We start from the raw sequence: 288,358 nt of genomic DNA, 5'->3' as shown, positions 1-288,358 counted from the left end.
AGCCGGAGGACAGGGAAATGTGCCGGCATGCTTCTCCGCCGACACGGACTTCACACACCATTACCAGGAATATTTCTCTCTGTGTGTTCACTGTGCAAAAAACTGGATGAACATATACAGGTACTCCTTACTTAACGACATAACTGTTTAACGACCGTTTGGACTTACAACCAGATCTCCAACCAGGCGGTATTGTGCGCGGTGTCTCAATGTCAAGCATCTCATTGCGCAGCACCATTCCCAGTCAGTCTCGTTCCTGCAGTGTGTCAATATTCACTACACTCGCGTTCGAACTCGGTCGTTGAGTGAGGAGTACCTGTATTGAACTTTATTGCTCATCTCATATGAATTGATTCGCTAAGTTTAGACAAGACATTTATAATCAATTACTTATTTATACAAAAAAAACCCACAAAAGAATGGCAATTTCGAATGGCATTTCGAATAGTGTTTTACTTTTTAAATATTCAAATTCTATTCGAATTTAGAATTTCGTTCCTGCAGCCCTATTGGGCACATGATGGTGTGATTTTATTTTATTTTTATTTTTTTCTTTAAATTCATTTATCCTTATTTTGTCCTTCCTAGGGTGGAATATCCTACTAAGTCAAAGAATGCCTTCATGGCGGACAGCCATCAGAACTTTGCCATGTCTTTCCAGCTGGTGGACGTCAACACAGGGGTGGAACTCACTCCTCACCAGGTTGGTCATCTGTATGGGACAAAAAAGAAAATCCCCAGACTGGTGCTCTTTGATCAGCAGTGGATAACCTGATTTTATCTATAAAATTGCACATTAGACTCAGTCACAACTAAGTAACATATCTAACAACTGGTGCAATGGTACAAGCTTTATATTCAATTAACCTATTTGAAGAAGAATCAGAATTTGAAGAATCTTTTACTGATCACACGCTACACTACAAACACATGCATACACACACGCACATGCTTTCGATGTGGCCAGTGAAATTTGGCCCCTGCATTTGACCCATCCTGTCTTGTCCTTCCTCTGGTGGGTCAGCCAGGAGCAGTGGGCAGCATTCAACGACGCGCCCGGGAACCTGGTTCCAAATGTCCATCGCTGTTCAGACAATGATGTGTACATGTTTTTGGTGGGGGTCCTTACTGATGTTAGATGGAGTAAACCCGATGTGAGCACAGGGAGAACATGCAAACTCCACACAGAAAGGCCCCTAATTGGGAAATAATCCGCCGGAGCACGGTGCCAACAGCGTTGCAGGCGGGAATCGAACCTAGGACCTTCCTGCTGTGAGGCAGCAGTGCACTGTGCCACGGTGCCACACATTGACCATATGATATGATAAAAAAAATAAAGCCTTTATCCTGTCCATCTTTTTTTTTTTTTTGTTTTTTTTTTATAGACATTTGTCAGCCTACAGAATCAGAAAACCGGCCAAGAGGTTGTGTTTGTCGCCGAACCCGACAGCAAGAACATTTACAAGTTTGAGCTGGATACAGCTGAGCGGAAGTCGGAATTTGACTCCATGTCTGGCACCTATTCCCTCCATCTCTTTGTCGGTGACGCCACCTTGGAGAATCCCATCCTGTGGAACGTGGTGAGTGTCTACAAGTGCTGTCTGGCTAGGTATTAAAAAAAAAAAAAAAAATGATAAAAAAAAAAAAAAAAAAAAAAAAACTTTACCTTGAAAGCACTGTCTGCTCCATATGTTAAGCAGATGTTATACATTGAATTAAAGCGACTTTTCTTGACGGTTCAGATTAGCCCACAGAGCTCCTAAAAATACGACCTGCTTGGGGGTTGATCTTTAACTCTGTTATTTTACCGAAAGGCGGAAGTCGTTCTGAAGTTCCAGGAGGAGGAAGCCCCACCTACCATTCAGGCAAAGACCCTCTACATCCCCAAACCAGAAATTCAGGTAAAGGCAAATCCACTCCTCAGCTCGTTGACTGCACGCACATTTTTTGTGATTTGATATTTACATTATCTATATCTATATCTTATATATCTATATATTATTATATATCATGAGTAATCACCAAGCTGGTGGAGGCGTTGATTAGAACAGTACATTAAGTTTAGATAAGTGAATAAATAATAAAAAATGTGACTTTCACCTCTTTAACAACTTTCTAATTATATTCTAAGAAATAGTTCAATCTGCTACAGTGTTAAAGGATAGGTTAAAATTAAATGTCTTTTAATGTTGATTCCCATAAATAATTCAGACCAACATTTTAAAAAGGCCTGTTTTATATTTTATAATACAATCACCAAAATCCAAGGCGATATCTAGTCTGATATTGTCATTATAGCAACGTATGATCCAGCCCTCCACAGCATACAGTGGCAGGTGCTCAACACGCTTCCTTCTATCTCTGCAGCACTTGTTCAGGGAGCCAGAGAAGAAGCCTCCCACAGTGGTTTCTAACACCTTTACCGCGCTCATCCTCTCTCCCATCCTGCTGCTGCTCATTCTGGTAAGAAGCCTTGTTTTATTATTTTTTTGTTAAAAAATGAATAAATAAATATAATCTTTGCCTTTTTCAATGCAAACCATTTAAAATGTTTTTTTTATATTGTTTTTGTCCACGTATTTTTCTCAGAAGTGCTCTTCTGTAAAAACCTTGCTACACTCATGAGCCCCCCCCCCACCACCACCACCATTAATAATTAGTGCTACTCTTGATGTGATTTGACAAAAGAAAATGTTTTATTTAATTATTTTCCCCAGCATTTGAAATGGTTATGTTTATAATAGACTTTGAACAACGCATTGTCTGTTAAAGTGGCAAACCATTTTTTTCCCCCCAGCGCTTTTGTTTGATACGCCATCATCTGAATAACAACGTTCTTTCTCTGTCCTCTGCAGTGGTTGAAGCTCGGGGCCAACATCTCCAATTTCAGCTTCTCCCCCAGCTCCGTGCTCTTCCACATAGGACATGCAGGTTAGAAGGGGCATTTGTTGCTTCGTGGTTAAATAAACTGTTGTTGTGGGTGAGTTGCAACGGGGATGTTTACTGAACAACAGCCCCTTAAACCACTCTCCCTCCCCCTCCTGTTCTGTGAGCATTTTCCATATTGCTATTACAATTAATTTCACTGATATTTATGAAGTCCGACATTGACTGTATTCAAATGAAATCTTGATGGTAATACTTATTTAAGAGAGAACAGAATTGGGTAGGATTATGGGAAGAGTCAAAAATTCTGGAAATTTCTCTATTTTCAGTGAGCCGTATCCTTTGGCTCAGCTCCCTTTATAAGAGCTTACAGTTGATTTGTTAAAATAAATTTGACAAGGATATAGTAATCTCTTGGATCTCTTTAAGCCGACTCGTTTGCAAACCTCTCATCACTACCAGCCTGTAATGTATAACGAATAGCAAACTTTTCAACTTTTCTCCCTCTACGAACGTGAATAATGTCTTATATTTTTCTTCTGTTCTTCTTTCAGCCATGCTGGGCCTGATGTATGTGTATTGGACCCACCTCAACATGTTCCAGACCTTAAAGTACCTAGCCATCATTGGCAGCCTCACTTTCCTTGCCGGGAACCGCATGCTGGCTCAGAAAGCAGTTAAGAGGTACGCTAGAGCCAGGCGGCCGACGCTTAACGGATTGTTTCCAAAGAGCCCTTGATCGAAGAAATAAAGCCTCTCACCATTCAGTGGAGCTCAACCTTTCATGCCTCTTGGCACTTCTTAGCCTGAGTTTTAGAGCTCATTCCTCTGTGGGCGCTCCTCAGTAGGTCTCCAGAGGTCATGGAGCCACTCTCTGCTCCTTGTCCTGAGAAGTGGAGGCCTCAGATGCCGAACCGGTGCCCAGGGGGACCAGGCGTAAAGTGTGCCGGCTTGTTCCATGCTGGATGACCGTACAAGTGGGCCATTTTTTCTAAAGCTGTCAATATGTAGAGCCCTCAAACCTGAAGAATCTGTTCGCCAATGTCACTAGCTGAAGATGCCTGAAAGCTCATGTTTTCTACAGAATTAATGGCTCAACCCTTCTGTTCTTGGTTTTCCTTCTTTCTGCTCCTTCTTTGTAGTTCATTTGACCAATACAAGATTGCAATTACTGTTTATCTGAAATGTAATCTCTCTAGAGAGATCCTATCCCCCTCCGTGGCGTTCGGTCTGGCAAGCCCCTTTCTCCTTGCACATATGTAGTTGCTGCCCTACTAGGGCTGCTCCATGATGGCAAAAATGATAATCACGATAAACCATCACGATTATTTAGCGCTATTACTCATTTACTTTGGAAATTTCATGCATTTATTGAACTTAAAAAAGGTTTCTTACCGTGGATTTTCTGAACTTTAAATATAATTCAAAAATAAACAAATAAAAAATCTAAAAAGATTAGATAAATAAATAATGTATAATACTTTATATATACATGTACTCCTCACTTTCGGACCTACCTGTTTAACGGCCGTTCAGACTTATGACCAGCTCTCTGACCAGTGTGTATTATACGCTGCGCACAATACCACGGCGTCTCAGCGTCAAGCATCTCATCTCATCACCGTTCTCAGTGTTGTTCCTGCAGTCTGTCAGTAGTCACTACACTAGCATTCCCAATCGCCACGGCCCCTTACTGTGAAATAACACAGGTCCTCTGTGTGTGTGTGTGTGTGTGTGTGTGTGTGTGTGTGTGTGTGTGTGTGTGTGTGTGTGTGTGTGTGTGTGTGTGTGTGTGTGTGTGTGTGTGTGTGTGTGTGTGTGTGTGTGTGTGTGTGTGGGGAAAAAAAAAAAGATTAATTGCTCTCCGACCATATCAGACCAGACATCACTGAAAATTGCGGATTCTTTACCTGCTCTCCTTTTGTGGGGATGGGGGCCGCGCCGGTCTCGTGTTGGGAGGAGGGCCAGTTCAAGTCGGTGTTTGAGGAAGCTCCGGGGGTACCTCCTCCCTGCTGCGCGCTGCCCGGCCCGGGAGCACCGCAGCCAGGGAGAGAGCAGAGGGAGCCCCGGTGCACCTGGACCCAAACACTGGTCAGAGGTGTTTGGTAATAACATGTCATATAATATGTGCATTACGGATCGGCGTGACGAGTCTTTATGGAATTCAGAGACGGGAACCCCTGGTGAAGTGTGCTTTAGTTCAACTGAACATGCCACATGGTACGGTCAGTCACACCGACGGCGCACATGCGTACAACAGCCTGGCTGAGTGAGTTTGGGGAGGGGGGGGAAAGCGCATCGATGTAAGGGATGTGCTGGCTTTTGTAACAAGACAAAATGAGAGCATTATTGCGGAAACGTAATGCGGAACGATAATCGTTTTAACTCGATTATGTCATTTTCATAATCGTCGGAAGTCAAAATCGTAATGGAAATAAAATTCGATTTCATCGCCCAACTCTATGTACTACTGTCTACCCTTTCTTTTAACCACTCTTCGAAAGCCTTTTTTTTGTTTGTTTTTTGCTTTAAATCTCTGTCTTTACTCCTCTTTCAGGATTGCTGCAGAGCAAAGTAGTAGGTTGGCAAAATATAGAAGCCTCCGTTAACGGCCTCCTTTTTGTAACAAATTGACGTTCCTCGAAGCTGAAGTAAGGGCACTATCGTGGTCTGCATCCCAGTACATCTCCATTTTGGCCAGTTAGATTGCATGGCTGCCTGATGCTCACTGACTGTCATTCATACCTGTTCGTCCCGTTGCCTTGTCGTCATCCCTCCTGTGAGCATACAACCAGCGTGATTTCATCACTCCACCGCAGTGTAAACACTAGAGATGGCACCGATCCGTTGAGTCACCATCGGGACTCAAACCAATCTAGGCAGAAATATCACGGAAACACTGTTGCGACATAACAAAGAGAAGTTCAGTAGGCAACGTGATAAAAGTATTTTCGGTTTTAAATGCTTAAATGTTGCCCAAATTTGCCTTTTAAAGTGATATTTCTATTTTTTGTGAGTCTTTTAACTGATTAAAACAAGCAGCGATTGTGTGTTTCTTCCTGTGAGGTAGTGCAGTGTTTTTGTTTTTTGAGCTTGGTACTTTTAGACAGCCATCTTAAGAAAAGTGCATGAATGAAAATGCCTGATTTAAAGCTCACTAGTTATTAAAGAGACAAAACATCACATTTGAAGGGGTATCAGTAGATACTCAAGATTTCAGTAGCAGAAAAGACAAAGTGGTGTCATGCCATCTCTAGTAAGCACTCGCGGAAGTGCCCGATGATGGCAGTTGTGTCGTTTCTGGTGCGGTATGTTCATGGGAAGAGCTCCAGATACACACAACCTAATAAGGCATTCTTCATCCAAACAGTAATTCGTGGCCTTATTCTGTTTGCTGTGGAAGGGTATAAATGGTATGCTGTGCACAGAAATGCATGAGCGTTTCATCACTAAATTTCATTGTTTTGGGGTTTAATGTTGTCATAAAATATTCATTATTTTATATTTAAAAAAAAAATGTATATACTAATCTTGTTTTTTTTTTTTTTTAATATATTTTTTTATTTATTTCTTCCCCAGAATGGCGACCAAATGAGGACAAGAAAATTGAAGGAGTACGGAGGGATTTTGTCTTTTTATTTTTATTTTTTCCCCTCATTCAAGGATACATTGAATTGGACTGAAATATGGCATGGTATTTCTTGAATCAAAGTGAAAAGTTACAAGTACCGTGTGATGATTTATTATTCTTTTTTTATTTTCTTTTTTACTTGCCCCTACAATAATGAAAAAGAGATTTTAATGGCGTCTGTCGCAGATACTGCTACTGAGGGCCACAACGCCAGCCATCCTTGCACATTTTACCGGTGGTGTTTCCACGTGCTGAAGCTTCCTAGATACCCTGGGATTATCACTTGTGTCTGTTCAGAGTTTGGGTTTCATCGACTTTTGTTTTTTGTACATTCCTGTTTGACGCCCATTTCGCCTTGTGAAAGATCTATCAGCGCGTCTTAAGAGATGGCAACCCATCGGTCAACGGTAGCACTGAAATTCAAATTGTTCATCTCTCCACACCAAGGCAGTTAGATTGTCCCATGGAGAGCGAGAAATTCTCCAAATAGTTGGTGAATAATTAAGTTATGGGCGATTTCTGAGAAACAAGGTGTTTTTTGTAATCAAAAGGGTGAAATAAAAAGGTTGAAGAGTGACTATTTGTTTTTGCGCATGCGGTTACAAAATTAGGATTACATAATTTTAACCAATATAGACAATATATAATGATTGTATATATTCCATTCTTCTTAATATTTTTGCAAAATATCATGATTCTGAAGCACTAGAAAATCCCAGGGAGTGTTTGATGTTATAACTGTGCGTCTCCCTTTCAAATATTCTAAACCATGTTCTGTGGGCTTGAGGTCTTGTTCAAGTATAAGCCCTCATGCTCTTCTTGGGCTCAAAATATTTAAATATGACCTATGGGATCACCCTGGTCATAGTGTAGTTGATCCTGTGCAGCTCGAGAACCTCTCTAAATCTGAAAATGTCCACCCCACTGAAGACTGTTTGATTTATGTTGAATAAACATTCTTGCAATCTTCAAAATTGCAACCGCACAGTTAAAATGTTGGGGCATCTTTAAACAGGGCTGTTATGCCATGTGTTTTAGTAACTGCTACTTTACATTTACATTTAGTCATTTAGCAGACGCTTTTATCCAAAGCGACTTACAAGGGAGAATAACATTCAAGCTACATTGCGACAGAGATTAGTGTAACAACAACATTAGTGTAACAATAAATACTGCAAGGTAGTGCAAAGTAATTGTAGGTTAGGACAGGAGGTACTCTCTGAAGAGCTGGGTCTTCAAGTGCTTCTTAAAGACAGAGAGGGAGGTCCCTGCTCTGGTCATTTTTGGCAGCTCGTTCCACCAACGTGGAACTACAAATGAGAATAGCCTGGATTGCCGTGGCTGTATGGCCGGCAGAGCCAGGCGACGCTCATTTGACGAGCGCAGCATCCGGGGGGCAACATGTGCTTTTACAAGAGCATTTAAGTAGGCGGGAGCATTCCCAACAATCACTCTGTAGGCCAGCATAAGAGACTTCAACTTGATGCGGGCGGCTACAGGTAACCAGTGGAGCTCGATGAGCAGCGGAGTGACATGTGCCCTCTTTGGCTGGTTGGCACCAGTCGTGCCGCCGCATAAGATGAACTAGTCACTAAACGTTTCTAGTACTTCTAATTTAGTTACTCGTTGCTTTTCCAACTGTTACTAGTAACTGTTTTAGTTATACTCTTTAAAATGTATTAACTACTAATTAGATATAAGTAGCTTTCAATTGTTACTAGTACCTATTGTAACAATACTAATTTCTAAAACTAATACTAGTACTTATTTGTGACTGGTGACTTCACACTGACTAGGAAAATGTTTGTTTTACTCATTAAAAATGTGACGCTGTTACTTAATTTAGTAACTACAGTCAGATCAGAACTAGTAACAGACAACGAGATATATTCAGGTGTTCAGTATTATATATATATACATACACACACACACACACACACATACTGATTGCGACCACAGAGCATTCGTTCCTGGCAGGTTGCAAAACCTACAGTAAAATAACTCAGATGTTCTGTCACCCACCAAGAAATACAGGCTTTTACAGACCAGTCATTTCTGAATGCTTCCTATATGGACAGAGTGAGACATTGATGGAGAGATAAATGATTGATTGATTCATAGATAATATTTAAACTAGTAGTTTTAGCCAAATTTGGCTCAACAATGACAAACGTGGCAACACAAGTTCTGAGTCTGACTCAACGTTTATTCCCTTAGATGTTATATTCATTATTTTAAAATATCATTGTACTCATTACTGGTAACTATTCTACTTTTACAAGTCAAAATGTATTAAGTTCTAGAACTTATTCATTAGCTATTACATTTTTTTGGTATTGTTACTAGTATCTTTCTGTGTTACGAGGAACTAAAAATGTAATACTAGTACTTATTCATTAGGGACTAGTGCCTTTCCCAGTTGTTACTAGTAAGACTTTAAATTAAACTATCAAAAAGCTGTTAATATAAAATAGAACATACATTATTACTAGTAAGACAAATGTTACTTTGAACAGAAAAAAAGTACTAGCACTCAATTAATAGTGACTAGTAAAATTTCAATAGATACTTGTAACAATGGTAATAGATACTAGTAGGACAAATACCCCAACACGGAGCCCCACAGGATTCAATGACAAAATTCTTACTCAAAATTACTTCTCACAAAATTCTTACTAGAAATATTGCGATAGTTACTAGTAACAGTTACTTGTCTAAAAAATGAGTACTAGTATCTAATACATTTTGACAAGTTCAATTTTAAAAGTTACTTGTAACAATCGGAATAGTTACTAGTAACTAATATGTAAGTACTAGTAACTTTTAAAAAGTGATTTCTTATCTCTTAAATGTTAAAATATCTTGTACATTTACTAATTGCGATAGTACTTTCTCCAATGATCTCCTGGCTTGGAACATGGGATGCAGGGGTTCTGTCCGGGTGATGGCTCCAGCTCGGCCTATTTTTAATTGCTTGATGAAAATTATAAAAAGGTTGGAAAGGGTTTGTGCAAATCTCTTTCAAAAAAACAATTCCGATGAATGAGAAATTGTGACTTTCAGTAAAACTCTTAAAGATTTTCTATTTATATTTGAAGAAATAGTGTCATCCACTACAGTGTTCAAGGATAGGTTTGACATTTTTCATTGGATGCTTTACTATTGAAAAACTTACCACTCTGCTGCAGCCTCTCGCCGTGCTTACAGTACATGCAGTCCAATGGGGCATACTATTCGGGCCTAAAAAAAATAACCGTATTCAATCTCCTTGAAAAAAAAATAAAATAAATGCATTTTATTCTTTAACGTTGATTGCTGTTCCTGTAAATGATTGAAACCAACATTTGAAAAAAGGTCTGAGTTGGAAAAATAGCCAACCTATCCTTCCATGGCAAACTTTTTACAATAAATGGCACGTTATTATCCTGTTAACCACTAGAAACATCACAAACATGTCTACCTGTGCTTGTTGTTATTCTGGCCTACAAGTAGGCCAGAATTACTCAATCTCGCATATCTAAATTTTCAGATCTCCATCTTGCAACACAAGAGCCAATTTCAAAGTGGAATTTGAAAAAGATTCATGGCGCAGTGGTTGAACAATACCGCTTGAAGTTATTCATCTCCTTAATTGACACCACAGGCAAAAATTTAACTGTACACATCTCGACGGCTTTAATGGCAAAACAGTTTAGTTCCAAAGAAGAATTTCCCTAAAAAAAAAAAATGCAGTGGTAGAGAATGACTGCTACCTTCAGTTTTGTCCACAATTTGGATTCATATTTAATATTTGAATTTGTGAAATTGAACACGCCTTTCGATATTGGCCCAAAATGTTTTTTTTTTGCTTTGTTTTTTCCTTCTAAAATAAGACAATGGTGATATTTGGCTACAGCAGGTCAGCTATAGCCTCTCAGCGTCTTGGTGAGCGGCCCTGTATCTCTGCTGCCTCTGGACGGGCGTGAGGTCTTCTCTGTAGCTGCTCTCGTAGGCGCCCGACTGCTGCCGCGTCACGAAGCTCTCGCCATCATCTCTGGTGGAAAAAGTCGCTTTATAAGATTTGGTCCTGTTGTTATGAATCAATTGTTTGGAGATGAATTGTACCTCTGCTGACCTTAACCGTTTCCCCATGATCATCTGGAGGAACTTCCTGGCCGACATTTGCCCCAGGACCTTCCTGTAGCTGTTTGTAAAGATGGCATCCGCATGTCGTCCAGAGCTGGAAGGGTGAATTGGACAATGAAGGCTGACATTGTGTATGGAGATGTATATATAATAGTGATGCATGTATTAAACCGACTGAGTCAAATGAAGGAAGAGTCTGAAAATCGAATGACTCCTTTCACTGAGACTCGTCAACAACCAAAAGTCAAGAATGGGTCACACCTTTCATCACTGCTAATAGTTTTCACTTTCAGATTTTTTTTTTTCTGGCTGGAACTGGTGAATTAGTACAGCCTTGCAGTTTTGATCTTGCAACACAAGGGCTTCCATTATTAAAGTAATTTGAAAAATGTGTCTAGGTCATCAATTATAATGACCGCACAAAATATGTTTCATTAATAGGCTGTGTATCAAGCATCATCATTAAAAATAAATGTTTTTCAACATCCTTATTAGGCTCCAGAACATAGTGTCTCTAGATGGTATCATACATGCAGATGTCTAATTTCCATCATATTTTTTGGGCTGTGTTATTACTGTGTTATAATTGCGTTATACTGTAGTATCACTGGGTTATTACTACATTATCTCTGACCGTAGCTCTATCTGGTCCCCGGGTGGAAGCCTGCGGTCCTCCAGCAGCCGCAGCGGATCCTCTATCATCAGGATGGACGTGTCTCTCTGACCAAACCTGAGACGTGTCACATCCAGTCGGTTCACCGTTGTTTTTTGTCACATTCAACCTTGTTTCTAATCAATTAGGTGAATATCATGCCCACAATTGTGGTGGGGACGCAATGGGTCTCAGTGATTACTAAGTCCTGAAAGCATATCTCATACCATTAACATTTTCTGCACCAACTAAATGATCGTATTCTTTTCTTTTCCTGTGTGAATAACAACGTTTTTGTAAATGCAAAATGCCCACTTGTCCCTTCCTCCCGTTGTCCTTAAAATGTTTGGCTGCTTGGCACACTTGAAATTGATTGGTTAATGCACTCCAACAATGGACCGCGGTGACTAATCTGGACGTTTGCTCTGTTTCTAGCGTATCAGGAGTAGAGGGCAATGGATGACAAGTGCAGGGTAGCTATATGGTCTAAAATATCTTTCTCTCTGTGGCCGTGGATGTGCCTGTCAACTCTGGCATGGCAACCATTCATTTTCTAATCAGAAACACCCCCCTTTCACCTTTTTGTCATCACAGATGTTCAACGTCGTTTTAAAGCGTTTCAAATCTGGCTGTTGAAAACGTAAATGAAAATCTGACATAGTATGTTGACATCTGCTGTTGTATCTAAGATACGACAAAGCGAGTTATTTGTTCACTAATTAATAATCACAATTTTACAGATAATGTCTCGAATGCCATGTGAAAAGTAATTCTGCATCTCATCGAGCAGCCATGCCATTTTTTAAAATAATTTTCTGCATTTTTTTTTACATGACAACAGCTATATTGTACAAAAATGAACAAATAATAGTAAAAATTACAATTTAAATAATTTATTAAAATAATCATGAAAATAATACGTGATTATCAAAGTAAAAATTCTAAATAAATATAAATATTAAAAAAATAAATACATAAATAAATGGGCATTCAATAAATAAATAAAAAAGCATTAAAAACATTCGCCAAAGTGTTTAATTTTAAGTTTATTACAATACTGCACTTTTCCCACAGGCTTATGACACAATTATTCATCTTAATTCAACCATTCAGTCCATGCAAAATAGGATGTGGTTACTCACCTGAAGGAAGGGTAAAGTGGGGAGCCTGATAAAGACAAAACAAAGCAACAAAACACCAGCAAGGCAGTGCTCTTCATCATCCGTGCTGGTGCTGGGGAGGAATGTACAGCTGGGAAGCAACGACAGAGGAGAGATTACATTAGAAAAAACGCTGAAACCACAGTTTCCCCCCTCCCTTTCCCCTCTCACTTGGCTCCAAATGAAATCTCTGTACTGGGCACAAATTCCAATAACAATGTTGAAAAAAAAGAAAAAAAAAATATATATATATATTTCCACAGCAGTGAACATGTTCTAGCGTCAGATGTAAATTTAAAAAAAAAAAATCGAAAACAGAATGAAATTGTGTTTTATGATAGTGTGTGTGGTAAAATTGTACAGAAGGTACCGTGGTTTGGTGGTGGATCCTGAGGTGTGCTGCGGTCCTTTCAGTGTCTGACAGTGGTGCTCTCCGCTGTCATCATCTCCAACTCGAGGTGGAGTAATAACAGCTATCAGACACTAGTAGCTGCGTTAGTGTGTGTGTGTGTGTGTGTGTGTGTGTGTGTGTGTGTGTGTGTTTGTGTGTCCCTGGCGTTTCTGTCATTATCACACAGAGCTTATACTAAGTTTATACTGGACCTGCAATTCCCAATGACACCGTACAGAGTCTTAAATGACACAGAGTTTCAAAGCTCCCTTTCCTCATGTTGAGGTGTGTCAGCATGATCTCTCTCTCCTCCTTTCCCGTCTCTCTCTCTTCTTTGACGTGTGTCCTTCTTTCTTTCCTTCCTAATTTTTTATTTCATTCTTTCTTTCCTTCTTTCGTTTTCCGTGTATAAATACTTGGAAATGGTTATTCTAAAATGATGAAGTAGTTAACCACACAAAGTTTTCGCTCTTTTTTTCTGCTGTTGAAGTGTGTTAGCACTTCCTCTACCCCTTCCTTTCCACATCTCTATTTTCTTCTTGTGTCTTTGTTTGTTTGTTTGTTTGCTTGTTTGTTTCTTTATTTATTTTCTTTGCCAGCTCCCTTGTTCATTGATGCGTGCAATTCCTCATCACACACATTTTTGGCTTTTTCCTGATGTTGGGGCGTCAGCGTGATCTCTACCCCCTCTTTCACTTCTTTCTTTCTTTCTTTCTTTCTTTCTTTCTTTCTTTCTTTCTTTCTTTCCTCTCTGCCCTCTCCTTTCTCGATTCTCTTGAATTTTACAAATCCATACCTTCATGTACAAAACATTTGCAATGACAAAAAAAAAAAAAATGTAATTGCAGAGAGTGTAGCTACACTTGTAAAACAGAGAAAAATAAAATACAAAACGACCTTCGTATTCTTCAAATTATCATTATGAATGTACCAAAAAAAGCCTCAAATGATCCAATACATTTCTGGATAATATTCTCTCAGGTATTTACATTCTTAAATGCACATTTGTCACTTTAAGCACAACCGGTAGAATCGATGTAAATGCAGTTCATCGCTGACCTTGAAATGCATTCAAAGTTCCAGTCTGCACTCACACTCGGGCCACATTTGGCCGCCAGTTGAATGGGGTCATTGGGGTCCGATTGAATTATACGATTTACTCCCGAAAGTTCGGAACCTTTTTTTTTTGTCGCTGAAGTCACGTTTCCAGACGGACCGTAAATATGTGCGTACCAGGGGAAAAGTTAGGCGAACGGACTCACTGATATTTTCTTTTAAACAAGTTCAAGTTCAAGGCTGTTGCACTTCGACCTGCTAGTGGCGAGAAGTGAGTTTATCAGTGATTGTTGGTGAATGTGGAAGGTTTATAATAATAATAATAATGGCGTGTATAATAGGGTTAAGACAGCAGTTCTTGTTCCCCCGACGTGTGCGGCGTGTACAACACTGTCTGTGCTCCCAGTCGGCTTCCAGTGTCGCTCCACAGAATAAGAGGTTGGATCAGTTCAAGAGCCAAGTGTCCTCTGGCCCCAGTTTCCAGGATTTTGTCAAAGGAAACTTGGCCAACAAGCTGTACCCCTCCGTTGCCAGCGAGGGACACGGTGAAAGACACGCATATCTCTCTGAGGAATCCGACGTGGGGAATTCAAGGAAAGGTTTGTTTGCATGTTGGGTACAATCATCCAGTATTTCTTTTTTAGGTGCGCGAGTGACTGACGAAGTGTCCCGAAGTAAAATACATTCCATCTAAATTCTAAATTCTCATCTTATTCGGAGGAAAGGGGACACAGTGAAATATTCCACCCCATCACTCCCATCTTATGAAATTACCCCCTTAACTATGTGTCGTTACAGTGTGCTTTGAAACGTACGGCTGTCAGATGAACGTCAACGACACCGAGATAGCCTGGTCCATATTACAGAAGAAGGGATTCCAACGTACGACTGATCTTCATCAGGTACACAAGGATGTTATTAGGGGTCCAGCCCGCAGGCCTGTGAAGGGCTCCGCCTTTAGGTCCAGCCCGAAGGGCAGGAACCATATTTTTGTTCAAATTGTTCATTCTTGTCAGCTCCAATTGGCCTGCTCGCGAACTCTGACAGACTATACAAAAGCAGAAACGCAGATGTGCAGATCCGGGACTGACAGCTGCCATACACGTCACACCGACTACCCTTGACCCTGTGCATTGCTGCCTGCAGCTATATTTAGGCGTCCAGCCCCAAGGGGGCTATTGTTTTTGGTTGTAAAAAAATGACGTTTAGTAGTCTATGGATGTCTATGGATGTCAAAAACCCCGCTACATTTCTCATCTCCACAACGCTCACGTGATAGCACTGCAGACCTCTGATTGGTCGCAGACAAGTGAGGCATTGTTTAAGATGGCGGGCGCACAGCTCTAGTTATCATTCTTGGGGTTTAAAAAAAATCTGGATCACTCCTACATCACCGTCCATCAGGTGTATCACACCGTTCCTCATACTGCACTGGGAAATTCTGACCACCTCTTTCCCCACCTGATCTACGCATGCAGGCAGAAAGTCAAACTGCCTAAACCTTTTGCGGGGTGAGCCAAGAAATGGAGCAGCGAAGCAGTGGAGGATCTGTGTGAATGCCTGGACTAGTTACGTCTTTCTTTAATTTACTCGGTGCAAGTCAATGTGATTTTTATAAGTATATTTTTATATATACTAAAAACAGTTCTCAGTTTAAATAGAGATAAGAGTGAGAACTGCACCTCTGTATCTATGTTTACCTTCATATCCCAACAAACATTTGTACAAGTACTTAGATATTAAGCCAAATTCCACATGGATGGTACTCTAATATAAATGTTATACTTCATAGAAAAAGCCAAGATGTGTTTCCATTCTATAACATAAAGGTGTATTCCATTACTGACAATTAAAAAGACTAAAATACTCTCTGAAACTTTGACAAAAGGAACTATCCTTTATCAGGACATGAAAACGTCTGTTGGAATAAAAGATAATGTTCTAGGAAGATATTATATAACAATAACAGAATCGCCAAGAAAACCTACCTTCTGTAGTACAACATTTGAATTAACGTATGCTGAGGCGTTTACTGGCCGTATTGGTGTTGAAAACTATGACTTTAAATCGCAAGGGCTGGCTCACCAATTACACTTTAATGAGGGCTGACTACCCTGGACCCTGTATTTCTGCCTACAGCTTTAATAATAATATATTATTATTATTATTATTATTATTATTACTATTATTATTATTATATCTCAGAATTGGTTTAGCATTGCACGTTCAACTCAGCCTGTTGTTTTCATATCTTTTACACTTACAGGCAGATGTGGTCCTTCTCGTTACGTGCTCGATAAGGTAAGCTTTAATGTCAGGTTGAATTCTTGTTTATATCTTCACGTTGGATATAGAGTAAGTAGTGTTGGGTACCAAATCCTGGTGCCAATATGGCACCGGTTCCTGTACTATCGGTATCTACTGGACCCAATCGCAATGCAGATTTGCTGTCTCATTTCGGTTCCTCCTACATGCCTGATCTGTGGTTTAAAATATCTGCCCTCTGGAGCCCCAAAAATCGTATTTTCATCGTCATCGCGATATGAACATGCATGATAAAAACACATTGCAAAAGACTGAAACACGATGATTAAGAAAAATCATTTTATTTACAGGCGGCATGCATAGTTATGTGGCGGAATTTAAATGTTACTTACTCACCCCAACTCAGTCAAAAACATATTCTTGCTCCAGAGCAACGTGTCTGAATCGTGCCCGTCTTATTTTACTCCCAAAAGTTTATAAAGTTGATTAAATTCCTCTGAGGGACAACCGTTTGAATGGAACCGTGTTGTTGGGAACTTCCACACATAGTTATTCTTAGAGCCCGACCGATGCCAGATTTTTCGGTCCGATGACAATCGATTACGGATGCTTTGGCCGGGTTCCGTAAGCCAATTGGGTTTGAGCTTTACTTCCGGGTTTCATTGTATTAAGTCTGTAAACCCTCGCTAATTTCACCTTATCAGTACATCGAAATCTGTTTCTGAAAAACGTTTGTGACAAGAAATAAGCTATCCAGTTGCTGAATCTTCACTCATATTAGATCTACAAGGCCTCATTTAAAGGATTGTTCCGTCTTTCGTTTCATGGGGACACCGCACGCGTGGATTTTTAGTTTCATGTAAACGTCGGTAAATAAAATAAAATGAATGCAACTACAATTAAAACACACTGTTTTAATAGGTTTTGTTTAAAGAAACGCACAGTTCTTTATCGCATAATTTTTTTTTTTTTTTATAAAGAAAGAAACAAACAACAAAATTATTTTTTAAATACCTACATTTCCATCGTCGGCAGTTTCTTCACGCATAGTTGGTATTAATTCCCCTTTCTTTTAAAGTATTTGTGCTGTTTGTAAGCCAACAGAGCAGTTCCCAGATTGTTATTCTGCAGCCGTGGGTGGAGTTACTCAGAGGAGCGGGGGCGGTTATAATTCTACTGAGGTACCATGTGACGTAGGAAGAAATCGAAAATCCGAATGGCTTTTTCACCACATGTTTTCTAAAACAGAGAGCTCACAAAAAACTCACGGGGTTGTCTTATTTCACAGTTTGTGTGTTAGTAGGCCCATCAGAGACCCAAATGTATGTACACAAGCACTGAAAAAGTGAGTCCCCTTTAATGCATGTATGATTCTTGTCACACTTAACAGAGAAAAGGCCGAACAAACCATTTGGAACCGACTTCAGCAACTCACAGCCATGAAGAAAAAACGCTTTAAATCTCACACGCCGATGAAAATCGGAATTTTAGGTCAGTCATTTTTACTAACTTTTCTACTGCTTAAATTAAAGTCAAATTGGTCAGGTTTATTTTCCATTATCTTGCGATATTTCATCGTGTACAGTTAACTGAGTTTTATTGTTTATTTCACTTTTTCCCCTTAGATTGACACTTTTTATTTTTGTAAATTTTATTCTCTATTTTATTTTTTTATGTGCTAAGCGTCTGTCTATCAATAAATCTATCAGTCTGTCTATCTATTTAGCTTGCATGTAATAGAACATTAGGACTGCTGTTATTATTGTAATGTCACAATTGTTCACTACTATGCTTATATCTCACCAAATTGTAGATAGATATGTATACTTATAAAATATGGCTATACAGATATATACTATACCAGTTTATTAGCATTACTATCATTGCATATTATTGATATATATTTTTGTACTTATTTAAGCATAATTGCCACCTGCCCATAAAAGGGATTAATAAAGTGGAATCTCATCTTAATAGTAAGTAGCCGTCGTAGTTGGCCACATCACTACCGTTTGCATGCGTGTGCCCAGGCTGCATGGCAGAGAGGCTAAAAACTGAGCTTTTGGAGCGGGAGAAGCTGGTGGACATCCTGGCTGGCCCGGATGCTTACCGGGATCTCCCCCGGCTCCTGGCGGTAGCTGAGGGTGGCCACCGGGCGAGCAACGTGCTGCTTTCCTTAGAGGAGACCTACGCCGACGTCATGCCAGTTCACCATGCGCCGCACGGACACAGTGCTTTTGTGTGAGTACGACGGGTCTGCCACGATCACGTAGAAATTCCTGCTTATCCCCGGAGCCCGTATCGTGTCCTCTCTCCTCTCTGATGCCTGTGTTTTGTACTGGCAGGTCTATCATGCGCGGCTGTGACAACATGTGCAGTTACTGCATCGTCCCATTCACCCGAGGGAGAGAGAGGAGTCGGCCGGTGAGCTCCATCCTGGAGGAGGTCCGCTTGCTGTCCGACCAGGCAAGTCACCCAGATTCCATAACCTTATTTAGTTGGTTAACCTATTATTGAACGTGTTTTGAAGAAGATCTTTACAAATTAAAAAATGCTTGATTGGTTTTGTGCTTTATTGGGACTGGTTTTCAGAAAACAAGAATGCTAGAAGTTTATAGAAGTGTATTTCCACTGTGACAGGGTTCTTAAAAATTGCCCCTTCTGCCCAGAAGGGGCAATTTTCCAGTGCTTGAAGTGCTTGGAAATTGCTTAAAAAAATCCCACAAACCATCATTGAAAACCTGTGTGTTCCCTCTGGTTTTTGTTATTCAAATCGTGACATAATAAAAATGTTCTCTAATCACACAGGCGATGCCAGGGAAATGTACGCTTAATCCAGCATGGTTGGAAATAGACACGTGTGTGTGTGTGTGTGTGTGTGTGTGTGTGTGTGTGTGTGTGTGTGTGTGTGTGTGTGTGTGTGTGTGTGTGTGTGTGTGTGTGTGTGTGTGTGTAAAGATAACACTGAAAATGTATTATATTTGTTTTGTCCTTGAAAAAGGAAAAAGATTGTGCTTAAAAGAAGTACTTGAAAGGCTTGAATTAAATGTTGTAATGCCAGAATGAACTCTGCTGTGAGAAAGCTTTAAGTCCAGCCTGTATTGTGCTGTATGATCTGTTTTATCTCAGAAGCAGTTGATAATCGCTTTGGGTCAATAATAAAAGCACTGGCAATTCAAATGAGCGCTACAAAAATAGTAAGTAATGTTGACTACCAGTCTGGCCCGGGCCTTGCCATTTAATGAATGTGTGTGTGTGTGTGTGTGTGTGTGTGTGTGTGTGTGTGTGTGTGTGTGTGTGTGTGTGTGTGTGTGTGTGTGTGTGTGTGTGTGTGTGTGTGTGTGTGTGTGTGTGTGTGTGTGAGTTCAGGGCGTGAAGGAGGTGACGCTGCTGGGCCAGAACGTAAACAGCTACAGAGACACGTCGGAGAAGCAGTTCTGCGGCCAGAGTCCGACGCAGCTGAGCAAAGGCTTTGGGACCGTCTACCGGACCAAACAGGGGGGGCTGCGCTTCGCCGACCTGCTTGACCGGGTGTCTCTTGTGGACCCCAACATGAGGGTCAGATTCACCTCCCCTCATCCCAAGGATTTTCCAGACGAGGTGCGTGTCACAACGATACCTGGGTTTTATTTTATATCTGATGAATACATCTATGGTTGGGTTCATAAAATTTCATAAAAACACTATGGCAACAACGTAGCTCAACACCGCTCCCAGCCGGTCTTGTTACCAGCTGGTGATTGTCGGTAGGGGGACTAAAACTGTGTTAAGCAACTAGCAAGGAAAATGTAACATTCCATAACATTCAGAGGGAAAAAATGCTTTGATTTGGTTCGCAAATCTTAAAACATGAAAATGACTGGAATCTAGACAAATCTTTTCAATCTATGTCTAGTTGAGTTTCCTACACTGGCGTGTATTATCTTGCTGGACTAAAGGCTTCTCAAAATGACTCCCACAGTGCATGTATTGAGTCTTGAAGGTCTTACAACAGGTTTACATTGTAATGTTGCTTGAAAAGTCCTTGAAAAAAACACCATAAACCTGCGATATTCCCCCTAGATTAATAATGCAAATAGTAACTTAATAAAAAAAAAATTCCAGTCGCTTTTATAGCAGGGAAACGTAAATTTAATCCAGCATGGTTGGAATTAGACTCTTATAATAGCAGATGACAATGAGAATAATTGTATAGAAATACATATACTAATCGACAATGAGACTCTGATTATAATATATTTTTAATGAATAAAGATCACAATGAAAATGTATTATATTTGTGTTGTGTAAAGTCCTTGAAAATGGAAAAAATTGTGCTTTAAAAAGTACTCGAAAGACCTTCAATTAAAATTTTGTAATATCGGCATGAATTCTGTAAAAATATTCTCAAATTTTCATCCAAAAAATTGTGAGAGAACGACAAATGAATCTATATATTTTTTAAATCAAATAAACATCCTCTTGTGAGAAAATCACTTTCTTGAAAAAGTTAACTTGGAAAAAGTCGCACTAGAATGTCAAGGTGCTGGAAAAAACTTGAGGTGTGGTGAAAAAGTGCTTTTGTGTCACTTCATTTCACCTGCCTGGACCCCGCCCTTGTGTCTCTGTACAGGTGTTGCATCTCATTGAGGAGCGGAGCAATGTTTGCAAGCAGATCCACCTCCCTGCCCAGAGCGGCAGCAACCAGGTTCTCCAAGCCATGCGGCGCGGGTAAAGCGACCACCGTGCAGCGAACCTCTCCTTGAAACGGACCTACTACCTGGAAAAAGGTTATTAATGTAGATGCCTTGTGGTTTCTTCCCACCCTGCAAAGCTACACGAGAGAGGCCTACCTAGACCTTGTGGAGAACATCAAGAGGATCATCCCAGGTAGATGCTTGGCAAAAGGATCCCATATCGAGTAGAGGACCACGGCACTCTGTATCGGTTTATAAAAAGTGAATCTTGGCTGTATTTTATGTACATGTATGTTTACCTTGAACATTTTGATGTTTGGTGAAAATTAATTGTAGAAAACCACCCGACCAGAAGATTTAGCGCTTGACATTGTTCGACCTCCGTACACTTTTTAACGAAAAACCAAAACTGCGATACTTCTGCTCCACAGACGTGAGCCTGAGCAGCGACTTCATCTCGGGTTTCTGCGGAGAGACGGAGGAAGACCACAGTCAGACCCTGTCTCTCATCAGGGGGGTGGGCTACAACCTGGGCTTCCTCTTCGCCTACAGCATGAGACAAGTGAGCACAATGTCACAGTGTGTGGATAAATAAACTCAACCCTGCATATCAGTTTTTATTTTTAAACGTCCTTTGTGATCTTTTTTTTTTTTCCCCGACTGTCTTCCGCCTCCAGAAAACGCACGCCTTCCACCGTCTCCAGGACGACGTGCCGACGGAGGTGAAGCAGCGTCGGCTGCAGGAGGTCATCAGCGTTTTCAGAGAGGAGGCGGCTGCGGTCAACGGCCGCCTCGTCGGCGGCACGCAGCTTGTCCTAGTGGAGGGAGTGAGTACGGCGACCGCCGCCGCCCAACGCTAAGTTCCTCCTGGAAACGCCGGAGTTATTCGACTATCGGCAAGCGCACATTTCTCAACGCTGCCATGTGTTTCCTTTTTGTGACCTTTTGTGCAGGAAAGTAAGAGATCTTCCCAGGACATGTGCGGCAGGAACGATGGTAACGTGAAGGTCATCTTCCCCAAAGAGGAAGTGGTCGCAGAGCCCGCAGACTCTAGCACCGCCCCCGTCAAGCCTGGAGACTACGTACTAGTGGAGGTATGAAACACGTTACTCGAGGATAAAAAATATTGCTTCCATTCAGGAAAACAAGGACACCCGCAACAAATGTGTTTGGCGGGCTTGTTAAATCTACGAGGGGCAAACATGTACGTAAGTATAATACAAAAATAAAAATAAAAACCCTCCAGAGTAGTTTTGATTGAAATTAGAAGAGTTTGCAAATAAAGATCTACACAATGGGAACTTTGCTGTCCCGGCGAATTCTGACTTAATTGGCTGTTCTTTCGCACTTTGCAAACAAGAGATGTGATTGACGTCAAATTGAATCCACAATTTTCCTTGTGATGTTGCTACGCTTGGTTCCAGTGGTACCAGTGGAAACTCAAAATAATTTGACAAAACCAAAAGAACCATTAAAAAATAAAATAAAAAAATGCAAAGTGCCACTGAAGAGAATCAAAAACAAAAGTAAATATTTAAAAGTTAGTTTGAAAACCATGGCATTATATGATTATAGTTCAATACACCTTAGAATTTATACTTGTTTTACTTCTCCAATTCGGAGCTTACGGTCGCTGATCCCAGGCCTTGTTACGTGCCATTGAATATCCTGCAAAGCACACCAAAGATGTTCTGAAAATTGGGCCCAAGTCGATATATATCGAAACATGTTTATTCTGGTTTTACTCTTGTTTATTCACGTGCCTTTATTTCAACCTGAGGTGGTGACAGGGAGGTAACGCAGAGTTGATCAAAGGCTGGAAAGTGGTGTAGAGAACGAACACAATCTATATTTGTTACAGGAGGAAGGAAAAATGACTGCAGGGGGGGCCCAGGCCAAAGCAACAAACAAAGTGGCTTCAAAATACTTCAACACTACCTCGAAGCCCTACTTGAAACAAAAAGACTGACTCCTGAATCCATAGATAATCAAAAGGTCCTACTGAGTCCTACATGTTTCCCAGTGACACTCTAAGAATATCACCAATCAAAGTATAAGGGGAATGCAATTCTGGTTCCATGTATCACATTTGTTTGAAATGCTTTCCTGTTGAGGAATGGAGACTGGGGCTGTGGGTAGCGTTGGACAATGCCATGGAAATCCCTTTTTATCTCCACCACTGATCAGCTGTTATCAAGAACCTCAATATACCGTGCTATTACTTTCAAAAGGCCAATGGTTTTACTGAGATGGGATTTTATATAGTATGATAAAATAATATTAATGTCCATTTGGGCTAATGTTTGTGTGCAGCTGTTGGTGTCTGCATGGCCTATAATGTCTGAATTCAACAAAGTAATTTTGTATCTAAGACATACATACACATACATTGTATTTTCGACACCAATTTCACAGCCTAGAAACTCACCAAATTTCTCTTATGATGCGATAATATTTCCTTTTCTGGTTGCTGGTCAAATCTGTACATACAAACATTTTTATAAAGCAGGCCCATTCGTTTTGTGGGCGTGTGTAATTACACACAGACAGAACGCTGACGTTAAAGAGCATTTGCTGAGCTTTCTTTATATTAATTCAATTCTTCGTCTCGTTTTTTTTTTCCTGCTGCAGATACTGTCGTCCAGCTCCCAGAGCCTGCAAGGCCGCGCCCTGCGTCACAGCACCCCGAGAGACGCTGCCACACACACCCAGAGCTTGATGCAAGATAGACTGGCTTCCTCCTCACTCAACACTTTTATCTAGATCTACAGTATCTATGAGAAGATAACCATTTCCTTGTATTACCTCATAAGTCCATCATTAGTCCAAGCAGTCCAAATAAGCAGATATTTGTACTTCAAAAATTGGATATTTAACATATTTATTGTCATGTACATACTTCTGAAATAATAAAATACATGAATGGAATGTTGTTTATTTGGTTGGAAATTGTACAATATTGTGAATAATCATTATTCATATGATCTGTGCTAAAATATGATTTATAATAAGGGCTAAGATTAAAACTTAGGATCTGGCAGGTTTTTGCAGCAAGTTCCAGAAATGGTTCTCTGTGAGCTCAATGGTTAGAATTATCAATGCAAATAGCAAACGCGCACATTTTTAAAAAGCGGAAGATGTCGTGTTTTTGAAAAAAGATCTATGAAAAAAAAATGTCCCCCCTTGAAACAATATGGGCTAACCAACTCAAGGCAGACATTTTCAAAGCAATGAAATCATGTCGGTATTTACAGAAGGAATCTCATTAAAATTGAATAAACAAGTTCAAAACTGTCCCACAGAGATACCCCCATTAACCTGAAGCACTGCCTTCACCAAGCCGCCAACCCCCCATGCCTTGCTGTAGGGCTTGTGCAGCTGGATGTTTGTGCACAGGCTGTGAAGGTTAAAATCCCTCCAGTACGGACACGAAGGATTTGATCCACGCCTTTCATCGCGCAAATTGAACGTCTGTCCCGATCAGCAGGTAGCCCTAGAGAGAGGAAGAAGGGAGCAACGCAGCAGCGGAGGACAAAATAAATTAAAGTCGTTTTCCAAGCGCCTTACATCGTATAAGCCTCGGTGAGACGTACAAAGGCAGAGGTCACCAAGTAGAGAACGAGGGGAATGTCTGACCTTCTGGACCTGGAGCTGTGTGTTTCTGAGGCTCATCTTTCCGATGGTGGGGAGGGGAAAGCCCTTCCCGAGCTGAGCTGTGAAAGAGATAAAAACCATCCAGCGATTTTGATTATATATATGTTTTGTTTGCATACAATGGAAGGATGTACCAAGGTGAGAGATAGAGGTCATTAAAGATGTCATAGTCTCAACGGTCAGCACGCAAACAAGTGAAGTTCTCACCGTTGATATACGGTAACATGGCCACTTTCAGAACCGTTTGGAAGATGGTGTTGAGGAGTCTGACCTGTTGGGGTGACAAGCAGTTTTGTTCGGGTGGTGAGAGTTCAAAATGTCTGTGATTGATCAGATGCCAAAAGCGCGTCATTACGGAGAGCTTACCTGAAAGTCCCCCACGTAGCTTCTTCCCAGCGTCATGTCCATCCTATGGAGAAACAAAACAAACAAAACAACCTGCATAATCAGGATATAGTGAATTGCTCCGTTGAGGAACTTTGTTTGCCTTTCAAGCAGGATTTAACAGGATTTTCTGATAATTACTTGTTTAAAGCGAGGGCTCCAGCCAGTTTAGTCCCAGTCATATAGACTTTGGTGCTGACACTCGCCCCCTGGAAGAGCAAAGGACTGAGCTCAAAGAGAGTTTCAACATCTTCTCCGTCTCTGCGTGCTCAGAAGTTGAAAAATCCCCAATCATTTCGGTTAGAGCTGCCACTTTAACCTACCGTATTTAGCACAAAGAGAGGGGAAAGGGTAGAGTTGGCCTGGATGGCGTAGGCCGTCACTGTGGCATTGACCTGAAGGTTCAAGTGGTCGGGTTCAAAGGCGGTGAAGGGATCTTTGACAGCCTTAACGAGGAGCTTCATCTTCAGACCCGGAAAGCGTCGGGCAATCTGAAAAAATACAATCCAGAGCAGCGTTGCCTAACCTACTGTATATGCTACCACGTCACACTTTTTACAATGAATTAATCCCGCGGCACACCACTATCCTGTTAAGCACTAAAAACGTCAGGAACATGTAGAGCTGCGCTTATTACTCGTCAGTGATGAACACTGAGCTGCAATTCTGGCTGCAGCTGACAAATGAGATGAATTAGAGCCTTGCAATTTTGATCTTGCAACACAAATAGTGGAATTTGAAACAAAAAAAAAACCACCCGGCAAGCTGTCACAGCACCGGTCCAGAGCTAAAGCGGAAGAACTTGTTCGAGGCTCACGATAGATGTCGGATTTGTGCCACCATCACCTCTGGAATGAAGACTCCAAACGTGCGGGTGTTCAGTCGGATGGGAGAGCTCCGCGGAATCTGTGAGGACAAAGGAAAGCGGAAGTCGGAAGAAGTTAAAGCCGCCTGCGTTCCCTTCCCGGCGGGAAAGACAGACAGAAAGCCAGCGCACCATGTCGTCGCTGATGTTCAGACTCAGAACTCCGGCCTTGTTGTAGACGAAGCCCGCTGAGTTGGCTGTGAAGGCAGACACGCCGATGTACAGCATGCTGTCCACCTTGGTCGGCAGGAAGAAAGGGGCGGGGATGAAGGGAGGCTCAACATGTTTCCCGATGTTGTAGAACTCGCCCTGAAATTGAGAGAGAGGTCGAGAAAAACACATTTATTATGAATGTTCATCCATACATACAGTATGCGGCTGCCTCTGGCAATCTGATTATTTGTGATTGAATTACCATTTCTGTCGGCATCAGCCCTCAGCTATCTAGAGACTTGTGCAGACATGAAATAAAAATACTTCTACCAACCCTGCCCCGTGCCCCTCACCTTCAGGCTAAGATCTATGGCGTTGGAAATCTGAGGCGATGACACCATGGAATATTCAATCTCTGCGTACTTATCCACCGGGGCTAGAACTGCAGTGTGTGAGAAAGAGATTCAGTACCCCAAACTTGTTATTGAAGACATGAACCCCCCGAAAAGTATTATTTTACCATTGAGAGTTTTCAGGTACGGGTTCATAGCAGATACAGCATCAGCCACCAGAGGGCAGATCTGCAAAGCAAAAGCATGCATTGTTAGTGTTATTTATTTTTTATTTTTTTGGTGTTCTTGGATGACAGACATGCATTGAGGCGATGTAAGAATACCAAACATCTGTAGCTCTCAGTACAGAGATGAAGGGTTTTTTTGGTTGTGGGAGAAATAAAGCACCGTGGTTCTTATCTAGGAACACGACTCATCCGCTCTCATCTTTTGAGTCTCCGGTGTCTTTCAGTGTGAGGATTTCAGCTTGTGTTCCTCCGTTAGACTAAGCATGGGTAGCTGCTGTCTTTTGGATCACAGAGAATGCTGTTGACTTCGTGTTGTTGACACACTACATCTTAGCTCCGGTGCTTTTCAGCTGTCGTTGCCCCTGGTGCTCAGGAAGAAACACGGTGCCAGAAGAATGGCAGTTCACCTTGTCCGCCCTTACCTGGTTCTGCAGTGAACTGCGCAAGGCCTTCTCAATAAATTTGCTGAAAAGGTTGTACAGCCAGCTGAAAACGAAAACAGGGGACACAAATTTAGGACAAAGTTTCTTGGTGGCGGAGGATTCTACAGCAGATATTTCCTCATCGGGTGTTTTGGGGTTTTTTTCACCCTGAACCATTGGTGTTTGCGTCGGGGTTACCTGGCTCCGCCGTGGAATTTGATCTGCATTCTGCCCAAAGTGGCCAAGCAGCCGGCACTGCCGACCGTCGGCCGGCCCGTCTCGTCGCTCCGGACGGAGATGCTGGTAGCGATGGTGAGATCGTTTATGCCCAGGTCGAAGGAGCCGCTGTCCTTTCTGAAATGACTTGTAATTTAGGAAATTTTGGACGCATAAGGACGAGAGAAGCCAACCCGGCTTTACCTCACCAGGACTCACTCACATGAAACGGAGGTATTTGATCCTCCAATTTCCGCGCAGACTTAAGAAGGCGTTACCGATGGACAGTTTCACTCCGGTCCCTGGCACGAAGACCACCATCGACTTGGGCAGCTCTATATTCACCATTTGCATACTGTAACATAATATATTAAAAAAGGGATGGGGGGGGACACTTACTCAAACTGACCTAGCGCTCAAACCTCGATGGATCAGCGGTAACGGCTTTTGTTGCGGGCGGTGGTCTTACTTGGACAAAGTGTACTTGACCTTGCCGATGGGAGACACTTTCTGCGTGCCCGAAATATCAGGGACCTTGATGGTTTTGAGTTTCTGCTGGAGAGACGCCACCCCCATCTGTTTGCCTTGCGAGGGGGAAAGCATCGAGAGTCCAAGATGAGAGAATACATCCCGCATGTGAATAATTTACGGTTCAGTCGCGGGGCGGGGGAGAGGGAGGAGCTTTCGAAAACAAACGGGGACAAGCGCAACGGCGAGCAGACCTACCGTACTCGAGGCCTTTCTCCGTTAGTTTGACTTTCACCCCGGCGTTGGCACTCAGGGTCATGGGGATTAACGCCACCAGAGCCAGCCACCGCCACGGAAACATCTTGACGGCTGACGTGCAAGGGAGACAGTGATCCCAGAATGTATCAGACTGTCTCTGGAAACGACTAATCGTTTGGTACAATGTTGAAATTGCCAAATTGTGTTGTTTTTTTTTTTCTCTTCCAGGGCTGTGTTGCTACAGACACATGGATGAAATAAAAAGGATGTTTGACAAACTTTTCTTCCTCATCTGTTCCATGGCAGTTCTTCATTGAGACCAAAGAAAGAGGAAAAGTAAACTAATCAGCTCATCATGCTTATTTATGTCACCTCCATTGGTTGACTGGCAACAAGGATTAGGCTGCTTGTGCAGATGTAATTATTTTCTAGACTTGGAGATAATATTATTGGCCTTAAGGTTGTAGGAGGGTGATTACAGTAAAGTCCTGTGGGTGTGATGGGGGAGGGAGGGACAATCCATCCCTGATTCCCCCTTTGGAGGGCGATGAAAGAGCCAACTGTCAGCGAAACCACATGACCCGTGACAAGTCAGCAGGCAAACTGGAGTTCTATTAAATTAGGCTGAGATTAAAGCATCCGTCCACAATTTATTTAGTCGCTTACAATTCAAGCCTCCTCTCACTGCATATTAGAAATATATATAAATAAATTATTATTTTTTTTTTTTTATTATTTTTTTTTTTTACTGAAAACAGGTCAGCTTCATGGAAGAGTTTGCCACATAAAAATATAATTGATACTGGTATTTATTGGGCACATTTCTTTGGCAAAAATAAATCCTTCCAGGTGTGTGTGTGTATGTGTGTGTGTGTGTGTGTGTGTGTGTGTGTGTGTGTGTGTGTGTGTGTGTGTGTGTGTGTGCGTGTGCGTGTGCGTGTGCTAGTGTGTGCACTCTGCAAACATTTTAGCCACGCATTTGTATTAGACGGTTATATTATTTCCTCTGCATGTGTCAATATAATATCCTCTGCATGTGTCCATAATATGGACACATGCAGAGGATATAATATAACTGTGGCTAACTCTGGCTGTATGTTTGGGGTTTTTGTCATGCGGCATGACAACGACCCCAAACATACAGCCAGAGTCATGAAGAACTATCTTGAGAGAAAAGAAGAACAAGGAGTCCTGCAACACATGGTGTGGCCCCCACAGAGCCCCGATCTCAACATCATCCATTGAGTCTGGGATCACGTGAAGAGACACAAGCAACTGAGACCTGAGCCTCAATCCACAGAACAACTGAGGCAAGTTCTCCCAGATGCTGAGAGCTGCCGGGTACCTTCAAACTGCACCAGTATAACAAGGAGAATTGGTGTTTTAAAGACAAAGGGTGGTCCCACCAAATAATGATTTTATTACGATTTTTGCTGTTTATTCCGTTTACCGCACTTTGTCTGTTGTTAATTGATAAATAAAAACTATTCATGGCATTAGTTTTGAAAGCATCCTCACTTTGCAGCACTTTCTCACAAGTGCCCACAACATTTGCACAGTACATTGTTTAATTTTTCTGCGGAAACTATCTGCATTTCTACGTTTGGTTCAGTGACCGGATGGTTAAATCACAGACATGTGACTGCATGTGAAAACTATGGATAAATTCTCCGGCAGGATCTTTTACTTGCATATTAAATATGCAAGTAAAATCTCATTCCACCTGCTTGGCAACATATTCATACTGTAAGGCAGAGACAGCCTTCAAACAAAAACTCCTTATCAAAAAAATAAAATATATAAAATATATAAAATGGAAAATGTATCACCATCGAAATATATACAAACTTTATAATATGAAGCAGCAGTTTGCGTAAATGGAGATCCATAACACTAGCACCAAATTAAAGATCCTGCGTGAAATACCACAAATAGTGGTATTTCACCATATGTTTGTTATTGACCGTAGCTAGTGCATGCCCTTTCAAAATGTAAGACTTTCTCAGTCATTTTAATGTCACAGTTTAACAAAATGTCAATGATTCAGTCAAGTGTTGTGCAATGGAAGATAAAACTACCAGTTAAAGTCATACACCGGGGAAAGACACCCTTTGTGACTCAGTCGCAGAGCCCTGAAGCCCTGCCTGTGCCCCTCGCCTTCAGGCTAAGATCTATGGCTGGCTCGCCGCTCGCTCTTTATTGAAAGTTTATCAATATAATACACGTGTCGCTTGTCCAAATTGCACCAAATTTGACGCTGCAATGCACCCTTCAAGTGTGAAGGAGATCGGCTGAACAGAGATTCCTTCCTTTATAGTTAGATTACTTAAGGTATGCGTAAATACCATTCCCTCACTGGCATGCATTTCCGTATTTTCTTCATTATGCATTTATACGATAAAAAAAAAAACATTTTGATGGATACATGTAGTAGTAGAACTTTTTTTTGTCCCCAGAGGGGCAATGGGTTGTGATGTCCCGATTGGAATTTGTACATCATTATAGTCATACCATTAAAGAAGAGACATATTTGTGATAAGCCAAAACCAAACGAGGCCCAATTATCAAACATGGAACCGATAATTACCTGAAGAGGTCGTGCGGCGGGATCAGTAGCCTTGTCCTCAGCCGATGTGTTTACGACTGGCATCGAGACAGAGTGAGAAGGAAAAAGGAAGACACATGGCCTCTAATTATACTTTGCTCAATGAGGAAGTGAGCTCAGCACTGTACAAACTCTGGGCTGTTGGGCACTGCCCATTGTTCTGACGGCCCATTTTCCGAAACCCAAATAGTCCGAAACATGTCGGGTTAGAGATGGTTAAGTTTAGGCATAAGGTTATTGACGGTAAAGTTAAGGTTTAAGGTTAGAGATGTCTCTAGGGTCATCGTCAGGGTGTCGTACATGTCCAATGGCAAATTTTTCTACAATTTTTTTCGGAACAATGGCACGGCACCAGACTATGCCACGCCCGCAATGTGGAAGCAAGACAATTCCCAGTATCTGTTCTGCTTCCTCGAGGCCAGTGCTAACTTAATTGTTCCACCCCAAATGAGAAAGGGAATTAGATACAAGAGAGGTGGACTATTCCTCCTCTGGCTTTTCAATTCTCATTTTCAGCCACACCGTGGACAAATCAGTCTACGATGTTTAATTATCTTTGACGAGATGTGCTGGACTCTTGTCTTCTTGGCGACGAGGAAACCAAATTTACAAGAAAAAAAGCCTTTAAGAGGGGAGCACGTCATTATGAAAAAAACAAAAACGAACAATTTTTGTTTCTTGTGAAAGCAACATCTGGGTTTTGTTTGTTGTTTTTTTCCTTGGCCGTGAGAGTCCTCCGCAGGCTGTTATCCCGTGCCGTGAACCGGAACGCATTAGTGCAATCTGATTATGGCCCGAATTCGGCGCTCCAGCCAAGAAATGATCCACTCGAAACATATTTTGATCGTCTGGCGTTTACACCGTGCTCAGAATCTGATGAAACGAACTCCCCCTTGTACTAATTAACCTGGCTCGGAGCCGGTGAAGGACAGCTACCTTTTGATTTGAGAGCAATAAAAGCGAAATGTGAGCGAATATATTATTAGAGTAATGAAGCGGCCATGTCCTGTTGAATCAAACACAACACAACAGCTTCACCCCCAAATATATATTCTGGCTTCCCAGCATGGCCCGCTCTCGCCCTATCAGACACAAAGTACGCCAGCCGCGAAACCTCACTTTCAATGGCCTCTAGGCTAATGGAATGGCCGACCCCAAGGACTGAGCAACATGAAAGCACTAATTACCCCTGTCATGACTTTGCTTTCTTCAATTACCACAAGTGATATTCTCTTTTCGAGCAAGTCATGTATTTGGGAATATGTGCTGCTACTTTTCTGTTATCAATACTTGGGCTTCAGCCGCTGCCTCAACACTTGAATCACCAGCAACGTGACATTTTTTGAAAAATAGATCATTTGTTATGTTGGCTCTCATGTAATAGGACAACACAGATGGCTTCAACGGCCAGAGGTCGCGGTGCGGGCGGGATTCATTACTCCTTCGTTCGAGGAGGAATAACCTCAAAACAGAAGAACAACAAATTATTTTTGAAAGCTGATTACAATTGTTATGCGTACCCAACTACAACCCAACCTGATGAAGTTATCTCATCTTGTTTTATCTCTGCTCGATCTTTCTGTATTCGCTTTATATTGGTTTGGATTGATTTCTGGTGTGCATAAAGTTGTGTTTGACTTAATGCACTTCCATTTCCAACAATCGTTTTTTGTTGTTTTCCCAAGTGACCATAAAAAAAAAAAGTTTGCTTCCATCATTGGACCATGAAATGGCCGCATGTCTCAACATGCAGTCAGTAGCCCGAGCTGTTGTGATACACTCCCGGATGTCTGGATTGACTGTCTTTTATTTTTTTGTATTCTTAATTTCAATTTTTTTATTTATTCATTTCGAACCTGTGCTGTCAGCATGCTGGGCATACAACACACAGTATTTGTGCCACTGCATCTAGGACAGAGTTAGTCTGGAAGTGGAGTTGAAGTTCTCAACCTGCAATGCAACTCTTCACTAATTCTTAAATCCTCAAGAACTGCTGCAATAACTCTGTCCTGTGGACAACCTGGGAGATGACAAGAGAAAAGCTTTTCGTTGTTTTTGTCTATAAACAACTTATCGTCGTTACTACTCCAAGAGGGGAGAATCACCACAGGTGGAGGAAATAAATATAGAACCAAACAACATGTACATGGAAAAACATAAGCATAGAAATGTCAGATGACAACATGTATCAACAAAACAGAGTCAATTAAGTCCAGGAAAACTGAAAGAGCAACATGGTCCGTGGTCTCTTCCTGTCATAGTTATGGCAGTAAATGAGGGAGGAAAGGAGAGGAATGTAGCCAGGAGGGAGTTGGGGGTGTGTTCAAAGCAGGCGCTGGCGGTGTGTGTGTGTGCCTGTGAGGACTCTCCTAGATTTCAGGAGCTGAGGAAGCATATTTAAACTGGCTGCTCTGTGAAATGAACAAGATCAAACTATATCTGTATTGAAACCAAACTACATCAATATACTTTATACTGTGTAAATCACCTGTTGAAAATCCTGTACTTCTATACCTTTGTGTTATGTAGGTCTGTTGTGTGAAATGTGTCTTGTTGCTAATTCTCACGACGGCAAATTGACGATCCCATTCCGAACGGCCTAATTACGAAGTGTAAAATGATATATATTTCCGCATTCACCGTGGGCTGTTGTTCCTTCCTTCAGTTTTTCCTCCAAATAAGCGAACATCATTCGGCCATGAAGTGTTCCAATCAAAAGAGAGGATGCGTGCATGTTTGATGAGGTTGCTGGAGGATCTGAACCCCCAAACGGCTCGTTTCATTTGCCCGAGCCGGATGATTAATGAGGGGAATTAACAAAGTTGCCGTTGTCGAGGATGATAAGAGGGCAAGGCTGGTATCGACACCCCCACTTCCACCCCAACCCACTCTACCCCTCTCTGAGGTTGTAAACCGGGGCAGTGCATTAGCCACTGGAGTATCACCCTGAATATCAATCAGGCAACTTTGGACGAGAGAGAGGGAGAGAGAAAGATGAAGGAATAAAAATAAAGAGGAAAAGTGCTCAGACTCACGTCCAAACTCAGCGAGTCGCCGCGCAGTGACCAAGCAGGCAAATTCCTTTTTCTTGGCAGACAGAGACTCGCCCTTCAATAAATAATGACTCATTGGGCACGCACAACAATACCACAACTTTACACAACTAGCTTCATATGGCAACAGTTTGCAATAAGGGATTTACTCCCAACAAATTTGTTTTTAAGCAATGCAAACAGGATTATCCGAATGACTCCCATCTGAAACAATCTGTGAAAACGACTCTCATTATGGCGGACGCTGTAACCACCATTTCATCTCCACTCATGAATTGTTTGAAAAACAATCTGCAGGCACTGTCAAAGCCAACAATTTGTGTTGTGAACCGCTTCTCTGAGGCATGACAATCGGAGCCGACAGAGATCTATCTTTTCTTCAAACGAAGCAAATAAAAAGAGCTGTTAAAGCAAATAAGAAGTGGGTTCTAATTGTAGATGTCAATTCAATTTACTCTGTTTCCTGTTGCTGCTCCGTGGCGGAGCTGCTCAGCAGATCGTATGGAGATAGATTTGTTTCACTATTATTTGTGTGAACAGATCAGCAATCCGTGTGTAAATGTATAATCTTTAAAATATAAAACATATAAAATATTTTTGACCCTAGACTGAGACCCGGGTTTCATGTTTAGGGCTGGGAAAACAAAAGCAGGGTGCAGGATTTTATACATTGTAAATATGGAGATAGATTGTAAATAGACCATAATTCGTATCCATCCAACCTCGTCATTTGTTTTACTTACCATTGCATTAATTGTAATCATTCAGTCCATTTGTTGTTTTCAGCATAATTGGTATTTTCTATATGTATAATCAGTTATCTTCATTATACATTGTAAATATGATGAAGTTGCTGGCATTAGGCCCGCGGTTAGCATAATAGAACTCTTAAATCACACCGTGAGGAGGCCTGAGACAGGTGAACACTAGGAAAGCAGCCGGTCCGGGCGGCATCCCCGCTTGTGTCCTCAAGTCCTGTGCCGATTACCATCATATTCGACCTCTCCCTGGCCCAGGCCATGGTGCCCACCTGCTTCAAGAGGTGCACTATTGTCCTTGTGCCGAAGACAGCCGTGCTCAATGACTACAGTCCTGTCGCTCTCACCTCAGGGGTCATGAAGTGCTTTGTGAGACTAATTAAGGATTACATCTGCTGCTTTCTCCCATGCACCTTGCACGCCTTACAATTTTCCTACCACCCAAACTGGGATGTTAGGGATGAGGTCAAGAGGAACCCAAACACCGGACACACGATTTTTAGAAGTTGGAACAGGGGTTTAATGGGTAGACAGGCAGGGAATCAGGAGCAGGCAACAGAAGGGGGACTAGGACAGGCAGGGACTCACAACCAGGCAGGGAATCAGGAATCAGGCGCAGAGGAGCCGGTGGAGAATCAGGAATCTTGAGTTCAGGGCAAGCACACGCACAGGTAGGGAAACAGGCAGGGAAACAGGCAGGGAAACACACACGACAATCCAACACCAACAGAATGAAGGGGACCCGGTTAAATACAGAAGGAGTGAGGAGTAAGGTGGAGACAGGTGGTGGAATTACTAACTGGGGACAGGTGTGGAGTGATAGGGATGTGACGTGACACCAGACACAGACAGAGGAAGCCAGAGAGGGACAGAGGGACCCAGAGGCAGACAGAGGGACAGGGAATCAAGGCAGGGAATCAAGGGCTATAATTCAGCTTTCAATACGATAGTGGCCCTGAGACTGGTCACCAAGCTCAGGGAACTTGGACTGTCCACCTCCCTGTGCTGCTGGGTCCTTGACTTCCTGACCGGCAGACCTCAGGTGGTGAGGGTGGGCTGCCACACCTCAACCTCCTGCACCCTCAACACAGGAGCCCCCCAGGGCCACGTCATAAGTCCTCTGCTATACTCTCTGTGCACTAATGAGTGTGGCCAAGACTATGTCCAACACCATCGTAAAGTTTGCTGATAACACTCCCATTTTCATTTTTATTTTTGTTTTATTTTACTCCTATTTTCATTTTTATTTTTATTCTCATGTTAGTAAAAGAAAATTACAAATTTTTAGTATAGGACAAATTCAGTTTGTACTATGCCCAGCACAGTCTCTGGAGTTTGCCAAAAAACCCTACATGTTATGTCATGTATGTTCAGTGCAATATGCATGTGACTAATACATTTATAAATTAAATAAATTAAACCTTTTGAATATTTGAATCTTGAATATTTACAGATTTCACATGTACACACAGATTGTCGATGTGTTATATACAATAATATTGACTAATCTATCTCCATACAGATCACTTCTGAAAAAATTCCTGCCCTCCTTCTCACAAACCGGTGGCAAATGCCAATCTGTGGCACAGATCCGCGGTCTGGTGGTTGGGAACCTCTGGAAAGAAATAGATGAAATATACAACATGTACAAAAATGGAGAGGAAGGGAGAAAAATAATAAGAAGGGTCGAGGTGGATGGGAAAGGCACAGTGAGTAATCGAGTCCACGACTCAGGGAAGTGGCAAGGTCGTGGCAGAAGGGGTTGGTGAAGCCGGCGGCCACCCCAAAAGTTAAAAAAATCCAACCCTACCTGACAGTGGGGTGCCAGGTGGGGCTTCAAAGACCATTCACATTCTTAAATGGAATAAAATCAGATTTTTTGTTTTACTTGGTCGTAGTACATAACCAAACACATTTTTGGAAAGGTCCCATCTTGTTGGTTAGCATACATACATTTGAGAGAATTTAGTGCACCCTACATTGAGATATTGACCTTTGAGCCCCGACCAGAAGTCACCTTTAAACCCTATATCTCAGTAATTAAAAGAGCTACTAAAATGAGGTCAACTGTTTTGGACAGCTCTGGACATGTACTTTTATAGGGATGGTAGTGGTAGTTTTAAGTGGACGCCACTTAAAATGGCCTATTATATAATTCAGGACTTTGCAAATACATATGTAAATTCTGACAACGTAGGTATGCTTCCCGACCAAATTAACATCCAGTAACACATGCTTGTTGTTTTTCACCAATAAATTTGTTTCATTTTTAGGTTTATAATATAGAACAACTACTTAACCCATGAGGCTAAACCAGTATCCCGCTTTTATTTTGTGCTAGTCAGAGCGAAATTCAAACTCATGCATTCAAATATTTTGAATTATATTATTTACAAGTTTGTATCCTTCTAAGAAGTTTTCAGGTCTTTCTTGGTAACTATTTGACTAAATAAGGCCGAGTTTGTTTAAGTCGCATTTGAGAGATGTTTTGAGGCGTTGCGTCTCCATGGAAGACATTGGAAGTTGGCATGGACCTGAGCTGTGTTGGTGCACTGGAGGCCGTGGAAGCCGGGATCAATGGCTCAGTGTGCGAAGCATGAAAAGCGGCAATGTGCCCCAGAGAGAAGGGCTGCCTGTGCCCCCCGCACCGTGCAGCTGTGGGACCTGGGCATGCGGCCACGCTCCACGCTCCGCCCATCCACTCTTCCAGCCTTCTGGCTGTCCATCCAACAGTTCCAATGTTCAACCATCCATCCATCCATCCAACCATCCATCCGTCCATCGAGGTTAAAATTTAAGACCATTCAGTAGTAAACCCCCTACTCTGCTGGTCGTCCATGGTGTTATTTGCATAATTTTTGCTCTTATCTCTATTTCTCACACTAAAGTTTTAGATCGACAGGCGCTTTGGTTTCTCTAGGTCCTTTGTTATTTAATATTCATATAATTATACATAATTTGTGGGAATGAAAGAGATCAATAGTTGAAACTTATAGTGACCAATTGTACATGGTTGGGTAGAGTGATGAAACATGATCAGATTTGAATTAATTTACTTCAATTTACTGTAATTGACTGTGAATCTGTGGCATGGCATGTGGCTGCCATTCAGTCGATCTATCTATCTATCTATCTATCTATCTATCTATCTATCTATCTATCTATCTATCTATCTATCTATCTATCTATCTATCTATCTATCTATCTATCTATCTATCTATCTATCTATCTATCTATCTATCTATCTATCTATCTCTCTCTCTCTATGGATCTATCTATCGATATATCTATCTATCTATCTATCTATCTATCTATCTATCTATCTATCTATCTATCTATCTATCTATCTATCTCTCTCTCTCTCTCTATGGATCTATCTATCGATATATCTATCTATCTATCTATCTATCTATCTATCTATCTATCTATCTATCTATCTATCTATCTATCTATCTATCTATCTATCTATCTCTCTCTATGGATCTATCTATTGATATATCTATCTATCTATCTATCTATCTATCTATCTATCTATCTATCTCTCTCTCTCTCTCTGGATCTATCTATCGATCTATCTAATCTATCCATCCATCCACCCATCCATCTATCCATCCATCTGCCCATTCGTCTGTCCTGCTGTCCTTGTATCTCCGCATCCATCAGTCCTTCCATCTGTAATCCATTCCTCCATCACACATCTGTCCTCATCCTTCCTTGACTTTATGGACCTGCTCTAAAGCGCCTCCACTAGGCCAACAAGTGGATTGGAACAACATGCACACAATGAATGTTATATCTCATGCATACCATAATTTGGTATACATATTATGTTTGGGAAGGGTCCTAGATATATGTTAGACCATGCATTTGGCTTTGTTCCATAGTGCCACTATCAGGACAAATTATACTACAAATTCTGTGTCTGTGGAATATTTTCAACAAATAAAATTTCAAAAATGTATCCAAGAATATAAATAATTATGCATCTAGTTATTGAAGCACTTGATTTGCCGAAAGGTATACAGCCTGCATCTACTGTATAAGTGTTTTGAAGGACTTGATGGAATGATGAAAGGAAAAATACATGAACAAAATGGTTTCAAATATGATATTAGGATATCTTTTCCCATCATTGTAGTTTATTGAATCACAAGTGTGTCTATTGCAGGGCCTCACCTCTACAGAGGTTTTATCACAATGAGTGCTTTAGACTATGACCCCACCGGGAAAGCAATCCTCAAAAGCTTAATCGCCAAGCAGTTATTGTAACTGCATCACAGTGCAAATTAATCATTTATGTCTTCATTCTATCAATCAATGAACACAAATTAGTACGAGGAACCATTAAGGGATGAGCATGCAGTCGGTTTCAATCCTTCTATTGTCTTGTCCGCATTCTTTGCAAGCATGACCTCAGATCTAGAGCTTGTTCGTTATTGTTGTTAAGTGTGTGTTCAGGTCGGACCAGCCCCTCGTCACATCTTCTCTTGTCACTCGTTGGAGCGGCCCTACCCATTCCTGTCCGTCGTCATCTGTGACGTACCTGCAAAAACAACTTCCAGCTGTCAACGGCGGTATTAGACCTCTCTAAGACTCCCAAAGAGGATTGGATTTTCCACTTTTCCACTGTAGTGCGTACCGCCACTTCCTCAGTACTTCCAGTTGAGTTGTGGGTTAAAGTGGATTAGTACCTGCTGTTCCTTGAGCCTCATTCCACTTTGTTTTGGTTTTGCTTTAAAAAAAAAAAAAAAAATTATATATTATGGCTGAAATGTTATACTGTACATTTGGGAAAGGTAGAGAATGTTTTTCTTTTTTGTTGTGATGTCACAATAACCAAAATTAAAAATTGTTTAAACCTAAGATAAAAAAAAAGTGTTTACATAAATAAATAATTATTATTATCATTATGAATATAATAACAACAATAATCATCATCATCATCATCATCATCATCATAAAAAGATTAATTAAAAATAAAAATCATAGAGGAACCATCAATGGTGTTAGACTTGTTGTTTCTTTAAATTAAGCTTTTCCAACACCAAAATTCAAATATCTCAAATGTAGTGTTTGGGAACCATTAGTTGTGTTTCAGTCAAAAACAGTGCTGCAATTGCTTTTAATTGTGTAATTGTGTGTCCCCCCTAAAATCATGTAGTTCTGTGCACTTCTATCTGCAATTAAACATTTTTTTATGTACGTTTCAATAAACATGTGTCACAGGTGGTGGGCGGTCCTGTCGGTGGGGGGGTCGGGGGGTACTATATTATTGCAGATGTGATCCTGCTGTTCAGGGCAGTTCAGGATACCACGGCTGGTTTCCTGTGCAGCTGCGAGGGAGCTGATACGCTATGCACGATCAGAGGCCCGTCCGGACGCACATGCCTGTCCCAATATTTTTCGACCCTTTCTTTCTGCATTCATACAGCATAGGTCATGTGCTCCACACAATACAAGTTATTTACAATACCAGTGAAAAGATGCACACTAGGAGGTTCTTTGTGCAGCGAACATTTAGTAATGGCTTTTTAACTCACTGCCATTAAAACTTTCAGCAAGTAGTAATCGCTATTGTTCATATCATTGGGAGCATTCCCCAGATACAGAAAAAGGAATGTAGATAAATATAAATACCCAGTGTTTTAGTAATCATGGATCCCACATCAGTCCGGAATTTATGTATATGGGGGCAGGACCAAAATAACAACCCGGTCACATGCTTTGTTGTGCTCATAGTCATGAAAATGAATCTTTTGAATCGTGTCTCGGAACACGATTGTCCAACTTTATTTTTGTGCTACACATAACAAAATTTAAACCAATGCGTTTCAATTTGGAGAGTTTCTTTGACTTTAGAAGGGGAGGGGGGGTGGTTAAAAAGGGGGGTGCAGATACGTTCAGTGCACCCTCTAATTATTTATATGTCAAAACAACAAATGCAACAAAGGGTAAATGCAGTGTTTTATGGAAACTCGTATTTTTCAGATTTTTGCCCCAGACCTCAAAAACTAAAGCTAACCACGTCCCTCATGACAAGAGTGCGCCACCGCAGGGAGGTGAGTAGGGGGACCATGGATGTGTTAAAATTTTAAATACATGGGTTTAAATTTTGTTCTGTCTAACACGAAAAAAAGCGAGCTACTGGTTTCGCTTTGTCGTGCTCATAGTCACGAAAATTTGTCTATTGAATGGTCTATTAAATTAAAGGCTGGGTGAAAATAGGCATATAGGGTCATACTTTCAGTTTGATTTTCATTTATAGATACAATTTAACTGGATATACATGTCAGCGTTTATTTATGATATACTGTATGTGTAACTCACATGCTAAAAATTTGAATGTACCCATCAGCCAGTGCGGTAAACATTTCCATGATAACAATGAGCTCCACCAATCAGAGACGTGGGTAGTGTAGTCTCCATGACATTGCGAATACATGTTTTTCTTAAAACAAGGTTGATATCATATGGAGTTGTGGCTTCTACAGGAGCAAAAACAAATTATTATTAGCGTAGAGTTCAAGTTCAAGTTCAAGAGATTATTCGTCACGTACATATACATACGGTCAAACATATATGCAGTGAAATGTTATGACACCCGGTGATTACACACAATAAGCTCTATAAGCTCTAAAAATAATAAATATACTAAAATGTGCATAATCAACATAAGGTGCTCGCACAGGTGGCCGCAAGGGGCGGCGCCAGATAAATTATTACCATTTCTATTATTATTAATACAAATTATACATTGTGTACTATTTACACGATTATTTATATATCTTTCAAGCCCTAACTCCAATCCTAGCCAACTACAAAAACTACAATTCTGCGCCATTTTGTTGTGCATCTCGACGCAATTGCCTCATGGGTTAAGTAGTTATATTATTATAAACCCGAAAAGGAAAACAAGGTATGGTTGAAAAATGCACGTGTTACTAGGGGTTCATTTGGTCGGGAAATATACCTGCGTTGTCAGAATTTACATATGTAATTTGCAGGGCCCTGAATTATATAATAGGCCATTTTAAGTGGTGCCCCCTATAGACACTACCACCCTTCTAAAAATACATTTCGAGGGCTGTCCAAAACAGATGACCTTATTTTGGTAGCACTTTTAATTACTGAGATATAGGTCTTCAAAAGGTGAGCTCTGGTCGGGGTTCATGGGTCAATATCTTAGTTTAGGGCCCACTGAAATCTCCCAAACTTACATATCTTAACCTACAAGATGAGACCATTCCAAAAAGGTGTTGGGTTTTGTTCTACAACAAAGTGAAAAATAAAATAAAAAATCCAATCCTGCCATTACAGTGGGGTCATCAGGTGTGGATTCCAAGACCATTCACGTTCAAAATTGAATAAAATCACTTTATTTATTTTTTTACTTTGTCGTGGAACAAAACCAAACACATTTTTGGAAAAATCACAGCTAGTACTCTAGGTATGCCATTTCATGAATTGTATGCATTGATAGATACTTTTGTGATTATTATTTTTTTTGATCTCTTTCTAAAAACAGCAGCAAATATTGTAAGTACCTAAAAAAAAAAAATTCCTATCCAGCTGGTACCAACACAAGGTCAGAAAGCTGCAGAAATCGCCCCCCAGTTACAATTTAACACCCATTCTCTGCCAAAGTCAAGAGGGAGCACACTGCCTCTATCAAGGTCATCATGAATAGTTTTGTTGATGTGGCTGTAGTTAACATTACATACAGTGTGAGTGATGATGGGTCTTGTGGCGGGAATACTTCCAGGTATTTGATGTGAGTGGAATGCCAATTTAAGTTCTATTCATCCTTAAGTTCTTGTGTCCCCTACACAAGAACATAATTGAATAGTAAGACCCGCATCTTGTGAATATTAAGTACATATCCAAAATATTTTCCATACATTTTTAAAAGATCCATCAGTTGGGGCACTGGGCACTTGAGCCTGGGTCTTTGAGTGTTACTACACCTCTTATTAATATATCCCCTAGAGCTGTCTCCTGCCTAATTGCTTGAACAAACGGTTCAATAAATACATTGAAAATGCTTGGGCTGGCCGGACAACACTCCCTACGCCAAGTCGTACATTTATTGTATTAGATAATCTACCATTTACCTTTTTTCTTGTAGGTGGAGAGGAGTAAAGTGTTTGTATACATTGTCTGACATCATTGATGAAGCCGAATCTTTTCATAAGCTTTCTCAGCCTCCAAACTGACCAAAACAGAGCTGATCTTCTCCCCTTGAATATGTCAGACCGACGCATGTAACCATGTTCAAAACCCTGATAGATGAAAAACTCCTACATTCTGTTTTATCCTTACCCTCCTTTGGTGTCACTGAAAGGAAAGCCTCTCTCCAAGATGGGGGAGGGGGGTGGGGGGGACCCCTCTCTCAACATATAGTTGAACTGGTTTGAAGCAGAGGGGTCAGTGATTCTCATGGACATGTGCCATTCTGAGGGGAAACCATCTGTATCTGGCGATTTATTAGCTTTAAGATTAGAAAATGCATTAATAATTCTGTCACTGGTGTGTTATTGTGCTCTTTATCAAGAGAGGGTGGATCTAGGGAGGTTAAAAATAAACGGTTCTATCAGTTATGCCCATTTTAACGCTAAAAATGGCTGGTGTCCAGTGGCTAAATTGTGAAGGAGGATATTGTAGATGGTCGGTTGACGTAAACAGGTCTGAACAACTCTCCAGATGGTTCAGTTGGAGACTCCTGCAGCTCAGGGAAATGAGGATAAGAGATTCTCTTCATCTGGAGACCTCAGTGGAGATTTCAATCGAAACTGCTGTCTATTTTAACAGGTGATTTCGTTTTTACTATCGGTATGGGACCCTGGACAACTTTTACTGTCTGTGTCTTTTCATTTGTAGGGTGCCTGGTCAAATGGTCAAATACATATGTACTTTTTTTCCCAATAAATTGCAGTTGAAGTTTTCTGAGTCTTTTTGGCTGATCATTACCACCTGATTGGGTCATGTGTTGGTGGAATGAACGGGGGGTTGGGGGGGGGGGGGGTCCTGCCCCAAAGCGGCAGCAAAAGGCGGAAGCGATCCAATGGGGAACAGAGTCAAAAACCAGGCTTCTCAAATCAATCACTTCGCAGGGGGGCAGCTTTTAATCATTTCCCACCAGACTCTGACCCACAGAGAGGCAGACGCTTTGGGGTGTAACTGTTTTACATAAACAGATGTGCAACCGGTTGAACGGCAGCCGCTCAGATAACGGAAGGACGGCTAATCTGCCTCGCCGCGACGAGGAAGGCGACTCGGTGGCAGGTATCCCGGTATGATGGAGCAGAATTGAAATGAATGAACTCAGCGTGCCGTGCAAACCTGATAAAACCACACAGGCGACGACAACAACGGGTTCTTATCAGGAGTTATTGAGAATTGCCAAAAGGAGGCTATATGTTTATTAGCCATAGCATTAGCTCTGCTGCTTTGGTGAAAGATGTTTAATAAATGCGTTGCATTGCAAAAAGGGACAGACAAGAGATGTATGGTCCGCCCGTGAAGGCCCGTCTGGCCTGGCGGATGTCTGGCTGGGACAACCAGGACTAATGGACATCTCTGAGACGCACGATGCTTATTGGCCGACTAAACCCCTCTAGTTGATTGAAATGCCACTACTGTTGAATGAAAATCACTTTTTTTGGCACATTGACCTGTAAATATTGATTATTTGTGCATGTTGTGGCTTATTATTTATTAGTTTTATTTATTTATTTATTTATTAATAGTTGTTAATATTATTTGACTGCCTTCTATTAATGTAAAGCACTTTGCATGTTGTGGATAAAAGGTGCCTTACAAATTAAAGTTATTATTATTATTTATTTATTTCATGTGTAAGATAAAAAAAAATAATAATTAATAAATAAATAAATGAATGTATGAATAAATAAATAAATAAATAAATAAATAAATAAATAAATAAATAAATAAATAAATATTATAATCATAATAATCATTATAAATATAATTATAGCTGCAGGCAGCAATACACAGGGTCCAGTTTAGTCGTGTTAGATACATATTCCAGTTCAGATTTTGTGCAATGTAGCACGAGTTGCGATTTTTACGACCACTCAGAGGAGAACTGTGAATTTATAAAGCGTTAGTTCATGATGTCACAAAGTCACTGTGTTTTCAATGTAACGCCAATGTTCTTTCATTTTCTGTGAGTTTGTGAAGTTGCAACAATATTTCCTGATTCAAATGTAGATCGGCGTGAATCTAGTATGGACGTATGATGAAACATTCCCATTGTTGTTTGGGAAAAGAACTGGAAAATATTTTGCTTCAATGGTTTAATCTCCCAATAACCGTACAGGGTTGTTCCCTTCTGCTGGTTCTACAGACAAAATCAAAGTTCAGCTCTAATACTTCCTGTACGGTTTCAACTGGTTGGAAACATGTGTCCATAAACATACCATGTTGTTGTTTATCAGTTCATGTTTCATCAATATTTTCATCTTCTGAACTTAAATCTGCATTTTCAATATTATCAATGCTCATAGATTCTTTATTGTTGTTTGTGGTTTTTGGATCTTATTCCATTTTGGAAAGAGGATTATTCCACTCATTGTTAAATTCTACATCCTTTGTTATGGATTCCCAAATACACAGACACACACAGACACACACACACACACACACACACACACACACACACATATACGTTTATAAGCCCACGAAGCGCCAGATCACTGCACTTCTTCTTCTTCTTCTTCTTCTTCTTCTTCTTCTTCTTCTTCTTCTTCTTCTTCTTTCCAGCCGCGCCGCTGTTGTATTTAGGATTGATTCGCCTGTCTGACGATGACACACTCTCGCCGTACGGATTACACGGCACTTGAAAAGCCGAGATCAAACAATCAAAAAAAATACTGAAAGTAGTTTAAAGGGGAAATAGACACATTTTTGCTTTTACTTATCATTATGAAGTTAATGTTGATTGCACAATGTAACGGCTATAGAGTAATGACCCCATCTGCGTTTAGAGTGGTTCCCTATCAGCCTCGATACCACTATGCAATACAGACTGCCACCGGGTATGAACTCACGCGTCAACCAATGTGCAACTATAAGTGGAAATGCAGATGGTGGAGCAATCTACTCCAAGTAGATCATAAACCCTTGAATATAAAAATTACTCTCAAACAAAATAACATTGATTATTTATTCTTTACATGTCTGTTTTACACTTCCTTTAAGTTACTCACCAAAATATGGGCAGAAGTCTGACTAGGCATTATAAATGCATCCATGTTCATTTACACTCGTGTTTAGACACGGACACCGTTCTCCAGGAAGCGATGCTCCGTTCATGGGAAACTCGGAAAATGATGCATTCACCGGAACTTGGAAAGCAAATAAAAAATAGAAATTTAATTAAATATCATCTTTTTAATTTTTTATCCATCAAAATGTTATTTGTGTTATTTTTATTTATTTGTTTGCTTAAAAGTTAAATGTTCTCAAATATAGAAACTTTAATAAAATATACGTTTTTCAAATTGATTTCAAAATGTTGCACTTTTGGACAAAATATCAGGATATCAGTAATCCGTCGGCTAGGACTCAACAAAATCGGGATCGGCATCGGACCAAAAAATCTGGCATAGATCGGGCTCTAATAAAAATAACTAACTGAAATCGGTTGAAAAATTTTAACTTTATAGTGCTTTCATCCTGAAAAAATCAGGTCCCCCTTTTATTTGTTAACAAACCAGCCTTGCCCACGTTGTTATGGTATCGCAGCAATGAGCCGCAGCGGTTAATGCAGCATCTATGTATGTCTATAATTGGGCAATCAAAATAAATAAAATGTAACTAAAATTGTGACAATTTCAATTTACATCTTCAGTGAACATACTTCTTTCTTGTCTGTTATTTCCAAAATGGTGCTGATCATTGCCACAGAGCTCTCTGAAGAAAACCGACCGTCCACACAAGTACCAATTGGGATAAGTCATGTACACTCACCGGAGGACATCTTACACACACACACACACACACATACAGGCGGTCCCATCGCACACACACAAGCACACACCACCACACCTCCTTCGAGTGCACCCCAGCACTAAGCTGGTTGCATCCCTCTTGTTTCCTCCCTCATTTACTGCCATTAACTATGACAGGAAGAGGCCACGTGACCAGTTGTTGTTCCAGTTTTCCTGGACCTAATCAACAGTTTGTCAAGTCATGTTGTCGTCCAATGTTTATGTTTTCGTGTAAATGTTGTTTGTTTCTGTGTTTATTTGTCTCACCCGTGGTGAATCTCCCCCTCTTGGAGTAGTGATTAGTTGTTTATAGACCCAAACATGGTAAAATAGTTCTCCAAAGAGGGGGGTTGGTGGTGGTTCTCTACAACCAAAAACTGTGCTCTTGTCATCCTACAGGTCATCCACAAGACAGAGTTATTGCAGCAGTTCTTGATGATTAAAGAATGAATAAAGAGTTGCATTGCAGGTTGAGAACTTGAACTCCACTTGCAGACTAACTCTGTCCTGGATGCAATGGCAAAAACACTCTGGGTTGTATGCCCAGCATGCTGACAGCACAGGTAAATAAAAAATATAAAAATAGATAAAAATAGTGAGTAGTTTTCTCAGCTAGACATTTACCATTTTCCAAAAATTATATAGTGTCTGCAAAATGCGAAAAAATAGATTCATGGATAGTGATTATGTTGCCAATGTTTATGTCATTTTATGTTATTTTATATGCATGACTTAATACTTAACTCCAATAAAAAACGTGACTGACGTCACTTTGTCGGATTTGGTGTAAAGCAAGCTTGACACTTCGAGGCAAACTAAGCTGCTGGGTTTGAATATCGTTTCATGTCGGAACCCCTTATCGGATATTCCTCCGCAAAGGATGACAGCCTTTCTGGGCTGTGAGCTATACATTAAATCAGCGACGTGAAACATGTAGATCTCACACTTAGTGAGCTTTTGAGTGAGGCGGCAAGTCTGACGGTGGCGCTTCTGCTCAAGTGCGCTTCGGTGGCCTCAGTTCAAAGGGGAGAAATGGGGAGACATCATGAGAGGACATACTGTAAGTTGTTTCGGAAAGTTTCTTTCGGAATAAAAAAAAGAAAGAAAGGGAGGGAGGGGGGAGTTTTAAAAGAGTGCGAATCAATCATGTTAATCACTCCTCATAGACAGACAGACAGACAGACAGACAGACAGACAGACAGACAGACAGACAGATAGATAGATAGATAGATAGATAGATAGATAGATAGATAGATAGATAGATAGATAGATAGATAGATAGATAGATAGATAGATAGATAGATAGATAGATGGATGGATGGATGGATAGATGGATAGATGGATGGATGGATAGATGGATAGATGGATAGATGGATAGATAGATAGATAGATAGACAGATAGATAGATGGGTACTTTCAGTGTCAACTCCCATCAAAATAGGCAATAACAATAAGGCAATAGAATAAAAGTAGACAAAAGAAATGCCAATATATAATAAACCTCAGTAACGATTTGGTAATGGACAATAACCATAACGATAAACATTATAACCTTATGAGCCTATAAATGGGCAAAAAACAACAACCTTCAATCAAATAAACAGTTGACAACACCAATATTTATAACGTACACTAGCTTAAAGATTATAAAAGGTCAAAAATGTGTGGAGTCTAGACTAGAATGATAGAGTGATAGCGACCCTAGGCAATTTTCCCTTATAAAAATAGTAATCATAGCCAGTCTGGAAGACCCGGGAAGAAGAAAATGCTAAGACTTTTTGTGAGTAGTACCAAGTGCCAGTAACTTCGCTCATTTCATGGATGGATAAATGGATGGATGATAGATGGATGGATAGATGGATGGATGGATGAATGGATGGATGGACGGATAGATGGATGGATGGATGGATGGATGGATGGATGGATGGATGGATGGATGGATGGATGGATGGATGGATGGATGGATGGATGGATGGATGGATGGATGGATGGATGGATGGATGGATGGATAGATAGATAGATAGATAGATAGATAGATAGATAGATAGATAGATAGATAGATAGATAGATAGATAGATAGATGGATGGATGGATGGATGGATGGATGGATGGATGGATGGATGATAGATGGATGGATGGATGGATGGATGGGTGGATGGATGGATGGATGGATGGATGGATAAATGGATGGATGGATGGATGGATAGATAGATAGATAGATAGATAGATAGATGGATGGATAAATGGATGGATGGGTAGATGGATGGATGGATGGATGGATGGATAGATGGATTGATGGATGGATGGATGGATTGATGGATGGATAGATGGATGGATAGATAGATGGATAGATGGATTGATGAATGGATAGATGGATGGATGGATAAATGGATGGATGGTAGATAGATGGATGGATGGATAAATGGATGGATGGATAGATGGATGGATGAAATGATGGATGGATAAATGATAGATGGATGGATAGATAGATGGACAGACAGTGTGAGCAACAGCTTACATGAAAAACTAGGCAATAATAATGGAATAAATAAATAGAAATACAGTATTTATATATATACTGTATATGGAAAAACGGTTACCTTAGCCTTACTTAGACTTAGTTCCTCCCGTTCCTTCTGGAACATTGGGCGACGAGTCCCCTCCATTTGCTCCGGTCTCTGGCGACCCTTCTTGCTCCATGCCAGCTGACCCATTTCATTTAGGTCTTCCTTGGCTGTCTGTCTCCATGCCTTCTTTGGCCTCCCTCTCTTCCTCTTTCCACCCTCTGGCATCCAATCCATTGCCACACTTGCCGGTCTCTCTCTTGGCAGTCGGAGTACGTGCCCAGCCATTCTCTTTCTCCTGGCAGAGTGTCACGACCAGAGCTAGGAGAGACCCAAACGCACGACACAGGGAGACGGAAGGCAGGCAAAGGATGTTTATTAGCCTGGACGGTGGAGCCGGCCAGGGGGACCCGGTCAGGTAGGGCTGGGCAGGGACAATGATGACCAGGAGAAGGGGTCCAGGATCCGGGTGGAGAGACGGGGAACCAGGCTGGATGGAGAAGGACGGGCAGTCTTGGTCGACGAGCGGAGACAGGCAGGTAAACCGGGCCGGCTGGATTTAGAGAGACAGACTGGGTCGACGAGAGGAGACAAGCAGGTAAGGGGAAGACGAGACAACGAGACATAAACTAGGAACTAGAAACAAGCACTAGGAGCTAGGAACTTGGAACTTGGAACTTGGAACTTGGAAGGGAGCCAGTAGCTGTACAACTCGGGTAAGCTAGTTGACGGTCTGGCAAGGACTGACTGGGAAGCTGAGACTAAATACTGTGCAGGTAATTGATCACAGGTGTGTGCAATTGGGCTCGAGTAGGGAGCTGCAGATGGGTCAAGGGCGGCCTCTAGTGGCGCTGGGAGGCCGTGGGCCTAACACAGAGACAAAATCGGACAGGGCTGCCACCCCTGCCCTTTTCATCACCTCCTCGTTGGTGGGGTGATCTCTCCATGAGATCCTCAAGATGGATCTGAGGCATCGTCGATGGAAGACATCCAACTTGTTGGTGATGCTGTCTGTCTTCATCCACGTCTCACAGGCGTAGGTCGCTGTTGGGATGACCACTGACATGTAGAGGCGTAGCTTGGTGTCCATATTGATGGCTTTGGACGACCAGATGTTGCGGAGCCGTTGGAATACTCCTACAGCTTTGCCGATTCTAGTTCGTACATCGTTCTCCACGTCTCCTGTATTTGAGATGTTACTTCCAAGGTATGTGAAGTTCTCAACGTACCCTACGTCATGTTCGCCTACAGTGAGAGGTGGAGGGTGTTGGTCCTGTCCGAAGGTCATGGCCTTGGTCTTTTCTTGGCTTATCCGTAGGCCGACCTTTTCCCCGTGCTTATGGAGGTTGTTGGTCATCTCTTGGAGTGCAAGGTGGGTATGACTGAACAGAGCCAAATCGTCCGCAAAGTCCAGGTCGGCCAGTCTGTCCCCTCCCCACTTGATGCCGAAGATTTCACCAGTGACGGTCTTCCTCATCACAAAGTCGATGACAATAATGAAAAGCAAGGGTGACAGGATTCAGCCCTGTCTTACTCCGGTGACGATGTCAAAGTCTTGGGTTGAGCCGTTGTTAGTTTTGACTCTGCAAGTGGAGTTGTGGTACAGGGCCCTGAAGATGTTGACGTGTTTTGGTGGTACACCATACAGCTGGACAATCTACCACAGTGATTCCCGGTGGATGCTGTCGAAAGCTTTCTTAAAATCGATGTAGTTGATCATGAGGGGTGTCTGGAATTCTTGGCACTGTTCAATGATGTTGCGAAGAGAGAAGATCTGTTCGGAGCAGGACCTTCCCTTCCGGAAGCCAGCTTGTTCTTCCCTCAAGAAATTATCCACCTCTTCTTTTAGGCGTTGGAGCAGTACACTGCAGAATACCTTGCCAGGGATAGACAGCAGTGTGATGCCCCGCCAGTTGTTGCAGTCTGCGAGGTTTCCTTTCTTAGGCAGCTTCGCAATGACCCCACGTCTCCAATCGGCAGGAACTTTTTCTGCATGCCAAATCATGTTGAACAAGCGGGTAGACTGGGACATGTGTCAAACAAGTTCAAGTGACGTCAGCGAGTTTACGGAGGTTGTAGTAAGTTTTGTAACTACGCTAGCGGATAATATCGTTCCCACGGTGAAAGTTCGGATATTTCCAAACCAGAAACCATGGGTTGATAAATCCATCCGCTGCGCTCTGAATGCTCGCACGGCCGCTTATAACGACGGTCTTGTATCTGGTAATATGGACAATTACAAAGCGGCGTCGTACAATCTGCGGAGGGCGGTGAGGGACGCCAAACGGACGTACAGAGAGACTGTGGAGCTACAGATGGAGCGGGGGGACACAAGACGCTTGTGGGAGGGGCTGCGAACAATAACAAAATACAAGAGCAGCTCCTCCCCAGCCACGAGTGTGGACGCCTCCCTAGCCAACGAACTGAACTCCTTTTATGCGCGGTTTGAGTCTGGCAGCAACACCGCTAGCTCGCCGGCTAATTGGAGTTACACAGCTGGGGATGAGCGCGCACTCTCAGTGTCCGTGCACGAGGTCAGGAGGGCTTTGATGCGGGTGAACACCAAGAAAGCTGAGGGCCCAGACGGCATATCTGGGCGAGTACTGAAAACCTGTGCTAACCAGCTAGCTCCGGTGTTCACCACAATATTCAACATCTCCCTGGCTGAATCAGTGGTCCCGTCCTGCTTCAAGAGGTCCACCGTCGTTCCTGTCCCGAAGATCGCCTCTCCAACCTGCCTGAATGACTACCGTCCAGTGGCCCTCACCTCGGTGGTCATGAAGTGTTTCGAGAGGCTGATTAAGGATTACATCTGCGCCTCCCTTCCCCGCACCTTGGACCCGTTGCAGTTCGCGTACCGGCAAAACAGATCCACGGATGACGCGGTCTCCCAGGTACTGCACACCACGCTCACGCATCTGGATGGCCAGAAGGGGGCCTATGTGAGAATGCTGTTCATTGATTATAGTTCAGCTTTCAACACCATAGTTCCCACCAGACTGGCTGTCAAGCTGATGGAGCTCGGATTGAATGGTCCGCTGTGCACCTGGATCCTGGACTTCCTCACAGGCCGCCCCCAGGTGGTCAAGGTGGGGAAGTACATGTCAAGCTCCCTCACCCTGAATACAGGATCCCCCCAGAGCTGCGTCCTCAGCCCCCTACTGTACTCCCTGTACACACATGACTGTGTGGCCAGGTCCAGCTCCAACACCATCATCAAGTTTGCTGATGACACGGAGGTCGTGGGCCTGATCACCGACTGCAATGAGAAGGCCTACTGTGAGGAGGTGGCTGACCTGTCACTCTGGTGCCAGGACAACAGCCTACACCTGAACGTCAGCAAAACCAAGGAGCTGATTGTGGACTTTAGGCGTGGATCACAATCGAGGACGCACGTACCCTTGTGGATTAATGGGACTTCTGTCGACAGGGTGAGCAGCTTCAGATATCTGGGAGTCCACATCACAGAGGACTTAACATGGACTGTTCACACAGACACTCTGGTGAGAAAGGCGAGGCAGCGTCTCTACCACCTCAGGCAGCTGAGGAAATTCCGGGTCTCGTGAGGATCCTCAAGTCCTTCTACTCTGGAGCAGTGGAGAGCATCCTGACAGGCAACATCACTGCCTGGTTTGGGAACTGTACTGCCCAGGACAGACGGGCCCTGCAGAGGGTGGTGCGTTCAGCTGAACGTACCACTGGAACTACCCTCCCCCCCTTGCAGGAGCTATACACCAGGAGGTGTAGTAGCAGAGCCCGCAGGATCATGAAGGATCCTCATCACCCCAACAACGAACTGTTTCAGCTGCTGCGGTCAGGCAAGCGCCTCCGCAGTCACACAGCGAGAACAGAGAGACTGAGACGGAGTTTTTTCCCGCAAGCCATAAGAACTGTCAATGCTGACCTCACCAGGGGTCCTAACTGAGCCATGCACTAGGCTCCACTACCTACTGTACTATATGTAGCATACTGTAACGCATACTGTGTCACTGTTCAGGGTTGTTCGTGATGCCGTATTGCTGCGCCGTACTGTTGTATATTGTGCTGTATTATCCCAAACACTACCTCACTCTATTCACATTCACATGACACTTTAATTCACATGCCACTTTAATGCACATATCTGTATATACATAGGCATATTCCCTCTATCTATTTCATTTTATTTTTATTGTATTTTATTCTATATATTTTTATCTTATTCTATAAGTATTCAACTTACTGTATTATGTTTTAGGAGTCAGTTAGTCGGTCTATTAGAAGGGAATTTTTTACTTTTATTTTTTTCCTAGGACATATTGTGTGCTATCACCGGGTGCGTTGCATTACATTTCACTGCATATATGTATGAAAGTATGTATATGTATGTGACAAATAAAAATCTTGAAATAAAAATCTTGAATCTTGAATCTTGAATCTTGGGTGAGGCTCTCCACAACGACCTCCTGGCCGTGCTTCAACAACTCGGCAGCTACCTCATCGAGTCCCGGTGCCTTGTTGTTCTTGAGGCTCTCGATTGCTCTGGCTCCCTCTGTCCCGGTTATCTCCTCTGAAGTAACATTCAGGGTTGCAGCTGATGGTTCCCAGTCAAAACTGAAGAGTGTAGAAGGCGTTGGCTGGTTAAGAACCTCGCTGAAGTGTTCCACCCACCTAGCCTCCTGTTGTTCGTCGCTCAGAAGTGCCGTGCCATTCTTGCTCCTGTTTGGCACACTGGAGCTGCTCCTGGAGCTGGATAGCTCCAGCATGATCCTGTACAGTGTTTTTGTGTTTTTCTTCTCCACTGCCTCTTGTGCCTCTCTTGCTTTCTCGTCTAGCCACCTTCTTTTGTCACTTCTGCAGTTCTTCTTCACTTCCCTGTCCAGGCGCCTGTACACCTCATCTTCTATCCTCCAACTCTGGAGCCTCCTCTTCTGTTCCCTTTTTATCTTGGCCATCTTCCTTTCATCAATCAATTTCCATGTCTTGTCTGTTATCCATCTCTCTTTGTTGGTACCTTCTGCCTAAAACTGCCTCTGCAGTCTCAGAGATGGCACGGGAGAACAGGCTCCACTGCTCCTCAATGGTTGTTGGATGTTGTGGTACCTCAAGCTTCTTTCTCAACCCCTCATGGTAGCTTTGTGATATGTTGGTGTTCTTCAGCTTGTCCACCGCGTAAGGTCTCTTGGGCTGCACCTTTTGCACCTTCTTCAGCTTCAGCCTGATTTTACCCACCGCAAGGAAGTGATCTGATCCTACATCTGCACCTCTGTGGGAGCGAACGTCTACCAATGACGAGTGCCACCTTGTGTTGATGCAGATATAATCCAGCTCATTCCGGGTTTCGCCGCCAGGCGACACCCAAGTCATCTTGTGGATCTAATTGTGTTTGAAAAAGGTGTTGCCGATGCTGAGACCATTGGTGCTAGTAAACATCAACAGTCTCTCCCCGCTGTCATTTGTGGAGCTTGCAGACCCATGTGGTCCCACTGTGGTGTTAAGGCCCCTTCTGTCGCTATCCAGTTTTGCATTGAAGTCTCCAATCAGCATCATGATGTCATAGCTGGGGATCTCTTTAAGCACGGTTTGGAGCTGGCTATAAAAGGCGTCCTTGTCTTCCTCTGAGGCAACTTCGGTTGGGGCATAGACTTGCACGATGGTTACTTTGGCATGTCTGGTGTAAAGCCTCGCTGTGATGATGCGGTCGTTCACCGGATTCCATCCAACTAATGCTTTTGCTGCGCAGCTGGAGAGAGATTGATGCCGACTCCATGGGTATGGTGATCTTGTTTCCCAGAGTAAAGAATGGTTGCTCCATCAATCATGAGGCGCCCCTGCCCAGTCCACCTCATTTCACTAACGCCTAAGATGTCCAGGCGATAGTCTTTCATAGTCTTCAGCACCTGGTCCGTGCGGCCACACTGGAACAGCATGCGTACGTTTCAGGCGCCTATTTGGTGTTGGCCTTGGTGTTGAAGATCGGGGTTATCAGGGGTCGGGCTTCCTGTTGGATTTCACCTGGCCCTGTCATTGATAAATCCAAGGATGTGCCGTCTCTTCTTCACCGTGATTTACAGCATGGCTTCTTCTCGTCATTGTTTCTGTAACATGCTTTTTTTTTCCGGGGTGAGGTTGTTAACGCCACGCACAACCCCCAACCTGGAGGACCGGGTGCTGACTTTCGTCTGGCCTCTACTCTGAAACCTGTCCGGCTTGGTAAAACCTGCCATGGGGTGTGCCCCCTCGCCGGTGTAGCTTTCAAGAGTCATGGAGACACACAAGCCTCTCCACCAACGACAAGGTACCAGCACAAGGAGAAGTACCAGCACAAGGAGAAGGGAAGGATGGATGGATAAATGATAGATGGATGGATAGATAGATGGACAGATAGTGTGAGCAACAGCTTACATGAAAAACTAGGCAATAATAATGGAATAAATAAATAAAATACAGTATATATATATATATATATATATATATATATATATATATATATGGAAAAACGGTTACCTAGACACAATAAAATATGACAATATACACTAGACCGAAAGGTAAACCACCGAAATACAACCTAAAAAGCTACATAAATTAATAAAATGAAATAAAAAATGAATTACAATGAGAACAATATGTAGAATAAATAAAATATTGATTTTATTTTTACTGAATATGCTATGATTTAGTTAATCAGAATTTCCTTACTTCAAAACAGCACTCCAGCCAATCTTTAATTTCTTCCAGATATTTTGTGTGGAAGGAGAATGAGTCATTGAGTCGCAACAGCCTTTCGGTTATGGAAACTATCGCCACCGTATGCAAACGAGGCACTTAATTAGAAACCTCGACTTGGTGATGAAATGAAAATAAAATATATTTTCCATGCATGGAGATCAAATATATGGGCGTTCAAGGTTTTTCCTGGCAAATAAAAATTCTTGATGCAATTTCTTCCAGACACAAATCACATAAAAAGTAAGATCAAGGGATTTTATATAACTGTATGTTTGAAATTCCATCACATAGAAATATATTTCATAATATATTTGCAATATATTGCAGAATATAACAATTATTACCACGTTTTATATATCATAAAGAGTATAATCAAATCACTAATTAATATATTTATAGTGAAAATCCATAAAATCTTCTGTGTTGGGTATATTACACTCCTAAATCCCATTCAAAGGTGTTTTTTTTCTTCTGATCGATGGTGGTGTGGACATCTATTTTTTTTCAATAAAGCACCACCTAAATAAAGAGGGGACAAACATCGAAATAATCCACTATTAATTACCACTTCAAAAATAGAATATAATAGACAAGAAGTCAACCATGAAAAATGACAGCACATATATTGACATATATTCAATTGATTATTTTTGAATATATGACATTATATATTATAATATATGTAAAAATATAAGTGTTGTGCCACAGAACACAGACTGCGCCATTATATAATAATTAGAATAATAATAATAATAATACTAATAATAATAATAATAATAATAATAAATGTAATGTATAAGCAACCTTTTTTCCTCTTTTAAGCAACCCAAGGACACTTTACAAAGGAAAAGAAAAATAAAGTTGGTGGAAAAGAGGCATGAGGGTGGGGGTCTGTCGCTCACCTCCATGCATCTGACACACCGTCCCTCCCCTTCCCATCCTCCTTCTCCTCCTCCTCCTCCACCCCCTCCTCCTCCCCACATCCAGCCCCGGTGTTCAGTCACACGGACACACTCCAAACCCGGGAATACCGTCTGCACGGCAGCCGGAGCGGATTTAACACCAATGCCTTTCACCTGGAGGACGGTCTGACGCAAGGGTACGTGGCTAATGTGATTCCTTTATTCTTACTATTATTCTTATGATAAGACAGTGCGCATCATGTGTCGTCAGTGTGACGAGTCCCGATTAGAAGGAAGAAATTCGATTAATCGCGTTCGTCCGTCTGAATCGTCAGGAAATACAAAAGGTCATTGTTGGTGCTGCTGCTGTGGAAGGAAAAAAAAAAAAAAAAGCCGCTTTCGATAAAAAAAAAAAAAAAAAAAAATCTGTTGATTCCTGAATACGTCGCTTTCTGCGACGTGCGTGCGTTTTCTACGTCCCAGTGACGGGGAAATCAATTCACGGATCGAGACGAGAAGCAGCAAGTCGTGTCGTTGTGTGGATCGTGTGGCCGACTCACCTTTCTCCTCCGTGCGTGATTCCGCTCACCACTCAACCGCTGACTGGCGGACGGACACCCCACGGGGGGCGACGCGCGGAGGGCGGGGGGTTACAAGTTGCGCGTGTAGGTATCGACGCTCTCAAGGATCCGAGCGCCTCGTATCGGTTTGTTCGGGAGTGAAAGTTGTAATCCGGAAGATCATTTTGGGAGGAAAATCCAGTGTTTCAACTTTATCGTAATGGGACCTGCTGAGAGACAGCCATTCTATGCATTTGTTGTTATGCGTGTGCCGCTCGCTGTTGCTGCTTCCGTCGCTGGCGGCGGGGTCCGCCTTCAACCGGCGAGAAAGCGATCGGGCACAAGAAGGATCGGGCACAAGAAGGATCGGGCACAAGAAGCGAAAGGCAGCGGCGGTGAATGTGACGAAGCAGCGTAGCCAGTGGTGATCAGCGAACTGTCAATATCACTGTCGAGTCAAGTACCTGGAAAGCAAAAATCAACGTTTGTCACACCACAAACATATGAGTATGTCACACCGCAGTAAATTGGGTTAATAACCATTCAGTCAAATATGAATGATTTAAAAAAAAAAAAATCTTCAAAAATCACCCCCCAAAAAAGAAGCAGTTTTCTCTGCTCGAATGTACAGGGAGCATGTCCGCCGAAGGTGCTGAAACCACGCCCACACACGGAAGAGGCTCAGCCTCCCTCAAGTGTAGGCCCGGTGCCAGGATGAAGTGACTGAGGGGACAGTTACAAACATTTGGGTGGTGTTAAGTTGCCATGCGTGTCGCTGTCGCTTTTTTTTGTTTCGTTTAATTAGGAAACTGAGTAAATAAACACATCTAAGGGCCCTACACAACTCAGAATTTTCTCAGTCGAATCGCATTCGCCTGTTCAATGCGAACATTCAACTTTTCGGCGAGGGGGCAAGGAGGAACGGGCACGAGCAATTGCTCGTGTCTAGGGTTGGGTGTTAGTGACCCGGTATTAAACCCGGGGCCTCGGGGGTAAATTATTAAAGACCGTATTATCGATAAGCCCCAACGTTACCGGTACTGTTAACGATATTGAAGAAATGAAGAAAATAGATTTTCTATTTATTTAGGCTATATAACCAGTTTCTAACTTGCAATAAGATTAAGATATTCATCTAAGAGGAATGTTTTGCTGTTATCCGAAGGGACAGCTCTCCTCTCTCTCTCTCTCCCGCTCCATTGCTGGAGATATGGAGATATGTTATCCCTCTGCCTGGCTCTCACAGGCACTAGGAGACGGGGGCGCAGATTGCGCCCTGATCCCCCCCCCCTCCATGCGTATATGCGCAGAAAATAAAGCAGTGTTATTTCTGCTCTTCTGCTCTGACTGCGGCCATCGAGAACCGTGTCCAGGTCCTTGTCCGGACGCGGACGCTTGACAAACATAAAAATATATTTATGATTCCCCTTATTTATAATTCCTCATTGAAATGTTATCCATGTGCATTTTTGTAAACTTCTATCGGTTGATTCTGTTTTTGTAATGCACTCTGACTGAAACCCCCCCGCCCCTTGCCAAAGCCGAAGGACTTCTCCACTTGAAGAATCTCCCCTGACTGATAATTTGACTCGTCGACTTTCAGTGGGCAGCCTTTCACATCTCCAACAAAAATACACTGTTTTTATTTGCTTTGTTTGGAGACAAGATCGCTCTGATCTCCGTGGCCGTGGTGGTTGGGGAAACTCTGCTCGAGCCTAATGATGCTCTGGTCTTTTCACAGGTTTTCAGCAATGAGTTTCGAAGGTGAAAAATAAATCACTGAATTGACTTTACAGGGACTTTAACCAAAAATGAACAGCGTCCTCGGACAATTATAATATCCTGGCCACCTCAAGTGACCCGCCCAAATCAATCGATCAAAAGAAGGCGTACTTTCGAGAAGACGAGGAAACGTTACATTTTCTAGGGGAATCCCGGGACTCGTCGTATAAACATGGAACGATCTCACGGATCGCCGCTTTAACACCGCTGAACAGTCGAGGCTATCTTGGACCATTCGTTCTGTTCCACTCTGCCGCCGGTGAGGTGGCCGTGTCACACCCTGTCCTTTGCATAGGCCTCCTCCCCCAAATGTTCAGGTATGCTTGTGCAAACCTTGTACTTTGCAGAGCACAGGCACGCGATCCCATCCAAAACAAACACAGAAAAGAAGACATGAAATTCCGAGCCGGGCGGTCTGGAAAGCGGGGAGAGGTGCATGAGCCGCATGACGCAAGTGCTTTTCCACATGCTCAGACAGGTCCATGTAGGGAAGTGGCTTCACCTTTGGCCCCCGGGGTTGTGGGGTGGTGGACCTCAGTGTTTTTGCCGGTTCATATCCAGGCGGAGCCCATTACCACCTGATGAGTTTGTTTGGAATGACATGAATTATGTCTTTTTCGCCTGAGGGTCTGTCTCTACATGTCTCTTCTTAATAGTAGGCTCTAATAAAGGAGACGGTTTGTGGGAGACGGTCCATCCGATGGCCTTCGCTGCTACGGACCAATCAAACACTTTGCCACGTTGGTATTAAGTCGTTGTTGTTTGCTAAATGCTAAAATAGCTCGAGTCACAAGATGTCTTTCTTCTGCCAGAAAAACAAATCACGTTGCTCCAGGCTGCAAGGCAGTCCTGCCCGGGTCAACCAGCTGTAGAGGAACCCTGCTGCTGCTGCTGCTGCTGCTTCATATACAAAATAGCCTGTGTCGGAAGGGTTGGGGGTGGGGGGGGTGGGGGGCGCTGCGGGGGATCTCGCGGGCCAGCGTGCTGCCTTCCAACCATTTTGCAATTCAAATATGTGGGCGTGAGGCAATGCAACTCAACGCAGCGAAGGAAGCCTGACACATTTTAATTAGCGAGAGTCGGAAATCAGTTTATCGTCACCATAGCTTATGCAGAAGATGGTGTGTGTGTGTGTGTGTGTGTGTGTGTGTGTGTGTGTGTGTGTGTGTGTGTGTGTGTGTGTGTGTCTGCCCATGTGTCATTGTCTCCTCTGCTTGGCTGTCATTGCTGTTGGCCCCTGTGGAATGTTCTTTCGGGCGGCCATTTTTTTTTTTATTTGGAGCTGGGGGGAATCTGGTCACGTACCTTCCTGACTGCTGTGCTACAATGACCAGGCACAGGCAGACACATAAACACACACACACCCGCTCCAGGCAGACACACACACACACACACGCGCGCACACACACACACACACACACACACACACACAATAAAGACACACATCATCGGCATACAGGTATAATAGTGTAAATATTATTTGCACTAGCAGGGAGACTTAAAGACTTTGCAGATTCTGGTTTAAAGGTTGTGACGCAAGTGGCAGTTGATGTCCATGTTTACAGTTCTCCTTATGTAAATGAAGCTTTGTTTACCTGCTAACTGGAGCGTGACAGTGGTATACTATGTCCTATCCACATACCCAGCGACGATAGAACCAGGGTCACGGCCGCAATAGTTCGAGTCTGCTTACCTTTTACCTTCACATGTATTTTTTTTTTTTTTTTTTTAATTCGATTACTCCTTTGCTGGGTTGGGGATTGATGCTGGGGCGGAGGGGTTGGTGGTGCTTAAGCCTGCATGCTGCCCCCCCCAACCCTACTGCTGTCAAATCAAAGCTTTATTTTAGAGCTTTAAAGTGACAACTTTAAGCTATTTGCACACACACGCACACACTGTATCATTCTCTCCCGTTAGAGAGAGAGAGAGAGAGAGAGAGAGAGAGAGAGAGAGAGAGAGAGAGAGAGAGAGAGAGAGAGAGAGAGAGAGAGAGAGAGAGAGAGAGAGAGAGAGAGAGAGAGAGAGAGAGAGAGAGAGAGAGAGAGAGAGAGAGAATCTGCTTCATCCCTTAAGACAGTTTCCTATCGCCCACCTTCACTCCCACGGCTCCTCCACAGCCGAGCACTTAGCTCTGCAGCTCAGCCCGCCTCATGATTTGCAATGAGTCAGCAGGTTCTCTCTTGCGCTCTCTCTCTCTTTTTTTTTTTTTTCTTTCCTTCCCTATTTCCCCTTTTTTTCCTCCCTTCCTCGTCTTCCTTCACTTCCTCTGCAAATGCGCCCCCCCCCCCCGCCCCCCTTTCCCAGCGCACCAGCCCCCAACCATCCACTGCCCTGTCCTCCTATGTCTCTGTTCCCTTCATTGTGCTGCCTCTCTCTCTCTCTCTCCCTCTCTCTCTCTTAATGAAAAACAGTCTTCCCAGGCAGTTCATGTATATTACGGGATGCACTGATACCATTTTTGTTCGGATCTCTTGGGGCTCTTCTCCACTATCGCGCATCGCGACGTCCACCAGTCGCTGATTTTTGGAGGACAACATGCGTACATGGCGTGCGTTTGTTCAGGAACTGATTCTGAAACCCAGCGGAAAAAAAACCCTTGAGAAAATGGCAACATGATTTTTCTTTCTAGCGAGTACCAAGTCTGCTTGTTCGGGTGTGTGGTCAGCGCTGTTCGGCAGTTCCTGCCTTTGAGCTGGATGCTACGTAGATTTTATGAGGCAGTCAATACGAAAGAAAAACAAAGCAGCCCGCAAAATGACCCGGCCGTGGCCTTGACCTTTACACCAGAGTCCAACTCCAACTCTCTGAGTACTTAATGTCTTTATACGCCGATTGTCGGACGTGTTTCAATAGTGTGTTCTGTGACCTTGCGGTGAAAGGAGATGGATTCTGAGTATTCCTGTTTAAATACTGTATCTGTTTATGCAGTGAAGTGTTTTTATGTGTGCGTGATTTTCCTTTGCACCCCAAATATGGGTATAATACTATCTTTATTTGAAGCAATGCAATCTAGTATAAATGTTGTTTCATATTCAAATATTGTTGCCCTTGCAGATTGATGTGCAATGGACGTAGAAGACATGACAACATACATATAGTATAGCGCTCAGAGGAAGGTTGATTTAAAGGTGCACTGTGTAGAATTTACAGAACCGACTTGGCAGAAATGGAATATAATACCCATAAATGTGTTTTACTTAGTGTATAATCCCATGAAAATAAGAATCGTGTTTTTATCACCTTAGAATGACCTTCCCTGTTTTTATCTGCATAGGGAGCGGGTACGCTTCGCGGAGGCTGCAATGGTGCACCGCCAGGTTTTTTCTACAGTAGCCCAGAACGGACAAACACTGGCTCCAGAGAGGGCCTTTTGCATTTCTCTCGAGTTTTGTGGCCACCGTCTCTTCCACGGAGGCCGCTATGTTGCACCGCCATGGGGTGCAATTAATCTCCATCCACATACCTTCTGTGATTTCATCCTTCTTGTGTGGTTACCCCTTTCCCATTGCCATTGCTTCCTCTAGCAATGGATAATGCTCCCGGTGCCGCTCTAATATGTCACCGTATTTGCTTTGCGACGACCCTCAATCGATGTTTTCTGCTGGTTGCCTTGACCTCCTTATACTTGTTACTTTCAGTAACAGTTCCACCGCGTCATTAGTCCAAGCAAAGAAATCTGTGGTCTTACTTTTTGCCACTGCTGTTCTTCCTTCTTAGTATTATCTGCAAACGAGCAACAAACCGCTGAGTATGCAATCTGCTTCCTGTTTACACCAGCATGTGCATGCCCAGTGTACGTGAATGGTCCACACTACGCATTACCTGGAAGTTAAGAGACGGACTCTTGTGCACTGGGTGAACTGATGCAGTGCAGTGGTCATAGGATTAAAACATTGAATTAAATTATAAATGGTTTTATCTTACTTTAATATATTTATTATTCAACACCTGTGATCTGATCGGCATGCTTTTTATTTTCCCCATACCGTACCCTGAAATAAAATTAAGATCCGATGCAGGACTCTGACTCAATCTCTCCGCACGTGCCAAAGGCACACGAGAGGTGAAAATGGAAAGCCAATCAATTTGGACAATCAAAAGCTGACCTTTGACCTCTATCCAATGACGTTTGTTGATATATAAAGAAGTCCCGCCACCCCCCCCTGGGTAGGTTGCAGATGTACTTGTAAACACACCGCACCCAGTGTCCAGAATGAGCAGCTGGTCGGATGCGGATATAGAACTTAAGGCAAGTAACGATTAACGACAAAAATGTTTGAATAAGAATAGACAAGTGTTAACAGAGGAAGTGTACGATGTCTGAAATCATCTCAACCCACACATTCAGCATTTAGGTGCATTGGAAAGAATGACAATATTATTAGCTGTCAAAATCAGGCGGTGACAGTTCAATAAGTAAGGATGCGCTGCAATACTACTATTAGAGTCATACAGGGTTATTTTACAAGTTGCTATGTCTTCAAAACAAACTGTGAATATATACTGTTACAGATGCAATTCAACAACACTGCACGATAATAATACTGGAACATAATACCCTAATACACCCTAGATCAGTGTTTTTCAGTCACTGTGCTGGGAAATATTGTCAAATTCCACTTAAAAACCATAATGGAAGCTTGTGTCTTGCAATATCAGAATAGCAAGGCTCTACTAATTCATCTAATTCATCAGTTGCAGCCAGAATAGCAGCTCTGTGTTCACCAGGACAGCTCAAGTTTAAGAGAGATGAAATGTTCGACTCGTTTTGTGAGAATAATTGTCGGGTCACTCGTTAAAGAGTAAAGAGTCGTTCTATTTTCCGACTCTTGGTTTTTTGGGGTAACGCATGGTGAGCGAGAGAGGACCTCCTGTGAAGGATGAGTTGTGAATGGAATTCTCACAAGACTCATTCCATTTATTTTGCTGGAATGCAAAGTGTGAATCAGTCACATTTAATATGAATTATGTCAAATGCCTTGACAGTTTCCTTGTCTTGACTTTAATTTAGACCTCTAATCACTTTCAGTTTCTATATCGAAGATTCACTCTTTTGCCTCAGTGACATCCGACTCCCGAGTCATTTAAAAGAGTTCATCACTATGAATGAACCATTTGAGACTCTTGCATCACTACTATTAGAAGGCCATAATGATAAGCGCAGTTCTTTGGGACATTTTTTGGTGGTTAACAAAACAGTTGTGTGCCGTGGGATTATTTCATTGTAGACATTGTGTAGTGACAGAAAAAAGGTCAGCAAACCCTGACTCAGAGGACAGGGTGGGATGAACACAATGCAGCAAACTACAACTTTCTCAGCTAGGTTTAACATCCAGAATTTATTTCAACCTGGCACATATTTATTCCAGATGGTAGTTATTTCTGTCCTTTCCCAGACCTGTCCCTGTGTTGTTGGTGTCGACCCATGTGTGCAATGCCCGTGCTGTAAAGGAGGAGTGGAGCAGACTACTCCCAGTCCCTTTGGGCCTATCCTGTGGGTTCCAAACTGGTTGGACAGGCTGGATCCTCAGAGTTGCATTGCTCAGCACTGCACATTCTTATTTGGCTGCGCACCCACTGCTTTGTACACTCGTGATGTTTACAATCTACACCCGTAGATATGTGTTGACTCATTGCCCGAGCCTTTTCGAATGTGTGCAAAATGTGAGCGGCTGGCTGTGGTTTGTCGAGGCAACAGGCTATATTTCATGCTGCCACACTGCATCCATCATCCATCATCCATCACATACGCCCAATCTCCGGGTGGAGGCGTGGTCGAAAGGAAAATAATGAAACGCGGGAGGCGTGCACGCCCTGTCGAAAACACCAAGAGGTCCGCCCACTGAGAGACACCCTTGAACTTGAATTTATTACTCTCAAAATACATGAGCGAGGTAGGCACGCTGCCCCCTGATAAATTCCCACCCTCAACACATCATCTGGTAAACAGAAATGTCCTACGTATTTTTTTGTTGTTCTTATTAGGGATGCAACGATAAACAACAAAAAAATATTATAAATCGACATGCCTTCATGACTTCATTCTCTATATAGCCTGCCTATCAATTGTTTTAAAGCCCAATAAACAGATAATATTTGACGGAATCTCCACCATTTCTCTGGTACCAGCACCGTTTTCTAACAGAAACTCTGTCATAAGTATATTTTTATGTGTGTGAATCGAACACGGCCCTCCATGCGCTCCAATCGCTGTGCCCAGTTCCTCCAAATAAAACAACTAAAAACAGAGTGTGGACGGACCACAGAGGAACGGGGCACGACTGGTAGTCTCGTTAGGTATATTTTCTGCGCGTAACGCATAGAGATGGGGTGATCGGGAGAGAGTAACGGAGAAAGTGTCCCCATTACGCACGGTTTCGTTCCACACCGTTCCATATGCACTTGTTTCGTTCCATAAGCAGACGTAATATGAGGAAAGACATAATATAACCTACATTGTAAGTAAAAGCACACTGTTGTGGTGCCCCAATCGTGGGCAACTCATCGCTGGCGCTCGCGTCGTCAGTACCATCAGAGAGGGAGACGCCCCTCTCTGCGCCCCCCTGCCCCATTGGAAAGGTGTCCTAGGCGGTCGCCTAGCTGGCCCATTGGAATAGCCGAGCTGCACCCCCCCCACCGAATAATTGAATATTTGCATTGATTTGGTTTCGCACTGTGTGCCCCATCCCACCTAACCCCGTGTGCCACCACGCAGGATTCAAAGACACTCAATGAAACAAAGCAGCCCACACACACACACACACACACACACACACAATGGACTGTAATTGTAATTTTGGCGCTTGAGCTGTGAACATCTGGTGTTGTGGGAGGTTGGAAAACGCCGTTAGAATCCTCGCTCCGCCATGCCCACTCACACGTTTGTGTTGTCTGTTTTCGCTTCGACGTTCTCACTTCGCCGCGGTGCCGGCGCTGACGAGTCGTAATGCGCCGTTGCTCCGTAATGAAAGGCCATTTACTGTTTTAGCATCGCCAGCCCAGATGGAAAAAGCACCATTTATTCAGTTATTTGCTCCCACCAACAGCAACGTTTTTCCTAATGGTTCTCTGATTAGCTCTGCAGGCTTGGTAAGATGAAATAAGTCACTGTTGTTTATTTGAGTAAGTTTAACTTCTGGTCCACGGGTACGCTTTTCTGCTGTCAGCTCCTCTGGTTAGTATTCCTACACTACGGGTCGATAAACTAGATCCACCATATTCCAGTGTTGACCGTTGTCTCAGCGTGCATTGATCTGTTTTACAAGCCTCCTCATCACTCGCGTCGCGCTCCGTGTCCCTCTGAACAGAAATGCCGACATCATGTGATATTTGCCCCCAAAAACACTTTTATTTGGTGTTTTGAGGCCGGCGTCTGTCTCTACTTACGGTAAGCGGTATTGAGATATTGAGATGCTGAGCCACTAACACCAACATAATAAACGCAGAGAGCTGCTGGAGTAGGCTGGGGCGATCACTGTGGGGTAGCGATCGCAGATTGATGATTTTATCAGAAAGGGGGGCATACAAGGTTATGTAATGTGGCAAATGCATTTTCCCCGTTACAGAAGTGCAGGATTTATTATTTACAAGTAAAGTATTTACACAAAAAGCATCCAGTTTTTACTAAATGAAGTCCCACAGCAACGGAAAGCAATGGTGAGACGGGTTTGTTTTTTCTCTGAAACAGGACGGAACGGGGCAGTCCCTGAACTCAGTTGTGTTTAAAAATTCTGTTATATACATGTAGGAAACAAACAAAAATAAAAAGATCTAAAATAAAAACACAGGCACAGGAGTCGTCAACGAATGCATACGATGCACCACTGTCTGGAGGAGAAATAAACAAAAATCCAATCGTCTGAATTAGGTTTACGTTTTTCATTTTCCATTAAAAGTAAGAAACTAAGCAAACAAAATAAATCTAAATCTTTCTCTATGAGATTATATTAGATATTGCTATATTATGATCGCAAGTTTTGCATATAGAGCGGGGAAGTGAGATCCGATCACAAGCAGTTACTCAACAGCTCTGTGCGGAGAGGGCACGTACACAGTTCCATTGCTTTGAGTTTTCCAAGTGGATAAAAAATAAAAAATAAATAAAATCATCCGTCATTTATGTCCATTGACGATCGATTGACAATTTAATCGTAAATCTGCCCATGCCTACCCTGTGGGATCCTTTCGGAGCCGGCGCTGATCCTACTAAGGAGATGAATGGCTCTACACAAACAGTAGAGTGGCGCTGGACACGCGCCTCTCTCCGCCTGTTGCTTCTCGTGTCCTTCTCCTTCTCTTTTCTTTTCTTCTGTTTTGGCCCAGTCCGCTGCTGAACCGTGCTCACACACGCACGCACGCACGCACGCGCGCACACACACACACACACACACACACACACACACACACACACACACACACACACACACACACACACACACACAAAGAGGACTTGACCTGTACAGTTGAACGGAGGTAGTTATTCAGCGTGGCCGCCAGGCTCCACAGCCTTGGAAAAAATTGAGAAGTTAACAAATAATAAAGAGAATGGAGAGAAAATAAAGTTCTTGGACCAGTGTGACACTGGCCAAAAGAAAAGACCTTCATAGAGCGGTACGCTAACATATGTTATTGGCTAGAGAGATACAGGTGTCGGAGAGGAATGCACCGTATATCTATGTACTGTATATACTGTGTGTGTGTGTGTGTGTATATATATATATATATATATATATATATATATATACTGTTTATTGGATTTGAAAAGATGACAGGCTGGTCTTTTTTTATAACAAATTATTAAAATTTCACAACTAATTTTGAGAATACTTATTGCGGAACACAATATACAGTTTATTCCGTGAGGGGGAAAACTATTAATAGAGTGTAATTCACATACAGCTGTCCTGCTATAGTGAATGACCTTGGAGTATAATAGTTGCACATTAATTAAATGAGTCATCCTTTGCAGAAAGATGACTCATTAGTCCCCGTTAATTGCAAAGTAATCGTTAAAGTGCTTGTTTGATGGCGCTATGGCATAGTGATTCTTGTGCTTATCTTACTGACAATATGACAGAGAAGTGAAAGTTCATGTTCCATGGCAGGTAGCTGGAACCACAGTTGCGTACCGACAACGACGAACAACTTAGAAATGCGGTATGCAGAAAAAATGGCTTTCGTCGTCGGTTTTAGTCCTTGAAGAGAACCCCAAAACCCTTAAGAGAGAATACCAAGTACTCAAGAACAGGCTTGATAAGGAGCTCCTTTGAATTTGTTCCTCAAGAAGAACAGACTCGCTCTGGTTTTCCGTCTTGTGGCGCCGTCATTGACATGAATGCCGCGATGTCCAATGCCCAAACCCATCCTGGCATTTCAGGCATTAAGAACAGAACTTAAAAAGTGAAAGACGACATGAAGTGTTATCTTGATATTGGCCGATGCCTTTGTTTTCATCTGTCTATTCGTTTTCAGGAGATGATGCTATAGTTTGCAATCACTGAAAACAACACAGTGCCAAGGAATGTAGAACAATCATAATGGAATAAAAGGTTTTTAGTTGAGGAGAATGCACTGGACGCTTTCCTTTGTCAGTAAGTTGTTAAGTGTACCACCAGCACGACCACACAACGCTGATGGATCTGATGCATCGCTGTTGCACATCTATATTCAAACGGCCGCAAAGATTTCCACTTTCTGTGTCATACACAAAGGAGTGGATTATTTTTAAGAAACCCCACCCCCCCCACAAAACAGGACATCTCCATTATTCCACGAAGCGGGTAATGAATGATTCTCCACAGGGCCTAGATAACATTGACAAGGGTAAATCAGCGCTTTAATTTAATTTGACAGCCTCATATTCAGCCCTGTTTGTCTCCCTCACATTATGCTCCCGGCTGGCAAACCGGTGTATTGTTTGTTTTTAGAGAGAGCCGGACTTGAGCTTCCAGGCAGAAATAGCTCTTGGCCGTGAAGTTTGCTCCGAGCTTGCCTGATTATATGTTTTTACTATTCCCTCTATACCTAAGTCATAATAACTATTACACAACCACTCCAATTTTAAAAGAAAAACTCCATATATATATATATATATATATATATATATATATATATATATATATATATATATATATATATATATGGAGTGGGATTTATTAGGCAGCAAGTGAACAATTAATTCTTGAGGTTGATGTGTTGGAAGCAGTAAAAATGGTGAAGCGTAAGGATCTGAGCGACTTTGACAAGGACCAAATTGTGATGGTTAGACGACTGGGTGAGAGCATCTCCAAAACGGCAGGTCTTGTGGGGTGTTCTCAGTATGCAGTGGTTCATACCTACCAAATGTGGTCCAAGGAAGGACAACCTGTCAACCGGTGACAGTCATGGCGTCCATGGGCTCATTGATGCATGTGGGAAGTGAAGTCTAACCAGTCTGATCCAATCCCGCAGAAGAAGTTCTGTAGCACAAATTGCTAAAAAGGTTCATGCTGGATATGATAGAAAGGTGTCAGAACATACAGTGCATCACAGCTTGCTGCGTATGGGGCTGCGTAGCCACAGACCGGTCAACGTGCCCATGCTGACCCCTGCTGAAAGCTACACCTACAATTGGCACGTGAGCGTCAGAAAGGGACCATGTGGATGACTGGGGTTAGGTTCCGATCCTATCGAGCATCTGTGGGATGTGCTGGAACAACAAGCTCGATCCATGGGGGCCCCACCTCACAACTTACAAGACTTAAAGGATCTGCTGCTAACGTCTTGGTGCCAGATACCACAGGACACCTTCAGAGGTCTTGAGGAGTCCAAGCCTCGACCTCAGACCAAGACAATATTAGTTGTATTGGTCAGGCTGAACGATTAATCAAATTAAAACCGACATCACAATGTAATTCCACGTAATTCTTCAATGACAAAGGCTGCGATTAAAAAATTAAAAATTAAAACAACAAAATGTATTATTATTATTTTTTTTTATGTTACACAATCTGACCAATACAGCTGTCCAGGGCCGGCTCTTCTAAAAGGCCAGATAGGCAACCGCCTAGCACCCAACCCAACATTTTTTATAAAAAATAATACATTTCTGCTGAAACACTGCATATTTTTTTTTGAATGTTAATTTTCAGATTCAAACATTGCAAGGCTTGATATTCTACTGTGATTGAAGGTTTTTCTTTTAATAATGCAATAGTTTAATAAAGATAGTTTATTCATATCAATTCATGCATCAATATTCATTTCATCATTACATGTAGGCCTGTCCTACAGGAAAGAGCAGTTTATATGTTGACTGTATCCAATGTTGTGTTGGTCATATTATAGAATGACTTATTGCTTTTGTTTAGTGAATAATACAGAAGATAAGGAACTTTTAATAAGAAATCACATACAAAATCGCAATCGCAATAAGAATCGTTTAAGAAATTGTGTGTGTGTGTGTGTGTGTGTGTGTGTGTGTGTGTGTGTGTGTGTGTGTGTGTGTGTGTGTGTGTGTGTGTGTGTGTGTGTGTGTGTGTGTGTGTGTGTGTGTATATTTATATATTTATATATATATATATATATAAATAGATTGGTGATAATATATAGATTATTAATTATTGTTTCTTGTAATATTTCATGTGTGTAAATATTTTATCAACTCACCAATAACAATCCCCAAAATGTCGTCAAATTATCAATACCATGATCGCTAGCCTGCTAAACATTTTGTTTAGCTTTTTTATTTTGACCTTTTTTTGTGTCATAGCAAGCTATGCATAGATGGAGTCAATCAATAAGGCCTATTTCTCCCAAAAAATCTTTAATTCTAAACAGTAATTTACTGTCATTCAGTTTACAAATCACTCATAACCTCCATATTTCGCCATCTCAAGTCCAAAAATCCTTGTCTAAAAAGTCCTGGTTCTGGTGTGTAAGCTTTCCCTCAGGATAATGGTGCGGCACACTACCGGGCCCTGGTCCAGCCCTTTACCCGCCGCCCCCCCTGTCTCGATTCAAAAACGACCTTCCTGTGTCCGTCAGGATGGAGGAATCATTCTCTCTTCTCTGTTGGGTGGGGGGGTTGATATAAAGAATCGACTCCAAAAATTAGGTCCCACTTCCTCCATCAATCATGTCCGCTTCCCCCGTGCATTTCTCCTGGACTTCTGGAAATCTACTCCTCTATCTATTACGCTGTATGTGTTGTATCCCGCCCCGCCCATTGCATAATTGCAGCAATGCCAGAGGAATATTTGGTCGCGGCACCAGTACCCATCGCGCCTTCCATTAGATAATACTAGAGGATGGAAGTGTCTATGACCTACACGTTGGAACACTGGAATTCCACGGCAAATCGGTGTTAAACTCCATTAACTGAATAAAAATTCTAACCTTATAAGGACAAAGTGATTTTGGCCATTTCCAGTGATTTTTGGTGAACGCCAAACGTCCACCTCTGTTGGTTCCAGGAAGCTGGATCATGGCAGTAGTTCAGGGCCTCACATAGAGAGCCTGTGAGTGATCACATTTTAATCCTAAGTGAGAATCCTCAAACTACTAGAGAGGAGATAGGGGGTGGTATTAACTTTTCTAAGGTTTCACAGTAAGCGCAATAGATTTTCAATGAATGATTGGAGTACCAACAACATGTCACTAATTAACATGAAATAAAACAATTCCTTTAGTCCTGTTCTGCCTTATGACTTTTTGACAAAACGGTCTATTGAGTGAGTCAGATGTCTAGTATATTCAAAATTCCTCCACCTCAAAACTTATTTGACTGGTCACTACGATGACTTTGTACGTCTCTCCATTGTTGATGTTAGCTTGTTGCCTAGTGTTGGTGAGAATCTGCTTTGGTCAGCTGCAAAGACCAGCACAAATCTTTTACAAGAAAGAGGAATTTATACCAACTGTCAAATCAACTGTCAATACCAATGTGACAAAACTGCAGATGAGGGAAATGTAAGTATTTCGATAATAATTCTGATGTGTGTTTTTCTTTCTAAAAAAAAAAAAAGTATGTGGTACATAGACTGTATTCTGCACTGCACGATCTGCTGCACGTTTCTACAAATAAAAACAATGTATTTATTTTATTTTCCAGCGTTTACTAATTGAATGATAGAAAAGAAAAAGCCCCGCGCGGTGCAACCACTAGTGCAGCAGTGCCCTTGCCTTACGAAAGTTGGAACCAACTTTTAAATTAGGCCTTGTAGGTCTAATATACAGTGGGGCAAAAAAGTATTTAGTCAGCCACCAATTGTGCAAGTTCTCCCACTTAAAAAGATGAGAGAGGCCTGTAATTTTCATCAAAGGTACAATTCAACTATGAGAGACAGAATGGGGGGAAAGAATCCAGGAAATCACATTGTAGGATTTTTAATGAATTCATTGGTGAATTCCTCGGTAAAATAAGTATTTGGTCACCTACAAACAAGCAAGATTTCTGGCTTTCACAGACGTGTAACTTTTTCTTTAAGAGGCTCCTCTGTCCTCCACTCGTTACCTGTATTAATGGCACCTGTTTGAACTCGTTATCAGTATAAAAGACACCTGTCCACAACCTCAAACAGTCACACTCCAAACTCCACTATGGCCAAGACCAAAGAGCTATTTAAGGACATCAGAAACAAAATTGTAGACCTGCACCAGGCTGGGAAGACTGAATCTGCAATAGGTAAGCAGCTTGTTGTGAAGAAATCAACTGTGGGAGCAATGATTAGAAAATGGAAGACATACAAGACCACTGATAATCTCCCTTGATCTGGGGCTCCACGCAAGATCTCACCCCGTGGGGTCAAAATGATCACAAGAACGGTGAGCAAACATCCCAGAACCACACGGGGGGACCTAGTGAATGACCTGCAGAGAGCTGGGACCAAAGTAACAAAGGCTACCATCAGTAATACACTACGCCGCCAGGGACTCAAATCCTGCAGTGCCAGACTTGTCCCCCTGCTTAAGCCAGTACATGTCCAGGCCCGTCTGAAGTTTGCTAGAGAGCATTTGGATGATCCAGAAGAGGATTGGGAGAATGTCAGATGAAACCAAAATAGAACTTTTTGGTAAAAACTCAACTTGTCGTGTTTGGAGGAGAAAGAAAGCTGAGTTGCATCCAAAGAACACCATAACTACTGTGAAGCATGGGGGTGGAAACATCATGCTTTGGGGCTGTTTTTCTGCAAAGGGACCAGGACGACTGATCCGTGTAAAGGAAAGAATGAATGGGGCCATGTATCGTGAGATTTTGAGTGAAAACCTCCGTCCATCAGCAAGGGCATTGAAGATGAAACGTGGCTGGGTCTTTCAGCATGACAATGATCCCAAACACACCGCCCGGGCAACCAAGGAGTGGCTTCGTAAGAAGCATTTCAAGGTCCTGGAGTGGCCTAGCCAGTCTTCAGATCTCAACCCCATAGAAAATCTTTGGAGGGAGTTGAAAGTCCGTGTTGCCCAGCGACAGCCCCAAAACATCACTGCTCTAGAGGAGATCTGCATGGAGGAATGGGTCAAAATACCAGTAACAGTGTGTGAAAACCTTGTGAAGACTTACAGAAAACGTTTGACCTCTGTCATTACAAACAAAGGGTATATAACAAAGTATTGAGATGAACTTTTGTTATTGACCAAATACTTATTTTCCACCATAATTTGCAAATAAATTCTTTAAAAATCAGACAATGTGATTTTCTGGATTTTTTTTCTCATTTTGTCTCTCATAGTTGACGTATACCTATGATGAAAATAACAGGCCTCTCTCATCTTTTTAAGTGGGAGAACTTGCACAATTGGAGGCTGACTAAATAATTATTTGCCCCACTGTAAGTGAAGATTCAGGAACTGGATCTTTTATTTCTCGCCTCAGTTTGTTCAGAAACTGATTTTGGTGGAATTCTAAGATTAAATAACTGAAAGTTTACATACTTCATACAACAGAACCCAGCGTCTTCTGCCCAAACCCCTTTGGCCACGGAACTAGGGCCCAGCGGCTCATTTACATTTAAAGCGACACACTGAAACAGCCTGTTTTTGAACAGGATGTTTTTGAGGCATGTTAGATGTCTAAAATGCATTATCCGAGTGGTATTTTCAACAAAAAACTTCAAAGACATGTTTTGCGGACCTCAGAGACCTATATTTACCTGTTGAAAATAAGTATAACAGGCCCCCTTTAAACTTTGTGCACTTGTTGATGACCAGTGTCAAATATGCCCAGGTTACGACCCTAAATGTATTGGTCTGCTCTTAATTTGTTGGCTTCTTGCTAAACAATAACTTTCCCATCATTTGAATTCATGTATCGTGCTTATTCTCTACATGGATATTTAATCGAATTGACTTTTGAAGTCCTTTTTAACGACTTGTTCCTTCGCTGAATGCCAAAGGATGTCTGTTGCCACGGCAACCGGGAAGTTTGATGCCCATGGTCAGCGGAAAACACTTTGCAGCCAACTCTCTGCGTGTGCACTTTCATAGCCTTTAGCTGGATTCAATTATAACTGCCTCCTCCTCATATGTACCCCCCTCCTGAGATACACATTCACATTTCATTTTTGGTATACAATACCATTTTGTAACGAATGGCCGCTCACTCTCCAGCCTCCTCTCCAAATCCTGTTGAAATAAGCTAAAATATACTGTTAAATGGAAAGGACATAGCCACATTGTCAAGTGAAGTGTATTTCTATCGTCCTTTTGTATATGTGTGGTACTATCCATTCATCTAATCCATGTTCAGTTATATTCTCATTTATTTCTTAAATTCTCTGGACAAACCTCCCCATTCCACGTTAATTAGCAAACGTCTTTGCACCGAAAGTTGTATCATTCCTTTATGTTCTTTCAGGAGCTACCACTCTCAGAGGAAGGCTTGTGAAAACCTTTTTCAATTAAGATAAAAATTGAAGTGGGTATATCAGTTTAAGTGTGAAGGTTTTGCTATAAAGCTCTGATGGTCATTTGTTGCTCAAAAGCAGATGCTTGGGACTTTTAACTGTGTTTCTGCTGAGAAGAAAGAATCCCTTTATTGCTGTGCCTGTTATTATTGCATTTTTTTTTTCACATACATGTACAAATGAGCCAAATCAGGATTCTGGTATATTACTTCTCTCTAACCCAGTGAAAAGTGCAATCCTAGAGTATGAATATTATTCCCAAACTACAAGGCCCAGTAGTTTGGGAATAATATTTGAAGACTTTGCCTGATGTTAAGCTCGTGAAGTTCATCATGGTGCTTATACAGGACCGTACCTTTGTACTGGAGACCTCAAACGGCCAACGCAGCAAGAGAAGAAGACTGAGGAACAGGCTCCCCCAAGGCTCTGTTCTTGCCCCTACACTTTTTAACATCTACACGAGTGCTCGCTATACACCTACGCTGACGACTCAGCCATTGGATTTGGTGACAAAGCCTTTAGTGTGGTTGAGAATGCCCCTGAGAAAGATCTCTTGCTACTGAGCAGGTACTTCCACAAATGGCATCTCAAGCTTAGGCTGCCCAAGACAGTTTGCTCAGTGTTCCATCTTGCCAATCGATGTGCGAATACCATGCTGAACATCACACTCGACGGCACCATCGTCAGGCATGACCCCAACCCTAAATATCTCGGTGTCACACTTGACCGTAGCCTCACCTTCAAGCCACACATCCAACAAGTTGCTGCCAAGACCGCTGCCGGTGTAAACCTCCTGAAGAGACTCGGTGGCACTGGATGGGGTGCAAACTTCACCACCCTGCGCACCTCTACCCTTGCCCTCGCATACTCCACGGATGAGTATGCCGCCCCTGCATGGAGTCACAGCAGCCATACAGCCTGTGTTGATGTTGTGCTTAATACCGCCATGAGGCTAATTAGTGGTGCCCTGCCATCAACCCCTGTCGAGTTTCATACTGTCTGGCATTCCACCTCCAGAGCTCCGTCGTAACTTCCTGACCTTGAAGCTGGCCTGCAAGAGTGCAGATGAGCCAACAAGCCTGATCCCCCCCGCCTGCTGAATATGGCCACCAGAGACTCAAACGCAGACACTTCTCCACCGAAGCTAGGGGACTCCTTACCACGAGCCCTCCACACCCTGGATGGATCCTTGACTGCTGGAACAAGCAATGGTCTGAGTCAACCTCCACATTGAGGAAGTTCATCAACTCCCCTTCAACCAATCCACCTGGGTGTGACCTACCACGAAATGCCTGGGTCAACCTCAACAGACTTACCTCTGGAGTAGCAAAGACCCAAACCTATCTGCATATGATTGGAGTGTCTGCCACAAATCTCTGTGAATGCAGAAAACCACAGACTGTTGAACACATCATTGATGAATGCCCAATCTTCAAATCACCACATGGAGTCAGCGGCCTCATTGAACTGGATGGCGATACCACTTCTTGGCTAATGTCCCAATTGCCTGTGTAGCCCTACACGAACTAACGAACGAAGGCCCAAAGTGACTTTTAAATAATACACACAGTACATTCATATTAAATGGCTCTTGTTGCAATTGCATTTGAGACATTGTGATTCCAGAAATAGCTACCTAGATTCTGTACTCCAAACGGAAACACAAAGTCCTCCAAAATGTGACTGGTAGACACCAGTGACTCAAATGAATGAATCTTCCCAAATCAGTGCAAGAATAACAGCTCGCCGAGTTTGCAAAATCAACATCAAAAGTGGTTGAGTTGGTGACACTCAATGATTACCGTTCTATGTCAAAGATTCTCCTGCGTGTCCAAAATTGTACTGTGACTGGTTTTCGGAGGTTATTTAGGGCGTTGTTTTGGATGGCATTGCCAACTCTATTGTCCTGCAATCTTTGTTATCATGTCTAAAGCTTTTGCTTCTATGGATCATTTCATTTGATTTAATAAGTTGTCTTTCCATGGATTTTGTTGTTTCTGCTATAACCATTTTGACTTGTATCTCTCTTGAGAAATATACCGAATACTGGAGACTGTATTACAGTAAATAAAGCCCTTGAAAGATCGGTAAAGGTGTCCCACTGGGTCTATTGCAATTTATTTACCATATAAATAACATTTATTTCCCAATTCAGCATGGTAATAACCATTTCTAAACTGATGACTCCATCTCGTATGCCATTGACTCCCGCCCCAAACAGTCTGTGGTGTGGGGATGGTGTAGTTTGAGCAGCCACACCTGACCTGGGTCTAGGTAATTGAGGGCCCAGGAACAGAGTGGCTGCATACCTGTTGTTCGTTGGTTGATCTAACGAACAGCTTCGTCTCTGTGCCAGAGGTCCTTGAATATGCCACTTTGGTGGCGTGTGGTAGGTGAAACTGCCATGCGGGTCAACCGGCCGCCCTAGCACCAACCCTCTCCCGACTGTCAGCAGCAGCCACCCAGGGGGTCCGGTGGAGGACCGGGGGAGAAACAGCTGCAGCAACCACCAAAGGTAACCGCTGGCGGCTAGCTTCTCCACCCAGCAGCCACTGCCGGGACCATCCAGCAGCCCAGCAGCCAGACCACCCCTCCAAGGAGCCCCCGCAACAGCCGGGTCGTCCTCCACTTCACCAGCCAGCACAGCAGCCCGAAGCCCCACGCTCCGGAAGGGAAGAGGGGGTAGACTGTTGTCGCCCTGGGGGCAGGAAGCCGGTGGGCCATGCTGTTCCAGGGAACCAGGTCCTCTGGAAGGGGACCAGTTAATTTATTTTTGGACATTTATTGGTTTGAGGTATGAGGAACCCCGCGGCATTTTTTTTTCTTTATTGTTCTCTGCTTGTTGGTGGTGGTTGGGGGGGAGGCTTCGGCCAGGTATTCTTTCTGGCCTCAGTTTAGTGTTCGGGGTATGTGGTTCTGGGGATGGTGTGGTTTGACCTTCCACACCTGACCTGGGTCTAGGTAATTAGGGCCCCAGGATCAGAGTGGCTGCATACCTGTTGCTCGTTGGTTGTATTTGCATTTGTGTCTCTGTGCCGGAGGTCACTGAATACGCCACTTGGGTGGCGTGTGGTAGGCGAAACTGCCACACAGTCATTTTCCATGTTAATGTCAGCCTTTGATGACCTCCAGATATCTTTTATCAATCACAAATTGTTTTAAAGTTATGCCATGAGAGGCAGTTTACTAGAGTGTTAATTGATTCAGCACAGTTATTGCATTCACCATAGCGACAGTATATGGAATAGTTTGATGGCCACCATTCGCATCTGGAAGGAATATGCATAATGTTTTTGTTTGTATTCACTTTTAGTTTTGGATTGAAATGGATTAGGATACCAAGTGACAACATAATAAAACAATCAGGGAGCTACATATCAGTTAACAAATCCTGTAATTTGTAGCTGCGGTAAAGGGAACTTCCTTTGCACACGTTTGCACCTTTTTTTAACATTTGCTTTCATATTTCACTGTTGACAGGGGGATTAGGGCAACGGGTACACGATTAGTCGGTGCCCAGATGGCTAATGGCTGTGGAAGAGTAAACACCCCTACATGTTTCCGAGCTTAACTAAATAAAAAATCCAGAGCGTTTAGCAACAGAACAGGCTTTGGTCTTACCTGAAGATGTTCCCTCAAGTTGGACATAGTAAACCTTTTTGATGCTGGCTGCCAGATTCTCTGCTATCAGTTTAGAGGTTCAGGTCACAAAAACCTAGGGTGAAAGTGATAATCAGATAATCATATGAATCAATATGGAAATGCACTTTTAATGTCATCTCTGGAGTGTTGTGTGTAACAGATTACGGTTACTATTTTTGGTTATTTTACATGTATTTGGTTAATCATCAACCCTGTTAATACTTATTCAAGCTCTGCGCCCATGGCTCATCATGTTGGATCTTCCTGTCTTCTGGCCACTACACATAACATATCCATCACTTTACCTTCCTTCCTTTGTTTTTGAGTTTTAGTTTCGTGTGAGTAGCTCCATTTCACATTTCTTTGAGTAATAATTCCGACTCTGCCGCCGTTTTTACGGTTGGTCAGGTGTGCTCATGCTGCTTCATGTAGGATCAATTTGTCGAATGAACACCTGGGTTAGAGTTCTACTGATAATACATCTATATGTATATATACTTTTAACCCCTCTTAATTTACCCATCCACCACCTGCCCCTCCACCAGTTAAACCACCAGCCCTGCACACTTTGAGACAACTCATGCATCATTTATGCCTCCTAACAGAAGCATGGAGGCCGGTCGATAAGTAGAGCGCTGGATTATTCATGAGGGTGTAAGAAGGGCATAGGGAAAATCCCGGCAATCTACAAGGCGGCGGCAGCTTATCTGAATATCTTGTGACAGCTCTTAATTAATGGAAGCAAACATTGTCAGAATGTAGAACACCAACGCACACGTAAGAGGGGGTTTGAGCGAAGGGGCCTCGTTGCATGCTAAGTGGCCATCCGGGGGCCTTCCAGTTAAGAGCGCTCTCTTGGATAATTTAGAGGGGTTTGGCAAATGAGAGGAATTATGGGCTGCCTGAGTGTTGTTGGTGCCCACAGCTCTCCCCTTCAGGTCTCCCCTTCACCCCCCCATTCCTTCACCCTCATTTTGTTATTCAATCAGGTCCCGGGTCACCCCTCATTGAGCGCAGCTTGATCGATTGATTTGATGACGTACGTATGTTGCTCTATCTTCTTCTACTCGTTCTTTTTCTTCAGTAAAAGCTTCCAGTCGGAGGTACGAATCCTGTCCAGCATTTAAAGCAGGAGGTCGTAGCCAGAGTGCTGGTGCCATCGATCCACTGGGCCTCTGAAGTGATGAGCTAAGCAGGTTGAGACTGGGGCTGGACACACACACACGCACGCACGCACGCACGGACACACACACACACACACACACACACACACACACACACACACACACGCGCACACACACACACACAGATGAGAGGATGTTGTTTGAGATCAAGCTGAGTTCTAAGCCGCAGGCACAGTGTTTGCTAAAATAGAGATTGGATATCCCATGCCTTCTCCAATCTCCCACCACCACCAACATTCAAACCATTGCCCTGGACCAGAGTCATCAATATCGGCTCTTGTTTTTTTGGCTCCAAGGAGCAGATTGTGGCAGCACTGCACACATACTATACTGTGCCTCAACTCTACCACCCGGGTGGTGTGTTTCCACTGTATAGTGAGCTAGTGGTAATCACTCAAATGTTGAGATGGAGGACTTGGACATGGTCACTTCTGTGTTTTGTTCTCTACGTTATCCAACAACTGCTTAATTAATAACGGAAACCCAAAACAAACGTAAAGCAAAGCAAAATATTTCTCACTGTGTTCGCATCAGCCTTGAGTGACAGTTAAGGGACTAATCAAAAATAAGATCATACATAGCCCCACTACATGAATAGTTTATTCTCAATAGCGAAAGCAAGCCAAAAACAAAACTAAAGGTTTGTATAATAAGTAAAAGTTTTGTTTCTTTGAGAGAGGTATTTCTTTAAAGCTAAGCAAGTAACATATGGCCTTAAGCTTATTAATGCCACTCCAACTAGGAAATTGTGCATGGGCGTTTACGCAAGGTGCGTGCGGAAAGGATCTCCCGTTCACCACGTGAACAGTGACGGGCACCGAGCAAGCGAAAATATATACGTGGAATAAAAAAAAAATTTTTTTTTAAAGAAATTTACTTATTTTGGGATTCTCAGCATGAGAAATACGAGGTGTGGCGTGTGAGCGTGTGAACTGGTTGATGTATGTGAGTCTCACAGTCAAAGCGTGAGACTTGGCAGCTCTGTATAACAATTGTTTAAAACGTTTTTTTTTAATAATATAATCTTGGTAATGCAAGTGGTAACCTGGAGCTGCAACTGAATAACTGGAACCCTCCACGCTACCACGTCCAAGCCCTCCATCTCCTTCCTCGCTCTTGGGCACATACTGTACGTCCAAATACATCCTCTTTGTGCGCGCGAGTGAATGAGCTTTGTCCGTGCGCTCTGCTGCTCCATCTGGCGCTCAATACTGTGAAAATACCGAACATGGTGGCAAATATTGTGATGTTCCATATCATCGAATACTGCCCAAGCCTAATATATCGCCAGCTCTGGCAGTACCGCGTGTGTAGATGTGTGTAAATAAACAAAAGCATAATTTCCATATCATTGCACAGTCATTGTGTATGAAGGTGGTGTGCACAAGTTGTGTAACTGTGTGTGCGTATGTGTGTACGTGTGTGTATGGGAGGCGGTGAGGAATTCGCTGGGCTTCTCGAGGTGACCTGCAAGTCAGTCGCCGCAGAATGACTCCACGTTATGTAACTGTGTCCACCAGCGCTCTGGCCCACACACTATTTTGTATGTTTGTATGTTGTTTGTATGCTAATGGTGGGACGGCGGAAAAAATATTGTTTGGCCTCCGAGCTGCGAGGTTTGGCTAGAAAATCGGATGTGGAAAAATGTGAGGTCGGCCTCTTGTTGAATAAAGAGTATGGATGTCTGGGGGTAACTGCGCCATGAAGCTAATAGGATTTATTATACCTGCGGACACAGAGGCACCTCAGGCTTCGAGCCATGCTGAAGAAGATTCTTTGTCAATAAAGGTTTCAAGTTTTCCTTGACACTGAAGAAAATCCTTTTTACACATAGTCCGGTTAATTCATGGATTATTTGTTTATTTTTAATGGACGGATGCAGAGATTCTACAAAGCTTCGGTGAAGGGGTTGGGGTAGAAGGCCTCTCCACCTGGTTACCTGCGGTAAAAAAAAGGTTACTCTAATCAGAGGCTGTTTGATTGTAATAGTTTTAAGCCGTAGAGCAGATTGGATTCCATTGATTAGATCAGATTGCACTTCATCAATACCATGGGTTAGTGTTGTCCGGGGCTGATCTTAAAACTGTTAAAATGCTTACACACACATAGATGCTCACACATAGACTGTAGAAAGAAACGGACGTTGTTTTCCGAAGAGACAATTTTAAGGGTCAAGTTTGTGTTTACGCTCGCCGCCATCTTGGCCAGCGGAGATGGAGCCAGAGCGTGAGAGTCTTTGTGAGCTGCAATGGGGCGTGAAACCCTGACACAGTTGGTCGAATGCAAATGAAAGAACGATAAATCAAGGCAACATCGCCCCCAAATATACCTCTCTTTAAGACATTAAATCATCTTTGTGGACAAATAATTTTCAATACCCATTAGAAGAAGTAAACTTCAATATTGACTAAAGTGTATATTGTATTTGTTTTTCTAGCGAGAAGTTTCTTTTGTCTGTTGACTTCCATTCAGTGAGAGGTTTAGCGGCCTTTGGCTGAACTGCAGCTTAAAGAGCTTCTGCAGTGGCTTCAACACCCAACACATGCACATACACACAGGAGTCTCACAAAAAGGGGTAAAGGAAACTTTTTCTGTGATGTCATCATAATAAACAACATAATCACAGCACCATAATTACTCCCCGTTTAGCCGTTATGACTCTTCTCTGAGGCAAACCTTTCACACTGCCTTAGTGAATACCATGGAAATGTACAAGCTAGTTTTTTATAAACCTGTGTGCGCACAGATGGTACAAAAACCACAACTGGTAAGCGAGCAATCGCATAGCTGAGCCGCGTTCTTGTCGATCCCTCCCAACACTCATAGTCCCCTCACGGTCTTAGAGACTCTGGTTCCATAATTGAATGTAATTTGCATGGGACATGCACACCCCTTAAACCAATACATATTCAATTTTTCTTCCCCTCAACAAAGTGCAGCCCTTCAAGGGCAGTGTGTGTGGCTCCTCCCTGTGACCTTATGCCATACAGGCCCTCTGGCAGATTGGGCCACAGATGCTGTGCAGTGCTGCAGGCTGCACAGACAAGGCCGCCGTGTTGATTTTCTTTTTTTTTTTTTAAAGGACACGCAGTAGAGGACAGTGTTAGGGGAAGAGATGGGTGGCATCAAACCGGTGTTGTGGTTAATCTTTCACAGCCTCGCCTTACCACTACTTTGCAAAGTGCTTTCTCCTTTTCTCTCTTCAGCTTTGGACACACCACCCAACTTAAAAGACCTATATACCAACAATTGAAGTCGGGAAGTCCTGGTAGTTTGGGCGGTCGCTGTGTTGAGTTGCAGCTGTTATTGTCACGTAGCGTCTCGTACATCCCAATCAACAGCGATAAGTTTGGTGTTGGATCTAGTCTTCCTTAATCCTGTGGTGTGCGCTCTTCAAAGACTATTTCACAGAGGAATTTTCAATGGCCAATGAAAATTGAGTTGCAATGGACCATGTTCATCTTCATCTTATGTAATAAGGCTTTTTCAGAGGTTGTTATGTTGAGGTAAAGATGTGGTTAACTTACAGTATAAGGTTAGAAATCACTACCACTACAGGGCTCACTACCAAAGAGCTCAAGCATATACACCGATCGGCCACAACATTAAAACCACCTGCCCAATATTGTGTAGATCCAATCATTCCTCCAAAAGAGCTCTGACCCGTTGAGCCATGGACTCTACAAGACCTCTGAACACAAAGACGTTAGCAGTAGATCCTTTAAGTCCTGTAAGTTGCAAGGTGGGACCCCCATGGATCAGGCTTGTTGTTCTAGCACATCCCACAGATGCTCGACCGGATTCAGATCTTGGGAATTTGCAGACCAAGTCAACACCTTGAACTTTTTGACATGTTCCTCAAACTATTCTTGAACTTTTTATGCATTGTGGCACGGCACATTATCCTGCTGAAAGAGGCCACTGCCGTCAGGGAATACCCTTGAAATGAAGGCTGATACTTGGTCTGCAACAACATTTAGGTAGGTGGTACGTGTCTGTGGTGTGTGGGTGGTGTGATTTAATCAGCCACACCTGTCTTGGGTCTAGTTAATTTGTGAACCTGTTGCTCACCAGAGCAATCGATTCGGACTCTGAAACAGGGTTACATACCTTAAACAACCACAAGTAACAAACAGAAGTGTTCAAAAAAAGAACCCAGTCCCCTTTTCATGAGACCTAGAACCACAGAACAGCACAGTCCGTGGTGACCCTCCCCCAGGATGACAAGACAGACTCCCCTCCTCACTTCCGGAGCGTGGGGCCTTTGGCTGCTGTGCTGACTGGTGGAGCTGTAGCCGGGCTTGGCTTTTGCAGGGCCTGCTTGGAAGAGTTGGTAACTGCCTGCAGGTACCCATGGTGGTTGCGGCTGCTTCTCCCCCTCTCCTTCACTGGACATCTCCCCCTGTCTTCTGCTGGCCATGCAGTTGGGAGAGGACTGTCGCTGTTGCCGTCTGCTGACCTGCTAGTGGCTCCAGTGTGTCTTTGGCCGGAAATTTTGTGTCCCTTCACTGTGCTGGGAGCCCCACATTAGTCGCCAGTGTTGCAGTTCCGCCTGCATCAAACCACCTGAGTTGCTTTTTCTTTGCCTCCCATTTATTCTGTAAAACACTTAAAGCAAGGAACTTTTTCCCACAGTCTTAAATGAAAACAACATTCAAGATGTCCAATGTTTAGGGCTGCCCCCCACCAAAGAATTTCCTAATTGACTTTTTGCTGTCAGTTCAAGCCATCAGTTGACTAATCATTGCACGTTTATGATATAAATTAAATTATTTACACATTTAAATTACATATTGACATAATTTCTACTGAAATGTGGCGAACAGAAGATTGTTTTCCCAGTGTCCGAGTCCCCTCGTTAGGGACCCCTCATCAGGCGCATTTCCCGGGACTGCGGACTCGGTTACGTGATGCGCCTTTAGGGCCTATTCTTTAGATTTGTGCTATCCGTTGTTGTTGACAATAAATCAATCAACAAACTTAATTTGTATAGCACCTTTCAACAAATCAAATGCAATTCAAAGTGCTTTACAAGTGATTGACAAAACATAGGATGCTTAACATCGATTTAGAGACTAATGTGCACCAAAACAACCAAAAAACCCCCAAAAAGGTTAATTGAATAGGACAACAATTAAAGATGGGTAGTTAAGATTAAACTACTATACTGAAACCCATAAAATTATAAAATACTACATAAAAGCGAGACTGAAAAGATGGGTTTTTAGTTTAACTTCTAAATATCAATATTTTCAGCTCCTCTCAAATCCTCTGGAAGGCTGTTCCGGCGGCTCGGAGCGTAATAGCCGCAGGCAACATCACCAAATGTTTTTCTCCTGCTTTGTGGAACAGCTAAAAGAGAAGTGGAAAATCTGAGGGGTAACAGTATTACACTTTTGGGGCCCTGAATGGCAAAGAACTTCAGCATCTCCTTGTGATGAGCTGGCTGGTTCCATGAACAACCCACAAGTGTTTGTGAGAGATAGGGAAAGACGTAGCACCAGCAGAGCGTCACCGTCTCCCACTGATGAACTTTGCAACACAATGGCTATATACTTTATAGGCTACGCGCGAGGAGGCTGATTCTAGCACGCGACGATCCGGTGATTCTTCCTTGACTCTTTATCCTGACTTCAGCGCGTGATAATTGCAATGTCATCTGGATACTGTGTCATTACGGCTGCTGCAGGCCACACCTGCAGGCCGCACCTGCACAGATCTGTGTACCGTTATCTGCAATGGTAACTGCAATAGATCTGAAAGCAGATAACATGATAAGTGATTATTATTCTATTATTGTGGCACAAAGGGCAATTGGGGTTGGGGGAGGTGGGTGTAGATAGTTAGATAGAGAGACAGAGACAGAGAGAGAGAGAGCGAGAGAGAATCTGCCATTGCAGGCTGGTGCATCTCCTTTTAAACACTGCGTCTTTATCTCCACTCAGGATCACAGCCACCATTAAGAAGTGCCATCTGCACTGTACCACGCAGGAAGGTGGCGTGTTCGTTTGAGTGTCCAGTTATGGCAACAGCCTCCAGGATCAGAGGGACATTAATTAGTCCAGTAGGCAGTTTCCTTCCCTTCCTGCAGCTCAGATCAGCTTGTCTCTCCTCTCTCCAAAGCAAAATCCCACCCCACTCCACCCCCCCAGACACACACTGAGATGCCCATATGGCGTTGGCATGGGCCACACCCACGGGCGTCACAGGACCCATTTCAAATTGGGCCATGTAAGCGGCACTCGGCGAGGGCCCCGGGGCGCATTTCTGCCATACGGTTAATGGAACCATGCAGTGATTTCAATAGGTGGAAGGGGGCCCCCACCCATTGTGTTTTCCACTATCGTCTGTTTTCCTCTCTTATTGACGTGTCCTCTTTTCAACTTGTCAGAGCACCTTGAACCAGCTCGCTGCCGCCCCACTGCTGTATTTTGCACTCTGGTGGAAGGAACCGAAGATAGTTCTGTAGGTGTGGACGTGTGAATTAGAACTGAGGACATATTTTAGAGAGTGTGTGTGCGTGTGTGTGTGTGTGTGTGTGGTGCTTACCTTGGATGATGGAGATGGATGTAAACTTGGAGTAAAAGTATGTAGAGGTGAGGTGAGGGATACACACACACATGTACTAAAACACCTACATGCACAATTCCAAGGGGGGTGGAGAGCCTTCTCTCTGCCGGTAGCAACTCTGTTAGCTGTCCACAGCCACCCACATCCAGGGAAGCTGCTCACATTCAGCAGCTTTTGCACGGCTGGTGGCGAGCCCTGCTGTTGGAGATGATCAGGAGGCTTTTTTTTGTGCCTTTCCGCATCATCCGCACACAACGCCTTCCCTGCTGATCCCATGTGCCTGTTCGCAGAATCCGCTCTCCATCTGAGAGAGCTGCGCTGTCAACCGGCCGAGTCCCTTAATGCAAATCTAAGGCCATTAACATTTACAGTCCGACTGGAAATGCTGCCCTGTTTACGCTGCCAAACGGGGAAGGCGGCACTTCAGTATTTATGGAGACAACAGTAGAATGAGACGATGAATCCGCTCTACTGTAGAGCACTGGTGGACTGTCGCAGTAAACGTATTGCAGTTATTGAAATCAATGAGGCGCCTTTTCCCCTCAGAGAGGTCATCCTGAAGGGAGTTTTCTGCTGCTGGCTGAAAAGCCCTCCCACAATGATTCTCCCTGCATACTGTGGCTGGTAGGAATTCCAGAAATGTCCTCTGACCATCACAAATCCTCATATATTCTTTCTCTCTATATATATGTTCTTTAAATACTTTACTGTATGTGATCTGCTGCTTCAGGTGGGCTCCCTCCAAAGCCAACAATACCACTCATGTTTTGCCCCTTGCTGCATCTTGCTCCCCCTTGAGATGAATACAGTTAAAACCCTGGGCTATAACTCATGGGAGGGCCGGAAGAGATGAGACCTACTGTGAGGGCACCTGGCACCCACCATTTCTCCCCCGTTGATTTATTACAATCTGGTTGACTTCTAAGGGCGAAAGGAAATTGGAAAAGCCACCTTGGAGGTCGGCCGCTTTGTGTGAAGGTGTTGGCGGCTAGGACCCGGCACTGGAAAGGCCTAGTCCGACCTGTGTCCTTCCTAAATCAGGTTCATTGCTATTTCATTATTTCTAGATTTTGGCCGCGATGGACCCCCCGATCAATTGTTATAGATGGGGCAGATGCGAGCACAAAATAGAGTTTTGCATCACCATAATAGCATGCATATGAATTTATAGTTCTCACTCCCCTTCTGTTCTGTAGTTAAGTAGGCAGTATAAGAACAGAAATTGGAGATGATTGCATGACCCAATCCAGTAATTGTTACAATCCCACACCGGTCGTTTTGGTCCGACACCCCCCCCCCCCCCATCATGCCCATGCAATTCGGCCACGGAAATTAATCGATTGAATCGTGTGCTAGAGTACAATTGTCCGACTTTTTTCATGCTACACATAACGAAAATGAAACCAATTAATTTGAATAGGAAGATTTTATTTGACTTTAGAAGCGGGGTACAGATACATACACTAAAACTAACCTGATGAATTACGCAAGCCTGGGGAGGTGGGGGCGGACCATGGGTTTAAATTTTGCTGTGACTATCACAAAATAAATGTTGGATACTGGTTTCGCTTTTTCTCTGAATGGTCTATTAAATTCAAGGTTGGGCGAGAACAGGGATATAGGGTCATACCCTCAGTATGAATTTAATTCATAGATACTATTTAACTGGATATAAATATTGGGATTTGTGTGCCTGTGTTCCCACCAGCCAGTGCGGTAAACATTTTCAACATTTGTGTAACAGCGAGCTCCACTAATCAGAGACATCGCTGTTACACTTTGGATTATGGGGAGTGTAGTACTTCTTTATGACACTTATTATACTTATTACACATTATATACACACATTATTGTATAAATGATTATATACATTTCGTAATATTTATGCAATTATTTGTAAACGTGTCAAACCCTAACGGTTACCCTAATCCTAGAAACTAAAAAAAACTACAATTCTGCTCTATTTGGTTATACATCTTGATGCAATGGGCTCACGGGTAAATTAGGTATATTATTTTAAACCTGAATATTCAAATTCAACCATTGAAATTAATTTATTAAAATATTGTTATATATGTAGCACGAAAATAGTCAGGGACTCTGGGACAGTCCAGGACATGATTCAATTGATTAATTTTCGTGACTATTCACAGTGGAAATGGGACGAAATGAGAAATTACGTTTGAAAGACGTTTTTTCTTTTTTTCTTTCAGGTTTAAGGAGTCCAGTGTCCTCTGATCAGTTTCCATAAGAAAAAAGGAAAAGGAAAATTGCGAGTACTGCGTCATTTGGTCTATTACTGAAGGGGAAACAAAGGTGCCATTGTAGCCACACTTACAAACCGGGTCATGAGGCAAGACTTGCGAGTTCCCTTGGTAGGAGGATTGGATTTCACAACAGGCACAGGCGTTGTGCCTCACCTTCACTCACCGGGATTCTGAGCAGTGCCAGAGTTGTAGACTCTTTGTGGACACCTGTAACGTGAAAACTGCCATGCTGATGGGGAAAAATGTGTTAGGTGTCAGTCATTTAGGTTGTTTAGGGTAATTTCTCTGTCTAAGAAATGGCAATTCTGAATTTGCCTACTTGAATTTGCCGTCCTTTGCTGAGTTGCTGTTTTGACTTCCGTTTGATAAAAGAAGAAATTTAACAACTCATTCTAATCAGGAAGAATGTGATGAAATGGAAAGCAACTATTTTTTGGAGTTGTGAGGGAGAGTACTCATCCCTGATCAAGAAAATAAAACCCAGCAACAACAGAAGAGTGAGGAGTGCTATTTGAGCTTTTGGGGGAAAAAGGTCTGATCTCATAACTCATCAAACCGAGGAGAGGTTTATTTGTTCAAGGAGGGAATAATGCGGAGAGCTACTGGGAAAGCTTCGAGGGATTTGTTTTAATCAGAGGGATCGGTTCCTGGGTCTATATCTGAAACTGTTGAAATGTGAGAGATTTATTGATGCCGTAAATTACAACTTATCCACTGCTGGAATCTTCTGCAGTTCCCCTGATGAAAAAACAAATATGTTGTTTTTTTTTTCCACTTGGGGAAGGTTATTAGAGTGAACGGATGCAAAATGAATCAAGATTGTGTGTTTAAGGTCAAAACAAGAGGTTCTTTGTAGAAATATCCAGTATTAAGTATGGATACCAGTGACCCGTGCACTTACTTGAACTTATACTTATATATTTTTAGAAATAGGTTTTCTCTATATCTCCAGGAAACACAATAGGTCAGTGTTTCCCAACCTTTTATGACAGCACACTTTTTACAATGAAATAATCCCACGGCACTATATCACTATCCTGTAAACCACTAAAAACATCAAACATGTAGAACTGTGCTTATTATTATGGCCCGCTCCCGTTCGGAGCGAACAACTCTTTTATATGATTCGCTAGTCGGGAGTCATGACTGCAAAAGAGTGGGCGAGTGAGTCAAACTTTTACTAACAATAATTACTAACGACTTATTTAAAGTCCAAGGCAAAAAATATGCAGAGGAATTTTGTACAATTAATATTGAAAGTGACATGCATGCAATATGCAATATGCATTCCACCAAAATGTATTATTTTGACAGAATTTAATTCCTGTGACAATTCCATTCACAACTCAGATGTGAACTGACACTTCTGACTCTCAGGAAGCCCTCCTTGCACCAACCGTCAAATGAACAGAGAGTCGGAAAATCAAATGACTTGTTTTCCACTGAATGACTCGTCAAAAACGACCCGTCAAAAAATCTCAAAAAAGGGTCGGACCTTTCATCATTGCGAATAGTTCACACTTTCAGCGTGAATCTGGTTCTGATCAACAGAACAATAGAGTTACTGTTCTGGCTGGAACTGTTGAATTAGCTGAATTAGTACAGCCATTTTTATCTTGCAACACAAGATCTAGTTGCCATTGCCCTATGTACTTGAATTGGAATTTGAAACATTTTCATGGCACACCTGGATAACCTTGCACAGCGGTTGAAAACCCTGCAATAGGTGATAATTTCTTAATCAGGTCCTTCTTGAATACATAATAACGATGAGGATACGATTTTAAGTCAAATTTAATCAAATGTTAACCTTTACGTCCAATTTGTAGTGGTGTTTTTTTCCCCCTATGCCTTTTCCGACCTGTATTGTCTCTAGCTCGTCCATCATTCTCTGACACATTTTAAATTTGATCCGAATACTTGATAACAGAGGGGAAGGTGTTGTCACCAGTTTTAAAAAAAAAAAAAAAGGAAGAAAGAAAAACAACAACAAATTGTAATGTTTACTGCCAAGCTGCAGGAAGCATTTTAACCGCCTTGAGATTATAGTGGTGGAGAATCTGGTTGGGGGAGTGCTACCACTGTGGCAGTCTCTCACTAGATGGAACATTGTGGAGGCTTCACGGGGAGACAATTACACCCTACCCCCCCCCCCCCACAGAGGAGGATGTGACAAAAAAAGACTAAAAGCAAAGTCGAGCTCAAACTAGTCTGTTTGTGTCAAAGCGTATGCAATTAAGAGAAATTATGTGTAATGCATTAGGTTGCAGGGGAATTGAAGCAGGTGGGGGGCAAATAGAATCATTTCTATTTGTTGGTGTTGGTGTGGAAAATGCGATGGCGTGTCAAGAAGCAGTTCGAGAGGCTGTTGGACTTCGAGTATGACCCTACTTGCCACTGTACCTTTCCTTTCTGCACCCCGTACCTCGAAGCTGATTGGTCCATGCTGACTGCCCAGCCGCCCGCATATGGTCCCTTAACACCCTATCGAACCTTTCTTCGATCTAACAACTCATATTCCGGTGGAGTCTGTCGCCAACCAACCCTCTGCTGTGCTGGTCTTTCGACACAGTATCTGAAAATACGGAGCCCATACTCATTTGCGGACCCCCTACGGTGTGTGAGTTGAGTTCGCTGTTGTCCAGGTCGGGGATGGGAAGGATTTCAGCGACGGGAAGCCATCCCTTGTGTCCCCCCGCTCTCCATGCTGGGCCTCTTCACGCAGTGTGAGAAAGGTCAGGTGGCAATAGATACTAGCTCTGAGAGAATGACGCCCCCCACAGGGAGTCTACAGCTCTGTCGCTACAGTAGCTCCACCAACTCCTGTTCCGTCTTTATTACTGTGAGATATTCTAGGTATTCAGAGACTTTGGCGTCCTTTTCAAGCAGGCAGGGAGCCTAGCTGCATTGTTGCTCCTTTCTCCACGAAGCCAGGCGGTCGATATACTTCGGATGCTTCACTGAGTTCTTGTGATGGCTGAAACCGTGGTAAATCGAGGTGTAGGGAAATGTGACATTCAACATGTCATGCTTCCGTCTCCGTGTGTCAAACTGTCAAGCCATCCTTTAATGGCACGGGGGCCGGGGGCCCATTTTGCACGCGATCACAGCGTCCTTTTCACGTCTTTTAGTCAGCACCTCACAAAAAAGGTGTGAAGGAAGAGTGGTGGAAATGTGCATCTTGTAAAAAAGAGCTGCGAGACACCCAAACAAAGCAAATGCATGGAAATACTATTCGCAGGGATTCGAGGAATGCGCTCCGGGCACCGCTCGAGTGGCTTCCATCAGCTTTACAACTTGGCTGTCAGTTTGTATGACAGGCTATCTGCGTGTTGTTGTTTTTTTTTTATGTGCTGGGTTTTTGTGAATGACTCCCCTTCCCCGTCTCTCTCGCTCTCTGAGTTACTGACTCCACCTGAACTCTGGCTGACACGTAACAGCAGGCTACGGGTCGCTGGCGCTCAGACGGACCAGAAACAAGTACAGCCCAAGAGACGGGTGCACTTTATTAGGAGTAGCGGTAGCAGGGGAAGGAAGGGCGCTTTCCCACCTCCTCTCCCATGGACCCAGGGGTTTTCCGCTGATTCTGTCAGGAGAATAAATGTAAAGTTTTGACAGATGGATTAAAGTCCCCGGTCGACTTGGTAGAGTTTGAGGATTGCTCTTCTCACTGTCTTGTACGTTATCCCGTTATCCCTCCATCCCTCCCACTAACGCCGTGTACTGGGGCTCTAGTGATAAATAAACTTGGAATGACGCACTGATTCCAAATACAATGATTGTCAATCGATACATCATTGAAATCTAAAATAATCTAATCTAAAAACAATTGAATTCATAGCAACTATAATCCCCAAACGTTTTGGTTTCATTACTAAGCAATTTATAACTGAACTACTCTCAAGGCGATGGCAGTATCTTGCTTTTTCTGCATTACGCAGTCTTTGATTTCATTTAGTTAGCAGAAATATCACTGAAAACAGCTTTAGCTTTCTTTACAGTATGTTTTTCCTCCTGCCTTAAATACAACTCAACAAATACCATTGAATTTTTAGCCTTTTATGCATCTGACACATGATGCAAATGTTGTAACCATATCCTTCTCAAGTCAGATCACACTGCATTTGCAGGCCACTGTATTGAACAGTAACCATGGTATTGGTGTAGATTTTGTGAATTATTGTTGTATTGGTGTAGATTTGGTGAATTATTATTGTCGGCAGGCATGTGCGGGGGGGCGGGTGGCACCTGCCCCTTTGCCCCCTGGTGCCATTTTTATCGGGCGTGAATTTTAAGCGTGAATTGGCGTCGAGGTAGCGGATTGTCTGGGCAAGATATGCATATTCATGCACATCAGCACTCCTGCGATGTGCACACAGCAAAGCGCAGATTACGGGCGAACAGATGTGCACCATTGCGGGCACCCGTGCTCTGCGCTCTAGTAGGCCGCTCAGTTTCCTTATGGAATGAAACAAAATTTTGTGCATAATGGGAACACTTCCCAACCACCCCCCCCCGTCAACAGATTGTGTCCAGAGCGGCAAAATGCCTCAGACTGGAGCTGAGGGTCCATGTGCCTCTTCTTTTTCTCCCCCTTTTTCTCTTTCTCCTCTTAACGTCTGTGCATGGGGCTGGTGGTCGGAAACTAAATCCTTACCGAATCACTGATCGCGTTTGTGAAACTCAAGGTTTACGCCCCAAAGTCATACCGTACTGTGCCTAATGGATCTGTGAGCACCTGCTGGCTAGACAGCTTAGTGAGCAGCAGCGTGGTCGGTCAGTCAGTGTTGGACGTTAGGTTGAGGATGGGGAACGTTACTGGCTGGGTTAGGGTTATGGTGGGGTTCGGGTTAAGGTTAGGGTTGCACGCAAAGCGACTTGTTCAAAGTGGTGACTGTGAGGATATTGTACTATAGCCAATGCAGATTCCAGATCACTCTATTGTTCCTCCACAAGTATCACATCCGTCGATCCCTTGGTCTGGCTTGGAGAGAGAGAGAGAGAGAGAGAGAGAGAGAGAGAGAGAGAGAGAGAGAGAGAGAGAGAGAGAGAGAGAGAGAGAGAGAGAGAGAGAGAGAGAGAGAGAGAGAGAGAGAGAGAGAGAGAGAGAGAGAGAGAGAGAGAGAGAGAGAGAGAGAGAGAGAGAGAGAGAGAGAGCCCTCTATTGTTACCATGGCAACTGCTCCTGAGCCAGTGGTCCTCCATGTACGCATAAGCATGTTCACTCTCTTCCTCTTTCTCCCATCCTCCCTCCCTCTCAGTCTTTTTCTTTTCCCCTCTCTTCTCGCCCTGCCTCTCCCTCGCTCTCTTCTCTCATCTCTCTCCTTCTCTCTACCCTTTCCCTGTCTCTAGCTCTCTCTATCCTCCCTCTCTGCCTATCCCTGTCTCTATCTTCCAAAATGATCTCCCACTCCTCCTCCCTCTGCCTGTCTCCTCCTCTCTCCCTCCGGCCACCTCGCTCAGATTAAAGCTTGGCTTCTCTGGTGAGAATGAACAGAGGGTATAAAGGAGTGAAGGAAAAAGGCGAGTGAGGAGGAGGGGGGAGATCACTTGTTGGGGGAAGAGCGCTGTTTCATAACCCTCGAAGGATACAACGTGCCTCCATTATGATTACCGCATCGCAGGTATCAAAGCCAGATATTGTGTTGTTGGGACTGTGCACGGAGCCTTTATCCAGGCTCCAGCCTCCGGGCTCTGGGCCCCGGGTTCCTTCATAAGGGGCCTCGTCCTGCCTCCTGACTTACGCACAAATCCTACCGCCGCCGCGGCCGTGGGCTGCCAGGAAACGTTAGGGGTAATGGCGTGGAAAGGGAAATGAATATGCCGCGCTGACCCACTCCGCGACATCAATCCATGTTAATTTGGCAGTTACTCCGAATCCACAGGATGGTACAGTATATCTCCTGGAAAAAGGCGGGCTATAATATGTATTATTGTTAAAATCGTCTCTTTTACCATGAGGTTGTACACGTTGAAGTGTGTCGACGGGAGCGACCTGGGGGTGGTGAGCTTTTTCATTACCGGCCAATGTACTTTATGCAAATCCTGGTTGGCCACTCCATGGATAGTGTGGCTATTGATTTGGATACAGTACTGAGTGCACTCGTTGATACTTTGGTGCGTGTTTGATATTCCCAGAGGTTTGGCATGAGGTGTCGGCCACAATGGCCAGGAATATTTAGGGCATTTAGGTGTATATATTATGATTACAGCACACACTTTTACAATGTGTAACAAACACTATTTTGGTGTCGCTCTATTGGAATTACAGGTCCTATATAGTGACTGAATTAATCTAAAATGGTTACACGGTACAGTATATTCAGGTTAAATCGTCTCAAATTTCAATGTTGGATCAATGAAAGGTTTGCAGATCCTGCCGCCTTCTATAAACAGATTTGAGGCTGCCACACTGTGAACTATGAAACAGTTCTTCAAAAATCGCCCCTTTTTGTCAGTCCATTAGCAGCAACCAACAACTCTCAAGCTCAGTCATGAGTCATGTCCGCACAGGCAGCTGTGGCTAGAAACCCTGTCATTAATACTCAGATGGCTCTTTGGCTTTGCAACTGTATGACGTGGACAGATTTTTCGAGGAGCCGTGCATCATTCGTTTCCATCAGTCGGGCATTCAGAGACAACAGCAGCAGGAATGTGGTGGTGGGAGAATGTTTTTATGTTCGACACCTGAATGCTCCTTCGGTCCTTATCCGCCGAACTCTGGGGTTCCCATCTTAGAGGTGGTGGTGGGTGGGGGGAAAATGTTGATAACTTATCAGGATATTGCTCACAGCCGAGCTGGAAGCAGGAAAATAATCAAATAGCAGCAGACACACCACTCGGAAAGCACCCCTCAGCGGTTTGCGCACTCTATGACTCGGGTACTTCATTCTACTTTAACCGCAAGTAATATGTCAAGACCCCTCTGTTTGGAGGGGGGGCTCATCTCTGCGCTGATCTAGTCACGTTACCTCCATGATGCATTAAACTTATGTGATTTGCCGTGATGACCATGGGACTTGCAACCTTATTGATATCAGATTATAAGCACACGCATCGTATAGACGCCGGGGTTGTCGGCTTCATTGCGCGGCGCTCTGAATGCAAATGGCCTCCATCTTCCTCGCTGTGTGCTCGGCGCGGGTCCCCCTCGGCCGGGGGAGGATCCACCCTGTCTCCTATCATTGAGGGGTCAAAGGAGAGCTACGCTCCAGTGTCATGGATTCCTTTTTAAAGACTTTGCCGTGAATAATTTGTTAAACCGGCGAATGGGAATAAGTATGGAAAAAGTCTCCCTTTTCTGCTCGAGGACTGGAAAGTGTCCACTTCTAGGACATGATGGGCCACTTTTGTGGCAATGGCCTCATCTTAGCAGAAATTGCACATGAGGAAAGCATTGCAACTGCTGAGTTGAAAAGTCAATAACTCTTAAACACAACATCACTGTCGTCACCGCCGCTATGACCTTTATGTCCGGTTTGTTTTTGTAGGAATATTCATCAATCAAAGTTATATGGAGCATTTTTCTTAAAAGAGGGTAATTGTCATCTTAGTGCTGTGGCGTATCTTGCTTAAGAAGAGGATGCTTATCTGATGCTCGGGGGGGGATTACATAATTAAACAAATGCCCTCCCATTGACAAGGTGAATTGCTGCAGCAGAAACCGGGCGGTAATGAAAAAGGCACACAATGTCATGATCTTATTCTCCAGTGAAGTTGGAGTGTTTGCAGTACACCAGGTCCTATGTTGTTTTTACCTCCTATAATTTCTTGCCCTGCTGCTGTTAGCCTTTTCATAAAGCATTTCCCTTTTCGGAGATAGCAACTTTGATAGCTTTAATAGCTTACTTTAATGCAGCTGGCAGGACATGAGTGGCAGGGTTTCAGAAACATTTCATTATCTGCATTTCTTTCAGGTTGGTGTCACTTTGCTGCGGCAACTGCACTCGGCCCTGAGTCGGAGGTGAAGACTGTGGCGTAAGAGTGTCCTCCCTGAGGAACGGGGCCGGCAGAGGGCATGCAGGACTCTGAAAGCAAGATGGCCAACCAGGTAACTCGACTGTTTCCTGGGATTTCTGTCAACCTCCAAACCAACTAAGACTGGGCTTAACCACAATGCAAAACCTATGTACATCAAATAGTATCTATCTATCATCTGTGAAGTAGCATATCACAGTGTCATACATGACATGCATTACATAGTGACACGCCCCCTTGATTTGTTATCCATTGGGGCTAAATTTATTCTGCCCATTGGCCAAGTGACCACTGAAAGAGGACTGTACAACAAGGTTTACTCACGACAATTAGAGAAGAAATTGTGAAGGCGGCCAAAAGATTATTATTTTTTGTAGTTATTGATGTAATGGCTGCCATTAATATGAACGAAGTGGACTATTTTAATCCGTTTTCTAAGATGTTTTGGGACGAAAATAATGGAACTTAAGACAAAACGTTCAAATGATTACTCAGAAGGACAAATGGCAAATCTGTATGTTTTATTGTTTTGGACTCCAGATGATTGGTATGGTATGGATGCACCTGATGTAGTGCAAACTGTAGCACTGTGACACTATTCATCACAAACATGTCTTTCTCTGTTAGTGTGATTGCAACAGGCCATTCTTGTGGGTACTTATGACATGGAACTCTGGGATAGCAGTTTTTTTTTAGAAAACCCGGTCTATCGTTGCCGTAACTGCACCTAACTGGGCCTCTCTTGATTCTGGAGTGCGATTTATTCATAGCTGTTAGCCTTTAATTCCGCCTTCCGTCCAATATTACTACCAGCCGGGAGTTGACTGGGGTGAAGAATTATTTGATCTGTTAGAGGTCAGCCTTGCCTCTCTCCATTTAGTAGGGAAAAAGGTTAATTTGATGCTGAGATTTGACAACCAGCCACTTTGCAACAGAGTGGCTGGTTATCAAAGGTATTTCCTTATTTAAGTTTTTTTAATCAGCTTTTTTTTTTAATCTCTGTATACTTTTGTTATTCCAAAGGACCATAACTCCAAGCATCTAGACAACCACCGGGAAACTGACGACATGTCGGAGAAGACCTCCCCGAGCAAGAACCTCAAGTCTCCCCAGAAGGGCTCCAAGCGACTCAAGACGGCTCCCTTCAAAGTGACCCTGCTGGATGCCTCCGAGTACGAGGGGGAGATTGAGGTAAAGTGCAACGGGAAACAATAAGCAGTTGGAGCGTGCCAAGGGAATTAAGTCATTTTGTGGGTTTGTGTGTGTGTGTGCATGTGGATTTTAGACAAAGGCCAGTGTCATAACATTTAATGTATTTTCTGTATACGTTGTGGCTCTCCTTTTGTGTGCGGCTTGTGAGTTCAGCGCTGCTTAGAGCCGATAAACCAGGCAAAGAAAATTGACAATGACTTTGTGGTGGTCTCCTTGGGGATGTGTGTGTGTGTGTGTGTGTGTGTGTGTGTGTGTGTGTGTGTGTGTGTGTGTGTGTGTGTGTGTGTGTGTGTGTGTGTGTGTGTGTGTGTGTGTGTGTGTGTGTGTGTGTGTGTGTGTGTGTGTGTGACAAAAGAGCCTCCTTATTGTACTCGTCCTTTTTTACTTGCAGAAAATAGTTGCAGTCTCTGATCTACAGTATATAACAGCTCGTGGAGAATTATTGAGAATATTGAACTTTTGGGAGTAGGGGTGGCAGATTCCCAACTCACAAAATAGGATATGGATTTTTTTTTGTTCACCTATTCTTTTTGTCTAATTTGTTCTTCAGATTTGAACGCGTCTATTCGAGAGGGCTCACCGTGCCTATTTTTTGATACAGGTGAAGGGAGATAGATACTGTAGATGGATAGATACTATTCATTCCCAGAGGGAAATTTTAGTGTCATAGCAGCAAAAAATAAGAATATATACAATAAACCGTCAACAATCAATCAACAGTAAAGTAAAATAAAATAAAGAAGGTTTTTAAAGAGAAGTAAAACAAATATTGAAATTCATTCATTTATAGTTTTTTAATTTGTAAAAAAATATGTATTTCGTTTGTTCACGTATATCTATTAAGTTGATAGTCTTATTTCGTGAGATTCTTGACATAGAATACATTGTTAATAAAGCCGTAGATGATGAATATTGATAAATGACCTGACCTGATAAATATTAAATATAAACCTATGAATTAAATTGGCGACAAACAATAAAATGAACCCAAAATTGTAAGCAAAATTAAACAAAAAAACAATAAAAGAAACCAAAAATCTGAAATTTAAAAAATGTGAAACAAAATGTTAAACAGTAAATAGGAAAAAGATATATACACTGTCTTCCTGTTCCTCCTCTCTCCTCTCCTGTCTAGACGTTCTGATCTGGGCATGATGTTCACGTCTGGCACCGCTGCCTCACCAACTGAGACGGCTGAGCTAATCAGGCGTTTTTCTTTTTTTTTTTGCTCTCTATCTTCTTTTTTCCCTGCCGACTAATCTCTGACAGCCAGCCTGTTGCCACGGCCCGGTGGCTCCCCTCCAGCCATCCAGACAATTCTGTGGCGTTTTTAAAATGGGGAACGACGCGCAACACAGGGCTGATGATGTCACCCTTTTTGTCCATGAGCCCCTCCCCCCTCAAGCTACCGACACCGCAATCAGAAAGATCTATCTTAGAGATAATGGAATGGCGGTTCTGCCGCGTGCTGCCTTTAGGATACCCTCACACAGCAAGTAGCCCAGGAAGTCTAGTTTCTGTATGTGAGCGTGTGTGATTGAATGTGTGGAAAGAATATCAGGCATCTTCTCAGCACCTCAGCACAGACATTCTGGAAATACCTTTGGGTTTCTTCCTTTCTTTCTTTCTTTCTTTCTTTCTTTCTTTCTTTCTTTCTTTCTCTTTCAACAATAGTTTTAGGCAGTATGGCTCACGAAAGACCTCATGTCTTGCATTTCTCTTGATTCTTTTTTCTTCTTCGGAGGCTCTTGCGGCCGTGCCCTGGTTGTGGCCGACAATTTGCACCCGCCTCTGCCTCCCCCTCCCAATTTTTGGACAGAAATGTACTCACCCTACATTTTATTCTTGCGCCTTCCAGGTGCCAGGGCTGGCCTGTGTTTTTAATTGCAGGGGTGGGATGTTGAGCAGCGTTGTCCGCTCCGCACACACACACACACACACACACACACACACACACACACACACACACACACACACACACACACACACGCGCATGCGCGCGCGCACACACACACACACACGTGCTTCAGGATTGTGTAATAACAGTGTGCAGAGCTTCATTACCTCCCTCCCCCTTGTCATGGACGCTTGGCTGAGGCCCCGGTGCCCTCCCTCCCTCCCTCCCTCATCTCTGCTCTGAATTAATTTTTTCTTTTTTTTGTTGAACCTCATTAGTTGTTCTTTATCCATTGCTGAATTTCCCTCTTAAGACCAGATTGCACCAAATTGTTCCCCTACAGTATACCTAAAAAGGTCTTCTTTTGGGGGGCTCTTGGCTAGTTAGATACAGGAATATGTGGATACATCAATACAGGGAAATATGTTGAAAACAAGACGTGCAACAAAGGCCAATTAATAATTTGATTAATAGCAATGAATTTGGCATTCCAAACCTTGAATTCCCTGAATACAAGACTTCTTTGAAAACATATTTTAATTAGTTATAATAGATTCCCAATCCCTTTGGACAAAATATCTATCCATCCATCTATCCATCTTGTGCAAGATATACAGTATATTGCACTTTATACTATAATATATACCAACATGCTGCTAATTGCCACAAGACTGGTATTATATATTATTTCTGATCTATTATATTCGATTATTTATCATTTATTATTTAATATCTTATTACATATGACTATATCTTTATCATCATCATTAATAATATCATCATAATATCAAACAATAAACAATATTATTTTCATATACAAATACAATTATCATTTCTCAATTATCATTGACTTGCATTGATTTTTCAGTTTTTTCTCCTTCTGTAACAATGGACCCCCCCACCCCCCACCCGATAAATGATGCGCTGTCTCTTCTCATCTCATCTTAGATTCTCTCATATATTGAACAAACAACAGCTTCTATTAAGTTTTATATACAACGGCTTCTATAAAGTTATTTCATTCAGGGGAAGCAGCACTGGACGGGATGTTTTAGGCAGGTCGATGCCCAGCATTACGCACTCAGAGCGATCGCGGCGTCTCGTACTGCGCCGGGTGTGCGTTGGCCTTTACATCCACCCCCGTCCATCCTCAGCGAGGCTCTCCGGGTTTAAATCAGTGCTGTATCCCAAACTACCTCTTTAATCTGTCTAACTCTGAAACTCTGGAAGCCGTCACCACTGAGCAAAACCGGCTGAATTCAGGAAATGTTGTTGCCGCAGTAAAGTTTCCAGAGTCACCGGAGTCGCTGTCTCACACACACACACCAACATTTGCAGAAACCAGATTTTTACGAAACCAGGGTAAACGCGGTCGACTCTGCTGGGATCGCTACTAAATCCACCCTATCTATGAAGCACACAGCAACAATCAGCGCTTGCTATGGGAAACAATCGCCGCATGTTGATTATCCCCCAGCGTTGTTCATCACGCTCACCTCTACGGGAGAGAGTAGCGCCTGTGGAAAATTTCCACATTTCCACACTTTAAGAACACCATTTGAAAACATTTTAACATTTTTTTCATTTAAAAACTACACCAACTGTGAAACTGCTACCGCCGCACTACAAACCCCAGGATAGGGAGGCTTTTTTGCGTACTCTTCTCTGGACTACCTGAAAGTTAAATCCCTGAACAAAATAGTGCCGGGCGCATACCCTTCCATATCCCGTCGCTCCTGTGTTCTCAACTTTCCGCCGGCTTCCTGTTTTGCTCCCCCTATTGATTTTAAAATTCTGACCCTCACTTCTCAAGCGGTCGGCTGTGCAGCTCCCGTCTTATCGCTGTGATCTCGTAACACCTCACACTCCATTGACCCGCTCTCGCTTTCCTGCTCAGCACCACATCTACAACCAGTGGTATCCTGACTAAACCTGAATAGTTCAGGTTTTTTTTAAGTCTATCCCTGTTTTATACTCACCACTCATGTAGTTTGTATGTGGGTAGGTTTCACTCCCGCAGCAGTGCAGCCTTTTGTCCAGTTCAATGCAAGTGATGGGGACAAATCTACAATGGGGGGATGGGGGACTGTATGTACAGTACAATGTGCTGTATTTTGAAACATCTCAATAGATCGAAATAGATTGAGAAATATCTTGACCATGCGTGTCGAATATCTGCTTTCTGTTACTAAATATGCGCACTCGTATCTCAACACAAGGCTTTTATACAAGTATGATGTTCTCGAAACTGCAAAAGCAGTCATCTTCAATCTTCAAATTTTTTGGTAGGTCACCCATTTGGGTGTCACACTGCATACTGCTGTAGTGTCATGTTCATTTAAAAGTGCATTGTGTAGCAGTAAAGTGCCATAAAGTGTGTTAATCGCGTATACAATTTTTTGTGGCGACCTACCGTCCTCTCATCTTTGTGTATACTAATCTATTTTAATCATCATCTTAGCTTTGCCTGAAACATGGAGTGAGGTTTTGCACTGAACCCCGATTGTAGATTTGTCCCCCATTACTTGCATTGAATTTGTGATGGGACTATGGCGCCAGGAATGAAACCAAACTCAGTACTAAATGAGGGCAAGAGGATAAACTTAAAAAATGTCTTACTATTCCGTCAACCCCCTGACTTCTCCCCACAAGCATGGTTTCCACCTTGGCCGCATCGCCGCCTTCGCCATCGGTGTGTGAAGGTGTGTGTGGACGGGTGAATGAAGCATAATCGTAAAGCGTCTCGTGTCCCCTGCACTAGAAAGGACGCTGCATCAAATGGAGTCGATTTACCCTTTACCACAGCTTCAGCACTGTGGGGAAATGAGTCTTCTGGTTGGCTGGCTGTGGAATGTCCATCCTAAAGAGATTAGGAATGCACCCAGCCCTGAAGTATTTAACATCATGAGGCACGTGGTCTTAAATACTATGTCAATAGTATAATTATGTCAATATTAGCCTAGTCATACCAACCATTCTGCCATAGCCAATTTATTCATCTCACATTTTGTATATTTTGTGTTCTGCATATTTTGTTTTTGAGACTGTTAAGCCTTTTTGATGCTATTCATCATCCTGCACATACCAAGACACATTCCCTTTATGTGAAATGTATTTGGCCAAATAAACAGATTCTGACTCTTGATTCTGACATTTTGTTTGTTTGAAAGGCTGTTAAAATGTAACGCACCTCCTGATCTTTTCTGACTGACTGTTAGACGACTCATCTACGGTTAAGGCTCTCTTCTGTCAGCTTATTTTTCTCCTTTTATTTTATGTAATCATATTGTTTATTTGTTCATCCCTTGTTATTTTTTTCTGACTGTACTCCCTCTTCTACCACTCGCTGCTGCATCCCCCATATGCATACTGTACTAACACTTTTTCGGCTGTCTCTATAGTGGTGTTTAATTTTGATTATTATTTTTTGATTTTATAATTATTATTATTGTTATTATTATTATCTTTATTATCTTTTTTTTTTTTATAATGCTCTTACAGTAGACACCATTCATCGAAACTTCACTTATCTGATCTGAGAATGTCAAATATTGTATATGTGTATTTAAAAACTTTATCGCTCCCCATTAATACGACTGTCATCGGCGGGATCCTCACACATGCTGGCCTACAGATGTTTTAAATTTTTTGCGCTTTATATACGCTCACTTTATTAGGAAAACCTGATCACTACTTCTTCGTGCATTTATCTAATCAGCCAATCATGTGGCAGCAGTGCAATGCATAAAATCATGCAGATACCAGTCAGCAGTTTACTCAGAATGGTGTAAAAAACAAAAAATTGATGATGACGCCTTGATGATGACAGAGGTCAACGGAGAATGGCCAGTCTCGTTCGAGCTGAGAGAAAGGCTTCGGTAACTCAGATAACCACTCTGTACACTAGTGGCGAGCAGAAAAACATCTCAGAATGCAGAACACGTCGAACCTTGAGGCGGATGGACTACAGCAGCACAAGACCACATTGGGTTCCACTTCTGTCAGCCAAGAACAGAAAGCTGAGGCTGCAGTGGGCACAGGCTCACTAAAACTGGACAGTTGACTGGAAAAACGTAGCCTGGTCTGATGAATCTCGATTTCTGCTGAGGCACACAGATGGTTGGGTCAGAATTAGGCAGCAACAGCATGAATCCATGGACCCAACCTGCCTTTTTTCAACTGTCCCAGTATTGATTTAATGCTGAGGGATCATGCTGTGAGTAAATAATATAGGATAGATATTAATGGATTTGTTTCTGGCAGAGGTTAAATAATCCAACTCAGATCGGACTAAAAACATTATTATATATGAATAATCATAATAATAAATATAATTGCAGGCAGCAATACATGGGTTCCAGTATCTACACCAATTACAATTTTTTGAGTTCTCATGGAATGTAGCATCAGTTTGTCGCTGTCGCTCCTATACAACAGCATTACTACTAAAACAAGTTACAATTTTCTGAGTTTCCATTGAATGTAGCCTTGGCTTACGTAATGACCCGGTGATGCAAGTTTTCCGAGTCCTGGTGATATGCAGACAAACTACTCCCAGCAGATACACTATTTAAACTTCATTCAAAATGAGAAGGTGGCCGTCTACTACCCATAGTCCACAGAGTCCTGCCTCAGGGTGTCTCTGTGGAAGGAACTCACTCTGTGTGGACGTTCCCTTCAAACCAATTAAACACTGCATGTCCCTCAGAGACATTTCACAAACATTTTACACTTTTGGGACTAAAATAAAACTGACAAGATTCGGACCCGTTGCTGTGGAGCTGCAAGCGAACTCCATGTGGGAGGAGACAAACAAGGAATGTCTTTGACTGTTTTCGACTCCTTCAGTTTGTGTGTTACGACTGGCTCAAATGCTGCAGGAGGTCCACGGCACGCATTCTGTTCGCTTTTATTTACAAAGAGCGGAAAAAGAGATAAAATATCAAATGAAAAGCCCCGCCGACGTCAAGCAGGTGAGGCGATACACACACACACACACACACACACACACACACACACACACACACACACACACACACACACACACACACGCAGTTTGTAACCACTACAGAGCGATGGAGTGTCACGAAGCGTCTTACTCCACAAACACATCTTGCTCCACCAACTGACTGGAAGTTTCAGAACCTTGATGTGTGGGCGATGCACGACCGTTTGGCAATTTCTGGTCAAATTTCATCGGTTTTTCACTAATTCCTGCTCCTAATGTGGATCAATATGAATTCAACTTTAACGAGAACTTTATGATGTCCTGGATGTCCTGACCTCAGCCATGTCCATAGCTCCAGCGGTTGTCGTGTTCCAGACACGTTTAGCCTGGATAAGGCCAGGGAGAAAAATAAGAATAAACATCCAAACAATAACAACGGCGCATCGGCTACATCTGTCGTTTCCCGGTTGCTCATCTTGCATATAACGAATTGTATGGTGATGTCACAAAGCATCCTGCTCCACATACCCATCTCGTTCCACCACCCGGCCGGAAGTTGTAGAACCTTGGTGTAGAGGCAATGTCAGGAAAATCAGGCCCGGATTTGCCCTTTCACATATTTAGGACACAATTGGAAATTGTCTGTGTCATATGCTCTTTTATACCGGGAAGTACTCACTCACTCACACACACACACACACAACACACACAAACACACACACAGCAGTGGGGGTGTCAACTCGCTGTCAGAGAGAGCGAGTCAAGTGCAGCTGATACCGGATAATAAATGGATATTTGGCGTCATTTTTGGCATTAAATATATATTTTTTGCCTGATACATACATTCCAAATCCCTTTGGTCCCGGAGACATCCCGGGGGAATATCTCTGTTCGTTCCAAACACATTCTCTATCTTCCCTGGGACGATGGTAGTGTCGAGCCGGTGGCTGGATGGGATTGAATTCCGAGAGACAAAGCTTGGATTTATATAACTTCAGATGATGATGTCACAAAGCGGCCTGCTCTTGAAACTAATGAAATGATGACACTAATTTCACTAATTTCACTATTTCACTCATTTCTGTTCCAAATGTAGATCGATATTGATCAAACTCGAACGAGACCTCAACCATGTCTGTGAGTTCTGCCGTTGTCGTGTTTCAGGTACAACCGAAAAAAAACAAAACAGCGGGCTGGATCCCTAATAATAGTAACAACCTTAATAACAATAACATAATCTTCATAATTATAACTTAACTTTTAGCTGTCAATAAAATACAAGCAAGCTGCTGCTTGAATGCACCCACCCACACACGTACATACATATTCACTCTGAGAAGCCCCCCCCTCACATATAAATATTGAGAGAGATTTACACACACACACACACACACACACAAACACACACACTCCCCCAAGGTTTGTAGGCAGCAATCTGTATGCCCCCCCCAGAGCCTTGTTTCCGCGGTGACAAGAAGATGAAGCGCGCGGTTGCCAGGGAAACATCGCTGCTGCTCTCGCCTCCTCGCAGGGTTCAGTGAAGGCAACGCCAAGCACTTTAATGCCACAATCGTAAGCAATTTCCGAGCTCTCGTCGTGTCGCAGCGGAGCCGTTTATCTGGAGGTCTGGGGGCATTTGAGTCGGGGAGAGTTCACCACCATCACCTCGCTGATGAATATGCAGCATCTCTTTGCTGTGGTTGAAATAGATCTTTTTTTATCATAGTCATGCACACAGGAAAGGGAATTAAATTATTATAATTCATATTATTATTATTATTATTATTATTAAGCATTCAATGGAAACTCTGAACATTTTAACTTGTTTCAGTAGTAACGCTGATGTAAAGGGGAGCGACAGCACAAACTGATGCTACGTTCCATGGGAACTCGAAAAATTGGAATTGGTGTAAATACTGGACCCTGTGTATTGCTGCTTGCAGCTATATTTATTATTATTATTATTATTATTATTATTTATTTCACTGCCTTCTATTAATGTAAAGCACTTTGGGTTGCACATTGTGTATTAAAGGTACTATGAAAATTCAGTAGGTTGTTGTTGTTGTTGTTGTTGTTGTTGTTGTTGTTGTTGTTGTTGTTGTTGGTAGTAGTAGTAGTATTGTTATGATTATTAATAATATTGTTTGGCCAATAGGTAGTTAATTCAATTTCATAAATAAGTCCAGCATCGGGAAAAATACCATTAATTAACAAGGCTTGAGAGACTTTATTTTTTCCTTGAAAGTTAAAACATAATTAGAAAAAACAAATATTTACAAATCCAATGTCAAGAAGGGCTTTGAATCGCTGTGTGGGAACAGGGCGATTACACTTTCACAATCAATGCTGCTTTTTGGATGCTGCTTTAGGATTTGATCCAAAAAAAACCCCTTTATGCTAGTTAATAGTTTTTATTGTGAGTACTCGAGTTGGAAAGCATAGAATTCTGGAATTCAAAAAGACGACCCTGACTGTGAAGCCAAAGAGCTTTTTCCACGTTCCACATTTTTTCCATAAATATGAATTTGAATTAATGGTGATGTGATTCATATATACAGTATGCAGAAGAATGTACAGAGTGAAAGGGGGGAAAAAGGGGGGGACATGAGCCTAGAAAGTTCTATTGAACTCCCACAGTTCCCCTGCTGCTTATATTATATCCTTTTCGCTTTTCCCTATTCTGGGCTTTTTTTTTGTGTGGTTATTTTTGCTTCGTCTTTTGTTTTCGGCAGAAGCACTCCAGAGGACAGACGCTGATGGACATGGTATGTGAACACCTCAACCTGCTGGAGAAGGACTACTTCGGCCTGACCTATTCAGATGCAGACACCCAGAAGGTAGGTGGGATATTATTATTCTTCGACGGTTTCCACAAAACTCCCAATAAGAAAATTCTAATAATAGTATCTTTATTTTTCTTATAGGTGTTTTAGGGCAGTTGTTTCCCAGCCATGGCACACCTTTTACATTGAAATAATCCCACTAAAAACATCACAAACTTGTCAAACTGTGCTTATCAGTTTGGCCGACTAATAGTGATGCAAGACGCGTAAACGATTAGTTCAGAGCGAACAAGTCGTTTAAATGTCTTGGGAGTCACTCTGTCAAAAGAGTGAGCGAGCGAGTGTTTGACTCAAAAACCTAAAATAATTTCTGAGGATAATTATAATAATTATATCTATATTTATATAGCACCTTTTAAAAACACAGTTTACAAAGTGCTTTGACAAATGAAAAAAATCTGCGGAGGGTGGTGAAGGACGCTAAAGGGATGTATAGGGACAGAGTGGAGCGACAGATGATGCAACAGGACACCAGACGCTTGTGGCAGGAGCTGCGGACTATTACGAAGTCCCCAGCCAGGAGTGTGGATGCCTCCTTAGCCAACGAACTGAACTCCTTTTTCTGCGCGGTTTGAGTCTGGCAACAACACTGCTAGCTCGCCAGCTAATTGCAGTTACACCACTGGGGATGAGCGCACACTTTCAGTGTCTGAGCATGACGTCAGGTGGGCTCTGATGGGGGTGAACACCAGGAAAGCTGCGGGCCCAGATGGCATATCTGGGCGAGTACTGAAGACCTGTGCTTACCAACTAGCCCTGGTGTTCACTAGGATATTCAATGCCTCCCTGGCTGAGTCGATGGTCCTGTCCTGCTTCAAGAGGTCCACCATCATTCCTGTCCCAAAGCTCGCCTCTCCACCCTGCTTGAATGACTACGGTGGCCCTCACCTCGGTGGTCATGAAGTGCTTCAAGAGGCTTATTAAGGATTACATCTGGCCACACATGACTGTGTGGCCAGGTCCAGCTCCAGCACCATCATCAAGTTTGCTGACGACACAGTCTGATAACCAACAACGATAAGAAGGCCTACCACGAGGAGGTGGCTGATCTGTCACTGATGCTAGGACAACAATCTCCTCCTGAACATCAACAAAACTAAGGAGCTGATTGTGGACTTCAGGAGGGCAATACAACCAAGGACGCATGCGCTGTTGGTGATAAATGGGACTTCTGTCGATAGGGTGAGCATCTTCAAGTACCTGGGAGTCCACATCACGAACGATTTAACATGGACTTAACAAGCAGACACTCTGGTGAGAAAGGTGAGGCAGCGTGTTTACCACCTCAGGCAGCTAAAGAAATTCAGGGTCTTGATGAGGATCCTCAAGTTCTTCTACTCTGGAGCTCCAGTGCTCCTGAGTATGCATTACAATAGCATCCTGAAGGGCAACGTCACTGCGGTCGAGCAAGCGCCTCCACATTTCACGCCTCCTGCGATTACATTTCACTGCATATATGTATGGAAGTATGTATATGTATGTGACAAATAAAAATCTTGAATCTTGAACAGTCACACAGCTAGGACAGGGAGACTGAGACAGCGTTTCTTCCTGCAAGCCATAAGGACTGTCAATGCTGAACTCACCAGGGGTCCTAACAAAAAGCACTGAGTCACTCACACAGGCCCCACTGCCTTACTGTACTGTATGTAGCATACCGTACTGCAAGTTACTGTATCACTGTTCTGGGTTACTGCATCCTGCGCTGTATTGCTGTTCTGTTCGATGTTACTGTATTGCTGTGTCATACTGTTGTATACTGTACTGTATACATCCATACTCACTTTATTATAAGATTGAACAGGACAAGCTTAGCTCGTCTTTATAGTCTTTATAGCACGGTGGCGCAGTGCATTGCACTGCTGCCTCACAGCAAGAAGGTGGGTGGGTTCGATTCCCGCCTGGGGCGCTGTTGGCACCGTGCTCCGGCGGGTTATCTCCCAAATAGGAGCCTTTCTGTGTGGAGGTTGCATGTTGTCCCCGTGCTCACATGGGGTTTCCTCCACCCCACCAAAAACATGCACCCATCATCGTCTGACCAGCGATGGACACTTGTCCCCGGGCGCGTCCACGTATGCTGCCCACTGCTCCTGGCTGTGCCCCCAGAGGAAGGACAAGCCAGGATGGCTTGTGTGGACAAACTCCACACAGAAAGGCCCCTAATCAGACGCAGTGCCAACAGCGCCCGAGGCGGGAACCGAACCCAGGACCTTCTTGCTGTTAGGCGGCAGTGCAATGCACTGAGCACCGTGACACTGTTCACATGCACTTTACTGGACATATCTGTAAAATAGGGGGTGGATTACTGTTTCCAGGTCGCTGTGTGATAGTATTGTTTTGATTCTTTAAATGGTTCTCAGTTGAAGGAAGCAGGACTGGACATTTTTTTTATTTGTTGTTCAAAGTTTAGGTCAGAGTCAAATAGGTCACCCAAGTTTCTGGCAACAGACTTCACACTAACACTTTTGTGGACAAGTGCCAGGGCCACTCTCAATTTGACAAGTAGAATTTGGGGGTGTGAACAATATAATTTGTGATTTTGAATTATTGAGCTGAAGAAAAATCTGTGCCTCCCAACAGTTCACATCACTGAGACAATCTACAACAGCAGCTAGGCTGTTTTGGTCACCAGGTCTCAGAGGAAGGTATATCTGTGTCGTCTGCGTAGTAATGAAATGAGCCATTGTGTCTGTGGCCAAGAGGCAGCACCTAGATTGAAAATAAAATTGGAGCTAAAATAGAACCTTGCGGTACACCAAAGGTAATGTGAGCTGTAGAGGATGAGTCATTACCTATGGAGACCGTGAAGTTTCTTTAGGTAGGAATAACACCAGCCAAGTGGCGTGATCTACAATGTCAAAGGCTGCCTAAAAGAATTAAGATTACACTTTCCCCCCCTGTAAGCTGCTAAAAGGATATCGTTGGTTACTTTGAGGAGGGCAGTTTCTGTACTATGTAAAGCTCTAAAATCAGACTGGAATTTCTCAAAGATGTTATTATGACATATAAACGCCAAAAGCTGGGTTGATACCACCTTCTCTATAACCTTTGATAGAAATGGAAGTTCGGAAATGGGCCTAAAATTGTTAAGAACAGAGGGATCAAGGTCTGGTTTCTTTAAAAGCAGATGGACCACAGCATGTTTAAAAGCAGAAGGAAAAATGCCTTTCTCCCGTGAGCTATTTATAATTGATAATATACTGGGTTCAATTGTGTCAATCACTTCTTTAAGAAATGTGGTGGGGATAATATCAAGGCGGCACCTGGTTGATTTCATGTAGGATAGAGGTTCAAGTAAAATGATGGTGACCATTTCAAAATTGCTAAAATAACTGTCAATGTCCCGACTGTCTTATATTCTCAGCTTTTTTTCGCAAAAAAGTTTAAAAACTCCTCACACATCTCTGGTGAGGCCTCACTCAGATAGCAGGGGGAGGGCGAGAATATGGAGTACCTTGAACCTTAAATAAAATTCTGGTGTTGGAATGGTTTGCAACAATCAGGTAAAAGAAGAAAGCTGCTCTTGCTTCTTTAACTGCCCTTTGATAAGTGCGCATAGCATCTCTCCAGATCTCATGAAATACGTGGATCCACTTTTTTTCCATTTCTGTTCCTTTCTCCTAGAGTCACTCTTTAGGTCCTGGGTGGATTCATTTAGCCAGGGCTCAATGTTTTCATTTGACCTTTTGTCTTTGTATGGGCCGACAGAGGCGATTGTTCTTAAAAAGGTCCAGTCTATTGTAGAAGGTGGGGAAGTTGTCCATGTAGGAGATGCCTCTGTTGCAGCAGTAGCCGTATAAACAGATGTGCAGCTGCCGCAAACGGCTAAACTTTACTTCGCCAAAACGGTGGCAGGGCAGTAAGCCTGACACAATGTACTGTTTTGTTTGTATTTAAAAAACTGTTTATGAGATCGACAAATCTTTTTGTTTAATTTTCCGATTGCTGCATTTTAAGATCGCTGGTGCCCACAGGCACCACAACAGACAGACCGGTGATGGTTAAGCAGCTGTGGGATGGTGATGTTAATGTCCTTGACGCGTGCACCTGGGTGGCATGAAGTGCGGCACCTTTTTATCTGGACATGACGGACAATGGATGACCCAACGAACAGAACGGTGGAACAGCCAGCACGACTGTCTTCTGCGGCTGCCTCGGAGGATGACCCAGGGTGCGCACCAACAGATGAGCAAGGCAGAGGTCCTGCGTGGTGAAGAGAAGGCTGGCGGCAGTGGAGGGGAGCGTGCCTTCCTTGGCGATGGAAGCAACGCTGGATAGATCGCCCAGACATGGAACCAGAAGAGGAGGAGGAGGAGGAGGAGGAGACTGGCGGCAGTGGAGATGATGCTGGCAGTGGTAGAGAGCGTCTCGGTGCTCTTGATGCCACGGTGGACTGTGATTCCCTGTGGGAACTCCCAGGGCTCGGGGTGGAGCAGGTTGGGGTCTTGGGCCATGGCTCCTCTATCACAGGCGGCAGGGCATCAGATGGACCCAACACACCCACAGTGAGAATGGATCCGGGCCAAGGGAGAATGATGTCAAAGTCTGGTCCGATCACAGCCGAGGACATGGAGCAGGAGATGTGCTTACCCTAAGAGCTGGCGATGGAGGTCAGACACACAAACAGTTCATCCTTTTTTCTTCACATCCTCACGCAGGCTGTGGATGTCTTTAAAGACCGACTTTTAAATGATTCCATTAAATGCCAAGGAAAAACAGGCCAATGTATTTGGCATAATTCATATTGAATATGACTATACTCTTTGCATTCCACTTAAATAAATAATTACGGCAAAATTCAGTGATTCTTGGGAGAATTCCATTCACAATTCAGAATCGAACAGACTCTTCTGACTCGTTCATTGGAAGTTATATTACCTGAATCAAAGAAACAGAGTCGTAAAATCAAACAACTCTTTTTACCGAGTGACCCGTCAAGAACCAAGAAGAGTAGACTCCAAAAGAGTCAAACCTTTCATCACTACGAGTAAATCCTCACTGAAACTGCTGAAGTCTGTCTAGAGCCGATGAATTAGATGAAATAGTGCAGCCTTGCGATTTTGATCTTGCACATAAACAATTTACATCCTTATTTTTGCAATTGTGCAATTGGAAAAAAAATTCATGGCATACCTGGTGTGCTCTCTGGCTTGAAATTCATTTAAAAAAAATCAATTTTTTTTGCAGGTTGACATTTCTGTCATTTCCCACCAACCTTGTCACGGGAAAAAGTGCATTTATTTTTGAAAGATTTCAAACAATGAATTGAGATGGATTAGGATTATACCCTTCTGCTCTTTCTGTGACTTTTGTTGTTTTTAAGCATCATTATCTCAGAGCTGGGTAATAACGGCTATTTTCGAGACTCCAGCCTAATAGACTTACGGCTCGCCCCATGCCCCGGCTCCCATCAGAGATCATACTCCATCTCTTGGCTTTGACTGGGTTTGACTGCTGGGAGCTCCCTCGAGGCCAGGTATGCAGTTATGGGGGCTACTCCCCTGCACTTTTCTTTGAAGATGAAGTGAAACGACGGGAAAATAAGTCCCTTTTTATTTTTGACATCTGGCCTGACATGCTGTGACTTGATGCCAATGTGTCTGATCCACCAACCAAACACCGAGAACTGAAACTGAGACTTAAAACTCACTGTTATATACTCTGTATATATATATATATATATATATATATATATATATATATATATATATATATGCGTGTGTGTGTGTGTGTGTGTGTATATATGTATATAAGTGTATATGTGTGTATATATATACAGGCTGATGCAAGATTCAGGGTGACAATAAATCCGAGCAGCTCATTACTGTGTTTAGCAGCATGAGCAAGCAAGCCTGCGTGCCCCAGATTATTTTGCGTGCGTGTTTTACGAGGAGGTGCGTGTGAAATTAACCACGGCCTTATGCTTTGCCCAAGATGGCTAGGGAGTTGCAGACCAGCGCACCGCTTCCACACTTTGGGACGGCGGATTCCACACTTTGGGACGGCGGATTCCACACTGGAACGTTCTAAGGCAGCTGCCAAAAATACTTTTAGTGGGCGAGGATCAGATTGGCCAGGATACCGCTGCATCATTTGCAACCATTGTGTGTGTGTTTGTGTGTGTGGGTGGCTGTGAATGTGCTGAATGTCATGGTGTCACGGATCCTTTGCAGAGCAGAGCCGATGCCCCCGGCGGCCAATGCACGCCACTGCGGCGTCCGGGCCGTGATGAAAGTGGGATCGCTAAATTAGCTGCCGGTAATTTCCTCGAAAGACAACAGAGAGACAGATGCAAGAATTAAGAGCGTGCCTTTTCCCTCTGAAAGGCCCAGCGGAGGGGGGCACACTTTCCTTTTAGTTAACCATATGGAGAACCTTTCATTAGCAACACAGTCTGCAATTAGAACATGTTTCTAACTGTGATATCCGCCCTCTGTCATCTGTCTCTCTAGAACTGGTTGGACCCCTCCAAGGAGATCAAGAAACAGATGCGCAGTGAGTTTCATGCAAAGTGATAATACAACTGATATTGTTAATTATAATAAGCCTGTTTAATGTAGCTCTGCACATTTTAGTATCAATCAGGGCATCTGCAGGTCCTTGAAATGTCTCAAAATGTCTTCAGTTCAGTTATTAGGCCTTAAAAGTCATTAAATAGTCCATTAGTATAGTCCATTAGAACAGTAAATTTCTGTTTTGTTGAAATGAGTCAAGTTCTTCTGCATCAGAGTCAACATGACTGGTGTTATAAAACCCTAAGCCTTAGTGCCAGACCTGATACTTTTGGACGATTTGTCCAAATCTGTGTCTTAAGTGTTGTTAAAATTTGACTTGAAAGGTCTTTATTTATTTTTTATTTCACACTCAAACTAACCTGATTATGATGATTAATAATAATAATAATAATAATAATAATAATTATTATTATTATTATTATTATTATTATTATTATTATTATTATTGTGTGGTCACCAGCCTGTTTGCAAGATGAACAGATTTGAAAGTGTCTTCGTACCTTCATCCGTCTCTACTTCAGACTCGCTGTGGCATTTTTCCTTTGCCGTCAAGTTCTACCCCCCTGACCCTTCCCAGCTCACCGAGGACATAACCAGGTAGAGGCACAGGCATCACATACACCCCAACCTGTCAAAAGGGTTCGGACACATCAGTCCCGAACTTTATTAACCCTTTAGATTCGGCTAAAAAACACCACAGCGATTTACACGTCAGGTATGCCAAAGAAAGTCCAAATCCGTCTCCTTTTCTCTCAGAGGATTAGAATTGGAATCGGTGGATAAGCTCCAATTAATTCTTGTCGAAGCTCGCCTTTAATGGGGCCTGTTTGTTTCTTTTCGGAGGGGTTGGTTATTGTTTTTGTTAATAAAACCCTCCTCTCCGTCACCCAGGTACTACCTGTGCTTGCAGCTGAGGGACGACATGCTGTCGGGCCGCCTGCCCTGCTCCTTCGTCACCCACACCGTGCTGGGCTCTTACGCCGTGCAGGCGGAGCTGGGCGACTACGACCACGATGACCACGGCTCCGACTATGTCAGCGACTTCCGCTTCGCCCCCAATCAGACGCGTGAGCTGGAGGAGCGGGTGATGGAGCTCCATCGCAACTACAAGTGCGGCTCCCAAAATGTCAACTGTAGAGCTGCGTTAAGCGAAGTTCAAAGAAATTGTTAGACTTTAGTCTTCCTCACATTGGCCCTTTCTCGATCTGCGTTCTTGTCTGTACTTGTGTTCTTGTGGACTTGTCAAACGTCATCAGTCGCAGCCCAAGTATTGTTCCATTTCAAAGTACGCATCAAGCCAAGTCCAGTCCAAATGCCCGGATGTGGACTTGCTCTGCCCATTTTATGGAGGGTGCATCTGTGGTGACTTGTGTGGACTTGGGACAGCCAAATATCCCAGAATGCATTTTGCACCAAGCGGTAGTAATGGTATTGGTCCCCGGGAGTCTGTACTCCCGAGTCGAACTTGCCAAGTCTGAACTTCAAGTCCAAGTCTGGACTTCGCGTACTTGGTATTGAGAAATGGCCATTGTCTTCCAGGTAACAAGTTTACATGCGCCTATGGTGGCCCAGAGGTAAAAAATCGAACAGAATCCCTGAGAATGAATCAATTGAGTAATAATTCTAGCCTGACTCGCCGCAATTTTCAGCTAAACAGGAAGCTGTACCATGAAGTTCTAAGCTGCTTGCCACGGTTTTAGAGCATCGGGAGAATAGGCAGTTAGCTCTCTTAGGCCCTTTCTCAATCTTGTCTGTACTTGTGTTCTTGTGGACTTATGAAACGTCATCAGTCGCAGCCCAAGTACTGTTCCAATTCAAAGTACGCATCAAGCCAACTCCAGTCCATATGCCCGGATGTGGACTTGCTCCGCCCATTTTATCGAGGATGCATCGAGGATGCATCCTCCCATGACTCACAAGTCCATGGGGACTTGTGTGGACTTGGGACAGCCAAGTATCCCAAAATGCATTTCGCAGAATGACCGTCCTGCTTCCGCCCGTCCCCGGGAGTCTGTACTCCCAAGTCAAACTTGCCAAGTCTGAACTACCAAGTCCGCAAGTCTGGACTTTGCGTACTTGGTATTGAGAAACGGCTTTAGTTTGCTCTTAACTAGCCACTTAGCGCTCAGGGACCGTGAAAAAGTAAGCAGTTAGCCCAAAAGCACATTGTGGGAGTCTCTACCCAGAGGTACAGGTTAAGTCTTTCTGGCGCCGACATGGCATACGTTTTTATTAGTGTTTCAAACAAAAATGCTCGCTGGCCAAAATGGGAACATAAAATGGCAGCACTGACCCTGCGGACACGGACCCTGACGCAGATTGTTTGCGGTTTAGCCAGGAAAATGGCTGGCTCATTTGTGAAATGTTCAATCCTATGACTAATACAGCAGTGGAACAAACGGTGACCTTATCTTAGTAGGAATGCGAGCCGCGTCCTCGATTTACAATTATTCGTTATCATACACGCTTAAGTATAATTGTTTTGACCCCTTTGGCTCGCTGTAGCCGCGGGGGTGGATTGTTCTGGATTGTTGAGTCGGTAGTTGTTTGAAGTCACCATAGTAATGGTGTGATGGATACTCTTACGCACGTGAGATATGTAAATGATGCATCTGTCATTTACCTGAACACAGCTGGAGCACTGCCAATGCCTCAACACTTGTTCGGTAAAAGCGGGGAGGGTCCAGGCCTCAAGTTGGCAGTTTTTTTTGGCACCCGTCCAATTGTCGGCAGTACGAGAGGGATCTTCAGAATGGAATAAATGAGGCATATTACGAGGCATCAGCGTAATTATTTTTTCATTTAAGGACGACTGCATCTCTCGGTTACAGAGATTGTTTTTTGCAGGGGTATGACTCCGGCAGAGGCTGAAATCAACTTCCTGGAGAACGCCAAGAAGCTCTCCATGTATGGGGTGGACCTCCATCATGCTAAGGTGCACATTCTGGGCTCCTCTGAGGTTTTACAAATATTTTTATTGAGGTTTTTCAATATTAAATCATAATAATAATAATAATTATTATAATTATGAATGTTATAATAATGATAATTGAATAATAAAAAGCCATTTATAATTATAATAAATAAAATATATGAACACCAATGAAAGAAAAAAAAGGTATTCACAGGAGCAGGGATAGTATAATGTCATTATAGCATTCAAGGCTAAATAGTAAAGGTTCAGGATAGAATTTTTTCATTAGAACTTCCACTAGTTAATCTAAACTCATTATAAAAAAACAAATAAATAAATTAATAAAACTCAAAATGGTGCCCTCCACCTCCGACTCAGTTTTTAACTTTTTTTAATCATGACGCGGCAGGATTCGGAAGGGATCGACATAATGCTGGGCGTCTGCGCCAACGGGCTGCTGATCTACCGCGACAGACTGCGGATCAACCGCTTCGCCTGGCCCAAGATCCTCAAGATCTCCTACAAGAGGAGCAACTTCTACATCAAGATCCGACCCGGAGAGGTAAACGCGCGAGAGAAAGAAGGACTGCTCGAAATAAACAACTGCCACCAGCCAATTATGTCAGGGACTGTTGACAAAAGTTTCCCGTGTGAGAATTAGAGCATCAGCCTTAGAGTCTGAATCATCCGGGAGCATATTTGAAAAGGCAATCCAAGTTGTAATACAAAGGAGTTTACCCATGCACAGAAAATCACAGTTTATTGTGTTATTATGCTGTGGCGTCATTTTTAGATGGAGTTTTATGGGATTTATGTGTTATTATTATTATTACTACAGGTGGTCCTGTTTTATTCGCATCTACCTGACTGCACAGTGGATTTCCTAACAAGGAAAAGAAAGTTTGATTGATTGATTGATTGATTGACTAGCGCTAATACCTACTCCGGCAAATTGCACTGGAGAAAATAGCGGCCATGTTGTTGGAAGTGGTGTGAGGTCTTTTTCTGACCTATCTGTCAAGCTGTTGAAAACTGCGTGCTGCTGCCCACTGGATGGAGAGTCGAACCTGAGATGGCTGTTCGCTAAATAACAAGATAATAAAACACACACGCTGCTGTGGGCCTCTCCTCCCTTCACTCACACGTGTGCTGTCTTCATCGCTTTTTCTGTCTTTCTCATCCCTCTCTCGCTCTTCCAGTACGAACAGTTTGAGAGCACCATCGGTTTCAAGCTCCCCAACCACAGGGCTGCTAAGAGACTATGGAAGGTCTGCATCGAGCACCACACCTTCTTCAGGTAAATGGAAAGCTGCAATTTGAGTGGGAGGGCGGACTGTTGAAATTTAGTTAGTATTAGTATTTGTAAATTCCTCTCTATACATCTGCCCTGGCAATGTATAATTAGAAAAAAAGTGAAAGTACTTAAAAGGGAACACCAACATACAATTACCTTTTCTTATGAAGTAATGGTGAGAAAAGGCACTCCAAAACAGATCCTACAATGATTACTCCCACTCCCGTAATCACTACTATACACAATATCTGTACAGAACAAAAATACTTGTGCTAATAAGGAAAAGGTCGCTAATTGGCTTTTTGGAAAGGAAGTCTGGACTCCGTGACAAGCTCCCTGTGCCAAGCGCCATCGCTGCACCAATTGCGGACAGAGCCCTAGTGAGACACTAATGGGAATTTAACATCAGGGACCTTATTTCCATTTTTTTTTTTCCAGGCTGGTGTCTCCGGAACCTCCTCCCAAGGGCTTCCTGGTGATGGGATCCAAGTTCCGCTACAGCGGCAGGACGCAGGCCCAGACCAGGCAGGCCAGCGCCCTCATCGACCGGCCGGCCCCGCACTTCGAACGCTCCACTAGCAAGAGGTACCTGCTGTCCCGGAGCCTCGATGGAGGTAGGCAACATGACTGTTTCTTTTTTAATTGTTTTTAATTCGCAGCTGATTTGGATTCATAATTCCAATTTTAATGTGAAGATTCTAGTTGTATCACCTTCTGGAATTTTCATCTGGAATTCTGCAACATGGATACAGTCAGCAAGGACTTAAACCAGTGAAAACGTTGTATTTCACATCAAATTGAACGGTATGTGGTGATTATTTCTGATGTATGACCGCTGTCGACCGTGTGATTACCTCTGTCACGGGCAACTGCTTCTCCCCACCTGGATTCACGTCCTTCGTTCCGTGTCGCCTGTGTGTGAATGCTAACACTATCTAACTAACTTGAAGACTTGAAGAATGCGCATTTTTCCATTTCACATTAATACAGTTAAAGTCCCTGTAAACTGAATTCAGTGATTTGTTTCACATTATACATGTTAGAAAATCATTGCTGAAAACATGTGAAAAGACTGTGAACTATGTAGTACTGAATTGTGGCGTTAGACTGTTAAACTGTTTCTCACCATTTTTGTAGTCTGGATTTTTTGGGCGGGGCTCCATCATGGCTTGATGACGCATGGTGGCCCTACTTTTCATGGCCCCTCCCCCTAACACTATATAAAGCCGCTGTGGAGCAGGGTGCCCCGCACTCGGAACAGCTCCGCAGCTCCAGTTCAGAGCGATCTTTTGGGAACATCTGTTTTAAGTTATCCGGTTTGTTTCGTTCACCCGCCACTAGCGAACCGACTCATGACCCACCCCCCCCAAAGTGGTTGTGTGTTTTGCGCTCAAGAGTCTGTCACTTCAGTGGCTCTCGGGGTGTCAAGGGGGATGGAGGGGCCCGGACGCCCCTGTCTCCCCTGTAATAAAACCCCTATCCTGAGAAAAACAGAAAGTTGTCCCCTTCAATATATCATTATTAACATAACTATATTGTGGCAGTTCTGCCTACCACACGCCATCCAAGTGGCATTTTCAGGGCCCTCCAACACAAAGACACAGAAGACGATCCTTTAGACACACCAGTTTATTGTAGAGAGTGGGCCAGTTGGAATTAGCCAGGAGCAGATAGAACATGTCATGACACAGGCTCCAATCCTGAGTGTGTGTGTGGGGATGGCGATTTTGCCTGTTGCTCGTTAGACCACCCAACGAGGAACAGGTATGCAGCAAATAATCAGATCCAGGTCAGGTGTGGCTGCTACACACCTGAACCAAATGCATCATACTATCAGTGCAGTATCGTGCATGGCGGCTTAAACCGCTTATCTTGAACAGCTTATCCTGCGAGGCTAATATCAAACATGTCCAATCAAACATGTGACCAGGCCGTTGGGATCATATTGAGAGAGATTTGAGATTTGAGATTTGTCTTTCCTTCACCGACACATATCGATAACAGCTACAACTCTCTGGTGCGACTACCCCGGACCCAGACCACCACGACTCCGCCCAATCTCAACCTGTTGCCAAATCTGCCTTGAAAATCACTTAATGTGGCCCTAGCTTTACTCAATTTTACATGTGGTCAAAAGATATTGGAATTGCTAAGCTGTTGTCAGATGCTGAACTGAACACCTACTGTATGTCTATTAAGATGGAATCAGTCCCCCTGTCCAACTTGGTGTTAATATTTTGTAGTGAAAAATCAAGACGACATTTCTCATTTTTTATAGTGCACAGCAGCTTTTTCAGCTCAGCCTTGCTAAATAGTACATTTGATGATTGTCAAATGTGATGAAAAGCGCGACTATAACTTGTGAGGATGGATCAGTTACTATGGTAACGGGGTATTGTTTAGCCCCTACAGGCATTCCTGTCCTTGATGACTGTATTGACTAGAGTGCACAAAACTAATTAAAAAAAAAGATGGGGGCAAAAAAGCCTGTGTGTGAAAGCCTTGGTTAGAGGATAAAATGCCAAGTCCAGGCACTCCATGCACATTTTTCTGTTTAAAAGGCCTTTTATAGTGAACAATACAGGAATAGAAAAGGAATGGAAGTGTCCTCTTAAAATACATTTGTAAATATATGTAATAGTACTTGGCTCTCTAAACTATATTTTTAATTGGATGCAACCGCATTTTTTTCACAGAATTTTAAGCTCCAACTACAACATTTTGGCATGTTTGTTTTCTCCATTTTTCTGGTAAATTATTGTTATAATAGTTCAGAGGAACTCTAAACGCTTTGCAGATCTCATGGGATTTTTTTTATTATGTTATCTATGCAACAGGCCGATGGTTCAAACTAGACACACACAGGTTTTATTTTTAATTTTATGAATAGCTTTTATTATTTTTTTCAACCTGCAGAGTTCTCCCGGCCGGTGTCGGCCATGTGTGACAACCATGACGGGCTGTCCCGCCGCAGCATCGGCGATCACCCCCGCCTCCGCAGCCCCTCGCTGGACGAGCAGGAGACAGAGCTGGAGCCCAGCCTGGACCAGGACCAGGAACTAGACCAGGACCTAGACCAGGACCATGACCTGGATGAGGACCAGGATGACCAAGATCAGGATCCGGACAGGGAAACCACCCCCAACAAAAAGAAAGAGATCAAGGTACGCCGCGCCTTCCTTCTACCTCACAGGGGGTCCTTTTAAAGCAGATACGCAGATAAGTCTGAGACGAGTCGTCTTTCTCATCGCCCGAGCCCACGAGAGACGGCAGAGACCGTGCTGTGAACCCCCCCCCCCCCCAGATGACCCCCTGACTCCCCCACTCCTGTTTTGGGGTGTCAAAAGGTCGTCACCCTTATTTAGCATTTCTGACTCGTCACTTTTTTCCTTCACTTCTGCTCTCTTTGGCTTATACTAGTCTGCTCCCGCTAACAGCGGGAGCAGACTAGTATAACCCCCTTTTCTTGTCCCCTTTTCTTTAACCCCCTTTTCTTGTCTTTTCTGTTTCTTTACTCTGCACTTTAGTTTGCTAGCGGTCTGCTAATATGCTAACACGCTGTGATCTCTTCCTTTTGAATTGTGCTGGCCTAAAAAGGAGGAGGCTGGCTTGCCGGTTGACAGTAAACAGGAGGTATTTTGGTGTCTGGTGACCTGTCTGTCATTCATTTCGTCTATATCCATCCTCTCATCTCTCCGACTGCCTTGTTCTGTCCGTCTCTCTGTCCATCCTTCCCTGTTGTTTGAGTTTGTCCGTCGAAACATGGTGGTTTGAAAAATCCTTTGTGTTATTGTCATCGTGGCATAGCGCTCTCTGCACTGGGCACGAGAACGAAGCTCTGGGAACGTTTTCAATCCCGACTTTTCAAATACAACCTTTCAGAATCGGTACGTTCAGTGGCCTTTCATTGATGTCCGATGGCAATTGTGAGCCATTCTGTCTCGTCCGTCTTGTCTGTTTTGCCCTGGCTGTCGTTCTCCCCTCCTTAACTTACCCACCTTTCTGTCTCTGCATCTGTCTGCCCCCGTTCCTGTCCCCGTCCCTGAACCCTGTTTACCCTCCTTGTGTCTGTCCACGTCCCGGCCCTCTCTCCCTCTCTCCTGCCCCAACTCGGCGGTCTCAGTTGGACCAGGAGACCACCCCTCGGCACAAACAGGAGGTACTGCTCGTACATGTCTCTCTGGTCCTTGTGCTTGTGCTGTGGTTTGCACGCCACCTCCAATGTTCTGCCTCACCTGTCCTCGGCCTTACCTCTTTCCTCTCTCTGCCGGTATAGAACTTGTCCATCTAGGGAGGGGATTTGGCATTTAGTGAAAAAAACATGAAGATTGATGGCTGCAGCTGGCTTCCGCGAGCGCAGCAATGCTTGATAGTGATTCACAGGCGCTAGAATATATTGTCGCCTGACAAGCACTGAGGGTAATACTTCTTCTCTTGAATTTTGGAACACTGCCTTAACAAAAGGCTTCAGAACAGAAACTTAATTTAAATTACGTAATTTCTCACAAAGTTCCTACAAAGCATTCTTCTCTTGTGTGGACTACAAAGAAATATATATTTTGCTGCCATCGCTTATATGTTTTACGAGGTCCTGAATCTCGATTTTAATGGTGCATTGTGGGGGTGGTGTCGTTTAAGAAGCCACACCTCTCTTGGGTCTAGGTAATTGGGCCCAGGATCAGGGTGGCTGTTCGCCGATTGCTTGTTAGAGTAAACAACGGGCAACAGGTAAAACCCCAATCCCCACACACACCCAAGACAGGTGTGGTTGCTTAAACCACACCACCCCCACCAACCAACTTATCAATATGGTGAAAGTAAATGGCTTACATTTTCGGTGGGTTTTCCCTGGAATCCCTTACTCTTCAATTTCACTTCAAATTGTTATTAGTGTTAGTGTTATTTCAGACAGTGTACAGTGTAATATTTTAGCCAATCTAATCTGCGTGATGAATCACCAGTAAACATGAGTGTAAACCTTTCATCGTGTGCAACCTCCATCATATCATCCGACACACTCCATCCATACGGTCAGTCAGTGAGTCGTGCACATATCAGGCCGAGTTGTGATTAGTTTGAGATGTAACGAAACATGATTTTCTTTCTCTCTCTGTGTATCTTTTTATCCGTGTGGTATCTGTCTGTGTCTTTCCGTCTGTCTTTCTTTGTCTTTTTCCTCCCCAGTTCTTGGACAAGTCTGAGGATGTCTTGCTGAAGCACCAGGCCAGCATCAACGAGCTGAAACGAGCCCTGAGAGAGCCCAACAGCAAGCTGATGACCCGTGAGAAGCGCCTGTCCGGATCCTCCCCGGGCGGCACGCCCGAGAAGAAGGCAGTGAGTGAGGGGTGGGGGTTCGGGGGCTAGTGTCTAAAAATGAAAATGGCCACCCATGTATGACTTTCCATAAGGGTCCAACCTCAGGTCTTGCGTTAAATTCCTCTCGTTGGTGGTTCTTCAAAGGCACGGTACCTTGGATTGAATAATCAGAGATGATTCAATAATATACAAAAGAGGGAGTAAATATGATTTTTGGGATGTCAGCTAGAGATGGGAGATGATTTTTTTTCTTCTTGGCAGTCTAAACATGTTTATCTCTTCAATGAAACGGTTTTGTTTTAAGATTTGTGCTTTCGGTACGGAATTATATTCATCCCTGGTCTACAATCACAATAGGGAGATGATGTGCTTGTAACTACACTAGCAATTTGGCTAAAGAAGGACACAATGTCTGTTTGAGACATACTTCATGTGAGACACACAATCAGCCATTCAGTTTATTCGTGCGGAAGATCACACAAAGCTTTGTTGGTTTTATCTCTGTGCTTATGGTATTAAAAATAGAACGCCTCTAAAGCAGACTCAAGTCTCAGGTGGTGTTTCTGTCACCGTTGTTGTGCTGAGGGGTTTTGATAAGAGACAGTGCGAGACAGTCTCTCATCTGCCATCTGGTCCAATCAGGTCAGTGCCAATGACATGTCAACGCGTTCCGGCATCACAGCAATGTAACCTGCCATGTTGGTTTTTTTTCTTGGTGTTATTGCGTTTGACTTATGACGGCTCTGGAGTTTGAGAACCTCTGTACACTGGAGGGCCTATGCGGCACATCTCCCAGGCATCCACCCCCCTTTGATGTCGTATTTTGAGAATGAATTGTGTCATAAATATGCTGTTGCTATTAATTATGCAGGCTTTCTTCACTGTTCACTTTCTTCACTGGCTTTTCTTCACTCAAGTTCATCTGTTGAAAGGGTTCTTTTGTGAATGACTCACTCTTCCTCGGTTGCGATTGTACTGTATCTGTCTTCACTCTGTCTTGTTTCTCTTTTTCTCCATCTATCCCTGTTGCAATGAAATGGGACTTTTTTTTTTTTTCCTTTAAAGTCTTTCCTTCAAACTTTTCTCCTCTGCCTGTCCTCGCTAGCTGGTGGGTCAAGCTGGAGGGAAGGAATCCGTAAACAGTCTGTCTGTTGAGAGTTTCGTCCAGAAGACTTTGGTGACTTCCCCCGAGGTTGCACATTTTCTTCTTCCACTTCCTTTCTCACAGTACAGTATATGCTCCGCATTTGTGAGTTGTTCACGTGCCAACATGTCGAGTACAGCAGTAACCCCTGAGCATGCCCATACCGTGTTCTGTAACTTTTTCCTATGGCTGAGATTATTGTGGGCATGTCTTTGATTATCGCAGCTCTGCTCGGCATGTCTAACTATGTCTAATCTATACCAACATGTAGGGTTCTGAGGAGTGGGTTTTGATTGAAAAACAAGCCACTTGTCAGCGAGTCCATGACTGCAAGGCAGAGGGAAAGAGCAAAGACGCCACCTCCCCTTCATTAACAGCCAAATTCTCTCGCGACGAGAGGAGAGACGCAGAGACGGAGAGAGATTTTAGTGAGCTGATGCATCATGAGCAAATGAGCGATGGCAGAGAAGAAGTAAACTGTCGTGCTGATGAATTCTCATCTCCAAAATCAACTGGAGATCAGCGCTTGCAGACTAACAGCAGTCGCTTTGTTGTTCAATTGACTGAGGATGCAGACTTGTTTGGAGACAAATCTCCAGCGAAACCGTCTCAGGGCGAAGACCCTGACAACAACAACAGTATGGCCCGAAGCACCGGCAAAATGAAGGAAGAGGTGCCGCCTTATCAGAGAACAAAAAGGAGACCCCAGAGTTTAAACCTTGGGATGCCTGAAGAGCTCATCTATGAGAAGGAAGGTGATGGTTCCAATCAGGAGGATGAGCAGGAGAAGGTGTTGGTAACAGGGAATATTGCTGAGCTATCTCCAAGTGTGACAACAAAGGAGGACCAGGGGTCGAGAAAGAATCCGACAATGAGAATGTATGAAGATAATAAGCAAGAAAGCAGTGATGTCTGTCCTCAGGGAATACACAAGGTCAAGGATAAAGTCAAACAGACTGGACTAGCAGATATAGACCCGGGCCCGGTTAATGGACCTGTGAAGGAAGAGTGTGATAGTTCAGTGGTTAGTTCAGAGGTTAGGGATGAGGGCATCAGGGTTCCGCCAGGGAGAGGGAAGAGCCTTATTGACAACAAAGAGCTGGCAGAGGTAAAACTGAGACAGGTCAGGACACATGAGCGGAAAATCAGCAACTCCAAGGAAGAAGATATCGAGGTGGTCCTGGGGGACAAGCTGCAGAGGATGTCCTTCCACCGACTGTCAGGCAGCCATCAGTCAGAAATAACCAGAATTGTTCCCCTTAAGCCCGAGAGGTCAAAGAGTGTGGCAGGCAAAGATGAGAGAGACCGAGCGGGGCAGGAGGAGTTGTTTCGAGGTGCTAGGACAGAATACCGCTGGTCAGTGGGATCTCCAGAAGGGTCCTCTGACCTCAGCTGGACCGACGTTCCCACTTTCCACCCAGCATTGTCTGCCGACACAGACAGCAAAGACCAAGACAGAGCAGAGCAGCATGACGACGGCTTCCAGTCTGTGCGAGAACCCACGGAGAGTCTGCCTTTCGGCTCCAAGGGTTTTGCGCTGTCCAAAATGCCGCCCCCAGCACCGCCAGTGAAAACACAGAAGGCCAGGGAGTCCGGGCTGATACTGCGCAACAGCCGAACCGCCAGCAGGGAGCCCTGCCTGGATGCCGCAAAGAAAAGACACTCGGTAACTCTGCTTGGCATCAACTATTCAGTCATTGGAAATAGAGCATCGCATGAGCTTCAGACAGACTCGCACATCATCTTATCTTCCTTAGTTTGTCTTATTTATTTTTTTCCTCTTTCTCCTTTTTGAGTGACTCAAGAATGCTCATACAGCACTTTACCTGTGCGTTTCTGTATGAAGATGGGGGGCAGGGGGTGGGGGACGGGTGTCTTCTGGCTCTGACTCTTTGGGAAAGTGAGTAGAGTGGCTGTCTTGTTCGTCGTCTTCTGTTGCAGCCAAATGGCAACTTATTTTATTCCCTCCCTTTTACTATTGACCCTCCCCCCACGAGCCGTGCATCTTACTTCGGCTTGAAACTAACTTGTGAAAACCACAATGAGATCGTTGGGGGTGGCTCTTCGGCTCACTTTCCTAGCCTCCAAGAGATTTTCATTCCAACTCAGGTTTTATTTGGTTTCGAGGGAAAAAAAAGTCTCTCTCTCTCTCTCTCTCTCTCTCTCTCTCTCTCTCTCTCTCTCTCTCTTCTCTCTATATATATATATATATATATATATACCACCGATCAGCAACAACATTAAAACCACTGACGGGTGAAGTAAATTACTCATCTTGCTCATCTTGTTCCACAACTGCACCTGTCAAGGGGTGGGATATTTTAGGCAGCAAGTGAACAGTCAGTTATGGAAGTTGTTGTGTTGGAAGCAGGAAAAATTTGCAAGCGTGAGGATCTGAGCGACTTTGACAAGGGCCAAATTATGATGGCTAAAGCAAAACAGCAGGTCTTGTGGGGTGTTCCCCATATGCAGTGGTTCGTACAGTGGTCCAAGGAACTGGTGAACTGGCAACAGGGTCATGTGCTCATTGATGTGCGTGGGGAGCAAAGTCCAGAACGTCTGGTCTGATCCCACAGAAGAGCTACTCTAGCACAAATTGCTGAAAAAGTGAATACTGGCTATGATAAAAAGGTGTCAGAAAAAACAGTGCATCACAGCTTCCTGCATATGGGGCTGCGTAGCTGCAGATCTGTCAGAGTGCCCATGCTGACCCCTGTCCACCATGAAAGCACCTACAATGGGCACATGAGCGTCAGAACTGGACCAGGAAGCAATGGAAGAAGGTGGCCTGGTCTGAAGAGTAACATTTTCTTCTACATCATGTGGATGACCGGGTGATGTTTACTTGGGCAAGAGATGGCACTAGGATGCACTATGGGAAGAAGGCAATGTGGTGCTCTGGGCAATGTTCTGCTTGGGAACCTTGGGTCCTGGCATTACTGTGGATGTTACTTTGACACGTACCACCTACCTAAACAATGTTGCAAACCAAGTACACCCCTTCATTGCAACGGTATTCCCTGATGGCAGTGACCTTTTTCAACAGGATAATGCGCCCTGCCACACTGAAAAAATTGTTCAGTGATGGTTTGAGGAACATGACAAAGAGATTAAGGTGTTGACTTGGCCTCCAAATTCCCCAGATCTCAATCAGATCAAGCATCTGTGGGATGGGCTGGAACAACAAGCCTGATCCATAGAGGCCCACCTCACAACTTACAAAACTAAAAGGATCTTCTGCTAACATATTGGTGCCAGATCACAGGACACCAGGAGGTCTTGTGGAGTCCATGCCTTGATGGGTCAGAGCTGTTTTGGTGGCCCGAGGGGGAGCTACACAATATTAGGCAGGTGGTTTTAATGTTGTGGCTGATCGGTGTGTGTGTATATATATATATTTATATATTTATATATATGTGTATGTGTGTGTGTGTATATATATATATATATATATATATAATTCTTTTATTTTTGTATATCTCCATGTTGTTATCAAATTGGAAAAATCTGAACAACAAAAATGAAAAAGGAATCATTCCTGCGTCACAAATGAAATCGCTCGTTGGAGGAAAAAGGGAGAAAAATATCATTGTCATTCATCGCTTTGTGGTACAGATATCTATTATCTTCAGAGTAGCTTTTCATGCACGACAATGGAAAAAAAAAAAAAAATGAAATTAAGAAAATGTTGTGTAATTCTCTCCAGAGGGGTTTAAAAGTTTGCCGCAAACCAAAAAGAAAATCGCTCCACCATCCTCCAAAGGACGGAATGCTGTCAAATCTCACAAGCCACCCTTGGCTGATACGACTGTGAAAGGCAAGCTGGCAGAGAGCGGCCACGACAAACGCAGCTCGGTGCGTTGCCTGGGCATAATGTTGGACTCGCAGCTTTCATTTCACAGTCGGCATCATTAGGTGCTTGCGAGCATTTGGCAGCGGAATGAAACGGAATCCGGAATGGCCGGATTTGACAGCTTTCATCATCTCCCCACCCTACCTATCTGAGTCAGGTGGGTATGGTGGGTCATGGCGGGGGGGGGGGGGGGGGGGGGACGCTCTCAATCTCAAACCACCTTTCACAGTCGTTTTGATGGGCACCTTGATAGCCCGGGTTTGTAAAAAATAAATTTCAAAGCCCGCCCAAAACTCAAATTCGAGTTTTAACCCTTTCTTCCGACAGGGTTTCGGTCAGCGGGCGACTGTCGCCCCACTGACAGCCTGTTTTGGAACATGGCAGAACGCTCAACCCACTGCCAATTTGAAATCCAATTTTTTGGGGGGGAAATTGGTTTTGTGTCTATCTAGCCAATTTGATGCCTCAAAAATAGTTCCCAATATAGCAGCATTTGACACGATTAAGATCTCATTGTTTAAATGCTTTTATTTTAACTCGTCATACAAATCCCAAGCTGTGTCGCTTAAGCTTAATCTTATCGCTTCAGCTTTTGAGATTCTGGGAAGTTTATTTCCCAAATATAACAGGAGCTGGGCTTTACATCATCATTTAGCAGACACTTTTGTCCAAAGCAACTTTTCATTAATTATTCAAAACCCAATAGACACAGCCATCAGGAGGAATTTGCGATTAAGTATTTTGCTCAAGGACATCAGCTCAACCCCCCCCCCCCCCCTCAAAACGGAAGTGTCCCTTCTAATTTTGACTGGGCTCAGTTTGGCCAGGGTTACCAACAGTCGGGCTCTACTTGTGGGACTTTTGTTTCTTTTTATCTGGTGCTCTGTTGGGCAGAGAGTCGGGCTTGCGCTAATGCGGTGATTCCCCACCTTCTCCTCTGCTTCTCTCTGCAGGAGCCTCTCTCTACTCCTGCTATATACGAAGAGCCGCTTGCCGACATCAAGGTTGTCCATTTAATTCAAACACATCTTCACATGTTTTCACCCTCATTAGTCACCCCACGCATCACCCGCAGTTTAAGCCTAAAATGGCTTTGGCCTTCCACTTGGCATTCTTCACTGTTGACTTGCATGCCGACGAAGTGACCCTGATGGGTTTCTCTTGTAACAGCGCATCAATGGCACCTTTGCCTTGTCCAATTAAACTACTCAAAACTGAAAATTTCTTGTTTGTTTGTTTGTTTGGAAACCAATCAAAAAAACTTCACAAACCACTCTACGATTTAATCAGCAGCCCCGCCGCCTGCATCCATTCTCAATAGCCACCATTCCATCATCCATCTCGCCTATTCGTGGTGACATAATCGCATGACAGAATGAGTTAATATCTCTTACAGCCTTGTTAGACGCATTGTCAATGTGTACTGCATGTGTTGTAGTGTACTCGCACCAGCCCAGCCGTTATCTGGGTGACACCTCTCCATTCCCATCCTTGTGAAAGTCATTCCCGTTCGCCGTCGCTGAGGCAGCTGTGTGACGACGCTCACTGTATGTCTGCCCGCCCCAGAGGGAGCTGGGAGACAGGAGGCCCCAGCCACGGGCCTTGTCTCCTGACGAGGAGGGACGCGACCCCGCGGCCAGCACCAGGGAGACCCAGCTGGGCATCGAGCGCAAATGCTCCAGCATGACTGTGAGCTCCACGTCCAGCCTGGAGGCCGAGGTGGACTTCACCGTCATCACTGACCTCCACTCGGGCGTGGAGGAGTTTGCCCGGGGCATGTCCCAGCTGGGGGAGAGGCAGCAGCAGCAGCAACATCTGTCCGAGGTGGGCCGGGAGGACTTCGAGGAGACCTCCAGGTTTTACTCTGCCCGGCTCATGGGCTCCCACGACAAGTTCCCCGTTGACGATAGGCCCCCGGAGGTTCGGCAGCACCACGAGGTAGAGCCATGAACCATGATGGGCCCTCCACTGCTTCATTGCCACCAACCTGCTGGATTAGCAGGGGGCACCAACCACGTTTAACCACCTCTTCAGTTGGAACATTTGTTTCCCCTCATCCATCTCTTCAGTTGGGATTTATGTCTCTTCTCTTTCTGTTGTTTGTGATTGTATTTTTTATTACAGATTTTGTGTTATTCATTCTTCAATGTTTGACCCAGTTTTTTTCCAGTTTTATTTCAGTTACCATTGCCCCATCTGTGTGCAAAGATCCAGAAATGTTGACCTTACAATGATTTTAATCGCTGTTTTTATTGAAGGCATACAGAGATGTCAAGGTGTATGGCCGTTCCATTTTGAAACATTTGCCTGACCGAGAGCAGCGTGTCGGTGACAGCGCTCTGGTGAGAAAAATTGGCTTCTTCCTGTTGACCGACTCTCGTTGTGTCTCTTTGCAGCCACCTGTGGCAAAGAAAGACCCCAGCGCTGTGAACATGGCCCACATGCTGAGGCAGGCCGACCTGAAGGCTGAGACGCACACCAATGGGTCTGAGGTCCACGCCAACATTGCGAGCATCTCGCCACAGGTAAGGACGAGGCCGTAGCAAAATGACACGGCTGAGTACTCGCTCAATCTTTTTGACTGTGAATCCAGACAGGGGATGATTCAAAAATGAATGCATGGAAAGGTAGATAGAGGGATAGATGGAGAGGTTGCTAGGTAGGTAGGTAGATTAGTAGGTAGGTAGGTAGGTCGATTGGAAGATAGCTTAGTCGGTAGGTAATTAGATTGATGACGCCAGAATGAGAAGGTCCTACTGAATGGCTCCTGGTGGGAGACATTGTCCGCTCGGGACATTGATGTGTTCCAACACAATAGTGCACTTTGACGGAGATTGATGTATTCTTCATGAGACAAGAGGATACAAACTTAATACTTTAGAAATTGAAGCTTTCCGGCTTTTTCCAGAACCTAAGATTGGCATTCAATTAGATGAAGCACCACCTCCCTTTGACTGCAATGACATAACGGCAGTATTGACTGGACATGAATGACATAATGGAATCGTTATGGAGTGATTAAGGTCCTGGCAGGAAATTAACGAGGATGATGACAGCTGGTGGGATTTTCATTCATCTCCAGAGGCGCAGGGCTTTAGCTCGGGCTGTCCCCACAGGTGCCTTATTAAAAGGTAATTATTACTGGGCCCTGTTGCCGTTCAGCTAACGGCATGGATGAACTGCGCCAATAATCTCTGGCGCGAGCCTCTAGGATGTGCGAGCTCAAAGTTAACTCAGAGTTTAATAAATACATTTGACACAGAGGGGAAAAAAATAAACCCTGTTTGGAGTGTTGGAGAAAGCCACAGTAGCATCTGTGTGTGTATCTCTGATGTATCTGCAGCAAACAGAGGATGACGTCAACTGCATGGAGACAAAAGTCTCCCGCACTGACGTCCCTACGCCAGCAGAGGGGGACTCGGTACGTTTCCCTCCGCTGTCCTGTCAGGATGACACAAAGGCTTGTCTCAACTTTTATTTAAAAAAATATTACAAATGTAATTTGAATCAGCAGTCAGCATGTCAGCTGCCTTTCTCTTTCGCTGTTTTTGCATTTGAGTTGTACTATCTATTTCGCCTCATAAGATTGTCTTGACGTGCAAACTGCTGTGGCTCAGTGTCTGCAGAAATAAGCCTATGTTTGTGTCAATGCCTTTTTACGGATCCAGTATTTTCTTATGATTGATTAAAAAAAAAAAGAAAATCAAGATCTATCTAATATACGCTGCAGTTCTTAACATTGGATAAAGTATATTCTAAACAAATATTGTAGTGTGCACCCATCCTTATGTAGTGCCTTGCTGTGGCTGTGATATTTGGCAGAGCTGTATGTCTTTTGCCTAACAAGTGATGTATTTGTCCTGCTTATACCTTTATGCAATGCGCAATATGATTTTTCATTTCATTTTTTGCCTTAAGTGCTACAATACTTAGTGAAATACTTTATATTGTATACATATTATTAAAATGTTGTATGGGTTGTTCTCCTTCAGAACTATGGAGTCGCCAGCCACAAAGAGGTGCCCGGAAGCTTAAAAGAGAACGGCTCCCCTGTAAGTGTATTCCCTATTTGCAGTGGTCTTCAACCAGGGGTCTGGAAATTTCCTTTTAATATCCAAATTATTTTTGTGAAAAATAAAAAAATCTATTTTAGACAAAACAATATGTGACCCACCACAGCAAAACCCGCTATCTTGCCCATTTATAAAATCTTCAGCTTTCAAATAAGTTGAAAAAACCTTTCTAGAAGGAAAATTACATTTTTCCAGATGTGTTCCTTTGTGGTTTTTTTTTATCTCTCAAAGTATTTTCAAAACCAAGTTTGATTTATAAATAGTAGAAAAATGTTAAACCGTGGAGTTAAATTTTCCCATAAGATTTCATAGGGAAACACAGATCACTTACCGAGATGCTGAATAGCGCGAACAACGCTGATCGATCATTTCCTTTAAAGCGGCAATCCAGGTGAAGATCATTCCTCCATATTCCATGTGATGTGAAGTCACAATGGGAAACTGTTTTGATAGAGTTCAACCATTGAATCATTCTACTTTTACACACACACTGAGACATTATTGTGTAGGGGGCGTATACCAACAAACAAGATGAGGATCCTTCGGTTTCACTTGTTCGTGAAAACTTTAATCTCCGTGTTGTTATGGATTACGAGAAGCGGGTGGCGGAAGACCTGAATCATATCGTGGACCTTAATCTGACCAGTGCGATATATCCAAGTCAGTGTAAGCAGCGCATACTGGACTTCATTTTCCGTGATGACAGTCAGTTCTCCGACAGCGATGCTGAATCTGATATCGGCATTATACTGGACTTGGAGAACATTTCAAACAGCGGATTTCAACGTGAATGTGACGATGAAACAGAATATTTTCGAAAACGACCGCAGGGGACCAACGATACGCCCGTTGTGGTTACAGTGGAAGAAGTTGATGATGTGAGTCCATTAAGGTTGGTGATGCAGATTATGAGCAAGTAGCAATGGACAAGATTCTCAATTTTACCTGCAAATGCAGCCAGGGGCGAAAAGAAAATTAAAAGAGGCCCAAAACAAGCTCTCAGAGTGTAGCTGGGGTAGGTTTGGGGTTAGCCCACGGAATAACTCCAAGAACTTTGAAGATATTTGGCATACGCACATTTATATATTAAATGACACACTGAGGCTGATATACAGAGACTCGTGCTATTGATAAACTCTACATTTTGTTGTGTTGTCAGCACTTTTAAACTCCTAAATAATTCCACTTTTATAAATCATGTAGATTCTTACTGTTAAACAAAAGCCTTTTTTATTAAATAAAAGATGTTTATCGATGACGCTGTTCAACATTCCTTCAAAACACAAGAACAATGCAAAGATTGCCCCATTCGGCAGGGTGACAAGAAGCCAAGCGGCTTTGTTGGTCCTCCATACCATTTGCATTCTGGAAGCTGGCTGAATGATGCCAAGTGTGGGGGAATACTTTAGAGGTAATTATCTCAGAAACACAGTTTGCCACACCCTTGTCATTAACAAGTCATAGCTATAAAAATATTTGCTTGATTTGTGTAAGTGACACCTTGTTTTGAAGCTCTGATTCTTCTCTTTCCAATGATGTGAAAACAAAGTCAAAAGCCACCAAATATACCTAAAGTCTGCGGTGGGTCACATATTTAGTAAACTCCAACCATTAACACTAGACTAACAACAACAGCAAAAAAATGTATTTCAGTAATCGCAGCTTCTGAAGTTATGTTGCGTTCAAAAACCCACGGTTTTGAATAGCATTCAAAAACTTTGACATTTTTGTGTAACATAATGTACTGTATCTCTGACAGACATAACTGGTGTGTGGCTGAACTACAAAAAAAACACATGGCAAATGGTCTGTTATTGTAATGATATTAAACAAGATTTGACTGTATTTTTCTACACACAGGCCATTCTGGTAAAGGTCTAGATTAAAAACAAAATTACTGTGCCTGGACTAGATTATAATAAAAAGCCTTAAAAACATTTTAAGCCCTAGTCCACATTTGTGAAACCTTTATTCTGATCTAAGCTAAATCTAAATCTAAAATAAAAACACACCGGAACTTTAAGCAACATAACTGTCTATATAAATAGGTTAATAAGGCATTATAAATATGTTATTATTATTATTGTTATTATTATTATTATTATTTTATTTATTTTTTTGACCTGTGCTGTCAGCATGGTGGACATACAACACTACAACACACATACAACACAGTATTTGTATGCTATTGCATCTAGGACAGAGTTAGTCTGTAAGTGGAGTTCAAGTACTCAACCTGCAATGCAACTCTTTATTCATTCTTTAATCATCAAGAACTGCTGCAATAAGTCTTGTCCTGTAAACTGCCTGAGGGATGACAAGAGCACAGTTTTTTTGTTACACAAAACCACCAGCAATCCCCCTCTTTGGTGAACTATCTTACTATGGTTTGGTTCGAGTGAAACAAATAAACAAAGAACCAAACAACATGTGCAATATGTACATGGAAAAACATAAACATAGAAACATTAGAGGACAACATGTATCAAAAAAACTGAGTTAATTAAGTTCAGGAAAACTGAAACAGCAACGTGCCCCGTGGCCACTCTTGTCATAGTTATGGCATTAAATGAGGGAGGAAAGGAGAGGGAAGTAACAAGGAGGGTGTTGGGGGTGTCTTCAAACCAGGTGCTAGTGGTGTGTGTGTGTGTGTGTGTGTGTGTGTGTGTGTGTGTGTGTGTGTGTGTGTGTGTGTGTGTGTGTGTGTGTGTGTGTGTGTGTGTGTGTGTGTGTGTGTGTGTGTGTGTGTGTGTGTCAACTGGTGAGTGTACGGGACTTGTCCCAATTCGTGCTGGTGTATAAGGTCGGTATTATGTCGTGGCGCCTCCAAACAGCGGAAAAGGCCCCGAAGCCACCCCTGATGCATGCGGCAGTACAGACACACCACGGCTTCAGGAAAACCCCAAGCACCCTGCCCTGCAGCCACAGAAGACCCCCCCAGACCCCAGAGAACCTGGAAGCCCGCGGAGCAACAGCCACGCTTGGCCCCCGAGGAACATAACCCAGCCCGGAGCGTGCGAAGAGACCCTGCACCCATGAGGCACATACATACAACCCACCCCCATGTGCAGGCACAAGACAGAACCTGGGCTGAGGACGCCGCCGGGCCGCGGACACCTAAAATTATCGGACGCCATAAATGCGTTATTATAAGCCAGGCTTAAAATGCATCACAACATTTTATAAAAATGAAATCTAGGGGGTCTCTGTCCTATTTCTCTATCCAACAAGGGATCGTTGGGCGGACCCCCGACCTATTAAGCAGCCATGGACCACCAGATTTCTTTGACATTGTGTTGGATGGGTCATTGTGTTTTTGAGTGTGTATACGTGCTTTCTACGCATCCCCTCGAGTAATTCTTAACTGTTCCCCAGGTGAGAGAGGACGCCCTGGGGAGAGAGGCAGTCACGTCCCCGCTGACCGTAACCCCTGAGAGTGTCACCTCAGCCACCACCACGCAAGTTACCAAGGTACAATAGACGTTTGTCCGTGTCACGTTTCCACCACAAAACACATATAACATTTGTTCTTCAAGGCACAAAGGTATCTCATTGCCATGGAGACCATAATTGTTCTTGTCGGACTGAAAAGCTTTGACATTTCTGCTTAAGAATAACAAAACGGGATGGAATTGGACATGGAAGCAGGCGTGGTCTCACTGCACTCAAACTAATTTTCAACCTTCTACCAATGTTCCAAGCATCCGTTTCACACTTTATGGAAGTGCCAATGTTATGCTGTTGTTATACAGTATATCTAGTAATTATATTTGTCTTTTTTATTTAGATGAATTGACTGGCCTTGAATACATAGGAGTATTTAGAAATTTAAGAAAATCGAATTTTAACACCTAAGAGCGAATTGTAGGCATCAATTTATACAGAAACACGTCCATTTCCATCTTGCTTCGCGTTAATAATTAAATACATCACAGTTTGGTGGTCATTTTTTCCATAGTTGCTCATTGGATGTGAGTGCTAGTGTAATGTGGAGCTACTTTTCACTACCACTTCCTCTCAGTACTATTGGGACATGTTTTCCACAATAATCAAATATCTACATGTCCTTGACATTCTAATGATGAATGAATAAAAAAAAGTTTTAGTCATAGCTCAGAGGAAAGTTGGCGCACTGTGTGAGTTCACAACCAAATTCTCCAATCTCATAACACATTCCCCATTCAATAGCATTTCTAGGATAAACAATAGGACCCATTGAGAATGTAAATGTTGTCTTTAAAGGTGCAGTGTTTAGAATTTAGTGGCCTCTAGGGGTGAGGTTGCAGATGGCAACCCTCCCCATGGCGGTGCAACATGGCGGCCTCCATGGAGGAGAGGGTGGCCGCAAGACTCGCGAAAAATGTGAAAGGCCCTCTCTGGAGACAGTGTTTCATTTGTCCAGTCTGGGCTACTGTAGAAACGTGGCAGTGCAACATGGCAGCCTTCATGAAGCGTACCTGCTCTCTATGTATATAAAAACGTCTCATTCTCAGGCAATGCCAACACAAGGATTTTTATTTTCATGGGATTACTCACTAATTAAAGTAGGAGCCACTTATAGAGGGCTGTGCCAACTGCTGGTCTTTCGGCTTAGAGCCGAATGGCAACCAGCTTCCAGTCAGTTTCTAGCCAGTTCCCAGTCAATTTCTAGCCGGCTCCCAACTGGCTGAGATTTCCCCTCCCTCGCATGTGTCCTGACAGGGCGTGTTTAATATCAACTGTAAACACACCCATTAATTTAATTGCAGTGTGTCACCATGAGATGGTGCTAACTTCACAAAAACAATCACATTTTAGAGAGATTTCAGTGGACCTGAGATATTATCCTTTGAACCCTGACCAGAGGTCATCTTTCAAAACTTTTTTGTCATGTGAATGAGAACAGGTCTTTATGTATTATTCTAATCTACATGTTGCACTGCTTTTTAATTTCAAAATACACGCTGTTTTTTTATTTACATTTTTTAAATTTCAAAGTTCAATGGTTTTGTCAAGAGAGCACTCAAACTAGGTCTATATAATTTTAGTTTCAAGTTTATTGTAAAATACTTAATAACAATGCAAGCATCGCTGCTGATAATGAGATTCTTATTCCCAACTCAACTTTACATAATAAGTGAAATAAGGGCATAGTAGTGATTAAAAAAAAACAATATTTAAAAACATTGTGTAAAAAGATCTAAAATGCAAAGGAATAGTGTTGTGTAAATAGTATAAAAATATTTACCTAAAAGACAAAACAAAGACAAGACAAAATTCAGAGAATAATGAGAGTGAGTAGAATTGATAGTGGACATCTCAAATAGTCTTGGGCCACTGAAAGGCAAGATAGACAGAGATTGATAGATTGATTTTCCAAATTCCAAAGAACGACACTGGCACAATAAAATTTAAAAAATAAATAATTAAATGTCAGTATACTAAAATCAACCCCAGGGTTATAATAATAATTTGTACAAAAGTTAAAGACACTAAACAGTGTATGGATCCTTCTGAACACTCAAGTATGTTTTACTGTTGACACAGTTTAAACTCCATGGTTTACTTCACGGATTACTTTCCAACTATTAAATAAATCGTCATCTATTAATTAAGAATTATTAACAAATATGAAGATAGTAAACAGAATATTTGTGACCCACCGCGTCATTTTTTGCATCATTTTTTGCATCATTTCAAAGTGAAGAATCAGAGCTTCCAAACAAGGTATCATTTGTGCAAATCAAACAAATATTTTTAAAGCTATGACTTGTTAATGACAAGGGTGTGGCAAACTGATTCTGAGATAATCACTTTTACCCACACCAGGTTCACATGTTTTATAAAAGTGGAATTATTTTGGAGTTTAAAAGTATGGACAACACAACAAAATGTAGAGTCTATCAATGTTATGAGTCTCAGAAAATCTTGAAATCTCAAAATCTGTCACCAACCTCAGTGGACTTCAGCAGGTCATCGACTTCTTCAGAATTGTTGGTCTCCTTCAGTGTTTCTTTAAAATATTCCGTTTTATCATCACATTAAGTTTGAAATCCGCTGTTTAAAATGTTCTCCAAGTCTGGAGTAATATCAGATTCAGCATCGCTGTCGGAGAACTGACTATCATCGTGGAAGATGAAGTCCCGTACGCGCTGCTAACACTGACTTGGATCTATCCCACTGGTCAGATTAAGGTCCAGATATGATTCAGAGCTTCAGCCACCCGCTTCGCGTAATCCATAACGATACGGAGAAGAACGTTTTTACAGACAAGTGAGACTGAAACACACCCGTGATGCGCTTTAACCGTCTGTTTACGGTAGTGACATAGGTGGCGTGACGCGTGTCTTCGTCTTCGTCTTCTTCTACACCCTTTTTACAACTGTAGCTCCCTGTGTCTAAAAGTAGTACGATTTAAAGGTTTGAATCCATCAAAACGGTTTTACATTGTGACTTCATATCATATGGAATATGGATGAATGATCTTCACCTGGACGCTCGCATTAAAGGAAATGATCGATCGGCGTTATTCAGCGCTGTTCCCTGTCCCGGTAAGTGAACTGCGTTTCCCCGTGTAATCTAATGGGAATATTAACCTCCACGGTTTAACATTTTTCTACTATTTATAAATCAAACTCGTTTTTGAAAATACGTTGAGAGATAAAAAAAAACCCCACAAAGAAACACGAATCTGGAAAAATCTCATTTTCCTTCAAGAAAGTTTTTTTCAACTTATTTGGCTGCTCCTGGACACATTTGATTCCCCCTCTACAGAGAGGGGGACCACAGAGAGGGTCGGGTGGGAATTTTTACCTCACCTGTGGAGATTTCCGTCAATGGGTCTGCGTTTGCATATTTATGGATTAGGTATGGGGGCTTCCAGACCTGTTGGGTGACACAATGATCGGCCATTAAGTGCAAACAAAGAGATAGCCCAAGGCTTTATCTGTAGCCTGCTTTGGTAGTCACTCAAAAAAGGTGTACTGCGGCCATTAGAAACATATATATATATATATATATATATAAAACATAATTATATAATGCATATATTATATCGTATAACAGTAAGGACCCCTACTAAAAACATGTAGAACAACTCTGGCAGTGGCTAGTTTGGCAGGAGCTGTAAGACGACTCCTTCCCTCCACTAATCTGAGGGTCCACCTTGGGCAAGTGATAGTTCCCCTTTAGCACCCCTGCCTTGGGTCACAGGCTGGGCGAGAGGACTGGCGACCCTGTACCTAGTACCTAGCCTCGAATGGACACTATGGATTGCTACACCCGAAACACAACATCCTATACTTCCACAGGATGGACTGGACGGCGGCAATTCAGGAGTCCCCAGTTGGTGTCGGCAAATCCCGCACCCTCGCATCGCATATACAGTATATACGTATATCCCCACTCCTATTTGTCTCAAATAGGGGTTGGAAACACCCCTCGATCTCACTAAGCGACGTAGTGTTTAGTGCAACAATTGTGGTTGTGTGTTCCTGAGGGTAACTATGAACTGGGGATGTCCCTAAGAACTAGAAACCTTCAAGGGCTTTTTGTTATGGTTGGATTCGCACTGAAACACTGAAGTGATGCCAGTGTGACATCATCCAACAGGGTTTCAGCACGAGTTCTGTGTTGTATTTACTCCTTAACTTTCACTGATTTCACCTTATCAGTCCACTAAAATTAGTTTCTGAACAAATTTGAGGTGAGAAATAATCAATCCAGTTGCTGAATCTTCAATCATATTAGATTTACAAGATCTAATTTAAAAGTTTGTTTCCGACTTTCGTAAGGCACGGGCTCGCATCGGGACACAGCACAGGGATTTTTGTTTTATTCAGTTAACATTGTAAAATAAATACATCTACAATCAAAGTAAAAAAAATATATAGTTTTTTTTATTTTTGCCGTTTTGTTATTACAAAGCGGCAAGCGATTAGACTCGACCGGGCGCACTCAGTCCGGGGGACCGTGGTCTTAGGTCTGTCCAATCACTTGCACTTACATCCCTGAAGGTTCCTCTTGTGCCGGTTAGTCCCTGCCCTGAAGCAGAAGCAAAATAAGTTGCTCAAAACAAAGTTCTGAGGACAACGATCGTTCCTACAGTAGTTCCTGCAGACACAATAAAATGGAGGGTTCCTCCAAAAAAGTCCTTTGAAATATGAAATAGGTTCCTGCAGTGGAAAAACACACGATATGGCTAGTTTCGCGATGCATTAAGTATTGCTATTATCTTTGTTGCGATATTTCACAATGATTTTTAGTAAAATAAAATTGCATAGAAAATATCTCAATTAAGGTGTAAGATGCGGTTCCCCGGTCCTTCTCAATGGCTTTAAAAAAAACAACCTTAATTGTCTGAGCTGCGCAGTACTCCGGGTTTTGGATCAAATAGGATGGGACCGATGGTTTCATAGTTTCAAATAAATCTGCAAGAAAAAAAATCACTAATTCAGTCATTCTTTTAAATCAGAGATGTACATGTTCACTTAATTAGATGTACAGAAGATTTGTTCCATTCCAAGACATCTATGTCTTTCAGCAAACAAATGGAAGATTATCCCGTATACCTGAGTTGCTTTACGTTTTGAAACACTGCTCCCCCCCGGTGGACAGATAAAATATTGCAACTGCTCTTCCACAAATGCAGCCTGGGGGCGTCCTCAGGCGCCGGAGCGTGGATTACATCATCGAGGGGGATATCATAACAGGCAAGATCCGAGCAGCGACCCGACAGGGACCTGGAAGTGACCCTGCATGGGCCAGCCACGCCCCAGCCACAGATCTGCCTGGGCTCTGTCCTGTTCCAGCTGTCCTCTCGAAGTGGCTCCTACTGTAAAACATATTTGTGATTACTGTGAATACATTCTAGACACTGCACATTAAAAAACATTTTTATAAAGAAAATTCTGTCGGAGAGCTAAAAGTGAATAATGTAATATTACAACTGTGGGCTGTACAGGGCAAATAGAGCAACTATCATGGTTTTTCATTTTATGAATTTACAATCTGGGCCTTATGGAGGATGTGCTTTGAAAAACTAAAACCTTTCAAACCTTTTTACAGGCAAAACGGGCAAAAATAGAAATTGTTGTTTTTTATTTTGCAGATAAATGACTTTTTTTTGCCTCTGGGCTACTGAGTTGTCCTCCCACTGCTAAAGTGCTTTAACAAAGTGGTAATCTGTCGGCAGGTCAGTTTAGTTTCACAGCTATTTGCGGATTGGACAGGCTTTGTTGCAGAGCAGAGATGCTCCGCTGCTACTGGAGGTCCAGTAGTTATGTTGACGTTTTTCATTTCATACAAGTAGGAAACTGTGAAAGAAATCTAAATCTGAAAGAGGAAAAACAAAAAATGGGTGGGCGTGGCTAATTGCATTAGAAAAACTTGTCCAGCTGTAATTCTAAGTAAAAAAAAAAAAAAAAAAAAAAAAAAGTAAGAAAATAATTGTTAAATGGAATTGCTACACAATTTCCCCAAACATGAATTCATTGGCTTTGCCAACCTGCAAGTTGCCCTTTAAGTAAGTGCCCTTTAGGTAGAATTTTCTCATCCCATTGGCAGATCATTTTGCTTGATTTGAGTATTTTATTCAATTTACTTTCTATCTTCTCTTTTGACATAATATTCTTTTTTCCGCAGTGTTAGTGATGTATTGGAAGGGACCAGAGGTCTGTTCCCTGCAGATGCTAATGTCTAATGTTTAATGGAGATGTTTTTCTTACCGGGCACTTTCCAGACTGTGAAAGGAGGCTACTCCGAGACCAGAATCGAAAAGAGAATCATCATCACGGGAGACGACGACGTGGACCAACATCAGGTGAGAAATAATCACTCAAACCTTAAAAACTGTGGAAAGAAACACGTTCCGTCCTTTGATGGTATATTTGGAGCCAAGTTATTCTGCTGCTATTGAATTCTGGCGGCTTTAAGCTAACTTCAACTGAGGTGGAAAATTCCTGGTTCAGAAAGTTTAAAGTCTGTGGTTGACTCAAAATCCCGGAGTGGATTATTTTACTTTCTGGGCCCGGATTTACCCAGATTCCGTATTAAGACGTGTGACGTGGCTGGTTCCCCCTCCTCAGGCCCTGGCGATGGCAATCCAGGAGGCCAAGCAGCAGCATCCCGACATGCTGGTGACAAAAGCGGTGGTGATCAGGGAAACGGAGTCGCCCACCGAGGAGAGGCAGAGGAAGTCTGAGGTACGTTAAAGTTCAGAAGGTACTTGATCCGTGGCAGTTCTTTGCACGAACACAGGCCTCCGAGGGGAGTGTTGGGAGTTTGGGCCATTTGTGTCAAGAATGACCGTCTTGCCCTTTTTGGCGACCACAATCCTAACCCTTTGTCACGTGTGTTCGGGTCTCATTACAGTCCTGATTGGGCCGGGGGGGAGGGCGAGGTCTTGGGAACCGCCCGCACCGCAGGACCCTCGACACCCCCCCACCATGTACAGACGGACAGACCAACGCCATCACCAGAACAGCACCGCGCCGCTCCGGATCTTCCAGGACCAGCAGTCGGCCCCTGCTCAGCCCTAACCGTCCTTGCAGCCAAATCTACTGTGACTATGGCCTACGTGGCCTCACCTACACACCTAAAACCTAACCCCACCCAAACCCACCAACCCAACTCCCGTCGTAGGGCACTTCCCGCCGACAGAGAGCCCCTGGCCACTTTCCCAAAGCGCTCGCCTACGTTCGAGTTTGCGTTTTTTTCAGTTGGGACGCAGCTCAGCTCCCTTTGACTCCCTCCCCTGTGTCGATCCCTCAACCACACCCCACGCAAAACACATACACGCAACAAAGCAATCACCAAACACACACGACACTTGTGTACCAGTTATTCCACCGTACGCCAATGATATGCACCTTTAAATGGATTATTTTGGGCTCGGTGGCGACGGCTTCCCTGTGCTGATGCGTGGACGTGGGTGGGAGTTGATGTTAACAGCGCGGAGCAGATTGCCGGGAAATAGACGCCGCAGGAAGCGCGGCCGAGTGGCAAGGGACGGCCTTTAATGCTCGACGCCTCCGGTAATACTATCGACCACTGTCCTATTAGCTTTTTACATTTCTAACAATAATTAGAGGATCTAATTTATGTCCGGTGTTTGCTTGTTTATGAAATATGTATCATATTAGATGAATTATAACCTGCATGTCTCGACGATATCTGGGGGAATCGAATGAGGGGTGGGGAAATGTCGGGATGTCCGGATAGGCCTTTGCAATTGACGCAATTTGGGCCGAACCTCTTTGGAGAACGACCGCGTTGGATCACAGGTTGCGACGGCCGACGTCTTCTGAAGAATGCTGTTCTACACGACGCGCTCCATCTGCTTGGACTCTCGCTACGCTCAATGGTCTCTGCTCTTCGGAGAAACCAGACTTTCCTGCACCCCCGTCGTGGCAGCCCACAGCTACTGTTTCATTTTGGTGTCAAACTGCCATCATCCGCAAAAAACAATACGCCGGTCACCCGCTCTGAGTAGCGCTTCTCTTTTTTTGGAGGGGGTTTGTTTTTTACAATTTAAATTTAATATAATATAACAAATTTATATAATATAATGTTTTCTCTGATAAGTTGAAGAACTGTGGTGATATGTCGTTGATGCTTTTGTTGACCTTTTGTTTTTTAACCATCATAACAGAAAGTGTATTTGTTATTCCTGTGTGTCTTGGGAAGTTGGGTCTCAGGCTCGCATCGGGTTTTCCTCCCCACTTGGAGGACTGAATATCCTCATCCTGTGGAGAGGAAATGCCTGTTGAGTTGTTTTGTTGAGTTGATTTGGGACCAGTCACCCGCCCCCTCGCCCCACCACCAAGTTGCAGAAGCCAAGTTGCCAAAATGTGATATAAGTAATTGAGGAGAGAGAGAGCGGAAATATCTGAAGCCACGTCAACGGCAGTAAAATGGAAACTTTTCGTACACCGGCGATATTGTGGCCCGGAGGCATGAGGTTGAAAGGACTGGGGAAAATTTTTTTAAAATATATAAATCTAAATCTAAATCTAAATCCAACTTTTCACAAAGGGCTATCCTAACAATATCACGGGTCCAACTCGTCAACGATCCGAACTTTGACTTATAATTGCGACTTCATCTTGAGATCATGAGACTTAAGCCCCAGACAACAGGAATTTCCCAGGCAAATGTTTATTTTCGTTGAATAGCTTCTTTTTGCGTCACACTGTATGAGTTGATATTTGTATTTATAATTATAGGAGTGGTGAACTTGAGCCCCACCCCCTCCCTCTGTTTTCTCCCCCCTAAGTTTCTTTGGGTTGATTTTCTAATCCCCCTCGCAGGCAAAGCCGGGATCCATGCCCCCCCCCCCCCCCCCCCCAGCAGCCGTTGTTGAAATATATTCCCGGCTAACCTTTAATACTATACTATGCATCGCTCATCTTAGGCGTTAAAAGAAAACACTAAAAGGAACCCTCAGGCAGGGGGGTGTGGGGGAGTATGTCTGCAGTGTTGCTGTCATTGTGCTACTGTTAATCCGAGCAGTGAGGCACACTACTTGCCCAAATTTGCAATAAACAGTCATTATATCATTATCTGTCCTTCTCAAGGGAGAACACTGTGAACTCTCATGTGCATAAAACCAGAACCTAATCAGACGACACACAGGAATATATATGACATATATACTGTATATATGTATGTGTCTGTGTATATACATACAGTATATATACATATATATATATATATATATATTGTATATATATATATATATATGTGTGTATGTATATATATGTATATATGTATATATGTATGTATATATGTATATATGTATGTGTATATATATATATGTATATATATATATATATATATATATATATGTGTATATATGTATGTGTATATATATATATATATATATATATATATATATATATATATATATGTGTATGTATATGTATATGTATGTATATGTATATATGTACACACACACACATATAAATGTGTATATGCTATATATGTATGTATGTGAGAGTATGTATATATATATATATATATATATATATATATATATATATATATATATATATATATATATATATATATATGTGTGTACTATATATTTAAAAAAAACACGAGCTGGGACCATGGCTTTGCCTCACTCTTTGACTAAACTACCCCCACCCCCCTCGCTGCTCATTGGGAATACTTTCAGCGAAATGTCTTATCTGCTGTCCATGTGTGTGAATGTGTGGAGACAATGCAAAACAAAAAAGTAATCGTACACCCCCCCCCCCCCCCCCCGGTTTCTGTTCCATCCGGTCGAATGAGAAGCACTTTGCTTGCAACAGTAGCAGCACATAAACATAACGTACTGTTGGGAGGAACTCCAATGGCCCGTGTATGTTTGATTTTTAGTAGTAGACACAGTGAATTATCTGCTGTAGGCCTTTTTCCGGGTGTGGGAGAAAACAAGTTGTTTCAGGTAATGTGGGCAATTTGAACCGCGGAAGGCCTTTTACTGTATATAAATACCCACAATTCAATGTATTTTTATTTTGATAACTATGAAGAACTGGAAAGTCAGACTATGGCAGATAGGAGGTAGGTGAGGTAGGCTGGGGTGATCGTAGGGTGTAAATCCCTCAAGGGGAGCCGGTACAATCTATACCTTACGGATGGGTGGCCTACGACGGAAGCAAATGTCATTGGACGTGTCATTAATATTAATTTAAACAGGGAAGTGTTAAATGATCTGGGTCCCGAGCGTTTATTGTGAAGCGCGTTGATCGCCGAGCGCCTTTATTGCGAAGGGGCCTCCGCCTTCAATTCTCCAGCCATTCCCTCTATATCCCCCACGTGCTTGGTGAAGTGTATCTGCTGTATTTTGCATTCCGTCTCAATGGAAAAAACAACAACCTACATGCATAAATAAATGTCTCCGTATATGATCGAAAGAAACGCCGTCTCTGGTTTTGATCGTCGTTGAATGAGAAGTCAATGGGAAGAAGAGGAGTAGAAAGAAAAAAGTGTCTCTTGAAAATTGCTGTAAGGTTTCATGGCTGCTTCCCATGGAGTTTTGGTCTCTCTCTTTCATTATTGGATGAATGCTGCCATCTTGTGGCTATACATGTCAGACAACAGGCCCACAGTGGACCCACGGTTAAACCATGTGTTCTTCGACCCCCACCTCAAGGTTTGGTGACAGCAAAAAAGCGATTTTGTTCTCAGGACAAATCATGTGTATGCGTACAGGTATAATTATTTCAATATATCCTGATAAGTTTGGTATGGAAGGATTAAATGTGAAAGAACCCTTAAAATCCTAAAACATTTTTTTTTTTAAATATACAGTTTGGCATCTGTACCAGCCAATTTTCTAAAGAGCATAAGAAACAAATCCAAATACTACAAATCTCTTCTCCTGTCAATAAATAATTGCTTAACAAACTCAAAGGATAGGTGAGCCACACACAATATCACAAGACAGTTTTTATGTCTTATACCGAAAACAAAGTGTGTAACTGTGCATTTTATCCGTTTTCTCCAGGCTTTTATCCATTCTTGCACAGACGTGAGAACAAACCAGAAATGGGAAGTTGTACTGCTTCCTACTGGCTACCTACTGTGGCCAAAGCTATACTCTGGGTGTACTGCGGCAAGAGTAGTTTTAAGTGAAATGTGATTTATAATGATATTCAGAAGACAAGTGGAACTATATTAGGATATAGCCCCTACATACTATACTATACTATACTATACCATTTAGGCTTTAACGTTTGCCCCATAGGTTTGCATTTGAGTACAGTGAGAAGCTGCAGCAGAGCGGTAGGTTTCTCAGTCATAAAGTGTAAGTTATAAATGATTGGATCCAACATTTTAATAAGGCCTGGGTCGAAAATCGTGTATCTTTTCCAATGGAAGGCGGGGGCGGGGGAGGGGGGTGTCAATGAATTATCGACATTGTTCTAGAAATCAATAACTTTTATTCACACGGTATAAACAACAAACAGCGACAGAGGAAATCTTCATGTGGAGTGTACACGACTGGTAGACATCTCAGCTGAGGCAGAAGCTTGGACACGGGGCCACTCACCAGTCCACGCCCGGCGGCGCACACGTACACACGTACCTAAGTACACAAACCTAATTCAATGCTGCGCGTTTCGCCTGAGCCACCCAGTCGGGTGTTTCAGATGAAGAGAGAAGACGGGAGAGAAATTGCAGTCATGCGGAGCAACCATCGGCTACAGTATGAAACAGTGTTTAGATCTTTTTATTTTTATTTTACATAAAAACCAAGTCAACCAGCTCTTAAGAAAGTTTTTTCCCATATATATATATATATATATATATATATATATATATATATATACACATATATATTTCCACACACACACACATATATATATACAAATATATATATATATATACTTTATATATATATACACATATATGTGTATATATGTATATATGTATATGTATATATATATGTATATAAATGTGTATATATATATGTATATAAATGTGTATATATATATATATATATATATGTATATGTATATATATGTGTGTATATTTGTATATATGTATATATATACATATACGTGTATATATATATATATATATATATATATATATATATATATGTTTACATATATGTATGTATATATATAAATGATTTGAGGTTTACAAAACGGCATATTACACATTTCTCAATGCGTGATTTGATGCGTTGTGTTTTCCCGCCAAATTACTGGACACTACCTGCACTGACCGATCTGTGTTACCAACTATGTACGTACAGACCACAGCTCCCCACCGCTTCATACGACGATGGGAACAGGAAAAGAAAAAAAAGAAGCATCGTCTTTAATTGTTCAGAACGCACACCCATACAAATGGTACCAGGCTTTTGATATATATTGCCAATAGAAATATCCCATGCCGAATGGCAAAACGCTGCTAACCCCCTAGCGGATGCTAATCACTCATGTCTCAACAATGTACACTATTTAGCATTAGTGTTAGCTGTTGCTACTTCCAAGTTCTGTATGTTTCTAATGTTTTTTCTTCATCTTTATATATATATATATATATATATATATATATATATATATATATACACATGATAAGTTAAGGCTCTTTAAGGACCTGAGGAGTTTTGAACGTATGATGAGGCACACACAAGGCAAAGAATAGCTCTAGATGCAGGGTTAACCTAAAATGTATATATATATATATATATACACACACACACACACACACACATACAGTACTGTTATATACACCGATCAGCCATAACATTAAACCACTGAGAGGTGAAGTTAATAACTTTGCTCATCTCATTCCAATGGCTCCCGTCAAGGCGTGGGATATATGAGGCAGCAAGTGAACAGTCAGTTCTTGAAGTTAATGTGTTGGAAGCAGGAAAAATGGGCAAGCGTAAGGATCTGAGAGACTTTGACAAGGACCAAATTGTGACGGCTGGACGACTGGGTCAGAGCATCTCCAAAACAGCAGGTCTTGTGGGGTGTTCCTGGTATGCAGTGGTTAGTACCTACCAAAAGTGGTCCAAGGAAGGACAACCGGTGAACCAGCGACAGGGTCATGGACGCAAAGGCTCATTGATGCACGTGGGGAACAAAGTCTAGCCTGTCAGGTCCGATCCCACAGAAGAGCTACTGTAGCACAAATTGCTGAAAGAGTTAATGATATGATTATGATAGGAAGGTGTCAGAACACACAGTGCATCACAGCTTGCTGCGGATGGGGCTGCGTGGCTGCAGTCTGGTCAGAGTGCCCATGCTGACCCCTGTCCACCACCAAAAGCACCTGCAATGGGGACGTGAGCATCAGAACTGGACCACGGAGCAATGGAAGAAGGTGGCCCGGTCTGATGAATCAAGTTTTCTTCTACATCATGTGGATGACTGGGGTTAGGTTCCGATCAGATCGCGCATCTGTGGGATGTGCTGGAACAACAAGCTCGATCCATGGGGGCCCCACCTTACAACTTACAGGACTTAAAGGATCTGCTGCTAAAGTCTTGGTGCCAGATACCACAGGACACCTTCAGAGGTCTTGTAGAGTCCATGGCTCGACCGGTCAGAGCTGTTTTGGTGGCACGAGGGGGAGCTACACCATATTAGCGGTGATTTTAATGTTTGGGCTGATCAGTGTATCTGCATCTGCGTCTGCGTGTGCGTGTGTGTGTATATATATATATATATATATATATATATATATATATATATATAATGTGAGGAGGATGAGACAACCACGAGGGTCCGCTAGCCGGTGAGTTTAATATTCAACCCGGGAAACAAACTCGTTGAAAGTGGTGCGGTCCAATTTCTGATCAAAAATGAGTTAAATAATAATCAAATTAGTTTTCGTATGGATGGCTAAAATGTTTTTTTTATTATTTTCAAAAACGCAAATTAGGAAATTAAGATATGAACAGCTCATTCACTTGAAGGAAAACTTGCAACCACAAGTTACAAGTCTGGACTTAATTCAGAGAAAGTGCGGCTTTCAAATAACATTCTTTTTTTATTTAGATCTCGCTGCGCACGCCGTGCACTGCACTTCCTTCAACCCGTCGCCTTTTTATGCAAAAAAAAAAAGGCCAATTATCCAATTGATTCAGCAGATTCATCATCCATTAAAAAATGTACCCATACATCATCATACAAAACAATGCATATAAGAATTTTTTCCTTTTTTTTTTTAATTTTAGTTTTGTTATGAAAGCTACCTTTGGTAACAACGTAGTCAAGACATCTGCCGATCTCCGTTAGCCTTGCTGCTGCAGTGGGCTTTCTCAAGATGTCTTGTATTTGTATGTCTATTTTATTTTTCGAAAATTTGCCCCCTCATCCTTTAACATTTAACATCGTACTTTCCGCTGTAGAATCTCTAAACCCACGGTTCTAATGCCGGCGTTGAGCCGTCTCCGCTTCAGAGACAACATCTGCGACCTGCCGTTCGTCATAAAGATGTCCGCGCTGTGAAAGACAACGCTATTGTGCTGAGGGCAGACAGAGTGGAGACCTTGGATGCTGAGCCGATAGCATTGGGACCTGGAGGAGGAAAATTGTGAAACAGATATCAGACATTCGCATTCTATATGAACTGCTGTGTTGTTCATGCAAGGCCAGCATTGAGATACGTAGAGGCTAGGATAGGAAAGTGCTTTAAATAATGGAGATCCACCTGGTATTCTTGGGATGGTGATCTGCCGGCTGCTGCTGCCCTCCCCGCCCTCCCCGAAGGGCTTGATCTGGATGATGTACTCCTCATCGGTGGGCAGGGACAGCTCCACTGATGTGGTGTTGGTTTCCATCACATCCGGGCGGCTGTGCCGGTTCCTCTTGTACAGCACCTGAGGATGGGACATGGGCAGGTCAAGGGGTTAGGCTGGAGGGAATCCATGGCCTTTACAGTGAATCAGAGAAACGACAACACTTCACCGGAAGTCTCATTAATTTCTATGGAGAGTAGGAAACCAAATGCCTTATTCTGTTGCATGTATTCAATTTATTTGGAACACGTTGGAAGATTAGTCTATACACTATCACTAAATCTCTGTTTATATTATTGAGTTGTGTGTATTTTTGAGGAATGTTTGAGATGTTTCAATGAAGCAAACTACTTCATATTTTGAGCAAACTACTTCATATTTCGCTGTTGTACTGGAGAAGAACCAGGGGAGACTAATTGTCTCCATTGTTCTCCGGCATTTTTTTAAAGTGATGCGAAATCTGGACACGTACACTACAATGGTCACCATGGGGCAGGTTCCATTCAGATTCAGTGTAAATACGTCTTCAAGCCTTCACACTTCAATATTGTGTGGTTTCGAAAGAGTGGGGGGGGTGAACTTTTCGTTAAGCCTGTTTGTGGCAGTTTCGCCTGCCACATGCCATCCAAGTGGCGTATTCAGGGCCCTCTGGCACAGAGACTCAGACGATGGGGTTGAGAAAATACAAATTCATTGTGGAGAGGGGGCTTGATAGAACAAGCCCCAGAGCAGATCGACACATGTCATGACAAGGGCTCTTCTCCTGAGTGTGTGTGGGGATGGGGGTTTACCTGTTGCTCATTAGACCAACCAATGAGCAGCAGGTATACAGCCACACAGCCCCCCCCCCCCCCCCACTAAGCAGAGAAAATAAAATAATGCCTGGACTCTGACACCATTTACCATAGGTTACCATACCTTAAAAAATAAAACACTGGACTCTGAAAGGGGTTCCCATACCTCAGACCAACAAAATGTCTAACAAAATTTAACTGGCTCCCCGGAATAGCACGGCCCACCACCGACCCCCCCCCCAGGGCGACAATGCAGACTCCCCTCCTCGTTTCCGGGGTGTGGGGCCTTGAGCCACTGTGCAGGCTGGTGGAGGCGTAGCCAGGCTTGGCTGTTGCCGGGGCTGCTTGGAGGGATAACCTGTTGGCTGGGCTGCTGGATGGTCCCAGTTGTGGCTGCTGGGAGGAGGAGCTAGCTGCAGGAAGTTACCCGTGGTGGTTGCTGCAGCTACTTCTCCCCCGGTCCTCTGCTGGACCCCCTGTGTACTGCTGCTGCCAGTCGAGAGACTGTTCTACCAGTGACAGCCAACGAGCAACAGGTATACAGCCACACTGATCCTGCGCCCCAATTACCTAGACTCAGGATCAGTGTGGCTGCTCAAACCACACCATCGCCACACCACACCGTTACTATCTGTAAATAGAATAACCCAGCTTACTTTGTAGCCGGTGACCTCGGACTCGTTCTCCAGGGCTTTGACCTGCTCCCAGTTCACTATGATCTTGGAGTTTGATGTGTTCCAGATGACTTTAGCCGGCGGCTGGCTGGGTGCTGGGGAAAAGGGAGATGGGGAAACAGGTTCACATCTCAAAAAAAGCTAAAAAAAACAGTCCAAACTGCTTGTTGCAGTGATATCTCCAGAACTTACGTGGTTTCTTGGTGGTGACGTTGGCGGCGTTGCTGGGCGGGCCCGCCCCAGCTGTGTTGTACGCCCTGACTGTGACATAGTAGGTGGTGCTGCCCTTAAGCCCGCGGATCACGGCGGATGTCTGGTTCCCCGAGGTCCTCTGCACGCTGGTCGAGTCCTCCTTCTCGCTTCTACCCCAGTACTTCAGCTGGAAAAACAACAGGAAAAGGGCAACGTGAAAGCCTGAAAGCAGGCACTGTAAAAGCCTTCTGTTCTACCCCGTCTGTGAAAAAAAAACCCCACTGGGAATAGAGTGTGCAGTTGTTGGGTTGAGTCGCTGTAATAGCCACCCCCTCGGCAGTGTGTCACCTTGTGGACGGGCCACTCCACTCCACTCCGCTCCGCTCCACTCAGGCTCCAGTTCCACAGCTGAATGACCAAAGCTGCAGCCACGGCGCGAGAAAAGTCTTAAAAATAGATAAATACATCCCCGGCCATCAACTCGACAACAGATTTTCCCTGTCACCCGAGTGTCTGAGGCCTGAGATAGCCGCCATGCTCGACAGCACAAATATAATTTGTCTTTCCTCACTGGGACTGACCGTGGGCACTGCTGTTGACTTTGAGTGGTCAACAATTTAGACTTTGCTCGCACTTCATGCGATCCGCGGGCAGAGAAGAAAAAAACAAGACAAACAGAAAACGTGCCCCTTTTCCTCGTGTATTGAATTTCAATAATAATCGGTCAGAGAGAGAGCGTTTTTGAAAAAACCTCTTTGTCGCGTGTGTGGATTAGAGGCTAAACGCCAAGACCCCGGGTGTATTGCATCAGTCGGCTAATCAGCGCTTCACTAGTGTAACAGGATAGACGCCGCCGGAGCCCCCAGGCAAGGGGGACTGTGCTGGACGCATCACGCATGCAGCGGGCTATTATCTGCCGCGCCCAAGGTGCACGAGCTGCGAAGCACTCATCAATAATACAACACAACAAGATGCTGCATCTTGTGGCCCCTGCGCATGTATGCTCTCGGAGCACAAAAAAACAAACAAAAAAAGAAACCAAAACAAGGCTTTTTTTTCCCTTTGTTGCTCACCTCGTAGCCCAGAACCCTCCTCTTGCTGGCGTTCCAGGGCAGGGCCTTCCACAAGACTTCCACCTCTGAGGCAGTCAGGCTCTTGGCACGGACCCTGGTGGGCGCCCTGCCTGGCTCTGTTCAAAAGAAATCCGGATCAAGCGGGGAAGAAGAAAACAAAACAAAACAAAAAAAAACACACAACAAAAGAAAACAAAAAGCTACACTGAGCTTCGGTGATCAATGGAACTCTTTCAAAGTCTGCCGTGATGTATTAGAACCAGACAGGCAGCGCGGAGAATTGGGGACGTTCTGGGAGAGAAGCGAAATGAGGAGACGGATCTTGGTTGTTAGAGTAGATTAGTCGCTGTCTCTCGGGGGGAAAGTGGAATTACGCAATATCTCTAGTTACACTCAAGTCAATCTTGTTAGAAATAAACTATGGCCGCTGCATTTTGCCTTCGACAGAAGAAGTGCAGATCAGAGGGATTTTGTCAGTTTCGGCCAAGTACCTTTTGGTGTACAAGGTATATGTTGTGGTTAGCATTTGAAAAAAATATAAATGATCAAAAAAATTGCCCAATAAAAAAAAAGCCTAACTTACAAAAATAGCCACATATATATATTTTTTTTCAAATATACAAAAATACATAGAACATACAATGCGATTATATTCACAGGGGCATATCCGGCAAACATACGCATACTTAGTGAGACAAAAATAGACGTGACGAGCTTGAATCCCCCCATTGAATAGAAGAGTAGAGCCCAACAGGTGGATGCACGGGAGGTGGAGGGAGCACAGGAAGCAAAGCAAGCACTAAGTGATGATATGGTTGCGACAGTTACAGGTCGTGACAGCTGCATGACAGTTGCAATATTGGAAATACTGCTTTGTTCTGAGTAAAATCTGGGCTTTAGTGTGGTGCAAACGCACAGACTGATATCAGTGACGCATATTTACAAATATTGTTATTTACGAGAAAAAAAACACCTAGTTTGGTTTGCGGCAGCATACTTAAAAAAACAAAATACAGCAAGTGAAGCCTGCATGATAGTGTGTATGTTATCGATTGAAAATGATGAAAGCTTCTCGGGACATTTACACAGGAAAGAAAATGGGGGAAAAAACATGTGATTAATGCCTTCCATATACATACATGCATGACGATAGTTTTACATCCATTGATTGTTTTAATTTTAGAAAATTGCGAGCCGGGTGTTACCCACCGTCCTCGGCCGAGTAGATGGTGGCGACGGCTCCAAAGGGGCCCTCCCCCACGTTGTTGTACACGCCCACCTTGACATGGAATGGCGAGAAGGGCTGGATGGTCTCGTTCTTGAAGACGTAGCGGGACGCCTCGGCCGAGGGCACGGCCGCCTGCATCCAACCCGTGGCGCCGTGCGGCCGGAAGGCCACCACGTAGCCGAACCCCGGCCCGTTCTGCAGCTCCTCCGGAACGGGCTGCGTACGTAGCGCACACACACACACAAACACACAGGGACCAAAATGCAATCATCCACACCGGCTCTGGTAATGGCTACCTCCATTACGAGCGTGATGCCTTTACTCAGCTATTGTTAAGAACAGCGGCAAACCCACTCCCCATCACATATTTATAGCCGCTGACTGCTCTATAAATGAACCCCTGGAACTACCACTCCCAACCCTTTCGGATACATGCTTATATGGAGTAAAAAACAAAGCAAAACATTTGATTTGATTTTCTTTTTCACCTTGGGCTTTGCTCTGGGTTACAGCGACAGAGACTTACAGCGCAGAAATGTTTGGATAAAGATTTCTCCGAGTGCCAATTAAAACCATCAAAACACATCTGGCCTGCTGCCGCCTCAAACAGGAAAGTGCCCGAGGTGTCCTCCGAGTCGAGGCCAAATGAGCACTTTGTTAAGCAAGAAGTTAGACTTTAATTGAACCCTCGCGCACTCAAAACAGAGACACGCAATGCGCGCCGTGAAATTGTTCACAGCAGGCCGCCCGATGATTTCTGGCAGCCGGAATAAATATGAGCTTTTTGGGAGCGGGCTTGATTAGCGACGTTTTCCTTTGTCGAAAAGAAAAAGCAAATAGAGGAATGGCAAGGAGATAAATATAATCTCTCAGAAAGCAGTCGCTTCTTTCTTTTGGGGGGGGGGGCAGTTCCCGTTTTTTAATTATCGTTCTGAAGCCTCAAAAGGCGCTTTCCCCTCTGTCTTACCACCCGCCGGCGAACCCCCCACCGGGGTGACGACGGCAGTTAGTACCTCTCTGTTCTCAGAATATGAAATGCCGTACATTAAGCAGCGGGGCTTTTCATTAATGAAAGATGGCTCCTCAGAGAGTTTAGAGAACGTCTGGCTGGCTGGCCTCTTCCAAGATGGTCGACGCAGGCCCGGGCCCTTTCACTTACCTCCCATGTGATGACTAATTCCGAACGACTGCCGCCACCTCCGCTCACATTAGCCGGAGTGACCTTTGGAGCTGGAAAAGAGAGGTTGTTAAAAACACGTTAAATACGTTTACTGGACACAGGCCTTGTGGAAATGTTGCTGTGACAAATTTTACAAGCCACAAAAATATATATTTGGTCATCTAATGGAGCAGTATGGATTTTGGACAATTTAACTGGGCAATTTAAGTGTGAGGAAAATTCACTGGCATTGTCAAACTGGTGTTGAGGCAGTCTCTTACTCTACTTTATTTTCCTTTCTTTCCAGGTTCACTGTAAAATCTAAAACCAAAGAAGATTATTATGGTGGTTTAAATGTAATCCTAAGAGTTCCAACTACCAAAGTTTGTGTCGGGTCTCCTAACTAAAGTGTCTTAGAGTCCCAATGTCCAACGTTGGTGAAGGTTTGCGTCCTCCCATGTGAAAGAGAGTTGGCCCGGTTAGAGTCCCCACTATCAAAGTCGGTCCCAATGACAAAAATGGGAGTCTGGGAGTACCAACGACCAAAGCAGGTTTTGGGTTAGGGTTAGTCCTGTCCTGTCTAAGTGTGTAGGCCTATTGTCAGCTGCATTTTAACCTGTAATTATGTTTTTTCATCTGTTCATTTCTATGCTTTGAATGTCTTTGAATGTCTTTCATGCCTTATGTGAAGCACTTTGACTTGCCCTTGTGTACCAAATGTGCTGTACAAATAAATCTTCCCTGCTTTAATAAATAAAATGCACAAAACACTACAACATAAGGCATGAATTGTGTGTAGGATTACTGGATATTACTATTAATATCTCTGACTAGAGATATTTGTCCGTCCATGGTGGCGGTACGTACAGGTCTCCTTGGTCCTCGCCTGCTTGGACGGCTTGCTGGGCTCCCCAGTCCCGATGACGTTGCCCGCCAGGACTCGGAATTCGTACTCCACCCAGGGGCTGAGGTCTATCACTGTAGCTGTCAGCTGCCGGCCCCCCACCTCCTCGGGAACTGGGCAGAGGGGAGAAGGAACAAAAAAAACAGTAAAAAACGTTCCCTGTCAGCATCCGCCTACTCGCCGTCCACGCGGGCTGTTTTTTTTTTGCGGGCTGTGTCAACTTGGCTTCAACAGTATATTGCTGTCCTCAAGGCTGACAGGCCTGCTGAGCCATCCAAGTCCACAGGTGCACAGGGACAGGAGGAACCATGCACAAGGACACACACACACACACACACACACACACACACACACACACACACACACACACACACACACACAGACACACACACACACACACACACACACACACACACACACACACACACACAACAAACCAAAGGCACATTAAAGGGCAAAGTTAGCCTAAAAAAAAGCTTCAATTTCAAAATCTCCAAAGGCAGTTGTTATTTAGTTCTTTCCATGAGTTTACTGATGTCATGACTATAGATAGAGATAGATAGATCGATAGATAGATAGATAGATAGATCGATAGATAGATAGATAGATAGATAGATAGATAGATAGATAGAAAAAATGGCAGTATGTAACAAACCTAAAAATGAACGAGAAGATAGCAATATTTAAAAAAATAAAATATAGGTTTATGGAATTACAAACCTAATAACTAACAATAAACCCAAAAAATAAACCTACAAATAAACAAGGGAGCATACGAATTTGGCAATCTACAAGAAACCTAATCATAATCAATGATAAATCTAAACCTTGAAGTTAAATTAAGTTAGAAAAAGTTGTATCGAACTGGGTGATACAAGCAGGTGAATCCTACACACAACTCCTTTAAACTTTAATAAGCCAAATCTGCATTTTTTTAAATTGGTTACCGTCAGACTCGGGGGGGTGGGGGGGTTAGGAAGGAGTATCATAACGGAGAAGTAAATCAATTCCGAGGACGATGATTATGGTGGTCAATAGTCAGAAGAAAAAACAACTGTATTTCCGATCGTTTTCATATTCCCCCCGGGGGAGTGGGGGGCTGGATGTACCTGTGGTGACGGCCTGCCACCCCAGGGAGAAGGGCGTCCGGGCCTGGATGGTGTACACTGTGATGGGGCTGTGGTTATCGGGCCCGGGCCTCCAGGACAGCAAGGCGGTGGTGTCAGTGATTTCATCCACATGAATGCCGGTGGGCGGTCCCGGGGGTCCTGGCAGGTGGGTGGGTGAGGGGGGTGGGGGTGGGGGTGAGAGAGAGAAGGGGAGATGTAGTAGGGGGGGGGGGACAGTCAGTCAAAGCGATGGAAACATAGAATGTAAATTCAATAACACACACCCACACCCTCACAGGAAGCACATCGCGCTAGTCATATTGACGCGAAATCCTCGGCTAGCGGCTCAGAATTACGTCGACGGTGGATGTGGGTGTGGGTGTGTGTGCGCGCTTCTTAATTATTTATCCCCCCCCCCAACTCCATCCCTCCATCCCTGAACCCAAAAACGCAGACCTTTCACTTCAGTAAAAGTACAAATATACCGACACCAAATGAGTCTCATAAAAATGAAAGTGCCACACCGATCTTTCTACTGGAGTAGAAAACATATATAAGAAGTTGGTCTTAAATTTACTTAAAGTATTAAAAGTAGGAGTACTGGTCATATGTGATGCCTTGATATAACAAGTCTATAACCTATAATACAGTATTAGTGCAGTGATACATAGTGATTCTTGGCATAAATGCAAGCCAGTTTGGTTAGGAAATAACTAATTGTATTTTTATAGAATCTGGATTCGTTCTGACACTGCATTCCACCAAAATATTGTTTTTTGACAGAAATAAATAATAATCCTGTGAGAATGCCGTACATAACTCAGACTGACCGACCCTTCTCATCCTGGCTTACTGTTCACCGGAAGTCCTCCCTTGCCCACCGTGCATTAAACCAACAGAGTCAAATCAAGCGACTCTTTTTACTGAGTGACTCGTCAAGAGTCTCAAAAAGAGTCGTACCTTTCATCACGAGTGGAACTCGCGCACTACAAACAACAACCAGAGCGGACGCTCCGCTGCAGTGACAGCTGCGCAGTCAGCACAATTTGTCATTTGTCAGGTGATAGGCAAATTGTTTTATTTTTAGGTTATTTATTCACATTTTTTCTTAGAAAAATTCACTGCCTTGGTAGTTAGTGTGCAAGTGTGCATTCTGAAACGATTTCGACCGTGCATTTCTGATTATGGATGCACCTGGTCGCAGCAGTTCTGCTTATATACTTAACAAAAAAGAAAAAAAGAAAAAAATGTAATTATATATAAAAAAATGAAATACAATTCAATATATATATTCTACTATATATATATTTATGGCAGAACATACAGGACAGATACTTGAAAAATGTGCTTCAGTCAGGTAAGAAAGTACTGGTGGGCACGGGTGTTGTGTTGTGTTGAATTCCGCTCACAGCTAAACACAGGTTCCATCCAGTCGCTCTTCAGTGTTGGTCCGGGGTATAGGCTGTAAACTAGACTGTATAGATCGTATGACGTGGTACTTGCTTTACCTCGGACCACCAGGTCAGCCGCTATGGAGATGCTGTCCACCTTGGTCTGCACGGCGCACGTGTACTTGCCGGCGTGTCCCAGCTGGATGTTGCGGATCATGATGTCTCCGGCGGAATGCTGCTGGAGTAAAAAAAAAAAAGAGAAAGGACAAAGATATTGTAATTCAGCAGCGATACGAAAGAAAAGAATCGTTTTCACGATATGGATTTTCAACTCTTCAGTCCGTCGTTCATCACGTAGCCGCCGTCTCTGTATTCCGAGGGGGAAGGCCACACGTGTCCCCTGGTGTGGGTGTGCATGTCACTTAATCATCATGATCCTGAAGCGAATATATTCATGGCAAAGAAGAAATGAAAAAAAAAAGGCTGCAAAGTTTTAATGTGTGTGTGTGTGCTTTCATTATTTCAGCGATTTAAAAAAAAAAGCAGGAAAGATAGATGGTCTAACAGCTCCTTCGATTGCAACAATAGTCTTTTTTTTTTTTTTTCTAAAGCTCCTTTTTATTCCTATTTCTAATTGCGCTCCCCCTTTGCCCACATTATGATTTAATCAGCGTCGAGTAGCAGCGGGGTCTGCTACTCTGCTCAAAAAAAGGGGGAAATTAAGACGTGGCAATCTCGCGCTGCACAATGGAAGGAGGGAGATTTTATCTTACAGTATTTGACGTGTGAGCGGTTCGCAGCTGAAAAGATACTTCATTTACGTCTGCCATTTTTAGCATTTTAATCAACAGTAGTAAGTAACAAAAGAAAGTATGGTGGTAGCGTTCCTTTGCTTTCCTTTCCTCTCCTTTGCTTTCCCTTGCTGATTGTATATGTAGATTTATTTCTTTAAAAAAATAAAATTAATCAAAAATAAATCCCACAGCCACTGCGACTGAATCTATTAGATGCAATATATTCAATGCAACAGATTTCTCCGAAGGGTACTTTTGGGAAGAAAAAAAATCAATGGCCGTCTGATAGCGTGGTTTTCAGCGAGAGTGCATAATGAAATATTAGCGCTCCCTGGCACACCGCTGTGAAACATCGCTCTCCAATCGCTCACCGCGGATCCGCAGCGGCCCTGACAAGGTGTGTGTGTGTGTGTGTGTGTGTGTGTGTGTGTGACAAATAAACCTCTTGAATCTTGAATCTTTTGTGTGTGGGGGGTCACAATGTCACAATTTGTAACACTATGTCATCATTTGTCAAGACGGCGAAACAAAGACGACGACTTGAGAATGATTTTCACTCACTCCGCCCACTTTCTCGAAGTAGCCGCCGGGGCTGTCGAAAGGGATGAGCTGCTCGTTGAAAAACCAGGTGAACTTGAGCTCCAGCGAGGGGTCGTGGGTCACCTGGCACGGCAGGATCACGCTCTCGCCCACCGTCACGTCCAGCACCGACGGCGGCGTGACAATGGCGGTGGGCTCTGGGAGGAGAAAGAAAGAAAAAAAATGACAACAACAATGAACAAAAAAACAACAACAACAAAATAAACCAAAGTAAAAAAAGACACAGCTCTAACTTTACTTCTACCCAAGCCCTACCCCAGGCCACCCAGGTATGTTCCATCCACTCCATTTTCCATCTCCATTTTACTTTGTTTTCTCAAGATTTGAAGTTGTTTTTGTTATTTTTATTTGTTATTAACATGCTATAACAGATGTTGTTTGGCACCTATTTGTCATTATCGCACTAAAACAGATGTTGTTCTGTCATTGTCATGCTGTAGCAGGTTTATCGCACTGTAACAGATGTTGTTTTGGTCATTATCATGCTGTAACAGATGTTTTTGTTATTATACCAATATAACATATGTTGTTTTTGTCATTATTGCACTACAACAGATGTTATGGTCATTATCATGCTGTAACAAATGTTTTTGTTATTATACCAATAATATATGTTGTTTTTGTCATTACTGCACTATAACAGATGTTGTTTTTGTTATTATCATTCTGTAACCATGTTGTTTTTGTCATTATCATGCTATAACAAATTGTTATATCACGCTATACATATGTAGTTGTTTTGTCATTATCGCACTATAACAGATTATGTTTTTCTCATTATCATTATAAAACAGCTGCTGTTTTTGTCATTATCATTCTGAAACAGATGTTTTTTATCATCGAACAACGTCTGTTATAGCGTGACGACAGAAACAATATCCGCTACAGCGCGAAAATGACGACAAGAACATCTATAATAGCATGACAATGACAAAAATAACTTGAGATCTGGAGTAAACAAAAGAAAATTCCTAAATTATCAGGGGAAAACAGAAACAAAAAAAATGCGTGAATACATGGCCTTTGAGGGTTTCCATAAACACTCGCTTCCCTTCCCCAACATTAACATTCCACACGCCAAATGGCTCCAGCGCAGCCGAGCCCTTCCATCATCCTTATAGATATGTCAGCCCGACTTAATAGAAGGATAGAACGGGACAAAGCACGCATGGAACTGAGGATGGGGAGGGGGAGAGCAAAAAAAAAATAAATCTACAGTAACACTCCGACAATGGCTCGTCGGATGGGCGGTGGTGGGGGTGTCACCCCCCCAACCCCCCGCCCAATCCCCCTCCTCCAAACCCAAAAAGGAGCTCCCCGCATGCCACTGTCAGCTCATCCTTCTGCCTTGGAACTCCCCAAATCCCACCCACCGCACCTCGCAAATCCCCCAAAATCACACACCACTGCAAGGGGGGAGGGTGAAGCCCTCCCTGTGCCCGTGCTGTAACATGAGAAATAAGTTGGGGGGGAGGAGTGTTAGTAGATGTACGGATGTGAGACCGAAAGGGTATGAGAGAGAGGACGTGCGGGTGTTGGCTCGCCCTCCGGGGGGCGCCGTGATTACTCGGTTTGGAGGAAAAAAAATGGCCGCTGCGGAGGAAAGCGGACTAATTCAACGATGGAAAATGACTGAGTCCAGTGCAGCCTTTAACGGGAGGGAATCCAACAGCTTCCTTGTATCAGGGTGATTTGTGTCATTTATCTGCTGGGTTTTCTGAAAACAGGGCAGGAGCACTGGTCCTCTCATAAGGATTTGAGAATGTTTTTGTTTTTTTTTGTTCCACAAACTTGGAAAGAGTGGGTGAAATAAACCCCCCCAAAAAACATGCTCTGCTGTGCCGACAAAATAATGAGAGGGTGTAGAAAAAAAAAATGAAATAGCAACGCGTATAAAAGCACAAAATGGGGGGTCTCTTTTTGCCCTGGTGCTGGACCTTTTGAAGGCGTATTTTTTGCAACACAAAGGATACCAGAGAGCAGCATAGCTCCAAGACAGTAAAAAACTAACAACAACAAAAAAACCTCATACCTTTCAGATACATTAGCCTCCAGCTTCTCAAAGTAGAATGAAAAGTTGTATTTTTAAAATCTTATCTTTCCAGGTTAAGAAAAAAACAGGGTTCATTCTGGAATTACAAAAAATGAAATTCAAGTATAAGCAAATATAAGCGATTTTCAATGTGATCTTTATTAATTAAAAAAATATATAATCTTATTCTCGTATATATATATTTTTAATGTCACTGTCATCTACTATTACAGTATACAGTAACTGTCTATTTCCAAGAATGCTGGATTAAATTGACATCATCTATGTCATAAAAGTGATGGAAAATGTTTATGACGGTAAGATTTGAATATCACAACCATTAGGAATATCACAAGTTATCAATGATCTCTGTGTTTTTCAAGGACTTTTTAAGCACTTCAGCACAAAAGGGGGCTATTGTTAAGGTATTCCACTATGTCAACTTCTGAGGAAGAAATTCAAGCAATTCAAGCACCTGAAGGACCTAAAAAAGATACTAATATACTACTACTACTATTACTAATACTAATACTAATACTAATACTAACAAAGTATGGAACAGTCAACGCCCCCGAAAACAGACAGACCTCCATATTGTTTAACATTTGTTGCCTGCGTTGTGGCTCTCCGCCGCCTCGGGGGGGATTTGTTGTGACGATGGCGTTGGGAATATGTCTCCTTATTACCCTCCTCTGTCATCGCTTGTGCTTGTCTATGGATGATAGAGGTTTGGTCCAACACACACCCACACACCCACACACACACACACACACACACACACACACACACACACACACACACACTAGCCTGATGTGATTGATACCCGTCCCTGTATAATGCCTTGTTACCTTACCGGGCGTTATATAATTGAGCAGGGGATGGGGGATTATGTCGGCTGTCTCAGGGAGAGGTACGTGTGTGTGTGTGTGTGTGTTTGTGTGTATGTGTGTGTGTGTGTGTGTGTGTGTGTGCGTGTGTGTGTGTGTGTGTGTGTGTGTGTGTGTGTGTGTGTGTGAAACACAGTAACAGTTGAATGAATGACCTCCCTCCTCCCTCGGCTGGGTCCCACCACCACGCCTTCACTCTGGGTTTCCCTACTGTTTGCGAAAAGCAGCGGCGGCATCATCTGTGGTGAGGTTAGTAATGCGCAACCCCGACTAACCCCCCTCTACTACGGAGCACAAAGGGGAGAAAGACCCCCCACCCCTGTGGAGAAGCCTTCACAGCCGTAATGGGCTGAGGTGGGATGTGTAAACATATAGGTTGGCAATTCTCCCCATCGTGCAGTATGTGCAGCGTAAGCTTGAATAATGTATGTGCAGTCGTGTGTTGACACCATGTGGTCCGAGATGTATTTATTATATTTACTTTATATATATATATATATATATATATATATATATGTGTGTGTGTGTGTGTGTGTGTGTTCGTGTGTGTTTGTGTGTGTGTGTGTGTGTGTGTGTGCAGAGCCGCCACCACCTCCAGCAACCCTTCAAGCTCAGATCCACATGGCCGCTTCATCGCTAATGCAGGCTTCAGGGAAAGGGGAACCAAAAAGCACCTTTCTCTGGCTGGTGAATGGTTTTCACCGGCGGGTCAATGCTTTCATCGTCGAAGAAGTGGAACAATCGCTTCCTATCTCGGCCAGGTGCAGGTTCAAGGCGCCTATTTGCCGCTCTTTTTTATCTTATGCGCCATAATCCGCCATCGTAATCCAGAAGAACACATTGTACTTCACACGTCGTAGTCAAACAAAGTCACAACTCAAAGTGATTTTTTTGTGATTTATTGTCATAAACCGCAATAAATAATCATGTGATTAATCGCAATAAATTGCAATTTTTTTAGTTTTACTCCAGAAAACAAATATTTTTCTTAAGAGGTAAAACTGTCAAACTGAAAATGTGTTTATGGCGTAAAAAAAATAACGGCGTGAAGAATGTATTGCCTTAATGCATTATGAACCTGTTAACTTTGACAGCCCTAACGTACAGTAAATATAAAGTAAAAATGAACTCCATTTATGTAAATAGCTCAATTAGATCAAGAGTATATCAAATAGGTATAGGAGAAAATACAGTACGTGTTTACTTCTTCCTGCTCCTTTTTCTACATGTATACATGTTCTTTTTTTAATGTTTCTTTCTTGTGTTTCCTATCTATAGTTTCTTAAGTGTCTGAAGTAAAATAAAAAATATATATATCAATCAAAATCTAAATTTCAGACAGCAATAACTTCAGTGCCCTTTGCATTTCTCGGTTTATTCGGCTTGTTTTTTGTGGGGCACATTTTTATCTTTATCTTAAATCTAAATGTAAAAACCTCCTATTGTCAGGGACCCTTGTGGGGCAATTGTAGCAACAAATGACAGTTATTTTCATGGCTACAAAAGAAAAAACACAGGATCTCAAGGACAAACCTCAGCAGTGGATGAAACCTTGGGCTGCGCAGACACTCGCAGGCCACTCTCCACGCTGTATTCATATTACCGCCAGTGACACATCTGCAGCAACCTGCTGTTATTGACAGATGGCTGCTCATTAGTCCCTTCATACAACTTCTGGTTCCAAAAGGAAGGTTTTGGAATGATATGGTGCAAAATTTTCTTGCACCAAGTTTGCACCTTTTTGCATCCGTTTTTTGGAGAGAAAAAAAATCATTTGAAAGTACAAAAACATTTAAAAAGGTCCAAAAGCCTATGGTTTCCTCAGTAGATAAATTAGTTAGATAAAAAATAACCTTTTTTCACCTGAAATCATGACATTTTCCATTGTCGGTGATCAGGTCTATAACTGCTACTCAAAGCCTTTTTTATCACTATTATGAGCTTGAATTGACAGATATCGGTTGCCTGCTTCAAAGATTGAAGTCTAAGACTAGCGTACAGTATAGGAAATTCTTCCTTGTATTTGTATTTGCAACTATTTGGAAGAAACTCCACTAAGAAGTCCAACATCTGGTTTAAACATGCCAATCTTTGGAAACATGGCCACCACCTCAAAAGGTCTCCATATCCGCGCAAATGACCACACTGACCCTATTGCAAATCGCATTCACATTTTAGGGGCTTAAGAGTATTTCTTCGAGGCTCTTTCTTCGAGCCCAAAATCATATCGAAATTGCCAAAATGGGAAAGATCTGCCATACCAAGTGTAGCTATTCTACCCATTGCTGGGGCTATTCTGCCCAATTCTGCCCATTTGACTAAATGGCTAAAATCATACTGTGATGTTTGGTGTTAAGTTGGTAAAGTGCTTTGAACTATTCATGGCAGATAGAAGCCAACAACGGTACCTCTAATATGCATGTGAAATAATTACACAGTGTTCACATCACAAAAAGATTCTGCATGGATACCAAGACTGGAACCAAAGCTAAGCAAAGCAAAATGAGTCCTCCATCCAGTCCCAGTGAGAGTAGAGGAAACCCTCATGGACACTCAATTAATTGCTACGGACTGACCACTTGATGCTACTCCTCCATGCACACTTTGTGACATGTAATACAGGAGATTATCTACAGCGTCTTGACGTAATAATCAGCTTACGTTTTACTTTTGGTGCTCTAAGCCGCCGAGATGATGTCGGGCTGAGTTTCCTGAATGCAGCGTTATTGGTATTTTCCTAATTAAATTGAACGCAAACCCTTAGGCTACTTAAATTCTCCCTCTGGGCTCATGTTTGGGTACCGGCTATACATAGTCATGCAGAAATATATCCTAACCCTTCAGGAACTCTGTCACATATAAAACAGAAAAATGAAAAAAACAAAAAAAGACTTGCTTGATAATGGAGAGCAATAGGAAATTGCAATAACCTTAATCATTTAGTTCTTCAATACAACCTTTATTTTGGGTGGTTCTGTATCCACACCATAAGAAATTCATTGACATCACCAATTTTCAACTGGGAAATACTGCTTACGCTAACATCTAGGCACTAAATTCAATTAGGAATAATAGTTCTGCATTCAGGTCTCTCCTAATTAACGATGATTTCAGCACCAGGCACTGTCCACCCCTGCTCCAGTCCAGCATGACTGCCATCACGAATGAAAGGAATTTATTCTGATGGGGGTCACTCACTTTGCTGGCTAATGCAATACATTCATAGAGGCTTCATTCATTTAATATTTTTTGGGGATTTTGCATAATCAGATTTTATGTTGCATAATTGAGCTCACTCTACAGTAATACAACTGGGTTTAGGAAATTTAAAAAAATGCAGAAGAGACAAATTTCCGCATAAAATCAAGGCAAAGTCAAAAGGGCACGTCCAATGCACACTTATGTTTTGTCATTTGACATTTTTTTATAGGATTGTGGACCATTTCTATTTTTCTCAGTTAATTTCTGACAAACAGCTCTTAGATTTACTGAAGACTTACTAATTTATATCATCTTTATTTATTTTGCCTTATTTGAGTTTGAAGCATCTGTGCTCTACTGCTCATCACTCCCGGCGAGGTGTACAGCAAACATACTGTAGACATACTGAATGCTCCAGAAATATTGGAGTGATGAGCTTGAATGAATGAATAGAACAATAGAGCCCAGCAGGTGGATGCAGGGGAGGTTGAGGGAGTACAGCAAAGCAGGAAGTCAAGCAAGCAGCAAAGCAGGTAGGGCAGAAAGGATTGGCTGCTTAAGCCGTGAAAGCATGTGGCGCTGTCAAGTTGTCTGAAAGAACTGGCTCCACAAGCTACACAATATTTTGGTAGTATTCTGTGTAAACTCTTTGGAAAAGATGAAATTCTCCTCCCGTGTGTTTTTACAGGCAGCTTAGTGGAAGATGCTGTGTTTTTTCGGTTGGCCAGGTAATCTCTGGCCCAAACATTTATTCCAAAACACCATCCAGAAGGTTTTAAATGGTTCCTTTTAGACTGCAACACCCTTTCCAACAGATTTCTAGCAGAATGACAGTTTTATTTTCCTGTAGTTAGTAGCACAGACTTTAATCCAGCCTTCAAAGTAGCTTTGATGTCGCCATTGTACCAAACAACTAAACATTTGGTGTAGTGCCCAAATAATGTGTTTAAATGCATGCGGATTCCAATAAACAGTACTATAATTGTTCAAGCCTGACAAGGAATGTCACAAGAAACAATATTTTGGTGCCAAATGAATGCCAATTGTCAGAAAAAACTCAACCCACTAGTTTTCTACTGCATCAGTTGAAATCAGTGACATCTAGGAGCACTGCAAAAAACACAGTTACACTAAAATCTACCCACCTCATGCTCCCAACCCCAACAACCACAAGAATCGCCTGTGAAAGCACTTTGACTTTAAGGCAGATGGTCAAGGGACGATCATAAAGGTTGAAAAATTCAGTCTGCACATGGTGCCGTTGACCATTTCACAATAAAAAGAGAAACACATCAAACCCACATCAAACCATATCCAAATTTATTGTCAGATTCAGGTACCATTTAATTTCATGTTCACCTGACATTAATGACAAGAGCAGTGTTTCCCAATCTTTTTTTTCGCCACCGTCTGGGCACTATTAACAATCACTGTGAGTGAAATACACATTTTAATCCAGCAAAATGAATCATTTTGACAGAACTAAAAGATTTTTGTGCAAATTCCATTCAGAACTAAGAGCCGAACTGACTGTTCTGACTCTCACTCATCATTCAGGAAGTCCTCCCTCGCTCATCACATATCATATATCTAACGATCAGCAACAACATTTAAACAACCACGAATAACCAGTAATATTGTGTAGCTTCCCCTCGTGCCACCAAAACAGCTCTGACCCGTTGAGGCTTGGACTCCTCAAGACCTCTGAAGGTGTCCTGTGGTATCTGGCACCAAGCCGTTAGCAGCAGATCCTTTAAGTCCTGTAAGTTGCGAGGTGGGGCCCCCATGGATCGAGCTTGTTGTTCCAGCACATCCCACAGATGCTCCATCGGATCGGAACCTAACCCCAGCCATAAAGCCAGAAAATTTGATTCATCCGACCAGGCCACCTTCTTCCATTGTACCATGGTCCAGTTCGGATGCTCACGTGCCCAATGTAGGCGCTTTTGGTGGTGGACAGGGGTCAGCATGGACACCCTGATCCGTCTGTGGCTATGCCGATCCATACGCAGCAAGCTGTGATGCACTGTGTTCTGACACCTTTCTATCATATCCAGCATCAACTTTTTCAGCAATTTGTGCTACAGTACCACTTCTGTAGGACCAGACAGGTTGGACTTCGCTCCCCATGAGCCTTGGGCGCCGATGACCCTGGCGCTGGTTCACCGGTTGTCCTTCCTTGGACCACTTTGGGTAGGTACTAACCACTGCATACCGTGAACACCCCACAAGACCTGCCGTTTTGGAGATGCTCTGACCCAGTTGTCCAGCCATCACAATTTGGTCCTTGTCAAAGTCTCTCAGATCCTTACGCTTGCCCATTTTTCCTGCTTCCAACAGACCAACTTCAAGAACTGACTGTTCACTGGCTGCCTAATATATCCCACCCCTTGACGGGAGCCATTGGAATGAGATGAGCAAAGTTATTCATTTCACCTGTCAGTGGTTTAATGTTGTGGCTGATTGGTATATATATATATATATATATATATATATATATATATATATATATATATATATATATACACTGTATATATATACACACACAGTATATGCCAATAGGATTTTATAAAGGCATTCCTAATATTCCAGCCAAGAGGTTACCAATTTAGCAAATGTCCGCATCAGTCCTGATTTCATTTTTTTTCTTCACATTAAGAGTACAGATACTGTGGCATTGAATTTAGATGAAGATTCAGGATGATACGATTTCATTATCCCCAAAGTCCCGTTAGACGAGTCAATCAGTGTTATAGGCCTATAACGACCTGGATGATTCACAGACTCTACGTGACCCCGGACAGAACGTGGCCGTAAAGTTCCAGCTAGTTCATGAGAGTTTTTGTGTGGAGCCTGAACGATTCATGTCCTTGGACGATTATCACTGGTCAAGGACTTTCAAGGATCTATGCCACGATGTACAGATGCAGCCACTTAGAAAGGCCGGCTGGGCCATGTTAGGGCCCAGGATTTTGCCTGTAATAAAATCCCCCCTCGATGACGTAGTGAATGCGCAGGCGCCTGGGAACGCCCCCAAGTACGAATTATCACCGGGAGGAGCAGCGGTTATCAAAGCTGAAAAGCAACTTCAGTATACAGTATACTATATATATCTTGCTTTTGTTTAATGAAAAATATACATGTTTTGGAACCGAACGCAGTGTTTCCTCTATTATTGTACAGGCCTGGAGGGCCACCAAGCAAACGAGAACTTTTAATGGAAATCTTTTTTATTCGAATTTAAAGTCCATTTATGCTATTTAAACACATGTAGAAACTAGGGATGTTAAAATGTGCTGACTAAATAACCGACTGTCTAGATGTCAAAAATCTAAATCGAAAATCTTTTTTTTTTTTAATGGCCTATTCAAAACATTCTAAAAACGTCACTGTTTTCCAAAACACCCTATTCAAAACGTTGAAAATAAAATGAAAAAACGAACAGTACTGTTCTCCAAATGGGCGAGGGAGGGACTATGCAAGTGTATACGTACAGTATATGTCAATCAGCCTCAGTACTTAGGTTTTCTGATTCTCAGAAACAAGTTGCCAGTGGGCAGGTGTTGCAGGTTACTCTACATACAGAGTTCAAAACGCCTTTTCACCCTTTAAATGAGTTCACTTGGACAGAGCTCCGGCTACGTCCACTGCGATTTAAAACAAAAATGCTTTTTTTTCCCAATGCATTTCTTTTGTCAAGGTCAATTTTATCCAAATGGTGAAAGTGGTGAAAGAGCAGCAGCAGAACAGTCCAGACCATATGTCTTATAAAGAAAACAAGACAGACCCCCCCCCCCCCCCCCCCCCCCAGCTGGATTGAGTTATAGAGCTGTGCGATAACTCTGCTGAGCTCAGCAAGCCTTTTTATTTAGCAGTATCTTCAATACAACCATCCTTAAGTGCAGAAAAGAATGTGGTTGTGGCCGATCAGACCACAGGCTTCTTTTTGGGGTGAAGTGGCTTCGTAAATTCCCCTCCTGCTTCTTGAATGGGGGTGGGGTTGCCAAAAAGTTTGGAGCTCCGCCGTCCCTAATTATAGAACAGCGAATTCAATCGCTGCAGCTCATCTCCGGTGTAATTGAAATGCAGAGAGCATGTCTATAATCACGTCCAATTAATCTGCTAAATATCCCCCCCAGTGTTGGAATAATGGGAGACGTTAAGGTGGGTTTATTTGTTGTGACTGTTCTGTCCCCGGCTTTCCCGGGTGGCTCTTTATGCAGGGGGCGGGGAGGCGATGAATGTTTCTCGAGGTATTTTTCAGTATTCATATCACCACCAAGTCATTTGGAATAAACCACTGTCATCGCCCATGAGAGGCTGCTCCCACAACAGAAACAACCCCCAGCCCTCCATCCCCTAAACAGGTTTCCAATCCCCAATGAAAGAGTGCAAATTACCCTATCCCATTTTCTAAACAATATCAATTGTGACAGAGCGGTGCGGAAACGTTTATACATCAGGCCAGAAGGAAGGTAAAAAAAAAGAAGAAGAATCTAAACGCTTTCAGATATGGTGGGAGCCCAGGAAGCGCGTCAACAGAAAATGTAAAATAGAAGCCGCTATTCCCTTTCCACAGCAATAATCAAGTGGATGCGCATGGCTTTCTGGTACGGGTGGGAGACAGATGGGAATGTTGTTTCCTCTGGGCTTGATTAGAAAATCACGTATAGGCCATTGAACAGAACCAGCTGTGCCAAGAGTCAGGCTTTACCAAGCGGCAACCATTACGGCTGAGTGTCAAACTGCCGCTCCGCTGTTGGCCACAAGGTGTTGGCTCCAGAAAACCTCAGACTCAATGGAAAATTGAACATCAAAAATTATTTATCCAGACTTGAGGGTCTAAATAGCCAACTTTCCATCTTCTAAAGGACATCTTGGTTGTGATTTCATAAAATATCCCTCATAAAAAAAGATATTTAAGCGTGAAGAGGGGTGTAGCAGAGTTCCCTTGATTGACAGGTCTCTCTTTGTATCGTGGTTTCACTCGACCCGCCCCTCACCACACCAAGACCCGCCGCCTGAATTTGGAGCATCCTGGCTCTGTTTCCTGCCAAGAATGCGACGAGTGTAAACCGAAACTCGAGCCTTCAAATCGTCTCACGCCCTATGCTACATAAACTTTTTTCTGCAGTCTCTTGGTGGGGAAGGTCTATTTTACCTTCCCCACACATCCCGCGACGCACACGAACACACATTTGTGCACGGCCGATACTTCCAAGCTGTTTTCATTTCTCCTTGTGTGACAAACGGGCGAAAGGAGGTTTGCCTGGGGGCGCCAATTCTCCTTGCTCACAGACCTCGCAGCAGTTAGCGGCAACATAATGCGCCGGTTCTATGCCTTCATATTTCTTGGGTTCAATTAGGCCCCGGGTCTATAGCCATCGCGATCGTCGGGGAATGACGGTGCCACAAATTGGAGTAAGCAGTGAGGCACCAGCATGAATCTCCTGGTCACGCTGTGACATCCGTCTTTTATAATGTAACAATAAAAGGATGGTGAAAGTATCGATGGTGATTTTCAGAACATTAGAGCTTCTAGGTGGCTCCAAAATAGAGTCTTGTTACACGACGCCGCGGTGTCCTTCCTGTGAAAACGAGATCAGAAGGTTTATTTTCCTCCCCCCTTCCATTTCCTTGTGTTTTTGATCACGGCAAATCAAGAGTGACGTCAATCAACGCTTTGCCCCGCGCTCCTTCAGATGTCTATATACACGGCATCTCAATATGAGAAGCCGCCGATCCGGGGTTGCTACAGAAACCTCTTGACTTTGGAGCACGAGGAAATTCTATTTGAGCTGTTGACGGCGCATCGGGGAAGTCTCTCACGGGTGACTGCCGCAGACCAGAGGGAGGTGTCTTCTTCACGAGCTACAAGGCTGCCCAGCCTCCATCCCAACTTCGAGGGAGCCGAGGCAGGAAAACAAATAAGCAGAAACGGTTCTCTTCGGGGAGCTGGAAAGGCCTCGAGAATGTTCTGTAAACAGCAATAGTTGATTTAATATTCTTCGGGCGGCGCCAATCGATTATTCACCAGATCGATTACTCGGTCGAATGTTTGATGAATTAGATTCGATTGTTTGGTTGATTAGACCTTCAGCCGACTGAGGAAAGAACACAAATGCGCAGGAGCCATATTTTATCGGCGAGCTGGAAAGGCCTCGGGAATGTTACATAAACAACGATATTCCATTCAATAGTCTTCCGGCGCCGACGATTATTCTTCAGATCAATTAATCGGTCGTTTGTTTGATGAATAGAGTCGCGCTGTGCCAATGTAGAGGCCGACTTTGAGAAAGTAGAGGAGAACATATACGCAGAGGCGAAATTTTATCGGGGAGCTCGGCCTTGGGAATTTTTTACTGTATAAAAGGCGATATTCCATTCAATATTCTTCGGGCGCCGACGAACGATTATTTTCAAGATCAATTAATCAGTTGATTGTTTTATTAATAGGGTCACTTCCTATATATAGATGTACCATTAACATAATAAGATATCGATGGATCTGGAGGGAATTGGTCTTGGGTGAAACGTCCGAGATATTGCTTTTAAAGAATACAAATACATAGCCGTGGCTGCCGGTGCAAGTACTGGAATACACCGAGAGATACATGTAAATCAATAGCAAACTTTGAAATATGAGGTGCACCCCCCTCCTCGCCCCACCACCCACCCACCACCCACCGCCACCCCAGAATCCCCCTTGGACCAATACGGCGGAGATCAATACGTCTATAAATGAAACGAAAAGCCAGCCAACAAGGAAGGTCACGGTAGATCAAACAGAAAAAAAAACAAAAAAAAAACGATATTACAAATGAACCGTGGAACCTCGGTGAAAATGGGGTCACGGGAAGGGTGTACAGTTCACTGAATATGTCATCACACCCTCCCAACCCTCCCCCACCACACAGAGGGAGGGATGAGGGAAGGTGAGAGAAGTAACTAACCACCCCCACCCCCATCCCTACCACCCAATTACACACACACGCGCACACACGCACACGCACACACACGAACACACAAACACACTTTGGTGGAAATAGGACAGGAGGGCACAGCAGTGCGCATGGAAGAAAGCCAACCCAAACACACACCGCGGCATTCATTTTTAATGAAGTATAATAAGTCGCAGTAACAAAGCGAGAAATGTAATCCGCGTTCCTTTCCAGGCGCTTCCAGGATGATCTAATGGCGTTGGGGCCCGTTTTTTCGACCGATGTACTTTTGGGAAAAAAAACCCCGAAAAAAAACCAAAACGGATGAAAAGAAAAAACAACCAGCAGGTCGTTTTGAACCGACGACCTTCTCTCTCCTTCTCTGTCTGTCTGTCTGTCTGTCTCTACCTGCGATGATGCTACGGAGAGAAAAATGACCAGAATCTGCGCTATTCCTGGTTTATCCAGCCGCAGAGTGACAGGGAGAGAGAGAGAGAGAGAGAGAGAGAGAGAGATGAGCGCTTTTTCTTCTACGTTTATCCATTTTTTATTCATTACGTTGAGTACCTCCGGTTGGTTCTTTCAAGGACCGGATTGAAGTGACAGACAATTCCAGCGTGCTGTCAGGACGAATTGCCCACGCCAGACTCAGATTGTCCCGATAGCAGTCAAGGCCCCCTCCCTCCTCCTCCTCCTCCTCCTCCTCCTCCTCCTCCTTCTTTCTTTCCTTTCTTTCTTTGAACCGGCAGGACACAAAAAAAGTAAAAATACCTTTTACTGTGACGCCCCCGGAGCTGCTCGCCACGCCAAACTGGTTCCTCGCCATGCAGGTGTAAAGGCCGGTGTCTGATTTGGTGGCGTTCCATAATCGCAGGTTGCCATTCTCCAGGATGGAAACCCTGCGGTTAAAAAAAAAAAAAAAGGACAAAAAAATATTTGAATACAAATGGAGGAAATACTCAAGGTAACGGTAACGCTCTATCGGTCCAGTGCCACGAGGCTGCAGCGGGCAATAAAGAGACGTTTCTCGAAGGATCGTTTCCCGATGACAACAACCTTTTTTTTTTTCTTTCCCAAAGTGTTGATTAATTCTTAACATGACTTCCAGATATCTTGGACAGCCGTGGCTTTATGCCCTTTACACAACAGCCAAGAGTGCTTAAAAAAAGGTCATAGTGGCCTTTAAAAAAAAAGAGAAAAAAGAATGACATTTTCCAAATAATAAGCAAAAATGGAAATTGCGCCCTTGAAAGTGAGGTACTGCGGGAAATCAAGGATGGACCCGACTCATCAAAGCATCGCGGAATTTTAATTATCCCAATGCACTGCTGAATCCGCAAACTGTAAATATGAAAGGGGGGGGCCGCCCGATTGTGAGGTGGAAAACGATGTGTGCGCTCTTTCACCTCTGAGCGCTCTTTTCTATCAAAGTCTACACAAAGCACACACATCATACACAGGCCGTTTAGGTATTATGTACCCTATCACAGAGGTTTCCAACCTCCGGCCCGCGGACCGGTGACGGGCCTGGCATATCAGGGCCAAAATCCGCGAGTGCAAATAAGATCCACACGTGAGGGTGCAGTAGAGCCGTGCAACTGAAAGAGCTACGCACCCACGTTCTTTTTGCAGGCGCTTTCACAGCCCTCGCGCGCAGAATATGCCCGGTGTGAGCGGCGGTATGAACGATGGACAGATGAAGAAAGATACATTTGCCTCAGAGTCGATTAATTTCATTTTTAATTGTTATTTGGAACGTTTGTTTGAATTGTAGCTAACCTCATTTGTTAACGTGTACACATGATGCAGAAGCACATGGCCAATTTTTATGCGGAATGATGTCATCGGACCTTGCGCAACAGGACATTTTTCGGACAACATTTTTATGTATTGCGGTTTCAGAATAACGGGCAGTGGAAACAATGACGTGGCGTCAACCAGTTCACACGCTCACACGGCACACTTTGTATTTCACATGATGAGAATCCCGAAACAAGTTTTTTATTCTGCGTATATATTTCCTCACTTGCGCTTGCTTGGTGCACGTCACTGTTCGCGTGGTGAACGTGAGAATCTTGATCGCCCGCACGCAACCGTGCTTCCCGCACCGGAATGGTTTGACGTGGAAGAAAAGGGGTATGAAAAGGGGCAACCGTGGCTTTATTGCGTGGACGTGACTTTGTCTGTATTTCGACACTTACATGACATTCATATCGCTCCCATATTCGCACATATTCACCCATATGAGAGCACATATTCCGCCTCTGACACAAAACGTGTAAATCCCCATAATTCCATTGTCGAAAAAAGGTCGTTAAAAAACGGTTTCACGCCCAGCGCTATTCTTAGACTTAGTACTTGAAGGGGCAATCACCTGGTTCAATAGAGCCATTTAACAGGAGTATTCGGCTCGGAACGCCGATCACACACGGTGCCGAAAGTAGAGACAAAGTTAGCCTAGAGACTGAAGCTATTATGGTCTGCACTCAGAACGACTCGGCCACTCCAGACAATGCATAATGCAACAATTTGGATAAAGTTATTTACAAAGCAGATTCCAGTCCACACAAAATGAAGAAAATTAGGCTTTAATCCACATTTCAAAACTTATGCATGTAGTTTTGCACATGGGTTAAACTTAAAAAGTATCTGTTTAAGTAATGCAATAATTTCATAGATAGAGATCTTGTTAACCTCACGTCAATCTGAACATTGTCTTTTTTTCATAGGATTGAGTTGTTCCAATTTAAAATCTGTTGAAAAAATATGTAATAATCATAATGTAAAAGTATATTATTATTATTTTTGTAATAATAATAATAATAATTATAATAATAATACCGTACTTTTAAAATGTATTAATAATTAAAATATAATAATGACAATAATATTATATTAATTTAATAGAATAATTTATTATTATGATTAACGCTACTACGACACCACTGCTACGACCAATAAAAATACACTGTAAAACTGGTTGTGGACAGTGCCATTTGGTCACACCTCGGCCCTACACCCTACAGGTGTAAAGTGACTCCCACTCGGTTACATGAGATACAAGTTTCATCAAGGGATCGGATCACATGCTTCACACGATTCAAACCTAACAACCAATACGATGTCGGCATAGTCACACTAGTTACAAGGAAACCATGAAAGGCAGTGTTTTTCAACCACTGTGCCATGAAAATCGCTCAAAAACACATAAATCATGGATATTAGCTCTGGTGTTACAAGATCAAGTTTGCTCGTCCAACACATCAGTTCCAGTCAGAACAGCAGCTCTGTGCTCACCTGGACAAGCTCAACTTTAACACTGGAACTATGAGTAGCGGTGAAAGGTTTGGCTCCGTTTTCAGATTTGGACATATTGAGAAAAATGAGTGGATTTCTCAAAGTCAACTTTCCATTTGATTGAGTGAGCGAGGGAGGGACTTCCAGTCAGCGATGAACGAGACGCGGAAACGAAGGTCGGCTTCGGCTGCCAGTTGTGAATGGAATCCTATACAGTAAATTATTTTTTTTGGTGGAATACAAAGTATAAAATCGATCACATTCAATATGAAGTACACGAAATACCTAGAGCCCTTTGACTTTAATTTACTCCTCAGAAATGATTTTCAGTTTGTCAGCGGAAGATTCACTCTTTCGCCGGAGTGACTCCCGAATCCCGAGTCAGTTAAAACATTTGTTCGCTACGGGCGAATCGTCTGCGAGTCTTGCATCACTAAGTATTAGTAGTAGGCCCCGATTATAAGCACAGTTCTGCGTTATTATGTCATTGTGAAAAGGGCGCCGTGGCAGAAGGAGAAAAGGTTGGGAGACGCCGCCGCCCTTCCGCCACTAGTGTCACCGCAGACGCATCCATTATCCACGAGGCAGCGGCGTGGTTGCGGGGGAACAAATCGGCCGACATATTGTTTTAACTAGAACGCGCTCTGACCCGATTTGGCCAGAGCGATACTTCAACGTAACTACACACCTGCACGCGCACACGCATCCCCCTCTACCATCCTGTTCCGTCCTGTGGGACCCCACGGCCCCGCGGTGCATCTCATACGCAACACCCTAGACCTTCGCACAACCGTAAAAGGCCATTTGGGGGGAAAATATCTGGAGCTTTGTGTACATTAACCCCTCCCTGACTTCTTAGCAGGAGAGAGGGGTAAACAAAAAGAAACGGGTACAGTTCCTCGGCGGAATAGTCAAATCGTAAAGGAGCGAGTGGGTGGAAAAAGAAAGTAAAGAAAGAATCGCAACCGCTCAGCTACCGTCCCCTCAGCCTCCCCTCTCCGTGGTCCAGACAAAATGTCTGTGCGACCACCCCCCCACCACCACCACCCCCACCCCCCGGCCCCCGGCCGCCGGCCCCCGGCCCCCTCCCCCACGTTATCTTGGGAGACACCCGTCACTCCTGTCCCGAGAGAGAGGTAGAGCGCGAGAGAGATGCAGAGAGACAGGGAGAGAGAGATGCAGTGCAAGAGAGAGATGCAGAGGGGGAGAGAGAGAGAGAGAGGGAGAGAGAGAGAGAGAGAGAGAGAGAGATGCAATGAGTGATAGATGCAGAGATGCAGAGAGAGAGAGAGAGAGAGAGAGAGAGAGAGAGATGCAGAGAGAGAGAGAGAGATGCAGAGAGAGATGCAATGAGAGAGAGAGAGAGAGACAGATGCAGAGATATGCAATGAGAGAGAGAGAGAGAGAGAGAGAGAGAGAGAGAGAGAGATGCAGAGAGAGAGAGAGAGATGCAGAGAGAGATGCAATGAGAGAGAGAGAGAGAGAGAGATGCAGAGAGAGAGAGAGAGATGCAGAGAGAGATGCAATGAGAGAGAGAGAGAGAGAGAGATGCAGAGAGAGAGAGAGACAGATGCAGAGATATGCAATGAGAGAGAGAGAGAGAGAGAGAGAGAGAGAGAGAGACAGCGAGAGAGAGAGTTGCAGAGAGAGAGAGAGAGAGAGAGACAGCTAGAGAGAGAGAGAGTTGCAGAGAGAGAGAGAGAGAGCGAGAGAGAGAGACAGAGCAAGAGAGAGAGACGGAGAGAAAGAGGGATGAGAGTGAGGGAGGGAGCGATGGTGGAGGAGTAAGTATCAATAATTCACAGGTGAAATGACGAACACAAGTGCCACGGCTCACCCCCCCGTCTTTGCACTGGTTAAATTGCCGCCGTGAATGGCGAATGGAGGGAAAGTAGTTTATTATGTATTTTGGACGCAGTTGGGTTTTCTTTTTCTTCGTTTTTTTTTTGGAGGGGGTGTTTTGTTTTGTTTTTGCCGTGGATCCCCCGAGATCAAAAAGCCGAGTAACATCAGTCACTGCGTTAGCTACCTAGCTCTCTGGCTACCTAGCTCGCTGGCTAGCTGGCGCCTGTACATGCAGAGGGTAAAAGCCTGGCTATTTATTTCATGTATTTCTTCGTTTCCATTGAGTTTGTGTGTTATTTTCTCGCGTTCTCTTTGAGACACCGTTAAACACACGCCTCTTTTTCTTCTTTCTGTCCGTCTTCCTTTCTGTCTTTCACCTCCCCCCTTCTCTCTCGCTTCTGCGCCATCAAACGCCACTTTGAAAGGTTTGTTTTGATCTCCCGCCTCCCGACATATTTTCTCCCTTGAACTGCCTAATAAATTTGATATATATATATCGAACAGAAAATAAGCCACCATCCCATTATCAGTCATGGGGGAGAACTTTTTTTTTAAATAAAAAGAGTGGGGTAATGGAAGATTCTGTTTGTCTGTTGAGTGGCTTTGACTCGCGAAGGGCTTGCGTTTGACCTGCCTTTACTTTGACGACCGGCTGGTGGCGTTTCAAAATAAAAGCCCGTCCAGGAATTAATCAAAATCAGTGCCCACATTGCGATTTGAAAGCCCGCCTGTACATTCCCGCTGACAAAGCGGTCACTTTCTGTGACGGTGAATGCTGATTGGTGGTGTGTGTGTGTGTGTGTGTGTGTGTGTGTGTGTGTGTGTGTGTGTGTGTGTGTGTGTGTGTGTGTTGGTGTCTGTGTGCCTCTCTACTTAATTAACACGGTAAATAAAACAGTGCTGTGAAAACAGGGGTTAAGATTCTATCAGTGGAATTATTCAGCCATGATGCCAAAAAGAGCGAGAGCGACGGAGAGAGAGAGAGAGAGAGAGAGAGAGAGAGAGAGAGAGAGAGAGCGAGCGAGGTAATCAAAAGTTTGGCGATTCCACCAAATAATAAGTCTCAGCTCAGGATATCTATACACGGGGGCGGTGCTAGTGGGGGATGGTTGGGCAGGTTAGGTCATCGCCTCCTCTGAGCTGGGTACAGGAGGCGGGCCCTTGGGCGTCCGGCGGGGGTTGAGCTATGATCTTGACGATCTTGACGGCTTTAAAAGGGCGGCGGAAAAGAGTAGGAAAGCAACTGAGCTTTACAGGAGGGAGTGGGGGTCTGGTGATAAATTGAAAAGTCCCGTCTCTCCGGTGGTTCCTCCCACGCCTGCAGTAGCTCCTTGTGTTTGAGAGTAAAAGGCCTTGTCAGCGTTGCGTAAATCAACCCCCTCCCCCCACCCCTGCATGCCAGGATCAAGCAGGATGGAGATGGAGATAGATATGGAGGGAGGCATGACTTCCCAAGACGTCCGATTTACTGCTTTGTCATCCCCCTCGGAGGTTACCGGTCAATTAGGGACCACGATAAGTACGAAACGTACTTATCGTGGTACTCAAACTGCGGGGGTGAGGACACCTGAGCATTCTCTTACGCTTCCTTTTTCTTTTTTTATTTCTTTAAAAAAAATGTTTTTAACCTGTGCTGTCAGCATGCTGGGCGTTACAACACAGGGTATTTGTATGCCATTGCATCCAGGACAGAGTTAGTCTGCAAGTGGAGTTCAAGTTCTCAACCTGCAATGCAACTCTTTATTAATTCTTAAATCATCAAGAACTGCTGCAATAACTCTGTCCTGTGGATGACCTGTAGGATGACAGGAGGACAGTTTTTGGTTATAGAGAACCACCACCAACCCCCCTCTTTGGAGAACTATTTATCATGTTTGGGTCTATAAACAACTGATCACTACTGCTTGTTGGAGATTCACCACGGGTGAGACAAATAAACACAGAAACAAACAACATTTACACAAAAACATAAACATTGAACAACAACATGTATTGAAAGACAATGAATTAGGTCCAGGAAAACTGGAACAACAACAGGTCACGTGTCCCCTTCCTGTCATAATTACGGCAGTAAATGAGGGAGGAAAGGAGAGGAATGCAACCAGGAGGGTGCTGGGGTGCACTCCAAGCAGGTGTGGTGGTGTGTGCGTGTGTGATGTGACCGTCTGTATGTGTGTGTGTGTGTGTGTGTGTGTGTGTGTGTGTGTGTGTGTGTGTGTGTGTGTGTGTGTGTGTGTGTGAAAGATGTCCAAGATGTCCAAGATGTGAAAGATGTGAGTGTACATGACTTATCCCCATTGGTACTCGTGTAGAAGGTCGGTATTATGTTAAAGCAGCAGAAACGGCCCCGAAGCCCCCCCGAACCCCGCAGCCTTGTCGACACCCTACGGCTGCAGGATAACCCTGCCCTGCGGCCACAGAAGACCCCCAGGCCCCCAGAGTAGCCAGACGGCTGTGAAGCAACCCTCACGCCCAAATCCGAGGAGCATTTCCCAGTCCCAGGGAGCACGAGGAGACCCCGCCCACCCCGGGGGCGCGCACATACAACCAACCCCCAGGTGCAGGCACAAGACGCAGCCGCCAGCAAAGGACCGCAGGCCCGGATCCCGGGCGCCACGGCGACAGACCGACACCCCGCCGAGCCGGCAGGACCCCCATGCCCACCCATGGCGCACGCTTTGACGATCCTTGAATGTGGCCATAATTGATATCAACCCCCACCTCCCACGGCCGCAACCAGAATGGTGCTTGTTGCCAATGAGTGCTTCATCTCACGGATCATTAATGGTGGGAAATGACCGACGCCGTTGAGGTACGCCATGCCACGCTACAGTACGGCCGCCCTCCGATTAACTTTGAGCTTGAGATTAGATGAAGCTAACAACAGTGGTGTGTAGGCTTTTGACCTGGTCTGCTGTGGAAATGTAATATTGTGAGAGGCACGTCGTGTTAGCTCCCAGGTGTTACAAGTCAATAACCAGCTGAGCTCCAGTTTACCCCCATCAAAGTTTACGCATTAGCAGAGCATTGTACCTGGCATTGCGCCCCCTCCCCCCCCCCCGAAGCAATTACCCTCAACCATCCACCGAATCTAGGCCTCGACAAGAGAGAACGTTTGCTTTAGGGGGCTTTCCAAGTCAAAGACTCCAAGCGCATTCACGGCCGCTGATGCATGGAAGGAGGCGGATGATAAAGAGTGACTGACAGTAAATAAGCACGTTATTCTACCTTCTCCCAACAAAGGCGTCTACCTCCGCTGCTTCGCCTCTGCGAGCGGAGGGCGTAGCTCGCTCGCAGTTACATTAAAGGTGGCAGAGCGAGCGCGCGAGAGAGAGAGAGCGACTTGAAATGACTTTTTTCCTTTTTTCCACTGCGTGTTGACACTCGATGTTGACACTTCCGCTGCGGTTTGCAGCGGCATTAAAGCCGGGGACCCTGCGCTGCAATGCAGAAGAATTCATCGCTCCGTCTCTGAAAGAAATATGCTCTGGTGGGCATTTTATGGTAAATCTACCATTTTATGATATTTCCCCAATAACGTACTGTCATGATGCGTCCGACATATTAGACATAACAGAGATATCATATTCTATCTCTGCTCTGCGAGACTTGCCTCTTTAAAAGGAGGACTAAACTACCGTGTTCACAGCACTCAGAAGGGACTAACATTATTTGGGTGGTATCTGGTCCCGCTAAAACAATAAGGGAGGAAAAACAGAGTGTCACCAGAGCATGGAAAGACTGTTTAATATCTTATCAGGGATCTCTCATGGCTCCACACAGTCCAAAAGAAAACTACCCCCAGGATTATGAACTATAAAGATATCTAATTGAATGAAGATCTCGTATTGGGTTCCGCTATCGTAATGAAGTAGTCGGATTAAAATGAAAGGGATAAAGATCATTTAAAATGCTGGAAATTGAAGGTATGTGAAAGATACACAGCTCTTGTCCAAAACAGTATAAATGCATAATGAATTTTGGAAATTGGTGTTTGAAAAGGGAAGAAGGTTTTTTTGCCAAGCCCTTGACCTGATAATTGATGAGAAGGAGCTGGAGAAAGAAAAATCGACCTTTAGCTACGGCTAACATTAGCCACATACTCTAATTTAGCGCTATAGCGATGACTCAACCCAATATGAGTTGAATGCTTCTATAATCTAAATAAATTGCTCAGGTAACATTTTACAACATTTCTGCATTAAGTAATTACCAATGCAGTTAACCTCCTGTCCCGATTAATGAATTATGCATAACTTTGACCAGAACGAATAAACTGACAAGCTCGGCAGCTCGTTCCAGAGCACTGCAAATACAGACACTTAACATGGACAGTATTGTACCAATTACAGTAAGTGCTGGAGACTTCCTCCACCTATGATGTCATAATTCTACTATTCTAATATTTTATATGTCCACTCGCTCTTCTAAATGTTCTCATTTTAAGTAAATTCCATATAAATATCTATCTCAAGCTGTACATTATCTGCGTAATGCCAAAGTCTGTTATAAACAATATAAAGGTTCGATGAATTTTGGAAATTGGTGTCTGAAAAGTGATCCATATTTTTTTTTTGCCAAGCCGCTGATATAATTGGTGGAACCGGCAAAATAAGATATCTTTAGCTGCCACTAACGTTAGCCACATACACTAACCCAGCTAGCCATAACTGTATACTGTATGTTCGATGAAGCTCGCAGCTCGTTCCAGAACACTGCAAATACAGACATTTAACATGGATACTTAAAGACCAGTATTTTACCAATTATAGTAAGTGCTGGAGGCTTCCTCCATTTATGATGTCATGATTCTATAATTCTATTGTTCTACACATCTGGTTTTTCTCTTTTTAAGTATTACTCCCAATAATAATCATGGCAATTTCCATGTAATTATATATATATATATCAAATCAAAAGGCAAGTGACGTTGTCCAGATATGGTCTAGTTTGCAAATATCTCAAGGAGTCCATTATCTGAGCCCCGACTCCTGTCGTTCACAGATGACGCCCTTTTGGTAATTGAATTGGCCGTGGAGGAGGAGGAGGAGGAGGAGGAGGAGGAGGGCAGGGGGGGTTTACGGGCTACGGGGGCATTGTGCCTGTGTACTTGCAGAGCGTTCCTTTAATCACAAATTGCTCCCCCGTTTTATTTCCCTCCCGGAGATATTCATCTCTTCCTGCGAGTGCGCCGAGGTATCCCTCCCGGAATAAAGAGCGCACACACACGCTCTCCAAAAGGAAATTGTCAGAGGGACAAAGACGGATTACACATGCTGCGCTGGCGGATTCTCACTTTGAAAAATGATATCGGCCGCAGTCTCCCAGATAAAAATAATCCCGGTGAGCGGTACACGAGATGCGGGCGGGTAAAGAGGGTTCTGACCTAATCTCGGCAAGCATCTCCAGACTCACTTTTGGCCCCCGCCATGGGTTTTATTTGGTTTAAGCCTGTCAAGCCAATATTCTGGGCCGGAAAACATGTTTCGTAAAAACACATTTTCAAAAATAATAATAAATAAATAATCCGGGGCCCTATTCACAAAGCATTTTATCTTACCGAGTTCCCCCGATTAGCGATAAAACTTCCTGGGCACATGGGACATTTTAAACGTAGAAAAGGGCAGAGGTTGACCGCAATAACCACTCCCAGAGTGATTGGTTCATGGTTGGTTGACCAGTCTTTCACTTCTAAGCCCAAAAATAAGACCATTTCTAAAGGCAAATTTGGAGTTGGGATCAGTTGGAAAGCTAAGAAAAAAGCTGTATAATGATGTTATTATTGGTATTGTTATTCTTGAGATTGTAGAATATGCCAAACATCTGCTCAAGGTAATCCAATATTAGGCTTATTTATGTTCAACTACACTAAGCAAAAATTGTATTCACTACTACCCACTGTGTTTAGGGTTACATACATGCAACATAAATAATAATTAAGCATATAAATACTGCATATACTTGCACCTTGCTATACAGTATATACTGTTGCAGATCAGATTTAATGTCACTATCACAATTTTTTTGGGGATTTGTTCAGGGGAGGCTGAGCACAAGCGTGGATGAATTACTCTTAGATCAAAATAGTAGGAGTCCTACAACTGGGACTGACATGTCCATTAATTTTAAGATTTTCTCCTAAATGGGCCAATGAGGAGCTAACTTTAGCCTTGACTTTATTAACTTAACTTTGTTTCATACCTTCTATATGTTACTTTCTTGATATGTGGAAAAATGGCCAGCAGCAAGGAATTCAATTCACCAGACAGCGCTATAAGCTACAACCGCTATAACAATTTAATTAGAGCCGTCCGGTTGTTTTTACAATAATTTAATTGGCCTTTGCAAAATTCAAGTAAAACTAAAACGAAATGCTATGTAAGGAAATAGACTACACAGTCCGGGTGTCCAGAAACTTCTAATTTGTTGCTTCATCTGTGAAGCATGCGTTGGAATGCAGGCAGTGCATAATCACAAAGCCCGGAGGGTAAATTGATGTACTAAACACAAAATCAAACTCAGTTAATGCTCCTAATCATGTCTTGGGAAAAAAAGGTGTTGGCTTGCAATGCATATTCAGTGTGGATCGTAACACAGTCAACAGTTATCACCATTCCAGAAGCATTCCCATCTGAATGGAAGTTGGATGGAAAGTAACCATAGAGGGGATTCTCTCCGTCTGTTTCTATTTCCACCGTCTCTCCAACTGTGTCCGTCTCGTGCTTTTGCGAAAACACCTGAACGAGTACTGTCCGACTCCCGCCTCCGATAAAACAACCAAAAGCGCGCCGGCGGCTTTTATCTGATGGCACGTAGGATTGGACATCCAAGCACCATCGCTGGGGCCCTCCCGCTCTCCTGATTCCTGGTAGAATAGGACGGGAGTCAACGGTCCTTCAGGCCAACTTTCTAAGCCTCTGGCGACTGCTCTGGAGAGACGCATCGGGCGTGACAAAAAATAAAATGAAAGAAAGGCACCGACACATCCGGCCACAAAAGCCTCATTAAGTAGTAAACCACCACTCGGAGGCAAGGTAGTGAAATAAGTCCTTCTGGGCACATAGGCGCTCAGTATGCAGGGTCCAGAACCTCCACCGAGAGGCGGCACTCCACTTCACAAGCAGATGTTCAATTAGAGGCAAATGAGCAAATTAGAGAATTGATGAGGAAAAATGTGAAGTGACATTTAAACATGATAAACAGTGTATTTCAGGTTTTTTCTTTCATAAGCGCTAACAACATGCAAACCTGCACGTGCGAGGGGAACCACAACAACTGCACCAACTGGCTGACTATTTTAGACTGATTCATTTTTAATGGCTCGCTTATTAATACACCTGTTTTTGCATACTTCGATTGCATACTTTGATTCCGCGACTTCAAAGAATTAAGCCGTGCTCGGGTCTGATGAGATCCTGATTAAAGCCTCCTTGAAATGGAACGCCGCAACACAACAGCAATGGTGAAAAGACACGACACATAAATGAATACAGAGTCAGATTGCCACGCCTCTTCTGCGGTTTTGGCCTTTTCCCTCCCAACACTGATTCTTCCTGGAGTGCGTCTGGCCGAGCAGATGGGCCCGTAAATGGGGATCGCTCTGCGAGACATCTCTTCATTTTACGTGACCGCCATGCTTATTTGCTCTGCTACCCCCATCTCCCACCGGCAGAAGGGACATAAGCAGAAGAGATCCTGTATCCGCGGGTCAGAACCGACCGGGGCTACATTGGGGTCAATCCCGATAGTTTAACGGCTGTCTCTCTTTTTGAAGCCTCAGGGCAGCTCGCTTAAGCGTCTGAGATAGAATTGACACTATAAAACATACCTTTCAGAATGCAGAATAAGGAAAACCAAGAAATAAGCAATTGACAATCCTACACCATCCAGGGCTATGGTCATTGTTTTGCATAGGTGGCGAAAAGAAAAAGAAAGAAAGGAAGGAAGGAAGAAAACTAAAGGGAATATGTAGCAATTACGCTCGCGATTATTACATAAATATCAAAGTTATTTCAAGAATGATGCAGTACTTTAAGTGAAAATTGATTCACAGGACACTTATTTTGTGAGTCTAAATGATAGCTGCAAATACTGAGTAGATTCCCAAGAGAAAAATCAGTGTGCATGGAACTCGCACAAAAAATTGAACAGTACGAGAATTACAGAATACCATTTTGCCTCCTCATCAAAATAAGATGACAAATGCCAATGATACAGTCTTCTGCAGACTGCTTTTCTCAGTCTCGGTGATACTGTACATCAACATTGACGTACAGTATTTCCTCAAATAAAACCAGTTCTCTACACAAAGAAATAAAAGCCTGCCTCAAAAACTGATCAGAGCTGCAGCACTGTTCCGGTGCGTAGCTCCGCTCCCAAACGAAGCAAATAAAAACATTGTGTTTTATTGTAGATGTATTTAATTTACTCCATTTCCTACTGCTGCGTAGCAGATCTCTCTGTGGGGCAAGTGCTCCGTTGGCTACCACCACAAGTGTGACTTTTCGCGATACATGTGTTTGCATGGCATGGCACCCAGACAGAAGTTTGATTTAAAATGTATACGAAATATGAGGGGGAGCGAAGCAGAGCTGCAGCGGAGCTCCCTTCTTGTGTTTTTGATCACCGTTATATTATTTTTGAGGGAATGCATGATAGGAATGACAGATGAGTAGATCCAGGGTTATTATTTTATTATTTTTATTTTGTAAAAATAAGATGAAGGCCTGGATGCCCTGTCATAGGCTTTATTTTTGTAATTTATCTGCATAGAGCACATTGTATATATTCTGTATATATTGTATTTCTTGTAAGTGCTACAGTGCACCAACTAGGGTTTAATTAACAGATTCAGATCCTCTGAAATAGAATAGGAAAGTCAATGCCAGCCTTAATGTGAGACATTTTGGCAAAGAACTTGTCACGATTCCTAAAGGGGGGTGTTAATCTGGAGAGGAGGTCACCGCAATGTGAAAAGCTACAGGATCAGTTGAAATGAATAAATGGCTACTGATGGGAATGTTTTCACCAGATCCACCTTTTTTACGCTAACCATTCATTGTCTACGCAGGTGGACGTAAGGTGCATCCCGGCAAGTGCCTGTGCTGAGTGTCGAGAGGCGGCGCACTCTTTTCAGCCGCTCTTAATTAGCATAAAGTAGATGTCCAACTTTATGCAAATGCAGACCGTCAGACGGCTGCATTTGCTGCCTCTCAAAGACTCCAGATATTCAGATGAAACTTTTACACAAGCCGTGGTAGCTCTGAAGTGAAACGACTTTCAGCAACTTCAACTTGGCCAAACAGGCTGCCATGCTTTTCCACACCAGGAGGTTATAGGATGCAGTAAGAGGTGTAGGCCTGAATTTCACAAACATTTGCCCCCTAATAAACAGAAGATTGGAGTTGGATTCCTTTTGTCCTCTAGGTTTTACAGTGCATGGTCAATAAATACTGTATACTTTACTTCAATACCAAACTCCAGTCTGAGACCTTGTGAGTTCCTAAAAGGCACATAAATTAAGGTCTGATGCTTTACAGTGCATAACTACTGGCGGTACGAGTCAAGTCGCTTCGCTGCACTCTCCTCTGTTTGGTGTTGTTAGTATACCAAAGCTGACGGAGACACGTAAGCTGACGATCCATATGTTTTGATGACCGCTCTTCTGTAAAATCCTCTTTGAGCCACTGAGACAAAAGCTGTCAGTTTTGATTACATTACAACATGCTGAGGAGACGGCGTATTGAGACAACAACCCTTGCAGCCCATACTGCCAGGGAATATGATCTCACAAACGTTTTCGGTCTCGTCGGGCTCATCAGGCGGAGATTGAGGTTGAGATTCACCTGTAGGGAGCTTAAGCGAGGTGGATCCTGAAAGACCCTTATGAGTCTAGAATTAGCAGAATGTGATAATGCACATTGGTTGCGACTTAAAAGGCGGTACTAACCGATGAAATAGCAACAAAGGGCACTTAACACAGGTTAAAATGTACAACAAAGCAAAGCTGAACAATGAAAAAGTGAGCATTTGTAACATTCATCAGCTTGGGGAGCTCTGAAATTCATGCAGACATTGTTACACAGAGCAGTCATCCCTTTTTCTGAGAGGAACGGCCAGCAGGCCTCATTACCCATATAGAGCATATACTGTATATCATCTTTATGGGTAACAAGGAGCATTTTAAAATTCAGTGCATGAAAGCCATGTGGGAATTGAAGTTATAACATTTGGTTTTTCTTCTAGTTTGGCTTTGAGGGCTTGGAATGCCTAATGACAAAAGCATCCTACTGGGAATTGTAGTAGCTATAAGAAAGAACCTCATGACACATTAATACTGTACTCATAATATTTTATAAAGTAGGGATATATTTTATAGTACAGATATAATGCTGATATACCCCCCTTGCTTTTATAATAAATACAAGCTTGAACTTATAATGCCTCATGCACAGCTATTTAAGAAAAGTGTTACTGAAATTTTATTTTTACCTCTTTGGTCTTTAAGGCTCTCTGTGGAGTGATATGCAGATATTTTACTCGCTTGTTTCAGTATTCAGATTAATCGTACGAGTCAGGTTATTACGAAGCTCAGCTGAGGAGACCAGGCTTGAATGGGAAAAGGTCACTGATGTAGGCCTGTACCTCGCACAGACTTAAAAAAAAAAAGGTGGGGCTTGTTGTGGAATGGTCATTGGGTGTTCCAGGCACAACCTCTAGCTGTAACTCTTTTTTTTTTGAATCAAGAAGCCTGTGTTGTGCAGATAGTTACATTAAGTCAGAACAAGTTCAGTAATGTCCACCAGGAATGCAGTGGGAAAAGCAGAGTCAGATATAAGCCCTTGAAAGCCGTGTGCTGCCCTCAGACCTGCCACATGAGAGATATCTGTGAACCCGCATCAAGAGTCGACGGTTTGACCCCTTTAGCCAGCTCCACTTCATTCAGATGCCAGATGAAATCATCCACTGTATGTCTGCCAGATACGTAGCAGGATAATGGTTGACATAAGGACTTGAGATGGAGGTCCTGCACTACGAACAAAAGGTCAGCCTTTTAGCTATGGTGAAGCTGAATAGATACTGAGTTCTGGATACTGGATACTGTAAAGATACGGAGAGATAATTGGTCTCATGACATGGCTCTCATGACACATGGCAAATCGTCCATTCTGATTGGCCAATAGAAGTAATCAGCGATCAGTTATTTCTGGATAATGAGCACAGTCCGTTAAAAATGACCATTGCTACAGGCAACCACTCCATCACTATGTCTACATGCTCTTGCTAATGCACACTAGCTAGTGGCACCTTCTTGTGACGCTGAATAGAAATTACAATGGAAGACTTCAAGGTATAAATGTGGATATGTCCAATTTCACATTTTGCATGTGGGGCAAAGTTTTTTGCAGCTTGAATAGTTTGCGACATAGTTTTATAGTTAGCCTCTTTGAGGTGGACTTTTAAACTAGGTATACTAGTCATTTCAAATCAATATTCCATCTCAAATTCCGTCGATATTCTTTTATTTAGTAAATAGCCGTATAAGAAGAAGAATAATGTCCAGCCACCCGGTCATTATCACAAAATAACCCCCTTCAGAGTGATATCAGATCACCCTCGAAGGGGTGATAATGTGATAATGATAATGATCTCTTACTTATTTTGTTTTGGTGAAAAAGGAAATATTAGGAGGTTGGGAGGGGTGGGGGTGTCGTCTGCATTGTTCCCAGAGCAGATTTGCCTATGCAGGCTTTTCAATTCTGAACGTCAGAGATGCTCCGCTCGTCGGGCGACTCTGCCCAAAGCCTGGTGACAACCGATGCCAATCCCTGTTGACTCAGGCAGAGATTAACTGTATTTTCACTGAAACAGGTTTGAAAAAATGAAACACCTCTTGTTATTTCAGTTTAAATCACAATTGTACAGGGAAATGGGCATACAAAACCAAATGACCAACCAAGCACACTAGAGAAAAGTATTTTAAGCCTATTGCTAATGGGTTCTAGTTCATTGATGCCCACAGCTGGAGGCCCATGGTGGCAAATTTGACTTGAATTTTGTAACAGTGGGATTCAATGTACCGCTCTTGTTGCAGATTTATTTTTCTACTTTCAGAAATAACATTATGGCAATGAAAACCTACCTAATCTAAGTACCCACGGAAGCACTTAGGTTAAGTAGGTTACCTAACTGCCACACCTTACCCGGCAAAAGTCTATCGTTTATATAGTGTACCTTATAAGTACAACCTTCATTTTGACCCCAAGTAATAAAACTGGAACCAATGGCAGGTTGTAGTATAACAGTAGTTTCCTTGTCGTTTTGTTTTCATTGCAACATCCTGAAACTAAATTCAGCATTACACCCCTCACTAACAGTAACATCCTAAGTGTTGCAGCCAGGATGTTACAAGTTCACACCCCGACTGAGTCTCACCAAGATGGGATATGGAAATGAAAACCAGGCATCATTCAAGTCTTCAGATTCAAAACGTCACGGTAGTAAGAGAGAGCAAGAGCAAATACTTGCTGTGAGATTTATTTAAAATTAAAGTAAAGTAAAGTATAGTACAGGGTTTCCATTAAAAAAAATTAGTGTCGGTCCACGTGTCCTGGAAGAGTTAAATGTCCCAGACAAATGGGAGAAATTCCTGTCAAATACTGTATTATTATATTATGTGTTTATTGAGCTTAAAAACAATTGATAGGCATAGTTTCAATAAAATATGAAAGGCATGTAGTTTCATATTTTTTTGAAAAGTAGGCTACTTTTGCTTATACATACATTATTATTCAAAATACGTCCTGTTAATTGTCTCAGGTGCATGAAACTATTTTAAAAATACATTTTAAAAGTAGTTGGGGCAACAAGAAAACACAAATAATTTACTTCAGCTTTAGGCCTACATATTCTAAAACAGAATAAAGTAAAATAATATAATAATAAAACAGAAAAAAGACTATTTCTAAACAAACAAAAAATTACATATTGGCCAGTCGTATTGTACAGAGGAAGTGAACAAGAAGTAACAAGTGCAGCTTTAATTAACATTTCACTTCATAAAGTCGTGGTGCTGCCCGTCTTCATCGGCACTGTACCCAAAATATCAGATATCATCATATATCATATAAAATACAGTATAATATTTCTCCTTCTCCGAGTTGCTCATTCCTGTGTGTTTACAAATGCAACCTAACCACGGGGGAGTGGGCGGGGCTTCTTTCTATATCGACAAACCGAATTTCTTAGAAATGAAAGGTCAGCTTGAGATCGTCCAAATTGATTGGCTTTCCCACTTTGCCACTGCCCTAATGCTTCTAGAAATTAACAAAACTGCGCAAGACTTTATCGAAATGATCGAGCCTATTTTATTTAGACACCGTGGGGAAAAATATTGAGATAATTATCGTTATCATTTTATGACCCAGCACTAATTCTAATTGCGCTTAAAGGGAATTATTTTCACCTGACCTTATAATCGGAGATTTAAATATGTCCGATTTCAACAGATATTCCGGTCAAAAACCGGAAATTACCGGATAACGAAAACTCTAGTGTGGTAAAGCATAACAGAGTATAACTGATATAACAGAGTCCATAATATGACATGAAGTGACCACTTTATTATGATGATGAGTTCTCATGCATTTCCTGTAGGGATGCACGATATATCGCTTCAGCATCGTCATCAATGCAAATTAATTCGAACGCAAAAGGAAAACTCGCACAGTTCTCATTTTCCATGACTAATAGACAAGAGAAGTCTGTCTGATATAACATAATTGACTCAGATTTAAGGGTTCTTGGTAGGGTTGGGAGGGTATCAAGAACCAGTTGGAACAAATTTTCAAGAATCATGGATTCGATAAGACACGTGCATTTCAAATCTGCTCATCGGTTCCTAACTTTCGCATATTTCAGTCATGCTCCTGACTCGCTCGCACCTTATGTTGTCGCAGCACGGTAGCAGAGGGGCAAATGTTGTAATAATCAATCCAATGAGTCATTTCCCGAAGTGAGTTCCCCCATGATTGTCGCAGAGGCAGATCAGCTTTAAGTCAAATTGCCGTAAAGCAGATCTGCCGCTGATTTCCGACATAGCGATAGAAACGGTATCAGGTGCGCACACACACTTCTGTTTACATCCGCTGACTGCAGCCAACGCTCAAAAGTTTGGCTTAGCTTCACTAAATTGTATTAAATGTTTTTACGAATAATCCTCCATTATTTATTGAAATAGTTTTGGTTTGTAATTGTTTTTGTTGATCATTCCTTATAAGAAAGAGTTATATTTATTTTTATAAATGAAGTGAAAAATAAACTTTCCTGTCTTCCTGACAGTTTACTGATTATAGCCTAAATGTGCCAAGAATAAAGATACTATTTTTATTCTATGCCGATGCACTCCCCTACAAAATCACCCCAGTCATTATAGAATGATCAAATGAGATGGTGAAAATCCCTGAATTTATTTTATAATGCAATATATATTGCAGTTGCATTTTTTTTTTGCAATTTCAGTTTTTTCCAATATTGTGCAGCCCTAATATCCTGATTATAATTCACAAAAATGTCATTTACAAGGATATGGACCAAATGAATCATTGATGAGAAATCCTAAATTTGCAGTTTGATAGATCCTATTTTTTTTGCTTTGGCTTGAGTTTGATATTTATAAGTATAAATCCAGATTTTGTTTAGCTAAGGTAATGTGACGTATACAGTATATGTATGAAGTACATATCAATTTTTTACAATCAGATTTTCTTTGGAAAGAATTCCTTTGGAAATCCTATGGCTTTTTATTTATGTATCCTACATGATTTGTTTTGATATTTATAGATATGAATCCAGGTTTTAGTTTTTTTTCACTAATATAAGGTGACTGTGTTAGAAACATACAGTAGTAGATAAAAAAAACCTTGATACTTGCTTTGAAATGTAGTAGAGTATAAGTTCAATGTCGCCAAAACTGAATGTACTTAAGTAAATACTTGAAAAGTACTTAAGCACCTGAATTAAATACTGAGTACTCTGTTATGAGTTTGACCCAAAATCCCAAGTAATTACTGAATCAGCACTGACCTATCACTACAGCCATTGTGTGTGTGTGTGTGTGTGTGTGTGTGTGTGTGTGCGCGCGTGTGTGTGTGTGTGTGTGTGTGTGTGTGTGTGTGTGTGTGTGTGTGTGTGTGTGTGTGTCTGTGAGTGCGTGCGTGTGTGTGTGTGTGTGTGTTGGGTGGAGGTGGAGGGGGGTGTCAGCACATTCAGGGGTCGCTGGTAAAAGGGGACAGTCGACTGGTGGGAGAGAAATGTTTTGCGTGCGTGCATTTAAGTCGTTGCTGACAAACTTCATTTCCTTCCTTGCGGTGACATATTGAGATGGCATGGCTGTTTTTTTTTTTTTGTCTCGGGTGGGTGGGGGTGGTGGTGGGCGGTGGAGGTGGAAAGGGGGCTGAGGCTGACGCAGCCCCACTTAGACGGCCATCAGCAGGATGGGGGCTCTGCGCTCTCAGCTGCTTTGTTCCAGCTGATGTCATCGAAACGGCGTCCCCGGCAGGGTTGTCTGGGGTAGATAAGACCCCCCCCCCCGTCCCTTCCATCCCTCTGTCAGTCCTCCAACATCCTCCTCCACCCGCTGGTCCACTAGCGGGGGGAAAAAGAGAGTGTCCGCCGCGTCGCTATGAAGATGGATTACCCAGCCAGTGACATCGCTATGTTCCCGACCCCCTCCCCTCGCGGAAAAAACCACTGCGGAGTGCTAACGCAATTAGGGCAATCCATCTTCCACTAAGAAAATTAAAAAGGGAAAAAGGGAGTTTGCGACCGCCCCCGTTTCTTCTTTACAGGTATAAACAAATAAATAGACGAAGAGAAGTCACACGCTCATGCACTCCTCTCTGCATTAGATAAGTGAATCGAGCGCCGTAAATGAAATTTACTATCTCATATATAGGATCAATTTGAAGTCCTGCAGGTAAAGTCACGAGATGGAATATTTTCCAGACGTCCTTGCAGAGGAGAAATACTTTGCATTGCCTTTTTTGCCGTATTAGAGGGAAAAAAACAAAGCAAAGGATCGCCAACTGATAGGGTTATTAGTATATCATAAGTGTAGTGCAAGTTGCAGGAAACAGCTGGACCATTCTGAGGAAGGGTTTGGAGTAACACTACACAGCTGGGTGTGGGACACCATCTCCTCCAGGTCTTGAGATTTTTTTGTTTCTTTTGCCTCTAATTACCGGTGGTACATCTGCCAGAGGGGCAGACAGGTGGTCAGAGGCGGGTTGTGGGCGAGTATAATTCAGTGGGTTTAAAAAGCAAGAGCAAATTCAAATTTGCTTCTCAAACTTCAAAGGGAGAGCGGGACCAGGACTCCGCCGGGATGCCAGTCGACGGCATTGATAGAATTCCAACTACAAATTCGGGATTATCGTGATTAATCGAGTGAATTGAGTGAGGGAGAGAAGGCAAGCCAGGTGTGATGGGTACGCTTTTTAACTCTTTGTGAGCCGCGCTGCCTCTAGAACAGTGATTTTCGACCGCTGCATGCTGTTGTGTGAGAGCTCGCCAGGTGCACCTTGGAAATGCTTCAAAACACATATTGGAAACTAGCTCTGTGTTGCAAGATCAAAATTGCAAGGCTGTACTAATTCATCGGTTAGGCAGGTTCGACTCTATTTTGAGATTCGGTGCTTGAGATGTCATTCGGTAAAGAGTAAAGACTTGTTCAGTTTTCCGACTCTTCATTTGTTTGATTCAGTTGGTTTGAATGCACGGTGAGTGAGGGAGGGCTTCCTGTGAATGATGAACGAGAGTCAGAAGAGCCAGTTTGGCTCTCTCATTTAATCAGAATCTTTTAATTCTGTCAAAATGATTTATTATGGTGGAATGCAAAGTGTAAATCTGTCCCATTCAATATGAATTAGGTCAAATGCCTAGACCACTGTTGCCTTGGACTCTTTTGCCGGAGCGACTCGCATCACCATCTATCCATTTCTCTTTGTGGCGGCAACCAGGTCATCAGGGACAGAGGAGCACTTAGGCAATTTTTGCATTATTTTCGGGGAGGGGGTGGAGGGTGTGAAGGAGGACCTCAGAGAGAGCAACCGCTGATACTTCATTCATCACTCCGCGTGGGTAAACGCCGGAATAATAAAATCAATCGAAAGGGTGAATTTCAAAAAACTGCAAAACTCAGATCCAGGTGCGGTGTGGCGGGACGGGGAGTCTTGTGATGGAAGGTCGATGAAGGGCGCTGGGTGAAGCGAAACCACTATGCAAATAGCGGCCTCTTCCAAACCACCGTCACTTTGTTTGTCAGGTGACAACAGCGCTTTGTGCATATGCAAAGCTCCCGGCCAGACACCGTGCACACAGAGTCATGCTTCGGCGGTGACACCTAATGGGTGACCCCTTGTCCGCAACCAGGGATTGTTTGGCGGCTCTCCGCAAGCGGTGTCCGGACTGGGCCAAAACCTTGTGCAAATATACGCATGGACACACACCCACACACACACACACACACAAGTGTCATCACGCCTTAACACTTAGAAGGAGATCGCCAAGATCGTGTGTTCCTGGGTAACGTTTGGACACATATTGGTGCTTGACCAAGAGGTCTGTGCCCCCACCCCATTCATCCCTTCATGCCGAGGTTAAAAGTACTTCATTAGCGCTCTGAGCTCCTCCCGCCAACCCCCCGGCTGTTTGGCTTTCAGCCGTCGTCAAAGCCAAAGGGTTGGAGGACGAACGAGGATCAGGAGTGATTCTTCCACCCTCTGGAGGTTCTTCATCGCGGTGTCACCGAATTGAAATGTGGCAATTAAGCACCACCACCATTACTACCTTCTTCTCTGTCTAGTTGCAGGCAGGACACAGCAAGGCGTCAATGCGGCCACAGTGTTTCCATATAGGCTCCATGTACTGTAAGTGTACTGTGAAGTGAAGTTCTTCTTGAGTCGTAAAGATTGGACCTATTGAACCTTTTTTTCCTATTGGACCTTGGAAATTCATCTGAAGTCCATCCCGAATGGAAACAACCATTAAAAAAACGAAAAATACAACCGGTACCCCGATCTATTTTTTCCTGTGAGAACAGACCCAATTACCAATGTTGGGGGGGGGGGTCAGGATCTGAGTCATATCCGGTATAATTTAGATCTGAATGGATCTGAAAAGAAAGGTCCGTCGAAAGAAAAATCCATTTTGGATTCCTCTCGTTCCTTGTACTAAGGAACGGCAACATTTTGCTTTCCCCCTCCTTGAACGACTCTCCGCGAATTATGTTTCTCTTGAGAGAGTCCAAGCTCTCGCAAGAGATGTAACACGTTGTTATAATTGAGTAATTGCGTATTAGTAACTTCTACCTATACCAATTTATCCAGTGCATAGAATCACACTTTATATACAGTATTCTGTATTACATATTTAGCAATTTCTGTTCTGTATTTTTAGCTATTTTTATATATTTGACCATTTGTATTTCGTTATTTTTGTTGTTTTTATTGTACTATTTGTCTGCACTGAAGAAATACACCAATCCCCACCTCCAAAAATGACTTGTATATGAAAATGTACTTGGCGCAAAATAACAATTTTCTCAGTGACAAGAAAAATAAATCAAATTCATCACAGTGAATTTTTGTTTTATTGTTTTAAAAAGGGAAAGACAGAGACTCCTTACCTGCTGCTCTCTCGGAGTGGCTCGCTGCCCTTCCTCCAGGAGATCACGCCCCACGGAGACATCCGGGGCCGGCACTCCACCAGCGCGTCCCCCCCTTCCCTCACCAGCGTCTGGCTTTTCACTTGGTGGAGGGAGAAATCTGGGGCGACGGCTGAGATGGGACGAGATCCGCATGTTAAGGAAGACGAAAGGTTTTGTAAAAATCCGCACAGCGCTCTCATGTGGCATATTTTCCCTTTTTCTTTGTTCCTTCAAAAGCATCTCATCCACAGGTGTTTGCTTTCTTCATTCGATAGAAAACAGAACAAAAGCCACGCATTCAAGGAAGCACCTTAAGATACACCGATCTTCATCAGGACTTCGGAATTGAGCGACTGAATGATTAAAATAATCGATCGCGATTTATCGCATGGTATTGGATTGCATGTTTCGAATCAATTAATCACAATTAATCGCGTGGGATAAGATCAATTAATCGCAATTTTAAAAATGAACTCAAATTGAATCCTAAAGAAAGATTTTGTCACGTTAGCTTTGGCAGCCCTATTCTGTATTTAATATTATATAGTGAACGAGAATTGCACCTTAAAGCTGTCGTTTCGAGCAATTTAGGAGAGCGCTTCCTCTGATTATTAGCGGGGCCAGACACTCGGCTCCGGAATAATTGGCGGAAGAACAATCTAATGCTGCCCTCTCACTAAATTAACAGGAAATAATTTAGCCTGCTGTAAAAAAGAAAAGAAGAGTAAAAAGGGAAACGGGAAATGCCACGTTTCTGCTTCGTCCTGCCCTCAAACCCTCATCCTCTTAACGTGATTATTTCCAAGTACGAGTTTGGTATTCTGCTTCAAATAGTGTTGAAGCTAACATGGTTGAGCTCCAGCTTGAACGGAGAGACCATCCGGAAGATTGAAAACAAACAACAAAGAGTGTTACGCCATTTTCCCCCCAGCAGCATCCATCTTATAATTAAGGCTTTTCAATTAGAGACCAGTTTGGATAGGAGAGGGAGGGGCCTCTCGGAGTTGGAACAAAAAACAAATATGGCACAGCCTTTTTATAGCAGGCAACACAAATGACACATGTTGCTCGGGCGAGGAAGTGATAGAATGCATGCACACACACACGCACACACACACACACACACACACGCTGAATAGGAATACCTTACCTATGACCCGGAGCTCTGCGTTTGAGTACACCTCCCCGTGCTTGTTCCCGGCCACACACTGGTACATCCCTACGTCGGCCAGCGTGAGCCGGCTGATTGACAATGCCCCGTTGGCGACCTGCACCCGCTCCTGGGGGGACGCAGAGACACATGCCTTTAATATGCCTTATTTCCTCCAAGCTCATTTACATAAAGGCGGCCGGCCCGGGCCAAGCAGGTTGGTGAATTATGGTCTGGAAAGTGACAGACGTGGCAATAAATCTAGGTTTTCATCACTAATGGGAGGGAGAGGCTTAAGGTGAATGAAGGCAGGCTAGCAGAAAATGACCCTAATCAATCTGCATGTTTATGAGAGGGAAATAAAAACCCTGTGCCCTATTTCTAGAAAGGACTATCGTAGCATCTAGCGCTACCCAGCATTGGGACAATTGCTTTTCCTGATAGGTGGAATACATAGCGAGTGGCGTGTCTGCTTGCAACGATGCACGTGGGCCAGTTCATCAGCGTGGAACCTATCCACGGAATGGATAGGTTACGAATGAAAGTATTCGCACCATGGTGACAATGAAGACGATGTTGCATATAAAAAAATTTAAACGGAAGATGCCACTCGGTAGAAGAAGATCACAAACAAATCCTGTGTTTGAGCGGGTCGGGGGAGGCTTGAAGGGTGAGGCGATCAGCCCTGGAAGGCGAAACGGGGGAAGGGATGGTGGGGTATATCAGTCTGGCACATGGAAGGCGCTGCCGTTTATTTATTTATTTATTTATGGCTTGCTATTAATTAAGCATGACGTTCCCCTCAAATCAGCAGTTTTGCACGCGGGGGGACCTGGTTGCTCCATCTGTACGCCTTATGTTGAAGAGGGAAATGATTGGCAATGTCATTTTCCGAAAACAACGGGGGTTACAACGTGAGATGGAGTGCGGTGTAAACAAGTGCGAGGTGAGGAAACGTTAAGGCACGGGCTGTGGGCCTCACCCTTCGTGTTTATTAGAATCTTGAACCTTGGGGTGGGGGTTGAGGGAGGACAGGGAGGACCGCACATAATAGTCAAATACATGAATAGTGGAAACTAACTCTTGTGTTGCAAGATCCAAATTGCAAAGCTGCAATTATTAATCAAATTGCTTGGTTCTAGCCAGAATAGCAGCTCTGTGTTCATTGGAACAAGCTCGAGTTTCACACTGAAATTAAGGAGTAAAATTTGTGACGTACAGTTCGACTCCTTTTTGAGATTCGGTTCTTGACGAGTCACTCGGTAAAGAGTCACCTGACTCGCCCTTGGCTGGTTCAGTTGGTGTAACCCATGGATGAGACGAACGAGAGTCAGAGTTGTAAATGGAATTCTTTCAAGAATCATTTAATTCTGTCAAAAATATATATTTAAGTGGAATGCAAAAACTAACTCAGACACACCAAAAACCTTGACCTTTTACTCTAAGTTAGTCCTCAGTAATTATTTTCAATGTGCGAGTCGCTCGCCTACTCTTTTGCCGGAGTGACTCTCAAATCATCCTGAGTCATTCGAAAGATTTGTTCACTATGAATGAATCGTTTTCACTGATCGCTAACTATTATATGGGCCTGCTAATAGTTGTACAAGTTAGTGGCGTTTTTAGTGGTTGACAGGATAGTGGTGTGCTGCTGGATTATTCCCTTGGAAAAACATTTGGAAACACTGCGGTAGGGTTTTAACTTTTAAGGAGGATTCAATAATGTATACACTGAAACAGAGACGATGGGTTCACAGAGATTCAGGTCATTTACATTTGTATAGGGAGTAAAGGCAGAATTAGAAGGAGAGGAGTAGTGCAGTTTGACAGTTTTCAATTTTCGAGCAAATTCGCTGTACTCCACTGGTGTTCACACCTCTAATTGGAGAGAGAGGGAGTGTGTGTGTGTGTGTGTGTGTGTGTGTGTGTGTCTGTGTGTGTGTGTGTGTGTGTGTGTTCTTTCCAAAACAAATCCAGGGTAAGACGGACTGCGCATCTTAATAACAACCTGTCCCGTCCCTGATATTTTAAAAAGGTGAAAAATTGGCAGAGTAACCTCCACTCTACCTCACGCACGGCTAAATGCGGTAAATCCTGTTTCACGCTGGAGTTTCCCCTTTAATTGCGCGGCTAATTAATCCTGCGCCATTGTCAATAAAGATATATGGACTTCAGAGTTAGGCCTCTCACTTCCAGGGATTAAGATGGAAAACAACCAAAATGACCCTGTGTGCACCGGGCTTCAAGTGCAGTCATTGTCATGCATGGTAATGGGACAATTAAAAGGCTTATTTTTTGTGTGACCCCGTTGAATACTTTTTTTTTTCATTCTGTGTGGATCTCTACTTAAACATGCCATGCAGCTACGCAGCATGCTAAGCATGTCCACTAAGAGAGATGCAAAAGTCTGCGATTATTTATTGGGTGTATACTATACCGAACAACTACAAATACCACACTAATTCAAAGACTGAAAGATGCATTGGACCTATTACATATAATAAAGGGTTAGGTGCTGGGCAGGACCTCACGGTTCGATCAAATTTCAAGAACAAGTTGTTATGTTTTAAACATAATGAATAGTGAATTGCTACCAACTTTTCAGCATACCATCTTTTGTGCATTACAAAAATATTCAGCCAGAACAAATTCTGCCTTATACAGAAATGACACATTTAAAAAAGTTGTAACTCGTAACTTTTCTCCGTCCTCGCCGCCGCAGACAGTGTCTGTCGTGCTCAAGGGGGGCCTGCCCTCGCCCGGAGTCTGAGCACGCTCAGACAGGAGAGTGTGGGGCGTGGTTATCAGCGGAGACTCTGGCACCGTTTACACTTCCCATTAACATACGTCGTGGGTGATCCAATCACGAGTGGACATCTCTGAGTATATGGAACGCCAAACAGTTCATTTATAGCCTTGTTTTTATGCCGCCACCAGGTGTGACCCCCCCAAAAAGGCATCGCCTACTGACCTCGACGGATCCTGGGGTAGTACAATTTGTGAGAGTTTTTTCAGGATAGAGGCAACCGCCATGTGTGGATTTGAGAGAACGATATTACGCTTGTGTGTGTGTGTGTGTGTGTGTGCGCGGGTGCGTGTGCGTGTGTGTGTGTGTGTGTTGAAGACTCATTGAAGTGGATCAGGAGAGCCTAAAATAATCTCCTCCCTCCCAAACGCCTCCCCTTATCACCTATCTTTAATGTTTTGTGCTTTTTATGGTCAGTTTAATTCTTGCTTTGTCTTCCTGTTTGTGACATATTTTGCGCTAATCCTATACCCAATCCCAATTTATTATAACCTGTAGAATGTAGGCTATTGTCTTGTGATTTTGATTGTCCATCATTAATCCAGAAGTCGTTGCGCCTGTTGACCAAACGTTACGTTGCTCAAGGGTCCTGTTTCAGCGATCAATGATTTATCTATATAATTTATTTATACTGTATAGCCTATATAGAATTATATATGATATTATATAATATATATTGTATATGGACCACGTGCGGTAAATTTAAAGCCTTTCAACAGTAATGTTCTTTATTTATTTATTTGTTGAGTGTTATCTGCTTTTCCTCTTCGTAAGGTGTGTGGTTTTTATAACTACACTTTTATTTGGTTTACACTGTTATAGCGTTAATCCCAAGAATTTCTAGGACAATTACTAGTCAACCAAATTATACTTAGAATTGTGACAGGGCTACTGTCATTGTTTTTCACTTTTATTGCTGCGTTGTTGCCTCACCACTGATAAACACACACACACACACATTTTGCAAAAGTTGTAAAAATGTTGGTAACCGCCTCAGAGCTCATAGAAGCAAAAGGTTGAGGGTTGAGGGCTCTGCGATGGGCTTCATGTTGTGTTTTTTTTTCTGTACTTACGCCGTGGGCTCTCCCGATCCACTTCAATGAGTCTACAGCACACACACGCACGCACGTTATGTCGTTCTCTTAAATCCACGCATAGTTGCCTCTACTCTGAAAAAAAAACATCATTTGGACAAATTGTACTAGCCGAGGCTCCGTAGAGGCCGGTAGGCAGCGCCTTTTTTGGGGCCAGGACATATCATGAAAATATAATGAAAAGACGCCTGCCTGTGTTTGATAAGGGGCTGATGGCGGCAGGTGTATACAGTTCAACATCACTCGCCATATGGCACTTATTAAACGGAGCATTGCAACAATTTGCCGTTTTTTTTTATGAAAACACACCTGGTGCAGCGAAAAAAACAAGGCCATTAATGAGCCATTTGGCGTTCCATATAAGTACGTCCGTTCACACCTGGCATTAGAATGCGTCTCCACATGCGTCTCCAATAACCTCGCTCTATATGCAAATGAGCTTTATTTTGTTTCCTTAGTTTCTTACTTGTATAGAAAATGAAAAAACGTAAACCTAACTCAGAGAATTGGTGGAGTTTTTTTTTTCTCCTCCAGACAGCGCCATGCCGGTTTGTGTGCCGGTTATCCTGCGTTTTTATTATAGATCTATTTGTTTTCATTAGGTTCTACTTGCATGAAATTTTAAAGCCAACTAAGGGACTAGGACCCAACACTATCCTGTTCCGCCTCAGATCAGGATGGTGGATTGTGTAGTGGAGAGACAGCAATCTTGCTGCGAGACATCCTCCACTCTCATACATCAGCAATCATTCATGGGGGGCGTGAAGCCAAGAAGACAAAATGAAAATGAAAGAAAATACAATTATGGAAGAAAATTTCAATATATTTTTCAAATACAAAATAGAGAAATGTTGGGCTCCCCTCGATGTTTTTGGGTTTTGCCCAGTTATTGTGTGCCCGGCGGCTCTGCTCTGATCTCAACCAGGGGCGAACTGTATTGGCAGCAGGCTACCAGGTGTCTTCCTGACGTGCTGCTTGACAATGGGGCTGATACAACGACAAATCTCGTTTGGCGGTGACCCCTTGACAGAACTTTTTTTTTTTTATCTTGACGTTTCTTTACACTACAACCAGCAACAACTGAACATCTTCACATTCTCCTCCCTCACTCTTCTCCGTCCGCACCCTCCCTGCACAGAACGACCCAGAACCCGCCCTCTTATCACCTCGGCCAATGACCCACTTTTCTGGACTGGCTGATGCAAATAACACAACACAACCACCGATCAACTGGACCCCCCCAGCCCCCCTGGAACCCTCCCTCGACACACACACACACACACACACACACACACACACACACACACACACACACACACGTTACAATACTAAAATACACACAAAAAAACAATGGAAAGTTTGGTATGTGTCGTCAAAATTAAAAATGGATAACAAACAAGGTAAAAAAAAGTAAAAAACACAAAGTTCTTGTTAGCTAGATTTTTTTTTTTTTAATGAATTTTATTGGCTTGTCATCTTGTGATTTACTTGCATAAAAATCACCAGAATGCAGGGATAAAGGTCTCTGAAACTACATATCTCCGCCAGACCCCCCCGACTAGTGTTGTGTCAAGGGGGTTAGATTGAGGTGAGGTAGCAACAGGTCGCTGCAACACCTGTGGACCAGACCATGACCGACCGAGACTCCCGCAACCTCGAAGGAATTTTGTGGCGTGTGTCCACTGTGGGGCCTAAGGGGGGGGGGGGCACCTTCTACAGATCTCACCTCGGGCTCCAAAAAGTCTAGAGCAGGCCCTGGTGCTCACAGTTCTTTTATTTTTTCCTTCCCGAACACAGAAAATCTTTTGAATATTTGCACAAAAACAAAAATGTTTGTAAAAGCCCACTATTTGTGCTTTGCCGAATACCGTATTCAGATTCGGCTGCACACCTACACATATATGTCTATACATGCTCTGGAGCCTAGTGATGGAAAATGATTCCTTTGAATGGAACACATCTTTCAAATGAGTCAGGAGTCTGGGGCAAGAGTTGTTTGTTTAGTTCGGGACTTGGTAACTGCATCACAGAGAGGCATTCACTGAGACTTGACAGTCAATTTGTGAATTCATATTGAATGCTAGTGATTTACACTCGAGAATTATGTCCACGACTCAGAGCCGAACCGACTCTTCTGTAACTCTCGTTACACAAGTGAATCAATCAAAACTGAACAAATGTTTTTTTACAGAGTCACTCGTAAAGAGCCGAATCTCTGAAAAGATCCAAACTATTCATCACCACTATGCGTCTATGTACTGTGGTGGTCTATTTATCCATTTGTTATATTTTTATGTCCATTCATATATTATATACAGTATATATAAATTGAACAATTTTCATTTCCCAACACTCCACCACACTCCTGTTTTTATCTACATAATATGGTGTCACTGGCAAGCGACACTGCTCTGGCGTCAAATACAAGCGAGAGAAAAAAAAATCGGAATGTCACGGGGAGCGCTGTTGTTTTGATCCCGCTATTAGCGCTCCTCAAAGTTTGAAAAGTGCCCATCCGCTCCAGGAGCCGCGCAATCAAGACAGGCCTCCATTGATTTAGTGTAATGAATAGCCGCGCCCCTCCTCTACCCTCCACTGTGACCTTTACCTCCAGCGCTGATTATGCAGCTGTGTTTAACGGCGCCATTTCCAGCAACTCAACAACTCGGCTGATTAATACGTTCAGTCGCGCATCTCCAATCGATCCATTTATTAGCAAGGGTGGTGCTCGGGAACACCACGTGTCACCATTTCAAAATTGTTATGACATGTTTTCGATGTTCTAATTAATTTTTAGGTTTGTTGTATATTTTATTTATTGTTTCTTGTTTATATTGTTGGTGTATTTTATATTTTTTTATATCCATTGTTTATTTTAAGGGCCACTGTTTATGATTAATTTCGAGGCTTGACAGTATTTCCAATTTTTCTATTTCAAGTTAGTGTACACTGCCAAATTTCAAATACCCATCTATCTATCTATCTATCTATCTATCTATCTATCTATCTGTCTGTCTGTCTGTCTGTCTGTCTGTCTGTCTGTCTGTCTGTCTGTCTGTCTGTCTGTCTATCTATCTATCTATCTATCTATCTATCTATCTATCTATCTATCTATCTATCTATCTATCTATCTATCTATCTATCTATCTATCTATCTATCTATCTATCCATCCATCCATCCATCCATCCATCCATCCATCCATCCATCCATCCATCCATCCATCCATCCATCCATCCATCCATCCATCCATCCATCCATCCATCCATCCATCCATCCATCCATCCATCCATCCATCCATCCATCCATCCATCCATCCATCCATCTTAATGTGTATGTATGTATGTGTGTATGTATGTATGTATGTTGTTTGCAGTAGTTGAGTAGTATGTAGTTGAGAGGGGTCAGGGATAACTCCTGCACCTCCTGAAAACATATTTCAGGAGGTGCAAATTGTAAGCAGCCCACCTCACTCACTCCGAGGAACACCCAACTTTTTACACTTCTGACAGGTTTGAGAATTCCAAACTAGATTTTAGCCTTGTTTCATCATGAATTCAAACAGAATAGAGAACAAACACAGAGAAATACAACAGACTACTCTGAAGGTTTCAGTAAAAACAGGAGAAAGTTAGCCGCCAATGCCTTGACAGATCGTTTGATTATTTTGGCCTGCGAATGGGCCAAATCCGCCTTTATGAGAAAAAGGTGTTGCTGTTGCTGTCGGGAGTGTTGCCTCCAGTACCAATAACATGGGGCTTTATTCATTCCAACTACATGTATAACATCTCGGGATTGATCGATACCCTCTGGTGTGTTTGCGGCTATTTTTGCATAATGAAGAAAATTTACATAAAGTCTGTTTATTTATCGGGTCCAACTGCGCCGGAGTGGTCGTCATCAATCTCCCAAAAAAGACCAGGACTAAATAGGCCCCCAGTGGCTACCATAAAGTAATATTAAATCTCATTGCTCCAAAATGCCATTATGAATACCTCTGCAGAATTGTTAGAGTATTCGCTATTAAGTAAGAGGAACAAGTGATCATAATGCGGTCGTCTCTCACAAGAGCAAGCCATAACGGGGGTTAAAGGTTAAGGATATGACTCCAGGATTACAAGATAGAATGTATATACAATGTCTTATTTACAAGAGTCGAGATTTCAAGGCTTGATGAAACGCTAGGCCCATTTAGGGTTCGGTCACTTAGCTCTCCGAAGCAGCCCGAGCCATATCAGGTCATTTTTAAACCGGAAACAATGAAAAAGGGCTTTGCTGGTGAAGTGAAGATTGTTACACAACGTAATTAAGCGGGGGGGGGAAATAATGTTTTGACAAGCAAAGGCAACAAAGCAGCGACAACGCGAAGCTCCATGGTGTCCACACCGCCGGCAACGTCCCCGAGCTCTGAAACGCAACTCTGTTCCCCCGCTTCAAAGACGAAAACAAAACAAAAAGAAAGCAGTTGGTGGCGGCGGACACATCTCACCTCGGCCGACTCCAGATTCTCTCCGTTCTTCATCCATCGGAAGGAGGGCTTGGGCTTCCCGGTGGCTTTGCACTCCCACACCAAGGAGTCGTCAATGAGCTTCTGGATGTCTTGGGGCTTCTCTATTAGATGGGGCGGTGCTGTGGGGTTGAGAAAAAAATACGAGCGCGATTAATTGAAGCCGTGGATTTGGTTTTTAAACCATTCCAAGAAATGAGAGTAGGTGCTTCCCTTACAATCTTAATCATATGCGACACACAACGGGTCCAAATATATCAACGCCGACTATCGGCGGAGCAATAAAACAACTCCCGCTCGATACTATTTGAGTAAATTATGGTTCAATTATACAGGGGAGGCATTGATTCGTGTGATGTCATGCAAGTAACTCAATGCTAGTTAAAGATTTAGCAAAAAGAACCAGAGGAGGAGGATCGAGGGGGAGATGGATGCTCTTCCCGGACATTCTGGATGATGTCTAAAAGGTCACTGGCCCTGGTGCTAACATTACACGAGGCCACCGGCAGGACAAGCGGAATGACCAACCCTATTCCTTCATTTTCAGCGACTGCGCCAAATGCCACGCCACACTCAGGGGCTGACTTTTAAGCGGACCCCCTCTGTAATTGTATGTACAAATCCTGCTCTAATTGGCTCCGGCTGCAGCTTGCCTTCCAGTAATGCTGGATGAAACAGGGGGAAATCCAATAGTAATTTACACCGATGGTGCCATCGGTTTACCTGCGCTCAGAAACTTGCAAATATGCGCTCATTTTGGTGCAGAAAGGGTATTAGATCCCTGAAGTGATTCCTGGGGTGATGTGTGTCGCGGGTGGAGGTTGCAGGTTTTTAAATGGGATGTGAAGATGGAGAGAGAAAGAGAAGGAGATAGAGAGAGAGAGAGAGACAGAGAGAGACAGAGAGAGAGAGAGAGACTGTTAATAGGGGAAAGTCCGGGTAAGACCTAGAATAGGAGTGTTGTTGTTCTGTTGTTCATTAGTTGGTGTCGGCATCGCAAGTCAACATCTCTTGCATTTCATCTACCTTTTGATATGTATGGCAAACTGACTTATTGCAATACTGCAGGTTTGACAAATCACTTGGGTAAACAAGGCTGAAGCGCAAGGCTGGTTTATTCCATGAGCATTTAATGTTTTGATGCTGCTACACTGCAAACCGAACTCCAAGATCCTCTGTTTTTTTCTTCAAGGGAGGTCAAAGACAAACTGTGCTTAAACTGTGAGTATCAAATGACATGGGTGTTGTTGTGAACTCCTAGAGTTCAGCGCTATTGAAAACCCTGCTTGTCGCTTTGCTTCATGATTTACTTGACTTTGTTTTAATTTTCCCATTATTTGCAACTATATCCAAAGGGCTATTTTGGACAGCCTGTCTTTTTCCACAACACAATTCAGGAAGGGATTCAAATATGGACAAATACTGTAATTCATGTTTGACAGGTTAATTCTTTAGCTAGGTAGACATGGCAACCCGTTGACAGTATTAACAATGTAAAAAAAAGTACTGTATGTTGTGAAGCATCTCTCCTGTTTATAGTACATTTCATAACTGAAGTATATATATCTGAAGGACATACATCTCAAGCAATACTGACATTACAAAGAATTACAAAAAAATTGAAAAATTACAATTCATTCCGAACATTACAATTAAATTGCAATTAGGATAAACCATTCAGTGTAAAAGGTTGTCGACCATGGCGCTACATCCCACAAGGCCACCGGCAGGACCAACAGGATGGCCGACCCTACTCCTTCATTTTCAGAGACCGTGGTTAATGCCACGCCGCACTCAGGCGCTGACCTTTGAGAGGACCCCCTCTGTAATTGTACGTACCGTACATTTTCCCAACCTGGCAACCACAAAGTGGGATTTGTGCATTTTCTGGATTTCAAGGAAGGCCCCCTTTTCATATCAGATGGCGATTTTCATTTGATATGCATTTCACAGTAGAGAACACACACATACTGTATATATATATATATATATAATTATTATATATTTTTTTTGCCCACTCCTTACAATACACTGGTGTGCTGTCTACTCCATTGCCTGTGTCTCTGTGTCGGAGGGCCCTAAAATTGTCACTTTGGTTACGTGTTACAGGCGGATCTGCCTAAGCAAAATATAAGAAAAGCAATCTATACTGCCTAGTAAGCGGCTAAAACTCCATTTGACGCTGGCCAGGTCCTTTAAAGTAACTTTTCTTCAGCTTTAATGAACTAGCTGGAACTTTTATTTAAGTACCGATACCTCTTGTGTCAACTCTGAGTGCACACAGTGTGTGCGTGTGTGTGTGTGTGTGCATGCTGCCAATAGGAGAGATGGAAGGATAAAAAAAAAAAAAAAGACCTCTCCAAGACTCCATTATTACCAGTCACTTAGCATCGCATCCATCTCAGGCTCCCGCAATCTTTTCCTGCCGCCTCTCTCCCATCCGCCCACTGAACCTTTTCAAGAAGCCATTGTTGGCCGTCCCTGTCAGGGTCCTTCACTCCAACCCTTCGCTCAATCTCGTCGCCAACCGAATCCTCTCTCCGTGAGGGTTCGCCAAATTAAAGCGGCCAGCCATCTCGCCGCCGGGGGCCAAACAGGGGCCAAAAATCAACTTTGCCAAAAGCTTTAAAGAGAAAATGCGTTTCCCCCCCCCCCCCCCCCCTTGGAGAAAATCTATTTACAGTACAACTTATCAGATACACTGTTCTCTCTTACGCGACTTCAGAGATAAACTCTCATGTTTTTTTCCGGCCAGCCATGTGAAAACTCGCCGAATGCGGACTAACGACGACTAGCGATTAAAAGTTTGGCTCTTTCCGTAGATTTGGCTCTTCTTTCGCAACTCTGGGAAAAAAGATTTGGTCGATTTTCCGACTCTTGATTTGTTTGATTCGCTCAGTATAACGAGAGTCGGACGAATTTTGGCAGAATGCCAAGTGGAAATCGGTCACAATTTCGATTCGAATTACTTCAAATGCCTTTTGCTACCTTTTTTTCCAGATTTCTTTAATCCTGAATAATTATTTTTCTGATTACGAGTAGAAGATTCAAACGATTATTTTGCCAGAGTGACTTCCGACTCCCGAGGAGTGGGCAGTCAGGAATATTAGCTTGCTTCCAACAAATTGGATCGTTCTGAGTCTTGCATTACCAACAGGGGTTTCCGGTTCAGTGTTGACTTTGTTGGATCGAGTTGGCTGACACAAGGCTGTCTCATGTTAGGAACATTGGACTGGTTTTGAATGCTACTATACTACCCTTAATGGAAAGAACTTATACTCGTGCCGGAATCTTTATTTTTTCATGAATGAAGGCAACTGAAGGGATTTTATTTCATCACTCAGATAAAGGAGAGGTCAAATACAAACTTGCCCATGTCCTACCACCAAGAAAGTCTCTAAATGTGATTTTATAAAACTTGCCATCTTAGTCGCGTTTCTTAAAAGCCACAAGAAACTCCACATTGTTAAATTGGGCGTAGGAATGAATATACTATACTACAGTATAGTACTGTACTATACTACTATGTCCCCTGCAGTTTCCCTGCCTAATTTTTAGCTTGACAACAGGGCTGGATGATTTTGAGAAAAATATTTAACTGCGGGAATAGTTTTTCAGGAGATATATATAAAATGACTTAAACGATTAAAAAATTAAGACATTTATTTATCAAAATTTACAAATTGTTTTGCATATTTCACAACAGGGTCCAGTATTGACCCAACTGGAAACCAACGCTGTTTGAAAAGAACAAAATATAACGTTCATGCAAAATGTCTATTTCTATGTATCCCTATTTATATTTCATCCATCTGTGTATTTATTCATTTTTTTATTTATGCATTTATCTATTTATATATCCATTTACTTATTTAGTCGTTTATCAAGCTATTTATCGATCCAATTATTTATTTATTAATCCATTTAGTTATCCATTTATTTTATCCATGTATCAAATAAATATATGTTTATATATCCATGTATTTATTTATATATCTTTTTATTTAAATTAATTGTATATGCAAATTAACATTTGGGGAATTTCAGTTCAGTTCATTTATTTAACCATTAAAGACAGGCACCGGTCGATTTGAAGCCACAGAATATCACCCATTTTCTATTTCTTTCTTCGCCCTCTTTCAAACAGAAAGCCTGAAGGTGGCGATACGCTTATCAATCTCCGCCGTGGGCTTACAACCGCCGACAAAATGTCTCAGAGGCTTAATTCAACGGGACTTCAAAATGAGATTACAGATTTTTATCACCCAGTGCGGAAAGAGAGCGGCCGGGAAAAAGAGAGAGAGAGAGAAAGGACGGAGGAAGACTCTGTGAAAAAAGGAGAAGGGGCCCGTGGCCAAGAAAACAAACCAGCGGGGACTAGAGGAATCCAAATCACAGCCTGTTATGGTAAATGAGCTAAGGAGCTTTGGGGGGGAGGTTAGACGTCTTTAAGTGACTTGTGACAGGGCTGACGGGGTAGGACTTTCCAGAGAGTAGCATAGGATCGAGGAGGATCAAGAGATCATCCCTAGAAAACAGACAATGAATAAAGATATTTTGCCGGCAGTATTTAAGATTCAAGCTTTAATGATGACGAACACCATGACAACCCAGTGACATGATCCATTTTTCAACATGTTCATCTTTACAGGCTTTTTACAGGGACTGGCTGAGAACCACAATACAGATGAAACGGTTTAAGCTCAACTAAGTTAGTGATACATATTGTTATAACTCATTTTGTCTATTGGTTATTGTTAATTTGTTAGGTTTATTGTAGATTGCCATTTTTTAATAATTTCTTTGTTAATTTTTAGGATAATTGTATTGCCAATTTTTAGGTTGTTTTCACGTTTATTGTAAATTACTAAAATGCTAATTTCTTTTTTTGTGGATTTGTTTTGTTAATTAGTATTTATTTTCTATTTTAATTATAATTTCTTTATTATTATTATTATTTCAATAAATTCATCTATATTATTTCAATTGTTTTTCATTGACAACACCAAATACTTTTCAGAACGTGTGTTCCCACTTTTTACCACTTAGAGGTTGGTCACTGTCAGAATTAATAAAATAGACCTTATACAGATTCCTTTTAGAACTGAGAGAGAGTAAACAGATCTCACAGAAGCTCATCTCTTTAAGAGATAAAAGTACAACATGTCCATGGAAAACATATTTTATAGTTAAGTTGACCTTAACTCTGGAACGAGCACATTCTCCAAAGGAATGGCGTGGTAAATGATAAGGCTCATAGCCTTATTATTAAAAACATATGACAACATCCGCTTTAAGTTCATATTTTAAATAATTTTTACTTTATTTCTTCTTTTTTTCCTGGTGCAATACTGAAATGAGGGCCTAGTGGTATTCACTGCCCCTCTCGTAGATGACACATTCATACAGATACATTAACCCTCGCTTGTGGAAACCGTTGTTTAAACAGCCGTTCCTTATTTGACGCCTGCAAATTCTTGACCGGAGAAACCTAAAACACCACATTGTGAAATTGTCGTCTCCGCCAGAAAAGCCGATCACAATGATAGATGGCAGTCAACAGTGAGCGATTCCGCACTGTGCTGGAAATCAACGTTGGGAGAGCCTGAGGAGGATGAAGTAGCAGGTTTCTTTGGTTTTGGCTAAATGGGTCATTATGTATGCAGCGGCGGGAGAGAGGAAGAGAGAGAGGGGGTGCTGGGGTGGCAATCCCTGGATAGCATTCAGGTACTGACTTAATAGGACATTGTGTAGGAACGGCACTATCTCAAAGCCACCTCCCCAACATTAGTCACGGCTGTCCAGCTCCATAATACATACAGTAGAAGCAGTAATGCACAATAGCCCTAATATTTGTGTCGCAATTTGGCTCGAGGTATAGGTTTCCAAGACACAAGTTGGATTTTCAGAAAGGGCCGAGAAACGCATTCGGAAAAAAAACGCCAACTTTCATATTCACAACTAGATCTACATCTTTGTGTTGAATCACATCACATCACTGTTCTTTTTTACTGCTAAGGATTAGTGTTGCCCATGCAATCCTTTAAAGCAGTAATCCGTAAGATTATTTTGTTTAAAAAACTCCATGTTTGACACTTTTCTTAGCTGGCACATTATAAGGAACGGCCATTCCACGTGTTTGCATCACGCAAATTGTGTCATGCATGTACCGCTCAATATGATGTTTGTGAGTCCGCCACCCCAAAAAAAACAAAAAAAAACTTTCAAGAAGGGAAAGTGACCTGTCCAAGAACAAAGTAAACCCAGATGTAAAAAAATGGAATTCTGGGATTTGGAAGAGTACACACAGTACCGTGTACAACACAGACAGTTTTACGGATTTCTGCTTTAACAAGTATCATCTATTTATGGTGATTTATTTATTTTTTGTGTTTCTATATATTTTATATTGTTAATAGTGTGTACTTGATTTGCTCTCTATTTTCTGCTGTCCCCTTTTTGCTGCTGGAACAATGTCAATGGAAAATAAAGGTTTATCTTATCTTATCTTATCTTATCTTATCTTATCTTATTTTATCATTTACGTGAAATTTGAAGCAAAAGTTTTGAGCTTTATGCAAATATAAGTCTTGATTTCGCATGGCCACCTCTTTTCCAGTATCTCAATTTGGAAGTTTGTATGCCGCCAGTCGAACAATCGTCGACAAAAGACTGAATCACCCCCAATTCCGCCCCACGCCTTTCCCGTGCATCCAGATGCCCTGGTGCAGATTATGTCCCTGACATATGTGCTGCTGGTCTAAGTATAGTACATTTAACGGCTTTGATCTGCAGTCAAGTTGGATGTCAATCATGGTGCCATCTGGTGGAACCCAAAACAAGGCTCACCAACAAGGTCATGTCCAAGGGCTCAGCCTCATCCGCATCACCCCTTTTAATCTGGATCAAAATATTAAAGGCATCATGGCCGACAGCCTTTAATCATTTTGATGTGCTGTTAAAATGATCCCCCCCTCCCCTCCCTTCCCCAACCCTCCGCACGCCAATGGCGCCGCAGTCTCCGTTGATCGCCATTGACTATTTTATGAGAGCCGTGTTATCTCCGCCTCTGCCGTCTCTCCGGTCTGAGCACATCTGACAGCTCGAGCCGGTCGAAATATTCAAATATGCATGGGTGGCGGGACCACCTACCGTAGAAAGAGAGCTTCCCCTTCACTGTGTTCATACCCCTGGAGTTCTCTGCCACGCACTCGTACATGCCGGCGTCCTCCTGCTGGAAATAGGGGATCTCCAGGACGCCGCTGGACTTGCGGGTGTCCACTTTCCGGGCGAAGGGAACACCGTCCAGCTTCCGCCAGCTGATAGACGGGACGGGGCTGGTGGTAGGAGGATTGTTGTTAAATTTTCTGACTCTTGGTTCATCCGATTGAGTTGGTGTCACGCATGTTGAGCGAGGGATAACTTCCGGTGAACGATGAACGAGAGTCAGTGACGTCGGTTCATCACTAATTATTAGTAGGCCGTAATAATAAGCAAAGTGTCTGTGACGTTTTTAGTGGTTAACAGTGTGCCGTGGGATAACTTCATTTTTTCCTAAGCAGAATTTAAGGGTAATAATTACATTTTAGAATCAAGTTTCATGCAGACTGATTTCCGGGAAATGCAAAAAATAAAAATAAATGTATTCGAGCTTACAAATAGCACAGCATTGTCTGTCTAGTGAGCGGTTTCCAAAAAGCAGGGGATAGCATGCCAGGGCTGTTTTGGGAGAAAAACCTACTTTCCCAGAGCGAAACATTCCAGCTTCACCGTGGATCCCTTTGCCACGTGGACCACCTCCGGAAACTGAACCTCAATCTTTGGCTCGTATTCCCCCATCACACCTGAAGGAAAAGGAAAGAATGAATTATAGAAAATATAATATAATATAATTCAATATAATATAATATAACATAATATAATTCTGCTGGTCGCAGAACCTGGTCAGACGGAGGAGTCACCCGGAGTCACCCCACAGTGTCTGGAACCTCCAAGCAGCACAAGTACTTCCACAGTGTGGAAAGCCAGAACAGCATCAGGTGAAGTGGCCTGCCGTCAACAAGAAGCAGTGGCTTCTGTTGGACGAAGACGTGAATAGGATCCTGGAGTCAACATCAAAGGGAGATGCTGACCAGAAACTTCACACTATGTGCACCCTCATAATGTGCATAGGGGAGGAATGGTTTGGCGTCATGGAAAGGCAAGGCACAAGTACTCCAGGGAGGCCAAATTGGCGAGAGATTAAGATTAGCCAGCTGAGACAAGAACTGAAAGAACTGAGATCTTCTTCAAGATTGTGTCCCAACGGTTAACAGAGTTTCTCCTAAAGAACGGGTATGTGGACACCTCAGTATAGAAGGGTGGAGTCCCAGAAGTACTTGGATGCCTAGAGCACACGGGGGCAGTGTCTCAGCTGATCCGAGAGGCATGGGAAAGCAGAGGATCCTTGCAGCACTCTGGCTGAACCTAACCAACGCCTATGAATCCATTCCACACAAGCTCATAGAAACAGCATTGACAAGACACCATGTGCCAGAGGCGATCCGAAAACTCATTCTGGACTATAACAACAACTTCAGATTGAGAGTCTCTTCAGGATCATCAACATAAGACTGGAATCAGCTGGAGAAGGGCATAATCACTGGCTGTACAATCTCAGTAGCACTCTTCCCACTGGTCATTAACATGATTGTCAAATCAGCGGAGGTGGAATGCAGAGCCCCGATGTCTAGATCTGGTACTCGGCAGCCCCCGATAAGAGCATTCATGGATGACCTTATGGTGACAGCAACATCTGTTCCTGGGTGCAGATGGCTCCTTCAGGGGCTTGAACGAATCATCTCACGAGCAAGGATGAGTTTCAAGCCAGCCAAGTCCAGGTCTCTGGTCCTGAAGAAAGGCAAAGTGGCTGACAGGTTCCGCTTTACCGTGGGAGGGACACAGATTCCATCAGTGACAGAGAGACCAGTCAAGGGCCTCGGGAAGATCTTCGATAGCTCCCTGAGGGATACAGCCGCACTCCAACAAACCAGGAGCGACCTGGCAAACTGGCTCACTGCAAACGACAAGTCTGGGCTCCCAGGGAAATACAAAGCCTGGATGTACCAACATGGAGTCCTGCCGAGGTTATTCTGGCCCCTTCTTGTTTATGAGGTGCCTATGACAACTGTGGAGGCTCTGGAGAAGACCATCAGCCAGTTTCTGCGGAGGTGGTTGGGGCTCCCTTAGTCCCTATGCAGCCCTGTATGGGAATTCCACCAAGCTGCAGCTTCCCTTCAGCGGTTTGACAGAGGAATTCAAGGTCACACGCGCCAGGGAGGTGACGATGTACAGAGATTCCTCTGATGTTAAAGTTGCCACAGCAGGAATCTGTGTGAAGACCGGTAGGAAGTGGCAGGCACAGGAAGCAGTCGACAGAGTAGAGGCACGGCTGCGGTGCAGCACTTTGGTCGGTAATGTGGCAGTGGTGTGGGGAGGACTGGGCAGTTTTCCCAAGACACGCTATGACTAAGCCAGAGGGAGGGAGAAGCGTCAACTGGTTCAGGATGAGATACGAGCAGAGGTGGAGGAAGACCATCGAACCAAGATGGTCGGCATGTACCAACAAGGCTCCTGGACTAAGTGGGAACATGCAGAAAAGATCACCTGGTCAGAGCTCTGTAGAGCTGAACCAATGTGCATAAAGTTCCTCATCCAATCAGTGTATGATGTTTCCCAAGCCCAGCCAATCTGCATCATTGGGGCCTGGCTGACACACCGGCATGCCAACTGTGCCAAAAAAGCGGCACCCTGGAGCATATCCTGAGCTGCTGTTCGAAGGCATTGGGGGATGGCCGGTACCGCTGGCGCCACGACCAGGTCCTTAGGGCTTTGCCAGACACAATCAGCGCAGCGGTTCAGAACAGCAAGAATCAGCACACCCCCAAGCAGTCCATCACCTTTCTCAGAGCTGGGGAGAAGGTAAAACATCAGCCACGCTCTTCGGGTGGGCTTCTTGCCACTGCAAGGGACTGGCACCTCTAAGTCGATCTGGGAAAGCAGCTCAAGTTCCCAGAACACATCTCAACCACTTCACTCCGCCCAGACATGGTCTTAACATCGGAGTCTACAAAGCAAGTGGTCATAGTGGAACTTACTGTCCCCTGGGAAGACCGAATTGAAGAGGCCAACGAGCGCAAAAGGGCGAAGTACACAGAGCTGATGTCTAAACGTAGGAGCAATGGCTGGAAAGGCCATATATATATATATATTGGGTTTTTTTTGACAAACAAGAATTCAACATAGACAGCTGATGATTCATGACCACAACAAATGATAATAAGAGCTCCCAGAAACTGATTATTTACCTTTTTCCTCTGTTGTCAACCATATTCACATTATATTCTCTGTCTATAGCCATCATAGTTCAAACAACTCAACATTAGTAAAGCAAGACTTGATTTGATTCGATTTGTTCATAGTGAACACATTTTTTAACTGACTGGGGTCTCGAGAGTCGTGAGTCACGCATGCCCAGGTTACGCTGACTGAATCAAACGAACGAAGAGTCGTAAAAATGAAAAAAATCGTTTCAGTCAGTCTTAGTCACTCTTAATGAGCCGGATCTTCTCATACTCAACATTATGAGTAGAGGTTGACTTAAAAATAAGTAGAAGTTTTGACCAAAATGATGTCTTCCGAACAAGATAAGAACAAATCGAGGCAGTGATCTGGGTTCTTGCTGTGTTTTCAGTACAAGCCCAAAGTGAACTTTCTCTTTTATCTTTTTCTCGCTCTGAGAGCTCCCCTTGCTGTGATTGGTCCAAATTGTGTTGCGTCATAGCAGGGGACGGACTTCAACCGCCCTTTCCAGGTCAATCAACCTCCTTCTTTTCCTGGGTCTTTTCCTGGGTTGAGTTTGATTTCACAATAATTTCCTTTTCTTTTTTTCATCTTTATGGTCAGTAAGGCAAAGCTCTCGTTATTGCGTTCTTATTGAGTATTCTGCCTACGGTGTTCTGGGGCAGTCCGGCGGTTCTTACGTCTTTCGTTGTCACGTCTTTTAAAGTGTTCCTCCTGCTTTGGCGTCCACCTGTGAATCATGGCGGCCGTGGTACAAATGGCCCCCTTTAGATGGGCAGGAAGCGTTCCAATTCCACACCCTTGTGTTATCAGCACGACTGCAAGAGCTAATTCCAGATTATTATCACGGCTGGAAAGCATAGGCGCTATCACCTATGTTAACGCAGACAGTGAGCCTTAAAAGGGGAGCGGGGGGTAATTGTCTCATAACCTTATGGTATGACCTTTTGCAAAGGGGGGGGGGTGGCTGGTTTAAGACGGGTGTCACCCATCCATCTCCACTGTGAAGGAGGAGGGCGGGAGGTAAATTACGGAGGGTTTGATATGGTGGTGGTTATGTGTTGTCCACATTTCACTTTTTTTTCAATAATTAGATTTCAAATTCGATGAATAAATAAAATATAATATGTTTTATGATTATATTATTATATTTTTTAAATCTTTAATTATATATAATTTTTTTTTGAATCCAAAAATCCTATTCGTGAAGTGAAAGTCTTACTGTATTTGTCAACATTTATGTTATCGTGTGAATATAAGTGTGAATATAATTCACTCCAAAAGGTAGAAAAGGTATTAAAAAAAAACAAGGCTTCAAATAGAACGCCCATTGCGAATCAGGAGTAATTGAGAATAAACAATTCTCCAAAGGACACAAAAACTGCCTAAAAACCCCTCTTCATTTATTACCCGACAATTAATTTAAAGCTGTTATTAATATGATTAATATGACATTCACGCAGTTGTCGCTGAGTTATGAACAATTACAGCATTATTATCTCTCTTTCAACAAGCTTTAGACCTGTGTAATGAAATGTCATAAAATAGAACCAAAATCTTTTCATTCTCTCTTCATTACATGAAGTGCCGCTAATATACTGTTTTATACCATGTATCTATGTATATTCAAGTCAAATTATTACATATTTTTATTATTATTATTATTATTATTATTATTATTATAATTATTATTATTATCGTTATTATTAATATTATTATTATTATTATATTGTAATTTTCTATTATTAGTGTTATTGATATATGTATCATTATTATTATGATTGATATGTTTAATATTAGCATCATCAAAATATTTATTATTATTTTTATTGTTATTATTATTGTTATTATTATTATTATTATTATTATTATTAGTAGTAGTAGTAGTAGTAGTAGTAGTAGTAGTAGCAGAAGCAGAAGCAGAAGTTGTAATTGGATCAAAAAAGGAGCATAAACCATAGATAGCATAAATTTATACTATGTTCATCATCACATTTTGACACACAAATGTCATTTCATACCGTTTACCTATCTTCAAGGCTAACATTATTATTATTATAATTGTTATTATTATTATATTTTTTGTTATTATTATTATTATTGTTATTATTATTATTATTATTATTATTATTATTATTATTATCAGCAGCAATAATAATAATAAATAAATAAAATTATTGTTTGCATTATTATTGACTACTACCACTTACTATAATACTACTATAATAATACTTGGCATAATAATAAACATAATAATAAACAAATAAATAATAAATTAAAAATACTATTATTATTATATTATTATATGATTATCAATATTAATATTTTATTCTTGTTATTAGTAGTATGGATAAAAAAAACATTTTGAGATGAATTATGATATCGATGTACTGTGGATCCGCTTATTAAACAAAGTCATTATATTACATTATGAAATAATGTCCAAGCTGGAGAAAGTACTTCAGAAAACCCCCAGCGACGCAGAATCTCCCTCCTTGAATTCAAAAATTGACTTCTGCCCTCTTTTTAGACTTTTTAAGGTTAAGTGTGGTAGGGAGCGATCCCTCCTTCCAGAAAAAAAGAGCATACAATAAGACAAGTTGCCAGCCGTGACCTTTCGGCTGTGGTGCCTTGATAAAGGCCAGCCCCGGGCGTCAGATCCAGCACAAAGAAAAGAACATGTCGAAATTAGCAAAGAAAGAACTAATTAACCTTTGCATTTCATTTGTATTCTTTAAAAAAGTACACTCGTCCTACTTTCAATAACCAACAAAACAAGAACAAGTTGGTCCCTTGCTTAATTTATTTTTATATCACCATCACTATAAGCCTTCGTTTCGAGTCTGCCATATCTCCCGAATAAATCCAAATCCCGAGGCCGACACAAGAAAAACAACAGAATTCGGCTTTAAATAACAGTTTGGAAAAAAAACCAAAAAAACAAAAACGTGAAAAAGTGAATCTGTTTTGAGTATACCATCGCTGCGGAGCACCAGGGGGGTGGGCGGGCCCTGCGCCTGAGTATTGGTCACCGTGTTGGTCACCACGCAGGTGTAGTTGCCCACGTCAGAGGGCTCCACCTTGGCCACGTACAGGTTGCCCGTCTCCTGGGAGACGAACCGGCGGGTGTCCTGCTTGACGAAGGTGGGGTACTCGTTGAGGATCCAGGAGAACGTCAGATCTGCGAAGGGAGATTTTGAAATAAAGGTGAACAGATGTCACAACCCAAGTGATAGGGATGATGGTGGGGTGGGGGGTGGGTGGGGTGGGGATGGTACGGGAGGTGTTTCTTGAATTTATTTTGTTCATATGAATGTCATATTAATCATATTAATAACAGCTTTAAATTAACTGTCGGGTATGGAAGCAGTTTTATGACATTTAAGACGGATTTCTGGAGAAAAAGACTCTCTCTTAACCAATGAAATGTATTTTTTATACAGATTAAAATGTGGCAATGTAATGTATTGTAATGTAATGTATTATAATAAAGATAAAGATAAATATACTTTATTAAAGAAATTCCAGTGTTGCAGCAGCAATGACATACATGACAAAACACACACACAATGTACAAAAAACACACATATTTATATATATATATATATATACATACATACATATTTACAATCACACATATATACATATATACAGATACACAAACATATGCATCAGTGTATATACATATACAGGATCTATCCATCTATCTATCCATCTATCCATCTATCTATCCATCTATCTATCTATCTATCTATCTATCTATCTATCTATCTATCTATCTATCTATCTATCTATCTATCTATCTATCTATCTATCTATCTATCTATCTATCTATCTATCTATCTATCTATCTATCTATCTATCTATCTATCTATCTATCTATCTATCCATCTATCTATCTATCTATCTATCTATCTATCTATCTATCTATCTATCTATCTATCTATCTATCTATCCATCTATCTATCTATCTATCTATCTATCTATCTATCTATCTATCTATCTATCTATCCATCTATCTATCTATCTATCTATCTATCTATCTATCTATCTATCCATCTATCTATCTATCTATCTATCTATCTATCTATCTATCTATCTATCTATCTATCCATCTATCTATCTATCTATCTATCTATCTATCTATCTATCCATCTATCTATCCATCTATCTATCTATCCATCTATCTATCTATCTATCTATCTATCTATCTATCTATCTATCTATCTATCTATCTATCTATCTATCCATCTATCTATCCATCTATCCATCAATCTATCTATCTATCAAGGTACTATATATTTGGTAAAGGGCAGAGCTATTCTGTACTAGAAATAGCTATTCTCTAGTAAAAGGGGGAGTTATGAACTAGATTAATCTATCAACTGCTGCATGAGAACTTGAACCACTTTGATAAAAAAATAAAAACATCTAAACAAATAAAATATGTTAAAACCAAGAATTCCAATGTAAGAGTTTTTGTATGGGCCTATAGATACCCTGTATAAATATACTGTATAGAATTGAGTCTTTTTTTTTTTGTATCTTCTCCTTTATCTCTCAGCTACTCCCGTTAGGGGTCGCCACAGTGGATCATCTGCCTCCAATACCTTCTGTTCTGTGCATCTTCCTCCCTTACACCAACCGCCTGCATGTCCTCCCTCACCACATCCATAAACCTTCTCTTTGGCCTTTCTCTTTTCCTCTTGCCTGGCAGCTCCATCCTCAGCATCCTTCTCCCAATGTAACTCATCTCTCCTATACACGTGTCCAAACCATCTCAATCTGGCCTTTCTCACTTTTCCACCAAACTGTCCAACCTGAGCTGTCCCTCTAATGTACTCATTCTTAATCCTGTCCATCCTTGTCACTCCCAATGAAAATCTCAACATCCTCAACTCTACCACCTCCAGTTCAGCCACCTGCCTTTTGGTCAGTGCCACCGCCTCAAAACCGTACAACATAGCTGGTCTCACTACTGTACTGTAGACCTTCCCCTTCACTTACCTTCCCAGTCATTTTTGTATAACAGGAACAAAACTTAAATGTCTTCCTTTGATTTAATGATTCGCTCATTTTAATTCAATTTTGTTTGTCATTTATTGGATTGATCTCATTTCTGTCGATACAATCAATATTCCGAATTATCCTGCTGTATTTACAGCCAGGCTTTTACAGCAGAGTGGGAGTAAATCAGCATGCCAGTTCGGGCGCCGCCAGGGCAGGAAAAAAATCAAGGTTAAGAAGGGTTGCGATTGATATTGATTTAAGCAAACAGGTCACAACCCTAACATAAAGGTTACCATCAACAAAACCAGTTTACGCAATTCAAAATCTGAACATTATCACCCAAGCCAGCAGCTCCAAGAGGGCTTTGGGCCACAGTCACAATAAAAGCATTAAATGAATGTACATATAATGCATAAATACATTTACATGTATTGTATGTCAAAGTATATGAATATATACTGCATATATTAAGTATATACAGTATATAATAAAAGTTTATAATAGTATATAATAGTATATACAAGGAAATATATATGTGTATATATATACATATTACACACAACATACAATATAAACTGTATATACAAAAAAGATTAATCTATATACTGATACACATATATTCATATATACAGTACACACATAAATCACAAAAATATATATACATACTATACTATACTATACATACATATATATACACAGAAAATAATACTACATACTGTATACTGTACAGTACAGTAAATACATAATGCTCTCATTATTGTTGTGCATTGGGAATAAAAAAAAAAAACAACACCTTTAATTAACTCAGCAGATAACAGAAAAACTGAGGAAACTGCATTTGGTTTTAACTTTACTTTAGTTATCACTTGAAATATGAAGTTCCGACGCTGGGATCGAATATCCACTCTTTTCAATTGATTGGCCCGTACTGTTGGTGCTGCTGCTGCTGCAACCTAATCTGAACCTTCCCCTTATCATCACACTAGCAATTAATCAAAACAGCCTCGGCGGATATGTCTTCCCTTGGACCCCTTTACTGCCGGGGCCATTTATCCCAGCAGAACATCGACACATTTGGGCACTTGAGTGTGTGTGTTGAGGCTGTGTGACAGATCCGAAGTGGGGTCCACGGGGGGGGGCACTTTAAGGCAGGATTAGTCATGTTGTTTGTGTAGGCGTCCCCTCTGGTGCTTTTGGATCAGGGCTGCACCTGCTCTTACCGTCCGTGTCAAAGGGTGGAAATATAATGAGATGTTGCATAAATCAGGTATAAAAAGGTTTTGCGAATATGATCAAAAGCAAAAATATGGCTGGCTTTCTTTCATGGGCCGCACAATATATGTCGTAGTTGGTCGAGAAAGCAAAGTTCCCCAGGAAATCCATATTAACATAACGTATTAGGCCTATTTCCACAATGCAATCATTATTCCAATTGGAGTATCACCCCTATCCACCTTGCTGGCAGAAGACCAACAGAGGATAAGATGTTTCATTAGTCTTTGTTCCTATTGTAAACACAAAGAAACCCACAAGGGTGCTTGTGTGAAGAGTGAAAGAGATTTTTTTAAAAGCAATATTTTATTGAGGATTTAGACTTTGGGATTTAGAAACCACCTTAGAAACCCCTTTAACCCTTTTTGAAGGATTTAGTATCCTTCAAAAATGCATACTGTATCCCGACAATAACTGTAAACATTTGGTGTTTGCAAATCGATCCATTTTAATTATGTTTTGAAATGTACTCCACACCTAAGGTGTCTTACACTGTTCAGTATTCATAGGTAGAATACCTATTATAAGCTATTCAACCTTTTCAGACAACGATATGTTCTCTCAGCACACTATGGTAAATGACAACAAAGGACTTATGGATATCATCTGCAGGATGCACATGAATAGTGTCCACTGTAGCAGATGAGGGAGCATGGTTAAGCCATGGTCTGCAGGTGACAGCGCTGGCTTCATCCCACGTCAGCGCAGCTGTATTGGGTCAGCCTCGCCATCAGTCCCATTGGTGCAGATTGCCCCAACCCAGCTGAGAGAGTTTTCATATGTGTCTTGCAGTGAGGGAAAGGCGTGGTGCAGGAGACAAGACCCTGTGGACCACACCCAAACATGACCCTGACGCTGATTAGTTCTATGTTGTTTTATGTTCACGTTTTGCGAGCCAGCGAGCCTTTTTTGTTTATCCCTTTAAAAAAATTCCCACTGTGTCTGCGCCTCACTGCCCGAAAGTCTCCGTCTCACTCCCTGAACCCGTATGTGTGGGTAGAGTCAAGTGGCGCAGTCGGCATGATGGAAGGAGCACTGGGCGCGAACCGCTGGCGCATCACCGAGCTTGAGGATCAGCGTGACTTCCTCCGCTGCCAGCTGGACCACTTAATCACCAGTGGGAGCTCCCATGATGATGGGGGGGGACCCACAGCGGGCAGCCAAGCTCCCGGTCCCTGGCTCTGGGGTTCCCTCTCCTCTGTATCCTGGGAGGACTAGTTCTGGCCCAGCCCTGCATAGCCTGCAGGGGCCTGGCGCCCGGAGACAACACCGCTGTCTCCGGTAGGCAGAAGCGCTACAGGGCAGTGGAGGTGTTAGTTCGCGCCCCGACCGACATCTGGTCCGCCGCCACCAACCGGGAGCCAGCAGGGGGAGCAACCCCGTAGTCAGCCCCAGGACCCACGCGGAGTTTGCCGGCTCCCTGGAGAAGAATGTCCGAGGGTCCACTATGTCTGCCCCCAGGACCCGCGGATTTGAGACCGGCCCATCCCAGCAGGACCCCGGCTCCTCCAGATCGCCTGGGGGGGAATGACCGGTGCTCCGCCGGGCTCATGGCTGCCATGGCACGGCCCTTAGCTTTCTCGCATGGTTCCCCTCTGTGCCTACCAGCCGGGTCCTGTGGTGCCGTGGGATGCGGTAGATGGACTGTAGGCTGCGGCACACGATCTGCTGTGCGTTTCTCCAAACAAAATGAATAAAAATTGTGTGTTTTTATTGTAGATGTGTTTATTGTATTTATTTAATTTTATTGAAATTTATAAAGTTTACATGCAGTCTCCCCTACAGGTAGTACGGCAACGAGAGTCGCACAAACTTTTAAATTAGTCCTTGTAGATCGAATACATTTTGAGTGAAGAATTAGCAACTGGATTGCTTATTTCTCATCTTATATGTTCAGAAACAGATTTTGGTGGATGGACAAGGTGATATCAATGAAAGTTTACGAACTAAATACAACGGAAGCTGGAAGTGAAGCTCAAACGCCATTGGCTCACAGAACCTGGAACTTGTGCTCAAACCCCATTGACTCACAGAACTAGAAGCATCAGGAGGGAAGCGCACCCTGCTAAACAGAGCCTCGTGGAACAGGATGAGTTAAAAGCATGTTTGAATGGCTCGAATGCATAATCTGAGCAAAAAACTTCAAAATCATGTTTTGGGGACCTCAGAGGCCGATATTAACTTGTTGAAAAGGAGTATAATAGGTCTCCTTTAAAAACCGATGGCAAAACGGCGTGCCCACATGCCGCACTCACCTGTATATCTCTGTGATTAGGGACAGGCTAAATAGAGTGAGCCGTGACACACAGTCAGGAAAGGAAATGACCCAGTTGTTGGTTTCATTTTCCGGCGGAAAATGCTTTTCCAGGCGACTCACAATAACCTGATGGCGAGTCACCTCGGACACAATAAAACAGCGCAAAATGGCCCGCTTCAATTAGGCGGTGGAGATGTGCGTAAGTGGTGCGCTGCATCTCTCGAGTGCCAATTAGTAACCGCCATCTACACCAACCTGTGCCGTTGAGGCCCCTCACCCTTAGTCGAGGCGTTTGAAAGACTGGCTATGGACCTCATCAGGCCGTTAGACACAACGAGGCAGTGCCATTGCGCAGAATTACGGCCAAAAGTGTGGCACATGCACAGTTTCAGGTCATCTCCCGAGTTGGGATTCCAAAAGAAATCCTGACCGACCAGAGCACTTCCTGTATGTCACATACACTTCGGGAACTTCACAAGCTATTAGGCGTCCGCTCAGTTCAGACCAGTGTGTACCACCCCCAGACTAACAGCCTGGTGGAGCCGTTCAATATGACGCTGAAGAACATTGTTAGTAAGTTTGTGCACGACAATAGCCGTGAATTGGGATAAAGGGTTGGACCCTCTGTTTTTTGCAGTGCGGGAGGTGCCTCAGCCCTCCACGGGAATTTCTCACTTTGGACTCTTTGGCAGGAGACCCCAGGGGGTGCTAGACTTAATCAAGCAAAACTGTGAGGGAGGGCCTAGCACCAGTGAGAACCAAGTTCAGTACGCTATGGACATGGGAGCAAAGATACGCTTGGGGCGCTTGTCAAGGGAGAATTTGCTCCGGGCTCAGGAACGTCAGCGCCGGTTGTATTTCACAGGTGTTAATGTTGCTTCCTATGTCCAGCTCTAAATTTCTCGCGAAATGGCGAGGGCCCTTTGTGAACCTGAACCTCCTAAAAGAGTGGAAGGAGTGGGGGTCCATGTCTTTGGCCACCGTGGCGACTGAGGGGGATGTGTTGGGGCCGGAGGTTCAGTATAGGCTACCGAAAGGTGAACAAGGTGTGAAAATTTGTACCCAACGTCCTGGGTCGGCGAGCTGCTTGACCGGTAAGGCACGGCTCAATTTTTTTTACAATACTGGATTGAACCATGGGCTACTGGCAGATTTCCTTGTCTCCAGAGTCCAAGGAAAAATCATCTTTCTCTACTCCAAATGGGTTGTACCAGTTTGTGCCGCTTCCTTTCGGGTGGTTCTGGGCCACAGCCACCTTTCAGAGACTCATGGATCGGGTTCTGCATCCACACGCAACATATGCTGCTGCCTACTTGGACGACGTCATCATCCACAGTGACAGCTGGGGGCAGCACATTCAGCAGGTGAGGGCAGTGCTTGAGTCCCTGAGGTGGGCGGAGTTCACCGGCAAGTATGCGGTTGGGCAGAGGGAGGTACGGAATCTTGGGTACCACTTGGGTGGAGGACTGGTCCAACACGAGATGAGTAAAACTGCAGCAGTCGCAAACAGTCCCAAGGCCCAAGACAAAGAAAGAGGTAAAGCAGTTCTTGGGGCTGGCTACTAAAGGAGGTTTGTAGCCGATTTTTCAGAGATGACCAGCCCTTCGTCTGATTTAACTTGAAAGGGTGCGTCAGATCCAGTTCAGTGTCAGCAGGTGTCTGAGATGGTAAATGGGCAGCCAGCGCTGTTTACACCGCGTAGGACAGACGGCTGGGGGCAGTGTTCCAGCGGGTGGAGGGCACCGACGGGCCAGTGCTGTACATTGGCCGTAAGCTCTCCAAGAGTGAGACGAAGTACAGCACATACGTAGAGGTACATAGAGTTATTATATGTTGCTTTATATGCATGTTTCGGCCAGCGAGCCTTTTCGTTTATTCTTTTAATAAAACACCCGCCAGGTCAGCACCACACTGTCTCTGTCTCCCTCACTGAACCGACATCTGCATAGTGGCGTCTAAGATCAGTAATGTACTTATAACAAGAATTTTTTATAATTGAATAATAATAATTCAATAATGTCATCTTTTTTTCATCACTTAATGTCCAGATATTTATTAAGGTTCATTAAGATATCTCTTGGAAATAACATTTTTATCTCAATGAGACAACCTATAAATAAAATAAAGGTATAATATGTTAATATGTTTTTATCTGTTTTTATCTTTTTTTTTTTTTTACATGTTTTTTATCTTTTCAAATTAATAGTTTTTGAACAGTTCTGACTCATCTGCTGGTGACATATATCTGAGGATTAAGTAGGATTTAGTATCAGTTTTAGCTTGATTAACGCATTTTGGATTGCTCAAAAATCCAACTTTGGGTTTTTTTCTGGTCCATCTGCGTAATAATGACTAGAACTATAAATAACTTAGAACCTAGCTCATTTATGTACAGTATGGACAAGAGGGGGCCAGGAATTGCGCCCTGTGGAACCCCTGAGTGACCTCACGTCCAAACAAAAAATAAATAGCATTATCAACAAAAGCTTTCTATAATAAAATAGCAAGGCATTTGTCTTTCCTGTCCAGGGAGGAGATTATCTAATTTACCACCTTACCGGCTGCTGTCCTAGTGTTATGACCTGGTCTAAAACTACATAGAAAGGAGTTCAGAATACAGTGCTCAGATATATAGAATCACATTGTTCAAACATTGATGTTATTGGAAGTACTGTAAAATGGAGTCGAAAAATATGATTAAGCAGAAAAGCAATTATGTAGGTGGCTGATAATAAAAAGTTTGCAAAAGATCCACAACAAATGCACCAGTAGCTTTTCTGGGATCAATTGTAAGCAATGACACCCAATCACAGTCACATACGTAATGGAAGAAAAACTTCCTATGTAACAGGTTATTCCTACTGTATGAGGACATGTCACTTCATCAACTCAACCACTAGAGGAAACAATACACAGAGGGGCAAATTCACAAAGAATGGCTTGAGGTTGCTAATAACACCATGAATTGCGCATTCATTTGTGGCCACTGCCTGTGCAGTCTTAGCCTCCGGTTTTACAAAAGATATTGCGCGAATTGTATGCCAGAGCAAACATGCCCTTGTTTTGCATCTGATCTCAATTATCCATGTGGCAAAGGAAATAATCTGTGCATTATTGGAGGGGGTGTATCAATGGCTCCAGGAAGCCTGACACGGGACCAACTCCAGCGCTTTCTGCCAATGCCTTGGTCAGGGTCACCCACAGGAGAACTAACCCCTAACATACATAAAATAAAATAAATACATCTGAAATAATAAAAATGTACTTATTTATTTGTTTCATTTGTAGAAACAGTAAACGGGCATGTAAATGTATAATGGAGAGTATCTATTACACACTGACACAACTGCTCTTCCCTTACCTGATTTATGAATTATCAGTCCAAAATAAATACAAAACTTACAATCATTTTGGGACTTTAGTTGTTCTGATTTAAAATGTTTCATGAAAATGTAAAACTGTAAGGAAATCCTTTGGGGTAGTCCGCCGGTGCCACGCCAAATCCTGATGGGGCTATAGCCCCGGCAAACAACCTCACCCCCCCCCCCCCCCCCACGTCGAATGGGATTTGAAAATAATGGAAATTGTTCAGTGCGCGGGGGATTTGTTATCTGTGCGGGTTTGCGTCCGCAAAAGCCGTGCAATCCTTTTGTGAATTTGCCCCTTAATGTGTCCTCAAATAAAAAACACGCAGAAATTAAATGCTGATTATGCATTTTATTGTTCAGGGTGTAGATTATAACAGTATTGATAAAATCCATTGACTTTGCTCATCTAATCAGCGTGCATTCATCTATTCCTCAATTTCTTCAAAGTCTGCATTTGATTATGGGCCCACTGACCCATTTTAAAAAGGAACATAATGTTTGCCACAGTACTACAAATATCAGTATAACAGCCAAGATCTTATTCTGGATCATCGATAGCACGTTTCACAGATGATGTCGATCTATGTCTGATAGATCATTCCTGGTGAACCTTTCATCTTGCTAGGTGTGGAAAACTGCATGTGAAAATGTTAAAAACCCCATGCGGTTCGGCGGGCAGAGGAGAAGCCCTGGAGCCCAGAGAAACGTCGCTCGTCAGGAGTCGAAGGACGAAACGTGCGGGCGCACTAATTGAACACGGGCGGACAATGAAAGCTCACGCTGCACCCGCGACCGTTGATAATTAAAAATGAAGCGGTAAAACATAATGTCACCATGTATAATATAACGTTGGCTGTATTGTGTATCAAAATGCAAAGCGCTGGGAGGGCTGGCCGATGATTGCCTTGGCCATCACACAGGACGGACAGGACACGATAAGCTAACGATTGGAGGAGAGTTCCCCTGGCGACCCTGGTGGATCCATGACTGTCAGTGACGACGAGAAGGCCTGAATAGGCTTTTGTCCTGCGGCGCTGAAGTGATTCGTATCTAGGCAGTTTTCATCCTGCGGCATCTTACGAGCTGCTACGGCCAGCCTGCGGCCACCTCCCTGGAGTGGCTTAAATACAATGAATATGTATTTAAACTCGCCCCGTGGACAGCAACAAAAAATCCCGTATAAATGAACAAGGTGAGCTACGGTTAAAGGCAGCCAAAGCTGTGTGCTGCTTTTTGTTTGGTTGTTTTTTTTGTTTGTTGTGGTTGTTGTTTTTTCTCTCTTAACGACATGGCGGTTTATTCCGACCAACAAAAAGGGGAGGCGGGGTCGGCCACCTTCAAATTTACATTATCAGCACGATTGTTTGCGGAAGAACATTAATTATGTCACAGTTGCCTGATCGTTCGGTATTAATAATAGCCTACTGTGAACAGTAAAAAAAAAAGAATATGCCTGGTGGCTCCAAGGAGCCCGAAATACAATGTGTTTGGGGTCTGGGGTGTTCAAATAAATAAATAGATAAACAAACAAACAAACAAACAAACAAACAAACAAACAAATAAAAAAATATATATATATATTGAAAAAATACAAATAAACATATATATTTTTCTGTAATAACAAAATAGATTAAATAATGGATTATAATTAAAACAAAATAAAAAAGGCAAAAATAAACACAAAAAAAGATCGCCTTTAAACCCCTGGTCGGTACGGTTTGCGCTGCTAAGTGCACTACTCTCAGATCTGGCCCTGGGCTCCCAGAATCCTCCTTACCCCGGTGTTTTCCTTACTGAACTGGACAGGATGCACATGCTCGGTGTTCTTAAGACCCCAAGGGGGTGGGGAGCCTTAACAGCACACACACATACACACACACACACACACACACACACACACACACACACACACACACACACACGTGCACACAATAGCATTTCTATTCGCAGCGGAAACGCAACAAAACAACACAAGTGATTTCAGCCTTGAGTTGAGTTAAGTGTCCTCCCCCTAAAGGTCTCTTTCCATTAGAAGAGTGGAGGTCCGCTAAATGCGGTAATTGCGCAAAATACAGAGAGCCGAGGCTGGGTTGCACACGGCCAGCCCCCATTAATGCACCAGGGGAACTTTGACAAATAGAGACTGTGACAGGTCCTCGGCTCCCCATCGCTCCTCTTCATCCACTGTGGCAGAGGAGAGAATTGGACTCAGAAATAGCACGGAAAAGAAAGCCGCTCTCTCTCTTTCTGTAGATTATATCGCCGCGGTAAGAAAGAAATACGCAAAGTGTGTATTTTTAGATAAGGCTGCCATTCCACAGGCCCCTTAATTTGGAGTTGTGTGTATTCTACTCCATCTCTTTAACGTTTGGATCTTAGTTTGTGTCTGGGGTCTGGGTCTGGGTTTGGATCTGGATTGGGATCTGGGTCTGGTTCTAGTTCTCGATCTGTATCTGGCTCTGTGTCTGGCAGAATTTGATAAGCAATATGGTTTGATATGCACACAACGTTAAGGAAGTGTCCCCAAACAATATTTAATTTATGTTATTTTTGATTGAAAAAAATTGTGAAATGGGTTTGAAATATATAATTATTTCTATATAATGCATATAATACACATGGATCTCCCTCCATGCGTGTGATAAAAACAGCCTATTCAGACAAATCATTTTCATAACATGCAAATATCGGCACTTTGGCCGCACCGTTCTAAAAGCACAGTACAGAGCAGGAAGCACAAAGAAAGTTCCTATTTAGGCTCAAGATACTTATTGAGCCTCGATCAGTTGCTTATCAGCCTAAATGTGAATTGTAGTGCATCAAAAATGTGGTACCGGCGTTTCTCACACTATAATTGTTGTTGTCTAGAGGATTTGGGGACCTCAAAAACAGGGTCATGGGCGAAAGTGAGGTTGAGAACCCTTAGTGTAAAAGTCCATCATAGGTTCACGCACCTCACACTCTTAGAACTTTCCTACCTGAAGGCAGCTTGGAGCCTCCAAGTAGGTTATGGAGCAGATCATGGAGTTGGTCCTTAAATTAAATTAAGGTGAGCTCTTTATTTGACGGTGGCTGGCGTTCCCGCTGAGCTTGGCCACTGCTGGAGGGCTGTCAATTTCTAAATAATCCCTGTCTGTTATTTAATTTGCCTTTGGCGTCTGTTGTTTCCCGTTGCACCGATATGGTGTGGTCTGCACAATGCGTTTGATACTCTGATGATGCGCTGTACAAATGGGAGATCAAATCGGCAGGAATCTTATCGGATATTAAAAGAATGTTCCGCAAAGTGCGACGTTCATTGGTGTGATCAGGAATCAAATGCAATTGGTCCAGCTCTTGATATAATATCACATTTGGTGCTGTTATTCATTGAAGGAAAATAAAACAGATTAGTGCTCCGAAAAAAAGCAGCAGTTGCCTTTAGTGATAAACAAATATGCTCGAAAAAGACAGAAAAAAAAAGTCTTAAACCAATAGATTTTTGTCCGTGCATCTTGTTATGTCCAGGATCAAGTGTAGATTATAAATAGACAACACACAGAGAGATGGGGAGAGAGAGAGAGAGAGAGAGAGAGAGACGGAGAGGGAGAGAGAGAGAGGGAGCAGTTCAGAGGCATCACTAAAACAGTCCTCCGAGATTGCCAGGATTGCAACACACCAAGTCCCCGCGGCGTCAGGCGGTGATACATCGCCCACTCCGCCTTGCATCATCCCATCGACAAACAAACACCAGAGGGAGGGACCCCAGCAGTCTCTCGTCACACCTGGGATGAGCTAACAACAAGCCGCCAGTTGCCGTAACAACCCCCCCAAAACCCCACCCCCCTACCGATGACTTCTGGGGTCCCGTCACTTAGCAACTTTAATTACACAATATGGACATTATATATATATATATATATATATATATACTTTACAGACATCATAAAATACTTACCATATATAATATCATTGTGCTACTCCATGTGCACTCTGTGGATGGATGTGTACATATCTTCTCTTATATCTTTATTATATATTTTATTTATATCCCCTTCTTACTTCGTACTTGCACTGTTTTTTTTTCCCCAGCTGTGAAACCTTCGATTCCCCACAGAGATGAATAAAATCTAATTTTATCTTAACATTGGTCACTATTAAAATACATTTGGAAATGTATGTATACATTTAACATAACAAATATGAATTCATACATTTAAATTAAAGATTAATTAATTATCTAAGATAGCAAGAATCCGAATCCATATCAAACGGACATATTATACGATAGTGTCTATCTATTTATCCATCCATCTATCTATCTACAGTATCTACCTATCTATCCACCTACCTGTCCGTCGGTCTGTCTGTCGATCTATCTACCTGTCTGTCTGTCTGTCTGTCTGTCTGTCTGTCTGTCTGTCTGTCTGTCTGTCTATCTATCTATCTATCTATCTATCTATCTATCTAAAGTGCTCATTTGGTGACGACACGTCTTAATCTTGCTCTAATCACAGTAAACACAGTTGTTAAAACCAGCCGGCTACCGGGCATACATCCCCACAAGATGGACCCCTGGGGTTCAAAATGTCGCTAAGCTGAACGGGCGAGCGCATCATCTCGTCGGTCGGCAGTGGACGAAGCTGTCATGTTTTCCCTGACGATTGTTAAAAAAGAAAAACCGAGAAAAAAAAAAAAAAACAGTGGTGTTGAGGGATTTGGTGTTTATGTAGCGGCTCCAGGGAGCCTGGGGACGTGATGTGTGACTGCAGGGGCCGGAGGTGAAGACGCATACACACACACACACACACACACACACACACACACACACACACACACACACACACACACACAGACACACAGACACACAGACACACAGACACACACACACACACACACACAGACACACACACACACACACACACACACACACACACACACACACACACACAGCGGCTGGCTGGCTATATATTGGACGCTTGCACATGGATGGCAAAATCCATCTCTCTCGCTCAAACTCGGATCGGGGGGAGTTGCAAAGGCACATTGTTTGGACTCATTTTCGACTCTCCTCACCTGTTCTCTCGCTCGCCCACAATCAAAGACAGACACACACGCATACACGCAGGTGCACGCACACACACACACAGGCACACACACACACACACACACACACACACACACACACACACACACACAGAAATCAAAAACAATAGCCAAACAGTGTGAGTGTGAACTGAGAGATCGCGGCGTGTGGCAGGAAAGCTAAAGTGGGATTTTACACTGAATGCGAAAACGCATCAGGCTGTCAGATCCTACCCCCCTGACCCCCCTCGGATGACCTGCGTCCTGGTTTCGCATCACTAAATATGTTGTGGAAAATGAGAGAGCTCATTATTTTTTTCAAGTCCAACAGCGAGTAGTTTGCTCAGCTGGACATCTACTATTTTAAATAAATGAAAAAAAATTGATGTTTTAAAAGATGTTTAAAACATCTTTATATGGTGTTTGCAAAGTGCGAAACAAAATTATACACGCAATTAATGAATATATATATATATATATATATATATATATATATATATATATATATATATATATATATATAGTATATAAACATACAGTATATACAAATACGGGTGTGTATATATGCGTATATATATATATATATATATGAATACACCCACTTTATACATATATACAGTTTAGTTTATGGAACTGTTTAGTTTATTATTTGCCAATAATGGTGACTTCTAAAGTTAATCTTAAAAATGTCATTATTATATATATACGTACCTTTATTTACTTAGTTTTAAGTCCGATTAAATCACTTTTGGTCGTACTATCGGATACAAATTTGTCGCAAGAGACAAAAAATGTGTAAACATTCCTGTCAACCGGAGCGCGTACTCCCTTGGAAACGTAGCCCATTTTACGCCGCTAGTTTATTAGTCACCAAAGACAATTCAGCTTTGTTGTTCCAAAACTCTGAGAAAAAGAAGAGTAAATGACTTGCAATACAACGGGATATTTCCTTCAGAATGACTGAAGGCCAGACAGACGGGGGATGAGGACCACATGTCTGAATTTGGGATTTGGAAAGCATATTACGCACGGAGCTATAAAATGTGTCATCTGCTAATCAGATTAAGAGAACAGTAAGCCTGGGCGTGTAAAAAAAAAAAAAGTATATATATATATATATATATATATATATATATATATATATGTAAATAACCCACAAACATCTAAATATTGAGCATGGCCCAGAAATACCAATGGATGTGTCAAAGTGTGGCTCTTCAAAGTGCATGAAGCAGACTTTCTCAGGGATTTAAAGCAGATATCATCTCTAATGTTTATATCCAGGATTTGGTGATGCTTTATGAATGTATGTATTATAATGTATTTATTAATGCACATAAATGTACATAAGACAACATCCCCATGTTCAGTGAAAAAAAACCAACTGACATTCAACACATACTTTTGGCATGTATTTGGTAGCTTTCCATAGATATACACAAACCTTTTCATATAAAAATCAATATTAAAAGCCACTCGCATGCACAAATTAGCCAGGAAATTGGTAATTTTGGCAATAATGAATGCAAATTCAACCAACTGATTTATAACTTTTAGCATAAAATGCAAAATTTTATAATGTTGAGCCCAGAGCCCAAGGTTATTTATGTTTAGGAAATGAAAAAAGATGAGTACTAAAATATTTCCAGTTGTTTCTGTGATAGATTTAGTATTTATTTTTGTATTATTATGTTTTGAGAAAAGCTGCCGCAAAATGTTGGTGTTGTTGGTCGTGAGAATAAGTACAAGTCCCTAATTCTACTAATTCCTACGTTAGTTTCAAAAGATGTAATCTACCAGGCTTCAAAAATTGCTCTTGCTCATTATTTCATCCTACCCAAGTCTAGATAACATGGTACCAAAGGTCTATTGGACTCTTTTTCTTGATCTATCCACTGCAACGTGGGAAGGTGATATGGAAGTAAATTTAATCAAAGTGAACGTATGATTTCAATATTTGGACTGGATAACGTGGGAGTTTTGCCAAACATATCCAATTTAGAGACAACATCTTTCCACGGCTGCATGTAACCGCTCCGTACTTCTGCACCAATGCTCCTCAACTGTAAAACCCTTATTTTGGGCCCCGTTTAAACGGGGGCCAGGTTCTGACCGGGGATGTGCAGGAAGACATTTCCAGCGGCCGCGCTGGAAATTAGATTTAGACGGAATAAGGTCTCGCTGAGGTCGGTGCCTCAGGTGGGGCAGACCGGTTCTTAACTCTCATGTAACTGGGAGTGACGCGGCGGGAGACGTTGCAAAGGTGTGAGTTTACGATCAAAGGGATCAAATACAGCAGTGTGTAATATTGTACATACTGTAAAGGTACATGTTATGGACAACCGTGTAACTGTTTTGCTACAGCCTCTTTCGACGTAGCGCTTCAGAGCAAAGCGATGCTACATCAAACGATACAATGTTTTTGTTGTAATTTGAAAGGCGAGGAAATTTGCGAGCTTTTCAAGGACATGATACGGGGCAACAGGTTTTGATGGCATTATTGCACATAATAGCATTAGATATAACCTGTCATCAAAACCGTTTTTTTTTTTTTTGATTATTTGGTTTTACCACTACTTTGTGGCCGTTACAATGCAAGCGCTTATCCTCTGCATTTAATGAAAAGTGTGTCTTCTGTAGAGGAGCTTAACGCTGGCAGCAAACAGAAGAGAAGAGAAACCATTAAGAAACGTCTGGCAAATTATAGGGACAATTGTATCTGACGGAATCACGGAAACATGTCAAGTACTACAAAGAAAATAACAAACATAATCCTAGCTTTTAGCTGATGGCTTCTTATTTTGCCAAACAAGGGGTCGAATGCATGGACGACATTTCTGATGCCTGTGTGGCTCATTCCTATTTCTAGGAAAACCCTGTTAGATACCTACCTATTGTGTGTGCCGTTTTCTCTTTTCTTTTTTCCTCCATTCATTTCAAACCTGAGTTGGATGTGAATTAGTTGTTTTTCGGGGCCCCGCTCTGACACGAGTGTGGCCTCGGATTCTGATAGATGCTGCTGTTTGAGACATTTCTTTTTTCAAGATTTCTAGTTGTGACATACAGTCATAGAAGTACGGTGCAATGAAATGATAAGGTGATGTTCAAAACAAAGAAATGGAAAGCAAATAATTTTAAATGGAAAAAAAAAAATATATATATATATAAACAAGAGGCAATTATTATGTGCAAACAAATTATATACGTATATAAGCCAAGATAAATTATATATGTATGTATAAGTATGAATATGTATGTATGTATGTATGTATGTATGTATGTATGTATGTATGTATGTATGTCGGTACAGAGTGTTGACAGTGGTATAATAATGTACAGTATGCACAGCAGGGACAGAACATATGCACATAAACTTAAAAATAAACACTGTCTTGTAGAATTTGAAGGAATTCAGTGTCATTGAAAGCACTTTGTTTGAAAGGAGCCTTCAGAAAAACTTGCGGACGGACTGACAGACAGACTCCCTGGAATACCTTTCGAATTGACAGCCTATAGGTCTCGTATGGGCTGAGTGTGTACCTGTAATGGCAGCCCCTGCCCACCCAGGGATGGCTTTTTCCTGTGCCAGAAGATGCTTGTCATGTTGAAATTAGGCCGCGTCACTCTTTAACAGACACCAAATTGGATTACCACGACAAATAATGGAGACAAAAAATAAATAAATATAGAACAGAAGGGACTGCCTCAGCATCTGCTGACGCTCAGCCCGGAGACAAACAGCTTGATAGGATGGGAGTTGGATGGCTAGGATAGCTTGATAGGAGTTGATAGAGTAAATAAGTCCACAATATCAGATCGCCATCAACCTTGACATGAACCAGTTGCAGAGTTAGTGTTGCGGCTATTACGACCCACTCTGACCGGTACTTTCTTTTTAGGGCGGTTGTGGAGCAACGAAGGACAGGTAATTAAAGCAGGTGTTGCATTTAACATTTTTTTCACAAAAGGAGGAGGCTATTAATTCAGACATCTGCTGCGATGAATGGAAGCGCAAGGAGAAAACCTCCACAAACTAAAAAAGAATTTACAGAGGAACATGACATGTGCCTGCAGTCTGTGTTGGAAAACAGAAAATGAATTATCTATTAAGATGACCAGGACGACCTTTGAAATTTGTCTTTTGAAAATGAAACTAAGCTTCACTGAGCTGTAATGATAAAGGTGCATATTTCTACCAAAGCTTCCAATTACAGAAAAGAGATCAAAAGGAGTCCTCAAAAAAGCCTTTTTAATTTGTGAACATATTGACACTTATTGACACGCAACTATTCCCAAATTTCTCCCCCCATCCCTTCACCGCCTGCAAATGCCACAGCCATTCTCTACAGAGGTACACTAATCGGCTTTAACCCTGCCGTTCCAGAAAATTCCTTATTAAGTAATAATAGATACAGCCTTTAGTGTGTTCATGAAAATGAATTACAATGGATTGGATCAATGTGTCAAAGGGAATCTGATAGCAACAGAAATCGGTGGACATGTTTTGCTAGGTAACTTATGTTATCAGTGAAATTGAAATCATAGTTCATTACAATGTCCCTTGCTGGGTGTTTGCATGCACCTTAAAGGAAAACTATTTTTTCAACCTAAGCCTTATTTTTGGATCATATAAAGTCAATACCAAAAGCAATAGCTTCAGCCTACAATCATGGCCGAAGAACGTGGTTGCGATCACCCCATTGAGTGGCAGTCGGCTAAAGCTATTTTCTCCGTACTGGATCACTTAAAAAGATTCTGATTCTAATCACTTGGGGTGACTCCCAAATTATGAAAAATAAGGTTCAAGTTAAAAAATACCCTTTCTCAAGTTTTCTTTCAATGGTAACACTTCTCATAATCTATAATATTGTAGAAACCGTCTAGAAACATCTCGACACAGCATTTCACACATTGTGTTCCATGTTAAAGTAAGCATACAGTTTAGACACCGTCTTTTGGTTTCCACCGGTGTAGAGTACACAAAAACAACTGGTTCTGCACTATAAAGCACCAGCATGTCTTAGCCCCAGCTAGGACATAAAGATGCACCCCTCAACAAAGTATCAGGTACAAAAACACCCACAAGTGGCAGGAAATATTACTCAGTTACATGCTACTTTTTGGGGAAATGGGGGGTCAGCAACTTCCAAAGTTTTCAAGCCGAAAATAGACATTAGAGAGGTTTTATTTTTTTAAAGGGGTAAACTGCATTAAAAATACATTGTGCAGAGATAAAAAGCAGCTTACCTCCAGAGTGTGGAGGCGGCCCACACAGCAGGACCACCCCTTGTCCTTCCCGAACCGAGACGGAGCTTCTCCTGTGCGTCTTGAAGTTTTCCAGGTCTGGAAAAATAAAAATAAAAATACTACAATCAGCTTAATCAATTGTTCCTGCACCGTCATGGACACGCGCGCGTAAACAACTTAAGCAGCTCCGGCGAGGAACATCCAGCATATTAAAGAAAGAAAATCTCTCTCTCGTAAGAATTGAGGCAATTGGGTTGGCAAACAGGCTTCAGCTTTGCCTCTGGCGAAAAACACAAGCCCCCGTGAACGTTTGTTTGCCGCCAATACCCGAGATTCGGGCGGACACTGTTACCAGCGAGAGGTAAAATGGTTCTTAACTGGTTCTCCTTGATATGTCCTCTAAACAGGTTCCCAGCGCTCCCCCAGGTGCTCCCCCAGGTGCTCCCCCAGTAACCAGTGATGGCGGTAGGATTGGAATAGAAGCCATAGAAGAGGGGTTAGGCCATAAAAAGGGGGTTAGTCCATAGAAGAAGGATTAGGCCATAGAAGAGGGGTTAGGCCGTAGGGGCAGGGTTATACCATAGAAGTCAATGAAGCTGGTTAGACCGTAGTAGCGGGGTTAATCCACAGAAGAGGGGTTGGGTTGTAGAAGTGGAGTTAGGCCATAGCCTACTTTTTACTACATCTTTGATTCCACCTTTCTTATCGTATGACATTAGTGTAAGATATTTGTTAAACCACTGCATGTTTATAAAAAAGTGACTTGATTCAGGGTAGCTGTAAAATGTTAATTGTTATAAACTTTGTTCGTGGACGGACTAATCGTTACAAAGGAAATCAGAGACATATACTTTATGTTAATAAAGTATTTAATCTTGTACAAGAGGAGCAGTTCCTCTTGTACAAGATTAGTGTCACAGTGTCACAACACAACAGAGTGCCACAGAGCAAGTGCTCAATTCTTACTAGAGATCTGAGTTTTTTTATACAGTTTTCTAGGAGTGGCGAAACTGACGAGTCATTGAGATGTCGGTCAGCAGACGTCACGACGCTTCCGCATGGTCCTGCTGATGAGGGCTCTTTTGTTGAGACAGATCATCTGTTGAAGTTCCCTTTATCTGATGGTCGAGACATGTTGCCTTTCTCCTCTTCATATTATGGCACAGAAAGTGACTAGTTCATGTCTTTTTTAAGACATGAACTAGTCTGATTAAGAAAAGCAAAGCACACATACCTTGTACAAAAGTAAATCAAAACATTGACATATCAAATCCTTATAACAGTGGCAAAATGAGGAAAAAGCAAAAAGCTGACGATGGGGATGTTGTTGTTGTGTCATGACTAACCCGGTTGCATAGCTGCTGGTTTTCTTCGTGAAACCTTCCAATAATGTTACCGTGTAATATTATTTCTGTTATTTGTTAAATTTGTATGACTTCTTAAATGACAAAGTTATTTTGAGAGCATGGGGAAATGTTCATCCACGTAATATTTTGCGACATGCTTTGTTAGGCACTGCGAGCACTTCAGGGGTTTCACCATAATGGGTTTTTAACAGAACCTGAAAAAATGGACAACAACATATTTTACAGAGGGCAATAAATATGTATTATAGGTAATGACAGAATACCAGAAAACAGAATATGAGTCTCAGTCAAAGAAGTAAAACAGGCATTTTTTATTGAGACTGCTTAAGATTTTTACCCCTATTTCGGTTAGGAGCTAAAACTATCTATTGTATTCTGATGGGACAAAGGAAACATTGTACCCGAACAAAGCTGATTATTTGTTTATTGTCGTACAGACCCATAAGAAGGAAACTTTATCGCAGAACAAAAACAAACGTGATGCAAATAATGAATTGAGCTCAATGCGTCGCGATTCGGAAAACCTAATAGCGACATACTAATGAGAGAAGAGAAAGAAATAAAAAAACAAATTAACAGCAATCTGCAGCTCCTCTGGAATGCAGACAGCGTTTTTGCCGCACCGGGTCACACATGAGGGAATTTAATAGCTTCAGTGGTTATCAGGTTTCCATTCATTCATCACGGCCACCACCGGCAAACACTACACACAGCCGGTCCTATAGTGTGCGGTTTGGAAACCAGAATTATCTTTTAACACAAACTAATTTCCATTTGACAGCTGATGGAAACAATAACACGCGTGGAGCCATTTCCCTGCACTTATATCAACCTTGTGAATCTCTTGCAAAGGTAATTCAAAGATCACAGTGGAAGGCTTCATAGCCGAGTGTGCACAAACACTCCTACACCCTGTGTGCGGGGGTGGGAGGTGGATGAATATGACCCCCCCACTTTGAACTGTTCAGGTCTAAGAGCTGCCAGGCGGCGATAAGATTTGATAAAACGCTGTGAACATATTTGAAAGTAGTAACAGGGTAAACAGGAATAAGTTAGGAAGGAGAGACACCAGCTGAAAATGAAATGCTTCTTCGATTCGCTGCTGGTTAGGGCGAAATGGAATGGTCTCGGATGCTATGAGAATGCCCATATATGGGAAAGAAAAACTGGAGCTCTCAAGGATTGTTAAAAATAGATAGATAGATAGATAGATAGATAGATAGATAGATAGATAGATAGATAGATAGATAGATAGATAGATAGATAGATAGATAGATAGATAGATAGATAGATAGATAGATAGATAGATAGATAGATAGATAGATAGATAGATAGATAGATAGATAGATAGATAGATAGATAGATGCATACATACGTAAAATAAAAATAAGAATTCGCTGGAAATATTGGCGATACACAATATACCACCAAATTTACTAGAAGATATACAGTGTATAAAGGGCGATGCACAATGAGATGCTTGACGCTGAGACACCGCGCACGCAGCAAGCACGCCTCAGCATTGTACGCAGTGTACAATACAGACTGGTCAGAGAGCTGGTCGTAAGTCTGAACGGTCGTTAAACAGGTAGGTTGTGAGGAGTACCTGTATACATTAAGCGTATATATAGTAAATATGTATAAACCTAAAAATCAACAAACAAATACATAAATATGACCTAAAAAAAGATGAATTATTGGCAAATATTCCATAGGAATCATGGGACGACAATGTGATTAAAAAGAGCATGAGTGTGACTACAAGGAGTGTGACTTATCGCCGCCTAATGTTTGAAATGGAATAATTAGCTGGCATTAACCTTGGACTTTGATACGCTGCACATTGTCATGTCACAAGACGCAGCCATGCAAGGTGTGAGCTGCTCTCTGGGCATCACCGCTCCATAAATGAGATCACTGATTAGTTCGGCTCCTCCAGCCGCCCTAAATATAAAAATTATTGGGCTCGGTGATTTATAACAAGGAGTTTAAGGTCAGTTAATATATGTCATATTGGCCACGGTACAAGTCTATTAAGAAAGCAGCCTTTAATTATTTCTTAAAACATAAATCTGCCCTTAGCCTGTGAAAACAGTTTGAATAATCGCTGTATGAGACTCTTAAACCCTATTGAGAAAGAAACTGCTAATGTTTCCTCCAGATTCATAGCAGTTTTGGAACTTGAGGGTCAATATAATGCATACCACAGTGTTGTTAAAACTCTTTTTTTGTCAGTTTGGGAAATATATCTTTTTATCTGTCATGGGTGTTTTCATCTTTTTTCCTCAACTTTGTCTATAAATAATGAACATTCAACCAATATCTTACTTTTTAAATGTTTCCTCATTTCGGTGCCTCAAAATAATTTATTTCCCCCCCACAGGAGCAAAAAACAAACATCTTATTTAATGTAATCTAATGTAACCTACTATAATGCAATACAATATAATACAATACAATATAATATAACATAATAATTGTCATCTCAATATATTGATATATCTATTGAACACAAGATTGCTCTGTCTTGGGGTAAAAACATATGATGGCTGTGTTTTGTTTATCTTTTGTTCGTTTCAAGTTTTTTTTTCCATTATTCATTTTAACTTCTAATGGACCATGCTGTCTCAAATCAAGTTATAACCCGGCGACTTGGAAGTCTATACCGACACATTTGTTTGGTGTCTAGTTTAACAGCCCACTTAATTCCAAACTCTCCTTCAATACGTGAGATTGGAGTTGGAGTAAACCTTCTTTCATTTTTACATCTGGTGGACAATAACTAAAACTAGAATAACTTGAAGGAAAACAACTTGCGCACTAAAAATCACAGCGGGTTTGTCATGGCGTTATGGATCACAGTCATTTGCTCAATCATTCTGAAGCACAAACATAAAGCAAGGTTTTCCTTTTTGTCTTTGTGAAGCAGTGGGGAAAGACGCAGGAGATGAGTGATTAACACGTTTATCTTGTACCCGTCTTGTCTGTCAATTCATTGCTGTTTGGAAATTGTTATTTATGTATAATTTAGAATTTTAACTTGAATTTTTATCCATCTAATATTCAATGCAGCAGACTTCGGGATTCCTTTTTATATTGTGATATTGTATATTCACCCTAATGTTGTCACATAATAAACTGTTGTCTTTTTCAAAATAACATTCAGGCTTATATTGAAACTTCCTTTGAGCCAATTCCATTTGAAAAGTCAGGATCACCATTGCTTTATCGTGGAATTGGCAAATTAAGTAACTTTGAAAACGATAGATAAAAAATTCAAGTTAAAATTCTACATTATCCAAAAAGAAATGAATTGACAGACAAGACGGGTACATGACAAACATATTTATCTACTCATCTCCTGCGTGTTTTTTTTCCAACTGCTTCACAAGGACAAAAAGGAAAACCTTGCTTTTTGTTTGTGCTTAAGAATTGAGCAAATGTCTGTGATCCATAAACGCCATGACAAACCTGCTGTGATTTTTAGTTTCCTTCTAGTTATTCTAATTCTAGTTATTGTCAAACAGATGTGAAAATGAAAAAATGTTTACTCCAACTCCAATCTCCCGTATTGGATGACAGTTTGGAATTAAGTGGGCTGTTAAACTAGACACCAAACAAATGTATCGGTATAGACTTCTAAGTCGCCGCGGTCCTGGCAAGCACACAAAATGGCCAAGAAATGGCTTTGGAGTGGTCTCCCTTCTTTCATCTGGGCCCCCGATAGAAGGGTAGATTAAAGCCTCCCTAAAAAATATGTGGCCGCGGAATAAAGCCAGCCAAAAAAGAAAGAGACATCTAAGGTACTAAATTTTTTCCCAAAAGTCTTTGGGCTTTTTTATTTTTTTATGTTTGAGATTAAAGCCGTTGTGATAAGTGGAGGGGCGATGGAGACTTCACTACTAAGGCCATTGATTATCCCCTGTCCCGATACACTCGAAAAGCAGTTCTCGTGGTGGACACTCTTTTCTGTGGTCCGCCGTTCGTCCGCCAGACCTCAATAGCCAGGAGGGGAGCAAAAGGAGCATTGTTGCTCTGAAGGCCCGAGGACAGCAATGAAAAGTATAATTTACAATAGGGTACGACCAAAAAGGGCTTCAGAACCGCCCGCAGACAGAGGGGGACTTTGGAAAGGGGGTCTGAGAACCCACAGCTGTGCACAAGTTCACTTTGACGAACAAAAGAATGAAGTAAAAGTGGAAGTGAAGTAAAATGTGTGCAAATGTGTATAAGAGTGTGTATTTTTTATCTCATTCTAATTTTGGTCTCCCTCTCGACTACACCGTTTTTGCTCCTGTAACGACTGAGTTTCCCTCAGGAGATAACTTATCTTATTTTAACTGCGATGGTGCAATAACAGTCACTAAAGAGCGTGGTGGAGATTGCCCCATTGTGGCTATTCTCTCTATAATTTATCATTTTACGATTCTGATGCCAATCTCTCAGGTTTGACCCTGAGTGGTGGAAAAATAAGGCTTAGGTTTAAGCTTCTCCTTTAACGATACCTTCCAAAATCGTCCAAAATCGGTAACAATATTTTTTCTTTTGTTAAGTTCCGCTTTGACAGTACCTCCGGCGCAAATGTTCAAAATGGAAGCCCGCTTGACGAAGATTAATGTCCTCAGCACAAGTAAATGTGATGCCCCATCCAAAGCCATTAGCATCAATTACAGTTAACCTGGGCTGACATTACAAACAATGATCCAGATTAGCCCTGATGATCACTTCCCAGACATACGAGCGCTCCAAATGCCAGTGCAACTTATCATACTTCCCCAAGCCTGTCCACCATAACCATGTGATTCATTACAACCTGTGACTCCTTAAGGATACCCACACTCTGTCTTCCCATTCCGTGCACTTGTGTGCGTGAAGACCCAGACTGAAGCCATTTGCTGCATTTCCCATTATGTACTTATGGTCTGACTGCATTATTTCACTAATCCTCATGCCTCCAAACATAGAGGGATGAATGGCGAAGTTGGAGCCTGCTACGCTAGACTATTGAGGCTCCTCCTGCGCCATATCTTGATAGTGTACCACAGATAGAAAGCTAGAGTACACCCATTAGCTATTTACACCTCATTAACCGAGTCAATATACTCACCACGCATTATCACAACGTCTAAAAGGAGCATAGAGGATTTATTTGCATTTAAATTAGGTATTCATGCCCCAAGGCCTTAAAGCCTGCTCTGGTGGAGAGATTTCCAACCCAGTACTTGGCAAAATATGAGCATGTCTGACACAGAAGACACACTCTGACAGTCAACTGGAACTGAACTCCCTGGTGGAACACAACTTGCTTTGAGGCGTGCTGCGTTTGAAAGGAGCAAAAAAAACCCCCAGATTCTAAAGCGTTCTCTTTCTTTCCTGGATTTTTACTGACAATCCAACGACATCGGGGTGACCAGGCCTTTGTGTTTTAGAGGGTAATCCTATTTTTGTACATTCTGATGCACAGTCGTTTTCAGCGGTGGCCTGCTGCTGCCATTCAGATATTGGATGCACAGGGGCGCATTCATCACTGTGAATCACGGGGGTACGTCTTTTACATAATCACTGATATGGAATCGATAGACATACTAATCAAGGGCAGCCGGTATTGAGTGAGAGCACCCGCCTCCCATCAGTTATCCTTGCCTCGGGGGGTAGACAGCCACCACCCTCCCTAGGAGTAGCATCATCCATCAAAAAGTTTGGGAAACAGAGGGGAATGCTGAATTATCTGGCGCCCTGCCAACCTCCAAAGAATAACCTTGGAAGGCTACGGAACATGTAACTACGGACTAAACAAATATTACCCTAGGGAAGGGACACGGTTTTGTTAAGAACCGGACTTTGAGTGTAACTAATTAATATTCTGCAGCAGAAGGGTCAAAGCTCTTTGCAGTTGGAGCCACTATGATGCTGTAATACAATTAGGCTGATAAAACAAAGAATACATGGAAGAATTTACAGATTTTCTGGACACCACCAATGAAGCGTACAAAGCCCACATTCCAGACAATTAGACCCAGGACAACCTTTTTCATGGTACTTTCAACAACATATTGTTGACATGTCGGCCAAATTGGAAGCCGGTCCGATTGGAAGTAAAGGCCACGCTAGACAGGACACCAGTTGTACCCTTTCGAACAAATACTTAAGAATTCCCATAGGACTCCGATATTGTTCAAAATGCGGGACGGCTCATAGCTTTTGTTCAGAAGCAGAAGTGCCAATGCATCCATTTAGGTTTGCCACGATGAATCCTCGACCTCCAGTTGTGAGCCCTCTCCTTTGATGATCACTTATAAATAAGGACACATAAAAGCAGGAAATCCGCGCCTAAAACCTCCCGAGGAAAAAGCTCCCTTTGAAATCATGTATCTTCACACATCAAAAGTCAATGGCGATTAGCATAAGATCAGCCCAGATGAGTGGAAGCACCACCCAGGCGTATAAAGGCCACCTACAGCCAGTTTCACACCCCTGCTTGCTCCCCCACCTACATTCTCCAAATGGAAAATGGGACTGCAGTTATAATTGACCCTTTGCCAAATTACGGCACGTCCCGCCTTTCTTAATTAGTGTAGAATCCAGCCAAATAACCTTGTCTTCCAGATGATGAAGGTAGTGTATGTAGTATTACTTGTCCAACAATGACATCTTTTAGCCCTTTTCCTAGTGGTGCAAGTTATGAAACGCTGTTATTTTCAGCTTGGCATGGAGTAGTTTGTCGGAGGAACTAGCGCGTAGTGCTAGTTTGCCAAGCGCAGATTGATGGATTCCTACGTCAATCGCTATTTGGCAACTGGTTATAGACAAGAACCATTCTTGGCAAAGTTACTTGCTATTTCTAACTGCAAGCGTCAATGATGGCGAACCAAAGTGAACACAGCGACTAAAGAAACGGAATGTATTTTTCTTCCCCCCTCTGAAAAGGCTTGAATAATGATACTTCACAGATGTTGGATGTCCAAGGTGGAACAACTAGGCAGCATGTAGCGGATAGTACAGAGAAAAAAAGAACATTCACATAGGTTTCTGCCCCAGAATTAATAAAAACCTATATAGACAGAACCGATACAGAAAATGAGATCTTTGTATACATTTGTCCGTCTTGGTCTGCATTGCTGTCTTGTCTTTCCACTTAAGATGCTCTTTGTCATGAATCCTCCCTGATCTCCCTGTATTTATATTTGTTTTGATGTTTTATATTCAACTGGTCATTTCCTCATGCCATGTCACTAACCTCCATGTAATTTTAGATCTGCCCACTGCCTTTTTCTTTGCTGTCACTCCTATGTCTTCACCTGGTTTCTCCTGCCTGCAGCTCATTCCTTTGTCAGTCCCTCTGTATAAATACTAGTCCACTTCCCTTTGTTCTCAGCTAGATTGTCTCTTGCATTATGCTGATCTTTACCGCAACTATTTCCTGATTCCTGTCCGAACCTCTGCCTGATCTGTCTGTACTGTGTACTGTACTGTAGCCAGGGGGGCCATTACGTGTCCAACTGGAGGGGCTCATAAGTCAACAAGAGCGTGTTGGTGAGCCTTGAAATCAACTCTGAAAGACCCCCTCATCCCCTGCTCTTTGCGCCACTGGTATTGGCCGAGCCGTCTCATCGGTGTCGGTTCTCATTGTCTCTGGAGATGATGCTAATTTTTTGGACTCCCTCGTGGCAGAGCAACTGGGCTTTCCCAGGCTGCCTCTGTTGAAACCCATCGATGCCAAAGTTCTCGACGCGCACCTTTTCTGCTATGTCACTCATCGTACTGTTCCTGTACATCTTGGCATATCAGGTAACCCTCATGAACTCTTTCATTCCACCTGATAGATTCCCTTCAACACATAATGATGATTCTCCTGACAAATCATCCACAGATTGACTGATGAAAGGGTTCCAGTTTACAATGGAGTTCATATTGCATATTGTTCTCAGTATGCCTCAGATCTGTTCTGTATACTGTACCTAGTTCTCCTCCTCACCCAAAATTTCCTGACCTCTCTAGGGTACCTCCTGAGTGCTTGCCACTGAAGGGGGTGTTCAACAAAGCTCAGGCCACCTCACTTCCACCTCATTGGCACTACGACTGCAGTACTGAGCTTCTTCCTGGTTCTATGCTCCAGAGTGGAGCGGACTATACTCCCTGTCCATCCCAGAGACTTATGTCAAAGACTGTATTATTTGGCCCTCTTCATCTCCAGCCGGAGCAGGCTTTTTCTTTGTGGGGAAGAAGGACAATTCACTGCGACCCTGCATCGACTACCGTGGTCTGAACAATATTTTACACATTACATTTAGCAGACACTTTTATCCAAAGCGACTTACAATTATTCAAACACCGACGAATGCAGCCATCAGGAGCAATTAGGGGCTAAGTGTCTTGCTCAAGGACACTACAGCATGCTAGGAAGAGCCTGGGAGGAGCCAGCAACCTTTAGATTACTAGATGACCAGCTCTACCTCCTGAGCTACCATCCCCTACATCAATATATCAGTGAAGAACAGGTACCCCCTTCCACTTACATCTTCTGCTTTCAAACTCCTGCAGGGGGCGAGGAGGTGGGAAGGAGGGAGGGAGGAGGAGGGAGACGAATGGAAAACGGCCCTCAACACTCCTAGGGGACATTATGAGTACCTGGTCATGCACTTTGGTCTCACCAACACTCTTGAAGTCTTTTCCAGGCCATGGTGAAGGATGTTCTCATGGGCTTTATTAATGAATTTGTTTTCATCTACCTGGATGAAATCATAATCTACTCCAGATCTGAGCAGGAGCATGTCCGCCATGTCAAGTGTGTTCACTAGGCTTTTGGAGAACAAGCTGTTTGTTAAGGCTGAGAAGTGCAAATTCAATGTGCTCAAGGTCTTCTTCTTGGGCTTTGTGGTGGCGGAAGGAAACGTGCAGATGGACTCAGCCAAGGTTCAGCCGGTCGGCAACTGACCGGTATGGGCCTCTAGGAAGAAGTTGCAGCAGTTCTTAGGCTTCACGAACTACAGAACGTTCATCCGGTACAATTGCCTGGTGGCGGCACCACTCACTGCCTGGACCTCCCCAAGTTCTCTTTTCCTGCGGCAGACAAGGCCTTTGGTGAGTTAAAGAGACGGTTTACCTCCACACCCATTCTCAACCTGCCTGACCCCTCCCATCAATTTGTGGTAGAGGTAGATGCCTCATATTTAGTTGCAGGGACCGTACTCTCCCAGAAAGCTGCTGTCAACCAAAGACTTTACCCATGCCCCTTCTTCTCTCGTAAGTTATCCCCTGCAGAGTGCAATTATGATATTGGGAACCATAAGCTGTTGGCAGTCAAGATGGTGTTGGAAGAGTGGAGACATTGGTTGGAGGGAGCAGAGAAACTGTTCATTTTCTGGACTGACCACAAGAACCTTGAATACATCCATACAACCAGAGTCCCAGACAGGCAAATCGATTTGGCATTTCTCTTTCATACCGCCCGGGATCAAAGAACACCAAACCTGACTTTCTCACTTTTACCAAGCTGAGGGTCATCCTTCACAGTCAGAGGATATTCTGATCGATCCTGCTAAGTGGCTGTGGTTACCTGGGAGGTGGAGCAGAAGGTAAAAGACTCTTTCTAACTACCCATCTCCCAGCACAAATAATTGCCTTTTTTTTGCGCACGCTCTCAGGTTCTGCAGTGGGGACACTTCTTCCGGTTAGTGTGCCATCCAGGGGTAGCCAGGACTCTCTCCCTTCTCCGACAATGTTTCTGGTGGGAATCCATTTATCGGGACACCTGGGAGTTTGTAGCCACATGTATGCTCATAGAAGAAGAACCTCTGACAAGCTCTAGCTGGTCCATCCTCTGCCCATTCTCCATCATCCGTGGTACCGCGTCTCTCTGGACTCCCCACATTGGAAGGTGACACTGCTGTCCTCACTGTGGTAGATAGGTTCTCCAAGGGTGCTCACTTTATTCTGCTGCCTAAATTTTTCCACAGCCAGAGAGACATCCAAAGCCATGCTCAATGAAAGGGGGCTCTATCTCTGATAGGGGGCCTCAATTTTCTTCAGTCTCCTCTGTTTCCCAAGCAGGAACATAAGGCCAGCGTCACATCTGTTCAGACCTTCACCCAGCGGTGCCAACGTACCTGGCGGCTGGCCCGTGTCACTATACTATGCACCTCCGACCACTATCGGAGATCAGCAACCTTCGCCGTACCCCAGCTCCCGTCTACACTCTGGGACAGAAGGTCTGGCTCTCCATGTGGGACTTAACCCTCTGGCTTGATTCCAGAAAGCTGGACCCACGCTTTGTAAGGCCATTCCCCATAACAAAGATCAACCCCGCACCTGTGCGCCTGCGTCTTTCCTTGTCTCTTCTCATCCATCCCACCTCAACTTAAGCAGCTTAAGGAGAGTCTGCTTCAAGTTTGCCTTCTCTGACTGATCACCTGGTTCCGACCCCTGGCTGTTCTTCTGGAATAAATCTTGTGGACTTCTTACCTGATTATTTTTGTGCAGTGCTTATGGGTTCACGTCCATTCTGAGTCTGTGAGCGTAACACTCTTATTTGCACTGTCTGTGTGTGCGCCTGTTATCATGTAGAGGCGTTTGAACCAACGCTGCCAGATTTGAAGTTTTTTTTGCCAAATTGGGCTCCTTTGAAAACACATTCGCATTCGGCGAACATTTCTTTTTCTTTGAAAATGTAACTGGCCTGACAAACACCTGTGCTATTTTCCAGAAGAGCTATTTTCCAGAAGAGCAAAACAGCAGGAATGATTCTTGGTGAAATTTGGGTGTATGTGCAATCGGAACAGAGAGTAGAGGGCTGTGTGGGGAAGTAACACACATTCCCTGACAAATATCAGTCAGTGTGGAGTGTGGAGGTTAAAGGTGGTCATTGGCCCCTAGGCTACTCTTTGTGTGGGACCTCCCCTTACTCACTTACCTCCCCTCCATCATGCTTCACCAGATTGAGGATGTCCTGTCAGTCCAGAAATATCTCCACCGCGGCTGCTATTCTAGCAGCGAATTAGACAGAAGAGAAGCCTACCTTCTCCCATGCAGCCAAACTGCACTCCTCCACGGAGCAGCTTATTGCTGGGGCGAGCTTCACCGCACTAGCTGCCAGCATCTGCCTGTCAACGACCACAACAAACTAGAACAACGAGATAAACTATGCATTCATAAGGAACATAACAAAACAAAAATAGAAAGAAAGTTAAAAAAAATCACTCACGCTAAACGCTTCCACAGCTCAGCTCACCTCTATCTCATCTCTCTCTCTCTCTCTCTCTCTCTCTCTCTCACACTCTCTCCCTCTTTCTGAGTGGACGGTGGGCACCTGACATGGGCCACACATCTGCCCAATCAGCTTCTTAATTTTTTGAAATATTTCTTATCGGCCAATAGGGTCAAGGTTTTTTTTTTCCTCTGAAGTAAATTTAAATAATTTATAATAGCGTGGCCAATCCGGCTCTCTTGCACACGTGGGGCCCCTAGGCTGCAGCCTCGGCTAGCCTGTGCATTAATTTGTGGGGTCTGAATGAAGGCCACACACCTGTTTGACAGCTTATAATATCTAGAATTGCTAGAAGCTAGAATTGAAAAGATAGCGAAAAAGCTCAAGAATAAGATAAAATAAGATGAGCAAGAACTTTATTGTTATAATATAAAATAAAATAACATTTTATCCATAACATATATATTTATTGTTGAATTTGTAATGTAAAATAATAAATAATATATTAGAATACAATATAACAATATAAAATATTACAATAAAATATCCTCCTCTATTCATCTGTCATCATCATTTGAAACTCCTACTTCATTTTAAATGTAAAGTTGTGCAAATAAATTTAAATTAGTAAAAATGATATATCATAATTCACTATTTGCTTGCAATACAACTGGTGCGACTTTAAATTTAAAAGGCGCTCATCACTAACACCCAGAGGTCAAGCACTAAATTAATAGGCAGAATGTTTATCAAAGAACAAATGAGAAAAGATGTAGAATATTGCAGTAGTGCAGGAAGGTTGGGGGGCTGCGGCCCCTGCATCTTTCACTCGGCAATAAACCTTAACTTAAAAAATTCAAAATAAAAATTACAAAAAATAGTCTGTTTTAGAATTGTGGGTGGAATGTGTTAAAATGTCTGTCCATGCATCAGATCCAAAATAGGTGGAGGGGAGTCCTCTCCAGGCCCACGTATCTAGGATCTGATGCACGGACCCATTCACGGATTATTGTTCTCCAAATAATTAAGAGATAAAGGGGGGGAAACAAGGAACACCGCCACTTGGAAAGAAAAAGGTAGGAGCACTTTACATCCCTTCACCCACTATGTCCTAGAGTTTGAATGTCCTGACTTGGTTCCTTGACAGGCTTTGAGGGATGCGGTTGCACATTGGATTATAGCAGTTGTGTTTAGAGCGTGTGCTCGCTTCCATCGAACAAAGCTTTATGCAGAGCGAGATGTTGAGTAGCGCTAATGAGTCTGAGTCCGCCTGCACCATGATGGACCTCCGAGGTGATGGGAGTCTGGACCGGATGATTGACAGCACCGGAGATCTGACTCGGAGGTCTGACTCTCTGGTCTGGTCTGACTGTGCTGCCCCAAAGGTGCTGCATGTGATCGCTGAAATTTGTTTAATATCAATATCCCCATACTGTCCTTCCTGCCTCATCACCATGAAGCGACAGGCTTCGCCCAACCAGCGATGAAATGCAAAAACCAGTCAGGATCTCCCTGCCTGAATCTCCATATAACAGTAATTGATGGGTTGGTTGATTAGATTGATTCATATGTCAGTTTTCTGTTGCTTTTGTCTCTGGAGGAAGGGTCTAGGGCTGGGATGAAGGTGCATCTGCTCGGCAATGTGTGAAACGCTGCCCAACAGACTGTGCCACTCATGCCTATCAACCAGTTCACACGCTCCCACGCCACACCTCCTATTTCTCACGCACAAGAAACCCAAAATAAGTCAAATTGTTTTTTTATTTTTTTTTATTTTACGTACTGTATATATTTCCTCCTTTGTTCCTTATCTCACTCTAAACTTTTGGTGAAACTTGGCAGCCTACTTAGAAAAAATCCCTGATGAAACATGTGCAGAAATGTGATCAATGACTGACTGAGTGACTTTATTTGGGGCTTTGGGCGTTTTGTCTTGTCTTGACAAAATACATTGAAATGTAGGATTTTAAACACTACATTTGTAATATTTTTGTGGAGAGAGATTTTGTTATTATGATAAAGTGATGTGAAATGAAATTACTGATTAACATATGATAACCGATTATATCCAATAATTGGATATCCAATATATGATTATATCCAATAAATTGATTATAACTGATATGGCTTTTATGTTACAGCATACCTACCCACACCTAACCCCACTACTATGAGCGCTGTGTCATTAACTTGCAATTTTAACAAAATGCTTGAGGGCTTTTCTTTTAAATTCAATTCGTGAGACCTGGACGTGTTGACTTCTGGAGTGTAACCAATTCAAAATGGATTACTTCAGATGTTAATGAGCGTCTCATTCTGAGAGCGCGATTGATCATAGAGACATCTTTGAACACATGGCTCTTCACTTTTTTATTTATTTTTTTAAATCATTGTTAGTCATTGTTAGCGTTTGGGGAAAAGAAAATACTGCCAAAGGTATAGGTATAGGAATGAAAGGGATGGAATTGTGTATTTCCTTTTCATATACAGTATATATCTATAAAAAAAAATTATATATATACTGATATAATATATGATGCCCTTCAAATAATTCAGTTAACCCTTCACCTCAGTCGATCATGAGGCGGAGTTAATTAAGCCATGACTGAGAGTAATAACCAAGACAGATGCTCAAACATGGTTTCCTTGACTGTGTGTCAGGAGATGAAGGCTGGTGAGGTCAGAGAGCAAAGAATTGATGGAACTGTCACCGTGTCCAGAGATGGAATCGGATTTGTCCGAGCGTGGGACTGGCTTGGGAAGAAACAAATGGTCCCGAGATATATCGCCGTCCTTGTCCCTAAATGCGATAGATTCCCCATGGAATTTGATCAGAGTAAGCCATCACTCAAGACACCACTAATGTCATCACTTACGCACTGCCAATAAATGGCACATAAGCACTTATTGACTATTTCTTGCTTTAGGAATATGAAGTCCACAGGCCAATCCATCTCATTTAGTGATAGAAGGCTCACAAATGATTCGTTCTATGCGAACGATTTGTGGCGAGTGAGTGACCGTTGGACTCATGAATAGAAAATAATTACTGAGGAATAAATTGATGCAACACAAAGGTAAAGGCATTTGGCAAAAATGGCTGATTTACACGTGACATTCCACCTTAATGAATAAAAAATTCATCAAAAATTCATTCATCAAAAATTCCATTCACAACTCCACCGAACTGACACTTCTGACTCTGGTGTCACCCGCTGAATCAAAAGAAATCGGAAAATGTAACAAATCTTTTCAACTCAGAAGAGCCAAATCGCCAAAAAAGCTGAACTTTTCATCGTCACTAATCTTATCGCCTAAACGAAACAGGAAGAAAAGGCGAGTGACGGCTCATTCCGGTAAAATGAGCCGTCATTCGCAGTTATTTCGGTTGTCATCTGACGATATGTCTTTGTCGGGCCTTCGCAGAGCCTTTTGTAGTCTTGCGTTCGATCTGAAGTGTTGACTAAAATGTGCACCCTGCCTCCAGAGACCAAGTCGCTGGAGCAGCACAAGCAGCAGCAGCCGCTCCCCAGAGAGAAGCTTCCATTGCAACCTGATCACAGTTATCATGTGGGGGGGGGGGGCTCGAGATGTTATCCTCAAACCCCCACTCGACAAATCATTAATCCGTCATCCTTGTGACGATGTCTTCATACACACACACATATACACACACACACACACACACACACACACACACACACACACACACACACACACATACACACACACACTGAAAAAGGATAGATACTCACATGCAAATGTCAGACTGGCCTCTCGGCTGACGATGGCCCCGAAGGAGTTGGAGGCGAGGCACTGGTACGTCCCGGCGTCCTGATCCTTGTTCAGGTGGCTGATCCGCAGGTTGCCGCCGGACAGGCTAAAGTGGAAGTCCGATTTGAGGCTGATCACCGTGCCATTCAGTTTCCACCTAAATGCAAATAAGTAAGTAAGAAAGTAAGTAAGTAGGTAGGTAAGTAATTGTTAAATGCATATTAGCACTTTTACAATACTGTAGACTCAGCAATAGTTTTGTAAGTAAATTGTTATATATTAATCCTGTGCACAGAAGCACACTTTGCATTCTGTACATTTTAATATTTGGCTATTTCTGTTCTATGTTTTTGGCTATTTTTGTATTTCTATTTTATTTTGTTTTAAATTTTTTTTTTCAGACTGTTAAGCTTTATTTTTATGCTCATGGTCTGTACATAAATGCACCAAACCTCACCACGACAAATTCCTACAGGTACTCCTCACTTAACGACCGAGTTCCGTTCCTACAACCAGGTTGTTAAGCGAATTGGTCGATTAGCGAGGATCCGTGTTATTTCACTGTAAGGGGGCGTGGCCATTGCCAGCGCTAGTGTAGTTAATACTGACAGACTGCGGGAACGACACTGACAACGGTGATGAGATAGTATATATAGTATATATAGTATATATAGTGTATATAGTGTATATAGTGAATAAAGGGTGATGCACGGTGAGATACTGAGGCACGCAGCACACACGCCGCAATATTGTACAATAGAGACTGGTCAGAGAGCTGGTCGTAAGTCTGAACGGTTGTTAAACAGGTAGGTCGTTAAGTGAGGAGTACCAGTATTTGAAAATGTACTTTCCGGAATAAACAGATTCTGATTCTGATTCTGATTCTGATTCTGGTTGGTTAAAGGCAACTTAATGGATCCCAACTAAATGAAAGGAGAATCTGACGTGTACCTTTCACTGTTGTTGCCTCCCTTCCCCCCAGGGAATAAATAAATATATAAGGGAAGGGGGAAGGTTTCCTGGAATTGTGCCCCGTGGCTTTGCGTTAATCTAAGCACTGATGAAGCAGAGAAGAGATAGCGTTGCAGGGCCTCCGTCTTGTCAGAAACCCAGTCAAACAGCATAAAAACGCTGTTTAATCATTACAGGGGCGCAATTACAACGAACAACAGCAACACTTGTGAATTCCAGGAGAGTCCACATTTAGGAGGTGATCAATGAAGGTTGTAATTCCCTAAAAATGGAACTTAACATCACACGTTACGAGAACAAACACTGGAGGTAATGACAAAGTCAGAATCTCCAGATTCCAGTTAAATCCGTAACTTCCTGAAGCCGGGACTCGAGGGACCTTGAGAACTATCTGTTTGATTTGGTTTCTTTTTCCATCATCAAATAACCAAAAGGGTTATTTTCATTTATTTTTTTCTGAATGCATCACTTTGAAAAGGAAAAAAACCCCAAAACGGACAATTCAATTTGATTAGGGTCCAAGGCTTTGTGATTGAGTTTTCTACCACTGAAGTTATTAAATTCCCTCCTTGATGGGATTCATTTTTTTTTAAATATCTTTCTGTGGACGATGGCCTATTTGAAAAAACAACAACAAAGAGAACCTTAATTAAAAAACATGTTTTTTTAATATATATTTTCTCCTACACTGCGGCCCTAAGTCAGAATATAAGAACGCACTGTACAAACCGCTGGACTGGCTCTGTGTAAAAAAAAACAGGTTTGCTATTGGGGCGTGCGCTGTAGCGAACTCCCATTGCGTCTCTACAGGCTTATCCTTTAAATAGACAGAGGTTTGTGGACAATAACAATGGTACGTGTGTTCGGGTCCGACTCAAGAGTCCACTCTCAGGAGCCTTATTATGGCGCACAACGGAAGGGGAAAAACAAGGGGGTTTCGCAAGACGTTTCTTACGCAGTCAAAGTGGAGCCCGCGAAAAAGAAAAAAATCGACGTTAATATTTCATGGGCAAATAAAAGCGTCTCAGCCTCTGATCTAGAGTTGAGCTGAGAATTATCCTCGGAGCATTAAGCTTTTAAGGCACAGATGTCAGTCGTTTTTTTTTTTCCCGGGAACTGACAGTGAAGTGAAGGCCGATCCCTGGGTGATGGATCCATCTCTGGAAAAGGGAGAAGGATTTCCTGAGCAATCACGGCCGAGTCTGTAATTACTGCGGATGAGAAAACCTGAATGCTGCAAACGTTTTTGTTTTTTTTCTATATACTGACAGATGTTTGTTTGGTTGTTCTGTATAAGACTTTCTGAATTAAGTCAGTTAATTGAGGCCGGGAGAAGGTTTTGATGCAGAGTTTAAAAGTTGTTTTTGTACGTTCAAAAAAGCAACCCACTCCAAAGAACACATTGTGAATCTTCTATAAGGGATCCATTTGTGTGTTTGTTTGTTGCAGCTCAACTGAAAATACTTCAGAGAAATAGTCAGAGACTGTGCAACATAGTTTAGCATTTAGGGATGTAAAGCCTCCATTACGTTACATAAGGTAAGGAGCGGTGGAACAGGGTAGAATACGATTGTTAAATGTAAACTAGATTGTTTCATTAATCTATTAACAATAAGTGTGCTGGGAACAGTGGTTCAATTTGTTAGGCGCATGTTTTATGCAATCGTGTTACAACCAGGCCACGGATAATACCGTGGCATCTGTTTTGGGGGGTTGTGGAATACTCTGCGATCTGTTCTTTTAAGCTCTGTGCGTTTTAATTTGGTTAAAATCCCCAACGTTTCCGGCAAATGCCTGAAAACACAAGAAGAACCATTTTATTTGTCTCACAGGTGCAAATGCACTTAGCACACACATGCAGGGAGTGGTGACGGCCACGAACGGAGGGGTGGGCGGTGAAACTCAGCCTCTGCTTTTCTCCCATCCCTGCCTGGCGTCCTCCAGGGAGAGCGAGGAGCAGTGGGCAGCCCTCACTTCGATGGCACCCAGGGACCAATTCCAGGTGTAAAGCCATGTTGTGGTCAGGAACATGATTCTGAATGTTTTTTTTTTTTTTTTATAAATTGGAAACCTTATATATTAGGGGCAACCCATGTGAGCATGGGGAGAACAGGCAAACATATTCATGAAAGGTGGGAATTGAACCCTGGACCTTCTTGCTGTGAGGGAGCAGCGCAAGCATCGTGCCACCGCGCCGCGTACGAAGCCATGCAGCCTAGGCTTGGGTGACGATAATAGCACATTTTGAAGGCCAGGTGGTGGGGAATCTTAACATTGCAGGTCGGCCATTTTGGGTATGATATTGTGTATATGGATTAATGAACCTTTGGGGACGATTTAGCCATCGGCTGCTCAGCCCGGAGCGTCTTTATAGAAGGAGAGCTGCTGCGGTGGCGATAGCGGCTTTACGGCGACCTTGACAGGAAGCTGCCGATTAGGTTCGGGGAGTATTAAACATACCAATCCTTCCAAATCTCACCCACTACCCCGGCAATTTCAAAGAACAAACAACACACGATTGGGTTTCGAGCGCTTAGTTGCCAGAGAAGCTGACAACTTTGCCAGCCCTCCAGCGGTCCATGAGAGGGTGGAAGAAATTAAGGGGAACTTGCTCTCTGCATTTTACAGCAGAGAAAGTAAATTATTTGGATTGGGTTCCACACAGAGTTCAATGTTAATTTCTTGCCAGGGAAATAAATAAACTTTTTTGTTATTGTTTTTTTTTCCCAGACGGAAGCTTTTGAGGGAAAATCCACTGCTGAACAGAATTTACATGGCATGTGCATCTGTCCTGGTTTCGTTCCCACTCAGGCTTAATTTTAGAGGAGAAGCAAAAAAAACAAAAAAACAACCAAAAACGCTAAAAACAACAGGACCATAAGGCTCCTTTGATGCAGTCACCAGCAGACAAATCCAAGCACTATGTTCCAGCTAACAGGGAATAAATCAAGACACAACAATGCCGCCGGTATTTATTTATACAGAGACAAGAGCGTTTTCTCTGGTTCAAACTCTAATTATAGAAATCTCAATCGAGTCCAGAAACCGGTGACTTACACAATTTATTGTCAATGGCGTCAGTTTTGTTAAAAAATTTAGAGCCCAACTGTTTCCCAGCTTTGGGGCTGAGGTACATGCTTCCAGAAATAAAGAAAGAAAAATAATCGAAAATATTTGAGCTGATTCTCGAGTTTATCTTGTTGGGTCAATGGGAAACTTGGTGTGACTGTGATGTGTGATGTTCAACTCATTTTTCTACGATGACTTTGAAACAACTTGTTGTAAACCCTCTTTACCATAGGGCAATCAGACATCGTTTTTCAGGTAACTGCACTTGAAAATTGCACTTTGCAAAGCAAAAGTGCAATCCACAAAGGCCACTATGGATGACTTCATGTTTTATAATGTTTAGGCAGAATTCAACATTGGACTGAACTCTCCATGAGCTGAGTACAACAGAATAAACCCAGCAACGAAAGGAAGAGGTCTGCGTTGCGGAGCCTTTGCACACAGCCAGTGACCAAAAAGATTAATAATCTGAGTTTCCACTTTGGCTTACACTGATGTTGGCAGTGGTTGAGACTTTGAGACTTTTTAGGATCCCAAAGTTTTACTCGAAGAAACAGGAAAAGCCAGCACCACCGGGAGTGAAATTTAGCGCTACAACATTTCTATTACATTATAACGACTCATTTTCACACTTTGCCGATGACGGGGCATTCTTTGTTGCTCCTGTCCCTTCCCAAAACACACAAGTGACCAGACTACGGTCAAACCGAAGCAGGTCTTGGGGGATGGATTTGTCACTGTAGCTTGACACTGATGTATGGGGTTCCTTGATGGTTCATGGGTTCAGTACCACATACTTAGTGCTATTGCAATGAATACTGGTACTGTACATAAAGTTCTAGCGGGACAGGATCTTAGAGCCAGAGAATGCAGACTTCACTATTAACCGCCAAATTGGCAGTGGCACAATAGTTTCAATTGACTACATGGATCAACGGCCCACAAAGCCGCAAATGTTTCCTTCAAGCCCGGAACAGCGGACTTTGGCAAAAGCCCCAATTGCTCCAAATATTTTGAAGAAGCCAGAAGGTTCCATTGTCTATTGGACCATGTACTCACCGGTAGAAGAGTGGTGGGCTTCCCTGCGCTTCGCAGCTGAACACGACCTCTCGGTTCTTCTCCAGGGTGTTCAGCGGATACACAATGCTGCCCGGCTGCTTGGTGAAGACTGGACTCTGCAGGGCACTGCTCTCTGCAGGACAGAAAGATATGTTTAGCCACCAAAAAGGTTTCTCTTAAGGAAAAAACATATACTGTCATACATATTGAGGAATTGACTTGATGATTGACTTCTCTTGATAGCAGAAATGCATGTAACTACATGCTGGAAATATTACAGAACTGTGTATTTGTTATTGACATAAGCGATGAAAGATGTAGAATATCAATACGTTCGATCTGCATATGTGGAAGATATATTTCCATTGTGTAAGGTCCACAAAACAGACCATTTGTCAGCAGAGGAAGGGAAACAGATGCAAACCAGATGACCATAAGAGGAGGAAGACCAGAAGCAATACATTAGGGGAGGGTGGTATATGGTTTATCTCATACTTGAAGGGCATGCATTTGTATTATTCCTTTGCTTTTGGTAGGGATGGTATTTTGCACAGTTTGCCTGAAAAGTGAGTGGCAGGAAGGATTTGCGAATAGGAACAAGAAGGGGGCTGTGATTTATTGGAAAAAGCGACAAACACTCACAATTACTTACACTAAAAGAAAAGAGAAAATAACAGTTTTTGTATTTTTTGACTGAAGTGCAAAACTCATTCAACCGTCCGAGGAAGAAGAAGGCTTAAAATGACGGCTTTGCCAACACAAGCAAGACGCACGCGCGCGCGCGCACGCACGCACGCACGCACGCACGCACGCACACACACACACACACACACACACACACACACACACACACCCAAATCACTCTGCCAGTTGTGCCGGCATCCAGGTGAATTTTGATTTGGGGGTTGAATGGGTTGAAAGCCAGTTTGAGGGGGGCTGAGGGTCTGGTCGGAGGCTGTTGCAGTAATCCTTCAGGGAGATGAGTAAAGCTTCAACAAGGAGTGTGGAAAGTCACAGATGGGGAAGGAACTGATTTGACAGATGTAGAGTGCAGCCGTTTGGAATATTCCAAAGAGATATGTACTGTATATCACCAATAGCAAAAACTATTTGTATCCCTATTTTCAAGGATATTGATTTCATATGAATAATAATGTGCCAATGTATAACAATTGAAATCTATTTTTTGGGGAGATTTTCTTTGCATTTCTGTGACAAAGGGACATAGTGTGTCCAAAGACGTTTCTGCATCCCTGTTTAGGTCTGGCTGACTAGAAGGTCCTTTTTTCAGAAAGATGTGATTTTTAAATCTTTTTCAAAAAGGTGCCGGAGTGCAAAGTGCAGGGGAAAAAAAAGAAGAAGTAAAGCGTGACATGCAAGGTGAGAGAGAGCAAATGTTTCAGTCCACAGGACTTTCCTCACTGCAAAACGGCTTTTACTGAAAGCAATATTCTTTCAAAGAAATGACCTTCCTACTTTTTCATTTCTACAATCTTTATAAGACCTAAGATCTTATGGGGTGTGGAGATCTCGAACATTTACTCTGCTGTCAAGCCAGAAAAGCTTTTTTAACAATGGAAGGTGTCGTCTCTTGTGTTGCACAAGACATGACCAAAGCTGTACGAGGCTTCTGCTGCATTATTCAAACCACTGGTCAATAGGCAATCTATTCCATCACAACCCCTCCTGCAGGCTTCACCTTTTTCCACCATTCCGCCACGCTTCCAAAGACAAGCGTCGGACCAGAGGCTAAATATAGCGTGAGGGCGAACTATTCTTTACATGCAAAACTGATGCAAAATTGAACGCAGCCCTTTCAAGGTGTCTTTTCTTAGGGGGCGCGTGCAAGCTAAAACATCCCCTACTAAAAATTTTAAGGGAAAACCTGAAGCAAAGCAAAACAAAGTGGAACTGTGGAAACACGACTGTGCATGGTTGCAGCTAAAGGTACAACAATTATGCTATTATATAAATACAACATATACTATATATACTGTGTATATACAGTACATACAGTATATTTATATTTACTATATATATATATATATATATATTTTTTTTTTACTATATATCCACATAATACAGTAGTTTGCTCAAAGTAGTCTCAACAAGTCCAACAATTTGGTACCAAATTCAAGTATGACCGATCTGCTGACTGCTAGCTTAAAAATACTGAAAATAAACTATCCTTCCGTGACTGGATAACTAGTTGAACCAGGTTTTTTTGTCCCAAAAAGTGGATATTGAACTGCAGTGACTGGTGAATCTGGCCCCTGTCACTCTCTGACTGCGAGGTTTCTGCTCAGTCAGAACCACGGAACCTTGATCCGTGGAATCCCCAACATTTCTCCACCTTGTCAAAAAAGCGGTGGGTTAATTCGAACACATACTCTGGAAAAGAAAAATATATACGACCGGGTTTTGATTGTTAAGCATTGCAGAATTACAATTATTAAGTTATATGGCTACGGATGTGGAGAGGATCTAGAAGGCTGACGTCTGGACTCGTCTGGAAATTTAAGCTAGTTGAACTCATACCTAAATGCTGGCTTTGACATGATTGGCGATATTGACAGCATGTATTCATTTGAGCTTTATTTCGATATTAACAAATTTTACCAAACCTACATAAAAATGTTTGTAAAACGTGCTTTCTTTATAGTGAATAAGGTCATTATATTTCTATGGACCAGATTTTCAATGTTCTAACTTGGGGCAGCTGTCATCATGCATTTGCTGTTTCTTTCCAAGTGGAAAATAAGGAAGGGATCACAATAGAATACATATACAATAGAAACACACTGCTCTTATTTGTTATATTTGGAGGAACGGGGCGTGGGGAGCGGAGTTGTCAGGCACAAATTGGCAGAGTTGAAGAGGAGCGGACAGGAGACAGGAAGTCACACTCATCGTGTCTACAGTATGTGGTTAAAAAAGGAGAAATCTAGTAGCTACCCTAAAAGTTACGCTTGTGCTGGTAGCTGACGGGGGAATTAGAGCTTTGAGAGTTTGCCTTGAATGCACCACTTCCTGCTTGGAGTGCTGGAGAGCGAGAGCGCTCAGAGCGGGGCCTTTGACCCAAGAAGCGATCTGGGATCTGCTCCGCAGAAGTAGGAAATGGAGTAAATGAAATACATCTACAATAAAAACACACTGTTTATATTTGCTTTGTTTGGGAGCTCCGCACATCACTTTTTCCCCCGGTCTTTATTGCAGGCAGGCTTTTATTTGTACGTGTAGTTCCCCGGCATTTATTAGAGGCCCGGTTTTTATTTGACTACCAGTTTATTGGTACTCAAATATATATGCGGGAATACGGTATTAGCACTTTTCTATTATGGTTCGTTTTTAAATCCAATTTTTATTTTGTTACATTTAGAAACTACCACATTAGCCATGAATTGAATAGGTTATGAATAAGTTTGAAAGAGCTTAAACTAACTGCAATGTGCTACTTGACGCTATATTGTAACAGCACGTATAATAAACACTAATAAAAGCTGTGTAATGGAATACTTATCCATCATTTTATTGGATATTTTAGCCATATGTTTTAAATCTGTTTTTTTGGGGCTGTTTTTTATTTTCGGTATAGTATAGTATAGTATAATAGTATAGGAGTAGTCTAAGTCGTATAAATAGTATAAGTACAATAACAATGTTTTTTTTTTCCTTACCCAAAATATCTGGTTTACATTTCATTTTTGTTTTTCCATTTTCATTTTCCATTCAAAAGTGTGTTATCTTATCTAGAGGAACTCACTATCTAGTGAGTTCCTCACTGACCAGCGAACAAAACACATTTTAAAAGTAGGGCACCATTCCGGCTTCCTAACCCTGGTGTTTCTGGAAACGGGGAGATATCTTTGGGCCGGTTTCCCGGTGGGCCCCGCACCTCCTCGCGTCTCTTCGGTACCACAACCCGAGCCGCTATTGGAGGAACCTGTCAACTGGCAGCGCAGCCACAGAAAGAGGGCTTCGGCGCTCAGAACAAACCGTCTGCCACCGACAATGTGACATTCAAAGGTTTTTTTTTTCGTCTTTCTTTTGTGGGATGAAAAAAAATGTGTGTAGGCTATTGGAGAGTGCTTTGATGTTACTTTTTCTCAGTCTGAGATTACTAACGATTTAGTTCCATTTTTGGAGCTGACTGAAGTTGAATTATTGATGTTGGAATAAAAAAAAAATGTAATAAAGATATTTTCTTGCATAGATTGCACAACTGTCACAGTGTGAATTGTTGATACAGAGGTGTATTGCTTATTGTTACCTTATTAGGTTGATGGTGTATTGCCACTTTTTTTGTTGTTTGTTGTTATTTCCTAGGCTTATTCTTATTGTTAATCATTGGGTTTAATGTATATCGGCAAGTGTATATTGTTCATAGTTTCTTTTTGGGTTCATTTTCCTGATTAACTGTTTATTTTTGGCTTAATTGTCCTATTTATTTATTGTTTTGGTTTATATGTATTGTTCATCGTGAGGGTTTTTTGTACATTTGCCAACTTTTTTCATTGTCTATTTTTAGCCTTATTTTTCGGGGTAAGTTGCATTCAATTGTGAGTTTTATTGTTAATTTAAATGTTTTATCCATCCTCTAGTTAAAGTTTGTTGTCTACTGACAATTTATTATTGTTTGTTTTTTATTTTATCGCTAAATGTCTTGTCTATTGTTCATTAGAATTTTTTTTTTTTTTTTTTTTTCTACCTGTGCTGTCAGCATGCTGGGCATTCAACACAGAGTTGTCATTGCCATTTGCCATTGCATCTAGGACAGAGTTAGTCTGCAAGTGGAGTTCAGGTTCTCAACCTGCAATGCAACTCTTTATTCATTCTTTTATCGTCAAGAACTGCTGCAATAACTCTGTCCTGTGGACGACCTGTAGAAGAGCACAGTTTTTGGTTATGCAAAACCACCACCAACTCCCCTCTTTGGAGAACTATTTATCATGTTTGGCTCTATAAACAACTGATCACTACTCCAAAGACAAATAAACAGTTACACAAAAGCATAAACATTGGACGACAACATGTATTGAAAAACAATGAATTAGGTCCAGGAAAACTGGCACAACAACTGATCACGTGGCCTCTTCCTGTCATAGTTTATGGCAATAGGAAAAGGAGGAAAAGACTGACTGCCTGAAGGTCTCGCACCCCCAACCCCACAATTCTAACTGCAATTACCAACAGCACTCATTGAGCACTGGTGTTTTCCGGGTTGACTGGTGGGTCGGTGTGAGGCTATAGGGTGTCTACAAGGCTGCGAAGTTCGGGGGGCTTCGGGTCCCATCACACACACACACACGCACACACCACAAAACCTGCCTCAAGTACACCCCAGCACCTTCCTGGTTGCATCCCTATCCTTTCCTCCCTCATTTACAGAAAAATTGTTTCATATTGCCAATGCTAATTGGCAATATGATATTGCTAATTGCCAATCCATTTTCTTTTTTCTTTTTTTTATTCTTATTTCTTAATGCTTATTGCCTTGCTAATCATATTAGGTGAAATGTGTGCAGTCTGTGTCCATCACTACAAAAATACTTCTTTTCAGCATTGTCTGCACGTGTGATTCCATTCTAATATTCTCTGCAATCAATCTTTTCACAGTTTAAGAGTTTTTCAGACAGAGTTTTTCAGCACTTGTACAACTTCAATCTTCTTTAACAGCAGGAAAACATTCCAGCATCCAGCGCGCTTCATGCTCTCACAGCCCTGAGTTTGATTTACTATTGTATCACCTAGCAAAATTAATCAATTAATCGACGGTGTGAGGTTGAATTTTGATGAGGAGAATGGACTTTTTTTTCCAACTGCAAAATGTTAAAAAACAAAACAAAAAAGAACATTAAAGTGATTTCAATTTTGGAAATTGTGTTTTAAAGTTATGATTTATTTCCTCCCCCTATCAGGTAGATTGGGTATTAGCCTTTGGTGTATCTCATAACAAATATATATTATGCATAATTAATATAACAATAATATATGAATAAATATAATAACAAATATAAACCTAACAAATAAATGAAATAACTTATATAGAATAACATTTACATAGAATTATTTTGGGCCCCCGAGGCTTGGGCTGTTCTGGTTTCTGCTATTTTTAAGCAAATGCAAACATCAGAGGGTAAATGTGTCATTAAAAAGCCCAGTCAGTTGTATTTTAGTCTATATTAAATACAAAATCTACACTGAGGGCTCAAGTGGTTTGAACTATTTTTACATACGAGAAGCCATAGTGCTTGCAAATCAGATTTTATTTTCCTTGTCAGCTTTTGTATTTTTACAAGTGATAATGATCTCTTTTATGCCTGTAAAAGCAAGCTGGACTGTATTTTAGTCCTCAGTCAATGAATTAAATAAGTGAAATCAAACACTGCAATGCATACAGCACTTGCTGTTACCTGTGTTAATTCACTCAGAGTTTTATACACTGTTCTGCACTTTGAAGGTTTGGATTTACTATCTCAAATTCTGATATTATGGGAGGGTAAAGAGGTTAGGGGGACAATTAGACGAAGAGTAATTAAATATCTGGGCGACAATTTATAAAGTTAAGAGGTTAGGGTAAAGCTAGGGCCACATTGCACAACTTTTTGGATGGTGAACGACAACCAAAAAATTGGGCAGTGCACATTTAACAACTGACATTTACAGATTTTCAGTCTCTTCTGCACACACACATAACAACTGCTGTCTTTGAGGAGCACAAATCTAAAGACGGAGTTTTGTGGTTCCCCGGCACTCGCAAGAATGTACTTTCTTTCCAGAGTCTCGTGAAAGTCAGAATACCTTGCAATTTGCATTGCGATTTGAGGCCTTGGCACACACACGTAAAATGATTACGGAAAGACGAGCCCCGTTAAAAATCAAACATGTATGATTGAAACGTGTCGATTGGGATCCTATTAAGACAGATTTATGTGTTTCACTCACACACATATTGACTACGGCTACAACTCTACATCGCGACTACCCCGGACTACCATGACTACCGATCTCAAATGGTTGCCAAATTGGCCTTGAAAATCACGTAATGAGGCCTTATCATGAGGGGGACTATTTTGGGGAGAATCATTACATTTCTAGGGGACAATTTCGGGAGTCATTTCAAGATAAAGTCTTGATCTTTGTCAGTATTACTACTGTCACCTTTCAACTGGCAGTAATTGTATCAAGTTGTTGATGTTTTTTAAGCATTTAGTTGAGGATGACCTGCTAAGAAATTTCTGCCGTGTTTTTTTTGGGGGGGGGCCGTTGTGAGGAGGTTTCACTTAACAGTGTCCCCGTTAAGCAGCGAGGCCACCGGCAGAGAAAGCTCTTCAGTAGACGCGGCCTGGCGCTATCTGCAAGGTTTGTGACTCACAACTCACTCAAATCCCGGCCTCCTGACCTTCCTTTGCTTTCTAGTTTAATGCTTTGGTGTGTTGTTGCACCTTGAGAAATAAAGTGGCAAAAATGTATTTCTTATTTTGTATCGATAGACAGAGAGATAGATTCCCAGAGATTGATTTCCTCATCCTGTTGACCATTAATTATAATGCATTTGAAGACTGATGTCTTGTTTTGTGTTTTCTTTCACTCAGACATATGATTACAGTCCTCAGTGGCATGGAGGAATTCCCTAGTGAAGTGCTCCACAGCTGTACAAGTCTTAGCATGTATGATGTAACAGCAGCACCGCAAGGCAGAGTGCAATTGTGCAAGCAATAGCGCCAAACAAGCGGAGAGCCTTCGACGGCTTGTGAGGTATCAGCCGGTGCTCCACTTGATGATGAGAAAATTGGAATTGGGGCAAAAATATGAAATGGGCTTCGTCACGTGGAAGACACACACACACACACACACACACACACACACACACACACACACACACACACACACACAGACAACTTGCATAAGCGACTGTGACTAGCGCTACTCAGATACGCCCCAAGAGGGATCCTGAGATTTAATAAACACTGACATGACTGTAGCCCAGTGAAATTTTAATTAAACTTCACATCTTAAGTGTTGTGATTAATGGGAAGAAGGTGTTCTGGCAGAACAGGTGTGCACGCCCTTTGGGAGGCAGGAACTGTAAACCCCTGCTGCCGGCCCGATGCTGTTCTAACCTACACCTACCTGGAACTGTCTGATCAGTGTTCCTATCCAGCCACTCATTTAGCATTGTTGTCTCGAAAAAAGAAAGAAAGGCTGGAAGAAAAAAACAACAATGCAGCGCAAGCTGTTGGGGGGAGCCAAAGTAGGGTGTGGGACGTAAAGTCTCAGACGTTATCTGTTTTCTCTGAGTGACAGTCGCATAAATCATGCAGTTTCTAAGGGGTGTCTAACGCAAACCGGCGTCAAGAAGAGGCTACGAAATGGTGAACCCGCACGAATACAGATGGTGAACCCAGAAAACCGCGAGGCTGGACTGATTGTACTGGAGCGCACATGAATAAAACATTTATTGATATGCATATCAAAAGGAAAAGAGTTGACAAAGCAAAAACAAAAGCCGAAGTGAAGATGCCGGGCAGTGGAGAAGAGAGCTCCATCTTGTTACTGGTCTGAATAGCTAACATGGCCAATTAGCAAGGGCTTGGCTGGGAGGCCGCCTGGGGAGGGCCTAGCACTTCATCCTGACACACACATAGAATAATTGCTTCTCCTGAGGAAGAGCAGGTGAGCACACCTAGAGACGTCCACTCCGCGTTACCTAGACACACGCCCTCCGTTCCTCAGACGGGAGTTGATTTCTCAATAACACTGTCACAAAGTCCATCTCAGCCCTAATGATGACAGTATTAGGGTGCTTCTCAGCGCTTGAAATTACGAAGACATTTTTGTGGTTGAAGGTCGGACTGGGGTACTTTTTGGAATAGATTGTGGATACGCTGCAACAACTGGACCAGTGCTATCGGCCATAAAGATACAGCCATATGACACAATCATTAAGAAGAGCTTGCTTTAGACAACGCTTACAATATATTTGTTTGGATGCATCTGCCTCCTTCAACAAACCCCACCTCGCTCCCCATCAAAACACGGTAATGACGAGGGGGACAGCTGGGCTTGTTTAGCTGGGTGGGTGCAGGCATGGGACCCGGGGGGCAAAGGGGCTGTGGAGGGTCTGCCCAACAGCAGCGGCTCAGCTGCCCCGGTCTGCCGGAGGGTGCCCCGCAGGCTGCTGGCCCCGGCAGAATGACAGAGGTCACTGCTCATCCCCGCCATTGTGAAATGGCCCGAAGAGAGACAGGGGTGAGCACGAACTAGAGGAGACCTTGACATCGTGTGAGTCCATTTGACATGCATGACAGCTAATGCAGCAAAGCAAGGGATGCCCTTCACGCACAGTAGGCAGGTTAGATCGGAATGCGTGGAACGTTGAGAGTGGGTCGTTTTCATGACCGTTGCTCCACAAAGTGGAAATGAGTCGCAGTTTAATATTTATATTGTATCAAATGTAAAAGCGCAACATCAGTACAAAATAGCTTGATATGGAAACATCCAAGAAGAGCTTTGTGTTTAAGGCAAAGAAAAATCGTCTTTGATGGTACATTGACTTGTAATATGGAGAATGGCACCTTTTTCATTCCCACCCATTCCCCTTGAACGCCTGTTCTTGCAATATGTAACTTGTGTTTGGGTAGGGTACTTCGGAAAAAGTGTGTTGCGCTGTATGGCACTATGTCACTTGATGATGTTTGGCTCAGATTTTCCGTTAGCTGGTAATTACGTTTTTGGTGCCCGGTAAAATGTATAAATAAAACTATAAATTATAAACTTGCTATCTACAGTGCTGCCAACTTTAACATATTAAAAGCATGTTCTCAAAAATAACGCCAACAAAATTAGAAAAACACTTCCACATGTGTTCCACTTCCTGTATTTCTCCAAGCAGTTTTGCAAAAAGACATCCAGCCACTTGGCAGTATTACACTTCCCGGGCAAAGCCTTGCTCAAGCAAAAACTTCCCCCCAAAGCACTTCCTTGCACAAAATGTCATAATTAGACCTACTGTACAAATTGGTTATCTCTCAGTTTTATCTAATTTGATCTATAAATAGGACCAATTAGATCCGTATAGATCTCCTGGATCACACTACTGCATAATGCACAACATCTATCCCGATGAAAGACTCCTTCCTTGTTCTGCCATGAAAACACTGTCCACAAATCAGTACCCTAACACTCTTCTAAGCTACTAATATTAACCATAACTCTAATATTACAGCTTAGTGTCATTCTAAAGAAAATGGCACTGTTGTTACAGTAATATTACAGTTTTACATTCAGGTGGCTTGTCTGTTCTGCCGAGCAAGGCCTTGTTGGAGGCACCGCTGCCAGCGTTCCAGTTATTCCTGTTGACTGATTGATTTACACTCATTAGACTATAGCACTCTGCAGCTCTGGGAAGAAGGAGATATAGAGGCGTGCGGAAAAGGAAGTTTTGAGTTGAATGCATTTCCCCTCATTTTTTTCTTCGTTTCTCATCCATATAACCTAATGATTACCAACATAAAGGCCTAAAACAGTACCATCACTCAAAGGGCCCTTGCAGAAAAAGAGTTGGACACACAAAGACACTTTACATCAAGGTCAAAGCCAGCTTGAATTCGTTGGAAAGTATTTCCAGGTTATTGAGCCTCACCTGGCTCACTGCGAAGCGCATGTAATTCTTAATTACTTATAATTTGCTCAAGGATCTTCCCCCTCCTGCTACAGTTACAGGTGCAGCGTAAACTATCCCTGGTGCAATGCAAATGTCACCATTTTACATCTAGCAAGCTGTGAGATGGATTGATTTGTTTTGGAAGCTGCCCATGGTGCCTTATATATATGTATATATATATAACCAGCAGGGTTTTGGAATCAGTCCACTGGAAGGAATTCTGAAATATTTCCGCTGCATCTTGAAAGTCATTGCTTTGCTTTGTCTTTTGTCTTGTTTTTTAAGGGACATTTTCCATTTCCCATTTGGCACTCTTCCACCAGCTTCACTCCTATTTAAAATGACATTGGATGCGCAATTACCAGGTACAAATTGTGTTACACCAGAGGCAGCCTGTCTGTGAATCTAGTTTGGGGCTGTTGCATGATAACCGGCCCTGCTGCTCCCCTGCCCAAGTATTGTATCAGTATGACCTACAGAGGAAGTCTGTTTTTTGTACTAGACGATTAAATACTTGGTAAGTGGTAGTTACATTGGTAAAATCAGCTTTCTGAAGGGTTATCAATCTATTCATCATTCCATCTATGGAGCAAACAAGTTAAATTACCATGATCAACTTAGATAACAAACTCCTGAGATTGTCTAAATTGCTGTGTACAATTTTAGCATCCTCCACATCTCAATCATTATTTAAGAATTCCAAGTTGTAACCCTATATCTGCATAGAGGTACAATTTAAACATTATTATTGATATGGGGTAATATTCATGGTATGTATGGTTATATATATTTAGATAGTAAATATATCTATACACAGATCTTATTTTGCCATATATAAAATGGAATAATGAGTCCAGTGAATAGAACAGTGAGTGGAACTCAGTAGAATGAGACGTTCGTAACCCTACAAACACAGCCTGAACTGGGGAAGAATCAGAACTAGAAACACTGTCATCTAGGCTTCTCTGAGATAACACACAACACACACGGGGCACTATGAAAGGAATGTCGGCTACACACAAACCTTTTAGAAATGTTGTCGGAAATAAATAAATATATAAATCCAACGGGGGGAAGAAAAAGCATTTCCATTGGATTGCCATTTCCTTGTCCAGAAGAATTTCTTCATTTATTCTCCGATGCCTTACTGCCCGGGTGATTGAAATGAACCCACACCCGAGTCGTAGGAAAATAATATTCATTTCTTCCATGCTACTGGAGGCGATGGTGGACGTCTAGGGAAGCTTGCACTGGGAAAGGCAATGTAAAAGACTGCATAAATGGGTTCTGGGTCAAGCAATAGAGAATAGCTGCCCATATCTTTCATGCTTCCTCTGAGCTATTAGAATAGATAGTTCTCTCCCAGTGGAGATATGGGAATATCCATCTTCTGTGCATGTGACACAGATATATGAAATATTCTTTACGGTGAGGGTCCATTTCATGCTCTCTCATCTGAGTCACGGCATAAAGCCAAGAAAAACTGAAATGAAATGGTACTTCTGAGAGAAATACAATTGACGACAATCAGAGGACTATCAGTGACGAACCTTTCAAAATGACCAAAAAATGGACCAAATGGATCAGTACTGTAGGCAAAATTCACATTCACACAAAACATGTCAAAAGCCTCAATCCATATATTTATTTTACAATACTCCAGGACCACTTTCCTTTCATTTTGCGAAAAAAAAAAAAAAAAAGTTTTTCCTGTCAAACTTTTAAGGGCAAGAAAACCAACAAACTACACCTCAGATTACTTCTGAGTTGAAAACCTTAACCTGTAACACTCGTCCTTGAGGTTTTATTTTTGGTTTATTTATTATCTGAATGAGGAATCGCATTTCTGTACTTGGCAGGAACAATTGCGTTTGAGATAGTTTGGATTGTGAGGCATTTTAGCGGACGCTCTTTCTCACTCCCAGAGTGACTTAGAGAGAGTTTCTAACCCACTGGGCAACTCCGCCACCGCCAGCACATTTGTCATGACTCAACAAGACTCAAGAAAAAAAGATGAATAATAATGACAGCCATGTGTAAAATCCTTTTCACACAATTACAGCCAGAAAAAAGTACAGATAGAGACAGAGAGAGAGAGACTTAAGGATTGGGAAATGTAGGCAGCCTTTTGGCACCGGAAACCTGCTGACATCTGAATGGGAGGAGTGAGACTGAGGCACTCTATGTCTAAGTGACTATAAGTATATAAGTATCGAAGTTGTACTTTCTAGTGATTAAATATTTGGCTCTTTTTTAAGGTTTTTCGGTTTTTCGGCAAGTGACTCGATCAGTAAAAACAAGAGCCTTTCGATTTTCCGACTCTTGGTTCGTTTCATTAAGTTCAGTATAATGAACGGCGAACGAGTCGGTTCGGCTCTGAGTGTTCTGGCAATTCGGACAAAATACTTTATTCCAGTGGAATGCAAATTGTAAATCAGTCACAGTGCATATGAATGATGCCAAATGCCTTGCCCCCCCCAATTAATTTAATTCTCAGTAATTATTTTCAGTTTGTGACTCAAGTTGAAACTCTCTCTCTCTCCCTCGCTCAACCACTCACTGATTAAAAACGTAAGGAGCTTGTTGGGAACATAGCTGGGCTGCTCGAGGCACACAAAGCGATCGAATGACTCTTTCGCCCGAACGAGTCCCGACGTCTGAATCATTTAAAAGATGTGTTCGCCACGAATGGATTGTTTGCGAGTCTTGCATCACCAGTAGCTTTAGTTTGGTAGCGAAGCCTCAACAATATGGAGGTCCTGATCTGTACCAGGGAATAGGCATGAGCAGTGGATGGATGAGGCATATAATATAGTAAAGTGGAAGAGACGTTCCTTGGTATATAATGTTTAAAAGAATAAAAGAAAAACAAGCAGCCACATTCATATAAAATAATATGTACGTGTGAGCATCTGCATATCATGTCAGCAGTTGGGCTGGAGCAATGTCTAGCACATTGAAATATTATATTATGCTCACGTTTTATTTTATTCAACGTCACCATTTGAAATTCAACATAGTTATTATAATCCCTCTAATTTGTCAGTTATTAGTGAGGTAATGTAAGCCTGGGATGAACTGCTAACGCTTTGGTTTTACATTAAAGAATCTCTGCAAAATAAACCAAAAAAAATGAAAACACACACAGGTGCATAGACACAGAAATTCTCAAATGTAGTTTTCTGGAAATATTGTTCGTCAGCGTAATGTTGGGCCGTTTTCCCATCGCAGGGACTTGTTTTTTGTTCTAAAAATGTTCCTTTTGTACAAAAATTGACCCGTTTTCTGTTTTTGATAAAGAAAAAAAAAAAGAAAAAATATACATATATATCCATAAGAGCTGACATATTGCCCTCCTACACAGTAAACCCAGGTTTGATACAGCGTGTGTGAACCCATGTATTTCAATATGTTTCAACGTTGATAATAAAATCTTGAGTGAGAGAGTGAATTTTATTTTAAATACACGGACAGAAGAATAAAAAAATAAATAAAGACAGACAACCAACGTGATATTCTGACGCGATATCACGTTGGTTGTCTTCCTTTATCTATTTTATTTTTCTTGTCAGTGTATAGTCTTCTGCATTGCCGCCACCTACTGGACTGGAGCAGTTTGTTGTGTAGTTTTTCATACATCAGCAGGCCAATTTGTAATTTGTAATCTTCAAGGTCTTTAGACGGTGGTGGAAATTCAGACAACAACGGCGTGAAGGAACCTCTGGGTTCCTTAAAAAAAAGTTCCTGGGACTTAGTGTTCTGGGTACTTTTGGTGTAAACCTGGCGGAGAGGGCTTCATGCAGATTGCTTGGATGGTCGTCAGATGCTGCACATCATGGGTCATTACTCATTTTTGAGAATTTGTTTTGACTTTTCTAAATATCTACGAGGTGTACAACGGTGTGCGGAGACAAACGGCGACTTACATCAATGAAGACGGAGTATCGACACAATTACCAAATCACATCTAATATATTTTTGCAAACAGCAGCGTAAGGCCTCGCCTCAACCAGCCCCGGCACTGTCTGCGGGGGTGAACGCCTTAGTAAATCCAATTTATTTTGGCGGTAATCACTTAAGTGTTGCGTCAGGCTTTGGATGATAAAAAAAAATTACATACATAAACATTACACAACATGTCATGCAAACCTAGAAGCTAGTGGTAAGTTTTCCTCTATGTGTACTGTACAGCTAATAAACAGACAATACTGCAACATTGCCTAAAAATGAGTTAAAAGAGTTAAATCGCCTCCACTGTGGGCTCTCTGGGCGCTGGCGATAAGAGGAATCAAATGGTTTCAAATATAACCCCCCAAAAAAATTCCAAGCAGAAGAGAGAAGAGAGAGGGTGGACTTTTTGATAAGTGAAAGTGAAAGTACAGGGTCTGCTGCTGTCATAGTTAGAATACATGGTGGGGGGGTTCTGGGTTATGGAAACGGGAGCGACTTACACAGGATGAAAGAAAAAGAAAAAAGCGGGAAAAAAAAGAACGTACCCAGGAAAAAATCAAGCCCCGAGTCTCCACCGTGCTCTACCACCACACACAAGCACAGACTTTCAGCACCTCAGGACAGTCCTTTTCCTCGGGCTGACGTCGGCTCGGCAGCTTGACCTTTTCTACAAGCCTCATAAACTCCCTTTCGCACTGGAAAGAAAAAAAGAAGGAAAAAACGTCTGGCAGGAGAGTACCGCGCTTACAAGGGGTCCCCACGAAAAAGAACCGTGCGCTTTGTTTCGATTTTCGCACAAGACAACGTTCCAGATGGAGGAGACAGGCTATGCATAGACTCTTGATAACACGGGTCGGGGGAGAAAAATGACAGGAGTAGACTTTCCCTTGCTAGTGCTGCAAATTGGCTCGGATCACACGCCTCTATTTCGCACCATCGATGGCTGAGAATTTGTGTATTTTGCATTATTGTAATTACACTGTTATCATTCATCATACCAATCATTACCACAACTAATTCCGTGTATATGAAAATTTACTTGGTCGAATAAACATTCTGATTCTGATTTTTGAACTAATATCTGACGATAATGCAAAACCGATGCCTCAAATTTTCCCAGGCCTGGCGACTCCCCCTGCAATCTCTGGTGATCCCCTGGGTCTAGCACCCCATGTTGGGAGCTACTGTTCTAAACCACAGGCAGGGTATCAATTTTCAGGATGAATATGACAATTTCTTGGGAGAATTCTCCATGTGGGAGGGACTTGTTTATTCTTGTTTATTTATTTATTAAAAATGCAAGTTGTGTAAGCAGACAGAACACATTAAAGGTCCATATATGGGTGGCTGTCTATTACAGTAAGTACTGTAGGACTGACTTATGAAAGAGGAAGACATTTACCTAACTTTTAAAGGTCACACGTTTGAGGCTGCCAGTAATTGGAGCATCCCAAGTTCCAACACCATCCAATTAACACCACACACATATATGTATATGCACAGAAGGTATTCTGGTCTTTGAAACACTCTCCCTGGGAGTCACAGTGAACTCACTTTGGGTGTACATGAGTAAACAGCAAATAGACTCCGGTTCAGAACGCTTTTCCTGGGAAGGAAACACAAATAATACGCCACTAAGGAGTTTGGATGAAGCCTGGATGCAAGACAGAGTACAATAAGCCCTTTCACACTTTCTTTCACTCTCTGTCTAACTCCAGGTTTTTGAACCCCATTCCAAAGATAAGAATCAAAAAATTTGGCCTAACTTCTGTGGTGTGCATCTGTCCTCTACAAGATCCAATTTGTATCTCGATATGGTGGGCTACGATATGATTCAAGGACGATGTATTTTAATACAGAACGATACAATGGAATATGATGCAATCTGATACAATACACGGATATATTTTATTCATATATATACTAATATCACACGTGATGACCCCGGGTTTCCCCGCACCCCATGCACGGGGAAACTCGGTTTTGCAGACACCCTGTTGTACGTTGCAGGGTGGGGACCCTGGGTTTTACTTCTAAAACCTATAAATCAATAATTTATATAAATATTGTACAGAATATATGCAATATTTATATGAATTATGGATTAGCAGCCCCAAACAGGCAAAGTGTAGCTGGGGTAGGGTTGGGGTTAGCCCACATAATAACTCCAAGAACTTTGACGATATTTGGCATGCGCACATTTATATATTAAATGACACCGAGGTTGATATACAGAGACTCATATTATTGATAGGCTCTACATTTTGTTGTGCACTTTTTAACTCCCAAGTAATTCCACTTTTATAAAACATGTATATTCTTACTGTTAAATAAAAGCCTTTTTAAAAACAAAAGATGTTGTGTGTCAATGACACTGTCCAACATTTGCTCAAAACACAAGAAAAACAAAGCAGAGATTGCCCCATTCAGCAGGGTGTCAAGTCCCAATTCAGCAGGGTGTCAAGTGGCCATGTGACAAGTAGCCATGCGGCTTTGTTGGTCCTCCAATGCATTTGCATTCTGGTATCTGGCTGAATGAAGCCAAGTGTGGTGGGTGATTATCTCAGAAACACAGTTTGCCACTCCTTTGTCATTAACAAGTCATAGCATTAAAAATATGTGACCCACCGCAGCAAAACCCACTGTCTCACGCATTTCTAAAATCGCCAGGAGCAGCAAAATAAGTTTAAAAAACCTTGCTGGAAGGAAAATTAGATTTTTCCAGATTTGTGTTCCTTTGTGGGTTTTTTTTACGTATTTTTAAGACCGAGTTTGATTTATAAATGGTATAAAAATGTTAAACAGTGGAGTTTAATATTCCCATTAGATAAGGTGGGGAACGCTGAGAACGACAGCGATGCTGAATCTGATATTACTCCGGACTTGGAGAACATTTCAAACAGCGGATTTCAACCTGAATGTGACGATGAAACGGAATATTTTCAAGAACTACCGGAAGAGACCGACAATACGCCGTTGTTACAATGGAAGAAGTTGATGACGTGAGCTTGGTGACATTTTGTTGTGTTGTCCCCACTTTTAAAATCCAAAATTATTCCACTTTTATATAACATGTATATTCTTACTGTTAAATAAAAGCTTTTTTAAAACAAAAATAGTTGTGTGTTGATGATGCTATTCAACATTCCCTCAAAACACATGATCAAAGCAGTGATTGCCCCATTCACCAGAATGTTAAGTAGCCATGTGGCTTTGTTTGTCTGCCAACCCCATTTGCATTCTGGGAGCTGGCTGAATGAACCAAGTGTGGGTAAAACTTTGGAGGTGATTATCTCAGAAATACGGTTTGCCACACCCTTGTCATTAACAAGTCATAGCTTTGAAAATATTTGTTTGATTTGCACCAGTGACACCTTGTTTGGAAGCTCTGATTCTCCACTTTCAAATGATGCGGAAAGAAAAAGTCGAAAGCGGTGGGTCACATATCTGCTTGATTTGCACAAGTGACACCTTGTTTTGAAGCTCTGATTCTTCACTTTCAAATGACGCGAAAAAAGTTAAAAGCCACCAAATGTACCACAAAATACCAGATCATCCAGCTCACTGAAAAGAGACAAAGTTTTCAACATTACTCCAAGTGCGTCTCTCCTTCTCCTCCCACTGCGTCTATGTCCACTCTCTACATTCTTCACTAATGACTTATTTCCTTATTCTACTCATGTATCAGCATCGTGTTCCGTTTAACATCTTATCTTATCTTTGATATCACAATCCACTTCTTACTAACTGGCAGTCTCTGTTCTGTCCTCTCAAGTGAACAAATCAACTGGACATATTGTAAAATATATCATATTTTATTGAATTGAGCACTCTTTTTCTTAGAATTATTAGAATGCACAGGCTGCGTTCCAGCCGAGCTCCAGCTCCTGCGGCTCTGGCTTCGGTTCGCCTCCCCCAAAGCTCTGCTTCAGCGATACAGTACACAGTTTATTTTCAGATAAAATTACATTAGAGATCACATTCATGTTGGACAATATTACCCACAAAATTTTGGGGAGAATTGCGAACCTGATTGTGATTTCGAAGTTCGAAATCAAACGCTCATTTCGATCGATTTTCAATTTCGATTCTTAATCGTGACGCCCCAACGAACCAATCATTGCACTTCAGATGAAAACACAGCACGCATTTGTCTTGTCTATCTTCTTCTTTCACTGCTCTGCGTCAATATTCAGGGAATTATTACTTTAAAAATAACAGCGGCAATAAAACTGTAATTCACTATGTTGGTTTAATTTTGCAATTGATCCGTGGTTCACATACAAGCCAAACCGTGGGGCCGATCCATACTGATCACAGATCAACTACGATCCGCACCACTAATTGATATAGATTATATATATATTTATATATAAATCTATATTTTTACTTAAGAAATTCAAGTTCTCAGAGTGCTAATATTACAATGTAGAAATGACAGTTGATTTTATATATTTGCTCTACAAAGTTCCAGGCCGCTGCACCAGAGGCCTGCGGAGCTGTCCATGGTCCTGCAGGTTTGATGTCATCTGTGGTTCATTGCCAATTTTGACCACTTTATCACTATTCGCTATAGCTTGTTTGTATTTTTATTCAATATCTTTTGAGCTTAATAGCAATTATAGAACCGTTTGTCAATGTTTGTAACGCCTTTTTGTACAAAAAAAATTATCAGTTTCAACAACTTTCTTTTGGAGTGCATTTGAAAACCACCATAGACTGTTGCGTGTTCCACTACCTTCAGATGCCATGATAATACTTATAATATCAAAATATAACATACAGAGCACTGGAAAGTCTGGGAGTGACACCCCTTAATGTGCTTAAATTGGACCAGCTCTCTGAAGACGATCACACAGTGGAGCCCTTTTTTGGTGTCGCACAGTTACCATCAGGTCCAATTTTGGCCCAAATGTATATAATACTTTTTAATACGTGCAAATAGCACCAAGACACTATTTGTCTGTGTGGCAGATTCAACACCACATGCCACCCGAGTGGCGTGTTCAGGGACCTCCGGCACAGAGACACAGACAACAAGTGGTTGATAACACCAGTTTATTATAGAGCTGAGGCTCGGTGGAATTAGCCAAGAGCAGATGGAACATGTCATGACACAGGGCTCCCATCCTGAACGAATGCTTGCTAGCCAAACCAACGAGCGTCAGGTGTGGCTGCTCAAGCAACCCCATACCCCCAACACCAAACTGAGGCGAGGAAGAAGTACTGTCCAAAGCCGACTCACCCCTCCACCAAGCAGAGAACAAAAATGGAAATAATGCTTAAAACACTCTGACAGGGTTACTATACCTTAAGCAATATAGACTCTGACCCAGGGTTCCTATACCTTAGATTAATAAAACACCGGACTCTGAAACAGGGTTCCAATACAAAAAACTGTCCAAAAAAAATTAACAGGTCCCCTCCCTGAGGGCCTGAGTTCCCCCGAGCAGCGCGGTCGACCGCCTTCTTCCACCATGGCGGACTGCCCACTCTTCCCATCTGGAGAGTGGGGTCTCAGGCTGCTGGTGATGGCGTGGCCGGACTTGGGTGCTGTGGGGGCTGCTTGGAGGGGTGGCCTGGCTGCTGGGCTGCTGGATGGTCCCGGCGATGCCTGCTGGGCAGAGAAGCTAGCTGCCAGCGGTTACCTGTGGTGGTTGCTGCGCTGCTTCCCCCCCAGTGCTCCACCGGACCTCCCCTGGCGCTGCTGCTGCCAGTCGGAAGAGGGTTGGTGCTGGGGCCGCCCTTTAGACCTCGAGCCCGAGAGCCACCAGGGCGTCTTCGGGCGGCCCTTCTGTGTCCCTTCCCTGTGCCGGAGCCCCACGTTGGGAGCCACTGTGGCAGATTCGTCACCATACGCCACCCAAGTGGTGTTTTCAGGGACCTCCGGCACAGAGACACAGACGACGGGGGGTTGCGAAGACCAGTTTATTGCACAGATGAGGTTCGTCGAATTAGCCAGGAGCAGATGGAACATGTCATGACACAGGGCTCCCATCCTGACTGAGTGTGTGGTTTTTCACCGGCTCTACCTCCTCCTCCGTGTTGTAGAGAGAGGAGGAATATTGGAAACAACAGCAATTTAAATGTTTTTAAACACACAGTTTGATAATACCCTGACGCGTGGCTGGGTCGACCAGACAGACACAATGAAGGCGGCACAGACAGAACCTCCGTGGAAAGCCGAAGCTGATTTTATTGCCTGCTGCAAGGAACTACACCGGGGTTGAGGTGTCCAGTTGGAAAACAACCCCCTGGGAGGGCAGGTTCCCTTTTTATTATGAATTTCTCTTCATACACTCTTTCTCTCGCTTCAATTTGCATCCAGCACTCTCCTAACTTCTCTCTCTCCCCTCTTTCCTTCCTTACTTACTTACTTATGGACTGATGCACACCATAACAATGAACTTTGACCCCCCCCCCACACACACACACACAGTCATATACACACAGTGTGTTTGTTCTTTGTATTTAAAACAGGTCTTGATCAATAAGCAAATCCTACAGATTCTCTGGTCTCTTGTACAATGTAGACTCATATAAAATACATGAAATTGATTGCACTCTTCACAAAAACATTTCAATGTAGCTCTGAACGGCACATTGAGACGCAGTGCAGGGTACAAACTTAACAGGGAATTAAAGAAATATTTTTATTTAGTTCGTTTCCTTAGTTTCTTACTTGTATAAAAAATAAAAAATAAAAAAATTTCTTTCTCCTCCAGACTGGTTCCTGTGCCAGATTTCCTGGCATGGGAACTGGCAGGGCACTTTTTGAGCTGGGCATGGACTCTGATGATAGTGAAGATGAAAATGAAGACGAAGATGACTAGAAGTTGAGTTGATTCAGATTCACATGATTTGAGTCGAGTGATTCACATGTTTTGTTATGTTGTTTTAGGGTTAATTTTGGCATGGGTCTATTTTATAAATAATTTCATTTAAAGAATTACATACACCCATTACATGGACTAGATAAGACATGGGATTAAAAACATGTTACCCCTTAAAATAACCTTGTTTATTTTCTTTGAATAAGAGTGCTAAGAGTGCTGTTTCTAGCAAAACAATACATTAACCATTGTTGTGGCATGTGTCTCGATAAACCTTACAGTGAAGGTGTCAATAAATAAATAATAAATAAGGTCTAATGATTCTTAATTACAAAAGTTCTAATCAGTCAGGAAAAGGCACGGCTTTTAAATTGTTCTTTACAATAATTCACTACATGTTTACAATCAGTTTAAATTATGCAATAATCAAGATCAGTCTGTATGATGGCATTAGAATTTGTATTATTTCTCAGCTAGGGGGGTCCGGGGGCATGCCCTAGCTGGCTACTTTTCCCACTGGCTGCCTACGTCCTATCCTTGTGGAAAGCCCTTTTCATTAGGCTCTTTTGGTGCCCCTCTGGCACGGGTACTTCTGTGTTACCCATTGTGGTTGACGATTATACTTTTTGTTCTTCACTGGCTCGGTCGATCTCTCCCTGCCTGTGCTTTCATTCACCCTGCTGCAAGGTCATTGATGGTGATTAATACTACGCCGTACCAAAAAAAAAAGGTGCAACCAACTCAGAAAGTAGGTAGCACCAGTGCTACCAGTGGAAAAGTTAGTCTGGAGCCCTGGGGACATAGTTGTCCCAAAAGATGATCACTGCGAATAACAAGATCCTGAACAAAATTACCACAATACAATTTTGTGAATATACTTGCAGATCTGAAAAAAATATATTATATTAGATATAGATATATACATTTTTTTCAAATCAGCATATTGATTAAACTGCAGGTTGGTGTGGGCCATATATATATATATATATATTTATATGATATTATATATTTTTTAAATTCATGTGGTTACTGTATTTGATGAAGCCATTGTATATCTTTTTTTTTTTTAATCAGCATATTGATTAAACTGCAGGTTGATGTGGGCCATTCTTTGGCATAAAGATCTGCAAGTATATTCCCAAAATTGTATTGTGGTTATTTGTTTCAGGATCTTGTTATTCACAGTGATCATCTTTTGGGACAACAAGGTCCCCAGGGCTCCAGACTAACTTTTCCACTGGTAGCACTGGTGCTACCTACTTTCTGAGTTGGTCGCACCTTTTTTTTTGGTAAAGCGCAGTATTAATCACCATCTCTATATATATATATATATATATGCAACATTGGAGTGTATATATGCAACATTATAAGTGATTGCAAATAATGACTAGCTAGTTCTAAATAATAACGTTTCATCACTTTGCCTTGCAAGCTCAGTTTCACAACCTCACCACTTCGCTTGGGCGGCGCTATAGTCCATGAATTAAATCAGTAGACAAGCCTGCTCATGTTGTATTGACTTCTTATTTTTGTCAGTGCAACGTATGTAGTTGTGCCTCCACTTTATCCAAATAACCGCATTAATCCCACCTTCCATCCAGGTTATATATCAGACATACTGTATTTTTCTATGTAGTTAAAAACACAAACTTGCTGTTTAAGTTAGGGTTAGCAAAGGCATTTACGAACTGTGAATCTCTAAATTATTGATACAGTTTGAAGGCAAATATTATACATGGAAAACCATTACTTTCGATAATATATTTACTTCAAATGTCAGTGCGAGGTTATGTTGAGGAGAAAAAACTAAAAACTACATTGGTTGGCACTGTTGTAGATATATTTTGAACCGTATCCCATTTATGGATAGTAATTTCATGTTGCGAGGAGTGGCAGATAAATTAATATTGAAAGAATGTACCAAATGTATGTGCACTTAAATGATAAAAATTCTGCATATAGTGCAGTACACTCCATAATTATTACTATAGTGCTATTCTATCATTTTATATTGCATTTGAAACCACAGTCTGAAACAACATGACCTGATGATTAATAATTTCTATGGTTTCAAGGTTGTCATCTTCAAGGCAAATTTATTCTCATTTACTTTGCACCATTTATATTATTGTTACATCTTTTAGTGCTATTTTTATTATTATTATTATTATTATTATTATTATTATTATTGCATAACTATATATATATATATATATTCATATATATATATATATATATATATATATATATATATATATATATATATATATATATATATATATACACAGTATAAATTGTCAAAAGCATTTTTCCACCCTGTTACACACAGTATATTAACTGATTGTATACAGTATATATTAATGCAAACTTGCAATCTATCACTATGACAGTAAAATGATGTAGATGCGTGAACATGCTTAGGGTGCTGTATAATAAATATTATTTTTATTGTTTTTCCTACATTTAAAATCAGAGTCCATGTAATCTGCATTATATGCTATATGATAGCATATAATGCCCCATTGGGATTGAGCTGGGACTGGTCAGTTGTGATCTACAGCCCTTGCATGAGATCCTGGTGGATTAATGGCTGCGGCGACCCCGATATGACATACAAATGACATAAAGTGCCTCGTGGCTACAGGCCTATGCACGGTAACGGCTAAAGCTCTCCCGAAATAAGTCACATGTGAGAGGTAAATGTAGAGAAAAGGGCAGCGGGGGGTTCAGGAAAAGGTCTCCGGCACGTTGAGTGATGCGGAGGAGCCCTTTCCTCATCTCAATCGCTATAATAGGTCTTGATTAAACACTTTGAGTAATTTGGCTGATGCTCCCTCTTGACCCCTCCTATTTGTAAGGAAGACAAATTAAAGTCCTTCATCAAAACGTGATCAATGCCACAAAGCCCCTGGGTGAACTGGGCACCAGAGTATAATGAAGCTATAATTCAACTTTTACCACCCCATGAACGATGGAACTTTCTGTGAAAGAACAGTGGGGATTATTTGGACTGATTGATGTCTGCTTTTATATTATCCATTTCCTTTATGAGCATAGACTGGTAATTCTTATGACTTATTTCCTTTAATCAGTTTGGCTTTACAGATGTATATGCCTAATTATGACACATTCACTTAAACACACACAATTTAAAATGTCTGATATCTTCACATATAGGTTCAAAGATTAATTGTCTTGGTTTACTGGCTGTTATGGTAATTCAAAGCCACACATTCAACCTAAATTGTCTGCATAATATAAGCTAAAATATAAGTCAGATATCATATATTAAATATTATTTCCGATATTACTTAGATCTCGGATATTAGATAATAATTAGATACCAGATATTCAATAGTAGTTATGCTATTAGTCAGATATAAGTATTTGTCAGATATCAGATATTTCATATTACGTATTAGTTACGTTAAGATACAAGTTAGATATTAGATGTTAGTTCAGATATTAGATATAAGTCAGCCATCAGATATAAGATATTATTCAGATATTAGATATTATTGAGATATTTGTGAGATATTAGATATTATTCATATATTAGTCAGATATAAGATATTACATTTTCAGATATTAGTCAGATATTAGATATTGGATATTCGTCAGATATCAGTCAGATATGAGATATTAGTCATATATTTGTCAGATATCATATATTAAATATTAGTCATATATTAGTCAGATATCATATATTAGATATAAGTCATATATTAGTTTAGATCTGAGATATTATGGCGTTTTTCCACCGCATGGACAACTCAACTCGACTACTCAATTTGGTAAAAGGTTTGTTTTCAAGATTCAAGAGGTTTAAAACAAACTTTTAACCAAATTGAGTACTGCAGATAGTACCATAGTACCCATAGCGACGCCGCATGAAACTGCCATGACGTCATGTGCAACACAACACACACAGGAACAATTGAGGCTGTTGATAGGATGGTGTTCTTGATTCTTGGTGTGTGGCTGGGTAAGCTTTTCTGTTTTTCTTGGCATCCATTTTTTAAAGACCCCGAGGACAATAACTAGTGTATTTTTAAACTTTCTAAAAAAATAAAATCTCCACTCTCCTAACTCTCTGCTGAGCGAGCTCTCAGAGCGATTGCACATGTGCCCGTTCACCATTTCTCCAAACAAACCCAATAATAACTGTTTTATCATTGTAGATGTACTTAATTTCCTCATTGAATGAAACAAAAAGAAGCCCCGTGTGGGGAGGCGTTCTCAGTCCTGTTCCCAGTCCCTCTCTTACCAGTGTCGTGCAATAGTGACGCAGGTGCAGCGACAAGTTCTCTCTGACCAAGCAGTAGTCTGCAGTTTTATCACATGACATTTTAGTATCGCCTCAGCTCGCTTGGAGCCTCGAAGGAAGTGATACCAAAATAAGTACTAGGTACAAGGTACTATCCACAACTTTTGCCCAATGGCAATGGAAAACCAAAAAGGCGAGTAGAGTTGAGTCGAGTTGAGCTGGTTCCATGCCGTGGAAAATGGAAAATATATATATATACTTTATATATATATATATATATATATATATATATATATATAAGCCACTAATATCCAATAATGGTCTAAACAACATCTTCTTTAGGCCTTTCCTATTTTGCAACCTATTTTCTATTCGTTACTTTTTGAGGAAGTAGTCCTGCCAGTTATTTATGAATAGGCTGAAATAAAACTGAAATAAAATTCTTTTTTTTTCTTTTCTTTTTTTTGCTCTGATGTAAGCAACTCACCTCATTCCAATTCTAAGTGGTGATTGTAACCTTATCTGCAGCACAGTGAGCCAATGCTACAATGCAATGCCCTTGACGAAAATAATTTCCCCTAATCACCACCTCGACGGGAAGACATTTCACGATTTGAGCATTTGCTCGGGGCTGCGCCTTATTCGAGGTCACCACATTCCACAAACTACAGCTCCCGCACATTGCCTGCCCCAAATACATACGAATCAGGGACTCACAGACTTCCACAAAGGCGGCTTTGGCATGCATCAAAAGTTCTTAATAAGATACTTTACCTGCCAGGCACCCCATAAGTGAGTGCAGCACGAGCAGTTTCCATAGCAACATCATCTTCAATTTTTGCGGGGGGTCAAAGTACTCTCACATCCGATCACCAGACGTATGGAATTCTGTCTTCTGAACTTTTTCTCTCCCCCTGAGTCCTGACTCTGCATGGAAAGGGAAAAGGGAAAAGATGCGAATTGATGAATGTGACACTGTAGGCGAGAAGACAAATCCTTCGTCAGCTGCACTTGAGGAACCCAAATAATATCTAAAATAATGTCTGAAATGTTGTTCTTTCCCTAATTCAACAACTTGAGATAGGATGTGGCGACCCTCGCCATGAAATTACCGGGCCGAACAGATCAATGGCTTCCCATGGGGTTGTGTACTTGGGAACGCAAACAAAACGAATTTCCTTTGCATACACCATGCACTTTGTCACATCTCTAACCCCGGGGCAGATACGTGCTTTTTCTTCTCGCCATGTTTGAAAGGAGACACCATGCTGTCACCGCTCTAGGTATCCAAATGGAATGAAGAAGGAAATCTGAAGCCGTTTCAACGGAGTAGAGTTCTGTGCTTGTTTTCCTTCACAGTAGCTACCATATCTCCAAGGAATCACAAGTTGGAGCTCTTTCCTTTTTGCATCTTTGTGTGTTTGTGTGTACGTGACGCAGAGGTTGCCAGTTTCCACAACTTGGATGAAGTGAAATGTGAAATGTCACTGTCCAAATAGTAGCTCTTAGTGCTAAAAAAAAAATCAAATAATAATAATAAAACATAATTGAATTGAATTTAGTGTATTGCTTATTTAAACACAGCTTAATTTGCAGTTTGCAAAGAGTGGCTCGTTTTGCAACCTTTCGGTATGTTGCAACACATACATTTTTACATGCAGTTGAAGGGTCGTCACAGTGGTAGATTTGAAAAA

General features: G+C 42.6%; 7 protein-coding genes across 8 annotated transcripts in view; 4 read left to right on the top strand and 3 right to left on the bottom strand.

Moving 5' to 3' along the window:
* rpn2 (ribophorin II) overlaps positions 1 to 7,094 on the top strand; it is a 12,212-nt gene extending 5,118 nt beyond the window's left edge. The window contains exons 11-18 of one of the 2 annotated variants that reach the window (XM_080001500.1): positions 589 to 703; positions 1,386 to 1,580; positions 1,815 to 1,901; positions 2,368 to 2,463; positions 2,856 to 2,931; positions 3,441 to 3,570; positions 5,444 to 5,537; positions 6,466 to 7,094. In XM_080001500.1, coding sequence (XP_079857626.1) covers positions 589 to 703; positions 1,386 to 1,580; positions 1,815 to 1,901; positions 2,368 to 2,463; positions 2,856 to 2,931; positions 3,441 to 3,570; positions 5,444 to 5,495 — 751 coding nt within the window. In that variant the 3' untranslated portion in view covers positions 5,496 to 5,537; positions 6,466 to 7,094. The remainder of the gene's footprint in view (positions 1 to 588; positions 704 to 1,385; positions 1,581 to 1,814; positions 1,902 to 2,367; positions 2,464 to 2,855; positions 2,932 to 3,440; positions 3,571 to 5,443; positions 5,538 to 6,465) is intronic. The other variant, XM_080001501.1, reaches the window with a different exon arrangement.
* A 3,326-nt stretch (positions 7,095 to 10,420) lies between these two features.
* Positions 10,421 to 12,516, bottom strand: ghrh (growth hormone releasing hormone; the record flags this gene model as incomplete). The annotated part of the gene is made up of 4 exons (XM_080000434.1): positions 10,421 to 10,550; positions 10,632 to 10,736; positions 11,277 to 11,372; positions 12,437 to 12,516. 4 exons carry the CDS (start codon positions 12,514 to 12,516, stop codon positions 10,421 to 10,423), a joined length of 411 nt encoding a protein of 136 aa, XP_079856560.1.
* A 1,577-nt stretch (positions 12,517 to 14,093) lies between these two features.
* Positions 14,094 to 23,730, top strand: cdk5rap1 (CDK5 regulatory subunit associated protein 1). Its single transcript, XM_079999974.1, has 13 exons — positions 14,094 to 14,500; positions 14,700 to 14,803; positions 16,168 to 16,202; positions 17,557 to 17,657; positions 18,197 to 18,407; positions 18,512 to 18,632; positions 19,536 to 19,766; positions 20,779 to 20,876; positions 20,980 to 21,035; positions 21,274 to 21,404; positions 21,520 to 21,669; positions 21,796 to 21,936; positions 23,474 to 23,730. The coding sequence occupies exons 1-13, from the start codon at positions 14,227 to 14,229 to the stop codon at positions 23,603 to 23,605; spliced, it is 1,785 nt and encodes a 594-aa protein (XP_079856100.1). The 5' UTR covers positions 14,094 to 14,226; the 3' UTR covers positions 23,606 to 23,730.
* A 474-nt stretch (positions 23,731 to 24,204) lies between these two features.
* Positions 24,205 to 30,494, bottom strand: bpifcl (BPI fold containing family C, like). The gene is made up of 16 exons (XM_079999975.1): positions 30,430 to 30,494; positions 27,843 to 27,953; positions 27,586 to 27,700; positions 27,340 to 27,471; positions 27,099 to 27,254; positions 26,901 to 26,964; positions 26,419 to 26,479; positions 26,252 to 26,340; positions 25,878 to 26,054; positions 25,727 to 25,786; positions 25,204 to 25,371; positions 25,022 to 25,089; positions 24,863 to 24,905; positions 24,704 to 24,767; positions 24,479 to 24,555; positions 24,205 to 24,335 (listed from the first exon to the last, which is right to left on the bottom strand). Exons 2-16 carry the CDS (start codon positions 27,943 to 27,945, stop codon positions 24,294 to 24,296), a joined length of 1,419 nt encoding a protein of 472 aa, XP_079856101.1. The 5' UTR covers positions 27,946 to 27,953; positions 30,430 to 30,494; the 3' UTR covers positions 24,205 to 24,293.
* Positions 30,495 to 56,552: 26,058 nt separating this feature from the next.
* LOC307230198 (band 4.1-like protein 1) lies at positions 56,553 to 143,796 on the top strand. The gene is made up of 20 exons (XM_080000433.1): positions 56,553 to 56,640; positions 96,246 to 96,379; positions 97,330 to 97,497; positions 107,099 to 107,203; positions 113,662 to 113,704; positions 114,246 to 114,321; positions 114,616 to 114,834; positions 116,572 to 116,659; positions 117,048 to 117,200; positions 117,838 to 117,935; positions 118,371 to 118,546; positions 120,849 to 121,096; positions 122,056 to 122,091; positions 123,117 to 123,266; positions 130,642 to 130,770; positions 132,238 to 132,297; positions 135,694 to 135,789; positions 142,037 to 142,117; positions 142,383 to 142,499; positions 142,669 to 143,796. Exons 2-20 carry the CDS (start codon positions 96,347 to 96,349, stop codon positions 142,672 to 142,674), a joined length of 2,082 nt encoding a protein of 693 aa, XP_079856559.1. The 5' UTR covers positions 56,553 to 56,640; positions 96,246 to 96,346; the 3' UTR covers positions 142,675 to 143,796.
* Positions 125,054 to 130,195, top strand: LOC307230917 (uncharacterized protein; the record flags this gene model as incomplete). The annotated part of the gene is made up of 3 exons (XM_080001411.1): positions 125,054 to 126,058; positions 129,199 to 129,249; positions 129,812 to 130,195. The coding sequence occupies 3 exons, from the start codon at positions 125,054 to 125,056 to the stop codon at positions 130,193 to 130,195; spliced, it is 1,440 nt and encodes a 479-aa protein (XP_079857537.1).
* A 6,456-nt stretch (positions 143,797 to 150,252) lies between the features above and the next one.
* Positions 150,253 to 287,531, bottom strand: cntn4 (contactin 4; the record flags this gene model as incomplete). Its single annotated transcript, XM_080001588.1, has 22 exons — positions 287,439 to 287,531; positions 260,948 to 261,080; positions 255,829 to 256,004; positions 239,504 to 239,599; positions 220,263 to 220,466; positions 214,686 to 214,788; positions 214,097 to 214,281; positions 206,927 to 207,066; positions 198,543 to 198,672; positions 197,372 to 197,522; positions 174,316 to 174,443; positions 160,445 to 160,620; positions 159,207 to 159,327; positions 157,699 to 157,857; positions 156,553 to 156,702; positions 155,686 to 155,756; positions 154,508 to 154,742; positions 153,299 to 153,414; positions 152,226 to 152,412; positions 152,016 to 152,128; positions 150,478 to 150,646; positions 150,253 to 150,344 (listed from the first exon to the last, which is right to left on the bottom strand). Exons 1-22 carry the CDS (start codon positions 287,491 to 287,493, stop codon positions 150,253 to 150,255), a joined length of 3,090 nt encoding a protein of 1,029 aa, XP_079857714.1. The 5' UTR covers positions 287,494 to 287,531.
* Positions 287,532 to 288,358: the final 827 nt, after the last annotated feature.

Source organism: Zeus faber (genome assembly GCF_960531495.2).
Source record: "Zeus faber genome assembly, chromosome: 5".
Lineage (NCBI taxonomy): Eukaryota > Metazoa > Chordata > Actinopteri > Zeiformes > Zeidae > Zeus > Zeus faber.
This window is presented reverse-complemented; position numbering and strand designations above follow the sequence as displayed.

Bases quoted from the DNA above. Each gene is read 5' to 3' on its own strand.
- cdk5rap1 (XM_079999974.1), top strand. From the start codon at position 14,227: ATGGCGTGTATAATAGGGTTAAGACAGCAGTTCTTGTTCCCCCGACGT. The intron at 18,408-18,511 runs GTGAGTACGACG...TTGTACTGGCAG, and splicing joins CACGGACACAGTGCTTTTGT to GTCTATCATGCGCGGCTGTG. The intron at 21,937-23,473 runs GTATGAAACACG...TTCCTGCTGCAG, and splicing joins GAGACTACGTACTAGTGGAG to ATACTGTCGTCCAGCTCCCA.
- bpifcl (XM_079999975.1), bottom strand. From the start codon at position 27,945: ATGTTTCCGTGGCGGTGGCTGGCTCTGGTGGCGTTAATCCCCATGACC. The intron at 27,701-27,842 runs GTAGGTCTGCTC...CCCCCTCGCAAG, and splicing joins GGAGAAAGGCCTCGAGTACG to GCAAACAGATGGGGGTGGCG. The intron at 26,480-26,900 runs GTAAGGGCGGAC...TTTGCTTTGCAG, and splicing joins GCAGTTCACTGCAGAACCAG to ATCTGCCCTCTGGTGGCTGA.
- LOC307230198 (XM_080000433.1), top strand. From the start codon at position 96,347: ATGCAGGACTCTGAAAGCAAGATGGCCAACCAG. The intron at 123,267-130,641 runs GTGAGTGAGGGG...GTCTCTTTGCAG, and splicing joins GCACGCCCGAGAAGAAGGCA to CCACCTGTGGCAAAGAAAGA. The intron at 130,771-132,237 runs GTAAGGACGAGG...GTTCTCCTTCAG, and splicing joins TTGCGAGCATCTCGCCACAG to AACTATGGAGTCGCCAGCCA.